At 39.3% G+C, this 288,358-nt stretch overlaps 2 protein-coding genes across 9 annotated transcripts; one reads left to right on the top strand and one right to left on the bottom strand.

The window, feature by feature from the left end:
- Nucleotides 1-71,494: 71,494 nt before the first annotated feature.
- Nucleotides 71,495-267,865, bottom strand: LMO7 (LIM domain 7). Of its 8 annotated transcripts, XM_036832020.1 has the most exons (34): nt 267,733-267,865; nt 267,010-267,080; nt 206,176-206,246; nt 192,667-192,736; nt 168,051-168,157; nt 133,002-133,032; nt 132,103-132,216; nt 127,421-127,619; nt 123,206-123,458; nt 122,557-122,802; nt 121,944-122,222; nt 121,473-121,673; nt 119,893-120,612; nt 118,880-118,909; nt 110,818-110,935; nt 108,562-108,704; nt 106,508-106,940; nt 104,517-104,825; nt 95,520-95,634; nt 94,304-94,465; nt 93,335-93,522; nt 92,005-92,065; nt 90,227-90,283; nt 88,351-88,376; nt 87,604-87,708; nt 86,513-86,605; nt 85,825-86,096; nt 84,857-84,922; nt 82,691-82,743; nt 80,033-80,246; nt 76,874-77,152; nt 74,835-74,943; nt 73,622-73,724; nt 71,495-72,256 (listed from the first exon to the last, which is right to left on the bottom strand). In XM_036832020.1, the coding sequence occupies exons 2-34, from the start codon at nt 267,067-267,069 to the stop codon at nt 72,234-72,236; spliced, it is 5,310 nt and encodes a 1,769-aa protein (XP_036687915.1). In that variant the 5' UTR covers nt 267,070-267,080; nt 267,733-267,865; the 3' UTR covers nt 71,495-72,233. The 8 variants fall into 8 exon arrangements, with proteins under 8 accessions (XP_036687915.1, XP_036687916.1, XP_036687917.1 ...); XM_036832021.1 differs by lacking the exons at nt 121,473-121,673; nt 267,733-267,865; XM_036832022.1 differs by lacking the exons at nt 121,473-121,673; nt 122,557-122,802; nt 267,733-267,865 and having other exon boundaries at nt 93,335-93,441.
- Nucleotides 267,272-269,551, top strand: LOC118884377 (basic proline-rich protein-like). Its single transcript, XM_036832029.1, has 3 exons — nt 267,272-267,886; nt 268,269-268,404; nt 269,469-269,551. The coding sequence occupies exons 1-2, from the start codon at nt 267,606-267,608 to the stop codon at nt 268,384-268,386; spliced, it is 399 nt and encodes a 132-aa protein (XP_036687924.1). The 5' UTR covers nt 267,272-267,605; the 3' UTR covers nt 268,387-268,404; nt 269,469-269,551.
- Nucleotides 269,552-288,358: the final 18,807 nt, after the last annotated feature.

Raw genomic sequence — 288,358 nt, 5'->3', positions numbered from 1 at the left:
CACACACACACACTTATTTCCTTGAGAAAAAACAGTTCTGAAAAGAAAGGCAAATGATAGTACTGTTAATAGAATTTTAAGGTTAAGAAAATGATGGCTCATAAGTACAATATGGCCCATTATACAATATAGAATTCTGGAATAAATTAGAGAATGTCTAGTTCAGCAGTACTCATAGCTGTAAGGTGAATATATCCATGATATATCTATTGAGAAACAGGAAGAAAGCAATTCATGACGTTTTGGCTAGTGTTGCAGCCAGTGGGAAATATTACCCATCAAGTAAGAGATAAAACTATAAATTGTTTGAGTAGCTTCACCAACGCATTTACCACCAAGTGCCTCACATAAATGTCTGTATAGTTTTCTTACTTACTGACCAAACTGCATGTCTATCAAGCCACTCATCCTCACATCATTAGTCAACCCAACTATACACTTTTACAGAGTTTGGCATCGGTTTATAATGTAAGAACTCTAACAGTCTAAAGAAAATGCACACATGGTTCAGTATCTTTTCTTGCATTTTATGTCAGAAAATGTATACTTCATTGATATTTATGATTTGAGAGACTCTTAAAAAATCTCAGGATAGAGCCCTTAAATGTCAATCATCCATTTTTTTCATCTTATATCTACTATTTTTAAGCTTCACAGAAAAATCATATTCCTGGTATATTAGAACTTCGGATGACCTGTTTTATCTTTACCGTTTTCATATATTTCATGAGCTTTGATTACAATCTCCTTAAGCCTTTTTTTTTCCCCAAAAAATGGAAATTTCTCCTTCAGAGACCTTTTGTAGACAGTAATAAGATGAAATTAGAAGGGGCCAGAGCTAAGGTACTTAAAAAATTAAAGGATAATCTATCAGAGAGAAAAATATAAAGAGATATATAAAGGAAAAATGAGGAAGAGAACTGAAATGACAGGATTAGGAAAGAAAGATTTTTAAATTGAAGGAGAGGGGTCTCCCTGCTTGTTTCTTAGTCATATGAATGATCTCCTTCACTTCTTTCTCATTCCTAGAAATACACTGCTGTTCTCATGTGGGTACTTCACTAATTACTTTCCCAAAATACTGACTGAGAGAACAATTACGCACACATTGCTGAAGACAACTCTGAAAACTTAACCTCTGGAGAGAAGGTTTCTTGCCAACATGCCTTACACCATCTGTTCTGCCTGTGGTCACATTATTCACATCCCTATCCAGCATGCAAAAGGCCATTTTTGGCTATTTGACTGATGTATAAGCTGCACTCCCATCACTCCCATCGAAATGCATTTGATAGTGTAACACTCTCAGTTCATTACAACCTGTCACTGAAAATGGATGGCCTCCTTGCTACAAAATACATGTTCAATTCATTAGCATAAGAGTAACAGCAACAACTGATCTCAAACCATCTTAGGACGTGAGAGACAGCATGGAAGTGGGATGGATGGCGGAGGAAGAAGGTGGAATAAACTAAGCAGGTTCTTAAACAAGTAAGATCCTTTTAGGAAATCTGATGAGTAGCAATATGATGGTTTCAGACGTTTCTGAAACAGAAATGACATCTTACTCTGGTTAAGGACTCACTCCCTGATCAATCTTTGTACATTATTCTCACCCATTCTGATCCGTTCTAAAACCCAAAGTGCAGATGGCCAGTCTCTTACACTTACGTACCAAAACGTTTCATCTTTCTGCTTTCTCATTTCCTACCACCAGGACACCAGCTCCTTGATGTCATGAAGTGCTCTAGTCTCCTTAAATTTCTCTCCCAAGCTATTATCTTTTTTGGCATTGAACTTGCTTCTAACACTATCTAGCTAAACTATAATAAAACTGTTTTGTGGTAATGAATTTATTTTACAATTACCTTTTGTTTATGACACTGAAAGTGATACTGAATTTATATTTAGAATGACACACAATTTCTAAACAAATTTATTAAGGTGAAAAAGAATAATTATAAAGAAAAATAGTAAGGCAATAACATCTAGGTGTTACGTGGATATGGAAAATGTTGTGAAGATTGTACTCAATGACAGAAATTTTGAGAACATCTGTCAGAGCAGAGTAACAGAACAGAGTAACACCTGTTACTCGTGTTAGTAAACCTGATTTCTAGTCCAAGCTCTGTCATTTGCTACCTGGAAGATATCAGAAAAGTCATGTAACTTCCATGTACTTCATTTGCTTCACCACGAAAAAGAGGAAGTTGACCTTCAATGATCTTTCAGTAAATAATAATAGCCACCGTTATATGAATACTTTTATGGGTCAGGCTGTGTTAAGCGCACTACATAGGAACTCTCACTTGATTTAACCCTCACGACAACCAGGCAAAGGAGACGCTGTCACTCTCATTTTACAGATTGGAAAACAGACTCAGAGAGATGAAGTAACATTCCCCAGACCGCACAGCTTGGACTCAGCTCAGATTGGTCTGACTCCTAAGCTGTGTTTCCACCTCCTGAGGGTAGCTCACATCTCGGATCTTATTGCAATACTAATGGCAATTACCATCCTGCAAAATCTCTCTAAGGGACTCAATTCTAAGATTCCTGGAGCTGTATTAACAGAAAAAAAAAATTACAAAGGGCAGCATAATTTTATATTATTTTTTAAAAACAAATTCTAGGATTAAAAAAGTAACATTTATGGTATAAAATGCAGGAAGTACAGAAAAGTATAAAGAAGAAACAAAACATCACTTCTAATTCGACCACCCATAAATTACTATTTGGCTATACTTCCTCCCTATCCTTGTCCCATGAATGTATGTTCAACTGCCCTCCAGTCCCAGGAGCAGTGGGTCCTCAGAAAAGAATGAAGACAATGTTTACTGATACCTTCAGTCTTTCTCCTCTCCCCTCTGCCCCTTTAGCTAATAGACGAATAACAAGGGTACGGTTTCTTGAGCACCTACTATATCAAGGCATATTGCTAGATCATTTCATTCTCATGACATCTTTATGAGACAAATACAGGTGTTTTTTATTATTACTGTTATACATATTTTATAGAGAATGTGGCTTAAAAGGTAAAGCAATCACCTTGCCCAAGGTCCTAGAATCTCTAGTGAGCTCTGCTTGCATGGCAATAACTCATTTTAGGGTAAGCACTTACAGTCCCTAAAAAGCACCCCCAGTATTGCATATACTGTGTTGAAATGTTCAAACTCAAGTAATCCAGAGCCTTGGCAAAAGTTTTCTCCTAACAAACACTTACCAGAAAATACTAAGGCTCTCCAATATCAACTGAATCCTAGGAATAACCCTGGACAACTAGAGATTCCCATGTTAGATGAGGAAACTAAACTCTAAAGGTGATGTTGGATTAGCTTTACATAAGAAAGACCTAGAAAAATTTATATAACAGAATAGGAAAATTACATCAAGAAAAGGGGTCCTAAGGAAATGTCAGAATATGGTTCCAGTTTTGTTGTCATGAAGAATATGACATCTTAACTTGTTTTTTGTTTTTCTATAGCTGTAGAATATCACTAATAAAATACAAAGGTGTGTCACTTCATTTAAATTGGCCCTCTATCTACAAGTAGACTGAACCAAAACATAGACACAGAAAATCCAGCACTATGCAGTGATGGTTGATAAACTCTTCAGTATGAATAGATGCTGTAACATTACATTTGATTATATTGAAGTCTACTGTCAGAAACAATGCATTAAGACATGTTCAGTCAGTCCAGCACATGTGGACAGCAGGTTTCTAGGACAACCAATATAAACCACCAAACATTCTAAAAGTTAAGTCATTAAAATTTTAAAGAAAAAATGTTATATATATATATATAATTTTATATGTCTCATTCTCAACATTAGGCTTTTTAATTGCATGTAGTACGAATCAGTCTAATCACTTGTTCCAGTGTTGAATTCATGTTGGGTTTTGACATATGTTAAAACAGAGGAAGAAAATAGATTTTTATCAATATCCTGGGAAGTAGTTTGACGCTTGCCTGATTCTATAGACGAATAAATTATTTAAGATTAGTTGTCTCTGAAAAATGAAAAGTTACTCTGAACATTTCATTAGATGGTACATGTGAAAGTAATTAAATTTACTTTAAAGCCATTCAATGAATGATTTAAAGGAAACCTTCCAACATCTTCCAATCTAAGTGTTATGCAGAGAGGTCGATAAACCAATGGTCACTGTGCAAAGATTTTCTGTCAAGCATCTCTTAAATAAGAGACTTCTATTTATTTTTTTAATGAGTCCAGAGAAATGTGCTCAATATCCAACACCCAGGTAAAGTTCCTAACCCAGCATTGCTTTCTGAAAAGGAAAAATGTTTATCTCTAAGATTTAACTGTGGAAAAAATGTGGTCAGACACATAACTATTGCAAGCTATTTTTTTTTCAAACTTCCCCATCAGATCTCATTGTGATTGGAAGGTGGTTTTAACTTCTCAACAGTCTGATCACTGCTAAACCAATTGGATTGTCTGTCAGATCCTGAAAGCTGTCACCTAACAGCACAGAGCCATCATCACTCAAGGATTTCAACTTTTCAAGTCTCATCAAGGTACCTGAACAGATCCTAAAAGGGGAAGAAAGCCTATGAGTGCACATTTTAAGAGTCAAGTAAATTCTTTAAATGCTACGTCAGAATAGAGATGTTTTAAATTATGGGACTTAGGAACCAAGAGTATTTGGACCCAACTGAAGTTTCAATGTCAAAGAAATTTATGCTTTTTAATTCAAATTACACCACCCATCCAGTTGCCTATCTAACTGAAATCCTGGCTTTAATTTCAGGCTGAGATTGACTGTCCTGGTGTATCATCACTTAGTAAAGCGTTTCATGGTCTGACCTCCCCATTAACAAATGCTTGACTTGGGAAAGATGTGCAGTGAAACAGCTAAGAATGTGTGTTCTGTGATAGGTTCAAATCCTCTGTACCATTACACCCCATGGGACCTTGGGCAATTTATTCAACCCTCTTAAGTTTCTTTTTTAAGTCTCTGACCATGGGTTTGTGAAATAGCAATTTTAGAAATCCACTTTATAAGGTGGTTTTGAGGATTATGAGATTAAATACACAATATAAATGTTAATTTTTATCATTAAATTGCATTGATTTATGAAAGTTTAACTGAATGTTGGAAACCATAATACTCACGGTCTAATCCTGCTTCCATTTACTGTCTATACCACCTTAGGCAAAACACATCATATCTGTAAGTATATTTTCTCATCTCTAAAATGAGAATAATAGTAGCCGTCTTGTCTGTATCTCAAGAGTGTTGTGAGAATCAAATGAAAAATATATATATATGAAAGTGCTCTATAGATAATAAGATAAACTATAAAATTTTTTTAACATGAAACCTAAGAATAAAGTCTTAAAATGTAAATCAAGTAACCAAATGGAAGGGAGAACAGTTCCAGGGGCTTCTCCTCTCCAGACTTTTCTCTCAACCATGCCAAAAGGTGGGTCACTTTAGAAGCTTTTCAAAACATTATCTCAGCGCATGAAGCCAAGGAATCTTGGTTTACTGCTCCTTGTTACAGACAAGAATAAATTTTAACCAAATTATAACCTGAAGAAAAGGAAGACACAGCATATTTACGCCCTAATAGCTAGACACACATCTCCTTGAACCACAAGCTTCAGAGAAGTTGTTCTGACCTGTACTCTTCCTCAGAGACATAAACAAATCATGTTTCTCCTGATCTGATTCTGTACCTTTCCTAGTGACCAAAATCGTTCTTAAGAAGGGAAGTGAGCAGTAATGACAAAAGAAGAGGATGTTAGACATATTTGAAATGTAATGGAATGTGGGGAAAGAAAAACAGTGATTTCATCCTGTTAAAAAAATGAAGTCAGAGTACCTTACAGAGAGCATAATCCACAAAATGTTGTATCAGTGAGGGAAGGAAAACAAAGAAAATGATCACACCACCTCAGTGGAGGGCAGAATGGTAAAGTGGTCCAAAGTACTGGTTTTGGAGTCAAATCCATTTGAATTTATATTAAGGTCCACTTCTTACTGGAATAGATTCAACCTCATCAGTTCTCAATCTCTTGATGTATTCTCTACATCAAGGAAAATACTGCTAAAATACCAGAGTGGCTATGAGGATTAAATCAGATATGGCATTATATTTACACTTAACCCAGTGCCAGGAACACATTGGGTGCCCATTATTCTGATGCTATTACAACTAAGATGAGGACGATAATAAATCAGGAAATGGTTTAGTCCCTGTATTAGTTTCCCAGGCTGCCATAACAAATTGTCACAAACTGTGTGGCCTAAAATAACAGAAATTTATTACTTGACAGTTCTGGAAGTTAGAATTCTGAAATCAATAGGGCCATGATCTTTCTGAAGGCTCTAGGGGGAGAATCTGTTCCTTGCCCTCCTGTTTGCTTCTGGGGTTCCCAGCCATCCCTGCTTCTCCTTGGCTTGTGAACATATCACTCCAATCTCTGCCTGTCATCACAGGGCATTCTCCCTGTGTGTTTTTCTCTGTGTGTCTTCCCTCCATATAAGGACACCAATCACTTTGGGTTGAGAGTCCCTCCTACTCCAGTATGGCGTCATCTTAACTGGATAACATCTGCAAAGACCCTGTTGCCAAATAAGGTCACATTCACAGATACCAAGGATTAGGACTTCAACATAGCTTTTCAACCACAACAGTCCCTAAGGAAGAAGATAGAAATGAAGGATGCACACTTAGGCTTTTTCCCCAACCCCATTCCACACTACACCAGAAAATACTGCATTTGCTTCTAGAAAGTTTCTAACCATAAGTACGTTAATCATTCACAACAAAACACAAAACAATTTAGGAAGTGAAAGAGCTGGATAATAAGGAAATCTAGCAAAAGTGAAATAAGTATGTTGGACAAGCAAAATCCACAGGGAAAGAGTGAGAAGTTTGGATCAGTCCAGAAATCAGGAGAGTGAGATATTTTTCAGAAAGGATTAAGAATAACAAAGGGGACGAAATTAAATGAGAAGATGATTTAGGATGAGTACCAGGTGATTTGTCAGGTTAACAACAGCTCTAATGAATGACGGTCAGACAGAGGACGTGGTGAAAGTATGAATTTTTTAGCCATTAAAAATAGAGAGCATGGCATAGGAATTAATTATGGCTCAGCAAGCTAAAGACAGTTATCAATTCCTTGCATACATCTTGGATACATACATTTTTCTATAAAGGGAAATCCAAGTGATGTGTAAATGAGCTGGGTCTTCTACACAACTGATCTGGGTATAGGGGCCCTCATTCCATATTCAGGATGAAGAGGAGAGCTGGAGTGACATAAGAAAAAGTAGAGTGAGAATGCTTTACCTCTCTCTCAGTCTATTGTCTTCTAGACCTCACCAGAACACTAGCTCCATATCCTGGCTCCACCACTGACACCTCATTCTAAAAAAAAGGAGGTAATATCATATCTAACTTCGCAGGTTCTTCTGAGAGTAGTGGATCATCCCACATAAAATCCTTAGCACGGTGGCAGGCACATGGTGAGCTCTCCATAAATGACAGCTACCAGCCTAGATTGTGATCTTTATTTTCAAAGCCTATGGTGGTTTTCTTTATTGTGACAAAGTAAGCCAGCTCTCCTCTGCATCGACCAAGCAACACATGTTTGTTGAGTACATGCTGTGTCAACCAAGAGAACTACTATGTGCCCAGCACAAGGCTGGACTGAATAAGAGATTTAAAAACAAGCATCATGAATCTCCTCCACCTCAGAAGAGTTCCTGCCCTGCCCTATACCTGGCTGCAACTCCAGCCATTGGAGGCTAATTTTATTGCTTCGCTTATGCTTCAACATAGCCTTAAAGTATGTTTTCTGTTTTCGGCAAATTACCCCGTCTCAGTGAACAAAGCTGTACCAGGAACCTTTTGTAAGCTCAGCTAAGTACATCCAAAGGGTCTGAAGTCATTAGGGCAAGGCCAGCTGTCTCCTCCCTGGAATACCTCCAGAGGCTAATGGCTCTGCAGTGGCACTGAATATATTCATATGTATACGGTGTATGAGGAAGGATCAGGAATCCAGTTTGAGGGAGGAAACACTCTCCCTTTATTGGTTCAAAACCTCAAGGGTCTTCCCCAGGTGAAATCTGAAACTGGTCTGTGTACAGGAGGGCAAGGAGAGACCAAAGAAAGAGGCAGCCCACTCCAGGTTGGTAGGTGGCAGTTTTAACAAGCAAGAAAACTTACTTACGAGGCTTGTCTCAGGCAGCTACAAGATGAATAGATCTCCCAACCCACCGGCCAGGATCTTAAGAGTTCATATGTCTCTCTCTCTCTGTGTGTCTCGCTATCTCTCTCAGGGTACCCACCTTTAGAACCTAGCCACCATGTTGTAAGAAAGCCCCAAAGGGTCCATATAGAGAAACCACATGGAATGCCCCACGTAGAGAGAAACTGGAGTCCCAAGTCAACAGCCAGCATCAAAGGCCATACATATAAATCAAATTTTTCTGATCCACAAAATCTGTGAGTGTAATAAATGGTTGTTTATGCCACTAAATTTTCCTGTAATTTATCATGCAGCCATATTATCAGGAATATGTGCCACATTATATCTTTACTCTAGGAATTAACTTCCTTTTCCTGGAACATTTTCAATTTCCTAACATCTGAAATCAGACATTACCAACATCAGCCTTTTTCATCAACACCTATTCAAGTTACTAATTACAATTTATATATTACTTCTTCTGGTCTTTTTTCATCCCTCAGACTATAGTGTTTCTTACTATAGCTTACTCCTATCTACTCCACTCTTCCTTTATCAAAGGGCTCTTCAAACTTAATGTGAATAATTGTCAGCCTTCATTGGAATCTAAGATCAGTGAGGGTAGAATATCTGTCTTGTCCATCATTTTGCCCTCATGTGCATAGTAAATTATGCAAACTTGTGTTATGTGCTGAATCAGTATTTTCTGTCTGAATATATAAGTAACATAGAGCAAAAAATGAAAAAATTATTAAACTGAAATAGCTTAATTAACTCGATGATTCCCCCCAATTCAATGGATTTATAAATTGACTTGGAAAAGAAACCTTGAAATTAAAAATATTTATAATTTTTCCAGCCCAAGCCTTCAAGTGAAGATTGTTTCTTAGATTTTGTTAAATTGGGATAATAGGTAGAGTTAAAAACTGTGAAAATAGACAAAGGGTTCCATTGTTTAACATGAAACTTGCTGTATATGCCTGTAATTAGATCTGTGGTTTGGGGAAAATTAAATGCTAGAGAGGGTAGGGAAATTAGGGTAGAGAAATTATATCTACTCTAGGTATAAATGGAAATGTTTCGAGACTGGTGCTAGCAGTTGTTTTTTATTATATGCAATGTAGTTCCTACTTTCATTTTCCTGCAAAGAAAGCTGCCAGGATGTTTGGCCATTTAAGTGGTGGGGGGGAGGGGAGGAAAGAGTTTCTAGAGAGGCCTTAACTGGGTTCAATGGAGTAAACCATCCAGATGGTCTCAACAACACTTTGCTCTCTCGAGCCTCTTCCTTGAAACAACTCCTAGTGCGGGAACAGTGGGTGGAGCCTACATTCCAAGGACGGAGACAGAGTGAGGAGTCTCTGATTGCCCTGGTCCAGCTTTTGGGTCAACCAACAGTCACATCCTCTCAATGACCTCCTCCAACACTCTTGCAGAAAAAAACTGTCAGGTATCACTAACGCTATCTTTAAATGTAGCCCTCTACGGCCATGGAGGGCAGGAAAAAGAGCACAAGTTTTGGATTTGATTCTTCATTTGACACTATTACTGCTTTGACCTTAGGCAAACTATTAACCCTTTCTTAGCCACAACTTCCTCATAAAAATGGAGATAATAATATACACAGTCACCATCTAAAACATATAGGTACTAGATAAATGGTAGAAGAGGGAATTGTTTTCAAGTAATTCTGACCTCATCATGAAAAGACATTTACTAGGTAGAGAAACTGGTACTAAGAAAATTTCTAAGAGACAAAGCTCATTTTCTAATTCTGCTTTTTGTAAAAAGAGAATAAAGGCAGGAGCATATCTCCGACTCTTAACATTTCCCAACAAGTAAAATTCCTTTTAAGAACCCATTCAAATAGCATGAATACATGGGCTTTTCTTTTTTTCTCCAGTCCTTGAATAACAATTTGGTTGCGTAAAATAACTGCGATCAGTTTGAATGAAACCAGAAATAGAACAATACGGTTAATCCTTACTCTCTGTATAGAATAATGGAAGTCTGATAACTTCTGAAATGGTGCAAAGAAAGATTTGTGCATAATGCCTATTAGAGGAAACTAAATGTATTTCATCAAAGCACACACAAAAAAGGTTACTATCTCTCTAAATTGTTTAGATTTTTCTAAGAGATTACAGTGGTTTACCATTTTTTGAAGTTCTGCAATTTAAAAGGATAGAGTTTGTTAAACAAATATTGTTTTCTCCTCTTTTATTCCTTCTCTTCACACAGGTCACTTCCCATCCCTAGCAAAATTCATCCTGAGAACCTAGTATATATCTTTCCATATTGTTATCAAAGACCATAAAGTCATATCCACACATATGTATGTACACACATGCATATTTATATGTCCCCAATTATATGATATAATTTCATACAATGATGAAACTCTCCTACCTGGGAATCATGTGTGTCCCCAATGTTTTTTTTTTTAATTTTTATCAACCTAATTCATGCACATAGGAAAAAAAGATTATATAGCACTGAATTTAAAAAGAAAAACAGTATTTATTGTCCCATCCTTCCCTAATAAGCAAGTGTGCTGGCCAAAAGCCAGATCCCCTGTTTTTAACCATGTACCCTCTACTCTCCCCAGCTTCCAAATCCCAAACCTCTCTGAACTGGAGAGGGAAAATTTTTATTTCTTTAAAAAAATGTATTGTCCTGCGTACATTTCAGGGTGTGACTTTCTCCACCCTTCTCCATCAATTATCTTCCTCTATCTTATTCTGTCTAAAAAAAAAAAAATGTTCAAATGTCTATTCCCACTGATGTCTGTTCTCCTATTTGTCCTTGTATTTTTTTCACCCACTTACTATCATATTAGTGAGGGCTGGAAAAAGTAAAAGGAGACAAACACATTGACAAATCCACCTTCTTAAACCATAAGGTCACCCATGACTTTTATAAGAGTAATTAATAGTAAAATAAACCAGAAGCAAGGGGAGGCAAAAACCACATGCCCACAATTATTCACTGAATAAATGTTGTGTCCAGGCCCACCATACACAATATCTCTTTTGATCATCATGTGATCAAAGAATATGTGATACAACCTATTATTTATATTTTAAGATGAAGAAACTGAGGCTACTTAGGAACAGTCAGTAAATTTCCCTAGACTAACACAAATGGTAAATGGTGACCAAAATTTATATTTAGGTCTTTCAGGCCCGAAATTTGATCCATGTCCCACTAAATCGCACAGCCTCTTTTTCCTCAGGTATATCCTGAAGTCATTGTTAAATTTAATCCATAATTTGTCTCACTTTTCAGTGCTTTAAAATGATACCTGAAATTTTTAAGTATAACCATGAGACGCTGAGTAAGCCACACTGTTAAAAATATAACAAGATAATATAGAATAAAACAACCCCCAGAAACCTATTTTAACAACTTTCCTTATACCTGGAAAGAAAAATAAGGCTGAATGATTTGCAGCAGAAAGTTTGAAACTTGTATTATCAATTTAATCTTTCATTATAACAAGAGAACTCAATTAACCACAACATTTAACTGACCAAGAGTTCTGACAATAAAGATTTGGCCATAATTTTGTAGCTTGTAATTCTTTAGAATATGATTGAACTATCCAGAGGCATTCAAGTGAAAAAAATGACTATAACTGAGATAAAGCAGGAACAAGAATATAATTTAAGTTTAATAAGTCATCTCAGAAGGCTTTTTTATTTTTCCCTCAGCTCCCATGCTAACATGAAAAGTATCAAAATCATCAAAATCACGTGTGATGATTCCTATTGTGACTAGAATTATTATAGAATAATACAATAATGTGATTCGATGCTGATACCTTTCTCTATTTGCCAGTGAATTCTGTATTCTTTTGAATCTATTCTCCCTTTTGAGTAATTCATAAAGCAAAGGCTTTAGACCACCATGATAACATCTGGCTAGAACGATTCCTGACACATAGTAGGCGCTCAATAAATGTTTATGGACGAATGAATGATTCTTACAGCATATACTGGTCAGAGAACTAATGTATTTTTCAAAACTCCATAGATACATAGAACCTCAAGTCAATTATTATTTAATTTTAACAGACTCTTTTACTGGGAATAACAAGATTACAAGCTAAAAAAAGATAATGAGAGAAGAAAAGAATTGGGTGTGATGGATATATTTTAGAACTCATCAAACTGGGAATCTTCACCTTCTACCCTAGGGCAGATCACAGTTCTTACACGCTCACAAAAGCTAATCCTAAGGGCAGCAAAGGGGAAACATGATACAAATTTGAACCTGAGCTGAACATCAGTGTTTTATATATTCTACTTTTACAGGTGAGGTTCTCAGAGGACTAGGAATAGTCTAGACCAGGCTGGTACCTCGTGACAAAACTATGATGTAAGTAACAATTATTACTTTCTCTATTTTGCAAATAAAGAAGCTGAGCTATGGAGAGGTTAAGCAGCTAGCTGCAGCTCACAGAGCTAATAAGTGGTCTACTATGGATTCCAACCAAGGAAGACAGACCCCACTCCAAGGTTTGTCAACCCACGTGGCTGAAGCACAAGGTGCAACTGAGCCTGAAGGGAGATACTGAGAAAAGCATTTGGGGACCAAATTGAAGTGCCTCGTTTGTCAGATGTAAGGATTGTGATTAATTTCACATGAAAGGCTTAGCAAAGGAGAAATTTTTGAACATGGGGTAGATCACAGGACATATTGAGTCACCACCTCTCTGCATCACTAATAAGATGAACAAGAGTAAGCTCCTTTGGCTGGGTCAAGTACAGCTTGTCCCCCTGAATTTCGGGAACTCTTGCCTTTCCTCTTCTCTTGTCTGGGCTATAGAAGCATAGAAGTTTACAGTGTGACGAAGGCTTAAATATTAATTCAACTTCTGCTTAAAAATGTATAAAGCTGTAAGAGAGCATCTTTGACACCCTAACAACTAGAAAAAGTCAGGTAGTCTACAAAATCATAAATTTTCTTCAGGCCATCAGACAGCTGAGCTTGCAAGGCACTGAGTGAAATACAAAATGTGAGAAGCTCCTCCAAGGAGGAAGGGACGCATGACTCTTTCACCTTCAGCAGAGCTGGGGAGGAAGAGTTAGCCACCATGAAATCAGGTAAGGAAAAAGCAGCTAAAACATTAATGAATTCTCAAAGGCCAAATGCAGACTGCCAGGAACAAGTTTAGAACAAAAGCTTGAAAGGGCCTGGGGAGGGCCAGGAAAGCTCCCCACCCCCGGGGGCCTAGGTAAAATCTCCTGTTTCTTAGGGAGAGATAGAGGCAAAAGTCACTCATCCCCAAGGGAGGAACGGGCCCTTTCTGCCTCGGCTCTGAGCCTTGAGTAACAAGCAACAGGAGTCTCAGCTAGAGGAGAAGCAGGGCTGATGGAAGCATAAAAGAAGTAAAAGCCTTTTGACTTGGAGGGAGGGGAAGATGCTGGGCTCCAGGATGCCGCACACTGAAGACAGAGATGTATTACCAGTGAGACATGAAGAGGGAACAATCTCCCACCCACCCAAGACCCCCACAGATACAAGGTAAGGTTGGAGGTCAACTGTTATTGAACTGTAACTTAGCCCACCCAAACTTAACCATCCTCCTAACCTGAGTCAACATCATGAAAAAAAGGGGAACATGGAGCCAGTCTTCAGAAGAAATATCAGATTATGAAATATAGATCAGGCCAACTGTTTCTATAATGGATTCGGGGCTGAGCGTTCCTGGTGCAATTTCAGTTCCTGACCTTGTTCCTATGATCCTACTAGTATTCTGATCTTTTGACTCCCGCCTCCCCCCAAAAAATGTCTAAATATAATGCAATCTTTTAGGAATTTTAATAGCCTGGTTTTTTTCATTTGTTCTGTTGTGAACAAAACTCACCCTTCTAAATGTTTCTTGTGTAACATTCAAATATTTTTACCTAATGAAAATTGTTCCATTTGAGAATTTTTGGAGCATCCCTGGAATAAATCACTCCCATTTTTTTTTTGGCTACGTTGGGTCTTCATTGCTGCGCATGGGCTTTGTCTAGTTGCGGTGAGCGGAGGTTACTCCTTGCTGCGGTGTGCGGGCTCTAGGCGCACCGGCATTGGTAGTTGTGGCTCGCAGGCTCTAGAGCGCAGGCTCAGTAGCTGTGGCCCACGGGCTTAGTTGCTCCGAGGCATGTGGGATCTTCCCAGACCAGTGTTTCCTGCATTGGCAGGCAGATTCTTAACCACTGCACCACCAGGGAAGCCCCCTTATTCCCGTATTTAAATTCTCTTCTTCTGGCTGCTGGCTTGCTTTATGACCTTTCCTAAACCTAGAGGGCACTGAGATAGGGCGTGAGGAAAGCTGAAGAGCTCCAAATAAGCTTTGCCAAGACCTCCCAAGCTCCCTGCCTCAAGCTCATCAATCAACAACCTCAGTGAGAAGCTACAGCTAATCCAGGTCTTTAGTTTTTTGCCAACTCACCCACAGTGCTCAGAGCCACCACCAAATACCCTTTGCCCAATCCTCACACCCCTGGCATTTTCAAAGAAAGTAGTTGTTTGTAGTGCAAATTTAGCCAATTTTTGCTCCTTAAAGTTTACCAGCGGCAAAATGTAATTTCTTTCTTTTTTTTGCTAAGTGAAGAAATCTAAACTCATTTTTTCGCAACGTATTTTAAAATGTGAATTTTAAAAAGGCTTAGCAAACATTAATAGAGTATCTTCTATGTTTGACTCAGCAACGTATTTTTAAATGTGAAATTTTTAATAGGTTTAACAAATACTTATGTCTCTGACTTTGGATGGTTCGACTTACGATTTTTCGACTTCACGACGGTGTGAAGGTGAGACAGGCTGGGACCTGGGACCTGGGATCCTTGGCTGCAGTGCTTGCAACACTGGACAAACGTCTCCTCCAGCAACAGAATATAAAGAAACTATAAAGGACTAAAAATAACTGCATGCATAGGCAGCTGGGGCAAATTATAAGTAACAAGATAGAAAAAGACCAAACACCCAGCAGCCGCTTCTAAGGTGCCGGGAGCAAAAGCAAGGTACACACTGCGCATGCTCCCTGCGCACGGCACCAAGGGGCTAGGCCGACCGCCTTAGCCGCCCCTCCAGCCTGGACCCGCCCACACCCTCACGCCATTTAAGGGACCAGCTCACCGCCTTTTAGGGAGCGAGCAAAGAAACCTGTTACTTGTTTTCGCTCAGTCGTCCTGCAGCACCAGTGCCAATAAAGCCTTGCCTGAATTTCTTGTCTGGCCTCATCAATTTTTATTGATTAAAGAGTCCAAGAACCCAAGTAGGTAATAAAAGCAATACACATTTAGTAGAAACCGTACTTGGAATTTTGAATTTTGATCTTTTCCCAGGCCAGAGAGATGTAGCACGATACTCTCTCGTGATGCAGGGCAGCAGCAACAAGCCACAGCTCCTAGGCAGCCACGTGATCACGGGAGTAAACAACAGATACACTTACAACCAACTATTCCGTACCCAGACACCCATTCTGTTTTTCCCTTTCAGTAAAATATTCAATAGATTGCATGAGATATTCAACATTTTATTATAAAATAGGCTCTGTGTTAGATGATTTTGCCCAACTGTAGGCTAATGTAAATGTTCTGAGCACATTTAAGGTGGGCTCGGCTAAGCTCTGATATTCAGTAGGTTGGGTGTATTAAATGCATTTTCGACCTAGGACATTTTCAACTTACCTTGGGTTTATCTGGATGTAACTCCATCTTAAGTCGAGGAAGATGTGTGCTCTAAATGCACCAGACACAGTATAAATATTTGCTCATTTGATCTTCCTAACAACTAAAGGCAGCAGATAAATTATTCCTTACTTTACAGATGAGTAAACAGAGTGTCAAGAGAGGCAAAGTAACTTACTCAAGGTCGCACAGCTAGTGAATAGGAGAAGCAGGATTCAAATCGAGGCCACCTGGTCACAGAGACTGTGCATGATTATAGGAAGGAAGGAAATGCAGAGGCTCTGCTGGGAGAAGTAACCACGGTTTCAAAGCCTTTGTAGGAAAATCAACAAGACTCATAGTGATATTAACGTATTCAAGCATCAAAGCCAAAGGAGTCCCCATTAATTTCTGAAAAACTCAACTCCAAAGTTCTATGGCTTCCCTTAGACCTCAATTATTTGCAATTATTGGTTGAAGAACACGTATGCAGAAATACTAGTGGGAAATAAGAATGTCTTGATATTTAGACATAATGTGCCAAATAAACTTAAGCCTTATATGTATATGCATAATTTATTTCCAGGTTAGATGGAAGATAAACTAGTTATGATTTATAGAAATAGCCAAATAGATAAGTCATCTACTTGTAGTAAAAATCGTATTTATTCCTGATCTCCTTACAATCATTTGGCGCATCCAAGGTGGCAAATGTTCAATCTGGAGAAGGAAGGAGACTCGGTTGTGTGTTTTACTGACCACTCAATGCCAGCATGTTCCCCTGTGCTGGGGGAGGGCATTCAGTGATGACGGCACCATGACAGCTCTAACAACTGGAGTTTCTCCTCATAGTCTTATCTCCACACGTGTTACAAAGATCAAACTAACAAATTATAAATGAGTATTCGACATAAATGTGAATTCATACAATAATAAGTACATATTGGTATCCATAATCAGAACTCACACACACACACAGTAACTCTCAATGAGCACAAGAAAGTCAAAATTTTTGAGAAATGTAAAATGAATCGTGTTTGTTCCTAGTCCCCCAAATTATGCACAGCTTTCAGTCTAAATCAACAGCTAATTCATTGAATGACCTGCAGCTAATATCTGATTAATGACTCCAATTACCAGGAAGCACTTAAAAAATATGAAGAGCTGTATAAATGTTAAGGATATTATCTTCAAAAGTCTCTCTAGGCAGAGCAAATAGCTCTTCACTCCCATCTGCCTTTGCATTTCTTTTCGCTCACCATGAACAACTCATTCTCTCCTGTAATCTTATTTTCTTATTTTTGCAACTCAGAACTAATTCCATCCAGAACTAATTCTCCAGGAATGGTATCTCCACACTATAGGGGACTCTTTTGACAGCTTGCCAAGCCATGGATTGTGTTTTGAAAAATTCACAAAACGCATAATTCATTAGAGAAGGCAAGAGATTACCCACAAACGGTATTACCTGCCAACAGGTAAGCAACCACCTTAGCCTTCTTGGAGAGAACCATATGAGATACCACACAAAATGGAAAAGATAGAATCATAAGCAAGGCAAAATTAAATACTCTAAATATAAAATGCAGTATTCTAAATGACAAAAATATGAAGGTTACTATTTAATGTAATTTATTGTCACAAGCTGCCCCAGTATATGCCTGCCCTCGACCCATCTTTGACCCAAACACAGAAAGGCATCTCCTCAAATTTCATCAAAAGTATCCACTTATACTCCCCTAAAAAGAAGAGTGAGAAATGTCCATTTCACTGAAGATTATTGTTGGGAGTCCAAGGGCCAAAGCTGAGAAGAGAGAGTTGATGGAGCACAGATGAAAACCAACTTAGAAATTCATGAAACACATTTTTCTTTCCCCAAAAGCTCCTGCAACTGGGCTGCCCCTGGAGCTCCCAGTTCTGGCTCTTCCCCCCTGCCCCCCACCCGTTTTGCACACAGATTTCCTTTCTCATCTTATATCATGTGGTTAAGGGACTATCTTTTCCTTCCTGGGCCTATCCTTGCGGTCTCACTCTCTATCCCAAACAATTCACTGAAATTCCACACACACACACAACAAGGTGCTTTCCCCAAGAGAAATTATGGCAAATAAACTTTTCTTCACCTTGTTACACTTTTTTTGGTTAAACTGAGACTTTCTTGGGTTTTCGTTGATTTGTTTCAGTGAGGCTGTAAAGAAATTGAACCGCTATAATATTATCTCTAAAACAGGGTTTGTTTCTGCTTTATACATCCCTCACTATTCTCCCTTCTTCCCTTCCCAATGAAATTTTAGAAAATATATAAAAGAAACAACTATGGAATCAAACCTGGGCATCTTGGCTAAAGAGCAAGTGAAGCTGGTAGCCACTTCAACCCCTAGTCCTTGACTTCAGAAGTCTTATTTTGAGGACATGCTTTCCCTATGTGGACTTAAAAGAAGATTGCTATCCTGCTGGTTTCAGAGAATCATTCTGGAAGAGTGCTACTCTGTGAAGCAAGTGCCAAATACTATTATCAGATTGTTATTCTAGCATTTCTGTGGGCAGCACGAATCCCTTTCATTTGACAGTTATCAAACTAGATGGGAAATACCCACGAGTCTTTATTTCCACTAGTGCATCACTCCATTTAGCCTTCACAATGAATCCTCAACTGGCTCAAATGTGCTTAAAACCACAACGAGGTATTACACACACACACACACACACACACACACACACACACACACACACACACACACACACACGGTGCCTGGGAAGACCTGCCTGAGGCACACAGTCAAGGGCAGCCTTAGGGCTGGTGAGGTTTACAGAGTTTGTCTCTGCTTTCCTCTCCCTACTCGGCTGAGGTCCCTGCATACACCCCTCCCAGCCATACCTCCACAGGAGAGCCTCTCTCTGACTACTCCTAGATTTTCCCATCCACCTAATAGACATAGTGCTATTAAATTCACAGGGTTGTACTAAAGGTTTAAAATGTGGTGATATACGTAAAACACTTAACACAGTCCCTACGAAACAAAGCGGATAGTCAATGAATACCAGGTGTTATTATTGTTGTTGATATCAACTGACTCCATCCAGATCAAATTACAGAGTAAAAGACGCCAAGGGAGAATCGTTCCACCAACTCTCCTCCAAAATCATTTCCCCTGAGAAAGAGCAATGACCCGTCTACCCCAACCTAACTCCCTCCCTCCATGTCCTCCCAGAAATGATAATTAAGGTCCTATCAGTCTTAAAGAATTACAGATAAATAACATCTGAGCATTACAGCACTGCCTTTACTTCTCCCACCCCTACCCAGTTGTAAACCAATGGTTACCACACCAAGCCAGAAAGAAGCTGTTTCAAGACAAAATTCTTGTGAAGACCAGCTAACCTAGTTTGGCACACTCAGAACCTTGTAGGCCCCCATGAGACTCAGGTGTCTGTATTTGTAACAAAACCTAGAGGGGTTTCTTTAACTCTCAGATGTTCTCAGAGTTGACTTGAGAATAACTGAGTCCACATCTTTGATATTTATATTTTACTATTCATAGTTATAAAACATGAATTGTATAAGGCATGGAAAATTGATCCTAGTTAATAATTTCTCCTTATTATGAAATTGAAGATAATTTTTTAAAAAAATTTTTAAATCTGCCTTAGGCTAAATTCTTATCTAGGTCTCAGATGGTTCTTGTCTCATGCATCCATGTTGAGAATTTGCTTCTTAACCCCAGGCCTTTATTACTAAGTCCACATTTTCATGTAAGCCTTGACTCAGAGTACTGAGTTTATGAATTGATTTCCACATATGAATATAATGAACTGCTGCAGAGAGTTGGGTATAAATATGAGGGCATCTCTTCTATTAATAGCTCATACCAAAGGTGATTCAAGCCTCTTCTCATCAGCAAAGCTGGTATCTTCTTGGGGTTTTCCCCTGCTGTGGAGTAGACTAAGAACTCTGGGCAGTCTAGAGGGAAGAGGTCAGTCCAACTTCTGCACACCTATGTGGGGAGTCAGAAAATCAATGGGCTACTGCCATTGTTTCTCCCTGACACAAAGAGCCTAGGTCTCCTTCTGACTCAGAAATCCATGAGGGTCATGTGGATCTTTCAGGGAAGAAAATCGACTGCTTTTTATCTTCAGCAGAGGGCAATTCCGCTGACATGTTCTTTCAACAAATATTCATTGAATGCCTCTGGGTCAGGGGAAAACAATGGTGAAAAGGATAGCATCATCCTTACCTTCCTTGCATTGACACATGACAAGCAGAGCATACCCACGCGACGCTGACATCCGGGCCTCAGTCACCAAAAAGCAGCAGGGCCAACACTTCCAGAAAAAAGTCATCTTTGACTTCATGTCCTCTCTCTTAATGTACCCCTGGTACTTCTCTTAGATTGATTTTTATTCTATTCTATTCTATTCTATTCTATTGTAGTAAGAACACATGACATGTGCCCTCTTAAATTTTCAAGTGTACAGTACATACTGTTGACTATAGACACAGTACTGTACAGCAGATTTCTAGGTTGCCAGCCCCTGGCAACCACCACTCTCTTTGATTCTATGAATTTGACTATTTTACATACATCACGTAAGTGGAATCATGTAGTATACACCACCCTGAACACACCCAATCTCATCTAATTGATTTTTTAAATTTGCTTAATCTGGTTTTTTTTTTATTTCTAGTTTTTCTTTTAATCACAACTATTAAAAAACAGGACACAACTGCCTCATCCAAGCTTACAATGCATTCACTGTCATTTGAAAAGAAATATTGTCCACTGCAGAGAAACATTTGGAAGCATTCAAGCCCAGCAAGTACCCACTGGGCTCATCTTATGAAGGTTTTCAGCTTTATCCACGTGACCTTATCCCTTAGAGCCTGTTCGAACTCAGACTCCAGCAAGAACATGGGAAGATCAATAGCATCTTGGTTGGGTGTGGGGAGTGGACTGAGGTACAGAGGTAGCAGGGACTAGATGCCGTGGCCCAATTAGAACATAATTTCATGCCCACGTGGCTTTATATTCGGAATCTAATTTCATCCAAAGAGCCAGCTGGCCCTGCTAAACAGCGTAACAGTGTGAAGGGTAATTACAGTGAAAGGCAGCAGCTCCCCATGGGCTCTGGAAGCCAGGATGGTTTTTAACAATTCATCTCACACCCATAGTCCTGGGAAAAACAGAGGAGCAGGGGCCGTGGGCGTGGCGCCGAGCCTGCCGTCCTTAGCGCTCACGAGTAGCTTTGCACACCGTCTGCCTGCACCGTTTGGGGAGCCAGCTGGGGAAGGGACCCTGAGGCTTTCCCTTGGCTGCTCTGGCCTTGCACTCCCGCCAGGTTCATCTCCGTGAGAGGCAAAGAGCAAAGAGCCTCGCCGGCATCTGTTTCACCAGCTCAGCATGGCCGCGGGACTGGAGATAAATATATTGGCTAACAGTATAACAACTGCTGTTTCCACGTAGGGACACAGTAGTGCTTGAGCAACACGAATAAATTACTGGGACTTCGAAAATCAAGAGTCGTAACTGCAAAGAGGCTGGTCGTGTGAGGATGGGTGGCGGCAGGGAATGAGGTGAACTCAAGAGCTCATCTGTTACAGTATTGAATAAGGTTCTTTTCCTCCTGGGAAGTTTGAAGAGGCAGAGCCACAGGAAGGCCAAGGTGTTTGCTCTCTGCCCACAGCCAGACATGATATGCTGCCAGCAGGCCCAGGCTGAGGCAGAGGGAGGGGATGAAAGATCTCCATCTACAAATCCCAGAATAGTCCTTTACATGCATTTAACATGCTTAGGCAACTTCCTTTCTTCTGAACATTTGCTCTCCGTTTCAAGTCAGCTCCCATGATCCCTGCCAAAACTTGCAAGCTCTCTTTGAAAGGCAGAGTTCACACAGAGAGAAGGAAGCGTCCACATGGACAGATCAGTAGGGTTTTCACCTCTGACTGAAGCCAATGAAATTGATGGACAGAGTTTGGACTCCCCCCCCCCACCCCCGGCATAACTAAAAGTAGGCAGAGTAATAGACAATCAACGATGGTTGATAATAGTTACGGTTATAGAAGCCTGGGTTTCTCTGCTCTAGTGCCCGCACACCTCCCACCCCACCACAAGCCTTTCCAAGAGAGAAAGGTGTATTTTTTCACGGCTTCTGAGTGCAAGACATGCAGGACAAGAAACAACAAAATAAGAAAAATGGATATAGAGGCCATGACAACTTGTGGCGAAAGAAACTTCTCATTTTCTTAAGAGAAATATTCTTTTGTTTTGTTTTGTTTTGTTTTTTTGATCTTTTCCTGTGTGGTCTATTGTTTTCCATTTTGTATTGTATCTGATTTCTTTCTGAAAATTTGGAAGAGTTTTTTCCTAGTGATAACATTCATATTTATAACATTATGTAATACATTTAGTCCTCTGTGTATTTTGAAGAATAGAAGTTTTTTAGAATTATCATAGGTTGTAAATCATTCTTTTGTGGTTTATGTTGTGGGGATTCTTTTTTAATAAATTCTCGCCTACTCAGATTCACAGGGGCGTATTTTTTGCAGTACCGATTAATTCCACACTTTGACCCAAAAGAAATTAGCACATGTATTTTTGCTTTCTCTTTGCCTTCTTCTAGCTGATATTATCTTTTTAGCGTTTGCCTTTGTAATGGTAAATTTAATTGTACCTTTATCAAGTGAATTACCAAGGATGAATCTGTAGGAGCAGTTCCTGCCAGGTGCTAGCAAGAAGAACATGCATTGTTCTTTAGAAAATTTTAAAACAATAATGAAACCAACTACAAGTCAGTCTGATCATCATTACCACACTGCTCCAATAATCCAATATCAGTGATAAAATATTCTTTCTTATAAGGAGAGAACACCCCACTGCCACCTACCCCCTTTGTCTGCCTCTATCAGTTGTTTTATCAGCTTTACTTAATCTTTTAACATTTCACTGTAAAAGATAAGAAAACCAGCCAAATAATAATAAACTTTCTCCTCTCTTATTATCTCTTTCCAGTATTTGTCAGGGTTTATAACATTTATGTTGAGTTCTATAGCCATATTCCCCATATTTGTTTTTGTGCAATTATACAGACTCAGTATATACCACCATTTTTCTATATTTTACCACTTATCTCCTCATTGGCTGAGGCTTATCCTTAAGTAGTTTTTGAAATAATACATGGAATCAAAATTCCCAGCATTCTAACATGTTCATGAATGTCTGTTGTCTTAATACAGGAAAAATATTTTAGCTGGGTATGAAATTCTTAAGTGCTGCCCACTCTTTTCTGTGAAGAAGTCTGAACCTGGACTGTTTTTGTTTTACTGAAATTTTTCTTTTACTTGAAGTTTGTATTTATCATTCTATGTCAAATGTTTCTAGGAAATAGCATGCCCTTTCAAATTGTAGATTCTCCTTTTATCCATAAAATATTCTAAATATTTTTCTGGATAATTATCTCCATTTTTCCTCCTTAGGACACCAATTACACACATCACCTTTATCTATTATTTTTTCTCTAACCTTTTAAACTCTTTGCTTCCATTTCAGTGTGCCAATTTTTATCAGGCCCCTTATTGTATTTTCATCAATGTCTAGACTCTGTTTGTCTGCTAATAGTTTTGCCTTTAGTTCTAGAGTAGTTTTGTTTATATTCTATTTCTTTTGTGCTTTGACTCCTGAACTCTGCCAGCTCACAGTGATCTCCTCATACTCTCTAACTACCTCTCCCTGACCTCATATTTCTGCTTTGTCTGCTTTCTATATTAGAGCAATTGCCTCCTTAATTTTTTTAATGAATGTGAAATATCTGGTTACAATTTCTACCTGCAATGTATCTCTAGTAAGAATTCATTATCCGAAATTTGTTTCTCATTTCCATTCCTCCTTTTTTCTAGCAATAATTCTATATATAGATATAGATATAGATTTCTTTTTTTAATTTTTCATTATTTGAATGTAGTAAAGTTTCATGAACCAATTATATGAATGAGGTCATATAATTGTGGGGTAGGAGCCAGGATATGGCTCCTAATATACCATAGTAGTATCCATGAGCTCTTTGGGAGTTTACTTTTCCCTAGCTGTAGAGACTGTCAGTTGTAGGAATTTTTATAATATAAAGACCCCTGAAGGCCCACCCATCACCACAAGAGTGGACTGCTTCTTGCAAATTGTATTACTTGTGTAATTCCTCATTTGGCCTTGCTTTTCATTTCTGAGAAAAAAACCAAGCAGAGGGAAAACGTCTATGCCAGTCAGTGAACCTTGTTCCCAATTTCCTGGCATGGGTCTTAGTTTTGCACCTCTAAGGCCCCTACCTTAGAAAAGCACACTGATTTCTGGGATCTCTCTAGAGGGATGTCTTCTAATTCTTTCCATCCCTCTGTTTGATCGCCACCATCATTATACTTCTTCACCTACTTTGTTGTCCCAAATTTATGCTGTCTCTTCTGAAGACAGATAATATGTTTTCATTTCTCATTCTTTTCTTGTTGCTTTTGGATAAGCCAAAAAGAAAGGAGTGAAATGACAACTTTAAGTGGAAGTCACCGGATCTTCTTACAAGAGAACCAATTCTATAACTAAAAATGGCATTTAGAGAGCAATCAAAAGAAAGGAAGAGAAGAAGGAAATTCAACTTCCAAGTAGAAAAATCTGTTCTTCACCAAGAAAACCACAGTAGTCACTACACACTCTTGGGTACTGGTTTGCTTTTCATGCTGGTTACTATTTCTATCAGGGGAAACCATGACATATCATCTTGTTTGACAAAACTTGTTAAAAAGAGGTCATGTTACTTCAGTCCCAGATACTTGTCATTGCAACAGAAACTGCTGATCCAATAGCAATTGCTATTGGGGAATTATTGATTAATAGGTATAAACTTTTAGTTATGAAAAATGAATAAATTCTAGAGATCTGCTGTACAACAATAGTATCTAAAGTTAATGATATGGTATTATGATGAATCATTAAATATGAGGATAGATTTCATGGTAATTGTTTTATCACAAAACACACACACACACACACAAGAACACAAGGACATTTTGGAGGTGAAGGATATGTTTAGTACCTTGGTTGTGGTGATGGCATCACAGGTATATGCATATATCAAAATTCATCAAGATGTATACATCAAATGTGTGGATTTCTTGATATATCAATCATACCTCAATAAAGCTAAAAAACACACAAAAAATAAAATAAAGATTTCTTTTAAAATCAATTAGACGATGACATATCCCATTATACTATTAAATATTTTGACTTTTGGTTATTTTTAAATCTTTATTGGAGCATGATTGCTTTATGATGTTGTGTTAGTTTCTGCTGTATAACAAAGTGAATCAGCTATATGTACACATGTATCTCCATATCCCCTCCCTCTTGAGCCTCCCTCTCACCCTCCCTATCCCACCCTCCCTATCCCACCCTCTAGGTGGTCACCAAGCACAGAGCTGATCTCCCTGCACTATGCAGCTGCTTCCCACTAGTTATTTATTTTCCATTTGGTTGTGAATACATGTCAATGCTACTCTCTCACTTCATCCCAGCTTCACCTCCCAGCCCCCATGTCCACAGGTCCATTCTCTACGTCTGCATCTTTATTCCTGTCCTGCCAGTAGGTTCATCAGAACCATTTTTTTTTTTTTAGATTCCATATATATGTGTTAGCATACAGTATTTGTTTTTCTCTTTCTGATTTACTTCACTCTTTCTGACAGACTCTAGGTCCATCCACCTCACTACAAATGACTCAATTTAGTTTCTTTTTATGGCTGAGTAATATTCCATTGTATATGTATGACACATCTTTATCCATTCATCTGTCGATGGACACTTAGGTTGCTTCTATGTCCTGGCTATTGTAAATGGTGCCACAGTGAACATTGTGGTACATGTCTCTTTTTGAATTATGGTTTTCTCAGGGTATATGCCCAGTAGTGGGATTGCTCGGTCATATGGTAGTTCTATTTTTAGTTTTTTAAGTAACCTCCATACTGTTCTCCATAGTGGCTGTATCAATCTACATTCCCACCAACAGTGCAAGAGGGTTTCCTTTTCTCCACACCCTCTACAGCATTTATTGTTTGTAAATTTTTTGATGATGGCCATTCTGACTGGTGTGAGATGATATCTCATTGTGGTTTTGATTTGCATTTCTCTAATGAGTAGTGATGCTGAGCATTCTTTCATGTGTTTGTTGGCAATCTGTATATCTCCTTTGGAGAACTGTCTGTTTAGGTCTTCCGCCCATTTTTGGATTGGGTTGTTTGTTTTTCTGATATTGAGCTGCATGAACTGCTTGTATATTTTGGAGATTAATCCTTTGTCAGTTGCTTCACTTGCAAATATTTTCTCCCATTCTGAGGGTTGTCTTTTTGTCTTGTTTATGGTTTCTGTTTTTGCTGTGCAAAAGCTTTTAAGTTTCATCAGGTCCCATTTGTTTATTTTTGTTTTTATTTCCATTTCTCTAGGAGGTGGATCAAAAAGGATCTTGCTGTGATTTATGTCATAGAGTGTTCTGCCTATGTTTTCCTCCGAGAGTTTTATAGTGTCTGGCCTTACCTTTAGGTCTTTAATCCATTTTGAGTTTATTTTTGTGTATGCTGTTAGGGAGTGTCCTAATTTATTCTTTTACATGTACCTGTCCAGTTTTCACAGTACCACTTATTGAAGAGGCTGTCTTTTCTCCATTATATATTCTTGCCTCCTTTATCAAAGATAAGGTGACCATATGTGCATGGGTTTATCTCTGGGATTTCTATCCTGTTTTATTGATCTATATTTCTGTTTTTGTGCCAGTACCTTACCGTCTTGATTACTGTAGCTACGTACTATAGTCTGAAGTCAGGGAGTCTGATGCCTCCAACTTTGTTTTCTTTCTCAAGATTGCTTTGGCTATTCAGGATCTTTTGTGTTTCCATACAACTTATGTAATATTTTGTTCTAATTCTGTGAAAAATGCCATTGGTAGTTTGATAGGGATTGCATTGAATCTGTAGATTGCTTTGGGTAGTATAGTCATTTACACAATGTTGATTCTTCCGATCGAAACAACATGGTCTATCTCTCCATCTGTTTGTATCATCTTTGATTTCTTTCATCAGTGTCTTATAGTTTTCTCAATACAGGTCTTTTGTCTCCTTAGGTAGGTTTATTCCCAGGTATTTTATTCTTTTTGTTGCAATGGTAAATGAGAGGGTTTCCTTAATTTCTCTTTCAGATTTTTCATTATTAGTGTATAGGAATGCAAGAGAATTCTGTGCATTAATTTTGTATCCTGCTACTTTACCAAATTCATTGATTAGCTCTTATAGTTTTCTGGTAGCATCTTTAGGATTCTCTATGTATAGTATCATGTCATCTGCAAATACTGATAATTTTACTTCTTATCTGATTTGGATTCCTTTTATTTCTTTTTCTTCTCTGATTGTTGTGGCTAAAACTTCCAAACCTATGTTGAATAATAGTTGTGAGAGTGGGCACACTTGTCTTGTTCCTGATCTTAGAGGAAATGATTTCAGCTTTTTACCATTGAGAATGATGTTGGCTGTGTGTTTGCCATATATGGCCTTTATTATGTTGAGGTAGGTTCCCTCTATGCCCATTTTCTGGAGAGTTTTTATCATAAATGGGTGTTGAATTTTGTTGAAAGCTTTTTCTGCATCTATTGAGATGAGCATGTGGTTTTTAACCTTCAGTTTACTAATATGGTGTATCTCATTGATTTGCCTATATTGAAGAATACTTGCATTCCTGGGATAAACCCCACTTGATCATGGTGTATGCTCCTTTTAATGTGCTGTTGGATTCTGTTTGCTAGTATTATGCTGAGGATTTTTGCATCTATGTTCATCAGTGATATTGGCCTGTAGTTCTCTTTTTGTAGGACATCTTTGTCTGGTTTTGGTATCAAGGTGATGGTGGCCTCACAGAATGAGTTTGGGGGTGTTCCTCCCTCTGCTATATTTTGTAAGAGTTTGAGAAAGATAGGTGTTAGCTCTTCTCTGAATGTGTGATAGAATTTACCTGTGAAGCCATCTGGTCCTAGGCTTTTGTGTGTTGGAAGATTTTTAATCACAGTTTCAATTTCAGTGCTTGTGATTGGTCTGTTCATATTTTCTATTTCTTCCTGGTTCAGTCTTGGAAGGTTGTACTTTTCTAAGAATTGTCCGTTTCTTCCAGGTTGTCCATTTTATGGGCATATAGTTGCTTGTAGTAGTCTCTCACGATCCTTTGTATTTCCACAGTGTCAATTGTTACTTCTCCTTTTCCATTTCTAATTCTGTTGATTTGAGTCTTCTCCCTTTTTCTCCTGATGAGTCTGGCTAGTGCTTTATCAATTTTGTTTATCTTCTCCAAGAACCAGCTTTAATTTTATTGATCTTTGCTATTGTTTCCTTCATTCCTTTTTCATTTATTTCTTATCTGATTTTTATGATTTCTTTCCTTCTGCTAACTTTGGTTTTTTGTTGTTCTTCTTCTTCTTTCTCTAATTGCTTTAGGTGTAATGTTACGTTGTTTATTTGAGATTTTTCTTGTTTCTTAAGGTAGGATTGTATTGCTATAAACTTCCCTCTTAGAACTGCTTTTGCTGCATCCCATAGGTTTTGGGTCTCATGTTTTCATTGTCATTTCTTTCTAGGTATTTTTTTATTTCCCCATTGATTTCTTCAGTGATCTCTTGGTTATTTAGTAGTGTATTGTTCAGCCTCCATGTCTTTGTATTTTTTACAACTTTTCCTGTAACTGATATCTAGTCCCATAGCATTGTGGTCAAGAAATATGTTTGATATGAATTCAACTTTCTTTCTTTTTTAATTAATTTATTAAATTTTATTTATTTTATTTTTGGCTGCATTGGGTCTTTGTTGATGCACACGGGCTTTTCTCTGGCTGTGGCGAGCAGGGGCTACTCTTCGTTGCAGTGCGCAGGCTTTTCATTGCAGTGGCTTCTGTTGTTGTGGAGCACAGGCTCTAGGCATGCGGCCTTCAGTAGTTATGGCACACGGGCTCAGTAGTTGTGGCTTGTGGGCTCTAGAGCACAGGCTCCATAGTTGTGGCACACGGGCTTAGTTGCTCCGCGGCATGTGGGATCCTCCCGGACCAGGTCTCAAATCCACATCCCCTGCATTGACAGGTGGATCCTTAACCACTGCGCCACCAGAGAAGCCCGATTTCAATTTTTGTAAGTTTACTGAGGCTTGATTTGTGACCCAAGATATGATCTATCCGGGAGAATGTCCCATGAGCACTTGAGAAGAAAGTGTATTCTCTTTTTTTGGATGGAATGTCCTATAAATATCAATTAAGTCCATCTGGTCTAAAGTGTCATTTAAAGCTTGTGTTTCCTTATTTATTTTCATTTTGGATGATCTGTCCATAGGTGAAAGTGGGGTGTTAAAGTCCCCTACTATGATTGTGTTACTGTTGATTTCCCCTTTTATGGCTGTTAGCATTTGCCTTATGTATTCAGGTGCTCCTATGTTGGGTGTGTAAATATTTACAATTGTTATATCTTCTTCTTGGACTGATCCCTTGATCATTATGTAGTGTCCTTTGTCTCTTGTAACAGTCTTCATTTTAAAGTATATTTTTTCTGATATGAGAATTGCTACTCCAGCTTTCTTTTGATTTCCATTTGCATGGAATATCTTTTTCCATCCCCTTTCAGTCTGTGTGTGTCCCTAGGTCTGAAGCAGGTCTCTTGTAGACAGCATATATATGGGTCTTGTTTTTGTGTCTATCCAGCCAGTCTGTGCCTTTTGGTTGGAGCATTTAATCCACTCACGTTTAAGGTAATTATCGATATGTATGTTCCTATTACCATTTTCTTAATTGTTTTGGGTTTGTTTTTGTAGGTCTTTTCCTTCTCTTGTGCTTCCTGCCTAGAGAAGTTCCTTTAGCATTTGTTGTGAAGCCAGTTTGGTGGTGCTGAATACTCTAAACTTTGTTTGTCTGTGAAGATTTCAATTCCTCTGTCAAATCTGAATGAGATCCTTGCTGGGCAGAAAAATATTGGTTGTAGGTTTTTCCCTTTCATCACTTTAAATATGTCCTGCCACTCCCTTCTGGCTTGCAGAGTTTCTGCTGAAAGATCAGCTGTTAACCTCATGGGGATTGCCTTGTATGTTATTTGTTGCTTTTCCCTTGCTGCTTTTAATATTTTTTCTTCGTATTTAATTTTTGATTGTTCAATTAATATGTGTCTTGGCATTTTTCTCCTTGGGTTTTTCCTTTATGGGACTCTCTGCACTTCCTGGACTTGATTGACTATTTCCTTTCCCATATTAGGGAAGTTTTTGACTACAATCTCTTCAAATATTTTCTCAGACCGTTTCTTTCTCTCTTCTTCTTCTGGGACCCCTAGAATTCGAATGTTCGTGTGTTTAATGTTGTCCCAGAGGTCTCTGAGACTGTCCTCAATTCTTTTCATTCTTTGTTTTTTTTTATTCTGCTCTGTGGCAGTTATTTCCACTATTCTATCTTCCAGGTAAATAATCCATTCTTCTGCCTCACTTATTCTGCTATTGATTCCTTCTAGTGTATTTTTTTTTTCATTTATTGTGTTGCTCATCATTGTTTGTTTGCTCTTTAGTTCTTCTAGGTCCTTGTTAAACGTTTCTTGTATTTTCTCCATCCTATTTCTGAGACTTTGGATCATCTCTACTATCATTACTCTGAATTCTTTTTCAGGTAGACTGCCTATTTCCTATTCATTTATTTGGTCTGGTGGGTTTTTACTTGCTTCTTCATCTATTGCATATTACTCTGTCTTCCCATTTTGTTTAACTCTGGGGTCTCCTTTTTGCAGGCTGCAGGTTCATAGTCCCTCTTACTTCTGGTGTCTGCCCCCAGTGGGTGAGGTTGATTCAGTGGCTTGTGTAGCCTTCCTGGTGGGGGGGGACTGGTGCCTGTGTTCTGGTGGGTGGGGCTGGATTTTGTCCCTCTGGTCGGCAGGACTGCATCTGGTGGTGTGTTTTGGGGTGTCTGTGAACTTAGTTTGAGTTTAGGCAGCCTGTCTGTTAATGGGTGGGGTTGTGTTCCTGGTTTGCTAGTTGTTTGGCATGGGGCATCCAGCACTGGAGCTTGCTGGCCATTAGGTGGTGCTGGGTCTTAGTGTTGAGATGGAGATCTCTGGGAGAGCTCTCACTGATTAATATTACATGGGGCCAGGAGGTCTCTGGTGGTCCAAAATCCTGGACTCGGCTCTCCCACCTTGGAGGCTCAGGCCCAACATCTGGCCAGAGCACCAAGACCCTGCCAGCCACATGGCACAGAAGAAAAGGAAGAAGAAAAAGAAAAGAAAAAAGGAACAGACAGAACCCCAAGACAAAGGGTAAAAGCAAAACGAAACAAAGTCACACAAAGAAACATACACACCCTCACAAAAAGAGGGAAAAAAAGGAAAAAAGAAAGGAAGAGAGCACCAAACCAATAAACAAACCCACAAGTGAAAACAAACACTAAAAACTAAACTAAGATAAACATAAAACCAAAAACAAATCACACACAGAAAGCAAACCCCAAGTCCACAGTTGCCCCCAAAGTCCACTGCCTCAGTTTTGGGAACACTCATTGTCTATTCAGGTATTCCACAGATGCAGGGTTTACCAAGCTGATTGCAGGGATTTAATGCACTGCTCCTGAGGCTGCACAGAGAAATTTCCCTTTCTCTTCTTTGTTCACACAGCTCCTGGGGTTCAGCTTTGGATTGGCCCCACCTCTGCATGTAGGTCGCCCTCAGGCATATGTTCCCCACCAGACAGGAGGGGGTTAAAGCAGCAGCTGATTAGGGCTCTCTTGCCCACTCAGGCTGGGGAGACGGAAGGGTACGGTAGTCATAATTGGGATGCAGGGAGTGTCTGCAGCGGTAGAGGCCGGCGTGACATTGCAACAGCCTGAGGCACGCCGTGTGTTCTCCCAGGGAAGTTGGCCCTGGATCACAGGACCCTGGCAGTGGTGTGCTGCAAAGGCTCCTGGGAGGGTGTGGGTAGTGATCTGTGCTTGCACACAGGACCTCTGGTGGCAGTGGTGGCAGCAGTAGAAGTCCACGCCCGCCTCTGGGATCCAAGATGATAGCCACAGCTCGTGCCTGTCTCTGGAGGTTGCTTAGGCGGTGCTCTGCCATCTGTGGGCACACGGAGCAGGAATACCCTCTCCTCTTGCACCCTGAAACAATGGTCTCTTGCCTCTCTGGCAGGTTCAGACTTTCCAGGACTCCCTCCCAGCTAGCTCTGGTTCACTAGCCCCCTTCAGTCTGTCTTCACACAGCCAACCCAGTCCTCTCCCTGGGGTTTGATCTCTGAAGCCCAAGCCTCAGCTCCCAGCACCCACCTGCCCCAGCAGGTAAGCAGACAAGCATCTCAGGCTGGTGAGTGCTGGTCGGCACCCATCTTCTGTGCAGGAATCTCTCCGCTTTGCCCTCTGCACTGCTGTTGCTGTCCTCTCCTCTGTGTCTCCGAAGCTCCCCCCGCCCCATCCCCGCCAGTGAGGGGGCTTCCTAGTGTGTGAAAACTTTTCCTCCTTCACAGCTCCCTTCCAGAGGTGCAGGTCCCGTCCCTATTGCTTTGTCTCTTTTTTCTCTTTTTTTTTTTTTTGCCCTACCCAGTTTCGTGGGGATTTTCTTGCCTTTTTGGAAGTCTGAGGTCTTCTGCCAGCATTCAGTAGGTGTTCTGTAGGAGTTGTTCCACATGTAAATGTATTTTTGATGTATTTGTGGGGAGGAAGGTGATCTCCATGTCTTACTCCTCCGCCATCTTGTAGGTCACCCTCAAATGTAGTGACTTTTATTTTAAAATAAAATTATAGAGTGAGAACATAGAATTATTCAACAGGGCACAAGAACTAACTGAGGCCCATTAACAGTGAGCTTTTTTTAATTTGTGGGTGGCAGGAACACTAGTGAGATGAGAATTTTCACCGCTGAAATCATCACAAAAATAGCTGTCACACTTGACATTAATGTTAATTGTGGACAAACTGAATCTTCTGACAGATTTTCTGCAGCCAATAATTTAGTAAAAGTGCTCTGCTTTGGAAAGCCAAGAATGTCAGCTAAAGGTCAGCTCCCAGGGCTTTGAAATGCCCCCTTTCTGTAATAAGAAGTTAAAATTTGACTATTTCTGCCTCAGTCTAAAATTGGAGAAAGCAAACAATAGGTACTAAGTACCCTACATTACAAAGTGTAGGGCAAGACCACCTCTGCAGAGCTTCCAAAGCAAATGATAATAAATCAGTGTTGCCGTGATTCGCTCAGCAACACTCTTGAGGATATAAAAGGATTGAGGTTTAAAGGGATTGCAAAGCAAAACTACTGCAGCCAGTTCTAGAGGACTGTAATATTTTCTCTTCCCATCATAGAGGAGGGGAAGAGGGCAAGTAAGAGAAGCATCTAGTGAATGGCTAAGAGCAGTTGACCTTGACTGCCTGGCATATCTGGGGTCCAAGACTGATGTCAGAACCATGCTTGAAAAAGTCTGAGGCAAGAAGCTGAAGCCCATGGCTAAAGACTAAAGCCCTGCACTGGGAACAAACTGCAGTTCTTGGTGGGACAAATATTTGTGAGCATTTTCATTGGTGAGATGTGGACCACATGGGGAAGAAAGCTGACCTGGAGCTGCCTTAAAGTAAACTTTACTCAGGAGATGCCCTGAATGTATGATGGAACCCTAAAGAGAGACTTAGCATGGGATGGGTCACTGCATATACAAAGGCTGAGACTCAAATCATGACAATTACAATTAGAGAGCCCCAGCAGGAGTATTTCTGTGGAAGTCACAAAAGCACCTGAAAGAAAAATAATCAGTGTTAGGGACCTGCCATAAACAGAGGGAACCAGTGCCAGAATTTCATCCCTTCTGCAGAGGCAACTACTGTTCAATATGACTGTAGATCACCTGTCCTAGAACTTTATATAAATAAATTCATATAATATGTACTCTTTCATGTCTGGCTTATTTTACTCAAGGTAATGTTGTTGAGATACATCCCTGATGTTGCACGTATCAGTGAGTTATTTTTCTTCCTTATTGCTGAGTATATTCCATTATGTAAATATAGTTTGATGTGTTTATCTAGAAGCTCTACATATTTTGTTCTTTCATTTGAGTCGATCCTCCAATTTGAACTGTTTTATGTATAGTACAAAGTATGTGTTGAAGTTCTTTTTTTCCATACAGATATCCAGTTTTCCTTCCACCAATTCTTGAAAAGAGTCTCATTTACCCACTAAATTATCCAATTACTTCTGCTGCATAACAAACTACCACCGGAATGACTGGCTTAGAACAAAGATTTTACTTTGCTATTTTATGGGTCAGCAATCTGAGAAAGGCTCTGCTGGAGTTTATTCATGGAGTTTCTCAGGTGGATACACTTAGGTGTTGCATGGGGCTGTAGAATTCTGAAGGTTCATTTAGGCTCAGGGTCAAATATGGCTCATTCACATGACTGGCATGCCGGCTGGCTGCCAGGGGCTCAGCTGAGAGTGTCAATCAAAACATCTACACATGACCTCTCCAGCATAGTAGCCACAGGGTAGTCAAACTTTTTACATAAGCCTGGCTTCCCACAGAAGGAGTGTCCCAAGAGAACCTGGCAGAAGGTGTTTTGCCTCTTACGACTTACTCTCAGGAATTATACAGTTTCATTTCCATCATATTCTTTTGGTCCAAGAAATCGCAGTCCCATCTAGATTCAAGAGAACCCCACATCCTGGTGGGAGGTGTATCTAAGAATTTGTAGTCATCTTTAAAACCATAACAACATACACCTGTGGGTCTATTTATGGACTATTTTCTTCCATCCTATTGACCTATTTGTCTATCCTTACATCAATAATAATGTTGGATTATAATAATTTAAGGTAGATCTTGAAATCAAGTAGTCTAAGTTCTTTATTTTTAAAATTGTTTTGGCTATTCTAAGTCCTTGGCATTTCCATATAAATCAGCTTGTCAGTTTCTATTTTTTAAAAACTGCTTGGATTTCAATTGTCATTGTATGAATCTATAGAACAATTTGGAAAGAAATCATGTCTTAACAATATTAAATCTTGCAATCCATAAATGGTATATTTCACCATGAATTTAGGTCTTTTATTCCTTTTTGCTATCTTCGTTGGTGTTTTGTATAGAGATCTTACACTTCTTTCATTAAATTTATTCCCATGTATTTTATATTTTTTGATGCTATTGACAATAGAATTGACTTTTAATTTCATTTTCCAATTGTTTCTTGCCTGTATATAGAGATGCAATTGTTTTTGTATATTGATCTTGAATCCTACAACCTTTCTAAATTCACTTACTAGTTCTAATACATCCAGTACAATTTTGAAAAGAAGTTTTAAGAGTGAACTTCCTTTCCCTGTTCCAAAATTTAAAGATCAAATTTAAAATTTTTGCTAATTATTTCATCCTTGTTTTTCTGCCTCAGTCTCACTCTTCCTTCTTCTGGGAACTCCAGTTACACATAAGTTAGACCGATTAATGTTGCCTCACAGATCTCTGAGACTGTTCCTTTTCTCAGGCTCTTTTCCTGTCATTCAATTTGGATAGTTTACTGATATTTTCTTCTAAAGTGTTCAATCTTCTGTTAAGCTAGTCCAGTGAATTTTTCATTTCCTTTTTTTTTTCAGTTCTAATGTTTCATTTGGTTCTTGTTTTATAATTCCAATTTCTCTACTGAGATTATCCATCTGTTCATCACTAAGTATGACAATATTTTCCTTTAAATTATTGAATGTATTTATAATAGCTGTTCAAGTTCTTTCCTGCTAATTCCAATATCTCTGTCATCTCTGGGTCTGCTTCCATTGATGATTTTTTTTCTACAGGTATAAGGCACACTTTCCTACTTCTTTCTCTAAGGCCAGAGTAGCCCAACATCTGAGATGTGGCCTTTATGGGGTTTCAATTGAATACTTGAAGTTTCAGCAAGACCTCTCTACTTTGGGGGGGGGTTATTTATTTATTTATTTATGGCTGCGTTGGGTCCTCGTTTCTGTGCGAGGGCCTTCTCCAGTTGCGGCAAGTGGGGGCCACTCTTCATCGCGGTGCGCGGGCCTCTCACTATCGCGGCCTCTCCTGTCGCGGACTACAGGCTCCAGACGCGCAGGCTCAGCAATTGTGGCTCACGGGCCTAGCTGCTCCGCGGCATGTGGGATCCTCCCAGACCGGGGCTCGAACCCGTGTCCCCTGCATTGGCAGGCAGACTCTCAACCACTACGCCACCAGGGAAGCCCAAGACCTCTCTACTTTGGTTGGTCAGAATTCTAATGCTCCCTTGAACTCTGTGATCTCAAAAATCTCAGGTCAGCTCACGGTTCCCTAAGTAGCTGCTTGCTGTCAAGCCTTGCCGTGTCTCTCCCTGTACATGCAGATTAGTATTTGGCCAACGATTCAAGGGGACTCTTAGGCAGATTTCTGAAGCTTATTTTCTGACCAGCTGCCTTCTTTCAGATATCCATTCCTACAAGTTCCAGCCTCAGCAGCCCCAGACTCTGGCTCCTCCATTCAGTGAGACTGTCATACTTTGCTAGGGTTTCAGATTCCTGTGCCATGGTCTGAAAGTGCCTTCAGTCAAAAATCTGGGGTAATCATAAGGATCATGTGTTTTCCTTTTCTAGGGATTACAGTCCATTGCTGCCTGTCATCCATCATCTGAAACCAGTTGTTCCATATATATTTGTCTAGCTTTATAGTTGTTTACGTTGCAAGAGCTAGTCAAGTACCAATTACCATCATGGCTGGAAGGTCAGTTGAAATTTTATTATCTAAGATTGCCTGGAAACATCAGTGGCTGGCTGAGCTTTTATCCTAGTTACACGAGTGAAATATCCACGATGTTTGAGATAATGAGATAAAATTGTTTTCTACTTGCACCCTATAGTGTTCAACTAATTCAATATACCAGTTATGTTACCATTTCAAATATATATATAAAATAAGAAATAGAGTATGTTTGTGGAGCACTGATACGGCACTTTAATTAGGGAATGGAGGAAATGGCGAGCCATAAAACATCGATTATAAAGGAGCAAATCTGGAACGGTTCAGGGTAGGGGAAGACCCGAGTTTGGACTCAGTCCCAACTCTATTCCTTATTAGCATTATTGAGCAAGTCATTTAACCTAAAGTTAAAAGTCAGTGTTCCCTACCATTACAGCTGGATTGTAATACTGGCCCCTCCATCTAGTCATGAGTAGCAGATGTGAAAGTGTTTGCAAACTCTCCATAAGTGCTAGTTTTCATTGATAGAAACTTGATTTATGAGCTATATGAGGTAGAAAAACAAAAGCTCTATCCTATAATGTTGATATAGATTCTATTCCCAAATCTGTCTTCTCTCAGCATATATAATAATACTAGCAGTCCCCCTTTGTTCAGAGCCTACTACATGCCTATAACTGTTTTGGAGATGTTAGCTGATTTATTTTTTCCAATAAACTTGAATGACAGGGATTAACATCTTGATTTTACAAATCAGGGAACTAAGACTAAGCAAAGGTAAGAAACTTGCTCAAGGTCAAATGGCAAGTCAAGAAATCAAGCTCAGACTGTTGTGTCTCCAAAGCCTAAGTTTTTGCCATTACACCACTTTGACCATGGATGATCTTAATTTCTCTAGGCCTCAGAACTCTCCTCCATGAAATGAGGATTTTGAGCCACATGGTAAGTATTACTATCCCTTCTCATCTAAACATGCAAAATTGCAACACGATTTTCTAATCTTATTAAACCTGAGGCATAAAGAAGCCTAATCTAATTCTAAGTCCATATACATAGAAATGTTGAATTCTACAAGTATATATGGTCTGATTTTCATACTCAGATTTTGATCTGCTATCAATAAAGACTGCAATCTAAACAAAGATTTTCTTATCTTATTCTAATCAATCACACAGGATTTGGTGCTCAACATTTTTCTCCTCTATGCTGGTCATATACACAGTGCATTTCTAGCTGTATCATCTGTCATTGTTTGTCACAGAGGAGATGTATCCTTGGTAAGTATATTTGAAGAAGAGTCCCCCAGTTTATTCTGATATGCCCTCTGTCCACTGATAATCTGAAAAATATCATTGTGCATTTGTTTGTGCACAGCTCAGGTCATATTGCAGACATATATTATTTTACCCTATGCTCATTAGTACTAATTATCATTTTATCTCTTTGTTTTTATATCTATACAATCCATGTCAATAATGTTACTAGTTTGCAGAGCTGGCCTGAAAGGGAGGAAAGGGCAAATATTCATCTCAATGTCTGCTTTGACAAGACTTGAAATGGGTGGGAGGAAGAACACACTTCTACTTCCCATGCAGAAATAAGAGAGGCCAGCCTTTGAGACAACAAGAGGTCATTCCGCAAGCATCAGTGGACAAAGGGCACATTTAAACAAGCACATCAAAACACCCATCAAAGAGACATTCACCCCCCTTGCTGACAATCACCAAACTCAGTGACAGTTGGTTCTGTTGGATCTGCACTGTTCATGTGAAAGGCACTGAAGAAAAGACAGCATTGAGCAGTAAGGCCAGTGAAATTGAGTTCAGGGAGAGGATGGAGCTGTTTCCAAATATTTCTGCTCTGTGTAGGGAGATGAAAAATCACTACCTGGCTGCTCACAGCACACATTCCCGTTCTCCTGGCATAATCTGGAGATCCAATGGAGTCCTAACCAATCAGGTTCTTCTGGTCCAAACAGTCCTTGATATTCTCTACCTTTATTTTCCAAAGATGATGAGAAACTGACCAGCAGTGAGGCACTATCTTGGCTCTCACCTCCAAAGCAGTAATTTCTTTCTTTGAATATCAGCCACAAGGGTCACTCACAAATCATCTGGTTGAAATGCAGGCTTTTAAGGTGCTCTGCCTCCTACAGAAATTCAGTCAATCTCTAGATCCAAGTTGACCTCTTTTTCAATCTCTTGAATTTAAAATTAATGCAGCATCAGTGTTTACTGCATGATTGAAGATTCCAAACTCTGAAATGTAATAGTATGTAAAATGTTAGCAGGGCAAAAGATCAAGGACGTGTATAAGACAATTTGACACAAGCATAGGCCAAGTCAAAAGGCCACGTCACAAAATACATTGCAACTAGCAAGGGCATGAAAGAGCAGCAGGGCCATGCTTTATAAATACATTAGCAGTGTGGGCAAAGTATAGAATCCTTAATTATTGTGGTGGGAAGGGAAATAGAACAAGAGACAGCAGCAAAATGATGGAGTTATTAAGCATTGTCACCATCATAAGGTATATATCAAATGCCTGGAAAGTATTAGTTTAACTTCAGTTTTGAAAAAAAAAAAAAAAGACTCCAATAATCAGAAGCCTAGTTTTTACTATACTTGAAAGAAAAAGAAAAGTCAGCCTGATTAGAAAGTAATTTATCAACTGCTTACTGGACATTTCTAAATGTCTCAGTCACTGAAACTCTACATACACAAACACACACACAAAAAATCATCACATTTCCATCAAAAATTATTCTTCTCCTGGAATCTGGAGCAACATGGTGGTGCAGGAAGATCCTGAGCTCACCTCCTCCCACGGACACACCAAATTACAACTGCTTACAGAGCAACTATATTTGAGAGTGACTTGAAGACTAGCAGAAAGGATTTTCCATAACAAAAGATATAAAGAAGGAGCAACAACAAAAGGGGCATCTAGTCTGGACGCCCACCCCCAGCAAGGTGACCCAAAAGTGGGAGGAAAATCACAGCTGCAGAGTTCTCCCAAAGGAGGCAGGAATCTGATTCCCACATTGAGCTCCCCAGCCTGGGGGTGTTGCACAGGGAAGACGAGCCCACAAAATGTCTGGCTTTGAAAACCCGAAGGGTTTAAATCCAATTAAAAAATGGGCGGAGGACCTGAATACACGTTTTCCAAAGAAGACATACAGATGACCAACAGACACATGAAAAGATGCTCCAATATCAATAAGCCACAGGGAAATGCAAATCAAAAACACAATGAGATATCACCTCACACCTGTCAGATGGCCATCATCAAAAGACAACAAAAGTGTTGGTGAGGATGTAAAGAAAGGGGACCCCCTCTTGCACTGTTGGTGGGATAGTAAATTGGTGCAGCCACTATGGAAAACAGTATAAAGGTTCCTCAAAAAATTAAAACTAGAACTATTATACAATCCAGAAATTCCACACCTGGGTAAATACCTGAAGAAAACAAAAATGCTAATTCAAAAGGACATATGAACCCATATGTTCATTGCAGCATTATTTGCAATAGCCAAGATATGGAAGCAGCCTTAGTGTCCAAGGATAGATTAATGGATAAAGAGGATATGGTAAATATATGCAAAGGAATATTACTCAGTCTTTAAAAAGAATGAAATCTTGCCAACAACATGGATGGATTTAGAAATTATTATGCTAAGTGAAATAAGTCAGACAGAGAAAGACAATTACAGTATGATTTCACTTATACGTGGAATCTAAAAACCAAAACAAACAAAACAGAAACAGGGTTGGAGATACAGAGAACAAACTGGTGGTTGCCAGAGGAGAAGGGGGTGCGGAAATGAACAAAATAGGTGAAGGGGATTAAGAGGTACAAACTTTCATTGATACAATAAGTAAGTCACGGAGATGTAATGTACAGGATAGGGGATAGTGTCAACAATATTGTAATAGTAACTGTATGGTGACAGATGGTTTCTAACTTACTGTGGAGATCATTTTGTAATGTATAGAAATATTGAACCACTATGTTGTACACCTGAAACCAACATCGTAGGTCAACTAAATGGCAATAAAAAAAATTATGCCTCTTCCAGATATTTGCTGTCACTGCCAATGGCACTACCATTTATTTTCCCAAATCGTCAAGCCTTGAAACTTTTAAGTTACCTTTGACTCACCTCCCTCCCATCTTTAATGCTTATCGTCACCAACTTTGTTTTATTTCCTTCAAAGCATCTCTTCATCTATTCCTTTCTCTGCATTCACTGCTTTGTTTTGATCTTTCAATTCACAATTTAATTCTTTCATTGTCTGTACTTGCCTCTCAGGGTCCACTCATTTTATACACCACATTTATTGTGGCCGTTCTTTTCCAAAACTACAAAAGTTCCCTCCTTTCTATCTCATCAATTCTTCACCCACCAGCATAGTTCAACACAAGATATGAAATCTTATGTGATGTGATTTGCAACCTCTCAGAATTTACAATCCTCTTTCCCATCAAAGGCCTGCTATTTTCTTCAAGGACCCAAGCAGACACAAATGCTGAATCTGAGCTGTGCTTTGACCTAGACTCAGGGAGTCTGTGCTTTAGCTCCTGGTTCTGGCATCTAAGGTCTGATTATCATTAGGCGCTTGGACACCTTTGAGTTCTGGTATTGAAAGTAATAGGAGAGAATAGGCAGAAAATCCAGTGGCAGCACTGATACTTCGAGGAGAATTGAGCTTGAGACACTGTGCATGCTTTTCTTACAGAATAAATAACATTGGCTTATATAACCAAAAGTCCACATTCTCAGTGGCTTAACTCAACAAAGGTTTATTTCTCTCTCATGCCACAGTCCAACATAAGTCAGTGAGGCAGGGTGAGGAGTGGAGAGCGAGAAGCAATGAATAATAGGGGGACCCATGCTTCCAGACTCCTTTATTCTTAAAGTACATTTACTTTAAAGTGACTTCTGGGGCTTCCCTTGCGGCGCAGTGGTTAAGAATCTGCCTGCCAATGCAGGGGACATGGGTTTAAGCCCTGGTTCAGGAAGATCCCACACGCCACAGAGCAACTAAGCCTGTGCGCCACAACTACTGAGCCTGCGAGCCACACTACTGAAGCCCGAGCACCTAGAGCCCGTGCTCCACAACAAGAGAAGCCACCGCAATGAGAAGCCCACGCACCGCAACAAAGAGTAGCTCCCGCTCACCACAACTAGAGAAAGCCTGCGTGCAGCAACAAAGACCCAACACAGCCAAAAATAAACAAATAAATAACTAAATTTATTTTTAAAAATAAAGTGACTTCTGAGGATGCAGCAGTACAGAAAGAAGAGATGAGGGTCACGCATAGAGCTTTTTATGAGTCAGGCGGGGAAAGGACAGGCTTCACTTTACCCATATTCCATTAGGCAGAACTTGGTCAAATGGCCCCAGAGTAACTGCTAAGGATCTGGGAAATGTAGTTCAGCTATGTGCCTGGGAAAGAGAGGAAAAACATAGATATTGAAGATGTGCAATTTCTACCCATCTTCCAAGAGTCCACTCATTAAGGGCTGCCTAGAACCTAGATTTGCTGTCAAATCCATATTAACTTGTTCCCGCTTAAATCAATAATTCCTGTCAGGGACCAATCCTTTGAACCATTTTTATTGATTTTATTTGATCACATGTGTTACATTAGTCCATCTTCTGGATTTTGCCACCTGTTTGGTTTCAACTACTTTAGCTTTAGGTCAATACAATGCAATGACCCGCAGGTTCTCATCCTGCCTCATGATGTAGAATACTAGACCCAGAGGCCGGTGGCTGATACGCACTTCTCAAAAGGATAACAGTGATCTCAGTTAGTCCAACATTTACACTATAATTACCCACATATAGAGTTTAATAGAACAAACTTCGCAATCAATGAGACCTGGGTTCAAATCCTGCAGGGCTCTGTTACTAACTATGTGACCTCACTGGGGTATTAACCTCCCTAAGCCTCAGTTTCCTTATCTGTAAAATGGAGATAATAACATCTACTTTCAGAGTTGTGAGGACGAAATGTGTCCTTAGCACAAAATTGTCACATTAGTCAGTTGAATGAGGAGGTCATCTTGGCATTGTCAAATTGGTGACGAATTCTTAATAACACCAAGGAAAGAATCAGTAATATTATTTTAGACAGTAGCAACAGGCTGATGGGGGAGATGTATGGAAATTAGGTAACAATCTAGAAAGATTCTGTTACAAATCACATATCTGAATCTGCTCTGTTGAGAAGAAAAAAATAATTGCTTTCATGGAACAAATAAATATATAGCACAATGTTAGGTACTATAGATACCGTGATGGCTTTGTAACATGTCAGTTTGGCTGGGCTGAATTACATTTTCTGGAATTCCATTTCTTGTGTCTCTCTGATTAGACCACAGGAAGATTCCGGGAGATGTAGAGAGCAGAGGGAAGCAGCTGCCTATTTGTAGCTCACACCCATCGTTGCTGATCTGCTGAGATACCCCAGGGGCACAGAGCAATAGCTGGACTGCCTTTTCCTATCTTCCTGCTACTTCTTTGACACCTGAGCCAGTGACTCCTGGGCAGGTGCATGTGTTTAGCTCCCTGATGAAGTGCCTTGGCTTCTGCAGGATACCCTTGTCAGCAAGGCCAGTGGCAAAAAAAAAAACATGGATACAGGCTTCAGTCCATCCCCATGGGGTTCCAGGTCATGTTTGTGGGTTCCAGCCAACCCTTGGTCTCCCCACTCCACATCCATCTTCCCCTCCTGACCACCATCCTGGGGACACTAAGTGCCAGATGCAAATACTATATATATATTATACCTATATAATATAGATATGTAATTCTGTGCTTAAACCCTGACTAATACAGGTACCATGATTTTTTAAAAGTCAGACAAGTACATAGCAAGAGGTTATTTTAGATAGGGCAGTCAGGTAAGTCTCTTTGAGGAGGTACCATATGACCAGAAACCTGAATGAGGTAACACATGAGTCCTGAGAATATCTAAAGGGAAATTATTCCAGCGGAGGGAATATCCAGGGCCCAGGGCCTTTGCACTTGCTAACTCTCTCCAGGCCCTGGGAAGAGTTAGATGAAATAGGAAATCTGCACAGGGGTTTGGACTATGTGGTATTGGTAGAGGTGATAAGAAGTGTGTAGATTCAATACATAATTTGAATGTGAAGCTGATGGGAATTGTTGATGAAATGGATGTGAGTGTGAAGAAAAAGAAAAATCAAGAATGAGTCTCGATGTTTTCCATTGAGGAAACATATGCTAAGCCTAGGAGGATCTAAAAATAGGGCATTCACTATCCTCAAGGAAACAGTCTGTTCCTTCCGCACAGAGACCATACTCAGCATCTCCTCCTTCTTCAAACACTCTTCCCAACTCCTCATTTGAGTAACTGTGAGTCTCCCATCTTCACTCAGCTGTGGGCTCCATGGGAGCAGGGATTAGCCTTCTTTGTCTTTTTTTTTGCCCCAGTCCACTTTGTGCAGTGATTTGTGGAGAATAGGGTTTATTTAAATTTCTTTGTTTGTGTTGATTCTTCTTGAAAAAGATTTGAAATAGGCAATCAGTCATAAGCTTCCCTAATTCCTTCAAATCACATCACAATGTGGCTTTAAGGGTTTCTTTATTAGAAAGTCAAGATGTGGATTTGCTTGCATGTGCTGATTTTTTTTTTTTTTTTGGCAAATTTCAGTAATTTCATTATTTCAATAACATACCAGGAATCAAAGATTACAGAAGAGGAAATCCTTTTATTCCTGCCATTTACTTCACAAAAGAATTAGAATGTCCTTTAACAAAGAACATTTATATATTAGACAGATTTTAAGCAACTAAATTCTAATCGAGCCAACCAAAGCCAATTCAATATCTTACACATGCTGGATATTAATTAATACAGTTAATTAAAGCAATTTAAAATCTCCCCTTTCCTGATTCCATTAGCACTGGCTTTTTCAACTAATAAAGAACCTTTCTTAAGTATTATGAATTGCCATGGAAATCACAAATTGCAGGGGCATTTATGAAAGAGAAATAATTTATTCATTCATTACTAAAATTCACTGACCATAAATTTGTCACTGAAATAAAACTGTGGCATTTATGCCCAGATGCACTCATAAATAACTAAATAATTAAACCCATAGCCTCAGAACAAAAGCTACACAATGGGCACAATGAAACTCAAATAAGTATCTCACAGGACCAAAATAGAACAAAAATTATGCTAATCTGCATGTGACCCTGTCAGAGATTTTACGCCAGCAGTTCACAGAAATTCTACTTCACTTTCCATAACTTCCTTCCTACTCACTCTCCCTTAAGAGTGACAAAGTATTTGGAGCATCCCAAGGCAGATATTGTCCCTGTCAACACTGTATGGGTCGTGGCAATGAGGATTGTGGTCTTCCAACTCCCAAAGCACATCTTCTCCCAACTTCTCATTTTACCAGCGTGGCCTAAGCCTCCTCCACTGGGCATGAAGCCAGGGGAAAGGAAGTGGGAGAGAGGAGAACCAGCATTTACTGAGCATCTAGTATTCAGTAACAACTGCCCAACGCCTGTTCCAAATACATTCACCTATGTAGCCCCACGATAATTGTCTCCTCAATTTTCAAACAACAAAAGCGATATTGAAGGTTTAATTAGATTGTCCTGGCCACCCAGGACTAGATGTTTTGTACCCAACTTTCTGACTCTGAAGCCTATATTTTGCCACCTGAACTGGCTACAAGGATAGCTCTTCATGTCTGTGATGTGTACCCATGCTCTGAGGCATCCTAGACAGTCAGCCCTAGTGAGGTCTGCAGCTCTGCATTGGGTCCACCCTGGATTGACCAGCCTGCTCAGATGACAGCAGCAACTTTTTTGCATCAAGCTATTTTCCTCAGCAATTTCTTCTTGTCTTTGGAGAGCAAATCAATGTATTGAAAGCAGCCCAGAGACTTCTGACAAATCAGAAGCATGTTGACTAGAGGATATTACACACACATACTGTGTTCTTTAATGTTGTACAAAAATATGGGGAAAGGGCAACCAAAATCAGTGGAGGAGCCCTTGGATGATGAGTTAGATATGAGAAGAGTGAGTAAGTCTCAAAGTAAATAGCAATTTCTGCCCCTTCCTACTCTACTAATTTTTTACAAAAATAACTGGGCTTGGGTCCATAGAACTTCAATTTCTTATTCTTGCTTTCCCAGTTACTTGCTGAGTTACTTTGCCCGAGACTTTTACCTCACAGAGCCTCTGTTTCCTCTTTTGCAAAATGGTGTCTATAGTCAACTTTGAACAATTGCTAGAGGCTCAAAAGAGATTGTGTGTATCTGAAAAGAAGTCAACAGGGTAAATGTGTCCCACGTACATGTTTCATTTGAATAGCAGAGCAGTTTTCTTTAAATGTGACTTTGAACTTGAGGGTAATGCATCTCCCAGTTGGCCACAGTCCCCACCACACCCTACTGTCTTATACCAGGCAGCACCACACATTGACGCTATCTGCCTGGCCCCTGAGGCATTTAAGTTTGCATCTTATATGTTTATATGTCTTCTGTGAACTCTCAGGAATTATATGAATATTGTAAATATTATGTGTTTCTTTGAAGACAAGAAATCATACCTCAATACCTTCATGATGTGATAATATACAACAGAATGCCAGGCAGATATTGAACTCTAAATAGAAGCATCTGGAAATGAAATCATATTGGTGGTGTCTTGATAGAAGTTGTGGCGTTCTTTATAGAGGATTCATCTTCACAAACTCACTTAAACTGCAAAGCACTGGTTTCCAGGGCCCAAGGCACTAATTAGCCTTCCTTTGTCTTTCCAGAGAACACTCGGATTCTTTTAAAGAAAGAATCTTAATGTGTGGCTTAGATTGAAAACCTGTATTTGTATTCTGCAGCAATGGTTCAGGTCGTGGACGTTTTACAGGAAAATCAAATAAGTACATCAACAGTACAGAAATTGTTTATCCCAGGGCCCATATGCTACCTTGCGCTCATTACAGTACTTAACATTGCCATGATTAGTGTTTCTCCCTTGTGAATTCAAGGAATAAGAGGTATTGTGAATGTATGAAAAGTTATTATGTATTCATCTAAAAAACTTCCAAAGAATCTTTATACTCCACTGAGTATTAGGCATTGCAATGCCCTGGGAGGTTCAGCCAGACCCCGAAGCATGAATTGCATGAAGCTAGCTCCAGGGAAGGGAAAATAACAAGAATAGCCATTTCAGCCCCACTATTCCCAACTTTCTCTTGCAGGCTGGGCGCCTTTATTTCTATCTACTAGTGAAGGAATAAAATATACGTAAGAAAATTGTATGTTCTAGACCTCTTACCATTAATTTACGTAAATGGAAAAAACCCACAAGTTCTCATCCGTACTACTTTCTTATCCATAATTGGACAGTTTTCTCCAGTGGCTTAAATAATACCCTTCAGCCAAAGCTTTCAGATTGTTCCTTCGTATTAACTTTATTCCTCTCGGTCCCCTGTGAGCTGGGTTAATAACAGGAGCATTGGAGTCTTTATGTTGCATATAAAAAGAGAGTCAAAATGATTAACCCCAAGTCCCAACCCAGCGCTAGAATCTGGATGCTCTCCCTTAGTTCCTTTTTTCTAGTCCTACACCATATTGTTGAGACACAGGCTAAAATTGCCAAGGATCACAGTCAGCAAGATGGGTACCACCAGTTGTGAATGGTGGTCAGCACAGACAGAAGTAGGAAAGAATACATTTCAGGCAAAATGTATCTGAGGGAGAGTTTAAAACCATCAGTTTATCTGTGTACACAGTGTATCTGAGGGAGAGTTTAAACCATCCACTGTTCTTGTTTTCACTCAATAAATTCGTGATCCCAAATATGTGGGCCATGGATCACCTGAGATTTGGAGAGCTAATACAAAGGGGGGTGGAAGAATCTATATTTTCAAAGCGTATATCCTCAAACATTGTCTGTAGATGACATACATTTCTTGCACGTATAGCTGCTACTTTTTTTAATCTTATATAGTTTGTATGTGCTGCTCTGATTTATGAAATACCACTTATATGAAAAGCTATTTATTGTGGTCTTGTAATTATGAATCACCACAATTACTATAAGATAATTTACAAATAATATTGTGTTGAGTGGTATTCGGGGGAAAAAATGAGCTTGGGGCATTTAAAAAGTTGGGGTCCACTATCCTCAATGATATGCTCAAGTCTATCTTATAAAATGCAATTAGATCCAAGGAACCCAGTTTCTTTTTGAATAATGAACACCTTGAAGCAAACTTTTCACCATTTTTAACCTTTCTACATTTATTATTTCCATTTATACCTTTATGTGCCCAATCTTTAAAAGTTTTGTTTCCCAAGAAATATCCACCAAATAAGTTGGTCTTTGCATAGTAGACATATGCTTTTTATTAGAATTTTTTAATTAAAAGTCTCTTTCCCCATTCATTATTTAGTTTAGAGACACCTGATTGAGAATTGCAGCTTTGAATTCTTTAATTTATTTTGAGTTTATTTTTATAGTGATCACAGAATTTCCAACAATAGTTTTTCTGCTTTGGAGTTCCTGATAAACACAATGGGTATCTAATCACCATATTTATTTTTATCACTTTCTGACAATGAAGAACATTCTGTATCACTTAGTTTAGAAACAGTACTATATCCAGTGAGTTAGCCCTTTGTTTCAGAACTGGCTCCAAGCCAGATAAGTATGATCGATTCTTCTGCAGAAAGAGTTTTATTTCCCAGAGTTTATTGAAGTAATCCCCAAGCACACTTATAGGCATGATGCTGATTTCAGTATAGACTTCCCACTGGCCAATCTATTGACTCAAAAACTGCTTCCCTACATTAGAAAACCCGAGAAAAGGGCAACTGTCATTAAGGAAATTGTACTAGTCTTTTTCTATCATTGGGAAGTCTATGAGAGACTAGAAGTTTAGGAAGAGAAGAAATCATAACTCTCTTAACCTAGAAGAAAACAAAAAAAACCCTGAGGCTGATTGTGGGATTAGCAAAACTCTACCTGCAACAGCCAGGGACTAGGCAGAGATGTACAACTGATGCTATTGAGATGGTTTACATAGATCATCATTTTTATTATAATCATTATTATTTTACATATAGTGAAACCAAGGCTTAAAATATCACATTTTCATTGGGCTTAATTATAGACTAAAAGTCATATTTCAAATGCATTATATGCACACACACACACACACACACACACACACACACACGGATGGCATAAATCCTTCTGAATGCCCTATCCACATATCGTTTTGCTCAGATAATTGACCTTCGTAACCAGAGAAAGAGTTCTGGATCTCAATCAAGAAATAAGGGAGGCGTCTCAAGAAAAAATAAATAACAATAATGGAATGTTCCCTCCAATAAGTTATTGATCAAACTGATTATCAGAAATTACCTGGGGAATTTTTATTTTATGACTGTAGCCCCATGGCTAAAAGTTCAACAGACCTTAAGCAAAACCTGGGATCTGTATATTTTTTAACTCACAAAGTAACTCCAATAATCAGCCAGGTTTGGGTACCACTTACCTGACCTTCTGTCTTGCGATGCCACGTAAAATTTCATCACCCTCTAGTATTTTCCTGAACACCCACCAGAGTCGCCGATGGTGACAGCCAATCCCAGTCTTCTCTGCCACCTGAAGTCCAGGCAAGAGCTAATTTTACCACCTCCTCCTTGTTTGCCTGCAATCAGAGAAACAGTAAAGCCAATGTTTAGGCTAACCGTATCTAATATTTAATTGACACTTCCTACCTACATGAGTTGTTTATAATTATCATCTTTTCTGAGGGTCACTGCCTGGGCCAGTCCAGTTGTTCAATATTTTCAATGTTAACACCAATACTAACGAATGAGTAAGGGACTTGGAGCCATTTTGAGTGATGGGATTGCTGTTCTGCAGCAACTGTAACAGACGCAGAGAAACAAAAGAAAGGGTAAGGGAGCCTTTGCTTTTCCCCTCTTGACTGCACCCAAGGCGGTCCCCACAGTGACCGTGCAGCACGGCTGGAAGCCTAGCGATGATCAGCCGGGAACTTTCTCTCACTTGACAGAGATGTGGCCTCTTGTTGAGTCATTTTAGTTCAAGGTGATACACACTTCTTGTTGTTTGTTTTGTTTTTGTTTTAGAGACTAGTGCCAAAACAGTAATTTTTGTTCAGCTGAGGTGCCCACTCCTTTTAGAGATCTAGATAAAATCAGCATTCTCACCAGATGCCTGAATCTTGTCAAGCTACTTTGCCTTTTCCCAGGGTTTCTGCAAGAACTCTGGTCTCAAACGTTTCATGAATTTTAGTAGAGTTTACTCAAGATGTTCGGGGTCACAGGGAGAGTCACACTGTGGAATAGAGACTTCCACCAGCTACCCTGTTCCGCTTTCATCATTCTTGCCATCATCATTCCTGTCCTCCCTCTCACAACCCAGCTCTGAAGGCCAAACTGTACCAAAGTCTGGATATGGGGCAGATAGAGCAGTGGTTAAAGGCATGAGCTTTGGAGTCAGATTGCCTGGATTCAAATCCTGCCCTGGTCAGCACTCTGCCTCTGGACAAGACTACTGACCATGAGAGATGTCATTTGTTATCCAGGAATGATAATGGTGGCTACTTCCCTGGGTTTTTGAGTAAATGATACCAGACCATGGCTTAAAGCACAAAACACAGAATTGGGAACATTCTAGGTGCTCGTAAATATCCCCCAGTGGGCACACTGATGATCCCCTGAGCTACTGAAATGATGCACCCTCATCCCTGCCTCATAAATGAGGATCGGGGTGGAATCCAGCTCAGTATTTATTATTATTAACACTCAGTTAAATCCCGAGAGAAATCAAATTCCAGTGATTTCAAGGAACTTACAGTGCAGTTAGAAATATACTACCAACTCATGAAAGGGGAGATCTGAGAAGCAATGTACAAGGTGACAAAATTAACAAACTGGAAACTGAAAGCTAAGCAAAGCCATGTTCAGGGTGGAGTAGTAATATTCAAGGAAAGCATTTCAAAGCAGACATTTTGAAATTGATGTTAAAATGAAAACACACACACACACACACAAAACCCTGAGAGGCAGCAAGTAAGAGAGAAGGTATCTGAAATGCTGGGTGTTTTTAGGAAACATACATTGATTTGCGTAGTTGGAAGTAGCAGGTCCTAAGCTAAGGTGAGAGAGGAGGGGCGGAAGGAGAACAGTGATGGCTGGTGGAATATTGTGTAATGAATCCTTCAGCACTTGCGTCTGTAGGCTCCCAATAGAGAGCGTACAGAGCCACAAGCTGTCACCTCCCGTTGGGCACCACGAGGAGAGAGGACAGGAGAGGAGCTGGAGAAGGAAGGCCTCCAGGGAGTAGCAGGCTGTGTGGGAATGCGGAGTGTGGGCCTCGGAGCTCTGTGGGACCAATGGAAACAGAACAGGTGAATCCAGTGATGTTCCAGAAATAAGGTCAGGATTTAACCTTTTCTATACTAGCGATTTCTGTGGTTTTATGAAATCAGAGTCACTCATTCAAAGAGAGAAATACTGAATATTTCCATGACATCACTGTGCCTCTGGATGACTGCAGGGATGGATGGATTAGGCCACGTGCACGCACTCATGCAGCTGTGGAAGGAGGTTAACTGTGGGAATAAAAGCAGGGTCTGGCTGAGGGGAAATCAGACCTACATCTGAATCCTAGCTTTGCCAGTTGCTGGCTGCGTGACCTGGGGCAAGCCACCTAACCTTGCTGAGATTTAGGGTCCTTCTGGGTAAAGCATGAATAATGCCCACCTTGCAAAGTTTGTTGTGTGGATTACAGATAACATGTAAAACACAGCACCTTGCACACAGCAAGCACTCAATAAATGCTAGCCATTATTGCAACATACAATACAGGCAACTAAACCCAGACAACATGAAGGGTGTAACCTACAGTTGAGAGTCCTCAAACACCCTATCAGAAAATCCGTATATTATTGTACCAATTTTTTAAAACTTCTACACATTTATTTGTATTATAACTTTTCATTGTACACTCCTGCGTGTGAGAGAGATGCAAGAACTTCACGGGTTGTATTTGCCTGCCCCCTCGTGGTAAGATAAGCCCACTTCAGGTATGAGGCAAAATACCTCATTTTATTCTTTATGTAGAAACCAGAGGCTGCAGAGATAAAGCGACCTCCCCAAGGTCACTAAGTACTAAAAGGCAGAATTGGAATCCAGGTCTCGTCACTCCTCTCCATGTTTTTTTCTATCCACCGCAGGGCTGGAGAGGGCTGAGGGAAGTTTAAGCTGGACGTTTAATGAATACAACATAGTGGTCTCCCTTCGCTTCACCTCTCTTCGGCAATGAGGCTATTTTCCTTTGCTAATGAAGGGGTTAAAGTTGCCAGGCCCTCCGGCCACCTGGCTAACCTTCCACGGAGTCAGGCACGATTGTTGTTGAAAAAAACAAAAAAAAAGGAAGCCTGCAGTGCTTCAGGTGGGGCTGGACTCCCAGGGTCAGAAGCAGCCAAGTCAAAGCATATTAAGAAAATCCGACTTAGAATCACCAAAAACACTTTCTACCAGTAAACTGGTCAGGATAGGATAGAAGGGATGAAAGCCCTCTCACCTGGGTGATTCGGAATCCGAACTGTATCTCTTCTTGCTCTGTGGTCTTCAAACAGAAGGGAAGGGGGCAGGGCGCAACCTTTAAAAGAATGACATAGCACATGAGGGTACGCAAAAACTGATTAGAACCAATTGGGCCCAAGATGGCAGAAGATTCAACTTCCAGGAGACCTTGAGCCTCATTATGTGCTTATTGTAATACATTAGCATATGCTAAAGGCCACACCCACAGGCACCGCCATGACAGTTCCAAGGCCAACCATAAAAGGCCAAAAAGTGGGCGGGGCCCAATTCCTGGAAATCCCCGCCCCTTCCCCCAAAATAGTTGGAATAATCCTCCCACTCATTAGCCAGTGAAATTACCCCGCCCATAAAAATTAACCACCCCATATTTCGGGGCCGCCCTCTCACCTTCTGAGATGGCTCACACTCTGTCTATGGAGTGTGTATCTCTCTCAATAAATCTACTTCTTACCTATCACTTTGCCTCTCGCTGAATAACTTCTGCGCTGAGACATAAAGAACCTGAGCTTCAGTAAGTCCTGACACCAGGTGTGTGATTTTTACAGAGTGAAGTAAGTCAGAAAGAGAGAAACAAATACCATATGCTAACACATATATATGAAATCTAAAAAAAAAAAAAAAAAAAAAAATGGTACTGATGAACCTAGTTGCAGGGCAGGAATAAAGAGGCAGACATAGAGAATGGACTTGAGGACATGGGGTGGGAGGGCGAAGCTGGGGCGAAGTGAGAGTATCATCGACATATACACACTACCGAATGTAAAATAGTTGGCTGGTGGGAAGCAGCTGCATAGCACAGGGAGATCGGCTCAGTGCTTTGTGACCACCTAGAGATGTGGGATAGGGACGATGGGAGGGAGGCTGAAGAGGGAGAGGATATGGGGACATGTGTATGCATATGGCTGGTTCACTTTGTTGTGCAACAGAAACTAACACAGTATTGTGAAGCAATTATACTCCAATAAAGAGCTATTTAAAAAAAAAGAGAGACAGTGGGTTCAAGTCCCAATCTGAGTTGTGCGGTTTCAGTCTTTAATCTAAGTCTAGTTTGAGACCAATAATTGGGGGGAAAGAAACTATATTTGAGAACCACGTGTCAAAATTTTCAAAAGTCAGAGTATTTTGCACATAATAGAGCTTCAAATAAATGCAAGTTGTTACCATTTTCACATCATGCTGGACTGTCAGTATAAAATATACAACTTTTTAAGAAATGCTTCTAAGTCATTATGGTTCTGAGGTGAGGGAAGCACTTCACCTCTCTGAGCTCACTTTATTCATCTGAAAACATACTTTACAGGTTAATAATGAGAGTTCATGGCATGATGTCTAGATGTTCAATAAATGTTAGTTGAATCTAAAATGGAAACAGCTAACCCTCAATTTTCTTCCTGCCATTGTCTACCCCCAAACCATAAAATACACAGAGCAGGAACCAGAAAAGGAACCCAAGTCAGTCCACTCAACAGTTTGGTTAGAAGGTTTGGTTGAGACACAAGATTATGACTCTGGATTTACAGGTGGATAAACAGCCCTCAGTAAGCCTGGCCCCATTAACATGACAAGGAGTCATGGCTATATTTAGAAAAATATCTGCCTTTTCTTTTGACATTTAAGAAAGAGAATTTGCTGATTTTTAGGGTTTCCAAACTGTGTTCTATGAAACAATAACATTTTGGAGGGTTCCCAGGGCTCTGGAAGGGAGGGATAGTAATATAGGGCAAAGAGGTGGGCTTCTGTGTCCCCCATCTGTGGTTCAACCTGAACAGCTGCATTTTATAAGATTTTATTTGGAAGGGAAAGTTTCTGCTTTAAGACAACTTAAAAAATATGACCAGGCAAGACCATGGCCCTCATAAGGCCTGGTGGCAGGTCCCATCCTGATTAGTCGGGCCTTCTGACATGTTCCAGAAGTGGCACCATGAATGCCAATGATTGGTCTAATCAGTGAGGACTGATGAGGCAAAGGGAAGAGCTTGAGGAGAAGTTTCCCGGAGAAATCAGTCAAGCAGCTGACATGCACTGTATTTCTTTGTGCCAACCAATGACTAATGCCCAAAATTAATTCAGCTGATGCTCATAACAATTCTGTGACTTTTGGCGCCAAAGATCTGCACCCTTAACCTCTGTGCTGTATTGCTTAACCACACAAATAGATCGTGTAAATAACGGAAACTATAAAGAAAGGCCATCCGCTCTAGTGTTGTCAGAAGTGTCACATTGGTAAATGAGGGATCATAGGCCACTACAGGATGGAACATTTAGTCTGAATACATTTCCCTAAATTTCCTACTGAGGAAGCCCTAACTGTGAAAAGGCTATCGTGCTGTCCCTACAGCAGGCCACTGCAAGGGAGAAGTTCTGCTGGAAGCTTGTTTTAGCCTAAAACTTCACATGCAATCAGCATAATTTATAAATGGGATTTACATATTTTAAAAAATATTTCAAAATTCAAATGACTAGTAACTTATCAGTGAAACTACCAAACCCACCTCCCCTTCACTCTTCACCACCAGACATCCAATAAAGTCACCATCCCAGACGCTGCTGTGTTCATCCCATGGTCTCATGTCACCCCTGTTGGGGAAATACAACTGCCCAAGATGGGAAATCTGTCTGCCATGGCTTATTGGGTTTGTTTTGGAACTCTGTTATATTAAGTTATTCTCCCAAACAAATCCCACACTGCTGGACCTCCTTTCCCTTCAATGACCTAAGGGTAGGGCGGAGATATCTTCACATTCTAGGAGAGGTGGGTTTTCCATGGAGTTTATGAAGCTTAAGGTCCAGGGCCCTTACTTGTACAGTAACGTGTCAATGTAGTCATAAGACTTGTAAAGCTTGCAAAAGAAAAATCGTTCAACCCCAATCAGTTAAGGCCTCTGTCTCCTTTCCAGTCCTAATTTCCCTCTGATACATCTCCCCTCTTGTCAGAGGGCAGTGGCGTGGCCGTGGGCATTTGGGGTCTGGCTAAGGGGAGGTAGATCCAAGGGCATGTGATCTGTGTGAGGTGTATCCCTGCGGCTTGCAGTCACTTCTCTGCGTGGTAGTTGCTGTGGTTCACGAAGGGCTTCCAGGAAATGCCCGGCCCTCTCCACGCTGACCCGCCCTCCAACGTCGGGATGTGAAGACGGGAGGGTGAAAGTCAAATGAGATATGAATGTGGTTCCACAGGATCCAGTTTTTAAAGTATTCATAGTGGAAATGAACGAAACCAGAATTTTCTCTGTGGAAAATTCTTCCAAATCTTACAGTTCATATTTCAAAGAAATTTTTGAGATTTTTTTCAACTCTGAGAATCTTGAAAATTTACATGGCATAACCAAAAAGAAGTGTGAAGTGGAAAGAAATTTATAAACTGTCAGTAATATTCTGCTCAACGATGTTAAAGGAAAGACTAAATTATCTATCATCTCTATAAAAATGTATTATACCACCAGCGTCATATGAAGAAGTAATCAAAGAGTATGTAGACAAAACTACAGGAAAAAACTATTTCATAGGTGTGTCAGGCAGTTAATGAGTATAAATGTCTTTATTGGACTTTGATGCTTACACAATTTGTCAACTTTTACAATTTTGTCATTTCTTGGGATTTTTATTCACATATTCACTTTTGTATCTAATTTTGTATTCTCTCTTAAAGCGGGTGGCTAATTTTCATAAGCTTCAGACCCCATCAATCTGCATCTGCCCCTGATTGTCTCAGTGACTTATCACCCAGTTTCCTCAGAGCATTTATATGCCCTTTCCTCTGGAATAGTCTTACCCTAGAACGTTGCCTGTTTCACTCCCTCACTTCATTCATGTCTTAGTCTGCTCGAGCTGCTATAACAGAATAACATAGGCTGGTGACTTCTAGTCAACAGAAACTTATTGCTCCTAGTTCTGGAAGCTGAGAAATCCAAGATCAAGGTGCCAGTAGATTTGGTGTCTGGTGAGGACCCACTTCCTGGTTCTTACATGGCCGTCTTTTCACTGTGTCCTCACATGGCAGAAAAGACAAGGGATCTCTACGGAGTCTCTTTTATAAGGGCACTAATTCCATTCGTGGGGGGCTCCACTCTCAAGACCTAATTACCTCCCAAAGGCCCCATCTCCAAATATCATGACGTCAGGCATTAGGATTTAACATATGAATCTGGGGGGAGACAGGAACGATCTATAGTAATTCAGGTGCTTGCTCAGACGTCACCACACTCAGGAATCCTTTCCTGGCCACCCTATCTAAAATAGAATCCCCTTCATTTCCCATCTCTCTCTATCACTTTACACCACTTATTTCCCAGCACTTACCACCTGCCACATTTGTGTGTCCTATAATATAAGCACCACAAGAGGGGTGACTTCCGTGTTTCACTCACTGCTTTATCTGCACTGTTGATATCAGTGCTGTGGATGAAAAATGTCACCTGCCACATCAGTAAACAAAGGATGTTGTGGTCATCAAGCAAGCAGCCACTGCAGTCACCACCGATTGTGCACCCGGAGGGGATTCAGGATGGAGAAAAGCAGGCTACTGGCCCTAGTAGTTAGGGTGCACATCAAAGGAATGATTTCAATGAGCCCAGACCCTTGCATCTTCCCATCCAGAGAAAAGCGCTAAATTCATTAACTTAAGATGTCTGGTTTTCCTTTAATTAACAGTCATCTTTTTTTTTGTTTTTCTTTTTTTGGTCACGCTGCACGTCTTGCAGGATCTCAGTTCCCTGACCAGGGATTGAACCCAGGCCACCATGGCAGTGAAAGCCCGGAATCCTAACCTCTAGGCCACCAGGGAGCTCACAATCTTCTGATGTTCTGACTACTTGGTTTTTTTTTTGTTTTTTTTTTTCACACACACACACTGTATTTTATTTTTACAAGAGATAAATAGACTGACACCAAGCATTGTACATGGATGACCACAACAAAAGCAACAATGATTGCAATTACCAAACATGAAACACACTCATACTATGTCATAATATTGACATTCAGTCCAGTAATCCTCCACTGTAACAGCTCCTTTACTTTGCAGTGAAAATTGATTTGTATATTCTTTGCCTCTGAGTCCTTGCCTTCTGACTGCTTGGTTTTTGTGGCAAAACTTCTGTAACCCTGGCTCCTCCCTTACCTCTTCAGAGAAATCCCTCAGAGCTATCTGAGAGGCTGCCATCCAGGGTTAAGTCCTCAGTTTTGTCCACCAAATAAAACAATTCTCAACTTTTAGGTCATATATTGCTTTTCAGTAAACAATACCTAGCTCTTAGTGGGCAATCAAAATATATCTGTGGGTTGAATGAATAAAAATTGTGTGTGTGTGTGGATATAAAGACAGAGATATATGCCCCAATCCATTAAAGAGTTCATCTGCCTGATGGGAAATCTTTGGGCTCAATTAACATTGTAAAAATCTAATTCATAGGAGGAGTAGGAACGCTCCTCATCTTTCTGTGGGCCCCATGCCTTTGCCCAGTTGTGTCAGTTGCTTTTTTTTTTTTTTTTTTTTTCATTTTAACAGGTGATAATCTTACCTTCACCCTTCTCAGAGAAGCTCCAGGTGAAAAATCTTAAAACAATATGAGAATTATTTTAAAACCTGGTTATTTTTAAAGGCAAGACCGGAATGTCTTGGCAGTCACTCGCCTCTCCCACAAAGAGAGTCAGGAATGGTTGCAACAAAATCCCCCAGGCAGAGTGTAGGTGGCTCATTAGCTGAGGAAACGTGGAGATGCCTGAGACAGGACCGCTTCTCTAAGCGGGCAGCACAATCCGGGACAGCCTGCAGACCGCCGGTTAGTGAGCTGAGGCGTTCCTAAATCTACTCCCTCGCAGAAAAAAAAAAAAAAAAAAAAGCCCTAAAATAGGGTGTAATCATCTGATAGAGAAATAAGGACCTAGATTCTCCACATGGCAACAGCCCGGATTTTCTCCTTATGAAGCAATGATCATTTAAATTTCCTGTTAATCCTTCAGTCGCTCTCCTGTTGGACTTAGCATTGGGGTGTGCCCAGACTACTAATACTGGACTGATCGGTGATTCAAAAACTAATCAGAAAGTTATCAAACATGAAGGGGAAAGGGAAAAAAAAAAAAAAAAAACCTGGTGGATTTTTTTTCCCCATCTTGTGCCAACACTGCCACCTATTGTTAAAAATACATAAAAGGAACGCTGCAAGTAAACCCTTCCAAAGAAATGGGGAATTAGGAACATAGTTGCACTCTCAGCTGTTATTTATTGTTGATTTTCTAAAATTGTGTCAACTCTGTATCATCTCAAAAGCCGAAATAAAGTTTTTAGAAGATTGATTATTTATTCTTTCTTCCAACACTCAGCGTTTGCCATTCAGCTGAAGAGCTAACGTGCATTATCTGTTTCTACTGGCAAGCCACTTTCCTAAGAGCGTTACATGAATTGACTTGGGACTGTTCTTGGTCACAAGAAGCTCCTGAGATATAGGTTATTAGTAATCCCCATATTATTTTTGTTTTACACATAAGTGAGGCACAGAGAGGGAAAGTAAGTCACTCAGGGTTACACCTCTGGTAAGCAGGGAGCCACAGACCCTGTGACCCAGCACTGTTGTCTTAACCATCACAGCGTCCTGCCCCTCATTCTAAGTGCTAATTGCCATGAAGGTGATACAAAATATTTAGAAAACTTGGATCCAACCATCAACAAGTTGGGGGACAAGTAAATACAGCTCTTAATGGAAAAATGCAAAATTCAGGATGAGACCGAGTGCTTTATTTGATCACTAAAGGCTTTTCACATGGAGATTTGTGTCTCTGAAAGTTCAAGTTTCTACCCCATGTGTATTAAAACCAAACAATAGAGTGAGTCCCACTGCTAATGCTCCAATTCTCCAGCAGATGTGTGTTTTAGTGCAATTCCCTTCACCTGGAGGAATTTAAAAAATACATTTAATGTAAAATAGATAGCTAGTGGGAAGCAGCCGCATAGCACAGGGAGATCAGCTCAGTGCTTTGTGACCACCTAGAGGGGTGGGATAGCGAGGGTGGGAGGGAGACGCAAGAGGGAGGAGATATGGGGATGTATGTATATGTATAGCTGATTCACTTTGTTATACAGCACAAACTAACACACCATTGTAAAGCAGTTACACTCCAATAAAGACGTTAGAAAAAAAATAATACATTTAAAAGATTTAAGATGGGAAAACCCCAAACAAGACAAGACCGAAGTTCCAGTTCTGGTCTGAGATACTTTACTTCTTTCGGTTTCAGTTGCCAGAACTGTAAACATTTTTATTTTTTTAATTAATTTATTTATTTTAAAATAAATTTAGTTAGTTTTGGCTGCGTTGGGTCTTCGTTGCTGCACGAAAATAAAGCCTTTCCTCCCTCAAAATGTTTATTTTTCTAGATATTTTTATGAACACAATATGATTGAATATTCTGATCTTACCAAATATCTTGATTGGTGATACAAAGATTGGAAGATTTTGTCGTGGACGAATGTACAGGCATCCTTGGTGTGCATGGCTGGCACAAAGGGACAGGTGGAAGGAGTTTGTCCTTGGCTGGTTTACTGAGTCACACTTAGTAATTTACTAAGCAACTACTCATTGCTCAATGCCATCTACCATTTAGGCAGACGTTTTGTTAAAGATGAGCTTGGGGCTTCCCTGGTGGCGCAGTGGTTGAGAATCTGCCTGCGAACGCAGGGGACATGGGTTCGAGCCCTGACCTGGGAGGATCCCACATGCCATGGAGCAACTAAGCCCACGAGCCACAACTACTGAACCTGCGCGTCTGGAGCCTGTGCTCCGCAACTAGAGGCCGCAACAGTGAAAGGCCTGCGCACCGCCATGAAAAGTGGCCCCCGCTCTCTGCAACTAGAGAAATGAAGAGGCCCCCTCGCACAGAAACAAAGACCCAACACAGACAAAAATAAATAAATAAATTTATTTTTAAAAAAAGATGAGCTAGTTGATTTCCATCCCACTACCTTCACTCACTGAGTCCTCTGCCTTTTGTGTATAAACAAACTGGTTCAAATTTTGCTAAAAATATATCATTTGAAAATACTGTTAAACGTTTTAGTTTCTAATGAGAATTGTTATGTGTGTAATATTTAGGGTTTTTTTTGCAACAAAACCATATAACAATGGAAACTTTTTACACATTTAATTTTCAAACTGTTCTCTCATAGCATATGTTTCTTTCAAAAGGGGTTACGCATTGTATTTGTTTTTATCACCTTTATTGTACAAGAAGATTATTAAGCTTGTTTTTGTATTTTAAATATCTACTAGGAAAACTACAGGCAGCCACTTAGGGAAAAGGTCAACAACTTTGAAACCCCCCCGTTTTTTTTTTGCAAAGGAAAAAATGCAAAATATCTTCAACCACTGCCAAAGTAATGAAAACAAAGCCATCAAACATTGTTGCCATCAAGTGTAGCAAAAATATATTTTCACGGTCATTTCCTATCTCATTACAAAATGTTATTTTATTCTAGTAAAGATCTTGTTTTTAAAGAGTAGAAAAGTGGTTGCCCAGGGCTGTGGGTGGAGGAAATATGGAGATATTGGTAAAAGGGTATAAATTTTCAATTATAAGATGAGTAAGGTCTGAGGATCTAATGTATTATATGGTGACTATAGTTGATAACACTGTATTGTAGAGTTGAAATTTGCTAAGAGAGTAGAACTTAAATGTTCTCACCAAATAAAAAGAATAACTGTGTGGGGTGATGGAGGTGTTAATTGACTCCATGCGGGAAATCCTTTCACAATGTACGTGTGTACCAAATCAGCCCGTTGTATACTTAAAATATCTGGCAATTTTATTCGTCAATTATACCTCAATAAAGCTGAAAAAAGATCCTGTTTTTTATAAAATGAACCACATTTGCTAATTTCTGACCACAATTTGAGACTAAAACTTGCAATAAATGATGCAGTAAAAATAATATAGTAATATTATAGAGACTCTGTAACTATATTCTGGAATCTTTTTTATTTCAAAATAGTCGTTCCATCAATGGGTAAATGTACCCAGTTTTACCATAAAATGTTTTTAAATTTGTTTATTTTTATTTATTTTTGGCTGCATTGTGTCTTCGTTACTGCACGTGGGCTTTCTCTAGTTGCGGCAAGTAGGGACTACTCTTTGTTGCAGTGCACGGGCTTCTCATTGCGGTGGCTTCTCTTGTTGTGGAGCATGGGCTCTAGGCACGCGGGCTTCAGTTGTTGTGGTATGCAGGCTCACTAGTTGTGGCGCACAGGTTTGGTTGCTCCATGGCACGTGGGATCTTCCCGGACCAGGGCTCAAACCCGTGTCCCCTGCATTGGCAGGCGGATTCTTAACCACTGTGCCACCAGGGAAGTCCCTTGTTTTTAATAAAGAAGTAACTTACTGTTGAGTATCAGTCTCCTAAAACATTTTAATGGCTCATAGTTCTTTTTGTATTTCATCATTGAAACAATTTAGCAAATACCACAAGCTGAGATACGATAGAGACACCTGTATTATGGAGCAAACGTCTCACACCGAATTATTTGTTCTCATTCTTGTTTCTTCTCTACTTCAGTGACGTTTTCTGTGCCTCTTCCAGCAATATTTACTGACAAAGGAATATACTTGTGTCAGTTTCCATGTTATTTCCGGTATTTTATTTCAGCCATTTTAACCTCAGTAGGAAGAGCAAGGGGATTGCCGTTATATGCATCTGCTATTATGTAAGCTCAAAAGATGCTTGTAAACATTTATTACTGTATGTAGTATGTCAAGGAGAGATTAAATCTTACTTGACTTTATGCATCACTGGAAAAATTGTAGATGTTCTTCTTCATGTTCCTCATGTTTCTAAAAATCTTGCTTGCAAAGTGATGACATAAATAAATTGTAATACATCACAACATGCCAAATGAAGAAACCATTGTCCACCCCACCACAGGGTGGGGTGCCCATTCAGCCCTCAGGACATCTACATGCTACACTACACATTCTGCACTACACATGACTAACACAGCCATAAAGACAAGCGTGTCTGTGTCAACCCTTCTGTGAAATACCAGAAATGCTTAAAAATGTTTCTTTTCAAATATAAAAACACATATAAATAAATTTTCTAATATTTTCTTCATACAGCACAATGGATCATCTTGCCCATCATTTTAGAGACTGCGCCCAAAGAAATGAGGCAAAACGGGCAACACAGAGGTCACTGGAACCACCACTATCCCACTGAAAATGAAGCCTACTGAGATGACAAATGTCATTTTATTACAACTTTTAGTGATGAGCACACATTTATAAATATTATTTGAGAAAAAACTTCAACATTTTAAGTCGGAATCATCCTAATGATCTCTTTTTAAATAGTGGCAAAAGGGGAGAATACTAACTCCTGGTTTTAGTTGGTAAATATCAAAGTGACTGTGGTACGCCAAATAATGTTCCCATCCTAATCCCTGGAAGCTGTATGTTTCCTTATGTGAAAGAGGGACTTTGCAGATTTGATTCAGGATCAAGGGGCAGAGAGGACCTTTGGCTGACAGAGCAGACCTGTTGACCCAAAGAGATGACCTGCCTGAGATGAAGGGATGAGGGTTGAAGCTGAACACTGGGTGACCTGTGCTGCATGGTCCTTCAAGCCATGGATCAGATGGGAGAGTTGACACCCCAGTGGATACCATCGTGAAGGGCTAACCAAGTAGAAAGATCAGACAGGATGCTAGGTGCTGCAGTGATCATTGGCATAGCAACTAGGTGCATAGAACAAGGTGCTTCCACAGGCCCACCACGGGGCCGTGACTCTGTCACCATGTAAACCAAGCCAAGGTCAGACAACAACTATGGGGCAGAAGAGGGGTTAGGGAATATCCTGATTTGATTGGACTTAAATCTGAAAAAGCTGGAGAGAAGAAATAGGCAAGACTAGATTTGAGTTTTCTTGCCTTCAGGTGGAATGGGGCTCTAAGTATATATTAATTTTGAGTAAAAATTGTTTGTATTGGGATCATCCATTTACAATGCTTGGTGTCAGTTTATTTATCTCTTGTAAAAATAAAACACAGTGTGTGTGTGTGAAAAAAAATTGTTTGTAAATAATTTTAATTATAAAAATGTCAATTTTCATAGCTGAATTCATAGTTATTTTATAGTATGAAAATACCACACTTGTACCGTGTCCCTAATACACCTGGCACACAATGAATACTCAATAAAGACTTGTTAAGGTGAACTCAGGTCATGGGAGAGGCTCTTTCTTGGCTTCTCTCTGCACTTCCATTGGCCTCCTCTTCAGCTGTGAGCTATATTCCTGACCCTAGAACTTAAATGTATTCAGAAAGAAGGCAACATGGATATCCTAAACCTCATTATACATCCGAACTTGAAACTGACACAAAGTCAGTATTTTACAACTAAGGGCTCCCAGGAAGCTAGTCTGATTTGGAGGTAGAAATGGATTTAAGAACACAGAGGACTTGCAAGCTTGACCCAGGAGCTCTCTTGGCCATCTGTGATGCATGTTTTCCTGCTGCCGTAGAACAGGTTGAAAGGGCAAATGAGCTTCTGACAAATGTAAGAAGAACTCTCTATTTAGCCTGAAATGGCAACAGGCAGTCCAACACCTCCCATGCAGGTCTGTGACACTGAACTCATTACAGATCTAATAAAGCACTTTAGCTATCAAAAATACACACACACACAAAATTTAAGTAACAGCAAGTAGCACACAAAAATATGTAAGTTAAAAGCCTGAATGTAACCTAGAAAGCACTGCTCCCTCCTTTTCCTGATTCTAATAGGTCTCTCCTATGGAATTTTCAATAAATCCTATTTTTCCCAATCTAATTTTAATAGCAAGGAGTTTTGATAATCTTTCACAGGATTGTGTTATAAAACTGGTGTTGAAAAATACTCTCCATGACGAGCTTTGAGGATCTTTACAGTGTAAGCATTAAAGAGCTTCACACGGAATCGTCAAACAGAATCACCAAGAGAATTACTGGGTCAACTAAATGTATTAAACAATATCATGGGATTACAGTACCTAAAACCCACAATCTTAAGTTTAATATTTAATCATAAGAAGATGAGCATTTAACCCACCATTCCCTTTCATGAATTTTTATAGAAGAAACCGGAAAAAGTACGAGACTATTTTTCACACTTTATATTCACAAAGTATTCACAAGTATTTACAAATTATCCAGGTTACCAATTTTTCACCTCATCACCACCATGATCTCTTCATGATTGCTTGAACAGATCAAATTTTCTCAAGTACTCCCTCCCATGATCCTTGGTGAGTACGACAGAAGGAAATATTCTTGTCCCCTCCCCTGTTCTCTCTATAGTGTTCCTTAAGAAACTCGCTGACTTACAAGGTTCTAATTTTGAAAGACAGGGTCTCACATAATATTCATACAAGTACTCAATTTTTAAGAGAATTCATAAAGGCTAACTATGGTAAACGTTGTGGTTAACCCCCCAACATTTACTCCACCAAACTCCCATTAGTTAGCAATCGCATCACCGGGAAGTTGATTCTCACTTAAGGGGGCCCCCTGGTTCAAAAATGGTCAAATAACCCAAGGCTGGCCTATGAGAAGAGAGAGGTTTCGCTAATGGCTTCTGGAAAAGGTCCCTTATACGCTGAAGAGCAATGAGGGCTCAGAGTCTCTTCCAGTGAATATGAAAAAAGAAGCATGCAGCCTATCTGCCATCTTGCAACCATGGTAATAAGCAGCCTCAGGAGCAGACAGGGTTGTGATGGCCAAACAGCCCGAGACGAATGATATGGGCCTTTGATGACATTATTAAACTGCTGGATGAACTGACCTTCTTGACTTTCTCTCAGGTGAGGAAATAAACTTATATCTAAGTCAGTTTGAGCTTGCAAAGGAACCACCTTTAATGGATGTCACTTCTTTCTATTTAAACCCAAACCCCTACTTCCAGCTACCTTCACCTACTTCTTCTCCATGTATGTCAACCCTGTAGTACTGTGGCATGTCCAAAACAGAACTCATTTCCTTTCTCAACAATATCAGTCTCTACACTACCCAGGCTTGGGGTCCTACAGTTATTCTTTTGCTTCTCTTTAGGTCGTGTCATGTCTTTGACACGTGTCATGATCTCTCATCCATTGACTTATTCCTTTTTGCAGTCTCACCACCCTACGTCAGATCTTCACCACTCCATGGAGACATGATCCCACATAGTGTATCTAGGGATCTCCTCATTCCTCTGCAAAAGAGGCCAAAGTGTGTATAGTTTCGATCGAATACAATGTAAGGGAGGCACCTCTAGGGATTTGATCCCAACTCAGAAATGGTATTTTGTTCCTTCTGCATGCTCTATCTGCTAAGATTATGTCTGCTCTTAAAGATGCAGTTCAAATATCAACTCGGCTGTGAAGTTGCTTCACAACTGAGTAAATGTAAATGTAAATGTAAATGTCTCATGGATTGTCACACACTGGATTTCTCTCGTAGCCCTGGTCTTTTCTACCAGGCACTAGAATCCTTTGGGTATGTGCCTTTCCCCTCCATGAGACTAAGGATTGCTTTGTATTCATCAAATACACTCCCTCCATGTTTTATGACATTAATCTGAAAATTGCTTTTTTCCTGTCCTGTACACATGGATTTTAAACACATACTAGGGTTTTGAAATGCCTTTTTTTAACGTCTTTATTGGAGTATAATTGCTTCACAATATTGCATTAGTTTCTGCTGTATAACAAAGTGATTCAGCTAAATGTATACATATATCCCCATATCCCCTCCCTCTTGCATCTCCCTCCCACCCTCCCTATCCCACCCCTCTAGGTGGTCACACAGAACCGAGCTGATCTCCCTGTGCAAAGCAGCTGCTTCCCACTAGCTATCTATTTTACATGTGGTAGTGTATATATGTCCATGGCACTCTCTCACTTCATCCCAGCTTACCCTTCCCCCTCCCCGTGTCCTCAAGTCCATCCTCTACGTCTCTGTCTTTATTCCTGTCCTTGTCCCTAGGTTCATCAGAACCTTTTTTTTTTTTTTAGATTCCAAATATGTGTTAGCATACGGTATTTGTTTTTCTTCTTTCTGACTTACTTCACTCTGTATGACAGACTCTAGGTCCATCCACCTCACTACAAACAGTTCAATTTCTTTTTATGCCATTTTTACTGGTATAAACTGGGACTTGCATTAGCACACCTTAACGCCTCTTCCAGATTGCAAAAAAAGTATTGATTGATGTTAGAGCGGTAAATAAAACGAGTAAAATCCCAGGCCTGGCATATACACTATTAGAGATGTCTCTCAACTAACAATCAGGCAGTAGTTATTATTCCAGGCCTATTCCTTGGAACCCAGCTAATTTCTTTTTTTTTTTTTTGCTACTTCTCACACCATGATAGAAATGAAAATTAAGTATTGAATAAAATGCCTAGATTACATTCTTGAATAGAACAAATTTAATTTTCATGCTACTTTCCTTTCTGAATCTAGCACTGCAGAGGCTCCGGGTTTTAATGACTACAGGGGATAAAAGCATCCTCTCCCCTTCTATACCAGTCATGCCTACCCATAAAATAAAAACTTTTGATTTCTCAAAATTATTGAAGAAATCATCCCTTCCTTCTACTCTTCTCACTCACTCACTCCTCCCCACTACCTCTTTGGGACAGACTGAATGTTAGAATTTGCCACTCACAAATGGCCTGGCCCCTCAATCCTTCCTTGGCTTTGTCTTATGAAGCTGGCTGTCCACAGGCCATGTGCCATCTTCTCCCCCCATGTGGTTCTCCCACAAACACAGAGGACAAAGAGCTCTTCTCTTGGCTACTCAATTGCCAAGCTCAATTCAAGTAGGAAGAAGCAGGAAGTGTGCCAGCAGAAATGACAGTGATATTTTTTGATCCCTGCCTCTTGTAAAGATTCCCAATGGACCCAGCACTCTGATTATTCCTCCCCATAAACACACAGATAATTCTCATGTGTAAACAAAACAAATGAAAGGCTAGAGGATACACTTGTACCTACAGCCTCTTTAAGTCAAGATTATAAAGGGTAACTTTAAAGAATATTTATGAAATTTTAAAACGTAGAACTTTCTTATGTCTTAATATGGCATCTAGGACTTCCCTGGTGGCGCAGTGGTTAAGAATCCGCCTGCCAATGCAGGGGACACGGGTTCGAGCCCTGGTCCAGGAAGATCCCACGTGCTGTGGAGCAACGAAGCCCATGCACCACAGCTACTGAGCCTGCGCTCCAGAGCCCGCGAGCCACAACTACTGAGCCCGCGAGCCACAGCTACTGAAGCCGGTGTGCCTAGAGCCCGTGCTCCGCAACGAGAGAAGCCACCGTAAGGAGAAGCACGCACACCACAACAAGAGTAGCCCCTGCTCACCGTAACTAGAGAAAGCCTGTGCGCAGCAATGAAGACCCAACGCAGCCAAAAATTAATTAATTAATTTAAAAAATATATGGCACCTAGACGGCAATTTCTGACTTGGCCTCTCCCTGCTTCCCACAAAGCATACATGGAGACATTGAAAGTGATGAAAAGCCTTAACACTGAGATCTACCACTGGCAATGCTAGACTCCGGGGGGTGGAAGGGTACAGAATTTCAATCAACTACCATGAAACTCAACTGTGAATCATAATTTAAGGACCAAAGCTTGTCTGTAGCTTGAAGTGAGGCAGAGCGACCAAGTCCGGGGCCTCAGCCGAGAGACCCAAAGTTTGCGTCTCACAACACGGCAGAACAGAACCCAGCTGGCTGTCTCTGCCTCTGGAAGCAGCCAGTGCACTCTAACCCCAGTACCTCTGTTTCCAGGACATTCTGAGAGTCCCCAAAACTACAGGGCAAGTGGTAAAGGGGAAGCAGCACATGCGTCAACGGAACTCACTCACAACACACTGGGAAGTGCAGCTCTGATTCCTAACATATCATGGGGGAGGGTACGGACAGAACGTGGCCTGGAGATGGCTTTCCAAGCTCTCCCTCAGTTCATCTCACTGGGTAAATAGACAACACATCACGACATTCAGAGGTTGCTAGGCACTGGAAATTGGGCTGGGTACTGTGTAGTACGTGAAAGACCCCTCCAACTGAACATCTGAGGTGCTCAATCCACCAACACCAAAATGTACATGATCTCCAGTCATCAACTGGGTTCTCATCTTACTGCATCTCTGGGTAGCCTTTGACACAGCAGGTCCCTTCCGCCTTGAAATACGCTCTTGACTTGATTTCCAGAACACCAGTGTGTGGGTTCTTCTCCTGCCTCTGCATCTCTGATCTCCAATGCTGGAGGACCCCAGGAATTGGTCCTTCTGAGATATTCTTTGCTCTAATTAGTCAGAATCCAGGTGATGTCCTCTTGATTCTCAGTTTAAATTCCATCTATATACTGATGACCCTACACTTACATCTCCAGCCTGGACTTCTGCCTTGAACTCCAGATTTGCACAGCCAGCTGCCCACTCGACACTGTCATTTAGTTTATCTAATACACTGTTCAGACCTCACCATGTTTAAAAACCAAACTCTGATCTCCCTGCCCCACCAACCCCAACTGGGCTCCACCTACCACCTTATCCATTTTAGAAAGTGGTGGTTCCACGTTCAGCTCAAGACAACACTTGAGACTTGGACTCTTCCCTTTCTCTTATGCTACATCCAATCCATCACCAAATTCTGTCACTTCATCTTCGAGATACATATGCACACTGTATAATCTGCCAACTCCTCGTCACCTCCCCTGCTCCCGCCCCGTTGAAGTGAACATCTTTTGCCTGGACAATTTCAATAGATTCCGAACTCGCCTCCCTGCTTTTACCTTTACTCTTCTGCAACCTATTGTTTATGTGGTGGTCTGCAGTCATTTTAAAACATAAGTCAGTTCATTTCACTCCTCAGCTCAACCCTCCAATGTCTCTGTCCTGCTCAGCAGACCCGCGTCCCCCTCCCCACACCTTGCTCATATCACTCTCACTTGATCCGTCCCAACCACATGGTCGCTTCCTGAGCACACCAAATATTCTCCTGCCTCAAGACTCTTGAACTTGCTTTCTCTATATCCAGAATGCATTCCCCTCAGATATCTGTAAGGTTTGCTCCCTCAATCCTTCAGGCTTTGGCTCAAATATCAGAGAGGCTGTCTCTACAACCCATATAAAAAGGCATCACGGAACTTTCATTTCCAACACTCATGGGGCCTCCTTGCCCTGCTCATTTGTTCTTCAACGCCTTTATCTCCACATGCATGTTACATCTTATTGCATTTGTCATTGTCTCCCCCAACTAGAAATCTAAGCCCAGAGACAAGACTTTGTATTTCTTCATTGCACTATCTACAGTGCCTAAAACTGTGCCTGGCACATACCGTTTGAATAAAGAATGTTGAATGACTGAATCTTTCCTTGTTCCTAAATGAAGTTACAAATTCTCATGGGCATATACAAAGGTGCTATAACACCAGTGTCTTAGAAGAAAATCTCTGAAAGTTGTCCTAACAACTTGTACTAACAAAATTATTAACACTTAACAAGATAATATGAGAGATGAGGAAAAAAGTCGTAAGAATGTACAGAGAAGAAAAAAAACAGTATACAAGGTTAAGATGAAAAGACAAAGGATTTAGATGAAAAGGAGTACTGATCAGTAAAGATGTTGGATGAGAAAACTAAAACTGTGAGGTAAGAATTAAAGCTTGTGCTAGAGGCAGGAACAAGCAGAATTAACAAGACAGAAATTGAAGCAGTGGTTTATTAATTTATTCAGCTACTGCATACTGAGGGCTACTATATGTCAGGCAGAGAACAAGGCAACGGAAACTCCTTTTGGTGAACATGCATTGAGATGAACAAGCCTGTGTGGTGCTAGTGGGAGTCTAAGTTGGTAGCATCTTTCTGGAAACCACTGTGGTAATATGTATCATGACGGCCCTAAGATACATAACCTCTGAGCCAATAATCTCATGTCTATGAAAATAATATAAACAAATAGATATGATCATGGAGAGTCCATCACAGACTTTATACTAGAAATATATGCATACATACAGTATATATAACCATGTTATATATATCACAGGGAGCTCAGCTCGGTGCTCTGTGGTGACCTAGATGGGGGAGGGAGGGAAGGGGGGAGGGAGGTCCAAGAGGGAGGGTATACAGGTATACATATAGCTGACTCACTTCATTGTACAGCAGAAACTAACACAACATTGTAAAGCAATTTTACTCCAATAAAAAATAAAAATAATGGGGAAAAAATAAAAGTAATTGTTACATCACTTTAAAAAAAATAAAATCTATTTGTTTAAAAAAAGTGTTAAATATTAGAAACAATTGAGATGCACGCAGTAGAGGAACTATCAGATAAGTATTAACAGCACCAAACAATGGAGCATTGTGCAACGATTAATAAAAATAAATAGAAATGGTTTTAAGAACATGGAAAAATTCACAGGCCAATGTTAACTAGGAACACAGGATAAATAACTATGTACGGATTGAGTTTAAACACAGAGCTCTTGTCTTTGAAGTTTGGAATTGAGAATTATATTCCTTACGCTTTAGGTACTTGATAAATTTTCATCAAAAAACACACATTACTCTAATAATCAGAAATAAAGAATACTAAACAAAAATAAAAACTGGAACTAAATTTTTTATTTTCTCCCACATTACAGCTTCTTATATATTTCTAACCTATCCCAGTACAGTTCTCATATCCTAGAATTAACCACTCCAGTTTCCTTGTTATAAAGGATTCAAGCAAGTTTATATTTTTGCTCAAAACATGCTAAAGTCTTGCGTTCTTGCACTCTCACTCCAGATTTCTAAAACATTATAGATTTTTTTATCCTACAGATTTTCTAAACTTATCACTGAGGAAGCAAAAGAATATGTAAAGATTCTATGTAAATCATCCAACAATTCACCATTCACTTCACCTCTCACCATAAAAACGTATTGCATTCGAAAACAACTTTCCATCAAAAATAAAGTTTCCTGTTAAAATTTTTCAGGAAAAACAATATCACGATTGCAGTCATAGTTTCATAGGTATATACACATGTCAAAACCTGTCACTGTACAGTTTAAATATGTGCATTTTATTGTATGTCAATTTATACCTCAGTAAAGATGCTAAATAAAACATAGTATCGAGAAAAGCCACCCACTGAAACATAATTAAAAGGCTTGGAAGAGAGACAAACAGAGACACACACAGAAGAAAACCACTCTTTAAATGCATCAGCAAGTTTATTTACAAATGCAGTTGAACAGAAAGGCTCACTAGTTTCTGGAGAAAACTTCTGGCATACAAACCATGATGATTTTCCATGAATGAAAAGAAGCAATTTCTATTGGGAATTGCTTAGTGACAATTCTGGTGAAGAAAATAGAGCTCCCCTCATCAAGCAAATAAAATGTCATATAAGCTAAAAAAAAATTTAATAATATTACATAAATGAAAAGAAGGATATAGAAAGCAAATTTGGGGGTGGATTTTAGTGAAATTTTCCGTATGGTTCTGCATTAATTTAGAATACATTATAATAAACAGAGCAAATGCAATTACATATTTATATTAACTATTTCAAATGTTTCCAAAACTTAAAAAAAAAAAAAAACAATAAAATAACCCTCCTCAAAACACCACTAGAAAGTCAAACTAGATCATTATCAGCATCAAAAAAATATTTTGAAGTTCTTATTTTTCCCTTGTGCTTTTATAATGCTGAATTCAAAAAGGAAATACTGCACTTTTCCCCACACGTAATTACCTTCTTATAAATAAACAACAAAAATACAGGTTCTACCAAGACTATAATGCTCTGATGTAATCTAAAGAGGCCAGAAAAAGTATTATTCTTTTTAAAAAAGAGAGCAAAAGGACATACAACATATATTTATAGCTCTATATCAGCAGCAAACACCTCTTCTTCTATCTGCAACAGTGCTTTCGTGTGGAGGCTTACATCACATGGCGGTTGGCCGTCCAGCTGATCAGGCAAGGAGAGAAGAAAGAAAAGTGCTTAGATTCAGAAACACTTGAATATCGCCACCTGGGATACATAGCAGGAATCGCTCAGAGAATGACCCCATGAGGTAGAAAGACTTATCCTGTTACTCACTTAGGATAAAGCTGGGCAAACCACACCTCTGGGTTCTACAAGTCTTTCTTTGCAAAAATGGAGTAAAAATTAACTGCTGATATAGAAACAAGTTACACTCAACTCTCTATTATTTGTACTGGAGGAGAGAAAAGGCATGGGCAATTTTTCCATGATGATTCCAAAAATCAATTATATTTGGCTTTGGAATTTTGACTAAAGAGAGAAAAGCTCACACACATACACACACTGCCCCCCCATTCCATGCCCAGCCTTGACACTCTCCAACCTCAATGCTGGCATCCAGGAAAGGCCTGGACCAACAGGGTGAGAAGGCTCAAATCACGGTGACAGATAAGAGAGAGTTGACTGGGCTGAAGCCATTTCCAAAGCACTCTTCACATAAAGGCCATATAAATACCTCAGAGCTCAAAAGCATATGGTTTGGCTGATACCACTTGTAACAAACACCCTTTCACAATAAGGAAGAAACACATGTTACCAGCATCAAGGCTCAAAATATAAAAAGGAGGAATGGTTGTCTTTATGTAGCTATAAACGATATGCAATCTACTTACGCTATCCTATGTTTATAACACACTTAGAGGCAAAAACATGCTTAGACACAGAATAGCACGTGAAGTTTTTGAAAAACTCAATTTTTCCAAAAATGACACTGAAACACTATGTCGTCAGAATTAATGCTCTCCTTTTAAATTATTGTATAACTTGATAGCATATGATTATAGAGTAACAAAGCATACACTGACTATTTTTTATTACCTTTTTAAACCACAGTTTTTAAAGTTGATCATATTCTAAATCACATAATCAGACCCCATTGGTAAATACTAGAAATCAGCTAAAATGATGAGAGTTTCTTAGCCAAGAAACTGATGAGAGTCTATACAGAAGATTCATTTTAACTGTCGGTCTTGGTTGATTTGTATGCTTGAGTCATCAGAAGTTTCTGCATACTCTGAGCAGACTGCACAGCACACCGTTCTGACTCCAGCACGCATCTCTCTCTGGTTCCTTGGTCCTACACCCACCCTCGTGTGGCTGGAATCCTGAGCACTGACCCACTGACCGGCTCACCGGACCCTCTTTGAAGGGGATACTCTGAGATTCCTAAAGCCTGGAGCTCTGGGGCAGGGAGCTTGAAGGGGAGCTGGTGGTAGGTTCAGGGAAATGCATGGGAACCCGTGGTCTCCGTAAAAGACAAGAAATTTTCTCCCTGATTTGCTCTCTTACATTTGAATCTGAGATAGCAGTCGTTGCAATACAGTTGGTTGTTTCGGATTCTGACTTCGGCTCCTGAGGAAGAGCCTCCGAGGTCACGATCACAGGCCACACACTGGGAGACAAACAAAAAAAGCAAAAACAGGAAACGTCCACGCTTAGCTCAAGAAAGCTTGGGGCACTCCCAGAAAAAAAAAAAAAATTGAGCAAAATGCAGCTTCTAAGCTCTTAGATACATTTCAGCAAAGGAAAAAAAAAAAAAAAAGGCCAAAAGATAATTAGATTAAAAGGAAGCCTGCCAGATGAGACATTAAAGAATTCATAAAGCCAATTTTAAGAGCCAAGATATCACTCTAAATATACCAAAAGAATAGAGATGATTCGTTGATTGGTTTAAAGAAATTGCGTCTTCCTTTCTCCCAGGGGAATGGAGAGGATAAAGCACCACAGGAAGGAACGGGTGAAGGGCACCAAGACTGGGTTTCTGGCTCTCTGCCCTGGGGTGGGTCACCCCAGGCATTCACCCCAGCACCAATTCGGTGAGGTTCACTCATGGTTCTTTCCCTTCAAGGCTGGGTATTTTGGTTCCATGTGCTCAAACACTAATAATTTTAACTCATTCTGCTATGCCTAGGAACAACCCAAGCCAGAGAGAGACAAGCTTAAACAAGCTGAGCTCTGCAGGACTCCAGGATCAACCACCGGAATTTCTCTCTCTGGCCCAACGCAAGTTCAAGAATCAAACAGATGTGTCTCTGAAGACAGATACTGCAAAATAAGGTAGTCATAGAGCCCTACTTCTTTCTTATGTGCAAGAACCCCTTAGGTGCAAGCAGACTGTGCAACTGTAAAAATACATTGTTTTTCCTTTCATACTCTCCCTATTCAAAGTTAGGCTTTGGACACTGTTATAATTCATGTCCCCATGCTGTTAATAACCGTGGCAGCATGTCAGAGAAAGCATTTACGCACTGTAAATTTTACTTATAGAATCTTAGATTGGAAATAGGAAGTGCATAGTGCTTCCGGCTTTAATTTTTGAAGCCAGGTTCAAGGTTTGAGAACCTAGTAGCAGTAGCAGGCCATTTGTGATTCAAAGTGCAGCACAGACCGACAGAGGCAGCACCCAGCTCGTTAGTGGCAGGTCCACACCCAGCGCTGCAAGAAGCCATGCTCTCTCCAAGCAAAGCGATGCGGGCCTGCAGGCTGTTTGGCTCAGTCTCACCTTAAAACAATGCAAATGATAACAAAGACCCAGGGACTCGATGATCATGGCGGCTCCTTTGCCCAGAATGTTATGACAATAGGAGCACACGCGCTTCCCACTGACCGACCTAGACGTAGAACAAGAATGGAAGGGTGGCTTTCATCCGAGTAGCTCAAAGCTCTTATCTAAAAATCACACTCTGGTATTAACGTGAATCATAGTTTACGAAACTATTTTATATACCTGTGGCAGGAAAACTTTCACCAGCCAACCAAAGTATGCCTTGATTATACTGTACCTTGATGGATGTCCACGATGGCGCCGGAACCCTTGACATCAAGTCACATACATGAACGATTTCTGTGTAATCAATCCATTCTGCCCTTCGCGATGCTATCGCCCTCAGACCACATCTGTACTCGGCAACAGTCCCCCCTCCTCTAATGCAGCCGACATCATATTGCCAGGTAAACCCACCAAGGCACAGCTCTAATCATGTCTTCTGCTCATCGAACACTGAAAGAGCAGCCCCAGCTTCCGAGAGGTGTTGCAAGTCTATTCAACCTACCGCCTCAACCTTATTTTCTCAACCTCTTTCTCATTCACCCGATATTCTAGGTAAACAGAAGTATCAGTGCTTTCCTGACTGTGCCTCTGGCTTACAGGACTGCCTCTGTGGAGAATGGCATGAAAACTGCCCTACAGCTACCATTTAGATAGGTAAGGCAAGTTTCTACTTTGCTTTGTTTACAAGGCTTATCTCTTCTCCCAGGCTGAAAGGTGAAGGCTACTTCTTATCTTTGCATCCCACTGGAACGGCACAGCACTTCAGTGACATTGGAAAGGGCAAAGCTGTTGAGTGCCTCACGTTAGAGCACCACGTGCTCTAGATAGAGACCTTTTCAGGGCAGAGAAGTCCACAGCCCCGTCTCCTTTCTGCTTTCCGAGGGCAGGGTTCTCAGTAAGGAAACAGGTACTCTCTCTCTCCTCTGGCTTCCCCCCACCCTGCAGTCCCCTATCTTCCCTCCAAATTTACCAAAAATCCTCATCTCTTCTTCTCTTTTTTTTTTTTCTTCTTCTCTTAATTTAAGCTCCCTGATACATATTTTATAAATCCTGGCACAAGCAACATTTTAGCTAGATAAAAATATCTTCTCTGAACGAAATCCTTTAGTTGATAGCTTAAAAAAAAAATCCTAATATTAATCATTGTGTTTCTACTTTTCAGTATTTCAATAGCGATGAAAAGTAGCATAGGCCAGTAGAACTCCCTTCAGGTCTCAACAGAAACACTGCTGTATGTGGCTTCGTGAAGCATCAGTGATCTGTGGAGAAGCTACACAGATATAACACCCCAACACATGTTGATAATCTGAGCTTTAACCCATACCAAAAGGCAAGTGTCAAGACCCACCATTATAACTCTCACACATTTCCCGCAGCATATGACCTGCAGAATTCAGTTGATGTAGTCTGAGCAAGATGTTGGAAAACCACATAAGAGACAATCAATGGCTTTGGAAATCAAAAACCCAAAATGCCATATCTAACTTAAGAATTTTTTAAGCCAGCTTGTTCAAAGTTCCACAGACGATGGGTCTGGGTTATAATGCTTTCCTTTTATACTCAGTTCCTATAAAATGATTTTATATTACAGTCTCATCAAAACAGTCAAACATTTTACAATACTGCTTTTACTCATCAATTTGTCATGCATTCTTGAGCTACTGTATATTTTTATGATCCCACAGTGACAACTGTTCAGGTCCGTCTGCATCTAAGACACTGACCACAGGCCCAAGTAAACGAGGCAGTGGCAATGAAGTAAACATTTTAAAGGCCTCCAATGGCTTCACAAGACATCCATAAATGCTCTTGGGTTGGCATAGAAAGATAGCAAGGAACTGATTTGGGAAAGGAACACTGAATCTGACACACTCAAAAAGGCTTGTTTTTCTTTTTTCATTGGAAAGCTTGGACAAGATTTTGGGAAATTTTTAATGAAATACTACCCCTTGGGACGAAGGGAAGAAGAGGGAAAATCCAAAGGGCCTCACCTGTTGCGTGGCTGGCAGCTTGGCTGCGGAACCGCAGGGGAAGGGCTGCGCGGTATGGGGGACGGGGCGGTGGTCTTCCCGGAACCCGCCGAGGGAAGGGGTACGCTGGAGGAGGGGTTCCGCATGTAGGCACGGTTCGATGTGGACAGCAGCTGAGGTGGAGGGCGACTGCAGTCTTGGACAGAGGAAGTGGCATAGACTCCTGAAGGCTGGTTGAGCCAAGGGGACTGTCGCCAAGAACTGGCTCTTGGGGAATCCAGGTTATCTAGAGATTCACCTCTGAAACACGGAAAGGGTTCATCCAAGTTATATAACACATTCACCTAGAAATCCACTTAACACCATTACAGTCATTAAAATATCCATGTATTTTATAAGCAGGTACGAATCTAACAAGGCCAGTTACATATAAAATTACCTTTAACAGCTAAAGTTCCTTTTCATCAACGGCATCATGATGTTTCATATTCAATTAATCTTCATTTATTTTTTTTTAATTTTTAAAATTTTTATTGGAGTAGAGTTGCTTTACAATGTTGTGTTAGTTTCTACTGTACAGCATGTGAATCAGCTATACGTATGCATATATCCCCTCTTTTCTGGATTTCCTTCCCATTTAGGTCACTACAGAGCATTAAGTAGAGTTCCCCATGCTCTACAGTAGGTTCTCATTAGTTATCTATTTTATACACAGTATCAATAGTGTTTATATGTCAATCTTAATCTCCCAATTCATTCCACCCCCCTTCCCCTTTGGTATCCATATGTTTGTTCTCTATGTCTGTGTCCCTATTTCTGCTTTGTAAATAAGATCGTTATGTACTTGACATTAATTCTGATCTACAAAGATTGACTCCAAATTATGAGGGTTTTTTCCTACCTGGTCAATTTTGTTGTTATTACTTTTAAAACTTTCTCTCTTATCCCAAGTTTGAAATATGTATTTTTTTCAAATTATAAAAGTATTGTATCATCATGATGAGAAAGACGCAAGCAATACGGCAGGGTATATACACTTTTACCTAAAATTTACCTGCCCTAATCCCCAGAGGTAACCACTGTTAACTGTGTATCCTTCTAGACTTCTTCCTCACACATGCAAGTACATATTTACATACATATACAAATTTACATATGTACATATAACCATGTCTATATACATATGTAATGTGTTCACATGTTTACCATGCCTAAACAAATGGGATTATTCTACAACTCATATTCTTCATAACTTGCTTTATTCCATGTAATATACATTTTCTTAGAACTATCTTCATGTCAGTTCAGGTGATAGAAGGTACTTTGGTGGCCCCCAGTGGATCATCTTCCTGGTATCCACATCCTTGTGTGGTCCCCTCCCACTGATTCTGGGCTTAGCCATGTGACGTGTTGGTCAATGGGACATTACCAAACATGAGACAAATGGAGGTTTGATAAGCACTTGCACATTAGGGCTTATACCTCTTGCAAGGTTTCCTCTTTAAATCCAGGTGCCAGGTTATGAGGCAACCCAAGCAGCTATGTGTGGAGGCCTATTTGGAGAACAGCAGCTCCCAACCAATAGCTCCAGCTGAGCTCTCAGTGGAGTATCAGAGGTGAGCAAGTTATAGCCCACTGCCAGGATACGTAAAATGCATGAGCTAAGGGTATTTTATCTTTTCAAACAGTCATTAAAAAAAACAACAACAAAAAATACATGACGCAGACTTGGGTGGCCTACCAAGCCTAAATTATTTACAATCTGGTCCTGCATGCAAAAAAATTTGCCAAGCCCAGCTCTCAATGACTACAGCTGCCAAGCGCCCCAACCAATACCATGCAAAGACCTGCCCAGCCAACTCTCAGAATTTTGAGAGTAGTGAATTGTTATTTTAACCCACTCACTGTTGAGGTGGTATATTATAGAGCGATGTCTCTTTCATTCTTTAATAGTTGTATAGTATTCTACTTATCAGGGTGCCACTATTTATTTAATGAGCACTAAGTACACTCTTATTTGTAGATATTCTGATTATTTCTCTTTTTTGCTACTGCCAATACTATTTAAGTGTACATCCTTTGAGATATCTTTGCATACTTATCCAAATATATCCAGAAGATAAAGTGCCAGAAACTAAACTGCTCACGGGGTATACGCAAAAACTTTTGCTTAATAAACACTGAAAAAACTGCCCACCCAGTTGGGAACAAGAATTCCTGTTTCCTTATACAATTGTCAATACTAGATTTAATCAATACTAGATTCAATCAATACTAGATTTAATTTAATTTAATCAATACTAGATTTAATCAACCTTTTAACTCTACAAATCCCACGAGGCATACCACTGTTGTTTTAGGAGAAGTGTTGATCTGTCATATGCTTACTGACTTTGTTTCTTTTTCTATGAACTATCTGTTCATATCACTTGTCTATGTTTCTATAAAGTTGTCAGGGTTTATTTACTGATTTTCAAGAGTTACTTTTACATTGAGGTAATTAGCCCTTTGTCTGTAATGTGTTGTCAGTAATTTTCCTCAGTTTGCCAGCTGTGGAAATACTAAATAAAAGTAGCTTCAGTATTCACTTACCCAAGATACATCTGTTTAGTTCATCCTCTCATCTCCAATTAATTTATATCTCTGTATTTTCCTTAAAGTTACAAAAATTAGGTGTCCACACTTTGTGAACACTACTTTCATGATTCCAATCTAACCATTATCTCATTATAAACAGAGGTTTAATTTTTTTTTTTTTTTTTTGGTTCAGCATCCAAGGAAGCACTAAGAGCCACATCAATTATTTAAGTACCTGAATCACACATCAGAGCTCCACATGCAGCCTGGCAACCTATTAGCCGTGTGGTTTTGTCCGAGTGCATTCCTTGCTCTAGTCACAGCTTCTTCGTATGGAAAAGCAGAATTACTATCCCTGCCTCAAGACATTCTTTCCAGATTAAGTGAGATGATGTAGACAAAGCACCTGGCACATGTTTGGCACTAATCAGTGCTCCGTGACAAGTGCCCAATGACATCTGCTCTCCTTCTCTTTCCCCCACTAAATCTTACATAAGAAAAGAAATGATGACATCTCTTCTGTCCAAAGCAGCCAGCACGTCTAGAAATTAAATATCTGCCCCTCAGTACAGAAGGAGAAATAATTCCGAAGATGTCTCACACCTTCTCATAATCCCAGGCAGACAAATAGGCTCTTTATTGACACTGGAACTGCGCTGTCGGATCCAGCTGTTGTCATCATAAAGGGATGTTCTCTTCCTCATTTCTTGAAGGATTTGTTGTCTCTCCAACGCTGCTCCTGATGGGACTTGTTCCTTCTTGGAGCTTTTCTGCGATGAGCTACTGCTCCCAGGTCGGTCTAAATATCTATTGCTTCCTAAATTAAAAACATCAAAAGCTCTGGGATTAGCACATTCAAAATAGGGATAGTGGATAAATCTCCAAATACAGTGGAGCAAAAAAAAAAAAAAAAAGTGACATTGGGCACATATGCTCACATTATCAATTCTCAATGAGACTGCTGCCTCGGAACATAAAGGAACAGTCTCCTGTCCCTAGAAATTCCAATTCCACACCCAGAGGCATACCATAGGGTTGCCTAAAAAGGAAACAACCAGCCTTGATTTCAGCAGTATTACATTACAAACTGCTCATCTAGAAAGTTTCTCTTCCACTGTATCCTTCCTTCCTAAATTAAAATCAGTCAAGCACCTGCTCACTGAATGTTTGCTGTGACAACTCTGCAAGGGAACGGGCACTCTATTCTTTCAAAAAACGTACACTCCCCCTGGGGAGAGAGCGAAGACATAAACGCATGCATCTCCAGCTAACATGGCTCGAGTCTTCATGGTATAAGTCACAGAATAAGTCATGACCAAACCATAGGAATGAGAGCATATTCAATGACCGAAATGGCTTTTGTGAAATTGAAAAATAGCCAAGTAATCCAAATGATAACCAAGGAATGTTACCAGACTTGTATCTCCTGTAAAGGAACTGACAGAACTATAATTTGGATGTTGAATTGATGAATGACAATTAAGTCAGGTTTTATCCTGAAGGCTTTGTCTCCTTGGATTTGCTGATTAATTCCTGATATGGGTAAAACATCCATAACTTTGATGTATCCACCCCATCTTAATTTGGATTAGAAAATTTCATCTAAGGATTTATTTTCATTTGCTCTCCAGATTCACTGCTATTGTCTTTCTTTCAAAATTCATTCTGCCTTAGTTCATCTTCCAGTAAACAATGAACAAGGCCACCAAAGGTTTCTTATACACACCTATGTTTACACTGGTGTATGCACACAGCTTATCAATTTGGTCAGATTTGGAATCTCTATTTTAAAGATGCCTTACTGGCATAGCCAAGTTTTTCAATAAAATATTTAATAACATCTACCGTGTGCTATACAAGAGCTTACAGTTAATAAAGGGGAGAAAACATACATAGAAAAATAGCCAGATTAATAACATTAGTCACAAATATTAACAAAACTATTTCTGAGTGTCACACTTGTTATTACTAACAGGTCCCGTGTTTACGTTCAAGAGAGAATATGATCACTTCAGGTTAAAAAGGTTTCATGGCAGATTCAAGTACCTAAACTTTAATTTTAATGGTGGCTTAGGGGCACATTCAGGGGAGAAGAAACTGGAAATCCAAACAGGCGAGAGCAGAGGAACCAGATCAGAAAGCATCTGATACGTTAGAAGATGAGAGAGAGAACAATTTAGTTATAGTTAAGGGCCCCTAATGGGGAAAACAGCAAAATAGGCTGAAAAGTTAAACTAGGACCAGACGATGGAAGGTCCTCTGCGTTAAGGGAAAAGGGGTGATTACAGACTATTAGAAACTGTAAATTCTACAAGCTTTAACCAGAGCTGCCATCAGACCACTGGCGCCTGTGGATGTTGTTTTGTTCACAGAGGGCTGTAAATTTTTTTTTTTAACATCTTTATTGGAGTATAATTGCTTTACAATGGTGCGTTAGAGGCTTTTTTAAATTCCTTGTCAAACACTTAAAAGACAACATAAAAATCCAGACTTTTTTTTTTTTTAACTTCTATTTTACAACAGAAAGAGTTGGCAATCACAGGTTTCTATCTTCCCATGTGGCAGTGACAAGCTGGAACCAGGGAGTGGCTGTCCACTTAAACAGGCGTGTCCCCCAAGTTCACCTCAATCTTCATCTGGATCTTCATTCATTTACATAACTGACCAGCACCCTACTTACTCAAAGCCTGGTAGGCAAACCCTGCTTAAAATGGGGTTTTCAATAGTTTTCTTTCCTTAGTGACATAACCTCAGTTAACATGTGTTCCTAGAAATACACTTTATACTAAAAATATCAGGCTCCAAATTGTTTTTGCCAAGTTAGTAAAATCATCATTTTGAATTTTTTGAATCTTGTCATTTAAATGTCCAATTTCAGGTTTACATGCAATTTCAGGTTTATATACCAATTTCCCTGGTACTCTGCAGAAAACTTTTCTGTCCCAATTCTTTGGAGGCAAGATGAAATCCACTATACAAAATCATATCAGCATCACTTTGCAAAATTTCCACAGATTTCCTTAGCTATTTATAATCATTTTAATCTTGCAGTACTCCCTCCATCATAAAATAAAGCCAAAATAAGCACAAGATAATTTTGTTCTTATACACAAATGGGAAGGGGTGCTAAAAATTTGTAGTATTTTAAATATGTAATCTTAATCAACCTGAAGTATCTTGACCTTCAAAATACTGATCATAGGGTGTGATAGCATAACTAAGCAACTGCGCTGAAGAATTCTGAAAAAAATTCACATTTACCATTTTTATTTGCGGGGTAATCATCCAGTTCAGTAGTGGATCTGGATTTATTCCTAAAACACAGAACAGATTACATACATCTCATTAAGAACATCCTTTTCATATTTATGAAGTAAGAACCCCCAAAAGATTACTTTTTAAAGGAGCTGATTTATTTCCCACGTCTGTTGAGAGCCATATTTATTTTCATACCAAGGCATTTTTCATGTTGCACAAACTAGCAGAAAACAAGACATCTCTAAAGAGAAAAGAGCTTGATGCTAGAAACAGAAGCATGTGAAAATCCTCTCCAGTTTGATGTCAGTTAAAGCCTATGATTTTTGGACCAGCTTGAATACTTTGACTCTCTTCTCTTCCAGACATCAACCTTACCAGGCTGGACAAAGCATCTGTCATCAGATCACCTAACATCAGACTGTCAGCACTTCCTTCATGCTGCCCGAGGGTCAAGAAGTCATCTTTGGGGGCATTAGGGTCCTACTCTGAAACAGCAACTCACCAAATGTTATCCTAGCATTCCAAACAGGTACTGGAGCACACTGGTATAGGCAACTTCTGAAAAGGCCTGACTTTGTAATGATAAACCTTGGGTCCATATACCAATACATGCTAATCTCTTTCTCACTCTCCTAGGTACAATAACTTCAAATACTAGTAATAATAATGAATAATAATATATTATATAATATACATTGTCATACATAGGTATATGCAGATGTTCATAATACATCAATACAACATATAATTATGTGTAACACACAATATATCACAACTGTTAGCAACATCCATGAATGGTTTCATTTGTATTAACATAGAAGAAAATACTTTTAATGCATGATGTCTACCTACACTCCTTAATGCCCCTAGGGCATGCTTTATCACAACTACCTATGAGTGTTTCATATTTTCCAGGATTCCTTAAGTTTCCTTTCCCTGAAATCTAATTATTTTCTCAAGGTAATGAGCTACATACATAAAGCTTATTTATATACATATATAAATAAATCATAGCTTTAAAAAAGAGAGATACACATTTTAATGATCTAAAGTTACCCAGAAACATTCACTATAAATAAGGTTATCCATCACTAGAATTTTTTGTCTAGCTTAATGTCAGCCCATTAGTACCTTTATGTATGTTGTTTTTCTTTTCCCTATCTACTCTGAGCCCTATTTAGTCATCCTGATTGCCTATAGATATGAGTCTTTCCTTATTTCTAAGGCAAACTTCCTAAAGGAGAAATTTTAGCTGTGAAAACACAAATTAATGGTCATACACTGGATATATATATAGACAGACTTTTCAGAAGTCCTTAGTGATTTCAAGAGTGCAAAGCATTTTTTGAATTCCTTTAAAATATTAAATTTAATGTTTTAGGAAATACATTACTTTTCAGGTATCTGAAATCCTATCTTCATTCCCTGAAACTGACTAGTAGTTCTAATCAAACTAAGAGAAAGGCTACAATTCTCATTTCAGATGTCCGCATGGAACTTCTGGCAAGCTTATGCCATTGCTTATAACTTCTTTAAAACAAAGCTTCAGGTAGATCGCAAAAATGAACACAAGTCTTATTCTGTGTCCATTCCCCTTGCACTGTGGCTCCTCCCACAAAGAGATAGGGTTTTTCTCCTCTCCGTGAACTTGGGCTGGCCTTGTGACTTTAGATAATAGAATGTGGCAGAAGCAATGGTGTACCAGGTCAGACCTTAGACTGCAAGGTGCCTCGCACACCTTCTCTCTTCAATTCTCTCTCTTTTCTCTGTCCAGCCACCACGTACAGAAGACTGCACTGGCTTGCTGGATGTTGAAAGACACATGGCTTAGTTGCTCTCATTGTCCCAGCCGACAGCCAGTCAACTCCCAAAAGCAGGATTGCTTAGTAAACTGGTGGTAGATGCACTAGGGACCCAATCAATTAAAAGAACCACCAATTGAGTTTAGTCTAAAGTGCTGACCCACGAAATCATAAGCCAAGTCACTAAGTTTAGGGGTAGTTGGTTGCACAGCAAAAGCCAGTTGATACAAAGATCAACCAGCAGGATATATTTGTATCCCACAAAAGAGGAGGCGCTAAAGCAGTCCTACAAAACATCTAGGCAAGACTTCAAATATTCTTCTGAAGCCAATTACTCCAACCAAATTACAATTAAAGTTCTACACACCTGTCACTAGGAAGCAAACCTGAAGATTCTTCTTCTCTCTTTGGTATGTCATAGGAATCAACAGGCCTAAAAGATGGAAAAAGAGTTTATGCTCAAAGTATTAGACTTTAATGCCTTCCCAGAGTTTAAGAAATGGATATCAAAGTAATGTTATTCCAGCCTCTTTATGAGAATGGTCTCTGAGTTGAAAACTAAACATACAGAAGTATTTCAATCCATCCCTACAGAAAACAGACCTACTACCTCCAACAGACATTTGCAATTCACTCATTCCACAAGCATACACTGAGTGCCTGCTATGTTCTGGTACTATTCCAGGGCTGGGCTACCGAAGTAAACAAAACAAACTTACTGGCCTCATAATACATTTTAGTGGAATGGGGCAGGTTAACAGACAAGCAAATAAATGCATAATGTAAAGCAGGCAAGTGCACACTACAGAGAAAGGGTTGGGGGAAGAGATGTGTTTCAGATGAGGTATTCTGGAAAGTCTGAGAAGGTGACATTGGAGCAGAGACTTAAAGAAAATGAGTAAGCCACACAAACACATGAGGGAAGTCTTCTCCAGGTACAGGGACTAGAAAATGCAAAAGTCCCGGGGCAGAGTAAGTCAGACATTTTCATGGAAGGAAAAGGAGGCCAGTGTGACTGTAAGCGACCAAGTGAGGGGAAGAGTGGTTGGAAGCCGGGTGGCCGAGAAGGCCGAGACGCACTTCATTCAAGCCATCGGGGCCACGGCGAGGACCCCGGATGATGTCCTCTAACGTGACAGGGAGCCATATGGGAACTCTGAGGAGGGAAGGAAGGGGACAGGATCACTGACAATGAAAAGGTTGTGTCGCCCTGCGTAGAGAGGATGGATGGTGGGGAGCGGGACGACCAGTTAGCTGTATCCATTCCCCGCTTCAGAGGCACCTAAGTCACATCAATTGGAAAAGCACACGTGCCCTTTGGCCGTGGGGACAGACCTTCTGTACTGGTATATTTTGATGGAAGTGTCCCTCTCTCTGTCCGCCTGGCGCTCCTGCTCATCTGCCTCTGCCTCTGCCTGGCGCCGCGTCTGCTCCTGCAGCTTCTTCCTTGGGTCCTCGTTCACACCTTTCTCTTGCTGCTGCCCCCTCGTTTCCTCCTCTGCCGGGGTTCCTTCCCTGTCAGGTGCCTTGGACTCTTCACCCCGGGTGGCCACAGCAGGCTCCCGTGTGGTCAGAGAAATGCTGTTTGAGTTTAGGACCATCAGCTCCTACGTGACCAGGGAGAAAAGAAACCCGTCTAAATCTGTGCATTTCTGTAATAGGCACAGATATGTCTATATTCGGTTTTAAATGACACGGATTGTAGTCGGCCCAGAATTCCACTTGAAATAAGGTTAAAAGTTTTTTCACTAACCAAAAATCACACATGGGTGGTGGAGCTGCAACACAGAACAGGAAGATGCACTTGGAGCCTACCGATAGGATTATTCAGTGATACAGTAGAGAAACTAGGAGAAAGGCTGAAACGTCAAAGTGAAATTCTGACACACCAGAGCCTGCTATTTTCAGAGATCTACATAGGTGAATGGGTGACAAAAGCTAGGTGAAACGGGGTAGCTTCCATTTTACAGCGAATTTCACCAACAAGGTAGAGAAGGAGGAAGAGGGCATGGGCCAACACTACCTCATTCAAGTACTTGGAATTCTCTCTCTCAGCCTCCTGCTTAGCCCTCTGCCACTCTTCCCTTAGTTTCTCCTGTTCACGTTGATATTTTTCCTACAAGATGAGATGGCATATTAATTAGTTAATAGGTTAATGATGTTAATCTCTCATTTGCATTTTGCCAGTTCTACCCTCTACCTCCATCTTTAAAGACAGAGATATTGGTTTAACCGATCAGATTGGCACCCCTAAAGTAGATAATAGCTTATACTGAGCTAAAAGGCAGACTTGGGAAAGGGCAGACATTCGGAATTGAACCCATATCCACTCTTTACTGTGGCTGTAATTCATCGAAGCCCCTAGCTAACTGGAAGGGGCACTGAATTACTCTGCAATGGACCAAGCACACAGTTTATGCAGGTGGAGGTCCTGACAAATCTCTACACCTCTCATGCATAAGAAAATCCATAAAACGATGGTGCCACATACTCTAAAAATATACAAAGGGTCTAATAAATAATTTTAAATAATTTAAATAATTTTAAAGGAGGACTCTGGAAATTTTCAAAATGGAAAAGTATTTCATAAAAAATGTGCTACAGGGGCTTCCCTGGTGGCGCAGTGGTTAAGAATATGCCTGCCAACGCAGGGGACACGGGTTCGAGCCCTGGTCCGGGCAGATCCCACATGCCGCGGAGCAACTAAGCCCGTGCGCCACAACTACTGAGCCTGCGCTCTAGAGCCCGCGAGCCACAACTACTGAGCCCACGTGCCACAACTACTGAAGCCCACGCACCTAGAGCCCGTGTTCTGCAACAAGAGAAGCCACTGCAATAAGAAGCCCGCGCACTGCGACGAAGAGTAGCCCCCGCTCGCCGCAACTAGAGAAAGCCCGCGCGCAGCAACAGAGACCTGACGCAGCCAAAAATAAATAAATAAATAAATAAATAAATTTATTTTTAAAAAATGTGCTACATATCAAAAGATTTGTTAATTAGGAGGTTATTGGCTTTTAATTTTTTTAAAGTTGCTTCTTAATGTAGGTTGACACTGAGCAGGAAAAGCTGTTGAAGCAAACTTTGCTCCTGCTGACCCGCACTACTCTGCTTTACCTGCAGCAGGCGGTCCTGCTCCTTCTGCCACCTCTCCTGCCGCTTCCTCTCCCCTTCCTGGTCCCACGCCCAGCGACTCGGGGCACTGATGGTCGGGACCGGAAGCTGCCGAGTCACAAGAGAACAGGTGCCAACAGAGAAGAATATGTTACCTCATTAAGTCACCTACTGAAGTACTTTTGCATACATAAATTATTCACATCACCCCTGGCCTACGCTGTACTAAAGGAGGGTGGACTTTATATATCAAAATAGGTCTCTTACACAAATGAACTTATCTATGAAACAGAAACAGAGACTCACAAACATGGCGTACAGACTCGTGGTTGCCAAGGGGGGGGGAAGGGGGCAAGGGGCAAGGGGCAGGGGAGGGTTGTATTGGGAGTTGGGGATTAGCAGATGCAAACTATTTTATATAGAATGGATAAACAACAAGGTCCCATTGTATAGCACAGGGAACTACTGATATATTCAATATCCTGTTATAAACCATAATGGAAAAAATACGAAAAAGAATATATATATATATATATATAACTGAATCACTTTGTTGTACACCAGAAACTAACACAACATTGTAAATCAACTATACTTCAATTAAAAAAAAAAAATAGGTCTCTTTATCTTGGAAAGATACTCCTGGATAAACTCTCATGCAGCTTAAAATAACGGTAAGTGATGCTGTGTGCTAATTCAGTTCCACCCAGGCCTCCTTGTTTATTCCAAAACCAAATGAATACTACTTACATCAGGCACCACAGAATCGGAACTTCCTATATTGCAGCACGTGGGCAAGGAAAGAAAAAGAAAACTATAAATCTTCATTTCTATTAAATAATTCCTTTCAGGAAGTTGTATCACTAACTGTCTCTATGCGAGTATACTAAGTGACATCAGTTTTTTCAAACAACAGTACATTTCTCTCTTTAGCTCCACCTGTTTGTTACTCATCTTCCAAATTCAAAGTCAATAAAAAGAAGAGAAACAGTGGATGCCAAAGTTTCATCTTATCTCTAGGTGCTAGAGCTGAGATACTGGTGTACTTATTTCTAAGGGTTCAGGGTTCTTTTATTAACAGAGTGGATAGTATTCTCATAACTTGGCCTAATAGAAGAAAAATTGAATTTCAAATATTACAACATCTAACAAACCCAATTTTTTAACTTGCTGCTATTCAATTACATTGTGACAGGTGTAAGTCACATTTTTTAGGTCTTATTGCTAAGGAGCTACTTTTCTGAAATAAGCCACCAACAAACATATTCAAGAAACATTTCCCTTTCCACTCCTATTACTTGAAACACAAAATATTCAGACTTCATGTGTAAACTTATGGGCAGAATGTTATTCTTTTTATTCTTAGGGGGCCTACATAATTGTGTGTGCCTGTATGTAGTACAATGATTATAAACATGTAAGCAAATTTCATAAAATACACTACCATACTGTATTTTTAAATTTTCCTGAAACCTCAGCTGTCAAATAAATTATTCACTACACAATCATATTTTTAAGAAAACTGCTTTGAGATTTAAGAAAATATTCTTCCCTAAAATAGTCTGTTGAAGAAAAGTGCGTGAAAATGGAGAGAGAAAAGGAATTGCTTTATTTTAGCCACTTTGAGCTAGGAGTATCACACAGTTTCAATTAAATTACCATAGAAAAACAAGAGTTGAACAAAAGATATCAAAAACACAAAGGACACTGAAACAAATGGACCCTTGTACATGCAGAGCTGGTAAGCTACTTCTATTTATGGTCAAAAAGAGATCTTAATTCACCAAAAGAGACTACGAATAGATTAACACAAAATACACAAATCCAGTAAGTACCATGTTATAAGGCAAGTTTGTAAATATTTTTGATAATCTTAAAAGTAAGAAATAATAACATTTTAGACACCAACAGCACACTCCCTACTGACTGTGCCATTGCATCTCAAATGTTGGATATTACTTTTAAGCTCTTGACTGCAAAGCAGAGTTCAAACTGCATTCATGAGACAGAGCATTAGACAAACGTGAAAGGGGAGGAAATGCCACACGCACAGCACATTGTAACGCAGCACTGCCCGACTACACCAACACAGAGAATCTCAAAATGTACTTGTTTCCAGATGTGACCAAATTTACAGAGCGGTCCTATTAGCACTCCAAAGCCATCATCCCAATAGCAATCAACAACTCTGTTCTTTATTCAGAGCATTTTCCAAAACCCAAAATTTGACTCTAAAAAGTTGGCCAATTGTATGTTGGTGTAATCTAATATTATGCAATTTGTAGGAAGCAGTAAGGCATAAATGAAATTCCTCATTTCTTACTGTCACCCAGTGGCAAGTAGTGTGTGTTTAAACAGCATCTCAATTTTTTAAATTAAAAAAAACCCCCAAAACTTCAGAGGTATACAAAGGACACACAAAGACCCATTACCACAGAGGTAGACCCATGAACTGTAAGAAAAGCCTGATGACCCTGGGGAAAGAATGGAAATGGGTTATGTTGCTTGGTCATAATGACGGCCAAATAGAAGAGGCTCAGTGCCCAGCACCACAGACTATCAGGAAAAGAGTGGAGAGTGGGAACAATTCCATGAAAGTACATGAATTGTTAGCTTGGCAGTTTACCTTGTTCAAAAAATTGTGATCGCCTTTTTAAGTTTTTCAAAGAAATAGGTTCAGAGGCTAGTTGAAAAATACAAACAAAAAAAAACAAAACAAAACATCAATACCATGTCATTCATTTTAATCTCTCACCACTGGAAAACTAAATGATACTTGATACATCTTTCCATTCTGTAGCAATATTATTTTTAAAATGATAAAACTGATAGCCATAGAAGATAGGGATTATTTCAATGCACAAAGACACGCATAGTTTTAGTAGTCTATACTACATTCAAATTAGTAAAAGGAACTAATATTTTAATTAATAAATTTTAGTAGGTAGCATCACAGTTTCATAGAAGCTGAAGTACCATCTTCCGTGCTAGATCACACCCCTCTAGGGAAATGGAAATTAAAATGTTTTTGCTTAGGTTAATCAATTCAAAATCTTTTCTACTACAGGAAGAATTGTTTATAACTAAGCTTTTTCATAGTACTAGTGAGTAAAAAAGGAACTAAAAAATAATGGGGAGGAGGACAAGAAAATAAATATCCAGAGAACAATTCTAAAAAAAACCCAAATGCTAAAATTAAAATAGTCTTCTAACTAGACTATTTTGCCCTAGTTTCCAAGATCTTATAGCCCCTAACTTTACATAAAGCAAGTAGAGTTCAATCAGATAAAAAAGAAAAAGAAAATATTCTGACTTCTACAGATCTGTCACAAGATTATGGCAAATGATTATTATACTTCAGTTTATTCATAAAATGTAAATGTAATTATTATTTGACACTAGTTGATACTTACTTATCTAAACAAAACCCTCAACTGACAGGGCCTGTGTATCACCCCACAGTCACTAACAAGTGCTCTGCTGAGCCACTGACAGAACGGGATCCGCACATCTTAGATTAAAATATCATGAAGAAAAAAGCAGTCATGTTCACTTTTAAAAACTCCTTTGACAAAGAATGCAATATCAAACAGTTAAAATATAGTCACTTATAATTATCAGAAATTAAATACATAAATAATAAATAAAGGAATGGAAATTTATAAACTTGGTTTGATTTTGACATAAGGTATTATGAACTGACAAATGCAGATTCAAAACCACCAAACCACTGAGAAAACCTAGACCTGTGCCTGGCAGTCTAGTTTCATGCTGAGAGAAGCTTCGTCTTCTCTGGGTTTCTTTCCCTGCCTGTGTGGACCAGATCTTTCTTATTTATTTTGTATGCCTAAGCCATAGCACACAGCATGTGGTAGCTCAATTATTTGTAGATAGACAGCAGAAGGAAGGGAGTGATGACCCCATAATACAAAATTTCCCTAGATGCTATGTCTGCTTTCTCATTACAGATGGGTACTTCTGCTAACAACTGTTATTGCCACTGGCATTTCCTTATTACTAGCCGCTTCCAGGCTTGTCCCTTTCACAACATAAAAGGGAGAAAGGAAACCTCGTATTTAACTAAGATTCCCTTTGCCAGCACACCATAGCGAGAAGGCTGATGGCCTCGGGAAAACCAGTCTTTCTTATTTGGATTAGACGCGCAGGCACTCAAAGCTCCTGGACAGACTGCCAAAGCTTTGTTTGCAGTTCCCGGACTATTCAACACTGGAAATGAACGCCCTCCCACCTGGCTGCAACCGGATCTGTGTGCTAACCTCTGAGTTTCAACTTGCAGTGGATCAGTTTGGCTTTCACTCACAGATACTAATTTTTACAGTAGCAGAACTTGAGTGCAATGGCTTCTCCTATATTATAAATGTAAGCTATAATGGCAATGTTTACCTTTTGATTCAAAAGTATTGCTTTCATCACGAATTCCATTAATTTCCTTTGATTCAGTATTCTAGAAAGGATAAAAATGCCAGTTAACAACATTCTCTCCAATTGGACTTCAGGCTTAAAGAATGCATTTCTCATGAGTGAAAATATCTTCTAATGAGATGAGTTTTTCACAGTATTGATATATTCTTTACAGCCTTTTACGTATAATAGAAACATAATTTTTTCATTGTTCTTCAAAATTTGTGGAAGAATTAATGACCAACTGTAAGCATGAATAGCTTTAAGTTCAATCAGTCATTAATTTTCCAAGAAACATGATGGGCCAAATAATCATTGGTCCATTCGGTTTATATTTATGAGTAAGCAACACAGTCATATAGGATTCTCTAACAATTAAGCTTTTCTTATACAAGGTAGCAGGATCTCCTTATTACATGAAAGTGAGCATCTTGGGATAACAGCAATTATATCTAGGGAGTCAATATAAACACATTTATTTGCAAATTTAAATTTAACTATTACTTTGATAATTAGAAATTTTCTACATTATAATTATTTTAAATCAATTAATGTAACTGTGTATCTCCTAACCACATATGTAAGTCTACCCATCAAATTCACCCACACAGGAACTAAAACTGCTTCATGAGGTTTTAAAACTGCACACAATTACTCTATTTATTTTACCAGTAAAGACTAAGGAAAGCATAGTAAAGTTATAGTGTATAATTTTACGTAATTAACTACTTCACATTCACAAAGATCTGAGAGAGGGGTATAATGATGAAAGATTGGTAAAAAACACCTGCAGGGACTTCCCTGGTGGTCCAGTGGTTAAGAATCCACCTTCTAGTGCAGAGGATGTGGGTTCGATCCCCGGTCGGGGTACTAAGATCCCACATGCCACGGGGCAACTGAGCTCGCCCACCACAACTACAGAGCCTACGTGTCGCAACGAAGAGCCCACCCGCTGCAACTAAGACCTGACACAGCCATAAATAAATAAATAAATAAATAAATAAATAAATAAATAAATAAATAAATAAATAAATAAATGTTTTAAAAAAAATACCTTGCAAAACATCACTACGGGATCTTTTGATTTTTTTCATTATATAACTCACTATTACTCTAAATTATTAATGAGTAATGCCTTATGATTTTCAAAAATATATTTTATTCTCATTACTATAAATTACCTTACTCAATTATCTATGTTTTTAAAACAGCATCAAAATTGTTCAAAGAAAGTAGATTCTTCCCCCCCACAAACACACTTCCTATAGTTGCTTTGCTCTACCCAAATACTCCCACTTCTCAAAATACTTACAGAATTCTGAAGGCTTTCTGAGAAATCAGCTGTTATTGATAGATTTGAAGATTTGTCTGAGCTGTAAATTCCAGAAGTTGCATCAATCCACTTTGTTTCAGGTGAACCTATAATTTTGGTAGCCATACTGGTGAGATTGAGGGTTTTATGCCGTGTAAATGGCAGGGAAGGCTGGTCTTTGCCCCAGTCTGATTGGCACACGAAGATCAAGAAATGAGTACACGTAAATGTTGAAGTTGAAAGAACAAAGTTACTGAATGTACATATACAAAATACACACACAGAAGACAAACAAGTCAGATAGTGTGTGAAAGAAGTGAAGAGTTTAGGCCTTTTACCAACAGATCAACTTCCAAAAACAGAGGGTTAGAGCATGTTAATAGTGAAAAGACTGGCAAATTTGCTGAATCTTTCTGTAAACCAGGACTGGGTATTATATTTTGATATCATAAGTTGGTAGGTCTGGGAAGGCTTAACGCCCTTCCCCATCTAACCTCAACAATTAAGCAACACAATAATGAAATGTACATCGCAAGTTCTTCGAGAATGAACAACTGGGATATTGACCTACTGTGCTCTCTCTTATATCAGCTACAGTCATGGTGCTATAGAGGAAGTGAAACCATGGTGTAATTCTTAATATTCAACATCATCATATGACTCCCAAATGCAGATATAATTACAAGAGCCTTCAGCTGATATGTGCATTCAAAGCCAGTCCAGCATATAAATCAGCCAATAAATAACGCAGAATTCAGTAAATTTGCTAGCGAAAAGCTTTCAGACAGAACATCCAAAGAAGCATCATTCAAGACTTGTCTCGACATAACCACAAAACATCTTTAAGCCAAAAAATAAAAAAGTGAAACGAAGAGAGAAGACAATGTTATTGAAGCAAGCTGTTATAACCACTTGCCAAAGACCAGTTCCCAATTTAGAAAGCCAAACACAGTGGTATAACCAACTCACCAGACTTTCCATAGCGCCTGATATCCATTACTAGGTTTCCAGTTTCCTGAGCATTAGCCATGGTTTCCTCCCACTCTTTTGTGTCCTTATATGAAAACTTAGTGTTGTTGATAGCAATAATTTCATCATCTACCTGTAGCTGTGAAAATTCTGCTGGGCTACCTAAATAAAGCAAAATAAATTAAACTACCAATAAAAAATAAAAACATGTTCTACTAGTCACTGCTTACTTAAATGAAGAGAAAAAATGACTTCTTAATCTCACCTAATCATTTCTCATATTTTTCCAGGTGCAGAGGAGTCACAAAATTTCTTAAAGTTATCAAATATTTGAGTAGCTACAACATCACAAAGCAACCAAAGGCATTTTTTAATCCTATAGAATGTATCTTCCTTAACGTTTAAAGAGAAATGATAAACCCATCTGTTCAATAAAATTTCTTTATTAAACTCCTAAGAAGAAAATTTTAAATTATTTTTAAATTAAAAATGTGAAATATATATTCCGCTTTAGCTGAGCTTCCAAAGCCAAATGCACTCTAGAATGGAAAAAAAAAACAGGGCCGCTTAAAATGGCTTAAAATTACTACTTACCGTTATCTAATTAAAGCAGCCTTGAAATTTCAAAGAAATAACCAGAGTTCACATGCATTTTTATATAGCTAAAATATGTAAATGAGGAACTCCTCATAAATACAATAGCTTTCATTTTAATTTTAGGTCTTGTAATATTTTGCTAAGAGCTTCTGGGCTTGATTTGGTGGAGGAGGGGCAGTGCTTTTGTAAAAGTCCCAAAGCATCCTCAGGAGTCCTTGGGCAATAGATACATTAGGACGCTCAGAAAATATTGATGATATAGCACCTATGGTTCCATCACAAACACAAACGATCAGGGAAAGTTCTTTCTGGATCTTCAATTTAGCACTGTTAGTATTTCCAAATATTAAGCCTAAAATTTTGATAAATGAAGTCTGTAAAAGTCACAAAATTACGACTCTTCAAAACTAAAATTAACGAGGCAAGATCAAACAATATGTAATTTGTAACTCCAACTATCAGTCTCTGGGAAGAGGATGCGCCTCTTCGCTTTACTGCTGCATTTTCCACATGTGTTTTCTCCTCCTCTATCAGATAAACTAATTTCTGTGGGGGCTTTTTGAACAGCACAGGACAACAAAGGAGAAGAAACTTCAGTAGAGCTCAATCTATGGTTTACCTGCTTCGACTGATGCTACGAAGATCCTGGAAAAATCCCATTTTACTGTAAATCCAAAGTCAAGGCTGCTCCCAGGCGTCTGGTTTATGCTGATTCTCATATCACTGAACTGATCCTGAAAACAAGCATGAAACGGTGGGATCAAGTGTCCCTGGCACCCACACGGAGGAAAGTCTATCCGTGAAAGAAGGGAGGCTGCACGCAAGGTACACTTGAGTTATTTCATGATAAACCGGAAGCTTCATTCTTCTCCCCTTTGGGTTTGGTAAAACCTTCATTTACACAAATATCTCTGAGTTTATTATTTTGCTGCTAAAATCAGGGAAATCTTCATATCCATAGATATTTTTCTTCACGTGCATACTATAAATCAGTTGATTTATATTGATAAAGCTTAGGCTTTTGCCCACCATACAGTTGGGTCTAAGTTAGAGACCATTTGTTATTACCCAGGAATGAAGCTGAGTGAGAAGATGTGGTGTGTGTGTGTGTGTGTGTGTGTGTGTGTGTGTGTGTATATACTGCCATCTGTGACAATATGGATGAACCTTGAGCACATTATGCTAAGTGAGGTAAGTCAGACAGAGGAAGACAAGTACGTATGATAGCACTTATACGTGTAGTCTAAAAGCCAAACTCATAAAACAGGGAGTAAAGTGGTGGTTACCAGGGGATGGGGGTGAGGGGACAGGACAGATGTTGTTTAAGGGTACAAACTTGCAGCGAATAGTAAATGAGCCCTAGAGATCTAATACACAGTACTGTGAATATAAACAATATCTTAGTATAATGAAATTCGCTAAGACACTAGAACTTCCAACCACTACAAAGAAAGGATAATTATGTAATGTGAGAGATGTTAATTATCACTACAACAGCAATCACATGACAATATATGAGTGTATCAAATTAACATGCTGTACCTTTAAAATTTACACATTATATCTCAAATACATTGCAATAAAATGGCATCTTTGAAAATGCAAAAAAGATTTAAATCATTTATTTTTAAAATGCCACAATACTTAAACTACCTCCAACATTCAATATATTTAGCCAAATAATTTTGAGGGGTTCATAGACACAAAATTCAGCTACCAGAATCACTCATCTAGGACTGGTACCACCCCCGAATGGGTATCTGAAAGTTTGGCAAGGCATTTTTGCTTGTCCTATTGCTGCATGAAGATCGAGCGGTAAAGGCAGAGCTGTTACATATGCTGCAAAATGCAGAACTGGGTCATGCCCGAGGAACCACCAGTAGGATGCCAAGAGGGCCCCACTGAGACACCACGAGCTCCAGGCCACAACCTCCTTGAAGTAACAACAGCCCGCAGGCCCCAGAACTTGGACAACAGGCAGACCTCTATTTTCACCTCCATCCCTACAGTCCACAGCCACAAATTCTCAGTTTCACGGACTTTCTTAGGCCATTTTCCAAAACAAATATTTTAAGTTTTACAGTATACTAGGTCTGTGAAAAATTTAATTAACTTCCATAATTTACATGTTTTGTTTTGGGTAAACAGCAGACATGAACTTTAGCATGTGTTTCCCAGACTAGTGTTTCCAGTTCTTTGATTCATAATTATCAAGAACTTAGACTTAACTGTTTAAAAAGAAAAATTCTTCCTAAAGCCGCTTTATTTTCCTCTATTTTAACTGAGCATTTAAATCCAGACCTAGGACCAACAGGGCAATTCATAAATTTTTCTACCTTTAGAACAAGTTTGAAATCCAAGTGACTATATTCTAAGAAACACTGTGATATTATATAAGAATTAGAAGGAAGACAAGGAAGGCATTGAATAAAGGATCAAGAACTTACTGTATTGTATGGATATGAGCAATAAGTGTTGTAACAATACACACTTACTCATTTGTTCAACATACATTTATTGTGCATCCATTCTGCATAAAACACTTGGGAAATAAAGATGAATTAGGCATGGTCCTTGCTCTCAAGAAATACTGACTCTTCAAAGTGGGTATGGAATTTTTTAAGAAAAAAATTGTAGCTAATGATATAGAAACGTTTTCATCAGACATCATGTAAAGCAGTTGAAATATGGGAACCCAGACGTAGACAGTGAGAACAGTCATTAATGATCAGCCTGATGGATACCAATCTCCAGAGTATATCAAAACTCTGCTATGAATAGAAAACATTACTGGTTAGTTCTACTCCTTAACCAAAACCGCCATGCACTTAAATTAGAGATGACTCAATGAAAATAAACAGTCATCTTCACCACTTTTACCCCACTCTGCTCCCCCCGCCCAATTCTGACCTAAAGCCAATTAGAGTGCAGAATCTATTACCATATAAGGGCACAGAGACAAATGATGGGTTAGAAACTCCAAGACACTAATTGAGGTTTTTTTATCTTGAAGAATAAGAGACAGGATGGAGTTTTAATAAATAGTTTCAAACTACAATAAAGAATACTTTGTGGGAGAGAGCAAGTGAACATTACCCTTTTCCACCAAACACAGGATAAAAGAGAATGAGCTTCAGCTCTAGATGGTAGAGTGTCACAACTGTATTAGACCAGAAGAACTGTCCTCCAAAGGACTGCTCTTACCTTGGAGATAAATCTCTACTTGAACATAATAAAAAGGCAGATAACCACCTCTCTGAAAGAGTTACTAGAGAAGGTCAGCCTTACTATGGCTACAGCCTGGCAGCCTGTTACGTGGGTCCTGGGAGTGCACACAGGCAAAGGAGAGAGAACCATGTGAGCAATTACAGGACTATTTCTGTCAATAGCCAGGTGGCCTCAGGCATGTCACTGAGTCTGCCAGGGAATTTTCTCTCACAGTGACATTAATTTTAAAGCTTTCTGTTTTCAAAATCCTATGTTCCAATGCAGACCATCTCCCTCCCACACCACAGAAAGGATTAAAGTAGGTGGCGGCAGTTCAGGGAAAGGGCCCCAGAGGCCCCTCTTGCATGGCCTCCCCCCCATGACAGTCTCCCTGGCATCTCTGTGGAATCCTGTGTTCTTGAATTAAATTATCCTTGAGACTTTCTGCAGGTGAATATATCTATAATTATAGTCAAGCATAAACTATTCAACAATGATTAGGATTTCTACTTCCTTATTTTTCCTGCAAGATATATGCCATGTGAGTATTCTACAAAGGGTCCACACTTCAGAAGATGACACTGTGGGAATTTCCTTTTGAACTGGATGGAATCAGGAATATAAATTATTGGGAGAAATCTAGATTCTTGATGACTGATAAAGAACTATCCCAAGTGGTTACAGTTGCCTATTCTGGGAAAGATAAAATACAGTTACCAACATATCAGCATCTAAAATAAAAATAACTTCCCTCAATTTAGGTACAATTTAAACAGAAATATACACTTAAATCTGAGATTTTTAAACAATGACACGGTGATCTGGCATAGCAATGATAAGATTTATTTTTATGAGATCTGATGAATTAAGATTCTCGTATCAACACAGATGGGAATCAATGAACAACAGGGTCAATCAGATGGCTATTCTCCTCAAACTTTTTCAATTAGATAAACATGTTTCCTTAAAGAAAGCCTACTTAAGTTGATAAAAACCAAATAACACTGAAAGTAGATTCAGGCTGTAAAATCATAAATAACAGAGGAAATATATAACCTTTGATTTTTGTTACATGGTTCTTTAGTTTCTTTTTTCAGGGTCTTAGTGGAATGAGAACATAGTGAGTAGCCCTCAACTCACGGTGCAGCTCTGGCACTGGAGCTACTCTCCTTCACCGAAGATGCGTCTATACCTACTTTTTTCCCCTCTCCGTTATCCGTTCCAAAGAAGCAGGTGGTGTTTCCAGCTCTACCACTTGACTCAACCCATTCCACAGCTTAGCTCTTACCTACCAAATCCATTTTCGGCCCTCATCCCATCAGGCACTATGAACTATTCTTGCTTACGGGAAACGGTCTTCCAAGTCACCCATTATTCCACTTTCTCCTGCCTTTTTTCCTCTATCCCTCTGGCCACCTCTCAGTTTCATTAGTGTGTTCCTCTTTATTCTATTTTCTTTTTGTTGCTCTTCTTCTCCCCTAGTCAGTCTCCCACCTTCCTGACCACATGTTTTCCTGAGTAAACCTCATGCAACTACTATCGTCAACTACTATCTAAGCCCAACATACTCAGAATTAAATTCATTATCTTCCTCCCCAAACCTGCTCTTCCACCTCTTGTTTTTCACATATTGGTTAATCACATCACTGTCTAACCAGATACCCAAGCTAGAAACATCAGGTTCTTTCTGGGCCTCTTCCTCCTTCCTTCCCCTAAGTGCTCCCCACACCACCTCTACACAATGGTCTCCCAAGCTCCACCACACACATGCACTTAATAAAGTGTTAGCAAGTCCACAAGCCATAAATCCATCTGGAACCATCCCATCCTTCCATTCTCCTTCAGGCTCTCATCTTAACTCAGGTCATGGTTTCCCCTCTAAATTGCCGTGGATCACCTCCTAATTGGCTCTCTTGCCTCCAGCCCTTCTTTCCCCCCATCTTGCTCACATCTGCCAGAACTTTAGTTACAGAAAATACCAATTATTATATCATACCCTGTTTTAAAATTGCTGGTAGCTCCTTATTGCCTGCTGGGTAGAGTCTGAAGTCTGCACCTCAGAATTAGATTCAGTTCGGGTAAGTTTTGATAAATATCTACCTTTCCTCAAAATAATTTTAAGAATGATTTTCTCTTTATCAACCAGAAGATATTTCAGTCCATATTGGCTCTAAAATTCTAGAGACATGGCAAAGTTAAATTAAGTCAACATTTGGTGTTTTAAGGCAGTTCTCAAATTTAAGCATGTCACATTTCAAAAAAAATTAGGGTCAGAGAAGTTGCAAATGTGGCCTAAGCATTTAACTAGCCTGAGGTTTGTTACATAACTTTCAACTCTCAAGTATTTCACTGGTGAAAGTGAAGATAATACCACCTACTTTGCTAGGCTATTGAGAGGATTAAATGAAACATTTAAAAGATGCCAAGCCACATGGTTGATGCCCAGTAATTACCTTCTTTTTCCCATGGAAACAATGTTATACATGGTAATATATGCTGGTTAGGCAGTTTCCAGACCAACTAAAGAAAATCCTATTTAACTCTCACGCATGTCGCTCTAAAGCTAATAGAACTCGGTCAGCATTCAATGTATAATTACAGATCCAGGCACCGCACTAACAGTGAGCACAACAGGCTTGCTTCCTACCCTTAGACAGAGTGGGGGTCTAGTGAAGGTGACAAGCAGGTAAAATGCACAGGAGGAAGATGTGATAAGGTAAACCCTGGGTACTCTTAAAAGAGGTACTCTCGTAGGCTTGGGCATTAGGAAGTGTAGAAAGCTTCCTTCCTTCCACATGTATCATCCTATTTCTGAGTTCTAATTTAAAAATTTGGGGCAAAGGTCCTGAAATGTGGATTTGGATGAGATTTGGGTGCAGAGGGCTTGGACAAGACAAAACCAAACCAAACCCTGTATGCAACACCAATTTGGGGGAAAAGCCACATCTGCGAGGCAGTTGGAGTGGGATGGAGGACTCTGGGAGTCCCACCGCCTCCCCTTGCTCGGGTGCCCCAAGAATTGCCCTGGCAGCCCAGACTGGCAGGGGAGGCTGGAAAAGAAGCAGTACCATAAGAGAAGTCTGCGAGAAAAGGGAAGAGAGAGAAACAGAACTCCAGACCAGCAATGGAGGTGAGAAAGAAATTCCTGGGCAGATTTTAAATGAGGTCATTTAAGTTCTTCCCTCATTAAGTCTTTGCTTCTTTACGCCATGAACTCCCTTCTTACCACAATTCTGAGAGAGGCTCCTAGCCCATCTCTGCCCCCAGATTTCGCCTCCTTAAAATAATTCTATATAGCACCACAGTGCTCACATTCCTAAAACACCCCTTAATCTTAAAAGAACCTATAAAGACCTAAATTACCTGCTGGATCAAGTTCATACTTCAGTCTAGTAATCAAGTCCTTGAATGTAATTCAAGTCAGTAAATACCTAAGTGCCAACTATGGGTAAAGGCTATGGAGGGTATAAACAATACCAGTGAAGGAGAAACGAACATATGGAAAAGGAAGCATTCAGTGAAGGAAACTTGCAAGGGTAAGAAGTTCAGTTCCAACAAGGGGGAGGCGATCTCTTGATCCACGAAGGAACCGACCCTCCTGTGCTTTGAAGGAACAGGAGGGCTTCAAAATACAGAGATGGGTGAAATGAACATTTTTAAATAGGGCAACAATAAGAATAAAGATATACATGATGTGTTCATGAAAGTATAGGGTATGTTCCAGAAAAATCAAGCAGTCTCATGTGGCTAGATATCACCTACTTCCGCTCTCTTTCTCACAACACAGGGCAGTGTAGGCAATCTTGAGACAAACTAACTGAGTTCAAATCCTGACTCCACCACTTGGTATGCTGCATGGCCTTGGACAAGTAACATGACCACTTCATGCCTCAATTTTCATGGCTACAAAACAGCAATAAGAGGGTCACTGTGAGGATTAAATAAAATAATGCCTTGCGAAACCTGGTCGGCATAGCAGCTACTCAGTAAACATTAGCCGTTTCGGCACTACAAAGGGAGTTTGGGAACAGTCATGAGAGACCTCGGTGTTCCCCTGAGCGCTTTGAACTTCACTGAACAGACCACAGCATGCCACTGGGGGCTTTGAAGCAGAGAAATTACCCAGTCCAGCCTGGCATCATGCAAATTAATCTGGTGCCAGCCTTGTGTAGAATGCACAAAGATGTGACTATTTACAAAGTGTTTGCATGGATGAGGGAAAGGACTGGAATTAGGGTAGCGGAAGCAGGGATAGAAAAGGGTAACATCAAGGGAGATGCTGTAGGAAGAAATGAAAGGTCACTGCCAGCACAAGTGTGAGTAAGGAAGAGGACCCGAAGAAAACTCTTACGAAGTTACCAAGACGTCTACCTGAAACTGATATAATATTGTAAATCAAGTACGCTTCAATTAAAAGAGAAAGACATCTAGATGTTCAGCCAGACACCATTTTTTATTTTTCTGTACTCTGAACTCCTAGAATTAGGTAGTTTGGAGGAGTGTTGCATATGCCCTGGCCATACTGGTCCTAGGCTGTTCCGTGCATTCCCAGCCCTTTTCCCAAGTCAGTAAGCTCCTTCTCTGTGACAAGAGCAGGGTGACGCTACATAAGCTACTTTCCTCGGAGTGCAGAAGTGGACACACCAAGCATCTCAGGGATAGGCAAGTCACCATACGATATAGACATTTGTTCAAGAATTCCAAGTGCTCCACTTATTAAGTCAAGCCTAATTTTGCCCGGTAGCATTCCATTTCAAGTCGGGTGACTAAAGAGCATAAATCCACTGATGATAAAACCTGAAACCACGCCACGTTAACTCACTGGTCCTCTGACCTGCTCTAACCTGGAAGCCACACCCACACTTCGCCTCTTTTTCTTAATCCACTGATGCAGCTAGTCAACTGCCACCCAGAAGGAGTTACCACCACTGAGCACACAGTTCGATAATCAGGCTGTTTCCTGGGATTTGCTAATTGAAAAGGCGAAGGCAAACAGGCAAGTCCATAAAACAAAAGACACCTTGCTTCTCTCTTTATTATTCATCCACTGGTACCTTATGTTCCCCAAGTACAACAGAGGCTACTGTTCTCATCCACTGCGACTTATGATGCTAATTACATATTCCCAATTCTTTAATAAAAGTGAAGCTAAAAAAATAATTTACAACCAATGATTTTAGCAACCTGAAGAGAGTGGATTTAGGTATGTTTGTAAATATACATGGGAAAACTGAGAGAAATATATCTAAATGCTACAGAATATCTCTAAATGATGGGATTACCAAGTCATTTTTATTATGTATTTTTTCCTGCATTTCCAAGTTCTCTCAAGCACAGAGTACTTTATAATCACAAAGAAAAAAAGCTTACTTTAAACTTGTAAAGCTTTCCTGTACTAATAAAAACTAATGATACTAAAATATGCTGTATCATATTTTACACAAAGATATTTCATTAATACAACTTGGGCCAAGTTATATACTTGATGTTGTGCCTTGGGGAAAAAATACACTTTAGTAAGGCACCAGAAAATGCTAGACTAAGCCACAGAACCATAAAAGCATCTCCACACTAAGGGGTTCATACAACTATCAAATTGCTTATTGAAGGTTTTTTCTAAAAGAGAAAAGTTTCTTTCTGTTCTCTAGACAAGCAACAACTTTTTAGCCTATGTGGAAAACATAACTAAAAGAACATTCATTACCTAATAATTCTCTTAAAGTCATCTGTGGGATTTTAAGTAGGAAAAACTATAAATGCCCCCAGTCCTTCTTCATCTGATGGTACATTTTATTTGGACTCCAAATGTTAAAGAACGCAATTGTCATACTGTAACTAAGCCTTAATATTCCCCTTAAAAGACAAGGAGTGGTACAGAATTCTAGGCTTCCCAAAGTACAAATTAGTATTCATATAATTCAATTAGTATTCATACTAATTCAAATTAGTATTCATATGGCAGAGAAAGAAGTTCCCTGTCCTTAGTGGCCAGACCCTCTCATGTGTACCAGTTTCTCCTTGTGGTCAGTTCACTTCCCTGAGAAGGGGCTTTTATTACCCATTTTCTATTAAACCTCCTGAGTGACTCCTGCACCTCAACCCGGACTATTGAGTGCTAACTGTGCAAGGCAACAGCTGCTGAAATGGGGAGTAGGGAGCAAAGCCAGCCAACTCCAGGGAGACTGGTCCAAGAAGTCTCCATACACCCATATCACAAGGGTCATCTGGATCCATCAACTCAGAGTTGCAAGAGATCTACTTCCTCCAAGATCTGTTACAAATAAAATGCAATGTCATGTTCTACATTATCAGCCCGGACTGTAGTGCCTAGAGGTTAGAAACGTGGTCTCCTGATTTAAATACTTATGTTTCTGGGCAGCAGGTGATTAAAAAGCCTTCCCAAACTCACCTGTGATCTTGAGACCTCTGTCTGTGGTGAGCTTCTCCCTTCTCCAAGCTCAGATGTTAAATCAGGGCTAGATGTTGAAGATAACGTGTCTTTCGAAGTGGCAGCCTGGTCCTGGGAAGGAGACGAGAAGGTGGGTGTAGGAGACTGCAGCCTCATCGCACTTTCTCTGGATGCTGCCGCCTCTCTTTCGCTGGATGAGCTGGACGCAAGCTGGCTCGTGTCAGGTCTTTGCACAGAGATGCTGACCGAACTGCTTTGGGTTCTCTTAATGCCTTCTACGTCTCCGTTATACTTCCAAGAATCATCCATCTAAATAGGAAACATCATTTTAAACTTCGTATTCTGTTAGATTTCTATTTAAAAAGCGTATCCATTAAATCAATATTTTAAAGTAATAAAAGTAATATATACCTCCCTCAGCAAAGTAACTACTACTAAAAGCTTGGAGCATGTTCTTTCACACGAACAGATCTGTACACATGAAGTGGTAGGAGTAGTTATTTTTTACAGAAGTGTTTATTTTATAAACAGACCTCTGAAACTTGCTTTGACCATCTACATCACTCCAGGTCAACAGACAGAAATCTAAACTAGATCAACTGAATACTTCACACTATGGATCTCTACAATTTATTCATTTGATATGCATTCAATGTCATTTAAAGTGTGCCAAAAATATTGCACATCTCTTTATAACCAGAATGTTTATTTTTATAGCACAGATTCCCAAAAGTAGACTTGCTGGACCAAAGAATATTTTATGTATGTAGTATAAAATGTAATTTATATATATATATATATTTATTTATATATATATATATATATATATATCTTTAAAAATTGTAGCAATGCACTCCCAAAGTAATGTATAAGAAGGTCTCTGTCCCTGCATCCTTGCCAACACTAGACGTTTTGAATGTTTTAAATCTTTGTCAATCTCATGGGTGAAAAGTTGTACACCTCATTCTTGCTCTAATGAGACTGAACGTGCTTCTATGTACTTTATGTTACCAACCATTTAAATTCCCTCTCCCTTGAACTATTCATTTCTATATTCACTTTTCTACTGTTTATCTTTCCTTATCAATTTGCATTTTAAATCTTAGGGATATTAAACCTATATATAAAATACATTTTACTAATATTTTTCTGAGCCTATATAAATTGTCTTTTGGACTACATCAATGGTGTCTACCATATAAATTTAATTTTTATGTTGTCAAATATGCCTGTATTTACTTAATATAATGGTCAGCGGTTTTTCTGGCTAGTTTAGGCAGGCTTCCCTCACCTTGAATTTTTTTAATCAAATTTTTTCTATTTTCGAGTTTCAGGATTCCTCACTGGCAGAGGTAAAAGGAATTTGAACACCAATGTGCTGAAGACTGTACTGCTTCCTTTTAAATAATTCAAAATAATACACTCACTTTCTGCCCTGCTTCATTCTCAGGGCAAATGATTCTATATTCTTTAAAACCCCAATAAAAATATGTATTTTTTGAACCATGAGATACATTTTAATAACTACAGTCAAATATATCAAGTTCTAATGAAGTGGGAAATCAGGAAAAATAGAACTTTGTGCATAATCACCTGAAAATATTTAGGTTAAACCACATGAAATTGCTGTTTTGTAGGTCAAAAAGAACTGACTATTGGCAACTTCATACAGTACAACCTAATACTTTACAAAAGATATATTTGAGAAAATATGACACTAAAAAATAAATGCTCTGCCTTAGAATGTAGATTACTTATTTTTTAAAATGTATCAGCTCGACTTTCATTGAATTTAAAGTTTAATCAGTTCTGCATCGTTGCTATATTTTAAGCATTAAATGTCTATTGAATCTAAATTGGTAAAAATACAACTGCTTTATATACAAGTTATATACATTTTACCCATCAAGTATCTGTAACTCAAACCTCTGCACTAGTTCACCGGTATTTTGCGCTGGCGAACAGACTAAGTGAACTAGGAACACGTTTACCGTGTAGGATCTCGGGAGTGATGAGATTCCCCTTGACTGAGAGCCAAAAGGTCTCGGTGCGACCACAGACGTTAACCTGGCCGCATCAGTTTTCTGGTAACTTCTGGGGAGAGTAGCTGAAACTCGAGTCGACTCCATTTGTGTATTCAGTGAATGCTGAGAAGACAAAGAGGCTGGGGGTTGTTCTTCCACAGGGCTTTTCGAAGGAAGCTGAATTTCAGCTGTGAGAGTAGCCTCCCTTTTTGCAAAAGTTGTAGAATCTTGCTTAAGAATTTCCATCGGGTAAGTGGTTCCCTTCTCTTCTACTCTCTCACTCTGGGAACCTGCTTCTGACATAGTCAGCATAGGGGGAAGCTTTTCTTCATTCACTCCATCATCAGAAGAATACAGTCTCCTCCTCGATGTAATTGTAGACGTCTGATGTGGGGATTCCCTTAGCAGAAAGAAACACCAAAACCACAAAGTTATGCATTTGACACACAGAGGTGGAGAGACAGATGTTATTTTGGTCATTAACATAAAAAAATGGGTGGGAACAAAAAGACTGCTGACTTCATATCATAACACAATATTAAGAGAATGTGGGAATAAATACATGCAAATTTTTTAATGTCACACTAAGAAAGATTAAGAGCTTGACTTTTTTATCTTAAAGAGGTTAAAAAAAAAGTCCCTGAAGTATATGCAATTGTAAAGAGACTTTAATAAGAAAATAAGAAAACTTTAATAAGGGATTATTCAAAATTTCATCCACAAGTGTATAACGCTTCCAAAATTAACACACTATAACAATAACTAATTGACAACCGATTTGAACCCTCCAAAGACGTGGATTTCTTAACAGGGTTGAGAGTTTTCTTGTACACAATTTATAATAGCTTCGTAAAAACAGAAGACCACAAAAGACTCAGACTTTCATTAAGATCAAGTTAGTATATGATTGGGCTTCCCTGGTGGCGCAGTGGTTGAGAATCTGCCTGCCAATGCAGGGGACACGGGTTCGGGCCCTGGTCTGGGAGGATCCCACATGCCGCAGGGCGACTGGGCCCATGAGCCACAGCTACTGAGCCTGCGCGTCTGGAGCCTGTGCTCCGCAACAAGAGAGGCCGCGATAGTGACAGGCCCACGCACCCACTCGCCGCAACTGGAGAAAGCCCTCACACAGAAACGAAGACCCAACACAGCCAAAAATAAACATAATAAATAAATAATAAATAAAAATTTAAAAAAAAAAGTTAGTATATGATTTCATACAGCTTGATAGAATTTCCATGGACAATTATTGCAGATTAAAAGTCACCATTCCTGTCTATAGAGAGGTTGATGAAAGTCTCACGGCTACCATTTAGTAAGGAGTACCTCTCAAGCCAACTGCCTTGCGTTTAAGTGAATGAAACTGTGTTTATCATTGGCTTCTAGGGGACAAAGGAGCTTTGCTTAATTTCACCTGACAGCACATTTCCTTTTTGACATTATCCTTAAAGCCTATTTGCCTTCTCCCTGACCTGTAAATATCTCGAGGTTTCACATAGTAACTGCTCCACAGTCAAGTTTAAATTGGACCTTTATCCTGTTATGTTGCAATGAAAAAAAATAAACCCTCACATTGATGTTTATATAGTCTTCCTTTAAAAATACAATTTTAATTGCACCAGGAAGACATGAAAAAGAACTCTGCTATACTTTTACACAATTTAGTTAAAAGTGAGAGCTGGTTTTATCCGACCATTCCATTCCTAAATTTACTTTAAAAGGAGAAAAAGTTGTTTATTTTCTGCATATATAGCCAACACCAGCCAATCCTGCATGTGAATATACAATATAAAATGAAGAAATTACGTACACCACTCCTAAGTACTCATTTCTTTCATTAATCCAAGTCGCTATTTATTACAGCAATACTCTGCTTTTTCACTGCAGAGCAAAATGCTCGAAGGTATGCACATTTGATGACAGTTTAATATTGGTGCACATGTACATCCCACTGCACTTACACAAAATATCTATTTCTAACACTGGTATCTCCAACCCTGAGATGCATTCAGCCTCATTACCTGTCCTGCAGCATTTCGTTAAATGTCTTAGATCTTCTCTCAGACTTCTCAAGCGACTGCTTCTCAATCTCTTCCCTCTCGTCTTTTTTCTTCTGCAAATCTGAAGTGTAGCTTTTCCGACGATCTTTCCATTTTGCAAGGTCCTGACAGAAGAAAATCACATCAGCACAGGCACACCTGAATTTCTACACACCCTCTCCAGCAGTGAGGGCGCGCCAGAGGATCCCATTACGTCGCTGAAACTATTCACTCCAACTTTGATGCCAAGGTGCCCTAATTTTGCTTTTTATAGCCAGCGTTTCTGTACCAAGCCTTTTATCTCATGTATCTGCCTAAAAGCCCTGACCTAATAAGATAGACCCCATTTTTGTTTTCCCAGGTAGCCTGCCTCACTGCCCATTTCACAAAGAATGCTAAATGCTTGTAATTAGATGCCAGGTCAGAAAGATCAGGAACTGTTGCAAATTCATTTCCATCTCACTCCAATAATCTGGCTCTTACACAAAATGACATGTTTCACTAGTCAGACTGGAAGAGAAACATGACTGTAAAATGGCTAAACGTAGAAGCATACATTTAACAAATACTGAGTTCAATCCCTACTTTGAGACAAGGGGGCCACAAACACACAGATGAATAAGATGCACTTCCCCTCAAGAAACTCTCAGTCTAGAGGGAAAGACAGACAGGTAAATCAAGTTCAACAATGAGTGTGATAGGATTGTGTGAGAGAGTAGGGATCCAAAGGAGAAAGTGGTCAGTTCTATCCCAGGCAGGGGAAGGCGGAGTTTGGAAAGGCTTTAATGGGGAAGCCAGCCTCAAGTATGTGATTTCAGAGCGGGTCAGCTCCCCATAAGGACAGGGCAGTAAGAAGGATCACACAGGAACAAGTGGACATCTGCTTCCCATACATCCAGGAACCTAAGTCTCACCTAGCTGGGTGACCCCAGGACAATCAACCTAACTCACCTTTAAAATTAGTCCTAGCAGCCTAAGCTGGTTCTGACACCTAGGGGTTAAGACAGTTTGGATGGTACCAACTTTTCTATGTCATCAAAACAGAGAAATCCCATGCTAAGAACTCCTAGTGGCATTGCAGCCCCAACAGAAGCTCATGTAAGCGTCTCAAACTGAGAGGAACCTCATCCCCAGGGCACATAAAGTAGGTTTGGTTTATACCCTTTGGGAGCAGCCAGGGCCATTCCTGCTTCAAAAAACAGCCTGAAATCCATATGAACTATTTTCAGAAAGAACAAAAGCAGTGCACATTATTGCTACAGGGAAACCAGCATGAATTTTCATCTGACTTAACCTAAGGGATAAACCCTCCATACCTCTCATTTTCAGCCTCAGTCACCATGTATTTTGGCAAACTGACACTGAATTTCTGTTTCTTGACAATTAAAATGAGTTCCCAAATAAAAGAGGAACTGGAATTTAGAAACATAGCCAAGGCAGAGGTTTCATCTGTATTATGTAATCTTTAACTCCTTGGAAAATTAAGATTTACTATCTCTAGCCCTTTTGTTTATGCTACCACTCAACCCTCATACCAAAAGGTTGTCCTCAGACTTCTTCGGGTCTGCTCGGTGTAGTTTATCTATCGTATTTCTTTACACTCCTTTGGTGTAAAACAATTAACACTTTTTGAAAGGGTAGAGTTCCCTTCTGCCGGGGACAAAACTAAAGGTTAAATCTTTATCCAAATAGACATCTGGATATATGTCAGCGCTGTAAAAACACCTAATTTGGATTCACATTAGATAACTGCTTTTTCAACCAAAATATTACTGAGTTATAATTCGTATTTCTCCCCAAACCTCCTCTATTAACTCTAAGAACCCTTTCCTCTCTCCCTGCTGATACCCAGTCTCTGGGCTGGACCCCCTGCTCCCCTGTTCTCCCTAAACCTTGAGCAAAGTCTTTCCTTTCATGAGGATCAGTAACAGTCATATGCCAAATTCAACCACCAAAGCAAGTAAACAAGTTACCTATACTGCACGGAAGCAGCTTCTCATTTTTGAGAACTCACAGAAAATATTAGAAGACAAACAGCTTCCGTTTTACACAATGGCCTTTAGGATATGCAGCAGTAATAGACCAAAATGGTTAAAACATCACATTTTCTACAGAACTGAAATCTGGAATCGCAAGGAAAATCGTCCCTTGAGTATACTGACTCTCTTTTTAAAGAAGGAAGAGTCAAACAAATACTTCCTCCCTGCCTCCCCATCTCCCAATAAAAATAATACTCACATCCTGCCATTTCTGATCTTGTTCTTTTAATTGTGACTTTATTTTCTGCATCTCCTCGTAACGCAGCTGACGCAAGTTCTGAGTATCCTCTGCGCTGACATCACTCATGGACTTGCTCCTACGACAGAAATACCCATGGTAACCAAGGTTCATGTGACCGGATTTAAGGTAAAACTGGAAGGCTGGGCTTATATTTGGAAATTCCATCTAAAATTCTGCAGTACTACCTAGATGCTTTCATGATAATATCACAGAAATAGCACTACAGAGATAAATGGTGTTTTTCCAAAACGCAGAAACAAGAGCCTAGCACTCAAGTCAAGCGTGAATTCTTTCACAAAATGGCTAAATGAACCCTGAACAAGTCTGAAAAAATAATCCAACGTTCATATTTAGGTAGTTGACGCAGAAAAAGATTACTTTAGGAAAAAAATAATTATTAGTCCCTAGAATCACCTGTCTTTATTCTTCTATCTCCCCCAGAGATAATCTTTTAAGGTTTGGCTGCCTTTTCTGAGCACTTATTAAATAATTTAACGATTACCTGATATTTTCTCCTCAAGTTCAATACCAGGAATAAATGTGCCACTGCTTCTCAAAGATTCTATAACATCTGCCCCACTACTGCACTGGGCTTGGTCTCAAAGACCACAGGTGGTTTCCAATAGCCAGTTACAATATAACCTCTATTATAATCCTCTTTTTTGTTAAGGCAGCTTTCGTTTTGTCCACGTGTGACCCCTGCCGTGAGGATGTACTGCGGGGTAGGTCTCAAAGAGCTCAAGCTAGGGTAGTTTGGGCAGAGTGGGGTGCCTCCCATGAGACACATGTGCTGTACACGCAAACAAAAGGGTATGGTGAGCTACACCAGAGAAGGGAGACTGAGGGAGGCCTCCCGGAAAGAGAGGTGTCAGATCTGAACACTGAGTAGCAGCTAGGAGGAACGAGAGAAGAGAGAGACACAGAGCTTTTGAACGTGGGGTGCCCAAAATGTTCTTTCTTACCAATCTTTCAGAATTTTTATTTCATTGTAACTGACTCCACTTTTAATTATTTAAGTAACTCTCCCTCTCCTTCTTGAGCCCCTAAGTTTGCCTTCCCCAAGATTTTGCCATCGCCACATTTTTTAAATAACATGCTTGCCCTGAGCCAGCTCAGGAATTCAATTACATTCTCCATGCAAATGACTCCCCCAAATCCATGGCCTAGGACCAGTCTCTCTGACTCAATTCCAATTGTTTGTTAAATAAACTTCTCTGCATGGATATCTCCAGCCACCGCCACCGTAAAAGGATCAATGAAAATAATACCTAGAAAGGATTTTGTAAATGGTAACTTACTAAACACGTGGTTATTGTTGATGTAGCCAAACTCAATTTTGTCTCCAAACCTGCTTTTCCTCTTGTCGAGGATGCTACCTGCCCCCAATTACCCACATTTGAAACCGAAGAACCATTTTTCACCTTTCTCTCTCCCTTCTCCCTAGTTATCAAGTCCTCTTATTCAGTGTCTTTTTCTTTCCATTTCTGTTGCCAACACCCTAGATCAGAGCACAGTCAACTCTTACCTAGACTTTTTAAAAAGCTTCTTAAATTATCACCCAGGCTCCAAATCCAGTGAAGGTCTCTCCTGAACTCTTCTCTCCAACTTAGAAACCCTTCACCAGTATATATGCCTTTTTAAATGCCACTCATTCCTCAGGATCCCTGCAAGACTACAGTCTGGTTGGGTGTATTCATTCTCTGCTTAGGAGTCTCATGGGCAACTCAAACTTAACTTGACAGACCAAAAACATGGTCTCGCATCTTCCTCATCTCAATATAAGCCAACTCCATCCTTTCATATTATGGGCCAAAGATCTTTAAGTCATCCCAGATTCCTCATTCTCTTATACATAACTGATCCCTCAGGAAATCCTGTCCCTCTACCTTCTAAATGTATCCAGGGGCAACCACTTCTCACCACCTCCACCATTGCCATTCTGATCCAGGCCATCCTATCGCCTGCCCGGATTATTACAATAATCGGTCTCCCTGCTTCTACCGCTTCCTGCACAACAATGTATTCTCAACATAGCAGCCAGAAGGACCTTTTTGAAATTGCACTCAGGTCGTGACATGGCTCCACTCGGCACCCACCAGTTTCTTCCCATCTCACCTGAGTTAAAAGCAGGTTCTTCCAAGACCTTCAAGGTCTGACATTACCTGGCCCCTTGCCTACCTCTCTGCTCTTGTCCCCACTGAGCTCCCCTTCACACACTCTGTTCCAGCCAACTGGCTTCCCTGCTCAGGCCCAACCTCTTGCTTCCCTCCCTGCTCTTCCATCTGCCTGGAATGCTCTTCAACCGAATATTCACATGGTTTATCTCTCACTTCCCGTCAGCTGCTTAAATGTTACCTCAGGGTTTCCTCCTCTGACCACCCTACAAGAAGAGCTAATGCCCCTCTCCCCTGACTCACATTATCCCTGGTTTTCTCCATAGCATTTATCACCATCTGAATTGTATGGTTATTTACACATCACCTGCCTCGTCCTGTAAGATTATAAAGCACGAATTTTGTCTGATTTGTTTGCTGCTCTATCACCAGCGCCTAAAAGAGTGCCCAGCCCCTGGTAGGTGCTCATAAATGTCCTAATGATCTAGATAATCTTCTCCCACTTTGATAAAGTCTTCCTGCAAAAAGTGATGCTTTAGTTATACCATTCTCGTGGCACTTAACACTCAGCATTACGTCATATGTAGCGTGCACGCATGCATGCATGTTTAGCTTTCCTCCCTCACAAGTTCACATGCTGCCTGGAAGGAAAACACATTAACACAGCACAAGGCATGCAGGACACACTCATTTAACATCTGTGGTAAGCATGAGGTATGTTTTACCATATTTAATCATGCAAAATAAACTAGCTATGAAATGTTTCTAATTTTGTAAGAAATTGTGGCTCCTCGCCAAAGTTTTATACAGAAAGCTTTATAGGATTTATTCAAGAATATTAAGGAATTACATATATGAGTACATATATGAAATTATATATTGAGCTGTTAACATCATATATAATTAACTAGGTATGACTATATAAAAATCGTCATGTGATTTGAGAATATAAACTCACTTAAGTCATAACTGCAAAGAATAAGGCTATATGAGCTAATACAATAACAGACTCACTAAAAAGAAAATTTTTTCAGGACCAAGGTATGAGGGGAATCTGGATGCCCAACACATGAGGTTACATATATTCCAGAACAAAATTGGAAATGTAAGTATCTTAAGTAATCTTTTGGTGGGAGGAAGGCTGGACAGTCTCAACTGGCCCAGACCCTTTCAGCCCTCACCCTCCTGCACTATGAAACCTTAACATGTGTCTTTTCAGAAAACACGGTTATCACCATGGGCAAAGGCTGCATCACCCTCCGGGGAGCCCAAAGCACAGAGCCTGGCACACAGGAGGTCCCCCCAATATGAACAAAGTGAGCCAAACAACGGCTAGAGTAGACAAGTCCCTGTGGAAGGCAGGAATGTGAGCCCCTTGTGTTCCCTGGGATCGATAAAGTTACCTCTAGAAAGCCTGGCACATTCCATACAGGCTGAGCCAGGAACCAGAATGAGACAGGAAGTAAGACCCAGCAGAGGCACCAATTTTCACTCCCACCTAACATCACTTAACTTTTCTCAGCCTCAGTTCCTTGTCTGCTAAGCCAGGAAGGAGTCGTTAGGAGAAATAATGGGTCAGGTTATGTCGATGGCATTTCAATAACCATCTGGTCCTATACACCAACTATTCTTATTAAGGCAAATATGATCATGAGAGATCTACTGAAAACTAACTCCCAAAGCAGTTTCAAATTAGAGAGGTCACCCCAGGCCACACTGATAAAATCGAGAACTTTTTTGAGTGTAGGAGTCTTTCAGCCAGATCATGAAGAATTCTTTCCTTCCTTATCAGAGTTAACAGCATAATATTAAACTTCTGAGGGCTTACTGTGTGCCAGCAACAACTACCGAGCAGTCTCCATGGATTACCTCACTGTACGAAACCCTAGTCTGATTCTAGCAACTCAGGAGCTGCAGGTCCTTGGGAAAGCTGTGGCATCTGTTTCTCTTTCTCCACATCTCTAAAATGCACTTAACACCTACCTGTCTACCTCCGCAAACTGAGATAAGCACCAGAGATACTCCCAGGAAGACTGGGAAAACTTGAAAGGACTACCCAGCTCTAGAATGTTTTGTAGAATGAATTACTATTCACTGGCAAATAATTCCCTTGCAGTTCATTTACCCTTGTATTTCCTTATTTGGAAAAGCTCCAATTTAAAACTGCATTTGGATTTTTCCCAAAAAATACAGGTCTATCATGTTGCATTTTCAGTTGAATAGAATTTTTTTTTAAATAGCATGCAGGGTGAAGAGAGAAAGAAGGGGAAGTTTAAGAAAAAGGGAGTAGATTATAAAACAAGATCACTAAAATCTTATTTTCTTTTCCCACAGTGCAGGGACTAGTGTTACGATGAGTATTTTTTTAGAACTCAATCTCAGGAAATTTATAGATGAATATCTAGGAACTAAGGGATCAAAAAGGAACAACATGTAGCAAAATTTCCTAAATATAAAATCACCGATAACCTTATATGGCAAACAGAAATTCCATGATGCTAAGTTTGGGGTCCCCAACTTTCAAGGGAAGATAACAATATACCTATTTATGCACCTCTAAATATATTTCCATTAGGTGTTGTAGGAATTCTCTGAAGAGTAATTAATGCTAAAACCAGGGTAAGAGGCTTTAGAATTACCATAAATTATAATGATAAGATAACATAAGAGACTTTTCCTTTATAGGTTTAGAGTCTAAATCAGTGTTTCTCTATAGCCTCATTATTGACATTTTGGGGCCCGAAAATTATTTATTGTAGGGGGCAATCTTGTGTACTGTAGGACATTTAGCAGTATCTTTGGCTATAAAAGCACTAAATACCGGTAGCAACGTTCCCCTCAACCCACCCAATGTGACAATCAAAAATGTCTACAAACATTGCTGAATGTCCCCTGGGGGCAAAATCTTCAGAAAGTAACTCACATCAACTTTGTTTTTCCTTCCTTTTTGTTGTCTTAGGTGTCTTACTGTTCTACAGAATTTTTTGGCCAAAACCCATAAGTAAAATATACGTGTCTTAGCTGTCTTTGAATCAATGTTCATTTCCTGTTGATACTGGCAGTAGACTCAATGGCTTAATCATATTACTAAACTATAGCTATATACTGTTACAAATTCTTTGTCATTAACAGCTTCTGCCAAGAGGCATCGTAACCAAATTTTCAAATGTCACAGAACCATAAGACAAATCATGCAACACAAAAGCACATGTGAGAAAATGACTGCCACATACAAAGCGTCTTACTAAAAATAAAGTGAGAAGTGTTAAATGCCAAATAAAAAGCAAGCCAGAAATGAACAATCTAAGCCTGCAAAAGGTGATGCACATTTCTCTTTAACCTGGTTCTTACCAAAAAGAAAGCATTCATGTTATAGGCAGTTATTTTCCCATCACAGGATGTTGAGCAATAATGATTTTTCCAGGTAAGTATTCCAAGCTTGACAACATACACGATGTCCAGAGGAATATCACCCAGAAATATCACTTGTTTCATGTTTATAATCATTTACAAACATGTTTATAAACATGAGATGAATTCTAGATTAAATGTCTATACTCAATCCAATTTAAATCTTTTTTGTTTTCCTGCAGATCAATTTAAGAAAAACATTGGTAACTGAGAGAATTTTTTTTAATCCCAAATAATATATTTTGATCGCAAGTGGTCTAAAATGCACTTCAGTTTTCTGAAGATATATCTGTATTACTTTCCATTATTTGACAAGTCATACATTATTCATCAGTCTCCATTTACAGACAACCTTGCTTTATTTGTGTTACCTTGGCAGTAACCGGCATGGGGAACAGCCTTTAAAACAAATAGTGTACTATGCAAGCAGCAATCTTGAAATGGTCTACAGAAGGCCTTTGCTGCTGCTGGCTCTGGCCCAGGAAAACCCTTAGCTTGCTGAGCCTCAGCATTTGGGTTTTCCTCTTCTTTTCTTAACCCAGTCATACAGTGCGTTCCTAAGAGGGAACAGGTACAGCTGTACAGGTTTACATTCACATGAAGCACTTGTACTCAGTGTATTCGTATCCCCTTTAAGAAAACACAACCTGCTTACGTTATAAAGCCTTATTTACCAAAGAAAATTCCTCGGAAAGTTATCATTCAAAATGCTTGATACTGCAAAGATTTGTTTATCAAGTTAAAACAGCTTTCCCGTGATGAACTGAGATTAGCAGATGCTTAAGCGTCATGCTAAAAACTGCCTTGTTCACCCTCCCTGATGGAAACGCTTTAAGCAAACGTGAGGAACTGGATAGGAGATAATGTGCCTTTGCACGGCACACTTAAAGCATGCTGGGAGCCTGATTTTTAAAATCAATGGCTGAGAAGTACTTGAAATTAGTTGCCCGTCGCTCCTTTACATCTTTGACATCTAGAATGGCTATATTGCTTTAAATAGTAATTTTTAGTACCTTCCAAGATCTCCACATTATCAAAATTATCCAAAGCTATCAAAATTATAGAACCTGGGACTTCTCTGGTGGCACAGTGGTTAAGAATCCGCCTGCCAATACAGGGTACACGGGTTCGAGCCCTGGTCCGGGAGGATCCCATATGCCGTGGAGCAGGTAGACCTGTGCACCACAACTACTGAGCCTGTGCTCCAGAGCCCGCGAGCCACAACTACTGAGCCCGCGAGCCACAACTGCTGCAGCCCGCGCAACCCTAGAGCCTGTGCTCCGCAACAGGAGAAGCCACCGCAATGAGAGGCCTGCGCACCACAACGAGGAGCGCCCCCCCCCCCCACTCGCCGTAGCTGGAGAAGGCCCGTGCATAGCAGCGAGGACCCAACACAGCCAAAAATAAATAAATTAATTAATTAATTAATTATTTTAAAATTAGAGAACCTTAGAGATGAAAAGCTTAGAGAGATTAAAATATTTGACGTATTTAAATTTTCTTCTTGATCAAAAAGTATTAGCAGTTAGGGTCACAAAGTTACAGAAAGTTTGATATAAAATATTAAGATGTAGCCAGCTGGTTATTCTGCACTAAGAATGACTAAGTACATAGTTAGTGTGTACTAAAAGTAAAGAAGTATTTATTTTAACTCAGTTATTCTAGAAAGGGAAAATGTTTCCAGAAAGTTATTTTTATCCTATTTTATGTCTACCAGGTGACTAGAGTTAAACAACAGGACAGTCGCCCCTCCGTATCCGAGGGGGATTGGTTCCAGGATCTGCATCCTCAGATACAGAGGACCAATGTAGACAAAAACTGGGAATTAGTTATAAATATAGTCCTTGCAGCTATATTGGAAACTACCAATATTTTAATTTTTTTGCAGTTTTGGAAGTCTGATTTGCCTTTATAATACAGCCATGTTATAAAATTTTACCCTAATCAGGAATCTTGAAAATGCTTCCAAATCCTACTAAGGGAAGACTAATGCCACTCACCATCCCAACTAACAAAGCTCCCCTTGAACTAAGAGTATACAGATAATGCCAACTGCATGTATTCCAACCTCAAAGAAAATGCTAATACTCTTTTTCCATCATAGATAGTCTAAAACGTAGTTATTTGGGCTTCAACATCCAGATATGAGAGGTTTGGTCTATGCAGCAATCAGATACCGAAATAAATACACCTAATCTCAGGCACGTGTTTTTGTGACTTTTAATCAACTCCTTAAGAAAAAAAAAAGGACCTGAATTTTCGACTTCTAATAAAACAAACTGTTGCTGTCCTATAGGACTTCATGCACTGGGCACTCAGACAGAAATATTACCATTTGGCTGCAGAATTAAGAAAGATTTCCCATTTTTTAAGTCTCATGCACAGCACAGAGCACCCCCATTTAGTGACATGCCAGGATAGAAGTGCAAGGACGTGTTACACAAAGGACAAACAAAACGCAGATTTCTTTTTTTACTGTGAACCACAAAACTTACCCGTTCTCACCATAAATCTTTTGAAAGAGTCTAAGGAATCAGAAAACCAAAAATTAAAAGTCATTTTTTCTACTTGTGTTAGTTTCTAAATCAGCATCTTTAAGAGTTGAACTAGAGATGGACAAATCTCAAAAGGTTGCTTCTTCAGTCACATTCTTGATCATGTCTCAAAATCTCATTGATCTCATATCTCAAGGAATTCAGATTAAGATAAACAATTTCCTGATTTCCTTTGAACCAACAAACCCATTTTTAAAAAAGCTTCCTGTTGCCAGGAACTAATAAGTTAGATTTAGATCTACTAATTTCATTTAACCCAATATTTGTCGATCCCAAAGTTCAACAAACTGAACAGTCATCAAAACAGCAAGTTGCATAACACATAAATGCAGACTCATTATCAAAATGGCCATAATTACATATACGTAAAGTGTAGCAGACAGCAAATAACATTCATGCATTTTAATAATGTTGGCACTGAACTTTAAACCATAAATTTAAAAAGTCACACATCGATAGTCCAAGAAGTCTAGGTCAAAATCAAATACCACATTCAAGTTAAATGAAACTTGCAATGCCATATTTTAAGGGAAATTTTTACACAAAAATCATATACTCCGAAATATGAGAAGCACATAAAACCAAACAACCAGACTGTTTCAGAAATGCCTGGACGTGAGACTAAAAGTCTGTAAATATAATTGGAAAACATTTTCGTGAAACGTCAATGTGGCAGAATAGTATCATAGTCATCCTTAAGGCCAAGGGCAACATTTGTGTATACACCTTCTTAAACAGGTCTCAGAGAGGTGATGTTGAGATGTGCAAATATGGAATTGCACTTTTTCCACACAAAGACTAAAGGTCTCTCAAAGCAAAATCAATGTTTTACAGGATGCTTCCAAATGGCTCATGACATGCAGAGCTGGGCAATACGATGCCACTTTCTCACACAAGGAAAGTCACACAAGACCATCCATGACAAGCAAATCCTTGCAGAAACACACTCTGACCTCTCCACCATCAGCCGCTTCCTGTGCCTAAGCCTGCTGGCCTCCCGGATGGACTCCCACTTCTGTAAGTCGGCCTCGCTGCAGGGACCAGGGGTGAAACTGACTGGAGGCACAGTAGTTCCCAGCTTCCAAGATTGGATCTTACGAGCCAACATGTCGTCTTTCTTCTGCCTACAGGAAGGAACTAACACTCTACAGCTATTACTTTTTTCTTTGGGTGGGCATGTCCTTTCAAGTACACAGAGAAATTTTGCTTGAATTTCCGGAGGAAGAGTCCAGGGTTCGGGGAAAGGGACTGGCTGATATCTATCTGGGGCTCCCGACAGAGGCACCTCTTTCTTCTGTGCTGGAATGCGGCGAACAATCATATCATCTTTTTCCAGGTCTGGAAGTACAAGTTCACCTTCCCTACACTGCAGAATTATATCTTGCTCTACAGGATCGTCTTGCCCAGAAAGCCTTCTTAAGTCTTCGAAAGCCCGGAGAACACATGGGTTTGCATGGAAAGCCCCAGTCTTTCTGACAAAGAAATCATCGTTCTCTAAGTCAGGATCCAGGGCTGGCATCTCCAGGTCATCTGGTCTATATCCTGGTGTATAAGAGAGATTCTTTCTGCGTGTTATGAGCCTTGGGCCAGCAGTGGGATCAATTCTGATATTTGTTTCAGAGGACAAGATGTCATCAGAATATGTCTGGAGGGCCTGAAGTAATAAAAACTGACTGAAGCATAGAAAAGAAAAAGGAAGGGAGAAGCTTATTAAATTTGGGGAGAAAAGGTAATCAGGTAGCAGACCAACTAGATAGTCACTGTGGGTGAATTATTTTAGGGGGCCATGGGAGGGACTCTTGCTGGGAAGAAAGACTAGCATTTAATGCCATAATCCATGACTCTCCTGGATACCATTTAAAGGAATAAGAGCAGAGCGTATCTCTCAGTGGGCACCACTGAGGCCAAGTGATGGGGCCAGAACGGGAAGAGAGCGAAGCTCCCTGATACACACAGTGTTCCCTTCCACCCCTTCCTCATCCCATTGGCCACAACGACCTAAGTCCCCTCCCAGAGAAGCAGCAATGATCTTGGAAGGTTTCAAGAGCAGAGCAAAAAGCACCTTATGCAACAGGCACAGGCAGTCAGCAGATTAAATAAAATGCTCTGAAGCTTTATTAAAGACTGATGAATCTTTTCTTTGCATTTTCCCATCAGTCTTGCCTGTCCCAGTGTCTGTCTATAAGTTATTTCCTTTCTCCACAGCTCCACACATAGCGCAACTGTAAAATTAGGTCAACTGCCTAAAAAGCCTTTTAAAAACGGTTTTCCGCCAAGAACTGTCTATGCCACATGTAACTATATACTCTCTTGTACGTGACTGTGCTAAAGAATATTTAATCCTATAGAATTTCAAGCTCACATGCTTGTACAGAAAGCATGATGTCATATGTTATGCTTTTATAACTAAACATTAAGTGCCTAAGTGTTCATGACTCAGCACATCATGGTCAGAGGTTAAAGTAGCAGCAGAAGCTGGCACAAGGGTCACAGGCCAGACTCCAAGCAGGCGGGCTCATGCAGGCAGGTACACCTGGGCTCATCCGAAGCACCACTAGCTCTCCTGGCTGCATGGGTGTCCCGGGAGTTTCTGGCCCATTTCTTAGCCAGTTCCAGCAAGAGTGAACATCTTTGACAGTCGCTGTCTAGCCTATGATCTGCTTTTTGTATTCTACTAAAAACGGCAGAGCTTCTCTCAGAGCCTGAATCCTCATCGTCAGAGTCTGAATTCCTTCTACCGTGGAGTGACATAGAGAAAGGAAAGAGAAAAGAAGACAAAGAATTGGAGAACGACGCAACTAAAAATAACGTCAAGCTCTGGCTATGTAGAGGACTTTTTAAGATCCAGATCCTAACGTTTAAATTTAAACAGTAGTTTTTTCAGTTAGCAATTCTACAGACGTTGAAGGGAAATTAACTTCTCTCATAAAAAGCGCACATAGAATGTACCCAGTCAGGGTACTGAATGGACAGCGGAATAAAAGAAACATGCACAAAGACAAACCTGAATCCCTGAAATTCTTTATACCATGGTTTATAAGTTTCCCTTTTTATTCGTTTCCAGTTCACATCTTCTGGGATCCAGCATTTGGGAAGAAACTGATCAAAAGCATTCCCTGGGCTTGGCACGATTGGGCTTAGCTTTCGCACATAAAGATCATCCTTTACAGTGTTGGGTATGCTTGTCTTTTCTTCTGCCTCTTCCAAATAACAAGAGGAGTCTGAAGTTTCTTGTACTGTTGGCCAGTTCTCCACATTTGTGCCCCAAGTTCTCCTCTCGTTACTGTTCAAAACATCCAACCAGTTAAGACACTGCGTGAGCATTTTGTGACACAGAACACAAGAGGCATGCTTTCTGTCTCACAAAGTTTACACTGTGAATGCAGACAATTAGTTCCCATTCTCATCAGTCTCATCATTCCAGCTCCTACAACAAAGTTAAGGCATTGTAATAGCATCTCATTTTAATTAGAGAAGAGCTTGATACAGAAGGGCCAAAGACAATGATAAAATGTGTTAAAAGAGAGAGACAAATTGCAAACCATCTGGGGTGTTACTTTACATATTAAAAATCAAGAGCATAATAGACATTCCAATCCAAGAGAAATTTTTCTGACCTCGTCATTCTGTATAGCCCAGTGGCTAATGGGTCAGCAGGAGGAAAGATTGGTGAACAAGACTTAGGAGAGATGCTTTTCGAGATGAAACCCTCGGGCCTCTTTTTCATTTGGAATCTACGGTTGGCTAAGTCATCCAAGACTACATCCGGCAACCTCCGTTCCTCCTCCGAGTCTGATCCACTCTCAGAACCATACACCTCCTTCTGATAGGAAGCTGGATTCGAAAAATCATGCTTTGCTCTGCTGATTTGATGGGAAATTAAAGGATTTTTTTTGTGTCCACTGAGCTCAGTCAACACAGAAAAGAAAAAAAAAAAAAAAAAATGGAAGAAAGCAACACAGCAGAGCTCACAATGAACAATGTAAGTCGTCCAGGAAGCTGAAAGATAACCAGTGAGCTAAAGGCATGCATCTAAAAAAAGAACCGGCAAATCATACGCTGACATTCTAAAACGGAAGAAATCTCTTCAAGATACAGATGACTAAAAATATAGGTAAGTAAAAGAAATATTTCACTAATGAAGTTTTATGTTATCTGTGAAATACATTTTTAAGGACCATTGCTTTTTACCAAATTTAAATATCCCGGCAAATTCACAAAGCAGACTGAATTTTAAAATTCAACAATCAGCTTGCATCCCAGTACCTTGGAAATGCTCCATCGGCTTCTATGTAGACTGGGCTTGCCCAGCTTCTTCTGGTACCCTCATTTTTGTCCAGCTTTTTCTTCCTCAAGGGCGCCGGCACATAGGATGGCTGTCTACTCTTGTTGGGTAAAAAGCGATTGAATGGTAAAGCAGACTTTGGTTCAACAGCCGAAATCCTTCGATATGACATATCATCTTTATTATGGTCCTGCATTTTGAATGTAAATTCAGAATCTGTGTCACTTTCACAACCTATTAAAAAAAAAAAAAGGCACAAGAATTTGCTTTACTCTCCAGATTACTCGTCTAACTGAAACCCACACAGCGTTGCCTGCTTTTGTCTTTCCCTTGGAAACCCAGTGCTCTACTGCTAACTGCAGGGAATATTTTTAGAAATTTGTCATGAAGTTGTGATAAGACCCATCAGGAGGAACTTGCTTTGCATACTGGAGATGCATGCAGCACATTCTTTCACTGTTGCACATTCTAAGCAGAAAAAGTCCCGGTTTATGGCTGAACCCCTTTTCTTCCCAGTCTTCCTTGCCCTCACGATTTTTCATAAAATTTGTTGATGGAATACACGTGAATAAAATCTAGCAATCAAGTCAAAGATGCCTAAAATGAGATCTGAATGTAGTTCGAGGGAAACTCAGTCATTTAAAATAAATCATGCAGTCATCCAAAATTTCTGTGAGGCGAGAGACAAGGGAAGACAAAGAAAGAGATGCAAAAAGCACAAGATCACAAAGAAGTTTGATAGATCCTGGTGAGACCCCTATGAGCAAGAATCACACATTACATATGAGGTTGGACCAAATGACTTCTAATGTCCCCCCAAAATATTAAGAGAACGCAGAACTCGAGGCTTTTTCTGACGGTGGTCACGGAAATATTGGGAACCTTGTATTTTGAGTCAACATCATTTACACACAAATTTGAAAGAATACACTTTGATACACCTCAAGGTCAGATAGATACAAACGCTAATCTGTTCTCAAAAAAAAAAAAAAAAAAAGTCAGTCTGTTCTTTTAAATACACGGGAAGAAACGAGGGTACAAAACATTACAATAGATACAATATAGATACGATAGATACAAGCTTCAGCTGCCTCCCAGTCTGCCCTTTTCTTCCTGCCTCTGTGTATTTGTTAAGAAACTTTGCAAGTGTTGCATGCTTCCCGCCAGAGCTCTCAGAGGCTGGCTGTGCACAGTACCTAAGGACCTGGGAGCTGTGGGCTCTCGGCAGGAGCACACCTGCAGGGTAAACCTGAGCCAAAGGCAGTCTCGTCCCCTCCCCTGTGCCTGGCAGGAGTTTACAGTAACAGAGAGGAGCCTACAGGAAGCGGTTGAACACACAGCTAGGAGACCTTGAGACGGGAACAGGGAAAGGAGAGTCATGGGAAAAAAGGAGGAAGTATAGCAGCTATGACCAGAAGGATTGTCAATAATCTCACGCTTTGTTTTTACTGCCTCCTAAATTTGTACATTTTTTGAAAATAAGAGAGAAATGTCAAGGATTCTTGCTAAAATTTTGTACATGTGAAATCTGTACAAAAGATCCTTCTACTTTGGAATTTCTTAAGCTACTTTTTTTTTTTAAGTCCAGTACAGTATGCTGCAGAGTAGGCAAATATTCTTGATCTGGTAAGAGATATGGATGAAAAATGCCACCTGCCATATCAGTAAACAAAGGATATTGCGGCCATCCAGCCAGCAGCCACTGCACCTGTCCCCGACTGTGCACCTGAGGGGATTCAGGATGGAGAAAAGCAGGCTACTCACCCCATATAGGTAAGGTGCATGTCAAAGGAATGATTTCAGCGAGCCCAGACTCTTTCATCTTTCCATACACAGGAAAGCTTGAAATTCATTAACTTGAGATGTCTGGTTTTTCTTTAATTAACAGTAACCTTTTGATGTTCTGACTACCTGAGTGAGTTGTTTTTTGTTTGTTTTTTTGTTTTGTTTTGTTTTACAAAGACTCCTATTTATCCCGGTTCCACCCTTACCTCTTCAGTGCTATCTGAGACACTGTCTTCTGGGCTTAAGTCCTCAGCAAGTCTGCTGAATAAAACATAATTCTCAACCTTTAGATTGTGTTTTTGCTTTTTTTTTTTTTTTTCAGTCAACAGAGGCTTCATATAAAACTAAGGAATGTGACTTTGCAATTCTGTTAACCTAAAAACATTATCTTATCAATATTACATTGATCATCAATTTGGGACTACAACCTGGTAGGTAGCAGAATTTCAGCATACCGATCACAAAAAAGTTTTATCATCCTGGTGGCCCCCAGGATTTTCTTTTTTTTTTCTTCCTTAGTTGTAATTACCAAGTCTTCACTTCCACCCTCTTCAAACATGGTCTGCAACTCCTTTCCCAAGATCAGGAAGCAGCATGACAGTAACCCTCTGCTTTTCTTCACAAGGACCAGGCACCCAGCCCAACAAGTATCTGAGGAGAATGCTTCTCAAGTCACACCACTGGACCACTGCCTTTGAATTGACTGAGTCTGTACACTCCCACATGCCTTCAATATGTGTCCCTTTTATTTTTGTTGGTCAGATATAAATTTAAACATCACATGTGTTAGGTTCTTCAGTCAGGACAAAGTAATATAGTGGGTTGAGAATTTCAGTCTCTGCTTTTACAGCTTTAATCACTCAGATGAATTATGAACTCAGATTCATTTCCTTAAAACTATTATAAGAGTCATCTGGGCTATGAAAACATTAAACCTAGACAGCAAACAGCCAACAAATACAGCAGTAATTGTAAAGGTTAACTCAAACAGCCATTCACTTTTTAAACGTTTAAATGCCACGACTACTCAAAAAGCTAAAGAATTTGGGGTTTTGTTATAATATTTGTTGATTCATTTTATTTTTGAAAAACAAATTCATTGTACTTTGCTTTTATGTAAATTTATATTAAAAGAACAACAGCAAATAAAGGTTGAATTCTAGCTAATGACTGCATGCTGAAGCATTTAGGACAAGTGTAATGTTCTCTGAAGTGCCTCAAAAAATAAGATGGATAATTAATGCATAGAGAATGAGAGCTTGGTATGTGATAAAGCAAGCACAGTAAAATGTTATGGTAGAACTAGGTGGCAGGTACATGGGTATTCATGTAAAATTCTTCCAACTTTGCTGATGTTTGAAATTTTTTATAATAAAAACATTAGGAAAAACATTTAAAATATAAAATAATAATCAAAATAAACAAGCAAAGTAAACTCTCTAACAATCCAGCAAAAACTCACAACCAGAACTCTCAATTTTTCATGCTGATGGTGGAAGCACAGAAATAGTTCAAGAAACTTCACTTGTGGTTTCAATCTAGTCAATTTGAATTGCGAGAGGCATACAGTTAGAAATTTCTGACACCACCCAATAGCCAGAGGAAAAAGACTTGCATTTAAATAACAGATTTGACCACAATATTGGGATTTTGAAAGAAAGTTCCTTCCCACAACAGAAAGACTTTCATTAACATGTTCCTTTCACACTTGTCCTGGGTTTACTCTGACCCTGACAGACGCAAAAGATGTTTTCTAACACAATGCCAGTGTTGTTACTTAATCAAAGTTTAGCATAATATTCTATCATGACAGATACCAATCATTTCTTTTCTTAGAGATAATTATTAAAATATTTTCCTGTTTTTTCTTAGAAGTTTTTTTTTTTTTATCTTTTGCAGAAAAGTAAGAAAAGGGAAGAAAGCTTATTCAGGAACTAGAACAGACTTTTACAGAATCTTATTTACTTTCTTTTTTATGTTTAGATATACCAGTTATTAGGCCTCAGAGGCAGACATCATTAAACCTGAATCTGGAGAGAAAAGAATTAGGATAGATTATCGCTGATAAAACAGGTCATAGTTAACTGTCTCTTCCCCAAACTCCTCTAAAAACAGAAGATTAAAAAAAGTGAAACTATCACCCCTCTAGTGGCAATATAGTAAGGAAGGAACAAGAGAGACAGAGAGACAGAGAGACAGAGAGACAGACAGAAGGAAGGGAGGGAGGGAGGGAGGAAGGAAAGAAGGAAAGAAAAGACACCCCCAATTATATTTCTATCTCTACAAAAATATACTTCTTGGCGAAATTTTTGCCTCAATAGTTTCACTCCATTTTTCTCCTCTCTCCAATTCCCAATTTTCTCTCAATACACAAATAAAAATAAACTGTCGAGTCCAAAACGTTAACTCACCTTCACGTGCCCCCCTCAACGTGGTATCAGAGGAGCAGCTTGCGAATGACCTAGACCCCAAAGAGTCCAAGCTTTCAAATGAATCTTCTCTTTTATAGTTTCCTGGAGGAGCAAGAAATTCTCCACGCTCAGCACACCAGATATCACCGTAACCACTGTCTCTGCCACTCCTCTTCAGGCAGCTGGACTCTTCAAGTGCCTGAAGAACATTTTTTAAAGACTAGTAACTTAGCATAAACTTCCAAAAATGCAATCAGTTATTGCTTATTTATTTGCAATAGCTCAAGTTGTGCTGCATTTTGATAGGTGAGGCAATGAGACTGCCCCATTAAATATCAGAAAAAATCTGATAAAAATCAGAATATAAATCTGTAAATGTTTTCCCACAACTAATACTTGGCACTCATGTGACTATATGGAGGTAATTCAATATTATTTAATAAGGTAATATAGTCTATTTAATAATAAGGGGGAACATTTTAATAAAAGAAAAGCTAATAATTAGAGTAACATTCAAAGGCTAAAATCAATTATTATCTACAGTTTTCTGGCAATAAACATGAAAGGAGGCAAAGAGAAAAGCCAACCTTAATTTTGATATCCAAAAGGAGAAAAGTTAGTAAGATTATATTCAGCCTACCTCCAGGAAATATTAGGGCTCATTTTTATTAAATAAACAAAAAAACCATAACAACGTTCTTTAACAAAAAGAAAAGTTTTAAAAGAGAGAGGGGCAAGAATAGCAGGTGTACACTTCACAAATTCATTTATTTTCACTCAAAACCTAGATGTGAACCAAGGAAAGTAGACTTGTTTGTTGAATATAAAACATTTTCCCTGGATCTAAATGAAATATTTGTTTAGCTCATATAACAGCTATATAGAAATATGTAAATGTTATTAACCATAGGTTTGTAAACCATATAGAACTTACTAAAATAAGCATTTTTAACTAACATTCCCCTAGGAAAGTTAATAGCCAAATACAACTGGACTTTTTAAAATTAGCATGTAAGTAGAATTTATAAAGCCTTTAGCATAGTTCTAATACATAGTACTCAATGAATAGCTAGTAACTCTATAATTTTTTTTAATATGGTGAAGGTAATTTTGTTACTATAGTAAAAATCAGAAATGTTTCTTTCAGGTGATGATACCAATACAGAGATAGGAATTCCTAGGTTCTTTTTTTTTTTTTAAAGCAGAGAGTTTTCCTTTTCTTCTTTTCTTTAATTTTATTTATTTTTGGCTGCTTTGGGTCTTCGTTGCTGTGCGCGGGCTTTCTCTAGTTGCGGTGAGCAGGGGCTACTCTTCGTTGTGGTGCACGGGCTTCTTATTGTGGTGGCTTCTCTTGTTGCGGAGCAACGGCTCTAAGCACGCGGGCTTCAGTAGTTGCAGCACGCAGGCTCAGTAGTTGCGGCACGCAGGCTTAGTTGCTTCACAGCGTGTGGGATCTTCCCGGACCAGGGATCGAACCTGTGTCCCCTGCGTTGACAGGAGGATTCTTAACCACTGCGCCACCAGGGAAGCCCCAGGAATTCCTAGGTTCTTTAACAACCAACTGTAATATGTCAACTTTCATTAAATCATTATTCAGAAAAAAAGCTATGAAAGAGAGTTGGGAGACAATTGGGATGTTCTGAATATAGACTGGATATTAACTAATGGGGAATTCATGACTGTTCTTTGGTCTAGCAGACATCATAGGTATATGGAAGAATATTCTTACTGTTAAGAGATGCATGCTGAGTATTTAGGGGTGAGTTGTCTGCAATTTACCTTGAAATGATTAATTAAAACACAGATGGGGCTTCCCTGGTGGCGCAGTGGTTGAGAGTCTGCCTGCCGATGCAGGGGACACGGGTTCGAGCCCGGTCTGGGAAGATCCCACATGCCACGGAGCGACTGGGCCCGTGAGCCACAACTACTGAGCCTGCGCGTCTGGAGCCTGTGTGCTCCGCAACAAGAGAGGCCGCGATAGTGAGAGGCCCGCGCACCGCGATGAAGAGTGGCCCCCGCTTGCCACAACTGGAGAAAGCCCTAGCACAGAAACGAAGACCCAACACAGCCAAAAATAAATAAATAAATAAATTAAAAAAAAAAAAAAAAAAAAAAAAACACAGATGGATACATAAATAAAGCCAATATGGGACATGTTTAATGATTAAATCCGATGGAACACAGGTGGGTATTTGTTGTACTATTCTTTCAACTTTTAATTAGGAACATTCTCAAGATTTGAAAAAGTTGAAGAAAGAATGTTTACAATGAATAAATTAGCTGTCTCAGGCATACTTTTGGCTAAGACTGGATGTTAATTCATGGTTGAATTGTTTGACAAGTGTTTAAGTGCCGGTAGGGTCTAGTAGATTTATGTGAGATTTCATATATTTTAGACACCACACACACCCTGGAATTAGAGTTGACATCCTAGCATGAAAATGAAAGTGCCTACTTTGTACCCTATTTCCAAGCGCATAGGGAAGCTGGGCTTAGTGCTGGTACCACCAAAATACTTCTTAAAAAATACAGATTTTAAAATTCTAAGTAAATCTTTAGATTTACCGGGTTTCTTAGACACACACTTGTTGAGGCCTTAGAGTTCAACACACAGGAGATGATTTTTGACCTCGTAAATGTTAAAGATAATGATGATGTGCCATCATGGTTATAAAAGAACCTAAGTTTGGTCCCGTTGCCTGGTTCCTCCTCCTAACCCCCACCAAGGACTTTAGTCTGACAAGTCACCTAAAATGAGTCACCTACAACTTATAGGATGACTAAGGGTCAACAGCTTACTGCAAGTATTTTTTTTAATATATATTTTGGATTGGCCCTTAAGCATTATATAGTTAAGGGAGAAAAGTTTGATGCACACAATGATTTTGATTTTAACAGAACAGATGCAAAACAGCTCATATATTCACATACCTCTTATGGCTCTCCACACTCCACAATAATGGAATGGAACCACAACTATAGTTTTACCTATGAAAATTCTTTTTTTAAAAAAATAAATTTATTTTTATTTATTTATTCATTTATTTATTTATGGCTGCATTGGGTCTTCGTTGCTGCGCGTGGGCTTTCTCTAGTTGTGGCGAGCGGGGGCTCCTCTTTGTTGTGGTGCATGGGCTTCTCATTGCGGTGGCTTCTCTTGTTGCAGAGCATGGGATCTAAGCACACGGGCTTCAGTAGTTGTGGCATGCGGGCTCAGTAGTTGTGGCCCACAGGCTCTAGAGCACAGGCTCAGTAGTTGTGGAGCATGGGCTTAGTTGCTCTGCAGCATGTGGGATCTTCCCGGACCAGGGCTTGAACCTGTGTCCCCTGCACTGGCAGGCAGATTCTTAACCACTGCACCACCAGGGAAGTCCCTGAAAATTCTTTTTTATCTACTCTGATTTTGACACTGGTGACAGGAAGCAGCCTCGAATAAAGCATTCCCAGCACAAACACTCTACTAGGATGATTCAACCTGAGTCAGACTGCCATAAAAAGAACCAAAGGCTGTAATGAGAACACTAATGCAAGAGCCAAAGTCCTATGTTATTTTTAACTGGATGTCTTCTTAGTTGAAATACCTGTAAGGCAAGGCTTTGCCCTTGCTCAAAGCCCTGCCACGTTCATCCTTCAGAGCCTTGCCCTCCTCCACTGCACTGACCTACCTGTCCATCTGTCTACATCAGAGGGTTGCGCTGTAAGGATGGGTCATCAGCCTTGTATGAGTGTTTTCTCAACAACTAGTACAATGCTTGTGCATGGTATTATCTCAACTGTTACCTGAATTAACTGTTTTAAGGAATTTAAATAGGGTATTATCAACTCTTTACAATTAGAAAATAAAAATCCAGAAGGAATACCCTAACCTTCTAGACTATACTCCCATCTCCCTATAATGTATGTGGCTGGGTTCAGGCAAAACTATTTAGAGATCAGAGTAGTTATAAGGCAAAGTGATCATTTTCATCCTAAAACTTCTATCTTCCAATTATAGTAACTAAGATTTATTACATCCTTCCAATGTGCCAGAGACTAATGTTAAATGCCTGATTGGTACAGTATCCTTTAATCATCATAAAGACCCATCAAGCAACTACTATTAATTAGATGATCATATATTATTTTGATGACATATTTTCTTCTGCACACAGCAGATTCTCCTGCATAAATATCACCATAGTGAAGTTAATTTTCCCATTTGAATATCATGAGTGAAGATTTGGCCAACTCTGGTCAGCGCTGGCACTTGAGATATAATGACCCATGGCAAGACAGTAAGATAAAGAAATGAGTAACTTCCATACATTTTAATAGCCCGGAAGCAACTTTCTCTTACAGGTTAAGTTCATAATGATTATAGAAAGAGTTAGGTTATATAAAGTGCCGAAGAAAGAAAGTAAATTAGTATTTTGTTGAGTTACTAAAATTAAGAAATAAATACGTATACCTATATCATATAACCTGGAAACCGCTCTGAAACACTTACTCACTCCTTGTGGTGGCTTACAAAGCCAGCAAATGAGTAACAATCCTCTCCACCCATCCCAATCAGAGCCGCCATATATTATAGAGGGAGGAGAAGAAGGCAGAGGGCATGTGGAAAAAAGAGACGAAGGGGAAAGGGGAAGACGAGAAGAAGTATTAGTTAGAGTAGTTGTCTCATACAGATAGCGTTTCCTTACCTTAGTCAGAGCTTGTCCTAAAAGATTCTCAAATGCTTTCAAATTAAGATAGGGACCATTATAGTAGGGGTTACTTTGTGCTTTTCTTCCCAGCCAGTACAAGGTTATCAAAACCTTTAAAAAAAAAATTCCATGAAACAACAAGATCAGTCTATTTAGTAACTAATGGCAAGCTCAAATGCAAGTGAGCACTCTAGATAAAAGACAATATCTATGGTTGAAAAGTAGATTTTCTTTTAAATTATATAAAGGAGAAGGGTCACTAAAAATGTTATTCTTCTTAGATTTCCATCTCTGAGCACATTCTCAGAGCAAAAGCCTAGACCCCAACAGGTATTTTTACTCTACCGGTACACATGAAGAAGGAAAAAATTTACAGTATGAAAACATAAATTAAACTTTTAAAGTAATATTTTTCCAACAATCTTACAGACTGCACACTTAAAATCAAAAATTCTCAGCTTCCCTAATAATGATATTGAGCTCTTATGTTTTTCAATAAAGGTGTCACATTTTTAGAAATTCTTCTAATATGCAGAATAGTATAGATATAAGTCTACATTGGGCAATTACCCAGAGTTCTTAAACATTTAGTGTTTTTCCTTAAAGTCTGATTTTGGTGTTTTCTGACTTGCTCTCCTAAAAATCCTACAGCCTATTCATTTGCCTTTACCACGTTACTAACATGTAAGGACCCATTCCCTAGACTTAACCCACCTTCTTATAGTATGAGGTCAGAAAATACATGTTTCAACCATATTTAAACACATTTAGAATTTGTTTCTAGCAAAACTTAGAAAAAGGATAGAGAACATATCAGATATTTTTAGATCCCACTACCTTTTCACAGAACACGTAAGTAAAAAACCATTTATAATGTCCCATTAAATATGTCTTACATTTTTCACTCTCCTATCAGTCTCTTCTTGCCTGTAAAGAAAAAAGAAAATATCCATTAGTAATATCTATGAACCTTAAATTGTTAATTATTAACTAGAAAAAACTCATTTGTATTCTAAAGTTCTATGAATATTAATACCACCTGGAAGTTCAGAAACCTTAGTCAGTATATTATCCATCAGAAGGATTTTTCCATATTCACTGATTTCATGAAATATAATGGTCAGTTTTCTATAAAAAGCAAGGTTGTCTTTTTTTCATTATTTTATTCATTACAGCCTGATTTTTTAAATGTGTTATTTGCATTTATAAGTTTTCATTTTAAACAATGTTTAAACCCAATCAAAAGGGGGGGAAAAAATCAATGCGTGCTCACGGCAGAAAAAAAAAAAATCAGGAAATGGGGGAAAAAAACCTTAAATAGGAAAAAACAAAAGTAATTTTGCCCTGAGTTTTCTTTTCCACTTTGCGTGAGGGTTTTTTCACTCAAGTTCCCCAGAGAAAATTGCTCAGAGACCAAGCCCTGCAGATGTTGAAAAGTGCAGTTTAAAGAATAGCCATGAATCTCTGCCTAAAGAGATTTCACTCTATTGTAAGTATCATGAGTTTTCCCCCCCCACCTGTAAAAGGGAATGATATTTGTGGGAAAAGTTAAAGAGGCAGATGTCACCGCAATGTTGAAGACGAAAAAACATAAGTTAATTAACAAAGGGATGGATGACCCGAAACTATTGGCGCTTTCCATCAGAGACTTAAACAGGATCATTGCTAATTCACAGAGAGGCAGGAGCCTGAGCTAGATGACCTCCAAGGTCACTTTTCAGTCTAAGAGTCATAAGTAGTACATTTATAAGAAAATATATATGTATACACATACATCGTGTGTGCAAGACATATAAAACACACATATATAACAAATATACACAGGGAGACAAAGAAAAGGGGGAGAGAATGAGCACACAAATGGAGACAAACATTTAACTCAGCTTTCAAAGAATCCATGGAGACAGCTACGACCATTCCTTCCCATAAGATAAACATGAACTGAAATGAACTTAACAACATTTGCCTCTCACCTACCCCCAAAACAGCATAACAAAAATAAAATCCACAAACTCTCACCCTACTGTGGAAATGTAAATTGGTACAACTACTTTAATACATTTGGTAGCATCTATTCAAGCTGAATATACAGTATATGCATATTCTATGACCTAGTACTTCCACTCCTTGATATATACCCAACAGAAATGCTTACAGATGTTCACCAAAAGTCATAGCTGAGAACCTTTATAGAAGCACAATTCATAATAGAATAAACTGGAGCTACATCTATGTCTTTAACAGTAGAATGGATAAATTATGGAATATCCACACAATGAAATATTCCACAGCAATGAGAACAAACAACCTGCAGCTATATGGTTCAATCTGACAAACAATGGGAAGTAAAGGAAGCCAAACAGAGCACAGACTGTATTATTCATTCAAGTCGAGAACAAAAACAGCATAACAAAGATATGATGTTAGGAGTCAGGATACTGTTCGCCCTGGTGGGGGAGGATGGAAGTGACTGGAAAAAGGTGAGGGGCTTCTAGGGCGCTGAAAATTTCTTATATTTTGATCTGTATGCTGGCTATTTAAGTGAGTTCAATCTCTAAAGTCTGTGAATTGTACACTTAAAATACACATATAGAAAAAGATACATACTTCAAAAAAGCAAATAAATTTTACAGCCCAAGTACTTAAATCGTAGCTTATCTCTTAAGTAAAAAAGAAAATCATCTTGTAAAAACAAAACCAACATTTTTCAAAGAAGTGGGGGGAAAAAATCACTAGAAACTGACAATAAAAAAAAAAAAGAGTTATATTGGGAATTCCCTGGTGGTCTAGTGGTTAGGATTCAGCGCTTTCACTGCCATGGCCTGGGTTCAATCCCTGGCCGGGGAAATGAGATCCCGCAGGCCACACAGCATGGGCAAAAAAATAAATAAATAAAAAGTGATAAAATATATAGCCTCTTTTTATATTAATGACCAACAAACACACCTCAGACATCAACCAAAGCACAAAGAACCATCAATACTCAATGAAAACGATACATTAGGTTGAAAATCACCACACTCTTAACAGTCAATGCAAACCACCCCACTTTTCTCATAAGTACACTGAAGGCAGAAAGAGCAACAGAGCTCTCTTGAACCCCTAACCTCCTTTCCACAGCCCTCTCTAAAGGTTTCTAATCCAACACACTCATTTACTTTGTCTTATGACAAAGCAATAATTGTAAACACAAGGTATGGCCTATTTTGGAATAAACACTCACAATAATCAGTGACCTTGGCACTATAACCTTTCCCTCGTTTCACATTCCCTTCTGAATATGAGCATTTATAACATGCTCTTGAACACAGTGACACACATGCCAGCCAAATTGCTGTTCTATCACTGAAATGTAATGCCAGGAATTCAAGTAGTCAATGATTTGCTGGAGTCAATAGAGGTCAACTTCTGACACACAACAAACACATCTCATTGTATGCAAGTCAGTAACCAGGCGGCTCCTTTGCCTGCTGTGGCCACAGGGCACAGCCCCAAGGCCTTCCAAATAGAGCAAGCGTGAAGGCAGAGGAGAAGCTCATGGTATCAGTCTCTCTATGAGCCATCCAAGATATTGCCCAACCCATAAGAACCAAAATTAAGACAGTCTGATCTACAAATAGGCTAATTCCGTTACAACAGATATTTCAAGAGTTGACATGGTATAATTCCATGTTCAAAAGCATGGTCTTTGGGTCAGATGTAGGTCCCACTAGCTATGTTCATCTCGGCAATTTACTTAACTCTTGAAGCTTCCATTTCCTTCTGGAGAAACTGCAAATAATGGCCCTTATTCCACGACATCATAAGAAAAGTACACAGGTATTTAGCAGAGTCCCTAGCCTTGTGGTAAGTGCTCATCAAGCAGCAGTTATCACTAGACTGTAAGCTATGTGAGGGCAGGGCCCATCTGATTTACCAAGCTACCCACACAGGCTTCTTAGTGACGCCATGCTGGACCCCAATATTTAAGTTGCAACCAGCCTGCCTGACACTCCCCATCTGTCATCCCTGTTTTATTTTTGTATTTATAACCATCAGCTGCATGCATTCGTTTATTATCTGTCTCTTCATAATCCAAAAGGAATTTCTGTGATTTTATTTACTGCCATATCCCAAGTGTCTTAAGACAGGGTCTACCACCTGACAAGTACGTTAAAATATTTTATTAAAAATGCCTAGTACATGGGACTTCCCTGGTGGTCCAGTGGTTAAGACTCCATGCTCTCAATGCAGGGGGCGTGGATTCGATCCCTGGTCGGGGAACTAAGATCACATGCCACTCAGCGCGGCCAAAAAAAACAAAACCTCTGAGTTCCTTAAGTTTTCTAAATTAATTATTTCCATAATTTTTAAAAAAATGCCTAGCACAGTGCATGGCACACAGATGCTCACCAATACGAATCTGAACACATTTATTTAGCTTACAGAAATGTAAGTCAGCAAAAGAACGCCTGAAAGATAAAAGCTCAGGAGATTCCTATGTGATGTCAAAGAACAGTTAAATTACATTAGCTTACTTAAAACATCCAATTTTGACTCAAACTGTATTGATACTCATACCTGGGCTTCTTTTTTAAAGTTATTTTCTTTAGAATTGCAATAAAAGGAATTCTTTATAATCATAGATCAATAACCCAACAAAGGCACAGGTTCAAAAACAAAGGGCAGCTTCAAAGTGCTGAGTACAAAGATTAAGTGGTGGTCTCTGGGATAAAAAAGCTTCCCAGCAGAGCTCTGAAAGACAAAGGCCAAAGAATCCAAACCTTCCTTGAAACCCAAATTTACCATAAAAAGGGACAGAGATGAAACATTAATAGTTTGAAAAAATGACCATGTTGAATATGTTGCTAGCCTTCTCTGTGTATTACACACTAATTTAAATATTGTTTAACATTCAAGAAATAGCAAGTATGACATAGATATCATCTTCCACTCTGTTAATGGAATAGCTCTGGTAATTCTTCACTACCTGACAAAGGACCAGAAAACATGTGCTCATCACAGAGCTCTAAACTTTCTGCCGGAGGCCAGGAAGAAAAGAGCCATAAACCCTCAAGTAAGCCCATCAGTGAACAAGATCCATCAGTAACCACCTTATCCTAACTTCAAGGTATACTTAGAGCCAGGAAACTCTAGGTCTGATCCTTTCTTTATTCAAAGCTGTTTTAAAATACTCGTACAAATCCTCAATCAAGGAGTACCATCTCTAAGGAAAGGACCAGGGAAATAAAATCCATGTGGACGCTCTGGCTCTCACCAGGAGACCCCATTCTTCCCCGAGGCAGCAGCGTGGCTAAGAGGGCAGGCTCTGGAGTCAGACCTCCTGGGTGTGATTTCTGGCTCCACTTTTGGGAGTTGTGAGAATGTGGTAATGCTTATCTAACTCTGTGTCTCCATAGTCTCACCTGGAAACCACATACCCATCTCACTGGGCTTAAGACAGACATTTGAAAAGTACTGAACCCAAGCAGATCAGGTAAAGGAGACACTTCAAGACTATCCTCCAATTACCCATCTCAGCCACACAGTATGGTGGAAGGGAAGTGGCGAGAGGACAGGCAAGTTTCCCCACACATAGTATTTTCCCCCTAGAAGAGACATTTCTGTGAAGCACAATTCAAGACACTCTTTCATGTTCTGCTTTCCTTTCCCTCTTTCTCTGAAAGGCTTTGAACAAGAAATTGTTTCTAGAATAAGGTCAAACAAAGAGCAAGGCAAACTAGTGTGGTAAGACCGTTGTTGGCCAAACATCCATGCTGGCCCCAAGCCAGCCCTCCTCACCCGCCCTTTATCTACCAGGGACTGCCTAGGCCAACACCCTTCAATTTTCCAAAAGCTCAAAATCTGAGGGAAAAAAAATGTGCCTACATGGCCAAAGTCTATCTCTCTCGTATCTGATAGCATAGTTTGGGAACAGAGTGTTAAAGGATGAGATTCTAGTTTTATTATAGTTTGGTGCAGCCAGCTGTATTCTAGGGCTTCATCAAAAATATTTCCGAATACGTTCTGTTTATCCCAAGAGCTAACCCTGGGCCCACATGCATGCGCCCACCTCAGCCTCTCACAGAATCTCTCCTGGTGGACAGCAGAGAGCTGGAACCACACCTGACTCACGACTGTACCCCTGGGGTCAACCACAGGCCTGGCTAAGAGCCGCCAAGCTTCCAATGTTCATATATAAGTCACCTAAAGCCACTCACAGAGCCAGTCCAGCAGATCAAGGACAAAGAGTTGGAGGAAAATTTCCCCCAAATAAGATAAAGCTTCACAGAGCTTGAAACCGAGTGCTACTTCTCTCTTTATGTTCTTCCTCCATACCTTTTTTTTTTTTCTTCTTCCATATCTTGATACACCTTTTCCTCAAGGTGCCAGCTTCTTCACTGGCAGCACCGTAAGCTCAGTCTTGTCATGTTCTGCCCCAAGATCAAAATCCCCTAGCACTGAATTCTCCACGCTCCAAAATCATCCTTCCTCCCTAAATCCCAGCCCGCACCCTGTCCAATCCAACCTCGGTGAAGATCAAATACAGTTGTCTTACTGAAGCATCATACAAGGAAGCGTGTGATGAAAAACTTATCCTGGAATTTCTGATAGAGTGGGAATATCTTTGTTCCAGATACCACGGGGGAAGACTCCCTACATCCTAACAGGAGAGATGAGACATGTGGTACCACCTGCCACTACCCCAAGCTTCTCTGGCTACAAGGAATCTGGAGTTCAATAAGAGACTCAAGTATAACTTCCTACCCCACCCGGTCTCCTCCCTGCCATACACACTCACCCCTCCTTCTATCCCTAAAGCTACAGCCCCGATCATCCCCTTTTCTTGGCCTCAAATAAGCTTTTACCTTTGTTCCTCAGAACAACTGCAACTCACTGGGTGATTATGTCCCCAAGCATCCACTTCCTGAGGCTACTTCCCAGAGTAAGGCGTGGGCCCAACCCTTCCAGAGTCAGTTCTAGCCCTGCCCTGCCCTGCCCTGGGCGGCTTCAGCTGACCGGGATGTGCCGTTTGGCAAATGGGGTTGACATTAGAGAAGCTGGGCTCACACAATACTTGGTCCTCCTCCAAGCCACTAAGTAATCCCTGCCCTCCAGTTGTTGCTTATGTAGTCTGGCCACCTGTTCACAACTTTTTAAAAAATGTCAAGAAATGAGGTCCTGAATCATGATTTCATAAGCGGTCACCAGTAGAAAAAAGTGTGTGGACCGTATCTGCTTTCAATCTGTCAGGTATGCATGAGGTTAGGGAGGAGGCATGTGTGTGGCCAGGGGAGACGGTTGAGACCATTCAAAGCAGATGCCCTTCTCATTACAGCAGCGGCATCGTTTTCTATAAGAGACAAGACAGTCTGCCTCCAAATGGGAGGACAGGGTTGCTCAGGATACTGAGTGAAATTTTAAGAAGCACAGTGACATCATAATTGCTGACGCTACTGTCTCTGAGGGAAGGGCCTGTTTTTATTCCAAATGCAGGAAGTGAAGAAGGAATTTAGCAATCTATCAGGTAACGGCTCCTTTTTCTATTAACAGACATTTTTATTCATGGAAGCTCTTCCATTGCATTACATAAAATAGAGCAAACCTTTCTCTAATGACCGGCAAATAGAAGCAGGAAGAAATGTGTGGATAAAAGTTAAAGATGAACTCTTGGAATACTGTACTCAAAAAGTAAGCTGCATTTTAAAAAATGAAGTTGAAATTCTTCCTTTCCTCCCACCTTCATCTCTAAAAATGAAACTGTATTCCATTTGACAATCTGCCAGTAATGTGAGACACATGTGACTCACAGGCTTTTAATCTGCCATGGCTACAAAATGCAGCTCTACCTGACTGTGGAAATTGTAAAAATGGCACTTGAGAAAATAATACCATATCTGGAGATAATTAGCGAGCAAAAATAGATAAACTTGATGATTTCTGTACTTACCTATGTGAGACAAAACTCTTGGAAATTCAACAGTGTTTGCCCTAGGAACATAATGCTTATTCCAAACAAGACAAATGAGTAAGTACCCTCTCGTTAAAAATCATTTCTTATTAAATTTCACACCCCACCCACACAGTACTAAGAATAGCTAAGTTTCACTTAAAGAGAAAGGCAAAAAAAAAAACAACACATGCATTCGAAGACACTGGCACACAGTTCCACTTAAATAATGAACCTGAAGAGCTGCTGCAGGAGCTGAAAAGTGGGTTTTGTTTCTAACTCTCTCAACCACAGACTTTTTGCAAATCTTCTTTTCTACTTTTTGGAGTATGTTTGCTATTACATAAAACTGATTTCACAATTTGAGACTCACACATGTATATCCCCTGTTAGATGGTAACCCAGAAACAGACAATTCCTGAATACAGAATTTAATATCCATGATATATGTTCCGTGTACTAAATGGAGTTATGACCTTCAATTATATAAAATGTGCTGGGGAGAGACTACAGGGGGTGTCAAATTACAGGCCTACCCATCATTTTACTTCTGTAGGTAACAATGCCAGGTAGCAGCAGCAGTGGGAAGAGTGGGCTTGGTTTTAGACATGGGAAGTTTGAGACACATGACAAAGTAGAAATGTGAAGTAACAGGTAATTAGACATACAAGTAGGATGTTCAAGCTAGAAATCTAGGTTGGAGATATAATCTGGGGAGTTGTCACCGTAGAGATTAAGTGTAAAGTCATGAAGCTACAATGAGACCCCCCTAGAAAATAAGTGTAGATAGAGAAGAGGTCTAGGGATTGAGGGCTGGGAAACCCAACACATAAGGGCTAAGAGGTGGAGGAGAAACAAGCAAAGCAGACACAGAAGGACCAGCCAATGTGATGGGAGTGGCACGCCGGAGGGAAGGAGAGCAATACGGAGGGAACAGTCAAAAATGTTGTTGAGAGGGGAATGAGGATGAGCGCTGAGGAATTACTGCTGTATTCTTTTCTTAACCCTTATAATATCTTACACACATGTAATACACACTCACTCAATTACTAATTACTTCTCCTCAAAGGAGAAAAAGAAAGAAGTATTAACATCAACAAAAATCTCGTCAAAACCACCGATGTTCCTAAACATACAATTTAGGAGAATACTGAGCTAGATGGCTCAGGTGCCCTTCCAGACTTCTGAGCCCACACTTAGCAAAGCCAACAAGAAATTCAACTATAGGTATAAATCTTCTAGTCTTTAGCATCATGATATTGGAATAATAATGTGCCAGGTGAGGACTTTTCCAAGTCAGTATTTGTCAAACTGTGTATCATGAAGCATGAAAAACTGGCAGATTGAATGGGGCTTAAGGTCAAAACTTTTTACAAAGTGTTGCATATTTTCTCCTTAACACATAACAGAAAATTGAAGTTGTGAAAAGCCCTACAAACAAGAGATTCGTTTTACTTATACTTTGAAATATTCACTTTCTCATAGTTCTTGGCAGAACAGTTACTAAAATCTTAAGGAATTCTGGTATCGATGAAGTATTTCCCAATTGTGTTCTGTTTAAGTCCACTTTACGCTTAATTGTATCATGTATATTCATAATAATTACCTTTATTAAGCACTTTATATTAATCATTACGCTGACCGTATTGCATTATTATCTCCTTTAATCCACACAACAATCTAATGATTTATACATTAGGAACCTGGGACTCCAAAGGCTTAAAAACTTTCCCAAGGTCACAAAACTATTAAGACTTGATGTGATCCATGCTTGCCATACACTAAGGGCCATGCACTAAGACCCTGTTTTAGTATTAGTGCAGTCACCCTTTCTACCTTAATATATTTTTAATAGTTTACTTCTTTCTTAATCCTGAAAAATAATTGTCTGTAATATCCTGAAGTATAAATGTCTCTCAATATTCTCTCCAAGTGTTGGTTCAAAACCTATCTATGGCAACAATAATTTCCTGCCTAAATCTGTCTCTCAAAGACAATGGCAGAAGTTCCCCCTTACCTTCTCTGGCAAAATTTAGATTTGTACTGTACTATCTTGCACATACAACCCGTTATGGGATTCTGCAGATGGAAAATTGCCAAAGTATTTTTTAAAGGACTTCCTTCTAGGTAAATGAAATATATCACAATAATTCTCGTAGTGAGAGAAATGCAAGGCAGAGATTACCTGTTCTTATCACTGCTAAGCTTTTATGAGTATGGTTTCTTTAAGGCAAGTACCCATCGAATATAAATAAAAAGATTATAAATTAAGCACAAACAAGATTAAATGGGAAAACATTTTGGTTAGTCTCCTGAAGGTACATTTTCTGATCTTAAAAAAAAAAAAAGCAAAAAAAAGCTAAATCTACCTTTAGGTTTGTGAAAATTAAACAAAATATATTTAAAGTGCCTAGCATGTAACTACTTATTTCCTTTCTGATGAACATGAAAGCATAAGGTGTAAATTATTATTAGTAAGTTATTATATCATTACACCAATTCCTTAGCTGTAGTTTATATTAAATGTGCTACGTGTGTATAGTACAAACCCGTATTGACAAAGTAGTGCATACCAAACTACTGATGCATGCTACACATTCAAAAGTCTCCATATCGCTTATAAGTACATTATTCTCCCTTGTCTATAAGTGAGACTTGTTTCAAAATTTTAATTCCACCATGGGAAAAATCAGCACCACGCCCCCTCAAAAAAATCCCTAGCCCAAGTTTTTCATAAATCATTTTTAGTCCTAAATTTTGCCTGTTCTAGATTAGCCTCTCTTATCTCAGTGTTTTTAAAAAAACACCAAATTTTTCACAATTATATTTAATCCAAAGGTTCATAGGGGCAATATATATTTAGAACAGAGTTTCTTGACAATATTACCCTTTGAACCTTACAATTCTTCATTGCGGGGGATTACCCTGTGCATTGCAGGATGTTAAACAGCACTCCTGGCCTTATTCACTAGACACCTCTCCTCACCCTAGTCAAGACAATCAGAAATGTCTCCGGACATTACCAAATATCCCCGGGGCACAAAATTGTCCATCGTTGAGAACCACTGTTTTAGAGGATCTAAGAATTTAACTAATTCCTCTTCATAAAGTATACTCAAGATTCCATGGGCCTAAAATTAGCTGAAACCAAAACCAATCTCATGAGTAGTAAATGAAGTCTGAGGAGTTGACTCACTGTCCAAGAATGACAAAATATTAAATTAAAAACATATTATGACTTATATTCCTTGCAGTTTGTATAAAGCTGCCTGTCTTTCATTAGAGAGTTAACACCATGCATCATTTAAAAATTTCCATTTACATACACCACCTTCCATAGATGTGCCATTTCCTTCTTAGCCTTCCATATAATGCTTCATATTTCGTAATCTTATCAAAGTATCACCAATCACTCTGTATAAGTCATTGAGAAAGAATGGACATGCTTCAAAGGAATAACATAATTGGTTTTCAAATTCAGATTAATATAACACTGCCTTCTTCAATTAACTTTCAAGTTCAATACACATTCAATCCCGATGTCCTTCAGAGTAGTTTACATTTCTTGCAATCAATTTCAATTTTCCCATTTTCTGTGAATACCTTTTTGAAACTTCCAAGACTAATGAATCTAATCAGCTCTTTCTTCTTCTTTCTCCCCTTCACCATATTTAATCTAAACCAAATTCAAATAATACTTCCCAGGCAACTTTTCTCAGATATGCCCTTTATATTCCCACTATCACCAGTTCAGAATTGAAAATTGAATAAGTCTTCGTAAGTGCATGCATCATCTAATCCCCGAGCCTGTTCATCCTTCCACATGCTCTGCACTGGTGAAGGGCCCCAAATTTCAGAGTCAGAAAACTAAGGCCTAAGCCAAACAACATCTCCCTCGAACACTCACTTCCCCCACCAAACTAATCCTATCAATTCTAGTCCTTAAATCTCTCTGGAATTCCTTGCTTCTTTCTCAGATGTATTTCCTGTCTTCGGTCTTCCCTCACTGCTCCTCCTCCTCCCCAGAGATTCCTGAAGAATCGTCCTAAAATGGAATCCTCTCCATGTCTCCTATCTTTTTTTTTTTTATAAATTTATTTTTTATTTTTATTTTTGGCTGTGTTGGGTCTTTGCTGCTGTGCACGGGCTTTCTCTGGCTGCAGTGAGCGGGGGCTACTCTTCGTTGAGGTGCGCGGGCTTCTCATTGCAGTGTCTTCTCTTGTTGAGGAGCACGGGCTCTAGGCATGCGGGCTTCAGTGGTTGTGGCACGCGGGCTCAGTATTTGTGGCACACGAGCTCTAGAGTGCAGGCTCAGTAGTTGTGGTGCCTGGGCTTAGCTGCTCCGTGGCATGTGGGATCTTCCCGGACCAGGGCTCGAACCCGTGTCCCCTGCATTGGCAGGCGGATTCTTAACAACTGTGCCACCAGGGAAGCCCCATGTCTCCTATCTTGACATTCTTACCTCTTACGGTTTATTTCCCTCAAGTAAAGTTCAAAACATAGCATTCACATTCATCATCTGCCCACTCTCGCTCACCTCGTTTCTTGACCTGCCCCAACATAAACCCAACACTCTTTCTTTAAAACAGCTCTAGAACTCTCTCAACAGCCCTGATCTCTCCCACCTCCACATAAGAGACAACAGGAGGTTTTCTCTTCCTAGAAGGCTCTTGACTGTTCTCCCCCACTTTTGAACTGTTCATCCTTTCAGATTAAACTCAAATGTCACCAGCCTCTGAAGCCTTCCTATCTTCTAGAGGCCTCTCTCATGTGAGCCCATGCGTACTCAGCACAGAGTGCTTTTAAAGCATTCCATTAAATTACCCTCCTAGTCTCTCCCACTGGACTGTGAACTCCCTGAATTCAGAAACAGAATGCTGTTCATCTCTGGCTAAGTACTTAAAATATAGGCACTAAAATATTACCAGAAAGAAGAGATTAGTCTTCAGCCTCTTCTAAAAATCTATCCTACCAATCATCTAGAATCATTTTTAAGGGGCCATTTACTCCCTCTCATCCCCACTAAATCATAGGGCTCCCCATGCTTTATCTTGAACTTAATTTTAGTTACATCCCCATTTCCGTCTTTCAGCCATTTCCTGTTGCATCCCACTCTATTCTGACTTTAATCAAACAAGTCTAACACAACAGGACCTGTTTACTCTCACTCCAGAGCTATATATTCCATTCCTTCAGCCTAACATGCCCAGAATCTGTCACACATTTAACTCTTAAATGTCAATTTCTAGGAAACTCCCATAGGACATTGCCAAGTCCCTGATACACCATCACTTTAGAGTCCCAATCGCTCATACAAATATAGAGCCGTACCATTATTCATCCACTTATATCCATTACTGACGTTAATACATTTTGTGTATTTGTCTCACTACCTCCAAAGGACCTTTGAGGACTATTTTCTTTCCACAAACATTATTCACATAGAGTTGACCTTTGAACAGTGCTGAACATGTAATACCATAGTACATATTTAGTGAAAAAAAGTCCACTTGTAAGTGGACCCTCACAGTTTAAACCTATGTTGTTCAAAGGTCAACTGTACTGGGGGTTTTGCTGAATATCTATACAAGATGAAGTAAAAATATTCTTAGGATAATAATGTCACATACCTTCTCTTTGAGTAGTTCCCATTAATTTATCCCCTAAAACAGAGGTTCTCAAACCACGGTCTCCAGACCATCAGTATCCACAGTGCCACAGAACTTGTTAGAAATAAAAATCCTCAGACCCTACTCCATACCCACTGAACCAGCAACTCTGGGGTTAGGAGTCCAGGAATCTGGGTCTTAGTGAGTCCTCCGGGTGATTCTGATGCATGCGAATGATTGAGAGTCAGTGCCCTAGAAATATACCAAAGTTAAAACTACAGCTTAACTGAGGCTACTAGCTTCAACTAGTTTAGCTACTTCTCTGAAAAAGGAAGTTAAACTGAAACATAATTCCTCTAGCCTTACCCAACTAGAATTAAAAACAAACAATAAAAAGCACAAAGAAACTCAGAGTTAAGTGAAAAGCCTGGAACTGCTGCCAATGATTTTCAAGTGTTGACTGAAAAACCTCAACGTGTTTCCCTGGGCTTGCGTGGGCTTAAGAGGGCACCATAAAAATGCACTCGATTTGTTGCTGTCACTGCTCACTAAGCTGTCACTTAGGATGTCTTGGTCCAGGGATCTAAAGGACAGGGAAGATCATTGAGTTCACTGCTTAACACTCCATAAGCACCAACACTCCATGGGATCCAGAAGAGAACACCCAAACATAAAAACACACATACCATGTCCACAGAACACAATGTTTCAAGAAGGGCAGAAATGATTTCTCCTATAAGTTTTCTGAAAAGTCAACCACTGTCAGCCTTAAAGGAATGAATGCTATTCAGAAAGTTAAAATAAGTTAATTTTGTTACAGTCATCTTATAATTTCCTCATAATGTCATACATTCCTGTTATATGTCTCTGAAAAAGGGTAATTGGTGAGAAACTGGCCTAGACCTATTTTTGTATTACCTAATCTCTAATTTGTTTTCCCCAGTTAAGAAGAAAGTCTGGATTTAGTAACACTGGAATAATGCATCTGGTGAAAGAGTAAATGAGCATGAATCTAAGACCACAATATTAGAAAATCCTACACACAAAATTATAACACCAAAGTAGCTTACATAAAAATAGTTGTGTATATTAGGGTTGTAAGGCACCACTAACAAACACCAACACAGACCAACTTGTTGAAAACAGGTACAAAACATGGATAAAGAAAAGTGGATAGCGGTTGCACAGACCAATTAAATTGCCATCGGTAAATTTCCTTCTTTATATTCTAAAATGTGAAATAATGTGAATATATTCAGGTCTACTGATTAAAGAAGGTGGCTGCCTTTGAAATTTAAGTATAGCCCTTATTTTATTCAAGTTACTAAATCTGAAGTAGAATAATAAACTAAAATGTAGAGAAAGTATCAATATTATAGACAGTCACTCACTGAAATAAGAAAAGGTTAAAGCCAGGTGAAATTAAATGTTATTCTTGTTCAAGTCTTTTGCTGCCCTGGCTAAGCTGGGCATGAGACAGGGGGGAAATGACTACGCCCAAACCAGAAGGTGGGACTGAAGTCAGGATACATGTCTTGGCTCACGAGTGGCCTTGGAATAGCGTCCTGACCTCTTCTGGGCCACATTTTCCCTCGCATGTGAAAGGAGGACTGCACTGGATGGAGCTGTCTCTTTAGTACCTTCCGGCTCTGATAGTCTGATTCTTACCTCTTATAAAGGAATATTGACATGGAAGCAACCTAAGTGTCCATCATCGGATGAATGGATAAAGAAGATGTGGCACATATATACAATGGAATATTACTCAGCCATAAAAAGAAACGAAATTGAGTTATTTGTAGTGAGGTGGGTGGACCTAGAGTCTGTCATACAGAGTGAAGTAAGTCAGAAAGAGAAAAACAAATACAGTATGCTAACACATATATATGGAATCTAAGAAAAAAAAAAAAAAAAGGTCATGAAGAACCTAGGGGCAAGACGGGAATAAAGACACAGGCCTACTAGAGAATGGACTTGAGGATATGGGGAGGGGGAAGGGGTAAGATGTGACAAAGTGAGAGAGTGGCATGGACATATATACACTACCAAACGTAAAATAGATAGCTAGTGGGAAGCAACCGCATAGCACAGGGAGATCAGCTTGGTCCTTTGTGACCACCTAGAGGAGTGGGATAGGGAGGGTGGGAGGGAGGGAGATGCAAGAGGGAGAGATATGGGAACATATGTATATGCATAACTGATTCACTTTGTTATAAAGCAGAAACTAACACACCATTGTAAAGCAATTATACTCCAATAAAGATGTTAAAAAAAAAAAAAGGAATATTCCCACCACAATGTTTAAGTTGATATGAAAGGCAACAGAGAGACTCCCTAGAGAGCTTTTCTGGTAAGTTCAAATAAAACAGTGAACACTCACATAAACTGCATGATGTGACTAAGCATTTTGAACTGATATAAATAAATGTTCCCATGTATTACCTTGATTACAATTGAGGGATAATGTGCTCCAGAGTTGAAGGCTGACAACTTTTGAATACAGTATTTATCTCCTCATAACTATATGTCCATTTTTAAAGGCTTATGAAATTAAAAATGCTTTTGAAATCACAAGTGAGTTAATTGATAGCAGAAAATTAATAAGTTTTCAAAGTCATTCCCTGAAAGCAATTCTCAGACATAATAAAAAACAACCTTTCAAATAATGTAACCCCAAATTTTGTCTTAAGCTTTCAATAGAACACAAAAAAGGGATCAAACACCAGATTGTCAAATTATTTACTTAGGAGTGAGGGAGGAGGAAGAGAATCATGAACAATGTATTTGGGAGGGAAACGAATATTTAGAAGTGTAAAAGTTTACCTAAGGTAAGTTCTTCCTGATGGCATCATTCCGTTTTATGAATGAACTAGTAAGACTTGAGACCTTTGGCAAAATGATTTACTACTAACTTCTTGGTGAGATAATGCCCTTCTTACTTTCATAGTTTTCTTTAACACAACTGTTAGTCAAATTAAGGGGACAAATTATCCACTTACAAGTCTTTAAGGAAAGAGTAAAAACAATCATTCCTAATAATAGAAGATTAAAGCAAGAATAAATTGTTAGCGGGCTATTCAATTATTTTTGCTTTCAACTTTTTCATCCTAAGAACACAGTTGAATATTATCTGTTTATATAAAATAAATCCAAATGCTTATAGTTGTTATCGTAGTAATCAAAATATCCAAGGACTATGGAGAGATCATCAGTTATCCCTAGATCTGTAGTCTTCCATTTCTTAAGATTTAAGTTGGTAGATACTTCTCCATTTACTCTAAATATCAAAGAACAAAAAAGAAAAAGAAAAACTATCCTCCTCACACATAAGGGTAAGAGTAGAGGTCCTTCCTTTCCTATTATTGTTTGTTGCATAGATTGAGTCTACAGGAATGTCACCCGGGTCACACTTTTCTCTCCTGGCAGAGGGCGTCACTCTTGTCCCTCTGCCACACCTCTCCTTTCTCCATATATGCAGCTCTTTCTCCCTCCTCTATCTCCTTATATGGACAGATCCTTTATTTTCCCTTCTGCCTTATTACCCCAAGTGTAAAATCATATTGCTTAGTTCATTTAAGAAACACACCCTTACAATCCTTTCTTAAGACTCACCTACAATTTTTAACCACAAAGTCACCTCTACTGCATCTTATTAAATGAGATATTACTGGGCATTGGAGACTAAGGTTTTAAACTGAGGAAAACATACAGAATTAAGATTATTATGAGACTGAATAATATTGTACATAGCATGTATGTCTCATATTTTCTTTATCTATTCATCCATCGATGGACATTTAGGTTGTTTCCATATCTTGACTATTGTGAATAATGCTGCAATGAACATGGGAGTGCAGAGAGCTCCTCAAGATCCTGACTTCAATTCTTATGGATACACACCTGGAAGTGGAAATCCTGCCATCTGCAACAACATGTATGAACCTGGAGGACATTATACCAAGTGAAGTAAGCCAGTCACAGAAGGACATGGTGCCTCTTAAATGAGATACCTAAAATAGTCAACAGACATAGAAACAGACAATAGAATGGTAGTTGCCAGGGACTAGGGGAAGGGGAAACTGGGAATTGCTGTTCAGTGGGTATACAGTGTCAGCTATAAAAGAAGAATAAGTCTAGAGATCTGCTGATACATTATGCCTATACTTAACACTGTCTTGTGTACCTAATCATTCGTCAAGAGGATAGATCTCATGTTAAGTGTTCTTACCATAATAAAAAAGAAAATTCATAAATTAACTCATATCTAAGACAGTCAAGAAAGAAAAAAGGCAGCAACTCAGCAGTACTTTCTCTCAGCACCTTGGGTCCATCCCCTCCTCTTGAGCATTTCCTCTAAGTAGACAAGAGCAATAGACAAGAACCGTCCCTAAGTGTTCTTTGCTCCCTCCATAGGGTTCCTGTTCCTACCTGATCATCAATCACCAAATATTTTATAATTCAATCTAGCTCTAGATATATTAAAAGTCATGAGTTTAAAAATCTACCATAAAGGTAAAAAAAATGGAGTAGGAAATTTAAAAAGCTATCATGTAGATTATACACACCATATTTAGAGAACACGGTAGTCTAAAATTTTATCGTTAAGTATCAATAGTAGTTAACAGCCAGCGTGTAATGAATGTGTGCTATGTGTCAGGCATCTAAGCTCTTTACTTTTACTCATTTAATCCTCACAATGGTCCCTGTGTAGTAGGTACTAGTGTTGTCCTCTATTTCACAGGTAAAGAAATGGAAGGACAGAGAGGGTAAGGGAAATGACCAAAGACCACAGTCAGCACTGGCCGCCTGGGACTAATAACCAGGCATCTGGCTTCCTCTCTTAGTGAGGGAGAAGGGCTTCCTGGATGAGGCAAGATGGTGCCTGGCCTGTAAGAATGGCTGTCCAGGGGAAGAAGCTGGCCTGTCTGGTGACAAAGCTTGTACAGAAGGGAAATAAAAATGCAAGTAAATAAGCCACACATGATTAGACAGTAGAACTCCATTAAAGTCTCAAGTGTGTTTGGACTTGACCTGTGGGTAAGTGGGAGCCATGATGGGCTCATGAGTGGGAATACATGATTCAAGTACACATATGAGACTTGAGGAGACTAACAGACAAAATACGAAATCTTTTATGAATAGCAGGAGTCAAAATACCATAAGTATTTAATTACCTCAGCAAAGCAAGCTTCCTTGAATTCAAACCATATAAAACCTTAGAACAAAAACTGAACCCTTAATTCATTTGCGAGGGTGAAACCTAAATGCAAAGACACAAGCCCTGCCAGCCAGCAGGCTGCCAGATGGGGGTCGGGTGCAGAGGAGGGGAAGCCTCGTGTGCAGACGCACCCCAACCTGCAGCCAGACCTTCAGAGGTTAATGGGCCTCCTTTCTGATGCTTCACTTTAAAATACACTAAAGCTTCAAATCAGTGAGCTTGTTTTAGGAAAAAAGTTTACCAAAACTCTTTATGATTCTAATAAAATGTAACATTAATCCCAACAGCTAGTTTTATTAGTACCTTTAAAATCTAAGGAATGTAGAATTTTATCTAAAACTATGCTTAAAATATCATATCAAAACGAACCTTCCTGACGTGCTCTCTCCATCCCTGATTTATTTTGTTTCAGAGTCCTACCACCACCTCCCATCACCTTATATTTTTATTCATTATTGTCCTCCCTATTAGAATTTATGCCTAAGAATGGCAAGGCTTTGTCCTTTTCACCACAAAACTGGATCCCCAATCCCTAGAACAGTGCCATGCACAGAGTAAGAACACAATAAATATTTGTTAAACTCATTCATTTATCCATCCATCTAGTTATTGAATCAAATTCCCTGGTGTTACACCTGCCCTAAAATACTGTTATTTTTCCAAACTCGATGAACAGAAGTGGAAGCAGTTTTGGGTTATAAAATTCCGTCAGGCTGAATGAGATGTTTTGCAGACTCCATAGTTTTGTTTTTCAATGCTGTTGTTTGGGAGTAGGGTTTTCACGGGTGGGAGAAAAAACAAGGAGATAAGTACATTTTGTTGTATGAATTTGGACACAATGTGCCTGAAATGGTCTGTTTCTATGGGGGGTTGTACATATTTCTTGTCTGGAACAGTTGCTGACAAGAGACGCAGAGTTTAGATTTAAAAGATGTTGACAAGAAAGACAAGGGACAACTTTTGCTCAGGTTGTAGGAGAAGATACAAAGCAAGTGAGTGGGGTTAGTATGGCCAACACTGGCCCAGATTGTGGCTACCATGCAAACAGGGGTATTTATGATTTAAGGACCCCAAGGCTAGGATATACAGTGATGTTGGATTCTCTATACTGATTTGAATATCCACCTGAGTCCAGAGGCCAAGCCCACAGTGTTTCCTGTGAGGGCATGACATTCCCACTGCCCTTACTCCAAAAGCAAAGTAGTTCCTAGGACAAGAAATCCGGCCTAACACTTCCAGAAGGCACTACAGAAAAGAGATTTTGGACTCAAATAATAATTCCTTCTTTTTGTTGGCATTTAAAAGGAGGAAAAAAAGACCATAATTTCTGATTAAATGCATTAACAACTCCTACATTTCCATTTGGATACTCTACTGTCATGTCCAGTGCAATGTGTTAAGACCTCATTTCTATCTTGCCCCCAAATTGGCTACCTTTCCCGTTTCTGCTAATAGTTGCGCAAGCTCAAAAGCTGGCCCTTCTTGCTCTTTCACTCTAATCAACCCCCGTCATGTCTACTTCAAATATCTTCTCCTCTTTTACATTTTTACTGCTTTCAGCAGTTTGCATCCTTATCAAAACACCCATGAACTGCAACAATTTCCCAACATCTGTCCCAGCCTCCAAGCTAGTTCTCAGTCAATCTATTTTATGTACTACTGCATTACCCCATCTTTCTAAATCTCTGATTTTAACATTGTAACCTTCTGCACTAAGCTTTTGGTAGTAATCCCACTACCTAAGAGATAGCTCAAACTCCCCCAGCCAGGATACTCGAGGTACCGCTCAAGCTGGTCCCAACCTACCTGTCATCCTGTCTCCAGTCTGCCAACCTAGACTAGAAACTCATGCCTTGCATACCCACCCTTCTCCGCAAATAAGTGCAGGCCTCAAGAGCGGAGATCTTACTTAACTTTACTCATTGCTTTGCATCTAAAGGGCTCTCTAAAATGACTGATTAGAACTTCTCACCTCTGTGCCTTTGGATGTGCCAGTCTTCCTGTAGTATTCTCCCACCTCACTCAAATCTAACTTATCTTCCAGATCCACACTAAAGCCTTACATCTGCCCCAATATCTTTATTAAACCCTCACTCGAGTATGTGATCACTATCATTAATTGCCTGAATACATGTAACTCAGTGTGGTCTTCATCGGCATGGCCTGGGAGCTTGCTAGAAATACAGAATCCCAGCCCTGTCCAGACCTAATGAATCAGAATCTGCATTTGAATCAGAGCCCAAGGTGTTTTACGTGCACATTGAAGTTTGAGAAGCACTTGTTTAAAGCACTCTAACTCTCAGTAAAGTCTGGGTAATTTCTCACCGACAGCTTCTAGAAATGACAAATTCCTCTGTATCTCCAAAACTTCCCTCCTATCCAACCAACTTCATGGAGCTCGTGTCTGACAGATACACATTAACACGTTCAAAATTCCTTTGTTTGACCTTCCTATCTTTCGTTAGGATACACTTGGAAGCAGAATTATTATAATGGAGAGAAACTGGGTTTGGAATCCTAATGAGGGTTCCCACTTGGGCTAGGCACATGACCTTGAGTGAGCCGCCAAACCTCTCAGCTTCCATATCTGTATACTCAAGCAGCCACTCTTTCTAATAAAGAGGTTGTAAGATTATACAAGGCATTAAGCAAAGCATTCAAATGTAACTTTCTTTCCACTCCTCTCTCAAAAGCAGTACTTTTCCTCCTTTTACATATTCAACAGCCTTAAAACAAGTGTTTTCTATTATTGCATCTAACCCATCCCACTAGTTATTTAAACGGTAATTTTTCCTTGTTTGTATTCTTCTCCTATATGTGTATCTTAGGCTACTATTAGTTTCATCTATCTTTGGCTCTCTAAAAACATCACATTCACAACATAAAAGTTTAATATTTCTTCCTATGAATGAAAGGTTTACATTTAACAACTAGCAAGAAATAACTTCTAATGACTTGGTAGAAGAAGTGATCACTCCACTTGTCATAAGTCTTAGTAAAGGAATTCTTAAAGTGTCTCTGTGCTTGAGTCATTTCTTGGACTTTGCTTTTCTGAGTCACTATCTGATCCCCCAGGAGTTTCATCTTACCTAAATGAGACTGTGTTATTTACTGTTACACTTGGTGCTTTGTACTTACCACCTGTTTCAAACCCTCCAATGGCTACGCTGATAGCAGGACTTGCAGTGATGTACTGAAGTAATTCTTCTTAATTCAATAAGCTAGGTAATATGACTATAATTTATCTTTTAGCTTTTAGTTTGAGCTTTCAGACATGACTTCAAATTATAAAGCATTAAGGTTTTATATAAAATTTAATATACAATAACCTAAACTGAAATGAAAATATTATATAGATTTATATATAATATTTATATTATATGTATATATATAAATAATTTATAAGCACTTATTCCCAGCCAAGGATGTTTGGAGGAGGGAGTCATGGTTTAGTTGTTTTTCTTTTTTTTTCTTCTTTTTCTTTTTTTTTTAATTTATTTATTTTATTTTATTTATTTATTTTTTTTTTTATGGCTGTGTTGGGTCTTCGCTTCTGTGCGAGGGCTTTCTCTAGTTGCGGCAAGCGGGAGCCACTCTTCATCGCGGCGCGCGGGCCTCTCACTATCGCGGCCTCTCTTGTTGCGGAGCACAGGCTCCAGACGTGCAGGCTCAGTAATTGTGGCTCATGGGCTTAGTTGCTCCGCGGCATGTGATATCTTCCCAGACCAGGGCTCGAACCCATGTCCCCTGCATTGGCAGGCAGACTCTCAATCACTGCGCCACCAGGGAAGCCCCGTTGTTTTTCTTTTTAAGAGAAGTTAATTTTTAATTTTTTTAAGTCTTTAAGGATAAATTTATTTTTAATTTGTTTGTATTTTAATGTATTTTAAAATTTAATACATTAATAAAAACACGTAGTATCATATTTCATATTTGTGTTTCAGAACTATTTTGACAACCATGTTTCAGTGTAATTGGTTTCTCTTGTGATTCTGTGTATTTTATTTTATTTTATTTTATTTTTTATTGGGGTATAGTTGTTTTACAATGTTGTGTTAGTTTCTACTGTACAGTGAAGTGGAGTTCCCTGTGCCATATAGCAGGTTCTCATTAGTTGTCTATTTTATACATAGTAGTGTATATATGTTAATCCCAATCTCCCAATTCATCCCACCCCCCTTTCCTCCCTTGGTGTCCATACGCTTGTTCTCTACATCTGTGTCTCTATTTCTGCCTTGCAAACCAGTTCCTCTGCACCATTTTTCTAGATTCCAAAAATATGCATTAATATACGATATTTGTTTTTCTCTTTCTGACTTACTTCACTCTGTATGACAGTCTCTAGGTCCATCCACGTCTCTACAAATGACCCAATTTCATTCCTTCTTATGGCGGAGCAATATTCCATTGTGTATATGTATCACATCTTCTTTATCCATTCCTCTGTCGACGGACACTTAGGTTGCTTCCATGACCTGGCTATTGTACATAGTGTTGCAATGAACATTGGGGTGCGTGTGTCTTTTTGAATTATGGTTTTCTCTGGGTATATGCCCAGTAGTGGGATTGCTGGATCATATGGTAATTCTATTTTTAGTTTTTTAAGGAACCTCCATACTGTTCTCCATAGTGGCTGTATCAATTTACATTCCCACCAACAGTGCAAGAGGGTTCCCTTTTCTCCACACCCTTTCCAGCATTTGTTGTTTGTAGATTTTCTGATGATGCCCATTCTAACTGGTGAGAGGTGATACCTCATTGTAGTTTTGACTTGCATTTGTCTAATAATTAGTGATGCTGAGCATCTTTTCATGTGTTTTTTGGCCATCTGTATGTGTTCTTTGGAGAAACATCTATTTAGGTGTTCTGCCCATTTTTTGATTGGGTTGTTTGTTTTTTTGATATTGAGCTGCATGAGCTGTTTATATATTTTGGAGAGTAATCCTTTGTCTGTTGATTCATTTGCAAATATTTTCTCCCATTCTGAGGGCTGTCTTTTCATCTTGTTTATGGTTTCCTTTGCTGTGCAAAAGCCTTTAAGTTTCATTAGGTCCCATTTGTTTATTTTTGTTTTTATTTCCATTACTCTAGGAGGTGGGTCAAAAAAGATCTTGCTGTGATTTATGTCCAAGAGTGTTCTTCTTATGTTTTCCTCTAAGAGTTTTATACTGTCGGGTCTTACATTTAGGCCTTTAATCCATTTTGAGTTTACTTTTGTGTATGGTGTTAGGGAGTGTTCTAATTTCATTCTTTTACATGTAGCTGTCCAGTTTTCCCAGTACCACTTATTGAAGAGATTGTTTTTCTCCATTGTATATCCTTGCCTCCTTTGTCACAGATTAGTTGACCATAGATGCGTGGGTTTATCTCTGGGCTTTCTATCCTGTTCCACTGATCTATATTTCTGTTTTTGTGCCAGTACCATACTGTCTTGATTACTGTAGCTTTGTAGTATAGTCTGAAGTCAGGGAGTCTGATTCCTCAAGCTCTGTTTTTTTTTTCTCAAGATTGCTTTGGTTATTTGGGGTCTTTTGTGTCTCCAAACAAATTTTAAGATTTTTTGTTTTAGTTCTGTGAAAAATGCCATTGGTAATTTGATAGGGATTGCATTGAATCTGTAGATTGCTTTGGGTAGTATAGTCATTTTCACAATGTTGATTCTTCCAATCCGAGAACAACATGGTAAATCTCTCCATCTCTTTGTGTCTTCTTTGATTTCTTTCATCAGTGTCTTATAGTTTTCTGAGTACAGGTCTTTTACCTCCTTAGGTAGGTTTATTCCTAGGTATTTTATTCTTTTTGTTATAATGGTGAATGGGATTGTTTCCTTAATTTCTCTTTCTGATCTTTCATTCTTAGTGTATAGGAATGCAAGAGATTTCTGTGCATTAATTTTGTATCCTGCAACTTTACCAAATTCACCGAGTAGCTCTAGTAGTTTTCTGGTGGCATCTTTAGGATTATCTATGTGTAGTATCATGTCATCTGTAAACAGTGACAGTTTTACTTCTTCTTTTCCAATTTGTATTCCTTTTATATCTTTTTCTTCTCTGATTGCCGTGGCTAGAACTTCCAAAACTATGTTGAATAACAGTGGCGAGAATGGATATCCTTGTCTTGTTCCTGATCTTAGAGGAAACGCTTTCAGTTATTCACCACTGAGAATAATGTTGGCTGTGGGTTTTTCATATATGACGTTTATTATGTTGAGGTAGGTTCCCTCTATGCCCACTTTCTGGAGAGTTTTTTAGTTTGGTTTTAACAAGTAAAATGAAGTATCAAAAATTGGTAAATAAATAACTTATTTAGAATAATTTCCTGCCAGTTCTGTTTTTAAATATAGGTTTCATGTCAATGCTATAAAGGTCAAAGTGTGGTAGTATGATCCTGAGCAATTTAGATTAGTAAAGTTTTACAATCCACAGCCTCAACAGGAATGTTCCATTATAATGGCAAATACAACTGAACATTCATAACTATCTGTGTGACAGTCATAAAACCTACAAAGGCCTTTATGTGTGCATATCAATAAAATCCAAATACTCTATTATTTCTCTACTAGGCAGGGTGAAAAGACCACACATGTAGCGTATTTCTTCTATTCTAAGGCACACATGTGTCTATTTAACATTCCTAAAATAAGGAGATCTTAAAATCACTGATCTTAGATTTAATGGCACATAGTAATATTATATCTATTTGAAGTTACTTAGCTCACAAACTAGGGGGAAATTTTAATTATAATATAAAGATATTTGCCATGCATCAAATGAGGTAATATCAGTCATATACACAAATCCATCTGGGCTATAGCTGGCCTGGTTAAGTAGCAACTCAGACAATTTCAGTCCCATAGCACTAGAAAGAATATCAGCAAGTTTTTAAAGTCTGTTCAAGTCTGTTTAGACAATACAGCGGAAGCAATCCAAGCTTTGAAGGCTAAGACACCCCCTGAATTTAAATCCTAGCTCTGTTATTTGCCCAAGATAAGCTAAGCAAGTTACTCTTCTCTCTGACTCCCTTCATTTCATGCACTGGAAGCAAAATGGCTGGCTGGGCTGTTATTAGGGTAGAAATAACTAATGTAAAACACCTGACAGACAGCTAGCTGTGTGTCAGGTGTCTAAACCTGATGGAGTATTTATGAAATATTCCGGACACTCTAGTACAGTGATGCCCTCACCTAGTTGATATTCATCAGTCCAAATGCATCGTTCCCTTAGAGTTGTAAACTGTAAATCATTGCAGTGCTCTTTAAGACACAAAAGCAAACATTAAGACTGAAGAATGCTTTTTTCATCTTCCCCATTTATGGTTTTAAGAATGAGGTAGAGAAAGAGTAGGTCTTTTTTCTCTTCTACCCACCCAGGATTCAGGGTCTGTACACAGCACGTATTAAATATTCAATGGATGCGGTTGACAAGCCACAAGATAAAAGGTGTACAGATGAGAGAACTCAGTACCCCTAGGCTAAGCCTCACGTACCTGCCCACCCTCCCTCTTCAGCCCATCAGGACTGTGCTGCTTCTAGATACCCCAGCAGAAGTAATCTCTGGCTCTAGCAGCTCAAGGCTTACATCAGTGGATATCAGTCTTTACGGGAATTTTTTACCCTGCCTCTTTCTTCTAAGCAGAATGAAAAGGAGAATGAAAAATATGAGAAAGGACATAGAGCTCTATTTCTTAATCTGGGATCGGCATGCTTTAGACACCAATATTTAATCATACTATTCCTATTTCTCCTCCAAGACAGGGACCAAGCCCTTCTGGTGAAATGAATTCTTCACCAAAATAAAAAAGGATCTAGGGACCCTCAGGGTCTGGTGCCTCACTCTTTGAAGCCTTTTACAGATTTTCACATATGTTCTTAGTGTGTGTACACGTGTGTGCTCTACTGCACACTTTTGAGATGAATACACATTATACACAAAATAAAACCTGAGCTCCCCACCTAGTAGAGAATTTTCCTTCTCAGTATAAGTCAAAAGAAGCCTAGTAACATGTCAGCCAAATTGTCTACCCAGACATAGATTCTTTTGAAGATTATTCCCATTTATCTCAGTAAACGTGAAAGAAAAAATACAGAACAAAAGCATTTCAACAAAGTCTAGCAGCCATCAATGTTAATATAATGTAATGAAATGGTGAAATGTAATAACAGTGATACTTGATATTTAGGGATTTCTCCCCAATGTGCTCAAAATACACAGCACAAACCCTTCTTAAATTGATGGTGGTTAATGCAAACAGAGCTTAATTCAAAGCAGCTGCTTTTGCCAGGCCACCAAGATTCCCCCCCCCCTTTTTCCTTTTTTAACTTAAGAAAAACTGGCTTACCTGAAGTGTGTTCATTCAAAGTATGTTTTTACCCTACTTATTTTTGAATGGAATTTTATTACACTATCATACGCATTTAATGTGGCAAGTATCCTTAATTTATACAGCAGGTGTACACTGTCTCCTTAAAAGTAAAGGTTTCTCAGTAACACTTTTGGAACATGTTTTCTTAAGTTTACTGTGTATATTTTGGTCAGTAGTATCTGAAGCAATGCTTTTAAGCTCTTAAGAAAAAGTGACCATCACCCTGCCTCTCAGTTCAGTAGGGATATGCAGAAGGTATGTCTCTGAAAAATGGAGAATCAGTCCATCAGCAGCCAATCCCACCTGGGATGGCTGCTCAGCATGACAAATTATACCAGGGCAATTACCCCTAAAATATAAACTACTCCATTAACCTAGACTCTTAAAAATAACCAATAAATGATCAATATACAACTTTTATACCTATTCAACATTTGATAGCAAGGCTCTTCATTTTAAAAGAACCAAGCTATAATGTTATGTCAAAGCATCAACATGAAAGTATACTTCCTAGTTTCTTGATGTGTTTCACCGTGTACAACTGGAAGTAAATAATAACCAAGGCTTATGACCTCACAAACAGTGCCTATTGCTATTTATGATTGTTCGTGTCCAGAGTTCAAACTACAAATATTTTAGAGAATATAATCAAGACCTTTATGCTATGAGTACAGTAGCCTTTTGATGGACAGCACAGATGGGAGATGCCCAAAAGGAGCAGCTAAGTTTTCTGTCTGGGGGAAAACATAGCTGCAGTGTGCATTTGAATTCTGTAAACATTATGAACACCTATCCCCCCCCCAAAAAAAATTCGTAAGGCCTACAAAAGCCTTTTAGAGAACAGCATCTGATCTGAACTTGCCTATCCAAAGGATAACCACCTCTCCTCTCTTAATGACCAAAATGAGAAGAATTTTCACAGAAGAGGAAAAATGGGATGAAAAAATTAAACCAATCACTAAAGTAAAGTTTTGAATTTGGATTTGTGTTGTAGACTGCTTGTGGTTTTATGTCTTTTTTTTTTGCTTTTTTAAATATGGAAATAGAAACTTTTTAAGGAAACAAATCCAAATCAAACTACAATATTTCTAACATTTCATAAAATACACAGAAAATTGAGGTCTCAAAAAGTTAATAAAATTATGTTGGTCCCACATAAACAGGAGGAAGAGTAAATAACGTAGATATATGTTCTCTGGTTTCCAGCTTTGCTATTCTAACAAAACAGACAAACTGTAAAAAGTTGACTAAACATACATGTCAGAAAAACATCTGTTTTAATATCTGCTCCTAATTGAAAGAAGAGATAAGTCTAAAATGGCCAAAATTCTCATAAAAAAACAAAGAGCCTATAGCCAATCATCACAGTTTAAGTAGCTGGGGGCCAAATTTTTCCCTCCATGTTCTTCTACAGGGCACACATATCTTCACTTCATAGGGTCAAGAATCTGGATATATGTATATGTACAGCTGATTCACTTTGTTATAAAGCAGAAACTAACACACCATTGTAAAGCAATTATACTCCAATAAAGATGTTACAAAAATAAAATAAAATAAATGATCACAATTGATAATTCAGTACCACTTATTGAGCACCACTACATGTCAAGCACTATACACTTTACATACATGACTTTATGAAAATCAGTACAATGTCCTTGCGGGGTAGGGCTATGCCCCAAATGGTATTATTTGCTTAGCTCTAGGATATTAGCAATTCCATCTCTCTTGTTCACTGAGCAGTAAAGTGATCACAGGGAGGAAAACTAACCTGTCTAAGGTCCTTCAGCCACCAGCTGACTGAATGGGATGGGATTAAACCCATGTCAGGCACCTAAAGTCCCTGCTATTGTTAGGATGATTATCTATCTATTCATGACAATTGATGCACATCAACTGAACTTCTATTCCATCCTGGGTGAGAAAGAAACTCAGCCTGGGGTATACTAGAAACAATTCAAATGAACTGCTAAGAAATCTTCATGTTTCTGTGTGCTCATATTCTTCAAATAGTTTTTATCATGCCAAAGTCAAAGGCAATTTGTGACTTTTTTCAAATTGGCTTTGGTGTTTAATGCTAGGCAAAGGTAAGAGGTACCAAGGCAGATAGCTTGACTTTGGAAGAAACAAGGCTTACTGTAAACTTGTTGGTAAAACTTCTTATTAAAGTAACTTTAATGACTTCCCGTTAAGTTACCTCCACTCTTGATTCCTGCTTTTAAAATTTTCTGTCCCTTGCCCTTGAGCTTCTACAAGATATTCCAACTACCTATGTAACCACTATACTTTTCCACCCAAGTCTTAAGCATACATTTAGATTGGTGATGGTATGAGAGCATTAAAATGTTTCTAAAACTTCATATAAATATAAGCATGGAACAACACCCCTCAAATGTCAGTTAAAAACAATATTAGCATTTATCATTTGACATCAGCATAAGGATTAAAACTTCCACCAAATACTTTGCAAAGTACATGGCCCAAAATTCCAATTTTAGTTTTACCCACACAACTGAGAGGAAACATACATTCTTCTTTTAAACCGAATAAGTTTCAGATTGTGTTGTAATATTCTGAAATGATAAGTAAAAGTCTCACCCAGCAAACCAAAAGTTTAGTGACTGCTTTCCCAGATCTGCTTTGCAATTTTGAAAGATGAGGAAGAAAGAGAGGAGCACTTAGCAAAGAAAAATTCAGTTCTCATCTTCGAAGCCTGGTTTTAAGATTTCCATGATATCTTCATAATTAAAATCTGATTTTCAAATAAGTATTTAACACCTAACGTGTCAGGAGGAGATTAAAGGGAGTAGGGAATGCATTATCTCTGCCCTCAAATAGCTTCAAGTCTAGGGAAAAATTAGATGTAGGTAAAAACAAGAAATGCTTTGAAAGCCCAGAAGAGAGACCAATGTCACCCTCAATTAGAAGTGTTTCCTGATTAAAAAGCTGAAATGACTGTTCATCTCTATAGTCCCAGAGAGCCCTGTGCATTTAACACAATGTATTCTAACTTAACTTATGAGGACATTTCCTCAGTTATAATGTGAACCCCTCTAACGGCAGGACTCCATCTTATTTATGTCTGTATAAGTACCGGCCACAGAGAAGATGCTGAATCAGTGCTTGCTGTATGACTGGCAAGTGAATGAAACCAAAATTTCCCCATAGCTGGATTAACTGCCACTTTCTACTCTGTAGCTCCAGAAACAGATGTAAGCACACGCACCTCACATGTACACCCTTCACTCAAATAATCAGTTAACTCAGACCAGAATATAGCATGAAATTCAGGGAAAAACAATGCTTAACATCTCCAGTGACTGGTGAAGCTCTCATTTTCAAAAATGACTGACAGGACTACAGATATAACAGTGCATGTAACTGTAAAAGTTTGATTAATTCAACATAGGCAGCCCTACAGATAATGAGGTGAAAGAAGAATCTCTTCAACAAAAATATCTCTTTGGTTTAACCCTTTGAAGGACCACGTTATAAAACAAATGCTTTCTGATGGGGGAAGCAAATTCTACCACCTTCCCATGAACTGACTCATGACAACTGCTAATCAAGATGAGCCACCAGTGAGATTCTTTGGAGCAATGAATTTAGGATGGGTTACTTTTGTAGATAAAGATCCTGGCCATAAAAGTCTATAACATGAAGTCTCACCCAGCAAACCAAGACAAAATCAGACCCCATGGCTCTTTGGATTTGAGGGAGTGGGGAGCTGAGGAAGGAGACTTGGCATCTAGAAAGTGTTGATCTATCGAAGAAATAAATTAAGAACTAGAAATGGAGAGAAATAAATGCCACATAAAACTGCTAGTTATTATACAGTTTGTCCCTGCAGCTCATATCCCACCACCTTCTCTGCAGCTGAGCAGACTCTTAGATATTCAAACTTCGCAATTAAAGATCATTTGAAAAATGTGACCATATATTTTTGCTGCTGGCCTTAAACAGGACCTCGGCAACCCAAAAGAATTAATGTCCCCCTTTCAGTAACTACCTAACACCAGAGAATGAATGGGATAGAGATGTATGTGATGCAGTAAACTTCCTTTCTCTTTCATTCTGTTCTAATTACTTGGTAGGAAGGGAGAGAACGTTTTAAAATAGTAACATGAATTGACAGGTGGAAGTCCCAATACTCAAGTTACAGATCCAAGTTTGGATACCATTAAGGTTGCTTTTTTCCTTTTTGTTTTTTTTAAACAGATTAAGACATTGAGAAACTCATTTGAAAGACACATCTGAAAAAAAAAGTAGTAAAATCAGGTTTAAATGAGAGAAAGTTGAAAATTATACAATTCAAAGTAGGTATATTTTTACTTACATGAATAACAACCTTAAAAAAATACACATACACATTCATATCTCAAATCAAATTTGGCAGACTGTAAAATAGAGCCATCTGGGAACTTAATTCCTAAGACATGACTTTACAGTATTGCTGCAAAATCAAGCACCCTTTTGAAGCTTTAGAGATCAGCTAAATCCTTAAAATATCACTTTGAGCCTCCTTTATTTTCACAGGGGAAATATGTTAACACTAATTTTGCTTCCAACTACTGTTCCTTTGGCAACCAGTACATGTAAAAATAACAGATTCTTGATTTCTCCACCCTCTATTTGATAAATAGACCTTTTTAAAAAACTCAGTCAATAATATTTCAAGTCACATTTTAGACCTAAAATATTAATATCGTAAATAACGAAAGAGTAAGTGTACACTAAAAAATACTTTTTCTTTGCATGACAAATACTGTGTTCAAAAGCATCGCCATCCTATAATTGTATTATGAACAGAATGTATCTAAGGGAGTGCGAAAAACTGGATTGGAATGGTAAGGGGGTGGAAAGAAAAAACGTGTTTATAATCTGTTCAAATTCTCAGCTTAAAACTTTCAATATATAATTTGGTTTAGAGCAATGGTTTAAATGCAGGACTTAGTCTGAGTCAAAATGTTAGACACAAAATTAAAACCTTTAATGTTCAACTCTACCTTTCTGTCAACTTCATTCCTTCAATACAGGACGTCTGGGCTGTTCTGTTGAGTTGCTTTCCACAATGAGTGACCAGATGCCAGATGCCACCACAAAGACCATGACACTTGCTGTAGGAGCTCTGCAGTGCGCTGTGGCATGGCCTTGCCGTCACTGTGCTTGCTCTCCCACAGGCCTTTTAGAGAAAGTGTGCAGAGATGGCCCTGTGGGAGTCGCACCCCCTCTTCTATGCAGATTGTGTGTGTTTCTAAGTTCAGTATGAATATTTGGTAAATGGTTAATAATACGGCGCAGTTAGTCATTGGTGCAGAAGCTAAATTTCATGGTCTCAGTAAACATCTCAACTAGGATAGGTTCAACCTCAATCTACCATTCATGGAGGCTAAGTCACCAGTTTGCTTACTACCCTTTTGGGAAGAAAAGGAGTAAAGATACACCCTGCCCATCAAAGTCAGGAATGTCAAAATTAAAAGTATCAACTGACTCTTGCATATATGTAGTCCCAAAATAAGTGGAATAATTCAAACATATTTGGAAAAGTTCAAACTATTACTTCCTTCAAATAAAATAATTCCGTGAGAAAATTAATATGTATAATTACAGAAATATAAAGAGTACCCTAGCTTGTTTGACTAGTGAAAATTGTTACAAAGTAAATGGTAAATCTCAGACTACTGGAAAATACGATTTGTACTTAGGGTCTGGATTATTGAAGTGATTCAACAGCAGTGGGTCTTTAAATTAATTGCTTCTGCTCCTGCCACACATTCTCACCACACACAACTCTCCTAGGCTCTGTGTGTCATCTATGCTTTTAATCACTGTTGTCCACTAACAAAAAAAAAATATACCTCACATTTGCCAACATGTAGTTCTTTGCTCTCAGTATGTCCTGCAAACATGTATCTTAGATTACATGTGCAGGAAGACCAACAACAGGTCTGTGAACTGTTAATGCAGTATCTTAGGGGTTGAATTTTGATAGAGCATTTAAAATAATAAATAGTTTGCCACACTTCTGCTAATTTTAATGTATAGGGATGGGCAAGATAATGCCCAAGTACTCACACCTTACTGCACGCTCCAAATACAGTGAGCCTTTCCGTAAAATGAACAAACATACTAACACAGAAATTATGTTACTATATTAGTAAGTAAAAAGTCACATTTCAGCTGAAAGTTTATGTCAGTATCCTCCCTTCCACACGATTATCTTGCTGGCAGAGCGGAAATCTAAAAATTTGAAGTCAGGGCCTCTCGACCTCAGCACCACTGATATTTGCGATCAGAAATTGTTTGTTATGGAGCCGCTAAATACTCTTTTGAACTGAAGGGTATTTAGCAGCATCCCTGACCCCCAAGATGGCAGTAGCACCCCCATCCCAGCTATAACAGCCAGAAGTACCTCCAGACGTTGCCAAATGCCCCCAGTTGAGAACCACCAGTCTAACCAACACCAAGGCCTTTAATCTACAATAAATATAGGACAAGACCTTTGACCTACAGAAGCCTCCACATTGCATAAGAACTGAAACTAAAGAGAAATGCATTACTATTTCGTAAGGAATTATTTGCCTTCCTTCACATTTTCCCTTCCTTCTATAAAAATGCTATCTCAGGGCTTCCCTGGTGGCGCAGCGGTTAAGAATCCGCCCACCAATGCAGGGGACACGGGTTCGAGCCCTGGTCTGGGAAGATCCCACATGCCGCGGAGCAACTAAGCCCGTGCGCCACAACTGCTGAGCCTGCGCTCTACAGCCCATGCTCCACGACAAGAGAAGCCACCGCAATGAGAAGCCCGCGCACTGCAACAGAGTAGCCCCTGCTCGCCGCAACTAGAGAAAGCCTGCGTGCAGCAATGAACACCTAACGCAGCCAAAAATAAATAAATAAATAAATAATTTTTTTAAAAAATGCTATCTCAGGGCAGAAGAGCTCTGGCCAACCGTTTAAAGAAGCCGTTTGCCAGCTTTCTCACTCTCCACCCTGCACTTCCTTTGTAGCAGCCACACGATCGACCCCTGTGCTCTTTGGTCCAACAAGACGGAACTGTCGGGGCGATGCTCTTAATTAAGAGAGTCGAGGTCCTCATGCAGATGTTCTCACTAGGACTACTTAGACACACCTTGCTTTTATGGACTTGTGGTTTCCACTGAAACAAGTTGTTCTGCATACTTCCTACTACGGCTGTAACTACGTGACCTCCCGGTTTCAGTTTGTCACTAACTTAATTTCATTGAAGGCTGAGCCCAGATACTGATTTTTCCTGAACACTTTAGACCCAGCGTCTCGTGAAACAGGCTCCAGGCAAGTTTCACTCAGGGCACTCTTGGAATTAGAAGCCAACAAACATGTTTTACTAAGTTCACAGCCTCCTCGAACATCGGCTACAGAGTTTCAAAACAGTATGATTTTAAGGGGAAAAGACATTTCTTCTTAATAGACAGCAACAACTGAAGAAAAACACTTTGAAAGTTAAAAATTTCTTTGCCCATCAGATAGGTCATATGAGAGAATGCTGATTAGGAAAAATAAATTCATCCATAGTTATTTTTCATGGAAATTAAACATGACCTCGAATACTGCAGAAGTAAACATGCCATTTTGGTGATGAAACTTAGGATCTATCAACAAGCTTCCAATTAATCAGAAATGGTGGCAGACCCATCCCTGCTATGCACATATCACTGCTGTGTCGTTTAGAAATGCTTGTACAACAGAACTAGAAGCATATAGATATGAAATGGCTTGTTCATTTAAAAATATCATTGCTTTTAAAAGATTAATCCTACCCAGGTTTTTAGGTTATATGGCTAAAGACAATGACTACTATAAAAAATATTTATAGACAGGGTTATTCTTCTTTAGAAAAAAATCTTGGCCATATTTAAGATTTTACAGTCATTTTTTAATAACTTTAAAGCTATTACAACAGGGATATTAACTCTTCAAACTTAGTCTTTGAATTGGTAAAAGCTAATTTTTTCATTTCTATTATTTCTATAGATAGAATAAGGTGTTTATTTTTTTCCAGTGGAAAAATGCTAATTATGTTTAAGAGCCATGATAAGGAGGAAGTCATTATTATAAAATTATTTTCCTGTCACATTGATCTGGTAACATGAGTTTATTCTGATTCACTGAAAGCAAATTTAGATTTATAAGAGAAAAATCTTATAAGAGTTTAAAACCAGATTTCCTGAAACCATATACTCAAACACAAACGGCATTTTCCATCTAAAACACAACACAAACACCTGCGCGCATGTTTTCACACCCCCTCCCCACTTTCACTTTCTCATCCATACTATTAAAAGAGTGAAAAACAGTTCATTTTTAGAAATCAGCCAGTTGACAAAAGTCATTAGCGGTACATGTTGGTCCCAAGCACTGCTGCTTTCCAAATATTAAGTCTCTTTTATCACTGTCCCACTCTCATTTTTATGTTAGCAATCATGTCTTAATTTCAAATAATTTTTACTCTGTAAGCTAAAATATAACCTTCTCCATTTTCTTTATAAATATAATGAGCGTCCTCACCATTAGCAACTAAACACTATGATGTTGGACAAGCATTAAAATATAAACCACCATTTTGGCTAATACAGGAATTTAAAATAATAACATATCATGGTCTCAGTTACAGACAGCTTCACACTCACAATCCCTAAGCTATTTCTTAAATGGTCTGTTTTGGAATGCAAATAGAGGAAGACAGAGGGACGATTTTTCTGTAATCAGAGCTCTCAGGAATTATTTACACTTAAGCTACAAGCCCTAAGTTTAAAACAACATGTAACAAACCAGTGAAACTTACTTGACAGTGACTCGATTTGATAAATCCTGTAGATCCCCAGGATGGAAAAGCTGGGCTTCTTTCAATCCAATCTGTTCACAAGCTTTCAAAAAAACGTTTATATTATCCTGTGAAAAGAAGTGGAAAGTGATTGCTTAGCCGAGCTCTCTCTCAGACAAAGGTTACCAATTTTTATGATATAACTTCCAAGCTTCAAAGTCCAATTACAGCCAGCAAAAAGGAGGAAGCAAGACCAAGCCACTCATGTATGTAAAAAAAAAAATATTAATACATGCGCATGTATAGCCTTTCAGTTTTCCAAAGCATAAACGGCAGTGCTCTCTTACGCCAGGCATATGCTGTTCCTGTGATCTTTGTGACTGGCACGTTAAACATTACCTGTTACAGGACAAGTGCCTGGCCACTGAGCAGTAATCTACACTTGGATGTCAGCTCTGCTCTGCAAACAAACGCCCTCTTCCCAGCTTTGCGCGACAAGCCTCACCTCTCCTCTTTAAAAATAACTCCAGCTACTGACATTCACCCACCCAGAAACTGTTGGCAGGGAAGAAAGAAGAGGAGGAACGTTCTGTTTCTATGATTACAAATTACAGAACGACTGTGGAATACCACACCTGGAATCTGGGTTTGGTTGCTGAGCCGGCTCTGGACAGACAGGGAAACCACATTATAGGACCCAGGAGAAGCCCAGTGATCATTGGCTGAACCTCAGAGTTGAGGTGTGGTCGTTACTCACGCCCTGCACCTGCCTCAGGAAGTGCCTCCACAGCATGAGAATCTAGGTTGCCCTCCTATCTAATTTCAAAACCCAAATCCTCCATTCACAGACCAAGGCTTTTCATTCACGTAAACAGCTGCACCTGCACTGACAACAGTAGAGACACATTGGGTGAGCAGAATTGGCTGGAGCTTCTATCTTTACTCCGCTTCAAAAAAGAAAACCCTTTATGGGGCTGAGCTTGTGCAGATGCCATGCGACTACTTCACCTTCACTTTGTTAGGTTCTCAGGCAAGAGAATGGCCTCCTCACACGCCAGCATAGGCTGGTCTGCTCACACCTGCTGGCAACGCCACATCTGAGGGCTGAGCCTCTCAGGCCCCCTGAAACCTCACCTCACTCCCTAACAGGTGGCTGTGAGGGTCCTCTCTGCCACGTGGAGAGAGGCAGTTACCCTTTTGCCATGCTGGGAAGCTCATCTCCACAGGGAGAAAAGGCAGGCTGCGATGGCAAAGTGGGAGGGAATGATCGAAAGGGAAATGAAGGAAGGTGAAGAGGCTAAATTCAACAGTTTGGGTTCTTGGCGAGTGAGAGGACTTAGGGAAAGGGGAAGCAAATGTATGGCAGAGAAAAGCAGTGCTGTTAGGGAACTCAGGGACATTTAAAAAAAACCAGTTTGTAGTGGTAGGATGTTAGTCTTGTGTACACACTATCCGTAAAAGGCAGCGTGAACTACCTAGCTGAAACCTGCAATCCAGGATTCATTTTATTCATTTTGAATAGAGGTCAAAGATTAAAGGAACTTAAGTCACAAGTTGAACAGCTCAATGGGAGGCATTCAATCTGAGGAGCAGGAAGCTCCTCAGATGTAGTGCCTTAAAAACAGCCCTTGAATAGTTCTCTCAACTTGAATGCCAGTGAACTAAAGCAACAAGTTACCTGCCCCATACACCCAACATACAATGGTGGGACAGCTGTAGGGTAACCAATAGACACATTCCAGATCAATGTGTGCAGAAATGAAAGGTCACTGATCCACAGAAATTCTGAAGTTCTGCAAAGCATAGGTTGGCAGGTCCTTCATTAGGATTCAAGGCCAGGGAACACTTCCTTCATGGTTTTCTGCTTCACTCTCTGGACACTTGGTTCCACCTTAAAAATTATCTTTCCATTTCCTTGGAAAGTAGCTTGTGTTTGCAGATGTGTAGCTTTCTCAGTCTGCTTCCTGGCTGTAGAAGTTTGGAGGACTAAAGGTCTTTTTATTTTGTAATCCTCTGTCCCTTTCAGTCTAAGTTTACAAAGTTTCTGCAAATATGATTCCCTCAGTTTCTGCAAATACAATTCCCTCAAAAATACCATATGTCTTCTGTGAATCTTATTGGACTTCACTCCCTTAGACAAAAGCCACAACCACAAATTCCTTCAAGACAAGTCCTTCTCTTCATCTGCAGAGATGACTGAGGGACACCACCCTTAAGCTTCTTAGAAGCCCTACTGCTAGACTGGACAGATATCCAAGGCACCACTTTGTATCTTTCTAAGATCTTAAGCGATTTTACAGCCACACCCTCAGCTTCATCTTTAGACCATCTTGTTTTCCCACCATCGCTCTGAATTTGATCTCTGCCCAAAACCCCATTTCTCAATTCTCTTGATGTTTTTCTGAAAAAAATTCATCATTTATTAACATAAAGAGACTGATAATTCCCAAAACCAGCAATTCCTGTGACCCCTTGTGTTTACTGTTCTACCTGTCACTTTACCTTTCACATTTTACTATAATCAGCAAGAGGACGGCAGGCAGCACATTAACACTCCACCTGGAAATCATTTCAGCTAGAGCATCTAGTTAATTAGGTATAATTTATAGGTATAAGGGAGTGACTATCACGTGAGAATCACTGGGACCACTTTAGAAGCTGGCTACAATACGTGTACAATAAAGAACACAGAGCCTGAACCAAGATGGTGGAGTAGAAGGACGTGCTCTCACTCCCTCTTGCGAGAACACCAGAATCACAACTAGCTGCTGGACAATCATCGACAGGAAGACACTGGAACTCACCAAAAAAGATACCCCACATCCAAAGATAAAGGAGAAGCCACAATGAGACAGTAGGAGGGGCGCAATCACAATAAAATCAAATCCCGTAACTGCTCGGTGGGTGACTCACAGACTGGAGAACACTTATACCACAGAAGTCCACCCACTGGAGTGAAGGTTCTGAGCCCCACGTCAGGCTTCTGAACCTGGGGGTCTGGCAACGGGAGGAGGAATTCCTAGAGAATCAGACTTTGAAAGCTAGTGGGATTTGATTGCGGGACTTTGACAGGACTGGAGGAAACAGACACTCCACTCTTGGAGGGCACACACAAAGTAGTGTGTGCATCGGGACCCAGGGGAAGGAGCAGCAAACCCAGGGGAGACTGAACCAGACCTACCTGCTGGTGTTGGAGGACTTCCTGCAGAGGCAGGGGGTGGCTGTGGCTCACCATGGGGAGGGGGACACTGGTGGCAGAAGTTCTGGAGGGACTCATTGGCGTGAGCCCTCCCAGAGTATGCCATTGGCCCCACCAAAGAGCCTGCAGGCTCCAGTGTTAGGTCACCTCATATCAAACAACCAACAGGGAGGGACCCCAGCCCCACCCATCAGCAGTCAAGAGGATTAAAGTTTTACTGAGCTCTGCCCACCAGAGCAACAGCCAGCTCTACCCACCACCAGTCCCTCTAATCAGGAAACTTGCACAAGCCTCTTAGATAGCCTCATCCACCAGAGGGCAGACAGAAGAAGCAAGAAGAACTACAATCCTGCAGCCTGTGGAACAAAAACCACATTCACAGAAAGACAGACAAGATGAAAAGGCAGAGGGCTATGTACCAGATGAAGGAACAAGATAAAACCCCAGAAAAACAACTAAATGAAGTGGAGATAGGCAACCTTCCAGAAAAAGAATTCAGAATAATGATAGTGAAGATGATCCAGGACCTTGGAAAAAGAATGGAGGCAAAGATCGAGAAGATGCAAGAAATGTTTAACGAAGACCTAGAAGAAATAAAGAACAAACAAACAGAGATGAACAATACAATAACTGAAATGAAAACTACACTAGAAGGAATCAATAGCAGAATAACTGAGGCAGAAGAACAGATAAGTGACCTGGAAGACAGAATGGTGGAATTCACTGCTGCTGAACAGAATAAAGAAAAAAGAATGAGAAGAAATGAAGACAGCCTAAGAGACCTCTGGGACAACATTAAACGCAACAACATTCGCATTATAGGGGTCCCAGAAGGAGAAGAGAGAGAGGAAGGACCTGCGAAAATATCTGAAGAGATTATAGTCGAAAACTTCCCTAACATGGGAAAGGAAATAGCCACCCAAGTCCAGGAAGCACAGAGAGCCCCATACAGGACAAACCCAAGGAGAAACACGCCAAGACACACAGTAATCAAACTGGCAAAAATTAAAGACCAGGAAAAATTATTGAAAGCAGCAAGGGAAAAATGACAAATAACATACAAGGGAACTCCCATAAGGCTAACAGCTGATTTCTCAGCAGAAACTCTACAAGCCAGACGGGAGTGGCATGATATACTTAAAGTGATGAAAGGGAAGAACCTACAACCAAGATTACTCTACCCGGCAAGGATCTCATTCAGATTCGATGGAGAAATCAAAAGCTTTACAGACAAGCAAAAGCTAAGACAATTCAGCACCACCAAACCAGCTCTACAACAAATGCTAAAGGAACTTCTCTAAGTCGGAAACACAAGAGAAAAAAAGGGCCTATAAAAACAAACCCAAAACAATTAAGAAAGTGGTCATAGGAACATACATATCAATAATTACCTTAAACGTGAATGGATTAAATGCTACAACCAAAAGACACAGGCTTGCTGAATGCATACAAAAACAAGACCCATATACATGCTGTCTACAAGAGACCCACTTCAGACCTAGGGACACATACAGACTGAAAGTGAGGGGATAGAAAAAGATATTCCATGCAAATGGAAATCAAAAGAAAGCTGCAGTAGCAATACTCATATCAGATAAAATAGACTTTAAAATAAAGAATGTTACAAGAGACAAGGAAGGACACTACATAATGATCAAGGGATCAATCCAAGAAGAAGATATAACAATTATAAATATATACGCACCCAACATAGGAGCACCTCAATACATAAGGCAACTGCTAACAGCTATAAAAGGGGAAATCGACAGTAACACAGTAATAGTGGGAGACTTTAACACCTCACTTATACCAATGGACAGATCATCCAAAATGAAAATAAATAAGGAAACAGAAGCTTTAAATGACACAATAGACCAGATAGATTTAATTGATATTTATAGAACATTCCATCCAAAAACAGCAGATTACACTTTCTTCTCAAGTGCGCACAGAACATTCTCCAGGATAGATCACATCTTGGGTCACAAATCAAGCCTCAGTAAATTTAAGAAAATTGAAATCATATCAAGCATCTTTTCTGACCACAATGCTATGAGATTAGAAATCAATTACAGGGAAAAAAATGTATAAAACACAAACACATTGGAGGCTAAACAATACGTTACTAAATAACGAAGAGATCACTGAAGAAATCAAAGAGGAAATCAAAAAATACCGAGAGACAAATGACAATGAAAACACGACGATGCAAAACCTATGGGATGTAGCAAAAGCAGTTCTAAGAGGGAAGTTTATAGCAATACAATCCTACCTCAAGAAACAAGAAAACTCTCAAATAAACAATCTAACCTTACACCTAAAGGAACTAGAGAAAGAAGAACAAACAAAACCCAAAGTTAGCAGAAGGAAAGAAATCATAAAGATCAGAGCAGAAATAAATGAAATAGAAACAAAGAAAACAATAGCAAAGATCAATAAAACTAAACGCTGGTTCTTTGAGAAGATAAACGAAATTGATAAGCCATTAGCCAGACTCATCAAGAAAAAGAGGGAGAGGACTCAAATCCATAAAATTATCAATAAAATTAAAAATTAAAAAGAAGTTACAACAGACACCGCAGAAATACAAAGCATCCTAAGAGACTACTACAAGCAACTCTATGCCAATAAAATGGACAACCTGGAAGAAATGGACAAATTCTTAGAAAGGTATAACCTTCCAAGACTGAACCAGGAAGAAACAGAAAATATGAACAGACCAACCACAAGTAATGAAATTGAAACTGTGATTAAAAATCTTCCAACAAACGAAAGTCCAGGACCAGATGGCTTCACAGGTGAATTCTATCAAACATTTAGAGAAGAGCTAACACCCATCCTTCTCAAACTCTTCCCAAAAATTGCGGAGGAAGGAACACTCCCAAACTCATTCTATGAGGCCACCATCACCCTGATACCAAAACCAGACAAAGATACTACAAAAAAGGAAAATTACAGACCAATATCACTGATGAATATAGATGCAAAAATCCTCAACAAAATACTAGCAAACAGAATCCAACAACACATTAAAAGGATCATTCATCATGATCAAGTGGGATTTATCCCAGGGATGCAAGGATTCTTCAATATATGCAAATCAATCAATGTGATACACCATATTAAAAAACTGAAGAAGAAAAACCATATGATCATCTCAATAGATGCAGAAAAAGCTTTTGACAAAATTCAACACCCATTTATGATAAAAACTCTCCAGAAAGTGGGCATAGAGGGAACCTACCTCAACATAATAAAGGCCATATACAACAAACCCACAGCAAACATCATTCTCAATGGTGAAAAACTGAAAGCATTTCCTCTAAGATCAGGAACAAGACAAGAATGTCCACTCTCACCACTATTATTCAACATAGTTTTGGAAGTCCTAGCCATGGCAATCAGAGAAGAAAAAGAATTAAAAGAATACACATTGGAAAAGAAGTAAAACTGTCACTGTTTGCAGATGACATGATACTATACATACAGAATCCTAAAAATGCCACCAGAAAACTACTAGAGCTAATCAATGAATTTGGTAAAGTTGCAGGATACAAAATTAATGCACAGAAATCTCTTGCATTCCTATATGCTAATGATGAAAAATCTGAAAGAGAAATTAAGGAAACACTCCCATTTACCATTGCAACAAAAAGAATAAAATACCTAGGAATAAATTTACCTAGGGAGACAAAAGACTTGTATGCAGAAAACTATAAGACACTGATGAAAGAAATTAAAGATGATACCAACAGATGGAGAGATAAACCATGTTCTTGGATTGGAAGAATCAATATTGTGAAAATGACTATACTACCCAAAGCAATCTACAGATTCAATGCAATCCCTATCAAATTACCAATGGCATTTTTTACGAAACTAGAACAAAAAATCTTAAAATTTGTATGAGACACAAAAGACCCTGAATAGCCAATGCAGTCTTGAGGGAAAAAAGTGGAGCTGGAGCAATCAGACTCGCTGACTTCAGACTATATTACAAAGCTACAGTAATCAAGACAATATGGTACTGGCACTAAAACAGAAATATAGATCAATGGAACAGGATAGAAAGCCCAGAGATAAACCCACGCACCTATGGTCAGCTAATCTATGACAAAGGAGGCAAAGATATACAATGGAGAAAAGACAGTCTCTTCAATAAGTGGTGCTGGGAAAACTGGACAGCTACATGTAAAAGAATGAAATTAGAACACTCCCTAACACCATACACAAAAATAAACTCAAAATGGATTAGAGACCTAAATGTAAGACCAGACACTATAAAACTATTAGAGGAAAACATAGGAAGAACACTCTTTGACATAAATCACAGCAAGATCTTTTTTGATCCACCTCCTAGAGTAATGGAAATAAAAACAAAAATAAACAAATGGGACCTAATGAAACCTCAAAGCTTTTGCACAGCAAAGGAAACCATAAACAAGACGAAAAGACAGCCCTCAGAATGGGAGAAAATATTTGCAAACGAATCAACGGACAAAGGATTACTCTCCAAAATATATAAACAACTCATGCAGCTCAATATTAAAAAAACAAACAACCCAATCCAAAAATGGGCAGAAGACCTAAATAGACATTTCTCCAAAGAAGACATACAGATGGCCAAGAAGCACATGAAAAGATGCTCAACATCACTAATTATTAGAGAAATGCAAATCAAAACTACAATGAGGTATCACCTCTCACCAGTTAGAATGGGCATCATTAGAAAATCTACAAACAACAAATGCTGGAGACGCTGTGGAGAAAAGGGAACCCTCTTGCACTGTTGGTGGGAATGTAAATTGATACAGCCACTATGGAGAACAGTATGGAGTTCCTTAAAAAACTAAAAGTAGAATTACCATATGATCCAGCAATCCCACTACTGGGCATATACCCAGAGAAAACCATAATTCAAAAAGACACATGCATCCCAGTGTTCATTGCAGCACTATTTACAATAGCCAGGTCATGGAAGCAACCTAAATGCCCATCGACAGACGAATGGATAAAGAAGATGTGGTACATATATACAATGGAATATTACTCAGTGATAAAAAGGAACGGAATTGGGTCATTTGTTGAGACATGGATGGATCTAGAGACTGTCATACAGAGTGAAGTAAGTCAGAAAGAGAAAGAGAAATATCGTATATTAACACATATATGTGGAACCTAGAAAAATCGTACAGATGAACTGGTTTGCAGGGCAGAAATTGAGACACAGATGTAGAGAAACAAACATATGGACACCAAGGGCGGAAAGCAGAGGGGGGTGGTGGTCGTGGTGTGATGAATTGGGAGATTGGGATTGACATGTATGTATACACTGATGTGTTGTTGCATTACTGTCAACAAACTATTTTCTCTTACATGCTGAATCATTTTGTTACACAAAGTCTAAATCCTCATTAAAGTATATACTCCATCTCTCTAGGCTCTCACCCTGCCCAAAGCCACTTTCATTCTTACTTAGAGGACCTTTTCTTATTTAAGTATCTTTAATGATAAAATTTCAAGTGTGATGACTTCCAACATGTAGAGGGAATACTTTGTGTCAAGAAACCTTAATGCCACAACAGATGGGGAACTGTCTGCTCATAAGATCAAACCAGTTAGACCCACTTCTGCAGAAACTTCCTGAGTGTACAGGGTCAAGAGCTGTCATAAACAAAAATGGGTTCTTTAAATAAAGACAAGACTAATAAAGAGATTTACTACAGAATCCCTGAATAAGATCAAAATCCTAACTAATTCTAAAGAAGAGTGAAGCTGTGCTCAGGCCTGTGACCTGAGGGCCATACCAGCAACATCTTAAACCAAAGCTCCCAGAATGGCATCACTTGGCAGTGTTTCCCATCAATGAACCAAGCGATCTTCCCATGCTCAGTCTGACCTTTTCTCCCAGTACAGCTCTATGCCTACTTTAAGCCAGATTCTTCCATTTTCAAAAGAGCCTGTTATCCAGTTCCTCTGAACGTGAGGACAGGATGGTGCCGGTCAATTTATCCTAAGGCCACGAGGCTTGGTGACCTCAACTCCTTTTCTATTAATGACATGGCACCAAAGCCCCTACTTCCTCTGCCTCTGGAATTGACAGTGCCAGGAAGTTAGCAGGTACGTGACAGCAAGCAAGAGGGTGTAAGCACTGCTGGAGGTGGAGAAACGAAGTCCATGCTTTAGAGTGACAGTGTCCTGTCAGCCACATCAGAGTGACCAAAGGGGCACGCAGAATTGCCGCTCAGGCAATGCTGATGGGGATCGAACTGGAGAACAGCTGACCTAGCCTCTTGCTGCTCAACGTGTGGTCCACACACCATCAGCACCGGCATCACCTGGGAACTGTCAGAAATGCAGAAGCTGTAGCTCCACCCCAGACCTACTGAATCGGAATGCACATCCTAAGATACTCCTCCAGGTGATTAGTCTTTGTAGACAAGTTCTCTGGCAAATAACAAAATAAGGACACTCTTTCCAAATATGATCTAAAGCAGTGTTTCTCATTAGCGTAAACACGAAACACCTAGGCATTATAGAGCTCACATTAGACCATCACCAAAAGTGAATTGAATTGCATTCTTATGATACACTAATTGTGGTCATTCAAAATTATTTTAAAGCAACTCCCAAGCAGCAATGACAATATATCCAAATTTGCCTTTTAAGTATACCGTTTCCATTAAGAAAGCAGTTTAGTCACAATGTTGATCAGCTAGCCCTAGCTCTTTTTAATTGTTTTGGAAAATTCATCCTCTATTTTATGGCTTAGTTAATAAATGTAAGCTGTGAAGTTAGCACACCTACAATCTATGACTCTAATATGTAGGTAAACACAGAGATTCGACTTCCATCCTTATTTGTGAAGAAAATAAGCAGCTAGTCTTTAAGTTGTCCTTGGGTCCTTATTTCTCTACAAAGAAAAAGGCTTGGTCACTTGCCGGTAAGAAAGGAATTGAGGACAAGGAGAGCAGTAAAGTTTTGTCACATGTGAAAATAGGACCCAACCAGAAATGCTTAAAAGGAATCGCCAGGTGACACGGAGGGCCCGGGGCTTATACATGATAACTGTGCCAGCAGCTTGGTGGTTTGATTTTACCCCAGCACTGTCTAGCGGAGCTAGGAGCAAAACCAGACCAAGAGAGACAGACTGAGAGCTGGCAGGTTAGGGCAGCAGCAGGTCAGAGGGATGGAGGGCTGAGCGCTCCGGTAAAAGGCTAGTTATTCTCTACACCTGCGTCCGTCTTCCTGTCCTGCCCCTAGGTTCTTCAGAACCTTTTTTTTTTTTTTTTTTAGATTCCATATATATGTGTTAGCATACGGTATTCATTTTTCTCTTTCTGACTTACTTCACTCTGTATGACAGACTCTAGGTCCATCCACCTCACTCCAGGACAAAGTGAGAGAGTAGCATGGACACACATACACTACCAAATGTAAAACCGATAGCTAGTGGGAAGCAGCCGCATAGCACAGGGAGATCAGCTCGGTGCTTTGTGACCACCTAGAGGGGTGGGATAGGGAGGGTGGGAGGGAGACGTGAGAGGGAGGAGATATGGGGATATATATATACGTATAGCTGATTCACTTTGTGATACAGCAGAAACTAACACAACATTGTAAAGTAATTATACTCTAATAAAGATGTTAAAAACAACAACAACAACAAAAGGCTAGTTATTGAAATGCTTAAGCAACTCGGGTTACAATTAACTACACAGGAGCCATAACAGCCTTTGTCAAACTGCAGCATTAAGTAAGGTATGGTCTTGCATATTATTTCTATTAAACTTTACATCAAAAATGAAGTAATTCTAAAACTTACCTACTCTGTTAAAAAATAAAATAAAATAAAAAAGGTGCCGACATAGATTCTTAAGAAGTTCTGCCAGAGAACAGGTTGGTTGGTTGCCAGAGGTGGGGGGACGGGACAAAATGGGAAGAAAAGAAAACAAAGTTCTGTCCTCAAATTATCCATGTTGTATGTTCCAAAGTGAAACAAGTAATTGCTTAGATCAACGTGTCATAATGATGCTAAAATGCATGTTTTATGAATCAATAAAGCATGTTTAATGAAGGAAAACTACACAGTAAAACTTTGGAGATGGCTGGGAATTCGTGTTCCTTCAGTGCCCCCGCCCCACCCCCTTCAGAGACTCTTTTACAGGTGATATGTCTGGATCATCAGCCCTTTTTTAAGTCTTTCCAACCCCAGGAACTCCTTGCTTTATGAGGCCGACTCACTTTTAGTCATTTCTATGTCAAAAAAGCCCAAAGACTTCTCACTGTAATTATAAAATATTGATCCTAACCCTGTCTACTTAATGCAAAATGAATCTCATCTTTCTCCCACAGGAGAGCCCCTGAGCTTTCCTACTTCATACACTCCATGTGTTCCCCCCACCTCACATCTTCTCTTTAAATATCCCTGGTTTCCTCAACATCTCTGGTCCCTCATGTGACATTTTTCCATTCTCTTATTATCCCAACTGGTTCTCCATAGAATAGCTAATTTTCCCAATAATCTCAACTTCCCATGAAAAGAAGCTTACAAAGTCTAACTGTTCCCATTTTACACACGGTGAAACTGAGGCCTAAGAGGTATGTGACTTGCCTAAGGTCACCCAGTAAGTAGTGAAGCTAGGATTCAAACCAAGCAGTTCAACTCAAGTGCATGCTCTTAACCACTGTATTAATTTCCCATTGCTGCTGTAACAAATTACAGTTTAGTGGCTTAACACAAGATAAGTTTATGATTTTACAGTTCTGGAGGTTAGAAGTTCAAAATCAGTCTCATTGGGCTAAAATGAAGGTGTCGGCAGGGCTGCATTCCTTCTGGAGGCTCTGGAAGAAAATCGATTTTCTTTTCCTTCCCGAGGCTCCCTTCGCTCCATCTTCAAAACCAGCAGCATCGGGCTGAGTCTCTGTTCCACTTCCATCTATCTGGTTCTCGCTCCCTCTTCCACTTATCAGGACCCTTGTGATTATACTGGGGCCCCCTGGCTAATCCAGGCTCCTCTCCTGCAACCCTAATTCCACCTGCAACCTAAGCCCCCCTTGCCTTGCAACATATTCACAGGTTCAATGGGCTAGAGTGTGAACATCTTTGGGAGCTGTTCTGCCTACAGCTACCAAGCCTCCTTAAAAACAGGTTCCTGTGTGCTATTCCCTTCTCAGAGTGAAGCATCTGTAACTCAAGACAGGACCCCAAGTGTGGTTAATTATCACAAAAAACCATCACTGTAAAGGTCATTAATAATGGTCATCTTGTAAAATGAGGATAATGGAGTGATTGTGAGGATGGAGTGAGGAAACAGATATGTGATTGGCACAGTTTCTAGCATATAGTAAGTGATCAGTAAATGGAGAGAATTTACCCAACTTCTCTTGTTGCAGACCACAGGTACTTTGTATTGTGGCATCTATATTATACTGTCAGCTGAGATCACGTACAGTGGCGTAGTCACCTCCTATGAACTGACATCACAGTTCATAGGAAGAAGACCTGTTAGTTTTAACAGACCAGGAAGCTAGTCAAATTTAGAATAAAAATAAGGTGGATATAAAGAATCTGAATTGAAAGTCATGTGATCCTATTAGTAAGGTATCACAGAAAAAGGCATAAAATGCATGATTCCATTTGTAGCTAATATAAAATCACAGAATTCATGTGATTGATTTTTTTCAATAGAATACAGTGGAAATATATTCCTGATGAATACCCTTTTGGAGACTGAGGCCCATTCGGATCGTTTTTAGTTTCAGTTTTTGATATCCAGTACATGAGCTATGTGTTATTGCTCCAACATCTATAAACTAGACTAAGTAAATTTCCCATGTTTTCATCCCACCTTTTTTTTAAAAAAAATAAAAATAGGGCAAGTACAAGCCCTAAGGCAAACTGCCAGAAACCTCTGTCCAAGTTTACATGGATTTACATTCAGGTCCTTAAAACTGAGTATTTTTTCTCAATTATTTAAGATTTCGCCTACAGACATTATTATCTGGTCCGCTTTTCCATCTCAACAATACCAAGGCTACAACAACAGACACATTACAGGAATTAAGACAGATGCCTAAAAGGCCAAGGATGGTCATATGAATAAATCAAATACAAATGAATAAAATGGGCATAATGTCAAAGAGATGACAAAAGAGAACAAAGAAACCAGAGGCTCCCATCCTGTCTATGGGACACCCCATATAATGGTTGCCTTGGGGGAATACAGGCCTGCTGTTACCAGATTCACTGCAAAGCTAGGGATGAAGATTTTATCTAAAATATGAGGGTATGCAAATGTTGATTTAAATTTTTAAGACAAACAAAACCTGTGTAAGTCAAGCAAAATCCATTGTGGGCCATTTCATGACCTCTAGTAGGTCTCCTGGACTCTCCATGGGACCAGCCCAGTGATCTGTTGCTTTAGAGCATTTATTTGTGGTGGACAAGGCTGGCTTCTAGTGATTATTTTCCTTCTTGTTAAATAATCACAAACCATCCCTTTAATCATCTTTTCCATGATGTTGTTAGGGAATAACATCTAAAAATCAACATTGACCACTTTTTTGGACATTTGCAAATCTGCCACCTTATGCACATTGTCTCATCCTCCACAGGGTCTCTTGGTTCTCCCCTCCCCTCCACCAACCCTCTGCTCCATATGTATTATGTCAATAAACTACTAATACAAAAACCCTGGCTTCTCTATCAACCCATAAGTAAGTCCTACACACTCTTTCCATCAAAACATTTGGAAACTCTGACCACTTCTCACCATTCCCAATATTGCCACCACATTCTCTTGCCTGAACTACTGTATTAGTCAAAAACAGAACCAAAAGGATACATATATAAAGAGATTTATAATAAGGAATTGGCTCATGCAATTATGGAGGCTAAGTCCCACAATCTGCTTATCTATAAGCTGGACACCCAGGAGAGCTGATGGCATAATTCCAGTCCATGGACAGAGCCTGAGAACCAGGAGAGTCCGTGGGATGGTATAACTACAAGTTCAAAAGCTAGCAGCCTTGAAACCCAAGAAGAGCCAATGTTTCAGTTCAAGTCTGTCTGAAGGCAGGAAAAGACCAATGTCCTAGCTCATGCACTGAGGCAAGAGTAGCTTCCTCTTACCCATAGGAGGGTTGAACTTTTGGTTCTAGGCAGGCCTTCAACTGATTAGATGAGGCCCACTCTCAATAGAAAGGGCAATCTGCTTTACTCAGTCTACCAATTCAAATGTTAATCTCACCCAAAACACCCTCACAGACACACCTAGGATAATATAATAATGTCCGACCAAATATCTGGACACCCCCTAGCATAGTCAGGTTGACACATAAAATTAATCATCACAATTACTGAAGCTGTTCCTTAACTGACTTTTCTGCTTCTCAATTTCCTTCAGTCCACTCTTCAAACACCAATCTATGATCTTTTTTTTATTTTTAAGTTTTATTGAGACATTAACTCACATACTATACAATTCATCCAAAGGGTACAATTCATTGGGTTTCAGTGTATTCACAAATATGTGCATCCTTTATCACAGACAACCAATAATTTCTAACAACAAATTAAATTACTCTCAAAAGTCCCCAATGGCTTCTCATCCCCAGCGGCTTAGGGTAAAATGCAGTCTACTCACCAAAGCCCACAAAGCCCTATACAACCTTGCTGGCCTACCTCTTTGCCTCACTCAGTTCCAGACGCAGAGTCCTCCTTAATGGTCCAAGTTTGATCCTGCCTTGACCCCGCCCCTCTTTTCCTTCTCTCTGGAAAACTCCCACCCATCCTCATATCTTCCCACTTCCTCACTTCATTCAGGTCCCTGATCAAATGCCAGCTCCTGAAATAAGATGTCCCTGAGCACCTTCTCTGTAATACTTCTCATACATGCACTCAATCATTCTCTACCCATTCACTTTATTTTTTCAGTATAATTAAGGTCATTGACAAGGTATTCTAGATTCTTCATGGTAATTATTGGCACCTGACAGGTTATTATCGACTTACTGACTATGCTCCATTAGGGAGCAACTTTCTCTGCCTTACTTGCAGTTGTGTCCCAAGTTCTTAGAACAGTACCTGGCACGGAGTAGGTGTTCAGTATTTTTAGGAAAGGAGGGATAGTCATGGGCCTAAACCCCATCAAGTAACCAATGCCCTGACACCAGTCTTACACCTGGGTTCTATTTCATACTAATGTCATCTGCTCTTCCTTTTCCAATTTCTACATTAAGAAGATGCCTGGGCTTCCCTGGTGGCGCAGTGGTTGAGAATCTGCCTGCCAATGCAGGGGACATGGGTTCGAGCCCTGGTCTGGGAAGATCCCACATGCCGCAGGGCAACTGGGCCCGTGAGCCACAACTACTGAGCCTGCGTGTCTGGAGCCTGTGCTCTGCAACAAGAGAGGCCGCGATAGTGAGAGGCCCGCGCACCACGATGAAGAGTGGCCCCCGCTTGCCGCAACTAGAGAAAGCCCTCGCACAGAAACGAAGACCCAACACAGCCAAAAATAAATATAAAAATAAATAAATTAATTAAAAAAAAAAAAAAAGAAGATGCCTAAACAGAGATTGTTCAAAGTGTCTTTGTATCTGAATAAAACTGTCGTGTATGACATAATCTTACTCTGAATCAATTTTTTTTTAACTCTGAAAGTTAATCATAGTGTTGCTTTAGGAATTCTAATTCATTAACGTTTTGAAAAAAGTTGCCCTCAAGGCTGAAAGTTGGGGCATAAATGTTCATCTTAGATTTAAAAACGAGTAAGTTTTGGAACCATAGGGAAGTGTTCCTAAACTTGTGCCAACGCCATGACTAAGAGATTATGGCTAGAAATAAAACTGGAGTTTCCTGATTTACAGTGCTGCATCATTATGAGGGCATTGTAACCAATTTCAACGTTGACACTGTTTCTAAGTTTCTACTCTTGGTGATACTTAATTTCAGTTGAGAGTTGGAGAAAAATAGGGTGACAAGGAAACTTGAGGAGATCTCCTAAAAATACTTTATATAAATAACTCAGTCATCATTGACTTATTTATATGCCATATACATGGAGGTGTTAAGGCATTTGGATATTTAATATCTAATATTTGTTACCTTGAAGACATCCAATGCACATCAGTCTGTTTCCTCAGACTTGATTACTGGATAACCCCAAACCATTTCAAAATACAGATGGTGATCCACAGAAATTCCAATAAAAGATACATTAGAAAAAAATTATTTACATTAAAATACAACCATGGAAAATGTCATTTCAAATGCACAAAGTGATTTTTTTTTTAGTAGTGGTTAACTTTTATGCTATGATTTCTTACACCAGTGAAATAGTACACTAAAAATGGTAACATTATAGTACTCTTCTGTCTTTATTAAGAAAAAGTACTCCGTATTTGTGTAATTGGTGTTTTGTTTTCAAAGAAAATAATGAGATTGGCATGCTAGTAAAATAAGAATAGTTTAAATGTTAGTGTTACACAGCTTGTAACAGTGGTTCACCTTCCCTTTGTAATAAAAACATTTCTTTAATAGAGTTTTAATCATGAGACCATGACTGAGCAGTTTTAATCAAGTGTATTGATATAGTTTAACTTTCACTGTCTCATTAGGAAATGAAAGTAAAGAAAAAAATCTTTTAACTCAAAACTCCAAGGTCTGATCCAACATATATGAAATTATTCTAATACAGTTAAGAGGTGAGAAATGGTAATTTATAGAAACATTTAGCCTTTGTTATTTATCAACTGTGAGGAAATCAAGAACATGAAAACTAAGAGTAGAGGCAAGAGTAGGGTTATGGGAGGGACCTCCATGTTGACCCCCATCCATCTAAAGATGGGGAGCAGGGCAGTCAGAATCAGCTCAGTATGAATCCTGCTCTTATTGGCTAAATAATCAAATTGGCAAGGATGAGTGAATCAAAAAGAATTTGCTTGGTGGAAGCCTCTCCCAAATTTACTAGGTGGAAGATCTCCTTCAACAAATCTACAAAGTCAGCAATAAAATTCAAGACCAGAAAATAGACACTACTGATCTTACCATTAAATGGTTATTTTAAACTAGCTCTACACCATTTTCCCCTCTCTTCCCATGCTGCAGCTTGTTATCAGTGTTTTGCATATATTAACATCCAAATATTTTCACAAATGCATCTTGCTTATTACCAACTAGAGAGATATTCCCGCTGAGACACACATTGGGTTTGACCTAGTACAGAGCATCTCTCAATCACCACTCTTTCAAGCAAGGCATATATTCACACTGGCTGCCCATGCAAGTCACATTGTAATATTCCTTGAGTACTTTCTCTTCAACCATACAAAATTCATTCCTGCCTCTTACCCAGCAAAGTACCACCCTTGAATGAAAATAGTAATTATATTTGTACTTCTTACATTATTTGTACTTGGAAGAGAAAGGAAAGGAAACAGAAGAAAGTTTTTTTCTCCTGAAAACAGTCTGTCTCGAGGTCTCACATTTTGATTTTATTTGTAGAAAGAACTCACAAACTCAGCGTTTCACAAACCTCCCCTCTCCCAACCCCTGGGCTTATTTTACTAAAAAAAATTTTTTAATAGGATAAATATAGTCATTGCTTAAGAGTAGTTTCCAGAAAAGTGCATGATAAAACCTGGATCAGAATATTTAAATTTTATAGCTGATTCCTCAGGTGAATTTTCTACTACAGAGGAAGGGAACAACTAGATGTTTCAACAGTGACCTTGGCATAGACTAGGTTGCACTACTTTGCTGACACCCAAGTGTATACGTGAGTGAAGATGAATGAATCAGAAGTAATTTTACACAGGTACAAGAACACTGACCACTAATAACCTTCTGAAAAATGGCAGTAAGAACAGACCCATAGACTTGCCTTATTTCTGAAAATAACCATTATGAAGGCAGGAGAAAATGACACATCTAACAGCTTAAGCTAGCTGGCATCTTTTGCCCATTTCCTACATTCTACAGCACTCCTGAATGAGGAGACAACTTTCCCAGCCTCTGTAGTCAAGCTTACACATTCCACTCTTAAAGGAATCTGAAAGAATAACACTTCAGAGCAAAGATGTTCAAATTGAGCCCATATTTTTCATGCAAGTCCGGATATACCAAGGATTTTTCTACTAAGCCCACTGACAGACACAAACATTCAAACAAACAAATGATTCAAACTAAATTTTCTAGGATACCATTGCTTTTCAAAGGGAAATCACAATTGAAATGCCAAGCATGAGAACAATCAAATCTGTAGTCAGTCAGCAAACTAGCCCATGTAAAAGGGTAGGGTTTACTTTCTTGATTCTTTAGCTCTGGTTCTCAACCAGGGATGATTTTATGCCATAGGGGTTATTGGCAATGTCAGGAGACATTTTTAGTTGTCACCAGGGGGGGATGGAGGGCACAGTGCTACTGGCATCTATTGAGTAGAGGCCAGGGCTGCTGCTCAACATTCTACAATGCACAGGACAGACTCCCACAGCAAAGAATTATCCAGCCCAAAATGTCAATAGTACCAAGGTTGAGAAACCTTGCTTTAGAAAATACAAGTAAACCATTAGGGGTCCAAGATGACTATAAGTCTTATGGTTAGTAACTTCCTTGATGTTTTCTACACATATTGTATCGCATGCACACTACTGCAGATGGTAAATATTATTCTGGTTCAACGGCTCTTTTCACCATCAGAATATCTTGCCTGTTTCTCAGGGTTTTGTTTTGAGGTTGAGTTTTTTAATTCTCAAAGTTTTGGTTTTGAGTTTCAATGATTTGAACATACCCACGTTTAACACCAGCTAATTTTTTGGAAGACTCAAACTCTTGGGTTAGAATTTTTAAGCACGGCTTTATAAAGAACAAAGAGAATTTAAAGGATGGGGAAAATGTATTTCTTTACAAAACTCAATCAAGCAAGGAAAACTGTATCTCTAGAAGATCTATGAGAACATGATTACTGCCTTCCTAAAGAAAAAAATAATCATATAATCATACGAATGTTTTAAGTAAAGCATTCAATATATTTCTAAATCATCTTAACATCTCCCTCTGTGTTGTCATTGCTCAGGGGATATTCCAAGTGTTTCACACAGGTCCATCTGCCATGGGTAAATCCACAGCCCTGGCTTCAAAGCTAAATACACATGGCAGTGGACATGAAACAGAGAAAAGTCATAACTGAAGAAGAGAGTAAAAAAGGGAGGGGGCTTCCCTGGTGGTGCAGTGGTTGAGAATCTGCCTGCTAATGCAGGGCACACGGGTTCGAGCCCTGGTCTGGGAAGATCCCACATGCCGCGGAGCAACTGGGCCCGTGAGCCACAACTACTGAGCCTGCGCGTCTGGAGCCTGTGCTCCGCAACAAGAGAGGCCGCGATAGTGAGAGGCCCGCGCACCGCGATGAAGAGTGGCCCCCGCTTGCCACAACTAGAGAAAGCCCTCACACGGAAACGAAGACCCAACACAGCCATAAATAAATAAATAAATAAATAAATAAAGTGAAACCTTAAAAAAAAAAAACCATACAAATATTGTAAAAAAATGAGAGAAAATTTAAAAAAAAAAAAAAAAAAAAAAGGGAGGAATGGAAGAGGGGGCTTGGAGCGCTACGCTCACATAGCTTAACAAATCCTTGCACAGAAATTGTGTAATTATTGCTGTATTTGACTTAACTTGGTATCTACCCCACACAAACTTCATTCATGAAACCACCTCAACCCACACACCAGAACTGAACAAACTAAAGGAAATGAATACTCCTGACCACAGCCCAGTTAGCCAAGACCACTCTCTCCCTTAAGGAACTCACCTACTAGCTGGCTACTGACCCATGAGATCTGTAGCCTGGAAAGAAAAAGGTAATCTCAGGGGCTTCCCTGGTGGCGCAGTGGTTGAGAATCTGCCTGCCAATGCAGGGGACACGGGTTCGAGCCCTGGTCTGGGAAGATCCCACATGCCGCGGAGCAGCTGGGCCCGTGAGCCACAATTACTGAGCCTGCGCGTCTGGAGCCTGTGCTCCGCAACAAGAGAGGCCGCGATAGTGAGAGGCCCGCGCACCGCGATGAAGAGTGGCCCCCACTTGCCACAACTAGAGAAAGTCCTCGCACAGAAATGAAGACCCAACACAGCCATAAATAAATAAATAAATAAATTAAATAAATTCAAAACCTTCATCTGTTAAAAAAAAAAAAAGATATCTCTATTAAGAAAAAAAAAAAAGGTAATATCAGACTCACAGATCTCGAAATCAAACTTATGGTTAGCAAAGGGGAAATGTGGGGGGAAGGGATAAATTAGGAGATTGGGATTATCATATACACACTACTATATATAAAATAGATAACTAATAAGGACCTACTGTATAGCACAGGGAAATCTACTCAATATTCTGTAACAACCTATATGGGAAAAGAATCTGAAAAGGATTGGATATATGTGTACGTATAACTGATTCACTTTGCTGTACAGCTGAAACTAACACATTACACAACATTGTAAATCAACTATACTCCAATTTAAAAAAAAAAAAAAGAAAAGGTAATCTGATCCATTCAGATTCCTCTCTTGGGAAACGCAACTAAGGGATGCCATTTCCTGTTAGAAATGGGACAGAAAAAAGTAATCATGTTGAACGCAGCTGCCACGTTTATGCCTGAGCACTAGATTAATGAGAGTCCTCTGGAAAATCCTCACAATAAAGCACTCTTCCTCTCACTTAGCTTGAAAGCATCTTTGCTCTTTGTTACCAAAAAAGCATTAACTACATGTAAAACTGGTGGATCTGATTAAAGTCTTTGAATGTACCAGTGTGAATTCCTGGTTTCGATATTGTACCAGAGTTATACGAGATGTTACAATGGGGGAAACTGGGGTGAAAGGCACAGAGGACCTCCCTGTACTGCTTTTTTGCAACTTCCTCTGAATCTATATTTCAAAATAAGAAGTTTTTTAAAAGGCAAGTATTACTAAAACATTACCTATCTGTATTAGTTTACGAGGGCTGCCATAACAAAGTACCACAAACCGAGTGGCTTAAAGCAACAGAGATTTATTGTCTCACAGTTCTGGAGACAAGAAGTCCAAAATCAAGGTATTCACAAAGCCATGCTCCCATGAAACCTGTAGAAGAATCCTTCCTTGCCTCTTTCAGTTTCTGGTGGTTTGCTGGCAATCTTTGCTCCTCCTTGGCCTGTAGATGCATCACGCCAATCCTCAGTTGTCACATGGCTTTCTTCCTGTGTGTATCTGCCTTCACGAGGCCATCTTCTTATAAGAATGTCAATCATATTAGATTAGGGTGCCTACCCTACTCCATTATGACCTCTGTTCCCATACTCCATGTGACAACCCTATTCCCAAATAAGATCACATTCTGAGGTACTGCAGTTTAGAACTTCAGTATACAGGCATACCTCAGAGATATTGTGGGTTGGGTTCCAGACCACCGCAATAAAGCAAGTCACATGAATTTTTTTTTGTCTCCCAGTGCATATAAAAGTTATGTTTGTACTAACTGTAGTCTAGCAAGTGTGCAGTAGCATTATGTCTAATAAAGCAACACACATACCTTAATTAACAAATACTGTATTGCTAAAACATACTAACCATCATCTGAGCCTTCAGAGAGTCAAAGAAGTAACATCAGAGAACACTGGTCATGGATCACCACAACAAATATAATAATAATGAAAAAGTTTGAAATACTGCAAGAATTACCCAAATATGACCCAGAGACATGGGGTGAAAAAATGCTGTTAGAAAAATGGCGCTGATAAAACTTGTTCGATGCAGGGTTGCACAAACCTTCAATTTATAAAAAATGCAATATCTGCAAAGTGCACTAAAGCGAAGCACAATAAATTGAGGTATGCCTGTATTGTATCTTTTTTTTGAGGAGGGGGGGACACAATTCAACCTATTAACACTGAGAATAACTCAAGCCATCTGAAAAAAACAGAGTACTTTCAATACAATTCATACTTTTAATTTTCACAGAAGTTATTTCGTAAAAGTTATTTTCATATAAAACATACTTATTTTATTAAATTGAATGTTTCTTCCTAGGGAGACTTCAAAAACAAAAGTTCTTTAACTTTATTCCTTAAATAATACCTCTGACTCCTATATTACTAGAAGTAATTCATACATATATGTACATTGCAATATATGCATATATATGAAGTTTTTTGCCCAACCAAGTTTGAGACCAATAAAAATATCATGTCAGCTGCTTAGTCATGACAGAAATAGAATAGATGTAACTTGGTAAGAAGGAAGGAATTAATATTTGAGCCCAACTTCTCTGGAACTTTATATATAGACAGTTGACCCTTGAACAACAAAGGTTTGAACTGCACAGGTCCATTTATATGTAGATATTTTTTCAAGAAATATATTGGAAAATTTTTTGGAGATTTGTGACAATTTGAAAAAACTCACAGATGAACCATGTAGCCTAGAAATATCAAAAAAATTAAGAAAAAGTTAGTATATATCATGAATGCATAAAATATATGTAGATACTATCCTTACACAGGCATAAGGTGAGTGATATTTAATATAAAATTATTTGTTAGTTTTCTTACTGTTTTATAACTTCGCTTTCAAGGAATTACATTACAGTACAATATGCCTCTCTCTCTCTCATGATTGGAGAAACTGCATATCAGACTATCATCACAGGTAAGTGGGCTTTTCAATGTAACAATGTTTCTAATACTGTATTATAAATATGACTGTAATACTGTATGCCACAAAAATCATATAATGATTCATTTATTAGTGTATAGGCTTGGCAACCATGAAGCAATCATAGTGCTGTTTCTTTGTTATTAATGCATGAATCATTATACCTTTAAATAAATATGAATTTCTTTTTCACATCACCTTTTCAATTTTATGACTAATGTTAGAAATATTTATAACAGCTATAGTGTTTTGTATCATATGAGACAATACTGATGTTGGTATTGACAGACAGATGATTCAACTTGTAAACAGACAACGTAAACTTAGGTTTCAATAAATACAGTACAGTACTGTAAATGTATTTTCTCCTCCTTAGGATTTTCTTTTATCTAACTTACTTTATTGTAACAATGCAGTATATATTGATAATACATATAACATACAAAATACGGGTTAATCGACTATTTATGTTATAATAAGGCTTCTGGTCAATAGTAAGCTATTAGCAGTTAAGTTTGCGAGGGAGTCAGAAGTTACACACAGATTTTCAAGTGCGCAGGAAGTTGGTGCTCCTAACTCTCGCTTTGCTCAAGGGTCAACTGCATTCTATATTTCAAAAGAAAATAGTAATTTTCTGATCTTTCAAAGAAAAAACTGTAAAAACTCTTCTTGCCTTCTCTCCTAGACAGATATTTTCTAATAATAAACACTCTGCCACCAACTTATTCCTGTCAAAATTCTGATGACACCTTCATGCCAGCTGCAAACCCAGAAATTTTAGTACTGCTACCTTTAATCCATCATGCTTTTAACATCTGCAAACACATGCATGGCCAAACAGAAGGTTCCTGAATGTATCATAAGCAGCTTGACTATTCCAAAGATAAAATATTAACATATGTTATTTACATTCCAGTTATTAGCTGTCTTAAACTTGAGTGTTTTGTAAAATTAATTTTTTACCTGACTCCCATCGTCAGCCTTGATTCTTAGGGATTGCTAACATTTTGAAAATTACTCATCATTTGTAATTATGAATTATTTATTTCCAAAGATATGGTCCCACTTTATTACTGATCTCTCTAGGGTCTTGATACAGCAGAGAATGTATATAATGACAGTATGGGGTGTTTTTCATACACAAAACTCCCAATTTAAAGCTAGAATGAATCTAGAGAGTCATCCATAGTCATCTTATGGAAAATATTACTGAGGCAAAGTAGAAGACAGAGACTTGCCCAACATCACACAGGATGTTGGTAGGAAACCAAAAGAGCTGACAGGTCTTAAGTATGTTGCAAATACACTCCAAAACCTGCATGCTGAGTGAGGGCAATGTATAAGCACGAAGCACCTGAAATGTAACAACTTATCAGCTTTGGCCAGTTTCCATAAACTGTGGTCAACTAGCAACCAATATACGGAGGGCTGAGTTTTGGAAAGACCGTGATCCTAAACAAATGCAATTTGTGGAAGAAATGGGCCAAAAAGGGGGATACAGGCAGTTTGAGGGCACAAAAAGCAAAACAAACAAAAAATTAAATAAATAGAATAAAAGCCTCCAGGCAGAATGGAAACAGAAAGAGGAACTAAAGATATAAGGACAAGATCACTAGAAATACTTTTCTTGAGAAAAAGGACCCCGAATCTAATATCTATGATAACTCCAGATAAGAGAACGTGTTTATGCCCATCTTTTTACATTTCAGAAACAAGTCTAATTTTGAAGATAATTTATTACTTACCAAACCTGCTATTGGTGTGGACAGTCTATTGATCTTCTTAATGACACCAGGTTTAAGCTTATTAATCAAACTGAAAGTAAATAAAGAAACAACATAGGCAGTTACAAGAATGCCAATATTCGTTTAGTGTTCTTTTTAACATCCTCAAAAATCATACATGTCATTCATCGATCCCAATATGTTCTTCAGGTCCAAGAGCCCAACAGAAAGCAAACAACTAAGAAAATAAGTCAGAGACCAGCAAAGCCAACAACAGTGAACGGCCTCTTAGAACATATAGACACACTTTTACATTCAAAGGCATGTCCTTAAAAATAGTTCCACATTTGTTAAAGAAAGGTAATATTTGATTCTGTTTCAACAGTTAGTTTAAGAATCTCTTTCATTATAATATAGTTCTCTTCAACCTAAGAATACTTTTTTCTATTAATCATTTTTATTGATTTTTTTTCTCAAACTGATCCATGTTTTAAAAAGATAGATTCAAACCATATATATTTTTTTTTTTTGCCATACTTAAAGGGTGCGGTGGAACTCATCCAGATAACAACTATTTCCCATTGGTAACTCATTCAAGTCTATGATTGCTTTGTTATCACTGCGGAATGACTGGGTAAAAATTTAAATGCACCAGAACTCTCCAAAATAGGCTAACAGTCACTTCAGAATCTAACACTGAACAAAAGTTTATGCTGTTATTACAGAATCTGCAAGGATATCTGTAAGTCTCTAGATTCTAAAACACTTTTAGAACCCAGCTTTGACACCTGAAACTTAAAGAGTACAATTTTTGGTTCTAAATCTAGATTATTGTGAATTCTATATTTTTGTTGCTGTGCACTGATAACAGTGCCAAGCCATGTAGAAACTTAATAGTATAATAATGTTTTTCTAGTAAAGTTAGCCTCGTTAATTAATCATTAATCACTGCCAGAAAACTATAATTTGAAACAATGATTTTCCTATTCAATAATGCTTCCACAAAAACACAATTCTTTATTTTGTAACAGAGTTCCAAAAGGAAAGCAAATATAGGAGAAAGAATCAAACATTCTTAATTTACTGGTCTCCCCTTCACAATGGGAAACAGAAAAAAAAAAAAAAATCTGACACTTGTGGAATGTCACTCCTTCAACATTCCAGAGATTTATATATACACTTGAGTGTGCTAAAAATAAAGAAGACAAAAGTCTCAGTTTAATAAGCTTCAGAATGTTGTTAACAGGATTCAAAATTACAAAACAGTGGCTTATGAAGATTTAGTCTGGTGAACAAAAGCTGTTTTTCTGTTTTCATAGTTTCTTCACACAAAGATCTTTAGATAACTTAACATAGATGACAGAACCACCCCTCGACTTTAAGCATTTCCAAGAACTGTTACTCTTTGACTCCTAATTTCTTACTTGTGCACTGAAAACCACGTAGGAAGGAAGGCTTTCTCCCTCATGGTCACAATATTTTTCTTTAATCACTAGCTGAAGAGCTAGCAAAAAATTGAGCAGGTTTATAAGAAATGACATTTCCAATTTAATTGTTCTAGTTGTTCCCTATTAAGCAAGTATTTCTTGAATTCTATTACTGGTGGCTTCTTGCAACGCATAGTACAAATAACTGAAACATTACTTAACAGAATCATAATTCTAGCATAGCGTCAACCAAGAAATTCGTAGCAGTTGTTGACCACTAGTTTGACAGTGACTTTCCTACAGGAACTTGAATCTTAAAATGTAATCTTTCTGTGATATTAAAAGTTAGACACCAATATGAGCTGGGGCACCTTATAAAATGTCAGGGAAATCTGACATCAGTTGTCCTTATTAAAGGAACAGTGTCATAAATTCCGCCTCCACCCACTTGAGTCACTGGTAACTTTGGCCAGATCATTCCATTTACCTGTTTACTTCACTTACCATTTTTGTATTACAGCGTTAGTAATATCGAGAGAATTTTTTTTTAATACAGTTTCTGGAATGGATAATAACACAGCCTACTCTCAGTTAAGTCAGCCAAAGGAGGCAAGGGATAGAGACTCCTCCCTCATCAGAACGTTTCAGAGCTATTACTTAGAAGCAACATACACCCAATGGACTGGCATGCATTCCTGAGCCTCCTCGTATGTGTACAAACATGGAAATAACCACAAGAAAAAACAACACTCTGGATAACATGCAAACTACCCTCTAAAAATAGTGGTGTCACTAGAGGAAAATGCTGTTTTATTTTGTCAGCTGTTAAAATGGTATCAGTTCTAAGCACTAGAATATGGAGAAAATGCTCATATAGTTTTGGCAAATAGTGAGCATCCAATCTGATTATGAATCACGAGTAATTATTTTCATATACAATTAAAGAAAGATTAGGATACTTCTTCTGGGGAGAAAAACAGGTTTCATAAAATCTAAAATTCTGTGAAATTTAAGTCTATCTAAAGGAATAGGGCATAGTCTTACGTCAAATAAAATACAAGCACCACACAAGAGAGATACTACTCTCTTTTACAAATGGAACTTCTTTGCATAATAAGTATTCTTCAGTTACACGTGTGGGGCTTCCCTGGTGGTGCAGTGGTTGAGAATCTGCCTGCCAATGCAGGGGACATGGGTTCAAGCCCTGGTCTGGGAAGATCCCACATGCCGCGGAGCAACTAGGCCCGTGAGCCACAACTACTGAGCCTGCGCGTCTGGAGCCTGTGCTCCGCAGCAGGAGAGGCCGCGATAGTGAGAGGCCCGCGCACCACGATGAAGAGTGGCCCCCGCTTGCCGCAACTAGAGAAAGCCCTCGCACAGAAACGAAGACCCAACACAGCCAAAAATAAATAAATAAATAAAATTTAAAAAAAAAATTACACATGTGGAATTCCTAAAGGCAACACTGGCTTCAGGTCACTGGCTCTATTTAAGAACCATGTAACACGCTAACCTTCCAGATACCTCTGTACACAAGGAACTAGAGGCAGTCAAGGGACCACTTTATCTGCCTGCATCCCTTTGCCCCACCCCTCTAATCCTATGTAGAATCATACCTCGACTCCCCCAAGCTTTCCCTCATGGCCATGCGCTTTGCTAGCATACCAGGGGTGTGCTCTTTCAGTAAGATGAAAACCAGAACAGGAAACACGGAGTCACTTGCTATCTCCCATGGTAGAGCACTCCCGCAAAAAGGACTACAACCCCTCTCCTTCGTCTCTTTCCTCCAGTTTTATCTACTTCCTCTTCTCCTCCTCCCCAAAATGTATCGTCCCCTCCCTCCAAGGGAGTTGAGTTACATAACAGATGCTAGGAAGTTGCCTCTGTTCAGAAATCTCATCACCAGTGAATGTGACCTGACTTCAAATATAAGTCAGAGGCAACACTCCAAGAAAACTGCACATAGAGCTCAGTATGGCGTCTGGCTCAGTTATAAAAGGCTTTAATGAGAACTAGAATGTGATGCTCTGTGTCTTGGTCTCCAGGAACTAGTTCCAAATGCCAAATCTCATTTCCCCTTTATCAGAAAGCTCTTCAGCAGAGGTAGAAAATCGAGAGACATCTTTTGGCTTCCTATTTCCAAAGATTTTTTCCAAAGGTACCAGAAAGACTGACATCAAAGAGCATATCAATGCAATGAGAGTGAACTTTTTAACCTATAAGTATTTGGTTAGTCATTCACACATACATATTTTTTTTTAATTTTATTATTTATTTATTTATTTTTGGCTGTGTTGGGTCGTTTCTGTGCGAGGGCTTTCTCTAGTTGTGGCGAGCGGGGACCACTCTTCATCGCGGTGCGCGGGCCTCTCACCATCGCGGCCTCTCTTGTTGCGGAGCACAGGGTCCAGACGCGCAGGCTCAGTAGTTGTGGCTCACGGGCCCAGCTGCTCCGCGACATGTGGGATCTTCCCAGACCAGGGCTTGAACCTGTGTCCCCTGCATTGGCAGGCAGATTCTCAACCACTGCGCCAGCAGGGAAGCCCGACGCATACATATTTTTAATATCTTTCTGTCAGCTGCATTTTCTAAACATATATCCCCACATTAGTCAAACTTTTCCTATCAGTAAGCTAAATATTTGTTTAAAAGATATACTAAAGATATTACACATTTCCTTACAAATTAAGGAGCAATGCCTTGTTTTACCTGTTACTCGACACAATCATTTGTCTAGGTTTCCTCGAGATGCAGACTCTGCTCAACAAACAGATGTCAAGTAAAGACAGAGCACTGCACTGGGATCAGCCGCAGAGCAACCAGCCAGTGAAGGTGCTAAGTGCCACGATGTTCTCTCATTCCAAACACATCTCCTAGCACTCATCGAAGGACCTGGCGTATCAAATATTTTATAAACCCACTAACTTCGAACGCAGAAATTTTCCTGTGAATGATTCAAAATCTCTATCTTCTTTGCAGAAATAAATTTAGAAGAACTTTTTTAGTTGCACTCAAATGCTAGACATGATTTTGTGCTTTTCCCCTTTGTTATTTTTTCTGTTACCAAACAAGTCAATCTTCAGTGTTCTCTCCTGATTGTCAAATGCTGATCAAGAGAGTAAGCTCTCTAGGGACTTCCCTGGTGGTCCAGTGGGTAATACTCCACGCTCCCAATGCAGGGTGCCCAGGTTCGATGCCTGGTCAGGGAACTAGATCCCGCATGCATGCCGCAACTAAGAAGCCCGCATGCCGCAACAAAGATCCCGAGGGCCGCAACTAAGACCCGGCGCAGCCTAAATAAATAAATAATAAGTAAATAAATATTTTTTGAAAAAAGAGAGAGTAAGCTCTCTATCAGATATATTAATTTAGACTGGTTATCATAAGTACATTTTTTACTAAGATCTTTAATTAATTATCTACAGCTAAATTCATAAGTTGTAATATTTTAAAAATAAAAACCACCTTCAGTAGTGATCACACATCCATGGGTAAAGTAATAAGCATATGTAATTTAAAATTTTAAAGTTTAAAAACATTCAATACAAAATTTTATGATTACTTTAGGATTGATATTTTTAAAGACTGGTAGTAAAATTAATATAAGTTTGATGTCTAGAATTCCTGTGGCAGTAATTTTGAATACTGCTGAATTAGGACACAACACAAATAAATGGTTCACAATACATGCTAAGATGGGAAAGTAGGTGGAGTAGCAACAAGTCAGTACCAATGCACTGATGATCATCATTTCATGATGATAGGACTTTCTTTTTAGCTTCACTGTTATGCCTGAAGCATCCTCAAGTGAGTCTAGCAAAGCTCGAGCGGTGTGACAGCAGAGTCCTCTTATTCTAGGCAACATCAACAGTTATGGCACTAATGGATCTTGCTGAGTAACAGGACATTTCCCAATACAACATCAAGAGCCATACGTGTCTAGCAGGAGGACTCTGGTTTCCTGTCCTGGTTCTGCTCTTCACTATTAAGTAACATCGCAAATTCTGCTCCATCCCTTCATATAAATCAGAGGATTCTCACAGTCGAACTTAGGTTCTTTCCAACTTTTGCCACTGTAAAAATGCTTGGATGCATGTCTGTACGTATATCTTTGACCATGTTCCTTCTCATTTCTTATAGTCTATTTCTAGAAATAAAATCATCAGTGTCAAGCTCTTGGTACTTGTCTGGAAAGGAACCTGGCAATATGAACCAATTTACTTTTGCATCAGCAGGAAGCATTCCTGTGTCTACCTCATGGTATGATAAAAGAGTGACACTGTTTCCCTCTGCCTGTCAGCTCCCCACTGCGTGATCTCCCTAGTGCTGCAGCCTTTATAAGCACAGCTTGTAAGGGATATAAAAAATTTTACCAATGTTTTATGTATCACGTTTTAGATATTTAAGCTCTCTTTAATATTTTCCACTACGAAGAGGCTTTATGCATACCTTTTTCCCCATTTTGTAGTCTTAGAGTCCAAAACAAAAGAATTATTGGGGAAAGTCTTATAATCTTTATGATAAATATATGTTTATATTAATAAATAAACTAGCATATAATTACTTGACAGATACTGCCAAATTGCTGTTCAGCACTGTACCAGCTTATACTCAACTGGTCATTTTGAGAATATCATAGACTACTTTGCCATAATACGGCCATCATTTTTTTTAACAGATTTTAAATTACTTACTAGTTCAATTTAAAAATCGTATCTGATTTTAACATAATTATTTCTTACTATTGAAAGTAGAGATTTTACTATTTATTTCCAGTAGTATTTCTTCATTTGTGAAGTATTTGGTCACATCCTTTGCTCATTTGTCTACTGAGATTTTCAAATGTGTACCTTACCAGTTTATTTGAACTCTAGATAATATTTAAGCCAATTCTGCTTAAAATATTTTTCCCAGAATGTTATTTGCCAGAGTTATCTATTTCATAAGACTTCAAGTCTATTTTTTCTGGGTTTTTTCTATTCCTTCAAAGCTTAGAATTTTAAACTGCCTCCAAAAATTTTTTAATTCTTCTATTTTATTTTCTCAGCTTTTTATTATTTTAATCCAGGCTATATTCTGGTATATGTAAGGTTTGGGTTTGGGGTTTTTTTACTGAAGTATAATTGATCTACAACACTATGTTAGTTCCAGGTACATAACACAGTGATCCAATATTTCTATACATTACAAAATGATCACCATGATAAATCTAGTTACCATCTGTCACCATACAAAGATATTACAATATTATTGACTATACTCCCGTGATTCATTTATTTTATAACTGAAGTTTGTACCTCTTAATCTCTCTCACCTATTTCACTTATTCCCCACCCCACCCCCGCTCTGGCAACCACCTATTTGTTCTCTATGACTGTGTTTCTGTTTTGTTATATGTGTTCACTTGTTTTGGTTTTTAGATTCCATATTTAAGTGAATCATGGTATTTGTCTTTCTCTGTCTGACATTTCACTTAGCATAATACCCTCTAAGTCCACCTATGTTGTCACAAATGGCAAGATTTCATTCTTTTTATGGCAGAGTCATATTCCACTGTGCATATATACCACCTCCTCTTTATCCCTTCATCTCTTAATGGATGCTTAGGTTGCTTCCATATCTTGGCTACTGTAAATAATGCTGCAATGAACTTAGGGGTGCATATATCTTTTTGAATTAGTGTTTTCGTTTTCTTGGGGAAAATAACCAGAAGTGGAATTGCTGGATTAAATGGTAATTCTATTCTTAATTTTTTGAGGAACCTCCATACTGTTCTCCATAGTGGCTGCACCAATTCACATTCCCCCCAGCAGTGCACGAGGGTTCCGTTTTCTCCACATCCTCACCATCGCTTGTTATTTGTTGTCTTTTTGATAATAGTCATTCTGACAGGTGTGAGATAGTATCTCACTGAGATTTTGATTTGCATTTCCCTGATGATTAGTGATGTTGAACATGTGTCTGTTGGCCATCTGCGTGTCTTCTTTGGAAAAATGTCTGTTCAGGTCCTTTGTCCATTATTTTATCAGGTTGTTTGTTTTTTTGATGTTGAGTTGTGGAATATGGTGAGTTTGTAAATTAATTCTTAGCCAATTATGTACCCCAATACAAATAATCGAGTGACTCATCTCTTCTCCATTCTCTCATCTGTCCTTTATCACAACTTCCTATGCATAAGAATGTATTTTGGACCTTCCAATTACATTAATATGTACATTTATAAAGCAATCCATAATTTTTTAATTACTGTGCTTTCTCAAGTCTGTCATTTGTTCTAATATTGAGACAGTCTCATTCCACAGAAATTTTTAGTTTTAGGATTTTTCCTTTTCTCACCTGTTTATTCTTCCCTATGAATGTTAAAATCCTATTTATTCTAAGAAAAGTCTGACTAGATTTAACATGGGTATTGGCTTAAAATTATAAACAAATTGACAACTATTGGAAATACAGTTTTTCATTCCATTTCTTAAATCATATAGTTTACCATTACATTTTAACATACAAAATAAAAGTCTCACACATTTCTCTGAAGTGAACAGTAAACTGTGTTCTAAACTTTTTCACTATTGCCCTTATCCCTTAGATCTCATCTGACTTTCTGACTGATGATTGTTGGTATGTAAAAATTCTAGAGATTAAGTCTCTCATATAAGGCAATTACTCTACTTTTAATTGATGTGATATCATTATATATTTGTCCTTTTTGCAATATTCATTTCCCTTTCTTAATACTTCTCGTTGCACCGACTAGAATTCCTGTACTTTCACCATTTCCTGGCCAACACGTGGTTTTCCATTACCTACCTGAGAGCCTTCATGACATCAAAAAACTACTTCAAAAATAACCTTTTTCTGATCAACTTTAATATAAATTGTTTATATTACACACATTTAGCACATACATTACTCCTATTTATTTTTAGTAGAACATCATTCTCATTTTTTTTCCTCAGAGACCCTAGCACTGAAATGTTGTGTGCCCTCCTCTTAGTAATTTATATTTAGGATGAGAAAGCCCTGTAGATGGTACATGCAAGTTCATGAGACAGGATCAAAGCTTTCTACCTTCAAGTTTGAGGTCACAATGTAAAAAAACCTCTGCAAAATTTGCAATGAGTCTGTATAACATGACTACCATTACAGAAGTGAATTTTTAAATCGATGTTTGCCAAGCTGACCTTCAACTTGAAAAACTACTTTTAAAAAAAATGATGTTTTGCTATATGTGGATATAAAATTACAGAAAAAATTGACTGTGAAGCTTAAAAAGACAGCATACAGATGGCAACCATAAAACACTGCCATGAAGAGAAAGCAGTTTTAAAAATTTTAATTACCTTTATGAACTTGAACACGTGCATCTTTGCGTACTACTGAATTATCAAATAATATAGAAACTTCAAAGTCTGTATCACTTTAAGTGAAGAAAAATAGTTCTTATTACTTAAATTTCAAATGGCTATAACATGGATCAGGGTCAACTGATAGCGTTGGTGAGCTCGAGAGCTGTATGAATGCACCTGTCCTCAGGAAATTCAAAACCAGTAAGAGCTCTAAGAAAAAAGCCTTCATCCTTACAGAAGGACCCCTGAGCTTTACATGGAGCTCTGCATAGAAGCCCCAAGAATCCACTGATGTCGCTGTCACTCAGTGTGTGAAAGTCTCCAACTCTAACAAAGGACAGAGCTCTCTCGCATGAATGAGAAGTGGCAAGGTTCTCTATCTTGTCTGATGTCTTAAAACAATCACCTGAGTATCCCACAGTAAATTAACAGGAGTATGTTTTAATAATTTTTTTCTTTTTTTGAATGCACCTTTAACAAAATACTACAGTCGTTTCAGGAAGACAGTATAGTATTCACATAGCAGATATAAATAGAAACAGGTTTTCTCAAACCAATAGGTGAATGTTTATTTGCTCCACTCTTTCCAAGCTGCAAGCCATGGAAAGGAAGGCCGGGTGCCAGCGTGAGAAGAGTTTCCTCAAAAATGTGAGCTGTGAGTTCAAAAAGGCATAAACGTCTGTATGGCTGACTTGGGACAGAGCAAAGACTTGGCATTATTCCAGGGATGGGAAGTACTGACTGACTAACCAGAGACACACCCAATAAGATTACCTTCAAATACATCTTCTTACTTCATAAAGATAAGAATGTTTCCATTTAAATATTTCCAAGATTGCTATCATAAGATGAGTAACTATGAAATTACTAATCACTAGCTGGATATGCTCCAACTAGATATATTTAAAGAGAAATAATTCTGCAGAACCACAGAGCAAGAGAGGACTGCAGGTACTTACGTAGTGGCAAATCTCCTATATTTTTAAATACATAGTAAGGGAGTCTTCAGGAACCCTCATAAACACTGAAGATAGGAGACAGATGAATGAATACAATTAATAAAATTCATAGAAAATTATAACAGGGAGTTGAAATCACCTTATTGACCCCTGTCAATCCTTTTACTAATTAGAAAAAAACCCAAATTAGATTTCGTTCACATTTCACTGTTTAATAAAGCCAAGAGAGACTGCATGTCTAAGGTATACAGTAAAATAATTACTACAACAGACTTTGACTGGGGGAGTATTCTTTAGCCCTCAACTGATTGGATCCCACAGTCAATCAAACTAAATGACACTAAAATGATTTACAGAAGATACTAACTTCAGATTAAAAGGCAATAAATGAACATAACTACCCTCATTATTCAGATGTGTATCTTGTCTGAAACCTCAGTGCAGAGTTTATACCCAATTTAAACTATCTGAAATGTCAGTACAGTGCCAGTTGGGAAAAAGCTATAATGAGCTCATTTCCTCCAACTCTTGACTTTGATATTCCAGAATGCCAGTTCAAAAAGGATAAGCTCTTACTAAAGCATAAAAGACTGCTAAAATTACTAGATAAAATAATAAGAAAACTGTTTAATGGTGATAATGAACTAGGATGCCTAGAGATTTTTAAAAGGCAATAAGCAGACCCTATATTTCACAAGAATTGGTTATTTTTCTGGCAGTGAACCAAACAGAAGTCAGCCTTTTCCTATAGAATATTTTAAAAATCTGAATTTATTTTTAAGTCATATTTCGGCTAAAACTTGAGATCTCAGATGGGCAAAATATTCTCAAAGACAGACAGCTTACTATATTTACCACTAATTTAAAAGTCAGGGTTTACAATACCAGGCTTCTGAACAGCAGGTTTTGCTTTCCTCTTAGACATAATAACTCCTCAGGCATATGTGATCAAACAATGATGCTTAATCATTTTGTAGACCAACCAGCTAGGCTTTTCTTTAGTTATAAATTTATACAGAATATAGTTACCTGGACTTTTTTCCAACACTACATCTATTAGATTAAAATGCCTTCATTAACCAGTGGCTAAAAATAATGCAATTCACCATTAAGAGATTTTTTTAATACAAACATCATGTGGTACTTTGGGATCCCATCATAAACTAACATTACTGATTACCACAGCTTAATATTTATTGACACTACTTTTGGGAAACATTCATTTAAAGAATACTGGGTGGACTTCCCTGGTGGCGCAGTGGTTAAGAATCCGCCTGCCAATGCAGGACATGGGTTCAAGCCCTGGTCCAGGAAGATCCCACATGCTGCGGAGCAACTAAGCCCATGCGCCACAACTACTGAGCCTACATGCCACAACTACTGAAGCCCGTGCGACTAGAGCCCGTGCTCTGAAACGAGAAGCCATCGCAATGAGAATCCCGCGCACCGCAACGAAGAGTAGCCCCCGCTCACCGCAACTAGAGAAAGCCTGCGCGCAGCAACAAAGACCCAATGCAGCCAAAGATAAATAAATTTAAAAAATAAAAATAAAGAGTACTGGGTACTAAATAGATTGATTAGGCTTAGCTGGTAATGCACAAAACCCCAAATTGGTGTTATTTCAATAAGGAAACAATCTAAGAATGAGCTTCTGGAAATTGTGAATTTAAATGACATTTTAAAAAAACTAATATATCTCTAAACATGCATCTAAATGTTTTCTGTGACCATTAAGGTAGAACTTATAATATTTAATAGAACAGTACTGCCTGTGATCAAAACAGTTTTTTATCAACTCTGAATATTCTCACTGGTAACAATATACTCAGGTTGAATATAGTTTTTGGAAATCACCTCAAGTAATTTAGGCTGCTGCATAAATTGCGTTTTAAATAAAACACTGTCACTCTCAAGTATGTTTAATGACCTAGTTATGGAGGCTATGCCCCCAAAAGGGGGATCCCTAAAAATATTTTGAGTAATAGTTCATCACTGGAACTATATAACCACAAAGTGACTTCTTAAAAAGATCACCTATTTGGGTTGTATGCTTTCAGACGTCTAAAAACAACTCTGTGCTCCATAGGCCCACTGCCTACATAAGCCCACCTAACTCCTATCTTGACTTATGGGACTTAAAACTGACATCAAAGTTATTTTGCAGCAAAGCTCTAAATAGTCTACACTCACAGCTAAGGTTCTTTTCAGATCACATGCGTCTAACAGCCATTTTTCCCTCCATCTTCTGAACACATTAGAATATATAAAACATATAATTTGCAAACCAAGATAATTTCCTATCAGTGACCAACTGAGCTAGCCACGTGACCTACTAATATTAGTTTAAACACTATTTGGCAACAACAACTCTGAATGTGGCATCAGAAAAGGACAAGAAACATCCCTTAAACTTTACTTGTGACCCTTATGCATATGCCTGTCCTACTACATATTAGGTAGAATCACGTGAAATTGACATTTCTATAGGTCACACATGTTTGAATATCAACACTTCATATGATTCAACTTAATAACACTGCTCTAAGACAAAGAAGTGTGAACACCTATCAACAGAGCTGCTGAGATAAAGACTGTTATCTTCAAGGCCGTCTTCCTAGCAACAACTTGTATTCATACAAAGTTTGATAGTTTATGGAAACCTTAATATTTGTATTACAGAACTTTGCACCTTTGTGAATTAGGCAGATCAGATACCTTGATCTCCACTTTACAGATGAGAAAATAAGGCTCAGATGTTAAGTCACTTGCTCAAATGTCCAAAAGTATGAAGCAAGGAATCAAACCTAGGCCCTCTGACTCCTGATCTTTGCTGCAAACAACTTTCCTTTAAAAGGATAATCAAAATCATCTAAGTATGAGCACATACACTCCCAGTGCTTGCTTGTGGACAGATTCCATAAATACTTATGTGATAAGTGTCTAGATTGGAATACTTAAGTGGTTTCAAAAATGTGGGTACATACACAAGTACATTCTTATACTTTATTTGCTCATGTCTGCAACCTGGACCCTCACCCAGGACTGCATTCTTCTATTCCACAGACTGTGTGCCCCTCATCCCCAAAGGTCACCACCCGGCTAACTGTACTCTGCATCCAGTGGGGAACAAAACATTACACTAAACATACACTGTAGGCCCCATACCATCAATCATGGCACAAGCCTATTTGACTTAGGATAACCAAAGCCTCAGATGTGATTCTCAGTAATACCATATTAATTGAATGAATGGCTGGTCTGTGACTCAAATTGATTGTGGTAATGTAATGACTCCACTTAAAGGTTCAAAGAAAAATTTGCTACAGCTTAAATTTGTTCTACAATCATCACTGTTTACTGATGAAGGAAACAAGCTTTACATTAACTTCTAAACCAGGCAACTCCATACATTAGAATATCCACAGCAAGTGAGAGCTGGTGCGATGCGATAGGGCTTGCTTCTCAACCACCACCCCTACTGGCCCATCAAGCAATAACAGAATCTTTCTTGTTTACTAATTTAAAATAATATATATTTCACCAATGTTATCTCTAGATACAGAGACCGATAACCCCTTCCTACTGTCTGGTACTGTCGGGGTGTCAATTTGCAGGGATCAAATCTCTCTTGCTACCAAGAAGACATATCAGTGACTATGGTGGCCATGGGGGGGGGTGGGGAATGAAGACACCTCATAACAGGCACACACACGCGCACGTACACACACGCGCACGTGCACACACGCGCTCGCGCCCCTTTGCTTTTGAATTATTTTTTTTAATGCTTTAAATACTTACTCACACAACAGAACGCCATTCTCCAGGGAGGCTCGAAAATCCTTTGTCTCAAAATTCTTCTCTGTTACTGCCTGAAAGACATATTTGGGTATTAGTTTTCTCTAAATCAGGGATAATACACAAGTCAAATCCAGTATCAGGTTAATTAATATGCATCTAATATCATACTTGGAGAATGTGCATGTATCATCAGAAGTTGTCCCATACAGGAAATTCTATGCACTGTTCTATGTTACAAAGAGAAAGGTTAACCATTTTAGTATGAACAAATATAAACAGAAAAAACCACAGCGAGTGTTTTCTATGATGCAACCATTTTATGGAGGATAAACAAAAGTTAGAAGCTTAATTTCCAGCATATTTTCTATTTTAAAAAAAGCCCTATGGGCAATCTACTCTACTAAGAGTAAATAAAACCAGATTAAGATATAAACTTGAAATACCAACTGTATACGCACATCATTAATTTCAATTCCACCCTTAAATTCCTCAAGTTTCATTACAAAGCTAAATAGCAGAGGGCATGACTCTCCTTAAACGTATTCATGAAATGGCCTTGATGTGTGTAAAGAGCTATTTACTGCAATAGGAAGAAAACGATTAAATCCTGACATTGAGAGACAAAAGACAGAGAGGGAAGATGGTACATCTCTAAACAGACAATTCCCCACTTAAGGCTTTTACATATGAACAGCCCATCTACGGTTACCACCACCAATGTTCTTAGTGAAACTGCTGAAAAAGTGTCTACCAATTCTGTCTTCCTCTGTCTTCTGAGGGTGAAGTGGTTGGGAGGAAAGGGGATTCCATTGGGACAATAGTAGCAGAGAAAATGGAGGCCATGTAGGGAAAAGGTGCTCCAGGAATACTCTGGGACTGCGTCCCCAGCCAAGGGTGTGGGCAGGTGTACCACAACAGCTGGGACAGCAGCTGCCCTAGAGATGGACCCACCACCCACAAGCAGAGGCCCTGCTCCACCTGCCACTTCAGGGAGAAATCTGATCTCGGAAACCTGATTGGGAAGTCACTAACCTTAAACCCTAGGTGAGCTACAAAGCTCCTGCTGTCCTTACTCACCACTGTCACCTTTACCGTCCACCTAGAGTCCCTGTATGTCTTCTGCATCTTTTCCACAACACCCAACAGTGCCATAGATACACATAATAATGGGTAACTGACATAACAATGGCTATTTCTAGAGTTAAAGTTAGTTTCTCACAAGCTGGTTCTATAAACAGGGACAGGAGCCTGAGCCAGGAGGTGACACACTCAAATGCAGGAAGAAGTAGCAGATCCTTTCCTACAAAGGTCATTAATCTACAGAAGGGCTACATTGCTGCATGAATTAAACATTTGCTGAGTGTCTCCGTTAACCGCACTTACTTGGATACTGGGTGTAGATCTAAAAAAAAATGCAAGGAGCTCATAGCCACATAAGTAAAACACAAAGTTTAAAAGTTCAGTAAAACATATCCAAATGGAATGGTATATTCCTTCAGGGATAACCTTGAGTGGCCCATGGATTATCCCAGGTAACCTATGCAGCACAAACTCTCTTGAATTCTCCCCAAATAAATCCAAAACATACTCAAGGTGAGCACTAATCCCAGCTAGTGAAAACACAGTAGCATCTCATTTATCTGGGAACTCCTACCCAAAGCTGAAAAGCATGAAAAAGTCCCAGGAACAGCCAAAGTAGATGTCAAAGCCCATTCTCTCTAGTCATTAGGAAAGCCACTCAGAGCCACCAATACTCAATTACCCACCACTGAAACAATCTAGGGATTACGTTCCCAAATCAAGGTAGATTAGAAGCAGCGAGTTAGAAGGAAGAAGGGTTGTGCCCCACAGACACATGGAGAGCAGTGACGAGTGACAGTCAACAGCACTGGATGGGCCAGTCAAGAGGCAGTGTAGCAAGTGAAAAAATGGAAGGAGAAAGGGCGCGAGTCAGACAAAAGTATATTCAAATCCCACTTTCATTATCTAGTAGCTGTGTGACCTTAAGCAAGTTGAATAGCCTCCATGAACCCCAGTCTGCTCATCTGAAACAGGGTAAATATCACCTACTTATTAGCTTATAATGGCCAAGATGCAGTGCAATCAAGTACCTGAGGGTGGCTCACAGAGGTATATGCTTAACCTCATTACACACATCAACCTTCAAGTAACACGCTGACAACACATCGCAATAATTAGCCCTCAAAAGAATACCTCTGGGGACTTCCCTGGTGGCGCAGTGGTTAAGAATCTACCTGCCAATGCAGGGGACATGGGTTAGAGCCCTGGTCCAGGAAGATCCCACATGCCGCGAAGCAACTAAGCCCAGGCGCCACAACTACTGAGCCTGCGCTCTAGACCCCACGAGCCACAACTACTGAGCCTGTGTGCCACGACTACTTATGCCCGTGCGCCTAGAGCCCGTGCTCTGCAACAAACAGAAGCCACCGCAATGAGAAGCCCGCCCACGGCAACGAACAGTAGCCCCTGCTCGCTGCAACTAGAGAAAGCCCACGCGCAGCAACGAAGACCCAACGCAGCCAAAAATAAATAAATAAATAAATAATTTTTTTAAAGTTTAAAAAAAAAAAGAATACCTCTGCACCATATAGACAAAAAAGCTGAGTTAGATTCAGAATATTAACAAAGTAGAAATAATGGAATAGAGAGAGATATTTAGAAAACCCAACTATCCAGAATGGTTCATTTCTCCAAAAAGACTACAGAAAGGCAAAAATCATAGTATGTAGCGGATTTCAGACCACCTCCCTCCATATGTCAAAATACGAATGTACTCTTGTACATATACACTTGTCAAAATCTACATAATGATGATATAAGACCAGACTCCATTTATGCTGTATTTACAAAGACAGAATGTAAAAACTAAACAGATTCTTAAACGATAGTCTGTATTTTGAAGACGTGGGAATCCGGCATGCTCTGTACGCTATTGAAGATAATATAAAATGACACCATCATTGCTGAAGGCGATTTGTAAAATGTGTCTGACATCTTAAACGCACATACTCTTGGGCACACTATGTGCAGATCTAGGACTTTATATTAAGGCAACAGGACAAGAACTCAGAGACATCAGTAGAAGAACTGCTTCACAGCATTACACATAATAGCAACAACTTAAAACACCCTGAATGCTCAACAGTAAGAAATCAGATAAATTATAATATAACCATAAAACAGAAAACCTCATGAAATTTCAATTCGTGTCAGAAAAGTAGATTTATCACTTGTAAAGAATACTGAACATATTAAGTATAAAGCCATTTGTGAAAAAGTACGTGGAGTATGATCCCAATTTCTATAACTCTATGCATTATATAAATATGCATATGTAAGTATGCATTATATAAATAAATATAGAATAAATATATTAACAGTAATTATTTCTAATTGGTAGAATTATAGCTAATTTTAGTAATTTTTTTTTGCTTATGTATATTCTGTAGTAACCACAGGTGTTTCTTGTGCAATAGATATATAAATTAATTAATATTTTTTTAAAAACATTCAAAAGAAGTCAGATTCCATCAGATTTAGGTCAATTTCCTGTGACTCCTACATTTAAAGGACAAAGGAAGAGAAGGACATCAGTTTTCATGTAGGTAATTTTTCTCATCTATGAAATGCACACATCCTTAAGTTTAATAATCCTTATTATTCCCCCTTTCACTAGTAAGAAGGTTGAGGTTCAGAAAGTTTAACTTTCTAGAAAGTTATAGAATCATCCACATGGAACAGATACCAAAAACCTACAGCATTTTACAAGCACTCAGTAAGAGAATGTCTTAACTGCATCAGACACAAAGAGTTTCTAAACTAAAAAAAAATTGTCTTCCATCTGTGTTTAGACTTTTTAAATTTAATGTATTTTACCATGCAATGTGCCTTCAAAAATAATCCTCCACTGTTAAGGGTATTAAAAAGGTAACTCTGTAAATAAAAAATGTTGAATTAACTTTTTTTCAATGTTCCTGAAAAAATAAAGACTTGTGTCTTAACACGTAATGACTGTGTGTATGTGTGTGATAGAGACAAAATGGCATTCTAAATGTTAATAAAATGAAAACTCATCCATAAATGGTTTCAGCATTTCTCTTGACATTTTCATGAACATTACAAAATGTTCATACTGTATATACTATCTACCTCAAGCTCAACAAGGAAAAACATCTGATCACTGTAAACTAAAATTTTTAATTAGCAATTTATATATCCATATAAATATAAACTCATCTAAGACCTCTCCTAAGAAATTAAAACAGAATAGTTTTCCCAAGAGTTTTAAACTAAAAAGAGAACATAAATTCATAGCAGGGATTTTCAGTCTATAGCAGCTGCCTGGGCCACGTTCCTTAAGAAACACACAGCAACACACAGCACGGCACCTACCATGGCCAGGTGAGGCCAGGGCGGGGCTCTAGAGCCTGTGAATCCCTGCCCCACTATTTCCTACCTATAACCCTGGAGAGGGTGCTTAACCTCTTTGTTTTCTCACGGATGCAACAGAGATACAAAGTACCTATGTCACAGGGTTGCACAGAGTATTAAATGGGATAGCATATGAAGCCCTCAGCACTTGCCTGATTCAGAAAAAGCATTCACAAATGTTAGCACAATTAGCTATTACTATCCCTCTGTAGAATGAAGATAAAAAGTTTCATCTTAGCAAAGAGAAAGTCCATGTTGCCAGAAGTAACATCCTTTACTCAAAAGGAAGAAACTGAGTTACGTTATAAAACTCCACTAGACTACTTTCTATAACCTGGAAACTGTAAAAAAAAAAAAAAAAAAAAAAAAAAAAAAAATTATAGAGATCTAGAAAGGACCTCAAAATAGAGTGAAGGCTGTTTTGTTCAAAAAAATGAAATCATACTTTAAAATGTGAATGCATCCGTATTTGAAGAATTCAGTATGCTAAAAGAAATTCCAGAATTTTGAAAGAAAAATTGTTTGGTAGTTCTAATCTAACAATTACTCATTGTGATTTTCAATAATTTTCAACCTCACTCATTAGCAAGCTATCTGAGGTGTGATACATTTTACGTAATGAGGCTGTGATTCATAGGAACTAAATAGAGACCACGTGTTTCCCACTGAGTTATCAAAAGTCAACACAAACAGGAGTAATCACTATGTCGTCAAACGGCCACACCTTGCCTTCTGTAAGAACTTGTTTTCTTCCCTCTTCCTTGTCCCTTTCCATATTTTCCTAATGCAGCTGAATAAAATCAGTACCACTTGAAATAACCTAAGACGTACATCAGATTTCATCTGGGGTTTAATCCTGGACCCATCTCACTCTACACACTTCTATTAAGTTACTGCTCAGTTCCCTAATTTTCAAAGGGAAAGAAGTATGTGCCATATCTACGTCACAGCCCACAAATGATATGTGAAAATATCTGATGTCTTCAAAAAGAAAAGAAAAAAAAAAAAAAAAAGACTACACACTGTAGTCGAGGCCAGTGCATCTTCCAGCCATGTGACCTTGTGTGCTGAGCAACCATCTTGTTGGAAAGAAGTGAGGCTCTTGGGTGAGATGTTTCCTGTGAAGTTATAATCACTCCCCCTGAGCACGTTAAGGGCGGAGCAGCGCGCCGAAAGTACACACCGCACAAACATTGCTGTCAAACCCGTCCTACCACCTGTAGCCTCCAAAGAAGCCCTTGATACAAAGCTTTTAAAGGGCATATGTTGTGGAATAAAATACCTACCAAACGAATACACCCTCAATAAGTGCCAAGTTGGCAAATTTCAAAAAAAGCCATTTCTTTTGTTACGAAATATATTAATTTAATATACCGATGGGAATTATCTTCATACCCTTGACTGTTTTGCTTACAGCTTTATTTAAATCCTCTCACTGGATGAGATTTCCCACCAATCTAAGCAACAAGTTTCTCTAAAACTTCACATCTCAGTTCCAATTCTGGCCAAGAAATCACATGACCTAAACCCCAAACATTCTGGAAACTTTTCAAAGACCACTTTATACCAGACTGTTATCAGCGAAACACTCACTAATGCAAGTCAGCAGGCACTCATCTCATGTAAATTTTTCAGTTCCTTTTAAGCAGCCATTTAAAAGATGTTTAGAATCCCAAAAGCACTCTCCACCTTACTTTTGTGTGAATCACAGTGCAAAAACACAGGGCCCATTTGAGCTTGTTTTAAAAGAGGGAAAGGGATGTTTGCTGACAAAAACTAGATGATGAGCTTCAACTGGGCTCACAGTTGATTCCAAATTAAGTTACTAATTGATTGATCAGCTACTACATCAGGACATTCAAGATACACACATAAGATCATCATGCCAATCATTTCAACCAAAGTCATGCCAAAAAAACAAAAACCCAAGGAATATTTACCCTCAGAAAGCACTGGGGAACACAGGGACCACATCATGAAGCAACTCACAAACAATGGGTCTGCTTTAACATTTTCATTCAGAAACATAACCTAGTATCCCACCTTCCAATGAGAGAGCCCTTATAGGACACGGTTTCCACAGACAGACTCCCCCCCAGGCTGGCACACATCAAGGAGCTGTCGTGTTTTCAGTCTCTAAAAAGCCACCAAAGAATTAAAACACCCTTCTCTCCTTTCTTCCATCAAACTTCATTTTTGAAGCAATCATTATATGATTCCCATGATGCCGCAAAACAGGTCCAATTTTTATAATGAATTCCATGAGACGTATACATTATTTAAGATTCAATAACTTCGACAAATCTCATTGGTCACACATACTAAAAACCTATAATGCAAGGATTGTGGCACACAGTCGAAAATATTAGGTAAAAACTAAACATAATTTAAATATAAAAAAAGTCTACCTTCTAGCTCTTTTCTTGCCCAGAGTAAAATTACTGAAAAGGTTATCCACAATTTCAGAGAAACCAATTCTTCCAAAAAGGGTGGGGCTCTGTCCTTTTTATCTTATTTTTTTTAAATTTTATTGGAGTATAGTTGATTTACAATGTTGTGTTAGTTTCAGGTGTACAGCAAAGTGATTCAGTTATACATATATTGAATACATATATGCATTCTTTTTCAGATATTTTTCCCATATAGGTTATTGCAGAATATTGAGTAGAGTTCCCTGTGCTATACAGTAGGTCCTTGTTGGTTATCTATTTTATACATAGTAGTGTGTGTATGTTCATCCCAAGCTCCTGATTTATCTCTCCCCCCATCCCCCATCCCCCCACGTATCCCCTTTGGTAACCATAAGTTTGGTTTTGATACCTGGGAGTATGGGTAGTGTCCTTTTTAAACTACCCTAATAAAAATCTGAAGTCAGAGAAGCTGAGACGGAGTCTCAGACTCCTTTGTGTAATGAAGTCTCCCAATTTCCCCAGGCCTCAGTCTTCTCAGCTAGAAAAGGGGTTCCAGGATTGACAGCTAGCACTTACTCTGTTTACTTCGTGCACGATCTCCCTTAATCTTCACAGCAACCTCGTGCGGTGGACACTCTCACCCCATCTTGACATGAGGAAACTGAGTTAAAATATGCTTGCTTGAGTTGAGACCTAGGTCAGTCCCTACATAACAGGCAGTGAGCGTCCAACGAGAGTGTCTATGGAAGCACTGAGTGAACCTGACAATGTAATTAGGAACCTATTCCCAGCCATCCCAGCCTACTCTGCATACTCTCAAGGGCAGGACTGTCTTACCCAACTTCTCATTGGTTGAAATACAGCTTACACATACTAGTCACTTATGTTAAATCTAATTACTCTTCTGATGAATATTTGCACTACAAGTATTTGAAGCAAGGAAGAGCAAGACTCCAAAAAAAGCAAAACTGATGGTTAAATTTCAAGTGTATGGGGGGTAGGGAGGGTGGGGATTGGTTGTGTTTTAGAAGAAGAACCTGCCTCAGTTCCCAAAAATCACTCACCCTAGTTTTGTCACTAGCTCAAGAACAAACACATACAAGAGTCTATGGAAACATATCACTCTAGTGATACACCTTTTTAAAAGGGAATATTCTTAGATGAAAACCTCAAAGTTGAGAGCATTTCACCACTGATTTGCTACATAAATTTTTTCCAGACCGAAGAATATATTAGAATTCAATTTTCCATTTAAATTATCTTTCTTAATTTTAACTAAGATACTAAGAAAGTATTTGGTTATTCACTCATTCAAAAATCATGTAATGACAATTGCTATGCACGTACCTGGCATGGTGCTTGGCACTAAGAATATAAAAAGATGAAGTAATTCTTGGAAATTCCTCTTTAAAAGTCTAACCCTGTTTTGAAATATGTGGTCAAAATGGCATTTTAAGCCTAGGCATCTCTCTAAAATGTGGTTAAGCCTCTGAATTACAGCATGTTCTTGGTTAACTTATATTGTATATTCAGCATTGCTTTAAGTGACATAATTCTCAAGTCACTGGCCTCTCTTAAGATTTGGCATTGTACTACATAATATCCCGGCATATACCAGGACTATTTTCGCCAATGCTAATATCACTTGATAGCAAACCCAAAGCCAACTCACAGTCTTCCAAGATCGTGGTATTAGAATTGCACAGATCACTGAATTCTAAATGGAATCCAAAAGTCTCATGGTGGTCAAAAATCTAAACATTTTCTGCCCCACTGCCCATGGTAAGCCCTTGGTCTTAGCGGCTAGTGTAAATTACACCTCCCCACTTCCCCTCCTGTTGGGAAGTCTCCCAAGTCTTCACGCAGCCGGGAAGGGAAGACAAACAGCAAAGTACACAGCTCCCGGTGTGTTCTGGATAATTAAAAGCCAACTGTCTTTATAAACCCTCCAAATTCTTAATCATCATTAGGCCAAATGCCAGCTACACTCAGATATTTTGGGGGCAAAAAAAAAAGGAATGAGTTTAAATATAATTTCCGGTCCAGGAGAAGTGGCCACTTCCTGATACCAACTTTTAGCTTAGAGTCTCCGATTGTTTTTGCTAAACCACAACCATTAATAAGCCACAAATGGAAAACAACTGGAAAGAACTAAATAAAACCAAGGGAAGAAAGATTTGCTCCAGGGCTGACAATTTATGTACCACGTTTCATCTAGATATGAAATCCAAGACAACCTGAGCCCTATTAGCAGCTAGTTAAATTCACCAAAAACATGACACACAAAAATGTGCTCAAGTTTTACAGCTATACTTTGTTAAGAATCACAAAACTACTTCTAAAGAATAAAGTATAAAGTACATTTTGCCTATAAATACAAGTTCATGCTCCAAACTTAAGCTGTTGCAGACAATAGGTAAAATATTGCAAAGGAAAAAAAAGTCTACCAAAAGCCTAGTCTAGTGCATAAATTATTTTTTTCTCCACGATCAAGGAGTTTTTTAAATAAATAGCACACAAGGCACATGTAGACGTGAATATCCATTATCAGGATAGTTTAAGTAGAGTTCAAATGCTTAATATAATCATTGGTTCTCAAGAGTCAAGAGACATCATTGTTTTGTGCAGAAATGTCACACACACACACATTAGCAAGTCTCAACAATTAACCTGCTTATCTCCCGGTGAATTACTATGAGAGTCATCACTGTGGGAAACATTCATTTTGGGAAACAGTGTATCTGTATTACAGGTGAAAGTCACTACTTATTTTACATGAACTTCAAATGGATAGTCACACCCCTAGGATATGCTTTACTCCCCAGTGTAAGTTTGGCATTAAGGGATGAACTTGAGGTGACCTGTGACACAGGAGCTGCCTAAATGATTCTTGATGGATTCCTACTGCAAACTAACAATGTCGTCCTTCTGGTACACAATCATCAGCCTTCCTTCCATTCAACAGTAAATTTCTAGGAAGCAAAGAGATAATTACACTCCTATTCCTAGGTACATGCCCGAGAGAAATAAAAATACATGTTCACACAAAAACCTGTATATGAGTTTTCATAGCAGTATTACTTGTGTTAGCCAAAAAAATGAAAATAACCCATCAATCCATCAACTGATGAATGAATAAACAGAATATGGTATAACCATACAATGGAATATCATTCAGCCATAAAATGGAATGAAGTACTGATACATCTACATCATGGACAAATCTAGAAAACATGAGGCTAAGTGAAAGAAACCAGGCACAGAAGACAACATATTATGATTCCATTTCTGTGACATGCCCAGAGAAGGCAAAACCATAGCAACAGAGAGTAGATTAGTGGTTGCCAGGGACTAAGGGAAGGGAAGAATGGGTGAGTGCTAATGGGTATAGGGTGTCTTTGGGAGTGACAAAAACGTTTTGAAATTAGGCTGGGGTGAGGGTTGCACAATCCTGCAAATACACTAAAAACCAATGAACTGTACACTTCAAAAGGGTGAATTGTATGGTTTGTGAATTATATCTCAATAAACATGTTCTTAAAAAACTCAATGAATTGTACACTTAAAAGTTTGTGCATTTTATTCAAGTTCAATAAAGAATTTTTAAAAGGTGTTCAATACCACCTCATACCCCATACACAAAGGAAGTTCACTATATGTTAAGCTATTAAAGTAATTTGTTTACTATCTCCTAAACGCCTATCTCCCTAAAAAACTTATTTATAATTTCATAGGAATAGGTCTAAATTTGCGAAGTGAAACTTCCAGCCCACTACCTCACATACAGAAATGTTTTAATCATGATATTTCCTCTTATATACTTCCATCTATCTTTTTACTTTTAAATGTGTCATCTTTGCATTATCTCTAAACAATTCTACAACCCTAAGTTTTCTTAAGTGCAGTTATGGCCTTTTTTTATAGCTCACTTTACGTATATGGTTTCAAAACAGAAAACACAGGTAAGATGGGACCCAGAGGGCCATAGCCCCTCCACACTAGCTCCTGTTGTGAATTAATTACCATCCCCACAACAGAATGGTTCCGAAGTCAGTTTTCCTCAAATGACTTGTAGGAACAAAGTTTCTCCTAGGTTCTTTCTAGGGCCTTAATAGATCAACAAAGTCTCCAGATTATTTATCTCAAAAGTAGATATTGCTCAGGGCTCCATAACACGTCTAATTATTAGTTTAAAATATCCTTGGCTGAGTAATAATTTTAGTTTTTAGTAATAATGTTAGTAATAATTTAATTTAGTAATAATTTTTAGTAATAATTTAAACTTTGTTTCAAGACTATAAAAACAGAAGCACTGAGAGTAACTTCTTTAACACCACAGTCGGCCCTCTGTACTGAGTGTTGGGAATGTGGAACCCACGAATATGGAGGGCCGGCTGCACTAGGGCATTTTATTTGAGGGACGTGAGCATCCCCGGATTTTGGTATCCCCAAGAGATCCTGGAAGCAATCCCCCACAGGTACCAAGGGACAACTGTATCCTGGTATAGTGACACGTGAAAAGATTGATATGAATGTTCCATCTTAGGATAACAGAAGGAAGACTCTACCCATACAAATGGACGAGATTGTTTCCCACCCCCCAAAAAAAAAAATATATCGCCGACCTTGAGAGCTCAATGTCAGAACGTGTGCCTGACCCCCTCACGCAGTGCTAAGGGCTCCCTCTTCCCCCGCTGCGCCTTCAACTCCTGGCTGCCCGTGACATTCACATCACTGCAGGCACATGTGTACTCGCCTCCCTGCCTCCCCTACTGGCCTAAGTCCTTGAAGGGGCCGTCACAGCCGACAGGTTGACTCCAACCTGGACACGTTTTGTTTGGCCCACACACAATGTTGAAGTTGGACAAGAGGAAACAAAGAGCTGGATCACCAGCTTCTCTTTAAAAAAGAAAAGGTCTGCCAACGCTGGGCATGCATTACCTCATAGCCACAACTGGCTGCCCTGAGTTAGTGATGGGCGGCCCCGGGGAGAACACACTCTGCAGAGAGCCACAGACCCTATCCTCCCATCTGCTACACCCACCCTTCCTCGCCCCAGTTCACCACCTGGCTGGCCCTGCGGGCATGTCAGTTTGAAAATCCGCAGGGATTTTCATTGAATTCTGAAGGTCCCGCATAACTCCTGCCCTGTAGGAAGGACTCTCTCTCGTTGACTCAGAATTTAGCGTATAAAAGAATCACTTGTGGCGCCTGTAAAACAATACAGGTCCCAGGCCTTTCTCTAAGCGAGCCTGATTCAAACAGCCTAGACAGACACCTGAAGTTCAACTTCTCCAGAAGCGCCCTTACGGAGTTTTGCTAAGAATGGTCTCCGATAAACACTGCTTTAGTGTTAGGTATCTAGAGCTCTGTGAGTCTTGATTTCCTTATAAGAGAAAGAATTTGGAGTAAATCATCACTACAGCTCACAACTCTAAATGGTTCTTTGGTTCTTTATTGGAAATCGAAGGAAACCGAACAGGAAATCAGTTCTTGCTCTCAGCTACCACCTGCTGGCGAGTTCCCGGTACTGCAGAGGTATAAGCTGCGGTTTATACCTCAGTTGGGGAATTACTGTTTCCTAGTTTTCATGGCTAGATCCAAGTACATTTTTTTAAAAATTCAACAAAATAGCTTAAAAACATATCACCAAGCAACATTTGATGAAAACAAAAAAGAAAAATATCTTACAGTTTGATTTGTCAATTATACCTCAATACGGCTGAAAAAAATTAAGTAATATAAACACCACTAATCTGTCTCCTTTATACATTCTATAAGAGCTTCTGATGTGTTTCTACCAAATTGATTTTGAAACACACAATAGATTTTGAGACTTCTGTAGAAAAATTTCCACGTTAAAATGTACAATCTGTTTAAATTGTAGACCTGGGACCCACTACATGGAACAACTTTCTACCATAATAAAATTCTCCAATGTGGAATGACCTGCATTTTTGCAGAAAGTAAACTCCTGATATAAAAAATGTTCGACCGTATGGGTGAGATGTCTAAGATTCCTCTCAGTACTCTGGATGATTTCTCTCTCATCCAGTAAAGCATCAGGGACGCTCACAGATCTGGGTTCTATGAGGCTTAGGTTATACGTGGATTCTGCTCTCCGAGCCTAGAACTATGCTTTAAAAGGGAGATAATATGGGCAGGCAACCAAGCACACAACAAACTGAAGATGCATCTGAATGTTCAGGCAAAACCGAGAAGGATCCCTGGCAGAGGGCAGCTGGGCGTGACAGAATGTGTGCAAGGCAGGAGGGTATGGGTTAGTCCGGAAAACTTCTCCAGGGTAATTACTTCACCCTCCTCCAAACCGTGAAGCTTGACCTGCCAACCATGCCCTCCAAATTCTTCAGTTCACCTGCTCAGCGTCCTTCCTCCACCTTCTAAAACTCTGCTCATTCAATTACAAACGCCAAGCAGGTAGCCCTGAACTTGCAACCCTTGTCCTTCCCCCGAAGCGCCCCTCCAGCCTCATATTCTCACCTCCCCGCTGGGCATCTCCTCTTGGGCACCCAGACATCATCACAGAGCCCACATGTAAGACAGACCTCACCCTCTCACCCAGGACTGAACCGCCACACCTCACTTCTCTACTGAAATCATGATACCAACACCCTCCCAGCTGCCCAGACTCAAAACATGAGCATGAACTTTCCTGTCCCTCCAAATCCACGTCAATTCTCTCCACCCCAGTTCTCGGCTTCTCCTCTGGCAGATGTAACATTTCAACAACCTATTGATCACCTTGCCTTGATCTCCCCCTTTTCTACTCTGTACTTCAAAGGCTACCTATCATTCCTTAAAAATCAAAACCACTGCTCAAAATCTTCCAAAGGTCCATTTGTCCTTAGGGTAAGGCTTCCCTCCCTCCCTCCAGGTCTTTCACCCCTGGATTCTCACACGTGATTCCTTGATTCTGTGTAAACACAAGAAATCAGTATCCTCCAGCGCCTTCACCCCTCCATCTCAACAACACAAAGTATACCCCTCCACTGTTTTCCCCAAACACCACTGCCCCCAAAAGAGTCCTTCTCCCTCTACATCTTCCGTGAGACCGATTTCCTGAGCCACTAGTTCAGTAGATACCCCGTTCTGCCTTATGTCACCATCAAGTGGCCGTGTCTGCTCTTCTGTCCTAGACTGAAACTTTATGGAGCTCAGGAACCTCCGTCAAGGTTACACATCTTCTCCTGCCCTCCCCCACTGTGTAACATACACAACAACAAACATTTGTAAGAAAAAAATATCTTAATTCACTTCTCCTAAAGGCCAAAAGGTGAAAAAGAAAAGAGAAACTGCGGTGTGAGATATACAGAGAAGGTTTAATTCAGATTCAGAGACTAAAAGAACACAGCTCAGGAAAAAGAAAAGGCAGCAGTGGAAAGTGGGAGGAGATGGGACAGCAAACCAGCCTCCCCACCTCTCAGGCCATGATCCAGGAACAAGAGTCCTGGATCAGACAGATGGTACCTACGCTGGGGAAAAACACCTGAGAGCTTCTGGCAGCACATGAAAGCCCTAACTAATGTCTTAGGGGAAAAGGAAAAGCCGAAAACCAGCGTGAACTAATATTTTCCTCCCCTAACAGAGAATAATGACAGACATCCTACATCCTGGAACAGAGAATGAAGTCAGAAGACAGAAAAGCTGGAGGAGAAGGAAAACAGATTGGGTATCGGCAGGGAGGGGGACCGGGAGCGCCGCATGAAATGATGATCGCCCCAGCCTAAAGCAGAGCCAGATGGCAGCCACAGACAATGGAGACCCATGCAGGCCACATGAAATTTTGATGAATTCCTTAATGGCCACACCATGAAAGCCATATTCCAGAAAGAGGCTAATAATAGAACAAATGTCAGTGCAGAACAAAAAGACTTAAAACCGCCTGCATTCGTTACTCAACTACATTTGGACATTTTTCAAAATGCGGTTGTTTAATAAGTGCTTTCACTGGTGACAATGATCACTGTTTATGCCACGAATGCTGTTATTTTTTGAACCCTAAGCTGATGTTCCAGGCCACTGTGGTAACTGCATTACAACAAAAGGCTTCGTCATACACCTACCCACACACTTGACCCAAAATGATCGCGAGTCGTGGACTGGGGAGAACCATACACTTCCATGCCACTTCCCGGCATCTCGACGTGAGAAATCAAGCCAAGTTACAGCTTCTGTAACAACATACTCTTTTTTTTTTTTTTTTTTTTTATTTATTTTTGGCTGTGTTGGGTCTTCATTTCTGTGCGAGGGCTTTCCCTAGTTGCGGCAAGCGGGGGCCACTCTTAATCGCGGTGCGCGGGCCTCTCACTATCGCGGCCTCTCTTGTTGCGGAGCACAGGCTCCAGACGCGCAGGCTCAGTAGTTGTGGCTCACGGGCCTAGTTGCTCCGCGGCATGTGGGATCCTCCCAGACCAGGGCTCGAACCCGTGCCCCCGGCATTAGCAGGCAGATTCTCAACCACTGCGCCACCAGGGAAGCCCCATGTAACAACATACTCTTAATCCTCAAAATGAGCAGACTAATTTACACAAGAGTATGCACAGTGCCTTACGAACTCTAGCTTGTCTAAGCAAGGCAAGATGCTTCTGAATTGCATCCAGTCAAAGTCTAAAGTCAAAATAAGACTGAAGGTGACTGGTCTTATCTGCCTTCTACAAAAGTCTTGATGAAATGAGTTAAATCTCCCTGGAGTTAAACCTCCAGGAAGACATTGTGGGAGAAGGCCCAACCATCTGATAACTGGTATGAAGTGATGCTTCAGGTTGAAAGAGCTAAGACTTGACTGGACAACCCAGAAGGAACATGAGTAGCTGTATACATGTGTGAAGGATCCGGAGATAACTAGAAAAGAATTGAGGGAACTGCAGCCCTCCTGCAGGTCCTGGGTAAATAACCTCTTAATTAAGAGACACTGAGTAGACCAACGATTCTGAAACTAGCTGGGATCTGTTGGGACCCACTCCACACAAGTAGGGTCGGGGCAACCTGGAGTTCGTGCAGATCAAGACTACCTGAGCAGGCCGTCAGCAGTTGGGTTTTCCCAGGTAGCTGTGAGAGGACAAGAGAGCCAGTTTGAAGACAATCTCAAGAAAGTGGCTTAGTGTTAGCCCGTGCAGACTACACTAAGCAGGGAGGGAAGTAGAGACAGGCAGCTGGTAAGAAGGAAGAAAGTAAAGGGGTTTTGACTAAGCAGGTTTAGTTGAAGCTGCTGGGTAAGCTGTAGAGTAAGATGCTGGGATTTAATAATGCAAAAGTGCAGCCCTTCCAGGAAATAACTAAATCCAGGATTAGGATGTCAAAGAAAGTGGCTGGAGTAGGAAAGGATGTCGTGGATTGGGAAGTGAGAGAACCTGATGCACCCTCCCAGTCTACACTGTGTTACCCAGGGTGATGGCAGGTCAGGGCAGGAGGGATGCATGAGTAAGGTGCTCAAGTCTTCACTGAATAAGAAGGAGCAAGTGAGAGGTCAGAGGTCAGCAAGCAGTGAGGAAGAAGGATCTTGGACAGTCTAACCAACTGGTCTAAGGCATAGATACTTCTGTGTGAACATTTCAGGCTAACTCTCTGGAAGTGGCCACTTCTTTCAGCCCTGAGGTGGGCGAGAGATGGCAAACTCCACTGGAGAAGGCAACAGGAAAAAAGGAGGACTGGCTTTCTCTTAAGGCAAAGAGGTAAAGAGAAGGTTTAGGGGAGGGGTAAATGTTGGAGTGTTCACCATAAAATTGTCCCAGGGGACAGAGTGGAAAGCTCTGGGAGGAAGCAGGGCACTGGACCAAGAAGCCAAACGTTGAGCACCATGACCGAAGCTCTTCCATCTTGGTGGGACAAAGGCTGACAGTAAGGATACAAGAGGTTAGGCGGCTGCAGGGAAGACCTCGGTGTGATTTAAACATTTCCGTATCACATTTAACAGTCAGTAACTTGTGACACTAAGTCAAGCCAAGACCACACAAATCCTGCATTTTTTTCTCATGATAAACCATCCTGCATTTTGAAACTACACTGAACAAACACTGTCTACTCAACACACACCCAGGAGACTGATGGGATGAATAATGCTTCAAACATTAAGTCACTGGTCTATAAACAGAGAGATATTTTGGCTATATTCACATTACCTGAAGCAAAACTAATTTTTTTAAAGCTTTTTAAAAACATTCTTCTCGGTCACAGTTTGGTTTAGAAAAACCTTTCAGTTTTGCTTAGACTATACACTCCAGATGCACTTATCAAAACTTTTCTCTTACTAAAATCAAATCTCCAGTTTTTAACTGTAAATCAAATATTTACAAATACAACATATAGACGATCCCTTACATATTTTCTGAGAACTTCACTGAAGCATTACCAGAAAAAGTAGTTATAATTATTATTCAGCCATTGGAAATAACTGTTCATCATTGAACAAAGAACGTTCAAAGTACATCAGAGTATATTCAACAAAATCAATGTACTTTATGCATTTGCTTAGTACTACGTTAAAGCAACATGGGAGACAAAATAACTTATTAACCTGATTTATTGAAAATCACATCTTAAACCCGGGGTGGGCAAACTAGGGCCTGTGGGCCAAACCCAGGCCCACCAACCGTTTTTATTAATAAAATTTTATTGGAACCCAAACTCAATCGACTGCAATGAGATCTCTCACTACAATGGGCAGAGAGAGTTGAGTAGTCCTAACAAAGATCCATTGTCCATAAAGCCTAACACAAAATTAAATATGGGCTCGGGCTCCTGGTGACAGTTCCAGAGGATCTGCCAGGAGGCCCAGCACGGGCAGATTAGGCCAGAGAAGACCCCAGCCAGGCCCATATTTTCCTTGGAAGGGGCAGCTCAGCACCTTCCCGAGCTCTTTGGTGGGAAAGGGGTTTTCTGTCCCACCAAAGTGAGGGGGTAAGGACGCTCCCCATTGAGAAAATGGACTATGTATATAATCAGTGAATTCTGGAAAACACTTGCAGTGCATGAAAATGTCAACAGGCTAGAAATCCTACCTGGGACCTGGCCATTGAGTGTTATGCCCAGGAGGGGATTCTTCCCACATTGAGATTATAGTGAGGCTCTGCCCCAGAGCCTGCAGGCTTCCAGGTGTGCAGCCAGCAGGAGAAGGTGTACCTTTCTAAGAGCTACTCTCTTAAAGACTTGAACTTCAGGAAAGACAGGGCGTGGGCTGCTTCCTCCTGGCCTAAGTGATGTTGCATTGAACTCTGCCGATGAAGCCTGAACTCACAGGAAGAGAAAGGTCAGATAATGAGAGAAACAAATCTCAGATTTCTCTTAAGATAGACCAAAAACTGAAACAGAGCCACATGTCAATGCACATGAAGTGTGCCTTTCTGGAATTCCCTTAAATATGTGGAATAAATTTCAAGAATTGCATAAAAAGCATCCCAAACATGAAACCCTGACCTCAAGCCTGGGAAGCGGAAGCGGGGTGGAGAGAAACTCTCCAGAAAAGATAAACTGAAGAATGAAGGGGCATCTTGTTGGAAACAATCTTTAAATAAAGCCCAGTGGAAGGAACGTATTCAGTATTTTGGAGTCAGGGATAGGTTTGAAAAAAGAAAAAGAAATGATAAGTCAGGCCCTTCAAGAGCAGAGACCAGGCTGTGGACAACTGAAAAGTGGAGAAAGCTGAGAACTCAGCAACCAAATGGCTACAGGAGAGCTTGGTGTAAAACTATCAGAGCCACTGCCAGCCCCAACTCTGTAAGAGCCAAAAAAGATACTGCAAATTCACAGGTTGCTTGAGAAAAGAATAAACTTGTATGGGGGTCTGAAGCAAAGAATAGATGGGAAACTCAAACAATATGAGACATATGTCACTTGGCCAGTATCCTTCACTTACATGTGTGAGCTCCACATGTTCAATTTACTGAAAAGATTTCCCTGCTTGTGTTAAATGTGTCAGGAAATTGACAGAAGTAGAAAAAATAAGCATAAATTTTGGGAGCTTACAATAATGAAATGAAGCTTTCTGTTATTTGTATAAGAAATTAGAATTTATAACACTTAGATATCCCTAGAGTGTAAAATCCATTGTAGTTTTCATCTATTTGTTATAGCATAGCCAATGAGCTTCCTATATTCTAATTCAGTTTAATGATACTTATTCTGAAATTTTAAGATTGCTATTTGTTTATAACGGATTAGTTCTAACTGGATGAGTCTCAATTGATATTGTCTTTGTAAATGACTTTAATTACTTTAATGTTATAAAAGTAACAAATTTTTATTGGGAAGGTGCAGTTAATTCTTCACAGTCACATGGTAAAAGCAATTAATTTTTATGTTCCTTCAAATAAAATATTTCAGTAAAAAAAGAAAAATATAATAATAAGTGCTACATAGAGATATGTACTGAAAGCTGTGGAATAACTCTGCCTGGGGAGAAAGAAAAAGATGGAGAGACAAAAAAATGACATATTGCTGGAGTTCTCCAAGGTGGATGGAATGAGTATAAAATCAGTACAAAGTTGTCTTCACTCCAGGGTCTGCTTCCCTTTCACACAGGCCTCAGTGGTACTTGAAAATGCAGACTTCAAAAAATCGTTGTTTAATGCATGCTGCCCTCTGGTGGCCCAGAAGTGCTATTCCCCTATCACAGCTTTCTCCCAAATTACTTGTACTGTGTTCTGGAGCTTTCCCAAGTCCTTTTCCTTCAACAGTTACGCATCCTTCATTCCAGTGACTTAAGACTTCAATCTCACATGACAGCCAAGTATTTCTGACAACACAAATCCTAATACACTCACGGTTTAGCCCTTCCATATAACCGGTAGTCACTCTATAGAAACACATTCTGGAAAGAGTCACTGATAACAAGTCCAGAACAGGGAGAACAGCCTTCACGCAGGCAGAACCTGTAGAGGGTCTCTCATTCCCCATGGGATGACCAATTGCACGTGTACCCGCTTTCCCCTAATGCTCCTCCAGTTCTTCCACTGTAAGATTTTCAGGTATTGTTTCCACAAACCTTGCCTAGAGACACTTCTGCACACATTCCATTAGTCTGTCATAGCTAAGCCCCCTCTCACAAAGCCAGCATCAACATATTTTACTCCTTGTAAAAAAAAAGGGGGGAGGGGGTAAAAAAAAAAAAAAAAAGGTAAGAGGGAAATCTTGGATGCCGGAGCCTCCTTTCGCAGTAAATTGATATAACTGAAGTGGCCAATCTCTCCCTCTTCATCACCCCTTATTTCATATACATAATTACGGCTGATAAAAAATGGAGGCCACTCCAGTGGACCGGCCCACATCACAAACCTAAACCTAAGTCAGCCTACACTTACGGAAAACTGCCAAGGACACCTAACATACACGGACCACAGTCCTCCAGCTCGGCTCATCTCACGCTAGAAAACGCTAGACCTGTTAGCCTTCCCAGGAAACTCCTGGCCTCCTGGTCAATCATGCAGTGTCCATGTTGCTGCCTCGAAGGTTCTGGCAACTCGCTTTTGCCCAAATCCCTCAGAAACAGTGCTCCCCCCATCCATGAATTATCTTCCCTTGAATAAAGGACCATCAAACTTGCTACTACATCGTATCATTTTTTTGTCATTTGTCACAACCCGTAGATACTGCCTCTATATCCAGGCTTCCTCCAACTTCTCTCACTGTTGAATGTTTGTGTCCGTCAGCCACCACTGCAGGCCTCAGAGAGCTATGCACTCAAAGGTCGGCCGGAAAGCATGGCTTTCGTTTCAACACGTTCTTCGTGAGCTGTTTCGGTGCAAAAAAACCATGAGCATCTGAGTTCTGAGTTAGTTTCCACAGGACAAATCCAAGTAAATGTTCCACAGGCTCTGCTGCTTCCTCTCCTCGAAAGAGCCTGGAGGCCGCCCAGAACAGGCAGAAGATTAAAATGCATTGCCAGGCTTTCATCTTTTAATTGGTCTCTTTCATTGGCATGCTTTTGGAAGACAATAGTGTGGGATGAGGCTTTAGTCTCCTTCAACTTTACACAAACATGAGTCAACTCTAGCCAGAAGGGGGAAAGAACACAAGCGGGGTTCACAGAAACTGCAAATGCAGGTTACTCCAAGTTCAAGTCTGCATTTACAGGATGTTTACTAAATCTATGCAAAATGAAATGGAGGCAAATTCCATGGAAAATCTAAACCAAAGGATACTCAGAGGCAAAACCTTTTTTCATAATCTAACAAGCTCTGGGAAAATTACCTGTGGGATAAAGAATTGGAAAGTTACAGAAAACTTGCTTAAATTTTCCAATATCACTGCTTTTACGCAGTAACTTACAAATAGCTGAAGATGGGTGGAATTTACCAGAATTAATCCAATAAATCAGTGTCATAGATGATCAAACCTTGAAGGGCCCTCTAAGATTACTCAATAGCTGTCAACCAAAGCTCTCTATAAACTGTACATCACAATACATAAGAGGAAAAAACTAAGGCTCTTCACTGAAACAGACAAAGAAGAGTAAAATGGTTAGTGAAGAATGGACAGTACATAGTAACAAGCACAAGCTTTGGGTCAGACACCTGCTGTCCCATTCAGGCTCTGACACTCTCTAGCTAAGTTACAGAATTGCTAAGCCTCTATTTTTTTCTCTTACTGAACCAAATTTTCGTAAGAAGGTTGGCCAGCTCCTATGCCCTTCCCATAAGACTTTCTGCCTTTGATGATAAAAATTTTAAAAAGAAAAAAATGACTATGAAATGTCAAAGTGACAAAATTTGGATACACAGAAAATACTCTTTCCCACTACGCCATAGTGCCAGTGGATATATTTGATATGTTTGTGGGCTTAAAAGTACTAGAGAAGAATGGCACAGCTGAATAGGAATCTGTGAAGAAAAACAGAAATATATGATTGCATTAAATCAGGATGACGATAATTAGTGCTGGGACACAAATTCTACTCTTTGAAAGACACTGAAAAAAATCAAACCACTGGGAGAATTTTTGCAAAACACAACTGATAAACGACTTGTATCCGGAATACAGAACTCTAGAAAACAAATAACCCAATTTAAAAGATGGGCAAATAATCTGAACAAACACTTCATCAAAGAAGGTATATGAATGGCAACTAAGCACACAAAAAATGCTCAACATCATTTGCGTAATAAAGAGAAAGACTCAATGTGGAAAACAGTTTGTCAATTTCTGATAAAGTTAAACATACACTTACAAGAAGACCCATCAATCCCATGCTTCAGCATTTACTCAAGTGAAATAAAAAGCCTGTCATGAATGTTCACAGTGGCTTCATAATTGCCAAAAACTAAAAACAACCCAAATATACTTCAAATGGGAATTGATAAACTGAGGTACATCTGTTCCAGGAATACCACTCAGCTACGAAAAGGAATGAAGTACTGATACAAACAAAATGGATGAGTCTCAAATGCATTATGCTAAGTGAAAGAAGGCTACAAATAGTATGATTCCATTTATATGATATTCTCAAAATGACAAAACCACAAGGACCTTCAAGGACAGAAAACAGATCAGTGGTTGCCAGGGACAGGGGGTAAAAAAGGAAGAATCCTCTACAAAAGGTGCACAAGGAAATTTGGGGGAGGGGGGCGGGGGGATGAAACTGCTGTATCTTTTTTTTTTTTTTTTTTTTTTTTTTTTTTTCTCAAAGCCTATATTTAAATAATTTCCTCCTCCTTTTAGCTACTTTTTTTTATTTTTATTTATTTATTTATTTTTGGTTGTGCTGGGTCTTCGGTTCGTGCGAGGGCTTTCTCTAGTTGCGGCAAGTGGGGGCCACTCTTCATCGCGGTGCGGGGACCGCTCTTCATCGCGGTGCGCGGGCCTTTCACTATCGCGGCCCCTCCCGTTGCGGGGCACAGGCTCCAGACGCGCAGGCTCAGTAGTTGTGGCTCACGGGCCCAGCCGCTCCGTGGCATGTGGGATCTTCCCAGACCAGGGCTCGAACCCGTGTCCCCTGCATTAGCAGGCAGATTCTCAACCACTGCGCCACCAGGGAAGCCCGAAACTGCTGTATCTTGATCGAGGTGGCAGTCACACAACTGTCTGCATTTTGTCAGATCTCAATTCACTACCAAGGGTGAATTTCACTGTAAATTATACCTCAATAAGAAAAAAGATATGAGACAGTGATGTGAAACAGCTATCAGAAATGTTGCCATTATCTGAGCTGATATGAAAAGAGGTTTAAGATAGTGATTCTTAAACTTGAGTCAGTGGGTCCAGGGTGGGAGTTGGGAATCTGTAGCTTTAAAAAGCATTCTAGGGACTTCCCTGGTGGCGCAGTGGTTGAGAAATCTGCCTGCCAATGCAGGGGACACGGGTTCGAGCCCTGGTCTGGGAAGATCCCACATGCCGCGGAGCAACTAGGCCCGTGAGCCGCAATTACTGAGCCTGCGCGTCTGGAGCCTGTGCTCCGCAACAAGAGAGGCCGTGACAGTGAGAGGCCCGCGCACCGCGATGAAGAGTGGCCCCCACTCGCCGCAACTAGAGAAAGCCCTCGCACATAAACGAAGACCCAACACAACCAAAAATAAATAAATAAATAAATAAATAAATAAATAAATAAATAAATAAATAAATAAATAAATAAATAAATAAATAAATAAATAAAACAAAAAACTAAGGTTGCAGGGATAAATGCACAGCCTACTGGGTTGGCCAAAAGTTCGTTCAGGCTTTCAAGAAATCTAGCTAACTTCTACTATAAGAGTTTCAGTAAAATCAGTAAATTTGGCTGAATTATGTAATAAACTTAACACTTACAGTTATTCTGTATGTTTGTCTGGTTTCTTCACTAATATATCCCAAATACCTACAAAAGTCACTAGCCCATAGTAGGTACTCTTATTTATTGAATGAGTATCTAAATATAAAGCAGCTTATAAACATCAATACAAAACATATCCCCAGTGAGTCAAAATCTGATTGCAGATACTGGTAAAATGGAATGATAATTGTTAATTCTCCCGGAAAAGAACTGCAATTTTAAAGAACCATTAAGTAAATTAATCTCTAATTAGTCAAAAGTATTAGTGTAGATTTTTGTAGAAAGGACTTTACGAGGTCTATATCTCCCACCAGTGTCCATGCCATTACTCCAAATATGCAGGTTTTATTAGTGTTTAATGTATGTAGGATTAGCTATGTCACTTCCGAATTAAACAAAATCATGGAAAACAATCCAGGAAAAAAAAATACTTGGGCTCATTCTATACCATAAACAAGGCCTTAAAAACCTTTCTAAAAAAGAAAGATAGGTTGCTCTTATCTTGGGCACAAAATAAAAGCTGAGCTACCAGAATTTGATCCAAAAGTAAAACTTCATAGCCTTCGTATTAAAAACTTCAATTGTAGACTGAAAGTAATAAGTTCAATTTACAATTTTAAACACCTATTGGTTAAAAGCCCTTGAAAAAGGCCTTAGGGGTAATCATCAAAGAATTGCCACCTTATTACAGAAAAGTATTACCCCTGAATAGTTGTTTTTGTTTTAAAAACAACGAAGGAGGTGGGGTGTCCTCAACTTATGTACCTAACACCCCTCTAATTGGCTAAAAGCTTTAATAATGCAATGTCTTCTCATCTTTGTTAGCTAGTGAAACAAGGTTTAAATTTCACATTCAGTTGGTAGCTGCTGTGGAATGCATTAAATAAGGAATGTTTCATCCAGAGGAGAACAAACCTAATCTTCAGGTGTGGATTGATACAAAGAGAGGGACATTCATGGAATTCAAGAGAATCAACACCTCACAAATTCTTGCTCCCCCGCCCTGGTGTTACATTACCTGCTACACTGCCTCAGGTTCACTGCCCCCCTGCAGTCAAAGAAACCGAGAAGGTATCCACAGTAATGTGAAGAAACCAGCTTCCAGTGCTTGGCTTCTCTGTGTATAACTTAGATGCAGCAGGGCAAGCTCTGAAAAATCTGTTTCTGTTAACTATAATTCCGTTAGCAATCACAGAGATCAATGAGTAGCCACAGTCACTGTTTCATCAAGTCAGTCAAATATTCAGTCTGGAGAAAGTCACATAATTAATATGCTGTACTTGACAGCGTAATTTTATTCATCCATTCCATTAACATTTACGGATGGTCTACTCTGCTCCACGGAGCATGCTAAGGATGCTTTTAACAAGAAGGTGGTTACATTTTATATTTGCAATCTTCTAAAAATATGTGCAGTTTTAGGGGAAACTTTCTAAATTCTCCCCTGTATTTTAATTATTACTTTGCTTCTTCGAAGAGGCACCGTGTAAATGACATCTCTGTGTGTGTGTGTGTGCGTTTCACAAGGAGGAGACATTTCTGAAGAGGGAGACAATTGATAAAATGTTCAATTTTCTGTTACAAGCATCATGTCTCATTGACCACCTTCTTCAACTAAGTGAATAACTCATTCTTTGTTTAAAGAATAGCATTCCAGCAATGAGTGGCTGGGTAACATTTAGATACAGAGCTCCCTCTGAGAAAGCTCACCCACCACCTCCTGAGCTTGCCTCTAGCAACAAAGATGTCTTCGGATTTGTCTCGTTGGTTCAGACTTCCATCAACACCACAGAGGAGAGAATATATTCCAAAAAAGTGTGTTTAAGTTTATTTTTGAAACTGAAAAAAATGCTAAGATTAGGAGCGGGGGGGGGGGGGGGGGGGATGTATCAACCTGAAAAAAAATAAAGCTCAATTTCCTAAATAAGTCTGTTAAAACATTGTTTCATGAAAACATTTGTTTTACAACTGTGGAACCTAACTTAAATCTGGTTTAGAAAAGACTTTAACTGAAAGGAAATACAGGGTACAAATATGCTGGAACATTTTTCTGTTATAATCTAACCTGAAAATAAAATTATAAACAGCAGGGTTGGGGAGTTGAAATTGACTCTGAAACCATATACTTGCCACAACTATTTGCTGTTGCTGGCAGATTCAATCCAGTAATTTCAATAAATTATTACTTGTATTTCCTTTATAATTCAATCTCTAGTTTTTAAATATTGGATACTATTTATTTCATTACTCTAATCAGGGTATTGTCTGTAAGCTGAAACCAAATAGATCACATCCTTTGAGCAGATTTTCTCTACCTTGCAAAAACCAGGCTACAACCCTGTGAGAAAACCAACACATTTGGTTTGAGATGCCTTCACATTTCATTGTAGTTTTGTGAATACCCCAATTCTCGTGTCCAATTTGGGGAAGGCCAATATATTATGAATAAAAGCTGAGAAGTCGGTCCTTCTGTTTAGTTGCATTCTTCCATTGTATTTCACCCTCCGCTTTGAGTTTGCCAACATATACATACACAGAAGCACTCTGACCTCTGCTGCCAGAGATTGGAATTTTTTCCACAAGTGTTTTATTTCAGTTACATTTTTCTGTAAAGTTCTTAGTATCCATCCTCAAAGTGTAATCCACAATCATTTCCCTGATGGCCTACAAATGCTGGCCATCTGTACCTTCTACCCTCACGTAGGCAGGAAAAGAGGGAAAGGATAAAACCAAAGGGTTATGCTATCAGCCTGTCCCTCTTTGTCACCCAGGCAATAGCTCTCCTGGAAGATCCACCCTATTGTCACCTGTGACACAAGGACACTCTCACACAAGGGTGTCTAAGAAGACAAATCTTTTCATCTGGATTTACTAACATTCTCATAAATGCCACTGTTCAAAGGGTGACGAGAGAAGAATGGATATCAGATAGACAACTTGTAATGTCTGCCATAGGTAGATCACATTTAAAAAAAAAAAAAAAAAAAAAGAGGTGAATTCACCTGGGTAGCCATCTGAGGGAAAAAGAAAGTTAGATCCATAGCTCATGCCTTAGAGTAAGTTAATTCCTGATAGAGCAATGATTTTAAAGTATAAAAGATGAATCCACAAAATAACCTAAAGAAACTAGGAGATTTTGGTACTCTAGGAATGAGAAAGGTCCCTATGATACAAAACCCAGAAACCACAAAAGAAAAGATTAATAAACTCAACTACGTACAAAGATTTTCTTCAAAGAAAAACAGTCAAAACACAAACCAACGTGCACACACACACACACACAAAATAAAAACTCTTGCAGCTTACATCCTAGACAGAGCCAATTTCCTTAGTAAATAAAGAGCTCTTACAAAAAGGAGGAAGCAATATAAAGAGTTAACAGAAAAGACACAAATTACTCTTAAACATATTAAGAGATGGTCAATCTCATAAGATTAATACCAAATCAAAACTACAAGATACCATCTTCATCTTTCTGACAAAGAATAAGAATAGGGGTTAACAGACCCGCTCCTACATGGCTGGTGGGAGTGTAAACTGGCAGACCCTCTAGAGAGGAAAACAGCAATTCAGCTGCTGGGACTCATCCTACAGTTATAACCGCACACGTGCAAAATGACGTACGCCCAATGTCATTCACAAAAGCATTGCTTATAATTATAAAAATCAGAAAAAAATTAAGTATCTATCAAAAGGGGACAAGTTAAATAAATTCTAGTTCATCCAGTCAATAAAATATAGTAATTACAAATATTAGATTTTGCAATTGTCAAAAAAATTTTAAAGCCCTTTATGTGCCAATATATAAGGGCAGTCAAGCTATCCTGTTAAGTATCAAAATCATGGAACAGAATAGTGTGTATACTATGTTTCCATTTGTACTTTTAGAAATTAAGCAGTGTACAGAATATGCAGATTATCCAAAGCATTCAGGCTTCTCAGAAGCCCTGTGAATACTTTTTCCACTTTCTGTGTGCAGTTGCCCTGCACTTTCTCACCAAGCAGTGACAACTCAAGGTGATACACAGCTTTCACAGAGGTGACGAGGGCAGTGGGTTGGCTCTGGAGCTGGAACTTCTAAACTGATTTGATATATTTTATTCTTTGGCTAAGAGTCTGAGAAGGGTAGGGTCCAAAATGTCTTTACCAGAAATTTATCCAACTATAGATTCATTTCTTAACAAGTTTCTAGTATAAGAACTGAATGTTGAGGGACTTCCCTGGCGGTCCAGTGGTTAAGACTCCACGCTTGCAAGGCAGGGGGCACAGGTTCGATCCCTGGTTGGGGAACTAAGGTCCCACATGCCCTGAAGCGCAGCCAAAAAATAAATAAATAAATAAAATTTTTTTAAAAAAAGAATTGAATGTTGGTGGAGAATTAGCTCTCATCTAATCTTTGATCAATTATTTTCACCATTATCTGATATTAGAAGTACAGTGACACTGCACGGCTTCATTAGGGCTGGAAGGAACAAGAATTTGTGTTAAGGTAGCTGGTTTGGGTGAGGAGGGGACACAGGCAGGCTGGAAAGTATTCTACTTCTCAGCGACAGAAAATAAAACAAGCAATAGGAATGAGCCACAGTAGCTATTTTGCAGATTTCCTTTAATTGAAGGATATCAGGATGAGTTCAGAAAGCTACAAAATCTCAATTTCCCTAGTTCAGCCTACTTTTCTGATTCCCATAGTAGTTCAGCCTAGTGTCTTCCCATCTAATCACACTTCTCTCTTAAGAAAAGAAGTCCAAAGGTGGGGGGAAGGGAGCATGGGCAGGGGAGGATATATTCCATACTTCCCTACTTCTCCTGGACAATGTTTTGAAAGCCTTTCCCTATTCTAAGGGCTTACGACGGGGAAACCTTCACACATAGCAACCTGGAATCCCCCCAGGGACCTGAGAGCATCCAGGGAGAGCTGTAAGGGAAACCATGCACCAGAGATGCCCTCTACACCCTTGGCACAGGGACCACTGTTTCCACCGGATCATGGCCCTATCCCATATCCTGAAACTGACGCCACTAACATTAAGCCTTTACTGTATGCAGAGTAAAATAAAATGTGCTATAGGGAAAGAACACCAAACTAAAGAGAAAAATAAATCGTCGTCGTCGTCATGGCGCTCGTAACATCTTTGTGATCAAAAGCTATGAATGTGGGCATGCCGGCCCACACAAGCAGTCTCCAGAGTTTGACAGCAGAGCAGCTTTCACAAACTAAAAATCTCAGGACATAAGCACAAACGGGATACTGTGGCAAGGGCCCTGCGACACGTGAGGCCAGGCGGGGCATTGCTAGGCTTTTCTTAATCTTATTCCCCTCTATCAGGCAATCTCTCCTCCCCTTACCATCCACACTTCCTGCAGGAGAATTTTATACTCCCTGCCCTTAGCTCTGCATCTCCATCTCCGATTCACTTCTCAGTGAACTCCAATTTCTCTTCCACCTGCACCCTGAAATCGCTCTAAGCCACTAGTGAGCTCCAAATCTGTAGATTAAATAGATACTCTCCAGTCATTTTTCTGAACTTTAATTTGACACTGTTTATTTTTTTAATTTATTTTTTATTGAAGTATAGTTGATTTACAATGTTGTGTCAATTTCTGCTGTACAGCAAAGTGATTCAGTTATACACATATATACATTCTTATTTATATTCTTTTCCATTATGGTTTATCCCAGGACATTAAACACAGTTCCCTGTGCCATACAGTAGGACTTTGTTGTTTATCCATTCTATATGTAATAGTTTGCATCTACTAACCCCAAACTCCCAATCCATCTGTCCCCCACCCCCCTCTCCCCTGGCAATCACAAGTCTGTTCTCTGACTGTGAGTCTGTTTCTGTTTCGTAGATAGGTTCATTTGTGTCATATTTTAGATTCCACATATAAGTGATATCATGAGGTATTTGTCTATCTCTTTCTGACTTACTTCACTTAGTATGATAATCTCTAGTTCCATCCATGTTGCTGTAAATGGCATTATTTGGTTCTTTTTTATGACTGAGTAATATTCCATTGTATATACGTACCACATCTTCTTTATCCATTCATCTGTCAATGGACATTTAAGTTGTTTCCATGTCTTGGCTATTGTGAATAGTGCTGCTATGAACATAGGTGTGCATGTATCTTTTTTTTTTTTTAATTAATTAATTAATTTATTTATTTTTGGCTGTGTTGGGTCTTCGTTTCGCATGTATCTTTTTGAATTATAGTTTTGTCTGGATATATGCCCAGGAGTGGGATTGCTGGATCATATGGTAATTCTATTTCTAGTTTTCTGAGGAACCTCCATTCTGTTTTCCATAGTGTCTGCACCAACTTCCATTCCCACCAACAGTGTAGAAGGGTTCCCTTTTCTCCACACCCTCTCCAGCATTTACTATTTAACTTTTTAATGATAGCCATTCTAACTGGTGTGAGATGGTACCTCACTGTAGTTTTGATTTGCATTTCTCTACCAATTAGCGATGTTGAGCATCTTTTCCCGTGCTCTTTGGTCATCTGTATGTCTTCTTTGGAAAAATGTCTATTTAGGTCTTCTGCCCATTTTTTGATTGGGTTGTTTTGATACTGTTTATTTCAACATTTAACTATTTGTAGGTCACAAACCTTCCTCGAAATCTGATGAATGGTATGAACCCTTTCTCCAGAAAAATCCTACACATACACACACTGCAGAGAGTTCAGAAACGCCCTGAAACTTAATCCTGAACCAACCGGGTCAAGAGATCCTAGGTTAAGAACTGCTGATCACAAGCTTGGTTTCTTTAACAACTTTCCCTTACAAATTACAGTTGACTTTTTGAACAACTAGGGGATTAGGGGTGCCCTCCACGCAGTTGAAAATCTGAGTGTAACTTTACAGTTGAACCTCTGTATACACAGTTCCACGAATTCAACAAATGGCTGGTGGATCATGTAGTACTGTAGTGCACAATCGATGACAAAAAAAAATCCATGTATAACTGGACCCACGCAATTCAAACCCATGTTGTTCAAGGGTCCACTGTATTCCACTTCCACTTTGAATCTCCTTCCTCGGTTCCTCATCCTATTCCTACCTCTTAAACACAGCTGTTCCCCAGAGTTATGAATTCAGGTCAGTCCTCTGGTTCAAAACATTCCTCCTTGCTCATCCGCTCTCATGATCTTGGTCATCACTGGCATGTTTAGAAGTCTTACATCTGTACCTCCAGCCCAAACCACACCTCTAAGTGTCACACTTCCATAAGTACCACTTGGTGGATAACTCCACTTTGGTTAACATCATACTCAGCATGACCAGAATCAAATTCATCATCCTCCAATCACCTCCCACTTAATTAGACTGTCTTTCTATAATCTCTCTTTCTTGGTAAATAATACCAATACAATACCATAATTCCACCTCTGGGACGGCCAAATAACTCCTATCAGACCAACTCTCACACAGATAAGAACTATAAACCTAGGACTAATATATTAAAAAAAAAAAAAATTTCTGCAGGCCCTGGAGGAAGAAATGAAAACAAGCAATGACTGGAGGTGAGTTGACATGTGAAAGAATGAATGAACTACGCTAGATGAGGACAGGCCCCAGTCTGTACCATGCAAGTGGCTAAAATTCTGGTAGAAATCTCACAGTCTCACTGGGCTTCAGAACTAGAGGACAGAGCCCAGGAAAACCACAGTCACCAGAAGATGAGACGGAAATTCCAGGCCAGACAGAGCTAGAGAAAGGAAGCATAAAAACTCCTCCCAAATCTCTGAAGGCCCCCAAACCACAGATGTGCAGGCAGATTCCAAGCACCAGACTAAAGGAAAAAGAGCTGAACTGAGACTTAAGCTGCCACCACCATAGGTAAAACAGAATTTACAGTTTGAATCCAGGCAAATGAAGTACCTGCTTTAACCAAAAACAAAATAAAAATAAAACAAATAAAAATACCACTTCTTGGCAAAATGTAACAGAATTGTGAGTTCCCACAACTCATCATTTATAATGTCCAGGATACTGTCAAAATAAGTTGACATAAAAGAACCAGGAAACAGGATCTCATTCCCAAAGGAAAAGTCAATCAAGGGAGATCCTAAGATGTTTCAGATGTTCTAATTAGCAAGCATTTTAGGTACAATACTCAGGTATAGAGAGGAAAAATGCTAATAATGAAAGACAATCTCAGCAGAGAAACATAAACTATAAAACTGAATAACAGTAGCAACAAAAAACAAATTAAAATTCAAGAAATGAAAAATAAAATTTCTGAAATAAAAACTTCACTGGACGAGATTAACAGCAGAAGGAAGATGATAAAGGAAAGAGTCAGTGAACCCTTTGAAGATATTGAAGATATGTTGAAGACAGATCAATGCAAATTACTCAATCTGAAGACAAGAAAGATAAAGGTTGAAAAAAGTGAATCTTAGGGACATGAGAGACACTGTTAAAATGTCCAACGTAATAGCATAACAATTGTCATTGATGTCCCAGAAAAAAAGAATGTGGCAGGAAAAAATAATCTGATAAAATAATGGCCAAAGTTTCCTCAAAAATTGGGAAACATATTTGGTGATTCAAGAAGAGAAGCAAATACCAAGCAGGATAAATTCAAAGAAAATAATTCCTTGACACATCAGAATCAAACTGCTAAAAACTAAGTATAACCAGAAAATCCCGAAAGCAAGTTGAGAAAAGTGACACTTCGCTTACAGGAGTACAATGATTTGAATTACAGCTTACTTATCAGAGGCAACAGAAGCCAGAAAACAGAGGAACATACCTATAAAATGTTGGGGGGAAAAACACAAACAAACCTGTCCACTCAGTTTATCATACCACTGGCTGCCAGCATCCCACATCAAAAACCTGGGAGTGAGCTGGACTTCTTCCTCACAGCCAAACCTTCCCAGAACCACTGATTCTACCTCCTTTTTGGTCTCCCCATTTGCACCACCATGTCTATCCCACCAAAAGTAGCTCGAACCCTCACGTCTCTCCAGAATTACAGCAATAGCTGTTTAACAGTCTCTCTGCCCCAGGCTGGCCCCTATGCACTTTGTGTTTCTATCAGCACCCCTGCTCTCTAAGAACACTGAACACGTCACGCTCTTGCAAAAGTTACTTGATGACTCCCTACCACACTCAAGATAAAATCCAAACTCTTTAAAAGGGCATTCTCTGATTTTTGGATCTCTTTACGCTCTTAAAAATTATTGAAGGCCCCAAAGAACTTTTGTTTATGTGGGCTTATCTATCAATATTTACTGTTTTAGAAATTTAAAGTGAGAAATTTTTAAAGCGCAAGAATCCACAAGCACACATCCTGTTAAACAAGAGAACAATGATATCATCATACATAGGGCAGCATCTAGAAAATTCTTAGCATACTCTTGAGAGAATTAGGGGGAAAGGGGCAAATGAAAACTTAGTATTGTTTTATAAATAAAAGGATCTCAGGGACCCACAGGGGTCTCAACCCACACCTTGAAAACTGCTGCTTTAGATGGTTCCCTCCGGTGTCCAGCTGCCCCTGGAAGCTTCAGCTACCCCAAACTTCAGGGAATTCCCTGAGCACACCACTCTCTCTCATGTGCTACACACCCTGTTCCCTCTCCTTAGAAGAAAAGCCTTTCAGTTTCACATATTCCAGCTAACACCTACCCATGGCCACAACTCTAAGTATTGCCTCTTTGGAAAGCATTTCCTAATCTTTCCCCTACAGTCTGATTCTGGTGTGCTCTAACCTCCCCCATAGCTCCCTCTGCCTATCTGCCTGATGACATTTATCAGACTAACTAAACCAAGAAATATAATGTAGGCTACTCATTTCTGTATCCCCAGAATAAGGCCCAGAATTTCACTCATGCATTGAATACACACACACACACACACACACACACACACACACACACACACACTCCTTAATAGATACTAATCTAATGAAGAAGTAAAATTCAATCATTCTCCCAGTTAGAAATATCAATACATGGGTTGACAACCTGGCCTACTAGGATATAAACAAGATATTCATCCTACTTCCCAACGTCAAAATTATTAGGAGGTTCTCCTTTATAGTAGAATCTCAATTACCTAAGTATTTCAGACCTCTCAGCATTCAAACAAAGTAAAGAAAAGGAATTTGGGGACAGATGTGATGGGTGACAGGAATCATTTCTGATGGTGGAGAAATAATACTCAAAATACCCAGTAACCATGTTGGGTCACCAGGAAAAAATTCTAAGATGACAGGTGAAGAGCTAAGATGATCTAGCTCTCATAGAGACATGAAAAAGCACTCTGATTGGCTATGTTTTTCAGATAAAGTTTACAAAGTAAACAATGAGAAATACTGAAGAAGGAAGAAAATGGGAGGGACCAGCAGCAGCAGAGTGACAAGTAAAGTCATTCTGCTGATATGGAACCCAAGGTCACGAAGGGCTAATTGTACCAGGCCACTTTATACAAGGGACTCGAGCGTGCGTGGATTTGGGTATGGGGGCCTGGGGTGCTGGAACCAATCTGTATCACACTCTTGTTTGTCAAGGAAGGCAGCTGCAGAGGGGAACAGCCCCCAGGCCTGGTAAGTTAAACAGCCTACACTGGAGTCCTCTCTTAACATCCTAGGACTATTTACTGGATGTGAATGGATGTGAATACGGGGAGAGAATGAAAGGACCAGTGTGCTGCCTTTCTGTCCCTGCAGAAGGCTGGAATGGCCTTAGGAACACAGTAAGGTCCCAGGGCAGCAGCAACTCTACACCATTCTAAGTAATCAAGAATATTAAATGCCTCATCCTAGAGCTAATGGAGCAGAAATGAAAACACTTTAGGAAGATTTCCACTTTTTAAAGTTTCGAAATCCTGACACAAAGAATTAAGAAATTGGAAAACTTCATTTTCAAAAAAAGATTACAATTACAAAATTAAACAGTCACCATAATATCCATCTTCCAAATAGAAACCAGTTTATTGTCAATTTTTAAAATGCATTTCGGTGTAAGTTGTAAGCATGGTTTATATCAATACAAATAACCCCCCAAAACATTACCAAATTAAAAAAAAAGGTTTGCTTTGACTCCAACTGAAATCAGAAACACACTAGAATATTCTTACACCAAAAATTATTGGGAAAAAAATCCTAATACTTTATGATATATCATCTAACTATCCTCTCACAATTTTCTTTTCATAACAAAGAAAATGGGATATTAAATAGAAAATATACATTTAATTGAGTAACTACCAAGGCTTGTAAAAATCCCTACTATATTAACTATATTAGCCTCCAATACTGAATAGTTACAGAACATATAAAATGTAGGCCAAGCAGATACAAATTGCCCCTTTAATTAGAACTCTATCAAGTTAATTACTCCACTCAGACTAAAATTTTATTAACTTACAAAATAAGAATCCGAAAGTAAATCTGATCTTTTCTCATATAAAGTTTATAAAATAAATGACTACTTCTAAATACACAGAATATATTAAAAAAAAATAATTATTACACTACAGAAAAAAGGAAACTATCAGAACGTATTTCTTTCTGAACTCTAATTGCTTCTAAAATTTACCTCAATCAAAAAATTGAAAGTTTTCTGAAAGCTGTAAATTTCTAAAGAAATTACTAAAAAATCTAATAGGGTATTCCACCGAAGGATAAGAGCATGAAAGAAAATTTTAAACTACTACGAAGCATTTAGTATAATTCAGAGTAGCCATTTTATTTCCTCAAAAGTAAAAAATACTAAAAAAATTTTATTCCATACACCTAACTGACCCTCTGCCGTTGTGCTAATTTAAACTCAGTAAGAGAAAGTGCATTTTTACCAGCTTTAGGGTCCCAAAGAATACTCATGTAAATAAGACTTACCATGTTGGCTACAGAAATACTATCTTACAATGATTTTGTACTATGAATGCAGAATGTGTAAAAAACGGCGATGATGAGATCAAGAAAGACATAATCCATGTAACATATTTCTAAATGTTTGGATATATATAAAAGTGGGCTTAAAGGACTAGAAAACATTTCTTTGTACATCCACAGTGAGCAAGAAGCCCAGCGTGAGAAGAGGTCACATTCCTGTGTTCTCTTAGCCAACTGGAATAGTAAAGTTTAAATTGAAGCAACGTTTTAGATTTTAAAGCAATATTTAAGAATATTTATCGACAGACTTCCTACATTCACCTTTGTCTCTCCCCAAATCCCATTTACCAAATTTAAAAACCAAGAAAAAAATCGGAGGCACCACTGCAGAGCAAAGAGAAAATATCACAGAAAAAAAGCACTGATAAAAGCATCTGGGCACAGGGAAGAAAATCAAGGGAATTTCTAGAAAGAAGACTAGATTTTAAAAAATGTGTAGGAAATAGTCAAACCTAAAGAATAGATGTATATTTCCAAAGGAGATAAACCACATTTTATCTATCAGTTGTATATAATTCAATAAGAATTAAGTCATCAATTACTTTTAGATTTTTAAAGTAACTAAACACAAAAGCAGTACATAAATGCTTTTTCTAATTGAAAACAATATTTTTCAGCTATCAATTTCAACCATGAAACATACATTTTTCCCAAAAAAACTATGAGCAGAAACACATATATCTATTGTTGCCTTCCAAAGATATTTAGAAATATCCTTTCAAGGACCAGAAGTTATCTAAATTAAAATCAACCCTGTCTTTGGATTCCACATGTACCTTGCAGAGTTAGTAAAAAGAAAATCAAACTTTTCATTTGGTAAATGTTAAGTTCTAGACGGAATACATGAAGACAAAGATATTAATTACTAATATTAATTATTCCCTAGTCATTACGTTACTTGATTTATTTTATACAAAAAATCATATTCTCGTAAATGTTTCTAATTTTATGAGAAGCAATACATAAGTGTTTTGTATCTTAAACATCTGACATAAAAACCAGAAACGGCCCCCACACTAAAATATACCAGTATTCACCATTAGTACTGATTCATCACAAGATTTTGAAACTTAAAAAGTTTTTATTTAAGCATTTAGAAGTCCTATTTTGATTCTTAAAGACAAAATAAGCAATAATTAAAGTTGTAGTACAATGAATTTTATGTCACTTTTTTGCATTACACCCCAGGAAGAAGAAATCTTGTTGTTGTTTTTACCTTTCAACAGAATGCAATGTCTTTATCCTGTGTTCCTCAGCATAACAATTTGTAAATGATTAGCTTTAAGACAATTAAAGGTAAATCTAAACCCATTTTACTTTACAGTTAGCATTTGACCCCAACCATGCTAAAACTGGTAGGACTAGCCCTACCAAAACATTAACCCAGGGAGGTAAATAAAAACATCAGCACTTTATTTTAGTAACTTCAGTATTATTAGGTATACTGTTTTAAATTCATATTTCTTAACCTGATAGTTTAAAACATATTAAAACTTCAAAATCTTAATTCAAAATTCTATTCAAAATTATATGGATTAAAGAAGCATGTGGGGCTTCCCTGGTGGCGCAGTGGTTGAGAATCTGCCTGCTAATGCAGGGGACACGGGTTCGAGCCCTGGTCTGGGAAGATCCCACATGCCGCGGAGCAACTGGGCCCGTGAGCCACAACTACTGAGCCTGCGCGTCTGGAGCCTGTGCTCCGCAACAAGAGAGGCCGCGATGGTGAGAGGCCCGCGCACCGCGATGAAGAGTGGCCCCCGCTTGCCACAACTAGAGAAAGCCCTCGCACAGAAACGAAGACCCAACACAGCCATAAATAAATAAAAATAAATTAAAAAAAAAAAAAAAAAAAAGAAGCATGTGATATGAAAAGGAATAAAAATTATGCCTGAACTTTGAAAAAAAGTATGACTAAATATTTTACAAATCTAAATTTAAAATACAGATATCTCAGAGAAAATCTTTAGATATAGAAGTCTTATACTTAGCAATTAAAACAGATTTATTACCTTTGCTATGATCAGGTAAATTATATACACAGTCATGAAGGACATCTCAAAAGTTCACTAGCAATCATCAATATTCTTGTCCCCTACATAACAAGTCATCTCAGTTACCATCAGCCTTAAAAGCAAATGAGAAACTCAGTGTGTTGGTCCCTTCAAAGACATTATTTAGCTTAAGGACGCTACAAGTGCTCCTTTAAACTCTCAGCATTAATCAAAGTCAGAAAACGTCCAAAAGGAAAAAAAGGTTGGTGGGATAATTAAAGGGAATTAATAAGAGGTCCCCTCCTTTGTGAACAGGGTCAGGGCTTGATTTTATTCCCCAAGGCCAGCTGCTTTCCTCATAGGGGTGTATTGGTCTTCTTTTTCCTAGGCACATACCAGGATATCAACAATACTCAGTGAGTTAAAATTGAATATTTAAAAACTTTACTTCTACTTTTAATTAACAACTAGAATAATCCATAGGAAAATATTCTCAATCCATAAATGATATTAGGATTAAAATCAGAGGCCCTCAGTTCCACCATTTGGAAGCTGTGTATTAAGTTCTTAAGTGCGCTTCAGTTTCCTCACCTGTAAAAAGGGAACTTCATCTGCCACTCTTCCCTAGCATCAATATGAGAGATGTGAACCTGGGACACTTAAATCAACGTCTTTGCTCACACAGTCCTCTTTCAGGGGTTAATCATTACCTCCTCGGGGTAACTAAAAAACTATCTAATACTTCAAGTATGTAAAGATAAATGAGAAAGCCAAAAAGCAGCTGAAAATTATAGTCCTTGCGAAATGATCAGTTTCTAAAAATTCCATGAGTACCACAGAGAGGAACTCTGGGAACATTAAGAAATTTAGTTTAACACATGATTAAGGGTGAGTTAAGGTCAGGCTTGAGTAGCCATTCAGTTAAACGCATTACTTGTCACGTAAAAAAAGAATTTGAAAACCCAAAGAAGAAAATTTAAATTGGCAGGTAAATGAGAATCTGAGGTTATAAATTCCATATACAAAACATTTGTAATTTACAATTTCTAGTAGTAAAGCACACCCATTTAAAAAAAAAAAAAAGATTGTTCAGCTGTAAAGGTAACCCTATGTAGTGACAACAATTTCATAGGGTAGGGGGGATGCTTAAGAATCTTTAATAAAGCACAGGATTTTATGGGATGTAAATTATAGCTCAATAAAATTGCTAAAATATAAATAAAATAAAAATAAAGCATAGAAGGAGACAGGGCACAGACGCACTCTGAACGTGACAGTGTTGGCACAGGGGTATCTTTCATGCCTCCTGTACTCTCCAGCAAGCGGACGAGGGGAAACCAGAAACAGGAGGCAGGGGTTGGAAGTCGGTCCTGGTTCAGAGTCACTGTTTATCCCTTTGTGTGCTCCCAGTGTCTTAGTTACCTATTCTGGAATTTGGCCCTTTTCGTTACTTCTGGTGTCCACGTCTTCTGCATTCCTTAAAAACTCCAGTTGAAATAGCTTTGTACTTGTGTCATTTCATCCTCCAAACCCCATGAAGCAGGTTTGACTACCGTTTTGCAATAAGAAAACTAAAGCACAGAGAAGTTCAGTCACTTTCTCATGGTCTCCCTTAGCAGTTTACAAAGCACATGTAAAATTCATGTATGTGAATTTTATTCTTGCCCATCCAATGTCAAGAAGCTACCTTTTCTGTCTAAAATTAGTACGTGACAATATTTAATTTAATAATACCTCAGCCTTTTTTGGGCACATACTATATATATATATACATATATATGTATATATATATGTATATATATATACACACACACAGTATTATGGGAAACACAAAGATGAAAAAAACAGGGCCTCAGCCCTTCAAGTGTTCCCACATTAGGATGGGAGAGGAAGCCAAGCAAGAATCACTATTTTAAAAGAGATGGCTATCCCAAGACATGGAAGCAACCTATATGTCTGTCAACAGATGAATGGATAAAGAAGATGTGAGATATATATATATATATATACACACATACATACACACACACACACGATGGAATATTACTCAGCCATCGGACCTAGAGATTATCATACTAAGTGAAGTTAAGCCAGAGAAAGCCAAATATCAAATGATATAACTTACATGTGGAATCTTAAAAAAATACAAATGAACTTATGTACAAAACAGAAACAGACTCACAGACATAAAAAACAAACTTATGGTTACCAAAGGGGAAAGGGGTGGGGAGGGAGGGATAAAGTAGGAGTTTGGGATTAACATATACACACTACTGTACGTAAAATAGATAACCAACAAGGACCTACTATATAGCACAGGGAACTATACTCAATATTTTGTAATAACGTATAAGGGAAAAGAATCTGAAAAAGAATATATATATTATATTATATAGGAATATATAATATATATGTATAACTTACTCATTTTGCTATACTTCAATTTTAAAAAAAGCTAAAAGATGTGGCTATCTACGCTAAAGGTAAAAATAAAGTAGGAGAATAACATGTAGGAGGAAGAATTACTGCTGGAGAGAATAATCAGAACTTCTTAGAATAAGGTATTTGAAATAAACAGTAAGAAGATTAAATGTCAAAATACAAGTTTGCAAAAATGTCTGTGGCCTTGCATTATTAACTAACTGCGCTCCTGGAGACCCCATACTCCCTTACTGACATTCTAAATTCCACTGACAAAGTACCTGTTATCAGCCAACCCTGCTCCCCACCTGAAAATCCTGATGAGGCGTAAGGCATCTCTTCTACTACTCAGGAGGGAGACTCAAATAAAATTTCGAAAACTCCAGGGAATGGGTTTCTAAGGGTAGAAATCATGACAAACAAATGGAATAATATTTAGGAAACAAAGGTACCTTCTCCTCATGGCACAGCATGTGGTTAACTCGACAACCTCGGGAGACCGAGGTGCCCCTCTCCCACTGGCAAGTAGAGAGCTCTGAAGCAAAGTAAAAGTAGTAAAGACAAGACCCTGAGACTAGAAAAGGGGCAAGACGGCAATCACTGGGTCTCCCAGGGCAAGAACTGAAGGCACCGTGCCCCATGAGCTGGGAATTTAAGAAGTTGGAACAAGCAAGAGTAAAAAGCCAAGAAACAAGAAGTAAGATTGATATTAAAGAGAAGGGCAGAAACAATGAAATAGGAATCCCATCCCCTGCATGCATACCAAAAATAGAAGTAAATAAAATCAAAATTGGTTCTTGGAAACGATCAATAAGATACACATACCTCTGGATAGCATGGTGGGATTTAAAATTTTTTTTTATAAAGGATAAACTACAATGAGCAAAAAACGGACTAAAATGGAGCAATAAACAAAACTTTAATAAAACGTCAGCTCGTTTATTTTTTATCTCCCCCACCAAAATATAAGTAAGCCCCACAAGGCTAGGGACTTATACCTACTTGTTTGTTGCTGTGTCCCATTAATTATATCACGTGGAACACAGTAAGTGTTCAATAAACATTTTTTCAGTGAATACATAAAGTGTTTTATAAGAATATTATAAATTATTAATTACAATTTGAAAATCTAAAGAGAATGGATATATTCCTGGAATCTTATGAAATGCCAAAATAAAATGCAAGAAGAAATGAATTTTTAATCAGTCCCTCCCTAAAATGGGCCCATTCTTAAATGGTCCAAAATACGACAGAAAAATGTACTAAAGGAACAAAATATAATGACCATGAAAAATTTAAGACAAAATTGAAGCTCACTAACGTTTATTTTTAAATGGCACTTAATAATCAAGGTTACTTGTGGGTGACAAAAACTTAAGTAATAATTTCTATCCCCAATGATGAGCTCCTATGAATTGGATATTAATTTTACTTTTTTTTTAAATATAAAATTATACCTGCTACCAATACTATTCGAAATCATCAGAGGACGAGTTTGTTTTTCTCACAAAAGGTGACAGAAGTTATTTGAAACAATCATATCAAATCTCCCTCAAGAAGGGAAGGGCAAGAAGGGTCCTAAAGTCTAATCTTCTTCACAGGGCAGTCCTTAGAAAGGCTGCCTGTGTGCCAGACCTGAACTAAGCTTTTTCATAGCCAAAAGAATTGATATAACCTTTCCAAGTGCCACACATTTTACATCCAAATGAAAATTGTTGTCTAGGATTTCTCTCCACTGACTACAAATGTTCTAAAGTCTACTAACCACAGGTTAAACATGGCATCTCTGAAACCATAACTATGACAACCACTTAGTATACAAAATCTGCCTGCATTTACTCCAAAGTCATAATTTAAGACAAAATGTCACAGTCCAGATTTTGAAATGCAAAAACATCTTTATGCACTAAAAAACTCTGAAGTTAAACTTTTAAACATACTGCAAAGGTGAATAACCACTCTGAATTGCTGCATAGATGGTCAAAAACAAGATAAATATTAATAATGTATCTATAGAAAGCCTAAGAGATTTTTAAATATAGTGGAGGTGGTAGCGTGTTAAATATGTACAGCCTTTTTCCCTCTCCTAACTTCAAATCTAAGCCATACATTTCCCCTGGACCCACAGTTCCAGGCAAGATACCAGGCCCCCAACAAGTAAACAAGGAGTTGTTGCAGGACTGTCTCCCCTTCAGCATGAGAGAATTGGGGGACCAACAGTGGAAGAGCCCCAGGGTAAAGCTCTGACCAGAGTGGCTCCCAGGCAGAAGTGACCCACACACAGACCTGAATCCCTAAGGGAACACGGTCCATTTCCACAGGCCCCAGGATGAGAGCAGGTAGGGATGTATCCCCACCAGAAAAGGGTAGAAGAGCATAAAAACACATAAGAGCACAGAAGTTTCCTGCTGGTGTCTCAAGATAGACAGACCAAGGCCCCATCCACAGATTCACTGCCCACCACGTGGAGAGAAACCACCAAGCCTCCATCATACAAGGAAGCCCAGAAGCTGGCCCTGAACCGCAATGAGGAGACAAGGCAAAATAACTACATGTCTATGGGGGCCCAGCAGCCAAAGGAAGAATAAACAAGAAAAATCTTCCCAACTCCTAAGGAAACAGAGCTACTGCCAGGCTCAGATGACAACTTGAGCAAAAAACGAGCACTTCAGGAAATTAAAGTCAATACCAAAAAATAATAACCATCCTTTCTGTAACCTAAAAAAATGTACAATCCATGACCTAAAAAAATTAGCGGGTGAATTGAAACATCAGCACTACCAAGATCAGAGGCCTCAAAGGAATGTCAGCCACAGAGCAAAATTACAAACAGAGATCATGAGTAGAATTTTGGGAGAGCTGTTGGAGACCTAAATACCAACAGAAGGAGGTGAATAAAGATGGGAGTGATAATTAAACAAGTGGAATAAAATTTCACTGAGTTGAATAAAATCTGCTATTTTCTGATCAAACTATTACACGAAAAAATATAACAAGCTTCCAGATAAGAAGAACTAGTTACAAAAACTTTTCCCCAACCACATTAGAAATGAGAGGCCTGTGGAACATCTCTACAGACTTCAGAGGTATGAAGCCTGCAATCTAAAACTCTAGCCAGACAAGAATCATTCAGCCATGAGGTAACAGAAAGACATTTCCAGATACGCAAAGCTTCAGAAACTTTTTTTACCCAAAATAGGACCTAAGGAAAATATTTGAGAAATAAGTATATCTAAGCATGTATCAGAGATCTTGAGATGAAAAAAGAAGAAACAATGGTAGACCAAGATCCTGAGTAATGAGACCGGAATGTATAATAATGCTCAACGAGGATTCTTAAGATCAAAATCCTACAAGGAAAATTCTCAGTCCAGACCTAAAATTGGGCTACACAAAAAGAAAACAGATGGGAATGGGTGAAATCTATGCTGGTTAGTTTGTTTGCTCTCACCTCCACCCCAACCTATTCTCTAGCTCCCCCCGACCAGATCTGATTACACCCCCCACTCCTGTACCCCTGAGGACTGCATCATCTTGGTTATTTAGCCAACTGGCCTCTGACTGGATTTGTCCAACGAGATGTGTCAGATGAAGGTGACAAAGAATAACAGAAGGATCAGGGTATTTTTTTCCCCTGTTCCTTCCCACTGCCTCTCAAGAAACCTCACAACTAAAACTCAAACCTGCCTGCCCTCCTCAACGGCCCCAGATTTGTTTCTTATTGGTTCCCTTACCTCTTTCTACACATTTGTAAGACCTTGCCTTCTTTAAAAACTCTTCATCTGAATCATGTGAGTTGTGGTCTGTTTCCCGCTAGGATCCTGATATACATTCCAAATTTCTTCTTTGGGGAAAGGGTAGAGGATAGTGTATTAATGATAAAAATGAGAAAGGGGTATTTTTCATATGAAAAAAAAAAATCCCAAGATCCTGTGTTGTCTTATAATTCTATTACATTCGCCATAGAGAGACCCACCATGGTTGCAAAGAAAAGAAAAAGTACAAAATGACTTTAAATTATTTATTTGCTAACTTTAAGATCACTGTGCATTATGTGATTAGTAAAATCTAACCTAAGTTTATGTTTGAGTATTATATAAACATCTCTAATAATCCTAAGGTCAAGTTGTGAATTATTTATTGACTAATGATGCCAGAATTACAGGTCTAAATTCACTAGAGTAACAGAAAATTATTTATTGGGCTCTGTCATCAGAGACTTGGAGTACACTCCCTTTAACCACAAAATACCAGCACCATTACACACTGTTTCCAGGTCTACTGATAGCTTTCCTTCTCTTCCCCAGCATTTCTTTCCTCCAGAGGTTACACGTCTAAGTCAACAAGTCGCAGGTCTCATTCAGTAAGGATTTATAGTACCAGTATTACGTGCAAAGCAGGAAATTTATTCAACACTTTTTTCTTTCAAGAAAATTCTACTGGGGGCTTCCCTGGTGGCACAGTGGTTGAGAATCTGCCTGCCAATGCGGGGGACACGGGTTCGAGCCCTGGTCTGGGAAGATCCCACATGCCGCGGAGCAACTGGGCCCGTGAGCCACAACTACTGAGCCTGAGCGTCTGGAGCCTCTGCTCCGCAACAAGAGAGGCCGCGATAGTGAGAGGCCCGCGCACCGCGATGAAGAGTGGCCCCCACTCGCCGCAACTGGAGAGAGCCCTCGCACAGAAACGAAGACCCAACACAGCCAAAAATAAAAAAAAATAATAAATAAATAATAAATTTAAAAATTTTTTTAAAAAAAGAAAATTCTACTGAGCCATCATTAAGGGTCCAGGTAGTGTACTTGGCCCTACGTGGTTTGGCAACTCCTCCTCTCAAGGAGCTTGCAGCATAGTGTACAGCATGGTGACTACAACTAACAATACTGTTTTGTATATCTGAAAGTTGCTAAAACAGTAGATCTCAAAGTTCTCCTCACAAGAAAAAATATCTGTACCTATGTGAAGTGATGGGTGTTAACTAAACTTACTGTGTTGATCATTTCATAAAATATATTTATATCAAATCATTGTGTTGTGCTCTTCAAAGTAATACAAAGTTATATGTTAATTATATCTCAATAAAACTGGGAAAAAATAAAATAAATATTAAATCTTTGGTAAAAAAAAAAACAGGAAGAAGCTTGTAGCAAAGACAAACAACTAATTATAACAAGTGAAGTGCCATTCTCATTTAGGGAAACATTCACAGAAGGGGTGTCACTGGAAGCAACTGTGACGTCGCAGACAGGACAGCAGGACTGAAGCCAGGATCTGGAGGTACGGCTTGCTCTTCCTTGGGCAGGTTACTCAGGCTCTCTGATCTTCTGTTCTCTTCTTTGTAGGATGCAGTTATTTGAAGTGACTAGAACCTAGAATACTCATGTCAACTTCCTTTTTTTCCCTTGAAGGGCCAAGTTTTTTCAGAGGTGAGTGAAAGAGTGTGCATAAAATCCAGGCTGTGAAAGGCACGGATGGGGTAAAGATTCTGTCTCTGAACTGACTGCTAGAAAGATGAAGTTTATGACCTATTGCTAGCACAGGTATTAGAAAACATAGCAGAAACTGCAACTCATCTGTGGCTTTAGTTTATATTTCTTATGCTTATTTTCTGTTTGTCCTACATTCACTATCCCTTTACTTGTGATTTAAATTTTGCCTCATTACAGTGTATGTATTTAAGATTTATACAAGCCCCCTCAATTTAAGTTTATAATAAGATAGGATTCTTTAAAAATTTATATAAGGTGGCATTTATTTTACTAGTATGAAATTCACCTAGGCAATAATTATAACCATCATTCAACCCATGTTTTTCTACTCTTTTATTCTATTGTAGACACACACACACACACACACACACACACACACACTGGACTTCTGCTTGAACACAATGAACTGGCTACACATTTCTCTCCATGGCCTCCCAAAACCTCACCAAAATGACAGCACAGAAATTTAAGGCATTAATCCACAAAGACAAAGGGAATTCAAAAAGAGACAACAGTAGAAGAAAACTGTGAACAAACATTTGGACGTGGAAAGTAGATGGAGGAGTGGTAACCAACCAAACAGAATGGAGGAAATTTCAACTTCAGGACATGCAAAGGCCTAGTGCAGAACCAAAGCAGGCAAGTTCCTCCAGAAAAGAATCAGAGTCTAGAGGCAACGGGTCCTCCGAGTAGGGAGGGTAGTGAGGAACATGGTTCCATATACAGAAATTGACAGAAAATCTAGAGAGCAGTTAGACAATGATCATCAGAGGTTTAAGAGAAACTTCCAATTCAAAAGAGACCAAAGCCAAAAGGGAAAAAACAGAAAAGGAGCTTGGAAGACACAGACAATGCAGGGAGTAAGGGGGAAAAAAAGTTATAATATCTTCAAAGAGCTAAGACACTAGATTGCCATCATAATAAAGCAAAATGCTACAAAAAAAGGAACAATCAGAAAATAAGTATGGCAGAGATTTCATTGTCAACCTCTTCTTCCCTAGTAATGAAACTGCCGTACCGTTGGGAGCAGTTACGTGTCCAGCTACATTTTTCAGACTATTTTGCAGAAGAGGGTGACTGATGAAAAGTGAAGTAGAAATATTTAGGTGGGCTTCCAAGAAAATTCTCCTTTATGACACCAGCAGAACTTCCTATGGGTCTTCAACTTGATCTCCTTATGGCATATCATAAGCTTGTGCCCCAAAATGACCCACCCAAATGTAATTTTTCCCCAAAATGCTTCAGTTGTGCAAAGGATTTTAACATCACATTGGCCATGACAAGCACAGAGAGGGTGGCGGTACCTAAACTGAATAATGAAACCTTAATTTTAAATGACTTGGTAATAATCAAGGAGCCAGAAACTCATCTGGAGTTTATCAAGCCAAGAAGATTCATTTCCTTACACAAAAAGGATTACTGTAAATTGCAGTGTGGCCGTCAACCACATTCTTTTCCCAGAAGTAAGGCCAAATTTCAAAAGGATCAGCTATTTGGCAAGTGATACCTTTCAGGACTTACAAGCATTTTCCAAGTCTAAAAATGTTTGCAAATTGGCTTAAAAACAAGCAGTTGTATAATGTTATCCTTTGAATAAAACACCTAAGAATGCATTTCCTTTCTTCATTGAAACGGTAAAAGCTTCTCTTTTCTAAAATAGCTCATTAGGCTCATCTTTAGGATGACATCGAAAAGTGTCTTTATTGGAAGGATCTTACAATTGCCTCTTCCAAATTGAATACAGCAGAAAAGCGAAATTAATAAGATGACTCAAAGACACACACAAAACATGAAAAGTAACTTAAAGGATAAAAAAGACCCATGAAGAACAAAGAATAACTGAAATAACAGTAATGCACAGAGACTTGAAAAAAACAATTTATATGAAAAGAATCTTAATGCACGTAATCTACATACCCTTCTCTCCGATCTGAAACTAGTAGCTGAACGGAAAGCAGCAGTGAGGACAGAATATATGGCAGTGTTTTCAACAGTACAATAAATATGGACTTCTCTTCCTTCAACTTAAAAGGTATCAGGCAGGTCGACTAGCCTTAGATTTATTCCGTAGGTCCATTGACAGGAAAAAATCAATAGCAAAGAAGTGCTAAAATGAACTTGAGGGTCCCTAGAGAGAAGATGATGACAGAGTATCATCAAGAAACAGAATTCAGGGAATTCTCTGTGGTCCAGTGGTTGGGACTCTGTACTTTCACTGCCGAACCCACCGGGGTTTGATCCCTAGGTGGGGAACTGGGATCCCACAGGCTGGCAGCACAGCCAAAAAAAAAAGTAAAAACAACAAAAAAAAGAAACAGAATTCATTACTCGTAAGGCATTTGTTCATTCTAACTTCAAGTCCTTATAAATGAAAGGATTTTTATCACAGCTTAAGAACAATATAGAAGAACTTAATAAAGACCCATATTTAAAAATCACAGGTTAGAATACACAGCAAGTTATCTAAGTGCATTGTGAGATTCACACGCACACAGGTACACGTGCGCTCACGTACACACACATCCATAAAAATTAGCCATTCTAGGGAAGACCAAAAGAGTCATCAATTAATCATCTATTTTCTGACTGTATACAGATGCAAGTAGAATAATAATACTAACATGGACACTTTGCTGAGTAACCTACACATCTCCCAAATTTCTTTTTTTTTTTAAACCTATCACCACCTTGCAACCCTCACTTTACAGTAGTGAGAATTTAGGCCTAGGGATGCTACGTGTCTTGTCCATGTCACACCTTTTACTCTGGGACCTGCCATGTACGAGCTATGCCTATGCAGTACTACCTCAAACCCTGCCACTCTCGCCACTACACCACGCTAAACGCAGAAAAGAAACAGACCCAACAGGCCAAAAATGTACACCTTCATGGCAACGATGCGCATCTATATTTAAAAGTTTTATTTCTTTTATTACCATCTGTTTTCTGGTTAATATGACTTTAAGCTTCTTAGAGTCACTAAATCGAAACTATTTATATTTATTCTATGGATAAAGAAGATGTGGCACATATATACAATGGAATATTACTCAGCCATAAAAAGAAATGAAGTTGAGTTATTTGTAGTGAGGTGGATGGACCTAGAGTCTGTCATACAGAGTGAAGTAAGTCAGAAAGAGAAAAACAAATACTGTATGCTAACACATATATATGGAACCTAAAAAATAAAAATTAGAAAAAAAAGGTTCTGATGAACCTAGGGGCAGGACAGGAATAAAAGACGCAGACATAGAGAATGGACTTGAGGACACGGAGAGGGGGAAGGGTAAGCTGGGACAAAATGAGAGAGTGGCATGGATATATATACACTACCAAATGTAAAATATCTACCAAAATATCTACCAAATATCTATTTTACATTTACTACCAAATGTAAAATAGATAGCTAGTGGGAAGCAGCCGCATAGCACAGGGAGATCAGCTCGGTGCTTTGTGACCACCTAGAGGGGTGGGATAGGGAGGGTGGGAGGGAGACACAAGAGGGAGGAGAAGTGGGAATAAATGTGTACATTTAGCTGATTCACTTTGTTATACAGCAGCAACTAACAGACCATTGTAAAGCAATTATACTCCAATAAAGATGTTAAAAAAAAAAAGATGTATTTATTCTAAATACCGTAAACAAAGTAACTTCACCAAGTTATTATCAGCTAAAAACCCTGAGGACAAAAGAGCCATTTTCCCTGCTAAGGAAACAGGAAATAAATTCAGGAGATTAAAATGGCTTCCAGATGATCTTCAGCATATGAAGGGCACAGATTTCTAAAAGAGAACAGTATGCTTCAACTTTAGATGTCGAATTATAATGCTGTCCACCTGAAACTTACATAATAAAAAATTCTATTTATGAAAAGAGCACATCACTTAATCCATATGACAGCTAGGAGGAATAATTTTTTAAAAGCACATTAAGAGAAAGTCGGTGGCTTCCCTGGTGGTTAAGAATCTGCCTGCCAATGCAGGGGGACACGGGTTCGAGCCCTAGTCTGGGAAGATCCCACATGCCGCGGAGCAACTAGGCCCATGAGCCACAACTACTGAGCCTGCGCGCCTGGAGCCTGTGCTCCGCAACAAGAGAGGCCGCGATAGTGAGAGGCCCACGCACCGTGATAAAGAGTGGCCCCCGCTTGCCAAAACTAGAGAAAGCCCTTGCACAGAAACGAAGACCCAACACAGCCAAAAAAAATTAATTAATTAATTAAAAATTTTAAAAAAAGAGAAAGTCGGCTTGCATAAAAACAGACAAAAAGTTTCAGCTTCCCTTTTTCCCTCATTTCTGAATGAACCTCTTCTGGAAACCTGGGCTTCTCGGCTTTATGTGCCATCTCAGAACGATTCCTGAAAAAAGTGGTATAAAGTGCAGCACTGGGAAAGCATCAAGTAGACTCAGATGTCTGAGATGGGACAGAAAGAAGTGTTTTTGTTCTCAAATTTTTAATTATTTTCTTTTGTTTTTGAACAAGGTAAAGCTATTTTCTTCTTCTCTGTCTCTAGTTAGTTCCTGGGGATGGTCCACGCTCAAGCTGGAGGACACCAGTCAGGGAGTTGTAAGATCTTTTTCATGACTAACACCCAGGGTTTCATGACGATGCATTGTCCCCAGTGCAGGATATTCAGCTAAGGAGGCTCACCTTCAAATTTTCTAGGATGTTTCTTACCTTATGATACTTGCTTACCTTTGGGCATCTTTACAATTGGTTGAGCAAAGTCAATTTTACATGGTTTAAACTTGTTTTTTAAAACATGCTTTGAACTTGCTCAATCCAGAACTGAACTTGAACAAGAAAAACAAAACCAACAAAACCCTAATATAACAAGACCAACTTGTCTTATTGAGGGAAGCACAGCCTGAAAGTCAGTCATATCAGAGTGAGAAAGATATCAACTGTAAAGAATTAAAAGACATTTGTTCGTTCATCCATTTATTTATCCATTTATTGAGTGCCTACTAAATACCTGGCACTATTCAAGGCTTGAAAAACAAATCAAAACACTCATATTCTTGCGGGAGTAACAGCGAAACCAAAAAATATATCATACAACAGCAAGTGATGATAAGTGCTGTGAAATATAAGAGTATGGGGTCACAAGGCTGATTATTTTATACAAAGGGAGACAGGGAGGAGGAGGTATCATTTAAGCTGAGATCTGAATAGGTGAAGGAAATGCTTTCATGCAGAAGGAACAGCAATGCAAATGCCCTAAAATAAAAACCTTCTTTGCACATGTAAGGAATAGCAGGAAGCCAGGATGACTGGAGCATGGCAAGCAAGATGGAGAGTGGGAGCAGAGAGGAGACAGGCAAACAGGGAATAGGTCGTGTGGGGACCTGGAGACCATGGGTTAAAAATTCAGATTTTATTCTCAATGTAATGGTAGCCGTTGTGGAGGGAAGAGAGGGCAAGAGTTGAATGTACAATCTCTGGTTCACTTTTTTTAAGAGGAACCTGTCTGTTACTTTGGAAGCAGGGAGGTGATGATAGACATGGTAAGACGTGGTCAGATTCTGGGTGTATCTGGAGATATAGCCACTTGGACTTCTTGACAGACTGGATGTGGGGTGTGATAAAAACAGGAGGCAACAGTGACTTCGAAGTTGGGAACCTGAGCAAGTGGGTGAACGGTGGTGCCATTTACTAAAATGGGAAACATTGAGGGGATGAGTAGGTGGGTGGTAGGGAGGGAGAGGAACTAAGAATTTTGTTTTGAACAAAGTGTGACGTGCCTATTTGACCTACAATTGGAAATCTTGAGAGAGTGTGTGTGTGTATACACATACATATAGGAGGGGGGTGTTAGAGACAATGTCAGGGTCAGGAATATAAATGTGGAAGCTATCAGCACACAGAAGGTGTACAAAGCTATGGATCTGATAACACCCGCAAGGGAGAGGCTGTAGACAAAGAAGAGACAACATGGAAAGATGAATGAACCCGAGGGCACTCTAATATTTACCCAAATAATTAGGATTCAGCAAAAGAAAATCAGAAATATCAAGTTAAATGGGAGAAAAACCCAGAGGGCAATTGAAGGAAATGTTTCAAGAAGGAAGGTGTGGGCAACTATGTCTGACGCTACTGATAGATGGACGATATTTTTCCAGGCAATAGGGTAAAATTCCAAATTGATTAGACACCACTCAAGAAGTAAAGGTAAAATGCTTGTGTATTTTCTCCTTCCTCAGGTAGAATGAGAGACTTCAAACTCTAATGAGAAAGCATTCCAGAATCAAAGTTTGTAACAAGATTGGTAACAACCACCCTTCCTTTGAATATTACGAAATGGTGATATAATAAAATAAATCAGGTATTTCCTTCCCAGCTCAGACACCTAAGTCAAATTTAAATCTAGTCAAGAATGCAGAATCATTGATCATGATCTTGGCTTCAGTCCTTACAAGTCTAAAACACTAACTAGAAGGTATCCTCATCAAAAATATGACATATATTTCGAAGCACTATACAGTAACAGACTGTACAATTTTTGGTATACCATGTACTACTTAAAATCAGGTAGTATAAGAGAAAAAATTGGGAATTTTATAAATTGTTTAGAGAAGAAACTAGTTAGATATAATTTATCTCCTACTCTAGTGCAAAGTATAACTCAGTGTCATCACATAACCATGTTTCCCTTTTGTAACACTTTCAAGGGTTTATGGAGCACTTAAATACACCAGAACATACAAATCTAAAGTCTGCAATTACTCAAGAATGTCTGTTAGCAATGCCGTAGCTTACATAATATTTGATCATGAGCTTTCCAGGCACTAACATCACAAGACAGAACCTGTTGTGTGTGGAGGACTTGTCATAAACAGAAAGCAGCTAATCTTAACAGCTTTAGATGGAATGAAGACTGACAGCCCATTCTCTTCCTGATTTATAAATCCTTCACCACGATTTACCGACCGGTGTCCCTCTTGAACAACAGCGTATACTGATTAAGAGTCAGATTGCTTGGGTTCAAATCCCCAACCACCACTTACTAGTTCTAGTGTTTCCTTGAGCAAATTATTTTACCTCTCACCCTTCTTTTTCCTCATCTGGAAACACACACACACACACACACACACACACACACACACACACTCACATATTTGGGTAATAATAGTCCTTCATTATAAGAGCATGTGGGTATGATGCTCTAGCCACATGTCTTCCACGTAGTTAAAAAAATAAATACTAGTTGCTTTAATTGTCAGTTACTTACCTACTCTTGGAAAACCTTCACTAGGAGGTAACCCACCATTCAAGTCAGTCCATTCTGGTGTAGGACAGCTCTTTATTTATAGAAGGGTCTTTAAAATACTTGAGCCAAAAGTCTCACTGTGCCCAATCAGTTATTACCAGTTCTACCCTCTGAGCCCACAGAAGACTCTTCTATCCTCTCTCCTTAAGACAATCCCCCAGGTACTTAAAAACAGATGTGATGTCTAGGGCTGTGCACTATCATCTAAACACACGTAAGCACCAAACTGAGCATCCTGTACCCGGGAATTAGAACCAGGCTTTGAGAAGCCTATCAGGGAGGATTTTACAGTCTTTGAAAAGGCTGATTATGGGGCCGTGTGGCGATTCATCTGTAAGTGGCAGAGTGAGTGTGCTAAACCTGTTTTCAAAGCTGTGCATACATGACAGGTATCATCCTTATTAAGAGCTCTGAGTACATCAAAAGTGTTTTTAAAGAAACATACCCGACAATTACCTTTGGAAAGGGTAAACATGGGTACAACACATCGTTTTTCATTTCCTCGGGCTCAGATACATTTTTGACAATTAACAGATTTAAGGAGATCTACGGACATCACTTAAATCAGCCAACCTTTTGACTGGACACAAAACTTTCATTTGTTCAGGAAGAACCTGAGAACTGTCTGTCAGGGGCTGTAGGGCACAGGAACAACATGGACAATTCAATCTGCAGATAATAGACTTAACAGATGAAAGAGTTCACCTGCAATCTATTTCTCTGGACTAAGAGAGTCGGGTAAATGTGCTGACGTTGCTTGGTTTTTCTTAACTAACGTTCTCAAAACCAGTGCTTTTCTAAAACTCAAATGCTGTTATGTTGAGAAGTGATTTTGAAAGGAAGGAGGAGATAAAAGGAGCCAGTTAGTCTCAGTAGAAATCCCTGACCACCCAAAGCCCTCTGAGCGTCCAGAGACAGAGCGCCCTGGAGCACCGCACAGAAGGCCAAGAGCCCAACGGGTTGAACGAATCGCACACTTCCTTCCACACGCCGGGGAAATTACTCCTCTCTCAGCCTCGGAGAAGCTTTATGAATTCCTCAAAACAGCCAACTGTTCCATTCTTTATCTCATAATTGTGTGCAGAACTCAACGGGCTTATCTCCAAACAACCCAAAAGCAAAGTGAGACAACTCAGGGGAAGCTTCCTCAATGGCCCTACCCTGGCCTATGACCTTGGAGACTTACCTCACCAGGCATGGGGCCCTCTGAGCCTTTTGTGACCTCATTTAGAGGAGGTAGAACCCTCCCTGTTCCAGCTTCACCCTTCCTCACTGGAGAAAACCCAATGAGTCATCGGTTAGACAAACGTTTAACTTCATTAGTGACCTAAGAAAAAGTAGAATGTACATCTTTCATCTATTTATTTAGAGGGGAAATGCAAATGACAATTTCTAATTCTGGCCAGAATAATGAGAGGCTGGGGCCCCCAGCCTCTGCTCATGGCTGCAAATTAGCACAAAGCTTTCACAGAGTGACTTGATGATGTGCATCAAGAACCAAAAAATCATTCATTTCCTTTGGCCCAGGGAGTTCATTTCTCTAGTCGGTTCAAGAACACTCTGTTTTATTAAAGGTACCAGTTCCTACTATTTTCCCCCACTTTAAGAAGAGGTCCACTTCTAGCCTTCAGTGTAGCAGTACATTGGAAGGATCCAGAATGACTGACACTGCTAGAATCCTCCCACTTCCTCAGGAAATACCTTGTCATATCTGTTTACCCTTTCTGGAATCAAGCTATTCTAACAGCATCTCTGCCCTGGTTCCTCTTTGTGTGAATCAGTTCCTTCCCAAGAGAATTCTGTGAACGCCCTCAACTCTCGCCACCCCTCCTGTCCTAGGACCCTTTCTTATTTGCTAAATAAAGAGGATGTGTTTAAGAAATAGTAAGATGCTGCATAAAGAAAAAAGAAACAAACTGACATCAAGACACTCCTTGGCTGCTCACAACTTCCCTGAGAAATCTATGATGCTAGAAATCCGAAGAGTGGAGAGGTGAAGACTGATGTGCCCTTCTGGAAGGAAACGTTCTTGAGTGGTAAAAATATTTGATAACTCGATTGGGGTGCTGGGTACATGGGCCTATACATTTGACAAAAAGGTATATCCTGCAACTCTACACTTAAAATCTACGCATTTCACTGCATGCAGAGATTACCTGAACAAAAATAAACTACTCTGGGGCTTCCCTGGTGGCTCAGTGGTTAAGAATCTGCCTGCCAATGCAGGGGACACGAGTTCGAGTCCTGGTCTGGGAAGATCCCACATACCACGGAGCAACAAAGCCCAAGCACCACAATTACTGAGCCTGCACTCAAGCCCGCAAGCCACAACTACTGAGTCCGCATGCCACAACTACTGAGCCCACGCACCTAGAGCCCATGCTCCGCAACAAGAGAAGCCACCGCAATGAGAAGCCTGTGCACCGCAACAAAAAGTAGCCCCTGCTCGCTACAACTAGAGAGAGCCCACGCACAGCAACGGGGACCCAACGCAGCCAAAAATAAATAAATAAATTTTTTTTAAATGTAAAAAATAAAAATAAAAAATAAAGATAAATAAATAAACTACTCCCAGCAACTCCTGAAAGTTGTGCTGTATGCAACCTCAAGATCTCTCAACAAATTACAAAGTCACAATGCTCTAGCCCAGTGGGCAAAGGTGTTAGCCCCACTCCAGCCTCGACTCAAGTGCTGCCTCCTCTGTGAGCTCAGGCTGCCTCCCAAATGCCATCACTACACACAGGGCAAAATTCCATCACAGCAATTATCTGACGGCGCTGCAGGGTCTCTCTGCATGTCTGCTCCTCATGGGGTGCACTCTGTCTGGAGGTCCTAGAAAGATACTAAAGAATTGGCAGTTGAATCAGTAAGCCCAGCAAGTGCCTGGTACAGAGTAGGCACTTCACAGGCATTTTTTGGAAAACAGAACGACTGAATGTAAGTCCCCATGAGGGAAACCAGTAACTAAAAGGCAGGAGTAGAGTGACATCACTCAGGAACAGGGTTGGGGCAGAAGAGGAAATACTGAGTAAATAGGCAAGTACACACTGGCACCCAGATGAAGGCGTATCTTGTAGCTGGTCCCAACCAACTGCCAAAGCAACAAGCTCAGCTTTGGACACTGACGCACATTTCCACTGGGAGAAGGAAAGAGTCCTGGTCCTTAGGTTTTGTTAAAGCTCCAGCCTTAGGATTGTACATTCACTCAACAACTGTTTACCTGGCACTGTGCCAAATCCTCAAGCAAAAGACAAGATATTGTTCCTGCCCTCAGTTAGCTCCTAGTCTAATACGGAAGCATGTTTGTAATTACACCACAGAGAGCAAAAAAGAGAAATCCATACAAGCAATAGTGATAAGGAAGGAATGGGTGGGGTGGAGCTCGGTGGCCGAGAAAAGGCTTCACATAAAGCTTGACTGTAGAGTCCAAGCATGGAAGAATGCAGAGGAGCAACATATATTAGGTAAATAAGGAATAACAGGCATTCCACACACAACAGCCTGGAGGTGAGAAAACAGCACCCTGTGTGGGGCGGGGAAACACAAGCAAGGATTAGGGAGCACTAATTCCTTTATAGTGAGCATCTCATTCAACTGGCGTAAGCACCACTGGAGGCTCAAGGAAGAACACTGACTGAGGCTTACGGCATTTAAGAAGCTGAGCCAGGACTTGAACAATGATTTGATTCCAAAACGGTGTTTGTTTGTTTTTTTTCAGCTTTATTGAGATTTAATTGGCACACAGCTTGGTATGAGTTAAAGGTGTACCACCTAACAATTTGACGTATATTGTGAGGTGATTACCACAGTAAGGTCAGTCAACATCCATCTCCTCATATAGTTACAAAAAACTTTTTTCCTTGTGATGAGAACTTTTAAGACTTACTCTCTTAGTGACTTTCAAATATACTGTACAGCAGTGTTAATTGTAGTCATGAATTGGATGAAGGTGGTCAAAAGGTACAAACTTCTAGTTATAAGATAAATAAGTTCTGGGGATATCTGTACAAATCTGTGCTTTTAATGTCTATGCTGTCTGGCAACTATGCAAATAGTAATGGAGAAAATGAGCAAAAAATAAAGATATACAGACGGAGACCAGATTGTAAAGGGCTGTGAATGCTACACTTCACAGCTTAATGTCAATGCGGACTTTTAAAATCTTTTCATGGCTCCTCAGAAAACAAAAAACAAAATCAGGTTTATATTCTGAAAAACTAATTTTAATTGCAACAGCTAGTGTAAGAATTGCTTTCTAACATTTAAAATTTTAAACAAAGTTTTACCATCAGAGTCTTTTCAAGTTTAGTATCTGTTAATTGAAATTATATATAATTACCAGAAATCCTTCTATGAATTCAGTAACATTTTCAAATGCATGTTTATGTCGCTCTACATCCATTTGAAAAGCAACAGTACAAATCATGAGATCTTCATTTAGTCTACAGACAACACTGGTATGCACTGAGGATTCAAGTGCACCTAGCAAACCCTTTCACACCAGACCACAGGTTGGAAACCACCAGTAGAAGGGATGCAGTTTACAGAGAAAGAGGGAAACCACTTAGGCAAATTTTGTAAATATCAATGGGGGACCCACAGAGTGCGATTCTTTAAAAATTTAGCACTAAAGGCAAACAAAAGTGATGACCAGCACACAACTCCCAAAGGACAAAAATGGGGCAGGTGGAGAAACATACCAGTTGGAAGTAACTGGGGAAGGATTCATATTCTGGTGCCAGGCATGGCAATGAGCTCAAGTTGGCATCCCTTTGGTCCTTCTACAGGGTGACAGTGATACTGAAAACTTCGAACACAGAGATAACAGGACGGGCAGGTGAGCAGGAAGGTGTTGAATTAAGTTAGCCTGATCCGCTCTAGTCATAAAAATTACTACTGTGTTTAAACCTCAACCTAGATAGGAACATTAAGTCACAGACTGGAATGGGTGACCAACCAATGCAATGAGCAATATACTCAGTTTTCAATTTCATTGATATTTTGTCTGTTTATCACAGGTTTTTAAATGTTCCATAAACAGAGGGACAGAAGAAACTGTTAGGTACAGAAAATTAAAAGGTGCTGAAGAAAAGGACTAAAATTAGAGGGTCCAGGCTGCATTTTCTACCACTCCCTCTCCCACTCCATGACCTTGCTAGAATCAAGCTTCCCCTCTGCCTCTGCCTTCAAACCATTACATTATTTGGCTTTCAACCCGTGTTTAATCATAAACTAGCTCAATACATTATTAATATTCCAAACCACATTTCCAACCAGATAATAATCCAGTATCATGATGTTGAATTACCTTAAAAGGTTATGTTCCTACATGTTTTGATTTCAAATATGAAACTAACCAGAAGTATATATATACTTTTAAATATTGAAGAAACAATTTGAAATAAACAAAAAGTCATGAAATGACAATAATTGGCAGAATAACAAGCACTAGCCCTCACCTTACCCTTTCTCCTCCTCCCAAAACAAAACAAATTTAAGACTTTAACTTTGGTTGTGGGAATAATACATTAGTTATTTAAAATTGCTGATGGAGAATGGAAATGGCAAGGACAAACTGCCATGGACTCTGGTCATCTTTCAAAGATTTACAAGGTTATCGGAGTTTTCTGACCTTGGGTTGGTCAAAGCTGCAGCTGAGAATAAAGGTAGCAGATTATATTATATGTATATTACATACAATACATATAATATGTATATTATAGTATTATTAATGTATTTGTGTGTGTTATATGTATATATATAAATACATATATATGAATGATATAATTCACATAATACATATATGTTTATATATGTGTACTGTGTATATATAAAAATATATATATATATATGAATGAACCACTTATGCTTCAATGTATGTAGAAGAAAGTATGATAGAAATGGAAAAATGGAGTAAGGCTATTAGTAAGCAGGAGAAAGATTTACACTATAATCTTCCTTGCTTTCCAAAATAGTTTATAAATACACTTTGGAATCAATATTTTATCCTCAAATTAGGGGTTCTCAGGGTTAAGTGGTTGTGGAATGAGACACTCATTCACTCTGCTTCTTTTGGCAAGAGCAATATTTTAAAATATGTGCTCTGGTTATAAAGGCAAAGCTAAGGAGACAGATAAATTTGGACACTAACTGGAGAAATAACATAAACCTAACAGTGAACACAATGCTGTGACTTCAGTGTCCCAAGTATACCAAAAGTATATGTGAATATGTAAATTATTCACATATCTTCAATGAACGTACTGCTTCGCTCCCTGTGGCACTAGGGGGAAAAAGTCACTTAATTTTAATTTCATAAGAGTTAACCATATTAAAATTATATGGCAAAGACTTTAGAAAGATTTGGCTTTCTGCTAATGATGAACAAAGCACTTTACAGAGTTGCCAAATCATTGCTGACAAACACTTTTAGGTGGAGTTGGATGGGGGTGGGAAGATGAGCCCATTTACCAAACACATGGGGTATCTTTTATCACAACACACCTCCCCAGAGTTTATTAGATACAAATTTCTCACAGAAGTCTCCAATTATAAGCAAGCTATCACACACACACAAAAAGGAATGTTTAGATTTCAAAAATCTGTATACTGAAAAACGAAAGGATGTGAAATCATCCATATTCACAGATTCCCTGAAGCAAATACAGAACTTGCAGATACAAGGAGCCCTGTATGGCCAAGAAAGTATCCCTATATTTCTTCCCTTCTCCCTCTCTCCGTCCCAACATTCAAACACAGAAGGGCAAGTTTGATTTCTAAAATTATGCAGTACACATACTGCTAATGGAAAATTACCTTTGGAAGCCTTGACTTTTCAAGGTTTATGAATGGGGGAAGTTATTTCTCTTAACTACATTGCTGGAATTTTTCCACTCTCATTTCAATTCAGAATACACTGTTTATTCTTCTCCCAAACTCCCCACGCCCTCCCCTCACACCGTTCTAAGTCACCTTCAAACCAGCTCAAGTTCCAGTACAAAAAGATGGCAAAGCTAATTTCTTAGACGCCCCCCCCCTCTCCATCTCCCGCCACTGTCTAGTGGGTAATGATACATTCACTTTCCTTTAGCGTGAAAAACATAACATTTAAAGTTTATCTTTTTTTCCACATACATAATTTATTTCTTTAAGGAGAAATGACTTGTTTTAAAATACTGTTTGCTCTGAGATTCTTGAATATATTGTTTTTCCATGGAATAACCTTTAATCCTAATTTGAATTTTTGAATACGTTGAGTAGACCAGCACGTGGCATCAATAACCCTTAAATGACTGCAAGGCTGATAAAGGCAATACTTTTGGTTCCTGATTCACATCTGCTCGTAAGACTTCTTTAGCATCATTATAAAAGTCATCTTTTTCATCCAATAATAAAACGGCTAGAAGTCCTGGTGTTAACTTTCTACAGACAAACGTAACCCTAATGCGTTGATCAAGGAACTTCCAAGAGACCATCTCCTTTTTAACGGCAAGGAGGGGAATGGAAGATCTCCTCCCTGAGGCACAGCTGGGAAACTAACAACCCTTGAAGGAGTGATTTCAGGATATCTTGGTCTTATCAATGCCGACTTTGGAAAACGTACGCGCCTTGACTCACACACCCTGGGCTCCGGAAGCTGCCTCGGAGAAAGCATCTCTCCAGGTGCGCCACAGGTGTCTAACCTCCTCCATCCGCCCTCCCACACAACACACAATACGCTGCCCAAGCAGGTACGTTTCAGGCATTTCCACTTCTAGCCACCCCAAAGAAACGCACCCGAGGACCCTGGGCCGTCTCTGCCCAGCAGGGACATCCCAGGCGTCCTGGCGCGGACGTGGGCTGGTCCACAGAGATGCGCGGTCCCCAAACCCGCGGGGCCAAGCTCTCGACTCTGTCCTGGCAGAGGAGCTCCGGGGAAGCCAGCGAGACCGTCGGGGGGCGGGGGGGAGGGCAGCGCTAAGCTTCGCTGGACGTTAAATCATAGGAGGCGCAGAACTTGCAAAGTCCCCCAAACTGCTGAGCGAACCAGCCTGAGGCGCTGCGCCAGCTAAGGTCCGGGAGGCGGCTGAAAGCAGCCGCGAGGCCGCCAAGTCGTGCGGAAAGAAGAGGAGTAAAGGCACTCACCTCCACCCATCTCTGGGCCTCGGCGAACGCTAGGGCGCAGTCGGCCTCCGCCTTCTCCATCACTTCCAGAACTAGGGGGAGAGGGGGAGAGAGAGACATAGTGGGTGCGCGGAAAGGCGGGAGTGCCGCTGCTCCGGCCTCTCTCCGGCTGCAAGACGCCCGGGCTCTCCGACCCTTTGTTGCGCCCTGCAGTTCGGTAAAGTTTCCAACCCACGAGAACTTAAAGCCGCGGCTTTCTCTAAACTCCTGAACACGCCGCGGAGACCCAGGCGGAGCGCGGGAGGCGGAGAGGGCTACCAGAGGCGGCGCGCGGCACCAGCCCCGAGGACTGTTTGGACTTCAAAAGTGGCTGCGCGGCCGCCGCCCTCCCGGGATGCCCCGCCCCCGCGCACCCCCGCCGCCCACTCCCGGCCTCCCAGCCGCCGCTTCCGTCCTCCACACCCTACCCCCCGCCGCGCCCGGGGGCTCCCGGCCGCAGCGGCCCTTGTGGTCGGACAGTCTGGCCCAGGGAATGCCACCGTCCGCCAGGAGGCCGTGGCCCGGGCCACGCACCCGCTCCCGCGCCGCCCGCCGGACCGCGGCCCCGCCCAGAGGAGATGCGCCCCCGCGCCCGCATCCTGTCCGCATCCTTCCCGCCTCCGGCCGCCTGGCCGCCTTCCCTCTGCCGGGGCCCCGGGAAGCGGCGCCCTCAGGGCTCGCGGCCGCCCGGCCCGCCTGACATACCAGGAATAGCTGCTCACAATTGCACCTTTTCCCAGCCAAGAGACGTCCCCCGCGGTGGAGCGCGGCCCGGCCCGCCGCCCTCACCTGCGGCCCGACTTCGCAGCGCGCCGCTCCCTCTCCGGCGGAGTCCGCCGCGCGCCCGCCCCGCCGCCAGGTGAAGACGTCCGCACTCCCGGGTCTCCGCCCCCTGCCGCGGCCGGAGCTCTCCTGGCGGCAGGTGAGGGTAGTGGCCTTGGCATGTGCGGCCCATTTCCCCCAGCCTGGGCCAGCCCCTCTCCGCTTCGCTTCCAGGTGGGTGAGGTGGAAGATACCTGCCACTCAGGCCCCATCCCTCCGCGAAGGGTCGGAGAGGAGGGGAACCCAGCATTCTCCCGCCCTCACCCTGAGCGTCACGCCCGCCACCCTGCGTGGCCTGGGAACACTTAGGGGGCAGTAAGGTGACGGGTTATTCACCATCCGCAGGGGGCCTGGGTAGGTGCGCAGGACTGCAGGGTTGAAGGCTCAAGACTTGCCTTACGCGGGTTCTTTTCCCACAGAAATCAGATCTCCGGAAAGGAACCTGCTCGTCTGTCTAGGCTCCCTGGAATCTCGCTTCATGATCCTGAAGCCCTATCCGGGCCACACGTTGATGTTGTCACTGTTGGAAGAAGATAAAGATCGGTTCTTACCCCGGTAAAGGAAGCCATCCCTTTCCCCCCCCCCCCCCGGTTGATCCTCTTTATGATGCAAAACGATGTCAAGAGCAGAGAGACTAGTATAATGGATAGCGAAAACCCAGTTTTGCCTTATTTACCTCATCACATTTTCTGCTGAAAATATACATATTTCCTACTTAAAGATAGATATTTCATCTCTAAGTATTATAATATACATCTCGTTCTTTAAAGAACGCTTTTCTACATAACCATATTACCATTTTCACACCTAACTAAAGCTAACCTTAATTACTTAGTATTAATATATGCCCAGTCCAGACTCAGATTCCTCCAATGGATTCCAAAATGTCTTTTACAGCTGACTTAGACCAGAAATTCAAACAATAACCACACATTGCATTTTTTTTTAGCCTAGTATAGCCTCCTCCTTCTCTCCCACTCTACCCCCTCCCCCTTTTTAGAATGACATTATCTTCTTAAAAAGAAACCAGGCAGACTTCTAGACTTGTCTTATGGCTTCTTTGCGGTGTCTTCAACATATTGCTCTTCCCTCACTATTTCCTGTTACCTAGAAGTTAGATCTAAAGGCTGGATTAAACTCATTTACACTTCTGAATAAAGATTTCACCAGCATCCTTCCCGACTGGGGTGACTTCTAGAGGATGGTGTTTATTTGTTATGTTTATTTTCATCCAACCCTTTTTTCACTGGCGTTGTCTGTAATCAGTGGGTCTGTTTAGAAGAGCTCACAGTTGTTCCTGCTAAAGTGGGAAACCGTTGACTGGATCATCTCTTTGCCTCCTGACGACACCATGATCAGGACAAACCCAAAATGAGGATGAAAGGATAAACGAAACTAGGAAGAAATTTCTTTCCGGCTATTTAAGACCTGTTCTATTAAATATTTAGTGAGCACATTATATGTGTAATTTAAAAATTTTAGACAGTGAATCCTATGGACTTCCAACCCAGTAGAAAGACAGACATTCTGCAAGCTTCATGAGAGTTACTGTTACTACAGTTGTTTTATATATATATACTATACCATTTAAAGCTACTGCTGTGTCACTTGACTTACAGCTTTGGGGGCAGCAGCCCAGGATGGCAAGAAGTGCACAGGCTTGGGAACCTGTATGACTAAGGTTACCAAGTTACCAAATTCTCTGAGCTTCAATTTCCTCACCTGAAAAATGTGGCGATAATAACTACTTCAAAGGGTTCTTGTGAGAATTAAATATGATGGTGTATGTAAAAGCCAAGGACATTGCTTGGCATGGAGCAGGCACTTAATAAATGATGGTTATTTCCCATTCATCTCTCTCTAACAGTAGTGTGTCAAATATGGATTTTTCCTAATAAGTGGGAATTTCATTTATTTGCTCAGATACTCACATGGAAAGAGCTATAGGGTACTGCAAATTCTGTTTCAAGTCAGCTCAAGCACCAGCCATTTCTGTCTCTTTAGTGTTGCAGATTTGCAGCTCACAAGACCCAAATCCAGTTCTTTGTGTCTTACCCTCAGTCATTAGAGTGTTTTATCCTTTTGGAAAGATTTATACAGCTCTATAGAGAAAGGTAACCTGCCTTAGGAGTTAAAAAATGAAATTCACAATAACAAAACATCACAGATATTATTTATTTTCCAAAAGAATTTGAGGTGCCTTTCAATATTTAAAAACATAAAACAGTACAATTGTCATGTTCTTATATATTAGAGATGAACTGAACTGTTGGTAGGAGAAAGTGACCCATCTTTCTGGAAGGTAATTTGGTAATAAATATTAAAAGTTTTTAAAATGCCCACGTTCTACTGCAGCAATTCTACTTCTGGGAATTTATCCTAAGGATATGAGTGAAGATATATGCACGCAATGAGCATCTGCAGTGGACACAGAGATGCACTGGCCAAACCTCCCTTTGGAAGTCTACCTCGGCCACAGAGCGCAGCCTCACCTGAGGTCATGCCCCTGCCAGAGCAGCCCTTGTCTGGTGATTGAGTGAGGTTATAAAAGCCCAGTCATTTCCACCCAATTCAGGACAACTCTGATGGGCCCTTTCTGTAGATATGAGGTCTGTTGAAGCTGTCAGCCTCTGTCATAGTTCAACATCTCCCTTGCCCATTGCTGTTCCTTCCCACTTTACTTCCCTGGGGTCAATCCCTAATAAGTATCTTATGTTTCAAGTGGCATTTCTGTCAGTTTCTGGAGGACTCAACCTGTGATGGCATTACACATGATTTGCTAGAAATGAGAATCTCGAAGCAATCTAAACAATAGGGATGGTGGAGTAAATTATGGTTCTTCCATAGAGTGAGATATTGTGCAGTCAATAAAAATGTAAAAGGATGTTCAATGACACAGAGAGATGTTTAAAAATATATTATGAAGTGGGGAAAAAACATCTATAAAGCACCCAAATTTGTTATTGCATTTTTTTTAATTGGGGTATAGTTGTTTTACAATGTTGTGTTAGTTTCTACTGTACAGCAAAGTGAAGTAGAGTTCCCTGTGCTCTACAGCAGGTTCTCATTAGTTATCTATTTTATATATATTTGTGTATATATGTCAATCCCAATCTCCCAGTTCATCCCACTATGATTGTATTTTTAAAATGCATAATTTTCCACATAGAACAAATTGGAAAAAACTCCACTCCCTCCCAAAATATGGGAGTTCCCTCATGGCCTAGTGGTTAGGATTGGGGGTTTTCACTGATGTGGCGGGGGTTCAGTCCCTGGTCAGGGAACTGAGATCCCGCAAGCCAGGCAGCACAGCCAAAACAAAACAAAACAAAACAAAACAAAACTCCATCCAAAGTTTAACACTGAGTGAATGGACATTTCATACTTCTCTCTCTTCTACAATTTTTTGGTAAGAGACATGTATACTACTTTTATAAATGAAAACATTTGTATGACACAAAGATACGTCCAAAATTGACTTTCTATCTCATCCCACAAACTTCCCCTTGCCTTCCCTGACTTGTAAATGGTACCACACCTGAAATTTGGGGGTCATGCTGGACTTCCTCATCTCTTACCTCCATGTCCACCCCATCCCCAGTCCTGTCCTTTCTGTCTCCTCAATATCACTCCAATTGGCCCCTCTTACTCATCCTCATTTCTACTTTAGTTCAGGCCCTCATTAGCTCTCAGCCGGATTTCAGAAATTGTATGACCTTTGTAAAATTAAATCTTATCATTCTACCCAGTTAACTTCTCCTTCAAGGACTCCCAATTGCCAGCTTAAGGGCCATCTGATCGTTGCCAGCACATTGACATCCTTCAGGACTTGCTGCTGCCCTCTTCTCTAACCATGTGTCTTGACCCATGTTTTGCCCTTTGTGAGAAACGTGCTTCTCTCCCTTTCTTTGCCTGGCTTTCTCCTACGTATTCTTCCAGGTTCAATTCAGGCCTCTTCCTTCTCAGAATCCTTCAAAATATCTTTGCAGATCATCCTGGGCTACATTAGGTACCCCTTCTTTTTTATTTATTTATTTATTTATTTATTTATTTATTTATTTATTTATTTATTTATTTATTTATTTATTTATTTATTTGCTGTGTTGAGTCTTCCTTGCTGTGCGTGGGCTTTCCCTAGTTGCAGCAAGCAGGGGCTGCTCTTCATTGCGGTGTGCGGGCTTCTCATTGCGGTGGCTTCTCTTGTTGTGGAGCACAGGCTCTAGGCATGTGGGCTTCAGTAGTTGTGGCATGCGGGCTCAGTAGTTGTAGCTCGTGGGCTCTAGGGCACAGGCTCAGTAGTTGTGGCGCACGGGCTTAGTTGCTCCGCGATATGTGGGATCTTCCCGGATCAGGGCTCGAACCCATGTCCCCTGCATTGGCAGGCGTATTCTTAACCACTGCGCCACCAGGGAAGCCCAGGCACCTTTTCTTTATGTAATCATAGCCCCTTCAATCACGAGGTATTATATTGTCTGTTTTCCTCAAAGAACTATGAGCAACTTAGGAGTGCCTAACTCTGCCTGACACGTATCTGGTGTTCAACAATTGATTATTGACTGGTGTGCGTATGGGTATAAAATATATAACTCTTAATGCACAGAAGTAATAAAACATTGATAGGAGCAGAGTAGAAAATACCAAAGATTACTGAAGCTAATACAAGAATTTCTTTACAGTAGGATTTCTCAACAGGTATACTACTGACAATCTGGGCTGGATAATTCTTTGTCATAAGGGATTGTCTTGTGCATTGTAGGATATTTAGCAGCGTCCCTGGCCTCCACCCACTAGATGCTAGCAGCACCCCTGTAGAGGTGACAATCAAAAATGTCTCCAGACATTGCCAAATGTCTCCTGGGGGCCAAATCACCACCAGTTGAGAACCACTGCTCTACAGGGAGGGACTGGCTTCATTGATTAGTGCTTTGGTTCAGTAGAGGTGCCCAAGTTTTTTTAAACAACTGTGTGGGGTAGAGTAGAGAGGAGTTAGGTGAATTGGGGGAAAGGAGTTACTCTGTGTTATGAAAGAGGAAGGGGCAGGGAAGCACTGGGCTGGACGATGCCTGGGGCAAAGATTATAAGAATGAAGGGACTTTGTGGCTGGAAAGAATTGCAAGAAGAGACAGGTACAGTGGAAACACTTCTCATAAAATAAATGAGTTTTATACTCTGGTTGAATATGGTTCATAAAAATGTCAACCCTCATGGATTCAGATAGCCAACATCCGAATGGCCGGTATATTTCTCATGCTTATAAAACACACTTATTAACAGGAAGAATCACTCCTAGAAGGTAGATGAAAAAATACGTTCAATATAATGACATTTTCTTTGTTTGCAGATGATAGGATCTTATATAGAGAAAATTCTGAAGAATCCACCAAAAAGCTTATAACCAATAAAAGAATTCAGTAAAGTTGTGGATACAAAATCAACATACAAAAATTATTTGCATTTCTATACACTAACAACAAACTACCTGAAAAAGAAAGAAAATAATCCTATTTATAAAACAATAAAATACTTAGAAATAGATTTAACCAAGGAGGTTAAAGATCTGTATACTGAAAATTACAAGAGACTGATGAAAGAAATTAAAGAAGACACAAATTCTAAATGAAAAGATATCCAGTGTTCATGGATTAGAAGAATTAACATTGTTAAAATGTCCACGTTACCCAAAGTCATCTATAGATTCAGTGCAATCCCTATTAAAATTCCAATGGCATTTTCCACAGCAATAGAAAAAACAATCGACAAATGTGTACAGAACCACAAAAGACCCTGCATAGTCAAAGCAATCTTGAGAAAGAAGTGCAAAACTGGAAGTATCACACTTTCTGATTTCAAATTTTATTACAAAGCTGTAGTAATCTAAATAGTATGATACTAGTATGAATACAGACACATAGAACAATGAAAGAGAATCAAGAGCCCAGAAGTAAACTCACAAATATATAGTCAACTAATATTTGACACGGGAGCCAAGAATACATATTAGGAAAGTATAGTCTCTTCAGTAAATGGTGTTGGGAAACCAGATATTCACATGCTAAAGAATGAAATTGGACCCCTATTTTATACCATTCACAGAAACTAACAGGAAATAAATTAATTGTAATACCTGAAACCGTAAAACTCCTAGAAAAAGGGAGAAAGCTGCTTGACACTGGTCTTGACAATGATTTTTGGATGACACCGGAAGTACAGGCAACAAAAGCAAAAATAAGCCAGTGGGACTACACCAGACTAAAAAGCTTCTGCAGCAAAGGAAACAGTCAACAAAATGAAAAGGTAAACTACAGAATGTAGATGGAAAAAGTATTTGCAAACCATCTATTTGATAAGAGGTTAATATTTGAAATATATAAGGAATTCATACAACTCAACAGCACACAAAAAAATCTGATTTAAAAAATAGACATTTTTCTAAAGAAGACATACAAATGGCCAACAGGCACATGAAAAGATGCTCAGCATCGCTAATCATCAGGGAAATGCAAATCAAAATCACAATGAGATATCATCCTACACCTGTTAGAACGGCTATCATCAGACAAGAGATAAGTGTTGGCAAGAATGCTGGGAAAAGGGAACCCTGTGCACTGTTGGTGGGAATGTAAATTGATACAGCTAATACGGAAAATAGTATGGCGGTTCCTCAAAAAATTAAAAATTGAACTACCATGTAATCCAGTAATTCCATTTCTGAATGTATATTTGATGGAAATGAAGTCAGTATCTTGAAGAGGTATCTGCAACCCCATATCCATTGCAGCAACATTCACAATAGCCAAGACGTGGAAATAACCAAAGTGTCCATCAATGTATAAATGGATAAAGAAAATATACACATATATTATACATATATATATATAATCTTAAAACGCCAAACTCATAGAAATAGAGACTAGAATGGTGATTGCCAGGGGCAGGGACTGGTGGAAATGGAAAGATGGTCAAAGGATACAAACTTCCAGGTTTAAGATGAGTAAGTTCTGGGGATCTAATGTACAAGATGGTAACTATAGTTAACAATACTTTATTATATATTTGAAAGTTACCAAGAGTATAACTTAAGTGTTATAACCACAAAAAAAGAAGACATGGTAATTATGTAAGGTGATGGAAGTGTTAACTAACCTTATTGTGGTAATCATTTCACAATTACACGTGTATCAAATCATCATGTTGTACACCTTAAGCTTACACAATGTTATATGTCAATATATGTTATATGTCTCAATGAAGCTGGAAAAAAATAAAAGTTCACGTAAACAGAAAAAATATATATATAATGATAAAGTTCTAATTATCCCATCTTTGCCCACAAAAATAGATCCTTCAGTGTTGGTAATTAAAGGATTACGGATGTTGTCAGTACTTACATAATGATATTCAGAAAGGTAGGTTTAATCCTACATTTGGAAATGGAAGCCAGGGAGAAAAAAGTAGCCACGATGTTACAGACAATATTTGAGAAATGAAGGTAAGAGGGAAGAATGTAGATGTGCAGGAAGCAGAAAGGGAAAATATTCTAGGTGAATCCGTATTATATCACTCCCCCAAAAGGCAGACAAATACTGAGGAAGTTTTCAGTACAGCCTTAAGATGATTATAATGAGTGCTTTGCCCAGTGGATGAAGGCAGGGGTCCTAAACACGTCTTCTGAGTCTGCTAGGGGAGATGGGATAGCCTAGATAGAAGCCCTTGGTTCTTATTGACCTTCCCCCTGTGTGCACAGACAGCTTATTAAGAGACCAGTAGAGATGGTAACTTTCAAAACATGGGACCAACCCCATAATTTGAAGAGTAGTTGGTTATTTTCTTCCTACTGTAAAGATCTTAAGGCTTTGGGGTTTTTTGTTTTGTTTCATTTTTTCAGCATGTACAAGAGTTTCCTATCGTTGAACTCAAATGATTTAACAGAGAATCTAAGACTTTGGTTTTTGTTGGGGTTTTTTTGTTGTTAAGGTCCTGCATTCTAGCCAGATTTGCAAAACCACACTATAATTCTCTAAGTGATAGCAGTAAGATCAAAAGGACTTACCCTAAAATTATCTTTAAAATAAACTACTGGGGCTTCTGGGTAAGAAGAAAGAGAGAATATCTGTTTACTAAACTTCTCTTCCTGCAACCTAGTGAAATGAGTAAAATGAACTCTGTATTTTCCCTAAAAGGATATATTTAGTAATGATAATCAAAGATAAGAATAGTCAAGCCCTGTTTTCTCTAAAACATTTTCTTTCTGTTTAGTGTTTTTATGTTTTGGCACAGAAGTTCTACCTGAGCTCTCATTAAGTTTACTTGAAAAGAGCAACAACATTACTGTCTGTTCAACTTGTTCTGCTAAAAAAAACAGGAAAAAAAATGAAGCACAGCATTTACTGTGTTATTAACTTAGAATTGTAATAGCCATTTTTATTTATATTTTGAAGTATAAAAGATTTCATTTTATTTTTGCAGGGAGGAAACAGCCATATATTATAAGAAACTTCGAAAAATTCAAACTACATTTTTTAAAATAACCCCTTCATTCTTCCTGTTTTGTGAATAGTGGGTGGATATCGAAAAAATATTAGCTTCAAAAAGGAAAGGTTTCCAAAACTACAAAATGGACTGGCCCGGGCAATAAGAGACCTAAGTTGTGCTCCTAGATTTAGCCCTAGTAGTTGTCTGGGCATCAGTAGTGAGATCAAAGTGATCTCTAGCACATCTCACGCTCACCATCATGCAGAGTGAAGAGACCTTACAAAACAGCTATGAAATGAACCCCTTGGGACTTCCTTGGTGGTCCAGTGGGTAAGACTCTGCGCTCCTAATGCAGGGAGCCCAGGTTCATTCCTGGTCGGGGAACTAGATCCCGCATGCATGCTGCAACTAAGAGTCCACATGCCACAACTAAGAAGTCTGCATGCTGCAATGAAGATCCCAAGTGCCGCAACTAAGACCCAGCGCAGCCTAAATAAATAAATAAATAAATAAAGATTCTACCTTTAAAAAAAGAAAAAAAAGAAAGAACTGAAGTCTTTGTCTAGTCTTCAGAGTTCCAGCACAGCCATGAAATAGTCTACACAGAGTCAGGTGTTCCCTCAAAGGTTGGAAATAACCACAGAAGAGGCCAGCTTTGGTCCCACCTCCTTCAGAAGGTTCTTTATGAAGCAAAGCAAAGGGATTTCCTTGAATGTAGGGGTCAGTTTGTTTGTTTATTTATTTATTTTAAACAACAGCAATTTATGTTTTTTATTAATTTATTTATTTATTTATTTTTGGCTGCATTTGGTCTTTGTTGCTGAGCGCGGGTTTTTCTCTAGTTGCTGCGAGCAGGGGCTACTCTTCGTTGTGGCGCACAGCCTTCTCATTGTGTTGGCTTCTTTTGTTGCAGAGCACTAGCTCTAGGTGCGTGGGCTTCAGTAGTTGTGGCATGCGGGCTCAGTAGTTGTGGCTCGTGGGCTCTAGAGCACAGGCTCAGTAGTTGTGGCACACGGGCTTAGTTGCTCTGCGCCATGTGGGATCTTCCTGGACCAGGGCTCGAACCCATGTCCCCTGCATTGGCAGGCGGATTCTTAACCACTGCACCACCAGGGAAGTCCTAGAGGTCAATTTAGAATGCTCACAAGGATCATGAACAAAACCAGATGGTCTCTGACGTAAACCATCAGTCTACCAGGAGTTCTTGGACTAGGAATTGTCCATCCGTGGACACTCTACTATAGACGCTTGTAGACAGACATAGACTAGTCAGGCCAATTTCAATCCTATGTAACTGAAGTTTAAAAAAAAAAAAAAACCATGACACTGGGGTTTTCTAGGAACAGGGAGAGAAGTCATCTATCCACTGCTCCATTTCTGCTTAGATAAGTAATTGGGGCGTAGGGGAGATTGGGGTGGGAAGCCCTGCCTAAGACTTTGATATGGGTCAAGGCTATACACATACATACACACACACACACACACACACACACACACACACAAACACAGACATGCAAACATCCCCATAGATTACACATGTCATATATCGTCTTCCGCTGGATCTTTGAATAAATAAAGGTAATGATCAGGGCTATATATGGCTTTGTTATTTGAAGAAGTATTATAATAGGCTCCATTTTATTTTTGCAGAGATAGACCTCTGGTCATGATCTAAATAATAAGAAGAATATAGGGGAAAAGGGCTTGCAACTTTGCTGTGTAAAATGTAAAAGGCTGTTTACTACAATCAGGAAAAATTCTTTGCAAGATATGTTGGCTTTAGAGATGTGTTTCCTTCCCATGATATGCACTTAGGTTGTCCAATCCCTGAGAATAATTGTTTGACCTTGGGAGATCTTGTGTTTTACCCAAAAGGAACCCAGAGGAGATCAAAAGACATCAGGAGAAGTAAGTTTACTTCCTACTGGCCCAGAAACCTCAACGTAGACAGAATTTGTTATGCCAACAGCCATCCTGTATTGTTCTGCTAGAAGTATTCATCACCATCCCACCACTTTCATCACAACTCAAACCGTGGAAAATGTACGCCTGTGTGCATTCTTTTTTTCTTAAATTAATTAATTAATTAATTTTTGGCTGCATTGGGTCTTCATTGCTGCATGCGGGCTTTCTCTAGTTGCGGTGAGCGGGGGCCACTCTTCATTGTGGTGCGTGGGCTTCTCATTGTGGTGGCTTCTCTTGTTGTGGAGCACAGGCTCTAGGCGCGTGGGCTTCAGTAGTTGTGGCACGTGGGCTCAGTAGTTGTGGCTCGTGGGCTCTAGAGCGCAGGCTCAGTAGTTGTGGCGCACAGGCTTAGTTGCTCTGCGGCGTGTGGGATCTTCCCGGGCTAGGGCTTGAACCCATGTCCCCTGCATTGGCAGGTGGAATCTTAACCACTGCGTCACCAGGGAAGTCCCCCTGTGTGCATTCTTGTGTCTAAGGATGTCTAATGAGTCCTAGAGAGAAACCAACTCCTGTAGGTAGTGAGTGGAATATTCTTAAAGTAGGATGGAAATTGGCCCTGTGAAATATTTATGAAAGGTGTTTTCTCCAACAAACGAGTACAGGGTGGACTCTGATGTAGGGCAGAAAGGCTAGGAAGCTGGATATACCTGCAAAAGGTTTAACTCTTTTGCCTTAGATTCGAGAAATAGTTATATTCAAAGTATAGATTTAAGGTAGTGGTGGACATTGTTATATTCTAATTCTCTCCTGACGTATGGAGACCTTTGGTAAAGTTGGATACACAGCTTTATGTTAGTGGTGCTTTGAAGGGTACGGTAATGTCCTACATGAGGCAAAGTGCTACCTGGGAAAGATCAGTGTCTGTCATAGTTGAGAGACTGAAACAGAAATTGACAATTCAGCAGAAACATACAATTGAACCAGAGAAGGCTGGAGATACATATACTCTTAAAAATCCTTGGAGATATTTGGGGAAGTTAGAATAGTCATTCAAGGCATTCTATTTGAAAATTAAAGGAGATGTAACTCCAAAAGATCAAAGATGTAGGAATACCCAAGAGACACCTGGGTATCATATGCATTTATGAACTGACTTTATTCTCCTAGTGGTGGAATAGGCCAGAAGAATGTTATTTACCCATCATTTCACTTTCTAAAATCTTATTAATAATTATACCATGGCCAAATTTTCAATAATTTTTATCTTCCTATAACATATTTAAAAATAAATCTAAATTAAGGGGTCTTGATGTGTCTATTTCTGCTTTCAATTTCATCATTTTTCGCTTTTCATATTTTGAAGTCTATTTTTTGGTGCAAGCATTTAGGATTACTATGTTTCTGGATGGATAGACTCTTTTGTTATTATGTAATGTTCCTCTCTGTTTCTGTTTTTTATGTTTTGTATTATCCTGGTGTCTACTTTACTGTTAATAATAAAGCCACTCTTAACTTCCTTCTAAAAAAAGACAAAAAACAAACCTAAATTGATAAACTTCAATAGCCTAGGTTTTCACCATTTTGAAAGAAAAATTTTACTTGACAACACCTATAATAAATTACCAATTTAATTATTCAAAAAATGCTTTGACTTTTCTGGTTCTGGCTTAGAAATTAGAGAAAAATTTTACCTTAATAGGAATAGTCCTTCCAGAATTTCTTTTAATCTCCAAATTTATATCTGCATAAAAATTCATGACTAGGAAAGCTAAACCATTAACATGCGGAAAAATGAAAATTAACTAATCAGCATATATTTATTGAGCAACAACAAACATTTACTGAGTCTCCAAGGCACTATACTAGCTAGCAGAGATACCAAGATACACAAGTGCTGGTCCCAAAAAAGTCAAACACAAATATGTACCCGATAAAATACTAAGAATATTTTTACTTTAATTCAAATTTTAGAGACACTTAAAATTATTTTTGCTCTTCTAGTGGCTTGTAGAAATTTCATATCATTTGCAAAATAATTGCAATGTAAAATTAACCTTTCATTTTAAGTTATACAACAAAAAAATGTTTACAGTAATATTTCATGCCAGAAAAATTCTTTGCCAAGGAAGTGCTTAGTTCTTTAAGCCATTATGGCCAGAGAAAAGTTTATTGGATGTTACATCAAAAGAGCAGGAGTTATTAATTTTCAGATCTTCTTTTAATTGGTATCCTGATATACTCAGCCAACGCAGTAGAGAAAACTAAATTTGGCATAACTAAACTAATATTAACTAATAATAACTAATATTTGCATAACTAAATTTTTCAGAATCAGACATCAGTATCCTCCATGTTTATTGCTGTATCTGTTGAATACATCTAATGTCAGGTTAGGATAGTTGTTGTAAATCAGCATGGCACCCACCATAAGCATCCATTTCTAGTCAGGTCCTTTTGAAGGGATCCCTGGGCTTAGAATTCTTAAAGCTCTTAAAAGCATGATTAGAATAGGAGCATGAATTATGAAGGTAGTGCTTAACAGTTACAAGATTTAGAAGAAGAATGAGAAAAACTTTTCAAAGCAAAGTCCAGCAGGATCTTAATAACACTGGGCCCGCAAACCTAAACTACAACTGGCTTCAAGTAGCTTGGCTGACATTTCTGCACGCCCTCATCACCTTGTATGTGAAAGCACGCTACAAATTACAATATGCTTTATGCTATATTAATATCTCCCACCATCCGCTCATATTCTACCAGTGCAAGAGATCAATGATGATTATGAAATAGATAAGACAGAGCTAATTATTTGCAATACTGTGAATACTGGCAATAAAAGTTCAGGTAAAATGTGCCTGGGAATAGTCTGGAATGTTGACTTAATTTGTATCTCAATTGCAGTATTTATTTCTTAACCTTCTACTGAGTTCCTCTCTGCCATCTGCATGTGTTTCCTGAAGAAAGCCAAATGAGGACATTCTGCCTTGCTGTTTTCAAAGCAACAATATAGAAGTAGTCAAGGGACTATTACCTTCTGTGCTGCTGACTCCCTCCCTGAGATACAGCCAGCCCACACATACGCAGACACTGGGCAATGACCAGTTGCCTCAAAATTCCCAGAGCTCAGAGGTCTGTTCTTAGTATAGGAAGTCCAACTGTGAAAAGTGAAATATTGTATATCCTCATTTTCTTCATAGTAGATCTAACAAATTAAAATAGGTGTACACCATAACCTTATATTGAATGTACCTGACCTTGTTTTGTCACTGTATTGAAATTTGTCAAAATTCAAATAGCTATAAGTGAAGAACGAATAGTAATAATAACTTGAAATGTCGAAATAATTGCTCAGGGTGATTTATATTCCATAAACATAGCTATAAAAAAAAAAAACAGCATTCTTGGCCCCCAAGGGTAAAAGATTCAGATAAAAATGTTTTCTAATGAGCAGTATGCTTGGATTGCTTGGATATAATAGTATTACAGGAAAGACCAAAATTCCAGTCATCCTTGCTAAAATTGCATGTCCGCTAACTTGAGCTATTTTGAGATTTTTTTTTAAGTTAAACCATGTCCGAGTTATAGAAGAAATATGCACAGTTCTCTTGTGCATAGAAATGAAATTTGATCTGTTCATTCCACCTTCTAATTTAAATTATTTAAAAAATTAGATGAATCTGATGATTCATGAAAAAAAGTTTGAAATTACATTCAATATAGCTTATTGCACTTGTGGAGTGACTGTAGTAATGATAGACACCACTTTTTGTGTGCTGGCTTTTATGTACTACATCTGTAATTCTCCCAAAAAAATCTGCATGAAAGTACTTTTACTTAAGGTGTTAACAGCCCAAAACCACTCAGAGTCAGAGCAGCCAAGAATCAAACCATGTCTAACACCAAAGTCTGAGCTCTGTTTATGAAGCAATGACATCTAGACCATTGTTAGTGATCCTAATAATGTCTCTTTTTTTAAATAGTAAAATCACTATATTTTATGTCATAACCTCAGTATCATGCTATCAATCAAGCATTGTGGGAACACTGAAATTCTAAATACTAGAAAGGGAATTTAGAAAGGGAAAGGGTACTAACTGGATATTAGAGAAAAAATTTCTCTCTTAAAAACGTTCCATCAGCCAAGATCTCCCAATTCAATGGAAGAGGTATCTACTCCTCCTCCAAGGTTCACCTCTTCAGCTGGGTTCTAGAATCTCCCTACTCATAGTGAGGTCCTCAGACCAGCAGCCTGGGTGCTAGTTAGAAACACACAGTTTCAGAATCTGCATTTTAACTAGATCTAGGATCTCATATGCTCATTAAAGTATGAAATGCTTTGCTAAATGATACATATCTTACCCATCCCCACCCTCCATAGGTCCCCCTGTCATCCCTTTTCTTTCCTGTGTTCTCAGTTTCTCTCCGCTGTTTTTGTTTTTGTTTCCTCACAAAGAAACACTCTTTTAAAAGACCTCTCTGATCCTGCTCTGAATCCAGTTATGACCTTATTTCTCTCCTGTTCTCAACCAAGTGCCTTGAAGGTGGTGTCTGTGCTCCTTGAATCCATATCTTCACCCTCTATTCACATCTCAACCCACTGCAGTATAGTTCAATCACCTACTGAATATCATCTGGGCCCTACTATATACCAAGCACTGTACCAGACTCTGAGGATAAAATGCTATGCAGAAGACACTGACTTTGTCCTCCAATGACTATCTTCAAATTGTTTTGACATAGATCACCACCGACTCCCTAAACTGCCAACTTCAGCAAGCACTTTTCATTATCAGAAAGGAGACTCTAGCTGTCTTTGATAAGTCAGATATTAAAGAGAGTTTGCATTTTGTTAAATGTGAAATAGTGCTACTGTTCTCACTAAATTTTAAAAGAAGTGTTATTTTAATTAAAATGTTATTTGTTAACTTGTAATGGGTTTATTTTTACTTTTAAATGAATTCATAAAAATTCTTAAAATTTGCATTAATTTTTAACACTTACAGATCAACAGATATAACCTATAAAGGTTCTCTGGGCTCCTCAATAATTTTTAAGAGTGTTAACGGGTTCCTGAGATGGAAAAGTTTGAGAATAACTGGATCCCATTTTAAACCAGGTTAATTGCTCAACAAATTCTTAATATCTACATAGCTATAAACTATAGAAGTAATATTGGAGGGATATGAATAAATTGGCCTAAGCATTTTCTCTCCTATGTTTTATTAATTTAGCTATAGAAGTCACTTTCTCTAGGCATTCCATGCACAGTAAGTAAACAGTAGACGGCTACTACCCTTGGGAAATTAAGAGTCTCCAATGGAATACTTGTAGCAAATGAGATACATGGGTTCTGAAAATGGAAAAAAGCATAGTAAAAACTAAAACAGTAAGGTGAATAGTTCGCTTTAAACATTCTTTCTGTGTTTATTTTGCCCACAAGTCATATTTTCTAAGGTTCTTAAAATAAAATCAGTACTACTGTACTGTTATCTCAAATACTTCATATGTAGCTGATTATTAAGCCATAGCAGAATACAGCTATGAGAGCAAATATTATCATATTAAAATGAAGAACTATTTAAGGCATGTGCATTTTGTTTAAAAAGGAAATCAGTTCTTCATAAGAATGTTTCCTCTAAATTATACCCAGACCATGAAATATGTTTTGGTTTCAATGGTAAAAAAATATATATAAACAATGTAACATTCCCATTAACTGTATACACTATTATCAAATATGTATACTTCTACCAGTGGTGGTGGAGGATGGGAGGAATGTCTGCCTTCAAATACTTAGTATTCAGGGCAGAATAAAGGAAAATAACTTTCTACTACTGAGCCCTAAGGAAAATTCAAAAGCCATCTTTTGTCATTCTTCAACCATAGGTAGTTAAACTCTCAGTAGGCAATGCAACATAAACAATGTTTATGTTTTAGCATAATGTTATTAGCATAATTACTGTTATTTAAATACCAACTATGTTTACATGTTGATAAAGGGCAGAGTTTTAAATGAACTAAAATGTGTCACTCATATCATTTGCGATTTATTCTTGACCATATGGATTTTTATTTTAATTCAATTTACACTCATATCTGTCTCATAGATTAGAACAGCTTTAGTACATATTTCTATGCATTTTAAATTATTTTAAATAATTCATTTTGCAAAATAGCTTTTAGTATGGATTATGTACATTCAGTGCCTCTAAACCAGGGATTTCCAACCATCCTATCAATTAGACAAGAAATTAATGCTCATAATCTATATAGTCTTTGTTGTCTACATAGCCTCCCTTATAATATCTAGGCTTGGACTGTAGTAATGTCATACTGGGGACTCTCACCTATCAGATGGAAGCAACAGACAGGTTCAGAACCACTATCCTAAATGAAGAAATCAAGAGAAAGGTTTAGAATAACTTTTATAGAAAAGCAAAACAGGGGCTTCCCTGGTGGCGCAGTGGTTGAGAATCTGCCTGCTAATGCAGGGGACACGGGTTCGAGCCCTGGTCTGGGAAGATCCCACATGCCACGGAGCAGCTGGGCCCGTGAGCCACAACTACTGAGCTTGCGCGTCTGGAGCCTGTGCCCCGCAACGGGAGGGGCCGCGATAGTGAAAGGCCCGCGCACCGCGATGAAGAGCGGTCCCCGCACCGCGATGAAGAGTGGCCCCCACTTGCCGCAACTAGAGAAAGCCCTCGCACGAACCGAAGACCCAACACAGCCAAAAATAAATAAATAAATAAATAAAGTAGCTATAAAATTTTAAAAAAAAAAAAAAAAAAAAAAAAAAAAAAAAGAAAAGCAAAACAAGTAAGAATTTATGTGAAACTAAGGCATGGTGGACTGGTCTCATCTATGGACACCACTGGCACCAAGAAAAAAAGTGCCCTTAGGACACTGAATCGTCCAAATCATGATAGCTTATGCTTGTAGCGGTCAAAATTTGAAATCAAAAGGAACAAAGGCAGTGACAAAACTTATTTTCTGCTATCTGAAAACTCAGTATATTCCACACTTGGTTTTTGGTAGTAATTCTGTTGAGAGCACAAGGAACCTCATTTTAAGACCTTGCCAGAGAATTCTGTAAGATTAAAACATTATTAAACTTTATGTGTGTACAAATCTATCTAAATTATCTCTAAAAACCTTCACAGTGATTACACACTTTTCAAACTGGTTTTACTTTAACTTCAGTCAGGGATTTTAATAATATGCAGAGAATTTAGACCAAAGTTATTTTCCTATTCAAGGTATGAATGTGTAGGTACATATATATACATGCACATATATGCATATGTACATACATATATACACATATATACTTATTAATTTCCAGATAATGTATATACACCTATATACATGTATGTAAACTTTCCCTAAAAGAAATAAATTTCTATAAATAGAAGTTTTTAAAGAGTAATGAAAATATGCCTCTTTGCAATTTTTTTATAAGCATCAATATAGGTATCTTAAGCCTATAGATGCTTCTTTTGAAAACTATAGTAGTAGTCAAACATTAATGGCTAGGGGCTTCCCTGGTGGCGCAGTGGTGCAGGGGACACGGGTTCGAGCCCTGGTCCGGGAAGATCCCACATGCTGCAGGGCAACTAAGCCCGTGTGCCACAACTACTGAGCCTGCACTCTAGAGCCTGTGCTCTGCAACAGGAGAAGCCACAGCAGTGAGAAGCCCGGGCACCACAATGAAGAGTAGCCCCCGCTCGCTACAACCAGAGAAAATCCCACACACAGCAACGAAGACCCAAAGCAGCCAAAAATAAATAAAATAAATAAATTTATTTAAAGAAACATTAATGGCTAAAAACCTCTCTTAAACTATATTATTTTCATTAAATGAAATAAGCAGGTTTTTGTTATACACAGTCCAATTATAAAGCTTACCTAATAAGTACTGTACACAAATCTAACATGGAAATTAAATTTAAATCAGATCTTTGTTTAAATAATTTTTACAGAATTAAAGATCGTTTGCATTTAAGATATATTAAAGTTTGATTCACCATAAAATACAGATAACTTCTGTTTTAGTCACAAATGAACACAATATATTAGGGGTTAAATATTATAGAGTTTATAAATGCTCCTCTGTTTCAATAATTTAAAGCAAATCATTGCACCTGGTGAAAGGTGATGTGTAGTCAGCTCTCAAAAGTCCACCAAGAAAAAATTTAAAGTTTCATTTAGTCAGTCCCATTTCCCCAAAACATATTATGGTCCTTAACAGCAACATACAGAAATGACCCAGAACTTGACATAAAAATGGCCAACAGGCACATGAAAAGATACTCAACATTGCTTATCATCAGGGAAATGCAAATCAAAACCACAATATCACCTCATGTCTCTTAGAATGGCTATCATCAAAAAGACCACAAATAATCAATGTTAGTGAGGATGTGGAGAAAAAGAAACCCTCATACACTTGGTGGGAATGTAAATTGGTGCAGACACTGTGGAAAACAGTATGGAGGCTCCTCAAAAAACTAAAAATAGAACTGCCATATGATCCAGCAACTGCATTCCTGGGTGTAGTTTTCCTGAAGAAAACAAAGACACTAATTCAAAAGATAAATGAACCCCAATGTTCATAGCAGCATTATTTACAATTGCCAAGATATGAAAGCAACCAAAGTGTATATCAACAGATTAATGGATAAAGAAGATGTGGTATATATACAATGTAATATTACTCAGCCATAAAGAGTGACATTTTGCCATTTGCAACAACATGGATGGACCTAGAGGGCGTTATGCTTAGTGAAATGTCAGGCAGAGAAAAACAAATATTGTTCGTTATCACTTATATGTGGAATCTAAAAAAATAAAACAAAGGCATCAATATAACAAAACAGAAATAGACTCACAGATATACAGAACAAACTAGTGGTTACCAGAGGGGAGTAGGGAGAGGGAAAGGAGGAAGGGCAGGATAGCGGTATGGGATTAAGAGATACAAACTACTGGGGCTTCCCTGGTGGCGCAGTGGTTGAGAATCTGCCTGCTAATGCAGGGGACACGGGTTCGAGCCCTGGTCTGGGAAGATCCCACATGCCACGGAGCGGCTGGGCCCGTGAGCCACAACTACTGAGCCTGCGCGTCTGGAGCCTGTGCCCCGCAACGGGAGGGGCCGCGATAGTGAAAGGCCCACGCACCGCGATGAAGAGCGGTCCCCGCACCGCGACGAAGAGTGGCCCCCACTTGCCGCAACTAGAGAAAGCCCTCGCACGAACCGAAGACCCAGCACAGCCAAAAATAAATAAATAAAATTAAATAGCCTACTTTAAAAAAAAAAAAAAAAAAAAAAAGAGATACAAACTACTATGTGTAAAATAAATAACCTACAAGGATATATTGTACAGCACATGAAATATGGCCAATATTTTATAATAATTTTAAATGGAGTACAATCTATAACAATTTTGAATCACTATGTTGTACACCTAAAACTAATATTGTAAATCAAATATACCTCAATAAAAAAAAAATTATTTTAAAAGTTAGTACTCAACCTAGAAAACTTGGAGAAACTATGTAAATTCTTGCTAAAACATGTCACTGATTAAGAATCTATTAAGAAATTATGGGACTTCCCTGGTGGCACAGTGGTTAAGAATCTGCCTGCCAATGCAGGGGACATGGGTTCGAGCCCTGGTCCGGGAAGATCCCACATGCTGTGGAGCAACTAAGCCCGTGCGCCACAACTACTGAGCCTGCGCTCTAGAGCCCGCGTGCCACAACTACTGAAGCCCACACGCCTAGAGCCCATGCTCCGCAACAAGAGAAGCCACCGCAATGAGAAGCCAATGCACCGCAACGAAGAGTAGCCCCCACTCGCTGCGACTAGAGAAAGCCCGTGCGCGGCAACAAAGACCCAATGCAGCCAAAAATAAATAAACAAATAAATAAATTTATAAAAAAAAAAAGAAATTATGTAGGAGAAATCCAGCAAGGCAACAGGCAGAACACTGCTTAGGAATATTTAAAATATTTAAGATGATACACAAGATAAATTTGAGTACAAAATGCAAACAATGTAACAAAAAACCCGAACACTTTGTTGTTGTTATTGGCATGCCAAAGCATCATCTCTATATACTATCCATTTACA

This window comes from Balaenoptera musculus, chromosome 18 (genome assembly GCF_009873245.2).
Source record: "Balaenoptera musculus isolate JJ_BM4_2016_0621 chromosome 18, mBalMus1.pri.v3, whole genome shotgun sequence".
NCBI lineage: Eukaryota > Metazoa > Chordata > Mammalia > Artiodactyla > Balaenopteridae > Balaenoptera > Balaenoptera musculus.
This window is presented reverse-complemented; position numbering and strand designations above follow the sequence as displayed.

Coding starts and splice junctions, on each gene's coding strand:
- LMO7 (XM_036832020.1), bottom strand. CDS start 267,069: ATGGAGAAGGCGGAGGCCGACTGCGCCCTAGCGTTCGCCGAGGCCCAG. Junction 192,737..206,175: donor AATGGCGTTCTGTTGTGTGA/GTAAGTATTTAA, acceptor ATTTACTTTCAG/TTTGATTAATAAGCTTAAAC. Junction 127,620..132,102: donor TAGGACAAGCTCTGACTAAG/GTAAGGAAACGC, acceptor AATGTTCTTCAG/GCACTTGAAGAGTCCAGCTG.
- LOC118884377 (XM_036832029.1), top strand. CDS start 267,606: ATGCGCCCCCGCGCCCGCATCCTGTCCGCATCCTTCCCGCCTCCGGCC. Junction 267,887..268,268: donor CGCGCCCGCCCCGCCGCCAG/GTGAAGACGTCC, acceptor CTTTTCCCACAG/AAATCAGATCTCCGGAAAGG.